This window comes from Battus philenor, unplaced genomic scaffold, assembly GCF_028537555.1.
Source record: "Battus philenor isolate CCGP_79_NKW_IND1 unplaced genomic scaffold, ilBatPhil1.0.hap1 SCAF_28, whole genome shotgun sequence".
NCBI classification, from domain to species: domain Eukaryota; kingdom Metazoa; phylum Arthropoda; class Insecta; order Lepidoptera; family Papilionidae; genus Battus; species Battus philenor.
In genome coordinates, this window is record NW_027181691.1 from 4796832 (window position 1) to 5029638 (window position 232807).

The 232807-nt window shown below is 32.4% G+C and overlaps 9 protein-coding genes and 3 non-coding genes across 14 annotated transcripts; 8 read left to right on the forward strand and 4 right to left on the reverse strand.

Moving 5' to 3' along the window:
* The first annotated feature begins 56375 nt into the window (after positions 1–56375).
* Positions 56376–66514, forward strand: LOC137926074 (vesicular integral-membrane protein VIP36). Its single transcript, XM_068769615.1, has 6 exons — positions 56376–56552; positions 56632–56747; positions 62940–63137; positions 63280–63442; positions 63863–64029; positions 64565–66514. Exons 1-6 carry the CDS (start codon positions 56426–56428, stop codon positions 64775–64777), a joined length of 984 nt encoding a protein of 327 aa, XP_068625716.1. The 5' UTR covers positions 56376–56425; the 3' UTR covers positions 64778–66514.
* An 850-nt stretch (positions 66515–67364) lies between these two features.
* On the forward strand, positions 67365–69688 carry LOC137926010 (transmembrane protein 216-like). Its single transcript, XM_068769529.1, has 2 exons — positions 67365–67624; positions 67813–69688. Exons 1-2 carry the CDS (start codon positions 67390–67392, stop codon positions 68004–68006), a joined length of 429 nt encoding a protein of 142 aa, XP_068625630.1. The 5' UTR covers positions 67365–67389; the 3' UTR covers positions 68007–69688.
* Positions 69689–69726: 38 nt separating this feature from the next.
* On the reverse strand, positions 69727–71176 carry mRpS10 (mitochondrial ribosomal protein S10). Its single transcript, XM_068769567.1, has 3 exons — positions 71091–71176; positions 70723–70988; positions 69727–70063 (listed from the first exon to the last, which is right to left on the reverse strand). The coding sequence occupies exons 1-3, from the start codon at positions 71103–71105 to the stop codon at positions 69817–69819; spliced, it is 528 nt and encodes a 175-aa protein (XP_068625668.1). The 5' UTR covers positions 71106–71176; the 3' UTR covers positions 69727–69816.
* Positions 71177–72389: 1213 nt separating this feature from the next.
* LOC137926030 (uncharacterized) lies at positions 72390–75433 on the forward strand. Its single transcript, XM_068769555.1, has 3 exons — positions 72390–72433; positions 72994–73062; positions 73931–75433. The coding sequence occupies exon 3, from the start codon at positions 73938–73940 to the stop codon at positions 75243–75245; it is 1308 nt and encodes a 435-aa protein (XP_068625656.1). The 5' UTR covers positions 72390–72433; positions 72994–73062; positions 73931–73937; the 3' UTR covers positions 75246–75433.
* Positions 75434–77059: 1626 nt separating this feature from the next.
* mle (maleless) lies at positions 77060–105348 on the forward strand. Of its 2 annotated transcripts, XM_068769634.1 has the most exons (23): positions 77060–77228; positions 79853–80163; positions 81101–81348; positions 85075–85248; positions 85978–86057; positions 86867–87079; positions 87309–87403; positions 87554–87676; positions 88243–88391; positions 89658–89784; positions 91100–91249; positions 92496–92643; positions 93231–93334; positions 94227–94460; positions 95032–95187; positions 96087–96217; positions 96978–97147; positions 97400–97593; positions 98560–98674; positions 99730–99878; positions 100871–101062; positions 101551–101709; positions 103227–105348. In XM_068769634.1, the coding sequence occupies exons 1-23, from the start codon at positions 77153–77155 to the stop codon at positions 104007–104009; spliced, it is 4281 nt and encodes a 1426-aa protein (XP_068625735.1). In that variant the 5' UTR covers positions 77060–77152; the 3' UTR covers positions 104010–105348. The 2 variants fall into 2 exon arrangements, with proteins under 2 accessions (XP_068625735.1, XP_068625736.1); XM_068769635.1 differs by lacking the exons at positions 77060–77228; positions 79853–80163 and adding an exon at positions 82975–83010 and having other exon boundaries at positions 81334–81348.
* Positions 105349–107225: 1877 nt separating this feature from the next.
* On the reverse strand, positions 107226–108420 carry LOC137926015 (zinc finger protein OZF-like). Its single transcript, XM_068769535.1, has one exon. The coding sequence runs from the start codon at positions 108400–108402 to the stop codon at positions 107266–107268; it is 1137 nt and encodes a 378-aa protein (XP_068625636.1). The 5' UTR covers positions 108403–108420; the 3' UTR covers positions 107226–107265.
* Positions 108421–110334: 1914 nt separating this feature from the next.
* On the forward strand, positions 110335–110628 carry robl (roadblock). Its single transcript, XM_068769588.1, has one exon. The coding sequence runs from the start codon at positions 110335–110337 to the stop codon at positions 110626–110628; it is 294 nt and encodes a 97-aa protein (XP_068625689.1).
* A 2241-nt stretch (positions 110629–112869) lies between these two features.
* St2 (Sulfotransferase 2) lies at positions 112870–118162 on the forward strand. Of its 2 annotated transcripts, none has more exons than XM_068769492.1 (5): positions 112870–113171; positions 114949–115025; positions 116510–116704; positions 117298–117451; positions 117630–118162. In XM_068769492.1, the coding sequence occupies exons 1-5, from the start codon at positions 112964–112966 to the stop codon at positions 117989–117991; spliced, it is 996 nt and encodes a 331-aa protein (XP_068625593.1). In that variant the 5' UTR covers positions 112870–112963; the 3' UTR covers positions 117992–118162. The 2 variants fall into 2 exon arrangements, with proteins under 2 accessions (XP_068625593.1, XP_068625594.1); XM_068769493.1 differs by having other exon boundaries at positions 112870–113105.
* Positions 118163–120048: 1886 nt separating this feature from the next.
* On the reverse strand, positions 120049–219716 carry Gyc88E (Guanylyl cyclase at 88E). The gene is made up of 17 exons (XM_068769488.1): positions 219577–219716; positions 148421–148596; positions 143362–143643; positions 141138–141343; positions 139054–139177; positions 138276–138417; positions 133512–133638; positions 131940–132144; positions 130603–130749; positions 127124–127256; positions 126266–126493; positions 124910–125416; positions 124437–124533; positions 123352–123439; positions 122387–122489; positions 120954–121234; positions 120049–120234 (listed from the first exon to the last, which is right to left on the reverse strand). The coding sequence occupies exons 2-17, from the start codon at positions 148586–148588 to the stop codon at positions 120139–120141; spliced, it is 2934 nt and encodes a 977-aa protein (XP_068625589.1). The 5' UTR covers positions 148589–148596; positions 219577–219716; the 3' UTR covers positions 120049–120138.
* On the forward strand, positions 142804–142876 carry TRNAA-AGC (transfer RNA alanine (anticodon AGC)). Its single transcript has one exon. It is a non-coding gene; the product is annotated as a tRNA-Ala (tRNA).
* Positions 144024–144095, forward strand: TRNAA-CGC (transfer RNA alanine (anticodon CGC)). Its single transcript has one exon. It is a non-coding gene; the product is annotated as a tRNA-Ala (tRNA).
* Positions 144539–144612, reverse strand: TRNAI-AAU (transfer RNA isoleucine (anticodon AAU)). Its single transcript has one exon. It is a non-coding gene; the product is annotated as a tRNA-Ile (tRNA).
* Positions 219717–232807: the final 13091 nt, after the last annotated feature.

Here is a 232807-nt window from a genome sequence, read left to right on the forward strand (position 1 = left end):
GAACATAGTTTATTAGTACATCTCTAATTCGCACTTATATAAAAACTATAACAAGTGACCTGCACCTACAAGATGACATCGTCATATTTTCATAACGCGACTAAAGAAGTATAACTTCAAAAAAAGTTTTGCGCTTCACCAGATTGCCACAGCACATCAGCTCAGGTAATTCAAAGTATAATCTCGTGTTGTTACAGTATTGTTGACTCTCCAGGTAGAGCTTCAATACTTCAAATTATCATCTAGATTTTTAATTAAAACGTCATAACAACGACAATGATTTAAAGTAGATATTATAATTTAGCTTTAGAATATTTTCAATAGTTGCACAATTTGTAGTTTGTCGTAGAATTCTGTAACTCTGTAGAGTTTTGTATGTTTATATAACAAAAAAAATTAAAAGAAAATAACCGGTCATTTAAGAATAGGAAATGTATACATGTGCATACGCATTTGTCGCACGACAGAGAGACGTCGGGCGGACACCCGCCGGCTTTCTCTTCCGTAAATATAGTAGAAAACTGCGTTTCCTCAATCAGCTATATTTTCTAAGAAACCTGTATGAATCCGGGTGCAATCAAGCTATTTTCTACGTCCGTATTTAGATGTCGTTACTCATAACTTCTGTCGTGGAGACGAGTCTTTTAATAACAGAAGCGCTTGTTCATTGTATCATGCTTCCATATTCAAACACTTTAAATTAAGACGCACTATTGTCCAATGTTGCCCTTAATATGGAAAGTGATTATTCGTATTAAAATTTTCTGATGTTCAACAATGTTACTATTTTCATCCACGTAATATTGGCGAAAGAATCGACGTAACTTCTCTCTAATAGCGTATTATATTGTTTACTTATTTAGCTAATTACACATTAATATATGTATATTATAATCACCTATTTATGTATGTCATCATCATCCCTAAATCGTCTACAGCCGGTTATCGGCCTTTCTTTAGGGTATTCGAAAAGGACTAATCGGAAGCGACCCACTACCTACGTCTTCCAACGCCCTTAACACAAGGTCTGTATAGACCAGGGGCGGTCAAACTGCAGCTCTCTGGCCATGCGCTTCTTTGAAAGATTATCTGTGACTCTTGATACTTCCCAACCACTTTTTCATTTTCGTGCCACGATGTTTTAAAAAATTATTATCGTGAAAATCAAGCACCCACCTGTATTAACTAGAGTCTGAAAGAATTACTGAAAAGTGTGTCGCCAATAATTCTTCAAATTATAAAGATTTATCATAAAAAAAATAAAAATAAAAAAGATTAATATTTTAGTTTGATACAATTATTCTACATAACTTTTTGTGTCTCCTTTTATTTTGTATGAAGTACTTATTGCAAACTTAATAAATTGCGGTTTGTAAAAAGTTACAAATTTTGAAAAACTTTGGCCTTGACTTGGGCTATCAAGAAACTTGGGCACACCTAGTATGAATATACAGACTCTTAATAGATAGAGCTATTAAAGTAATAAAAAATTATTACGAATTGGTTTTAGTCATTTAACCATTAAACTATTTTATCTACGAAAATAAAACATAATTTACAACATAAAAAATGAACAGAAGTGATAAGATTTTTACAGTAGCTTATCACCAATTATCACTTTGAAGCTTATGGATAAAAAACAACCAAGTATTACATTCCGTACCTAAATCGAGGCAGAGTTTTTAGAAACTCGGAAACAGTTGCGGAAAGAGAAAACAAGGGTCGATCGCCTGACGCGGCGGTCGCTTTCACTACACTCCACACTAAGACCGCAAACATTTACTTATTTAAAGCCATTACACGACTAGAACATAACATTCAATTAATGAAACGATAAACTAATTACTCGCAACCATACTACTTGTTAACTATCGATCTTGGAAGCGATAACTGCAGGGTAAATACTCTAAACGTCCGCAATTATTTTTTAACTTTTATTTGTCGGCTTGTATTAGTTGCCAGTAGCAAATTGATAATTTTTAACATGAATGTGGAGATAGTAATTATACATAAGATATTAAATAGCTTTACTGAATCACGGTCATCGTTATTTCAGTGATAAGCCGTCCAAAGCTGGACATAGGCCTCAAATACATATTTCCAATAGGACTGGTAAGTAGCAGCTTATATCCAGCGTCTCCCGACGAGATTAACAATCTATTTGTCCATTTTGAAGGTGAACGGTGGTCGTCCTACAGTATGCTTGACGTTCCGTGGTCACTTCAGAGTCTGAAAACACATTACGTCTGCGTTTATATCTCTCACTTATCTTGAATACTTTGTGTGGTCTAGATCTTCTTCTTATTTACAGACTACAAACTTCGACACTGAAAAAAACGAAACTTAGGTTAGAAATAAAACAAAAAACCATCCTCATAATGTTACTGAAATCGGCAGCTTAAATAGTAAATACGAGATGTTTAAAATAAGAACACAAAAATTAGCACGCACTAAATTCAAAAATTAAAAGCCAAACATTTGCAAACTTTTTTTGGTCACTGGCAAATCTTAGATACTAAACACCAGACAAAATAAAACAGTAATTTACATAGTCTCTATCCTCATGCCCCCGATTGTAAAAAGCGCGAAGCGACAACCAATTGTTCAAATATTTCTCTTTATCTCACTGACACACTTCGATATTCAAGGCGGAAAAAGTCGATTTTGGCCAATTTGCATCATAAAGAGACGTGAATTAGCGCTTCGATGTTTGCTTGAGTCAGAATGAAAAAAAAAATCAGTCAAAAAGTATGCCGATGAACCCGCGACATGCCGCGAACTCCTGATGAATCAATTCTTGGATTCACGAGTTTCTGTATCCGTGTCGATTCGTCGATGGTACGCGAAAAATAACGTTGGCTTTGTTACTTTTCCCTTAATTTTTTTAATACGATACCAAGATATGGTTCTTCTGAGTCATATTGCTGCGGTAGCTTCATTATAACTTCTTTAGCCGAGAAAATTTTTAACAGTTTCGTGCTTCATTTTCTTAAATTCGTGGGGCTATGTTCTAAAACTTTTTTTTTTCAGTTTAAAACAGTGTCTTAACCAATGAATTCTATTTAACCTCTCAAGTTACTTAAAGATTACAAATGAGCATCCTAAGCTAAACAAATAATCCTTATAAAAAGTTTACACAAAGAATATGTAACTTATGTATACATAAGCTATCGCCATCTATTAGTGGATAGCAAGAGACTAGATCTTTAATAACTCTTTAAGCAATTAATTTAAAAAGATCTTTATATTTATTTAATGTCCAAATTTTGCCGATTAATAACAATTTAGCCAGATTAGATTTGACAAATTAACGCCTCACTTCTACCAATAAATATGGAGGATAAATTTTAATAATACTTTATTAATTTTTCTTCCTAATTTTACGTATATTACTTATGTAATATATGTTAAATACCACAACTTCTTTGCACTTTAACAATGAACTTCATAAACTTGGAGTAAAGAGATTACTGTTTAAAACTAAATGTTACTTAAGGTTATACAAAAATAAATTACTTCATTCTTTTCACTTTAAAACTACAATAAAACAATATTTCTTTATTCTTCTTCTTATGACGCTACTACCCACCTTACTCCATCCTTCATCTTGCTTTGTTCTTTGTTCTTTGCCGAGATGTCTTCATTCCGATACTCCTGAGATCACCCTCTACACATTCCAAGCACCTCTTCCAGGGGGCTTCCTCGGAATCTTTTTATTATGGGGTCCACTTGATAGTTTTACCAGCTCTGGTGTTGGTCATTCTTTCCAAGTGGCCTGCCTTTCTGAGCCTTTGTGACTTGAAGAACCTGACAATCGTTTCGTCGTGAATCAAATCGTGTACGTCGTGATTCATACTTTCTTAGTGTTTTTATTACAAGTGATTTTAACTGTCTTAAGTCCCAACATATTAAATTTTTGACAATTTGTTATCGCTTTACTGTGTATGTTATTAAGCAGGTTAGGATACCACGTGCCGGCAATCAAAGGACGACCACTTTTGGACATGGCGCCCTCAACAGATTTCGAGGATCTTACCAATATCGTCTGTCCACCAAGTGATTGGACGTCTTACGCTGCGCTTGCTTGTCTACCGCCACCACTACAGCTATAAGCCTGCAGTGTCGATTGCTTTCGGTTGTGAATAGATCTCTTCATATCTGATTCGAACTCGTAGACAACGTCCGAGCTTAATTTAATGATTACTAAAGTATAATTATGTGAGAGATTGCATCGGTACATGAAGCGAAAAACGCGTTACGAATATGCAAATAAAAAAATTAATTCTTACATTGGCGTATTTACGAAACACGTCTTAGAAAATTCAAACATAATACATAAATCACATTATTATCAAATACGGACATAATTAATATAATTAACTAACATGGCACATCTTCCCGATTTACAGATAAATTGACATTACCTTTTTTAACCAAAAAAAATCGTTTTTGTAGTCAGTTACGCGCCCGCTTTCTTATGCTAATATAGAGTGATGGCCATTGAGGCATGAACAATTGAAATCAATGGCTTCCTGCATATTACACATGCACAATGATCAGAAACGCATTCAGGAAGCTTCTGGACAAAAACTAAACAAAACATTTTTCATGTCACGTAGCGAAGTGACCAACCCTTTGGGATTAGATTTGCAAGACTAGCGCTATTTGTCAGTAAAACTATCTTTTATTTTCAGTTACAACCACTGTTATGAATAAAAACTAAAATATTTTTCTCAAATTCATGAAATGGTTTAACTGCTTCTAAAATATTAACAACAATTTACATTAAAAATACATTTCTTTGTAATTTATATGCTGTTATCCTTTAGATATTAATTTTCAATTGTTTTATTTTCCTTAACAAACAATCTTCAAGAATTGGATAGATTGAAAAAATATTTGTAATTTAATAGATTTTGGACTGGTACGAAAAAAAATGAATTATATAATGTAAGAAAAAGATATAAATAAAAAAATATAAAATACCAACACAATGTACAAGTGTTTGATTAAAAACTAATACGTAATATACATAAATATAAATAAATATTGTAGTACATAGAAACTTAAAAATAGATTTTAATGTTACAGACATATTTACCTATTAATGAAATTTTAATAGAAACCAATTAATATTTGAATGCATAGTTATGCAGAAAGTGTTTTCTACTACTATATATCAGAAAATTAAAACTTAAATAAAAATTTTAAAGGTAAATTCAATGTAACTAGCTTGACATTATATAATCCGACGCAACAATTGTTACCAAAGCACACACCCGTAACAAAATTCTTTTCACAGAACCCGATTATCGGTCGTTTTAACTAAATGCCCCTCTGATCTGCGTAATCCTTTAAATAAATATTCTAAGGAACCACTTGAGTCTGTCCGCCGGCGTCTTGCCACCCAAGAAAGAAATTCAATGCCGCCATTTAATGCGTTCTTACAGTTTTGCGCTACCATAGTCCACGAGTTAAATGACAATTTTAACATTAAGCGCGACAAAAAAACGCGCGCAATTTTGGGTGGCCTTTTTCCACTTTCAGCCAATAATAAGAGTTGCCTAGTTGCTTGTATTTAACAGCAATTTAAAAAAAAATTCTTTCAAAGTAATTAAACGTGGATTAAAACTGACTCGTAATGTAATAAATTTACTTTGCAGCTGGTCTGTCTTTCTAATCTAAATATCAAATTATATCCCTAAAAGCCTAGGCGGAGGCTCTTGATGGAGCCTGTGGACCTAATCACTCCACGAAGCGTCCACCTAAGCGATGATAAGCTCGGTGATCTCCCAAACTGGTGGAACTATAGTATGTAGTGATCCAAGTTGAGGCCCCTAGGGAGCCCTTAAACTTCGCTCCTTTGAACACGCGGAATCTGCCAACGCCGCTCGGAGAGTAGTGTAGATTTTAGAAGTTTCTTCTGATGATATTGATCTCTTTCACCTCTTTAAAAAATTATATGAAAAATTTTTTCGAGTTTTCGAGACAAATATTTATATGTAGCAAAGGTATTCCCCCACCGAGTCTAAGTCTTCAATTTATTCTTTGTTAAAGGCTTCAAATACACAAACTACCGTAAATCATTTGTCGCATGCGATCCATTGATCGATAAGCAAATGCGCGGACGTTGACGACTATCGGAATGGTATGATATACTACAAAACATATACTTTAATACAATGTATATTTCTACTTTATCATTTGAATAACAACCTTAAAACTATTGAAATAAACGTTGAAATGGTTGTTTGAATACAAACACTAGAACGCTAACACGGCGTGTGTTTAGCACGCGTGCTGACAATATGTGACAATATAAAACTAAGTATAGAGACGACTTTTTATTTAAAAATCGAATATTTGTGAATTTTATGATCTCGTGCAAAATTAATATACCACCAGAAAATGTATAGTTTGACGTACACAACTAAATGTAAACAAATCAAGGTAATTACAAGATTTCGGCAATATTTTGATAGCTATATATATAAACCGTTATTATGGTATTACATATGAAAAAATACAAGATTTAAAATTTTATATGGAATGAAATATTCATCTAAATGAATTACAATACATACAAGCATTGACAACTTTTTTACTTTAAGATTATGCAATTGTTCTACGTCTTGTAAACGTTTGCATTTTCATTAAACCGACTATATTACAAAGATAGAGATAAGAAACAAAAGTAAATTAAATCATTTCATAAGTCTTACTTTGTATTTTTAAATTAAGCAGATATTAATATTTAAAATAGACGAGGGCATAATTTATAATGGACAGGGTACATCACTTCGTATAAATATATATTCTAATGCCATAAAATTTAATTTAAATAATTATTAAGCCTAAATATGTAAAACTTGCCTATTTCCATATTTCCCGAGGATTATAGCCCAGGTCTCTTCGGGGTCAGAGTGAATAAGTTCCTACTGAGTTTGCTTGTTTCATCTTCGACCAAATCGTCGTTTTTCATAATGCGAATAGGTAGTCAAACGCGGACAAGACAGCGTCTATAATCAGCGTCTATAAAACTACTATAATATAAAAAAAAGATCTGTATGTATAGTTTATTTTACATTTTATTAAATCTATCTTACAAATTGCCTGCGAAAATCCAATTTCAGTAACACAAGTATACAGAAATAAAGCGTTTCCTTACTTAGCTAGCAGAAGTCCTGTATGGCATGAGACACTCCAGTAAAGCAGATTGGCAATCCATCATGCTATGCAATTGTTGTGTTGTTCATTTTATGTTCATATTTCTTTTTTGTTGTCAAAGTACCCGGTGGTCACTCGAAGCACCTTGCTGGTTTCGGATATTTTGCGACACATCCGCAGTTTTTATACTATAGTGTTGTTCTAAATCATCGAATGTCGACTGTTTCTTTATATCGATATCGTGTTAATAGATATTTTTATTGTAATAAAATCATACATACAAATTACTTAAATGTCCTCATCCACTTCGCGTGGCGTAAAATATAGTGAGAATTTTATTTATCTAGCTACCAAATTATGTGCCATGAACGTATTCGGTCCAAGTTTTGTACTTACTACCAATGCTAGTTAGTTTCAAAAAATGATTTTTTAATGAACGACTCTCGAACTCTTTTACAGGAGTAATGTCGCAAAAATCCTTTCTCAATTAAACTTTACCTAACGAAAAGAATTTTCCTACCAATTTTGAATTTTCTAAGCCTTTTCGTCCCAGAGGCTTCGTTATACAGAGACAAGACTTTCTTATGAAAGTAAACAATAATAGATAAACACTCAATTAACTACATCACATTAGGTAAGACTATTTACCTAATTTATTCAAAGAATTGCTACTTTAGTTCCCTGATAAAAAGTTTTACTTTTAATAGGGAGTCGAGGTTGGCTATTTAAATAAGAATTCAAGTAGAAGTTCTTCTACAAAAAAGATGTGCCAAGAAATAAAATATTTTCTGATGCAAATTAATCCAAGATTAAACTTTCATAGTATCAAGTATTTAAAGTCTTGGTTAAATTTATTTTATTGTTTCTATTTAATCATGAACATAAGAGTTTTATTAATTATTTACACATAACTTTTATGAATGTTGTGTGCTGCTAATTACGTGGGTCGTTTCACCTCCATAAAATTAATTTATAACCTATAGAAGAACTATTAATTGAAGACATAACCGATATTTAAAAAATTAATAATTTTTCACCGACAGCCACATCACTACTAACCCTTTGAGGATTGAAGCCCACTTATTCATAACTAATATTCGTGCAAAGAGCTGCGTGAACAATGGTAAGCCGAAAGATGGGTTAAAATGTATGTAAAGCTTAATCTCGTGTTTTTTTCTTTTCTGTCGACAATAAATGTACAGAGCGCCGCTTGACCACATTGTGGACACTGAATGACTGATGGACAAAACTTCATCCTTGAATGCATAGGCAAACGAAAGTGCAGGCGTAAATAGTTTTAATGACGATTTCATCAAAAAAGAAAAAAACTTACAAGTGATGTCTTGTAAATACTGCTGTTATTTTATTATTACGCTACAAAGTTACATAAAAATATTTAAATAAACTTGACTAATTGTTACATATTAAACAATAAAAACAAGGGATCAGCGTAGCGTAAGAGGTCCACCCGCAAGGTCGTCCGGAAGATGCTAGATGCGAGTCGCCGACTGGTCCTGTTGGAAATCTCCCGGGGGATTTAAATATCCAGCAAAGGACGCTTTGTAGCTGAAATTATGATGTAACAATACATGATTGTACTTCGAAATAAATGCTTGCGACTTACAATCTCCAAATTAAAACATAGAAATAATGGCCTGTACTTTCGTGCACAAATTCCGTCACGTCGCAAGGCAGTGTCGATTTGCGAATTACGGCCATGTCTCAAACGTATTGTCCTTCCGCCAGCTTCACTGTTGACGAGTCGAGCCCACACTGTACATCGCACGCCACACCATATACGGGATGTTTAAAATGATTGATACGAATATTTAAATGTATTTCTCTTAACTTTATTGTAATTTTTTGAGTCTTCATTCACTGTTATTGCTGATTATAGGTACTCTGTATTTCAATATGTATATATATGTTTTATACTACGAATATCACTTGATGACCACCAACTGTATTTTTCCTTGGTAACAAAGTCTATCTAATGATTGTCTGATAGAAAGCACCATTTACGCGACCGTTTGTACTCTATTACATGATTTCTTTTTTAAAGAGTAGAAATAAATTAGGTTAGCTTCGTTGAGACTGCGGAAGTTTATGGAAGAAATACTTCTTCTTCTTCTAAGTCATTGCTGACAGACGCGCCCTTCCTGGAAAGCTTTGGTGGAGGACTTGCCTCCACAGATTTCTATGACCTGTTTTTCTGAATGCTTCCTCTATTTTAAGGATCGTCACCCCCTCCCACACAGAGTTTACCTCTCAAGTTGGTGATCCTTTTGGTTTCTTTCTCTCTCTTTTTCCTACGACAACCAGCTTATCGAGGCTCTCTGATCGTCTCCGAGTTATGCGGCTGAAGTTGGCCAGTATCCACTTGTAGCAGATGGTAAATGAAATACTTTCATAAACTACCTGATGTAAATGGGGGCGTATGTGTAGTAGTGAATCCTGTGGTTGAAATAATGAATGCATTAGATAATCCTTTATATTCACAATAATAAAAATATTTACAAAATAAAATAGCGGCCATAATTCTTTTTATACAAGAAGAAAAAATAAGCTTGTAACGTCAAGCTTTCATTAACATGAAGTCAAATCATCCTTAGTGAAGGTTACGCTTCTATAATAAAATCCCCGAAGCAATTTTAAATTTATCCTTAAAACGACCAAAGCTTAAGTTGAGGAAAGAATGATTAATAAATCCAGTTATTTTATTAAAGATTATATAGGAGATAAACATGCTTGCTATTAGAATCATGCTGATTTTCATGCAACAAAAACACAATAAGAGGTAAAACATTTAAATTTTTGCTTTAAAAAAGCAACATAGAGTTTCTTTGTTTTTTTTCTCCTCATTAGAATCAACATTAAAAACCTAAAAGTAGGCTATGTAAAAAACATCTTAAATTGCGGGTTTTATATTGATATATTGACTTGACTTTTCAAAAGTACTAAGCAAAACATAAATATTTGGTTCTTTGTTTTTGTTTCAAAACTACTGCGCCTAGCTATTAATTCAATTAAAAACACCATGTAGTAGTGGTCATTCGGGATCAAGTTTTTTTACACGATTCTTACCGCCTCACAAAACGCAGGCTGTTCCGTAGTCCACACCTTATCGACCATTCACAATAGAATTACACGTTTAATAGACTCAACAATGGACATCATGGTCCAATGCACATGGCGCACTCGTTTTAATATTATTAATGGTAATTTAAACTACAAAATTTCCAATGTTTAATGATTTTACGTCAAAACGGAGACCAAATAATCATTAATTACATTCATGCCGGGATACAAGTAGTCATAGACAGTCCGACATAAAATGATTTCTTTTAAACTATTTACAGATTTCTGTCAACTGTAAAACATCATATCATTATTTACATAGATATTTTTTCTTTACTCAATTAAAACATATATTTTAAATATTCATAATAACTTTATTCAATAAATAAAGTGTTTCTGGTCATTAAATTGTTGGAACAGATAAAAAAATTTTGCTTGAATAAGATAATTTTCCTTTGCAATGAATATACAGACATCTGTAGTCTTACCGGAAACAGCATTTTATCCATACAATCTTTAAATGGACTTGGTTATTGAAAAAAATTAGGAAATTGAAATTCTATACACGTCTATATAAAAAGCATACATATAAAAATTTATATTAAAATAATTATATATTGCTATAACTAAACTACACATTTAAAATACGTATACAGAGATAAGTAGAAATACAGAAATAAAATACTACTGTTACTCCACTTCTGGGCGCAGAGCTAACCAAAGATTTCTAATGAATCCTCTAGTAGCGGCCATCATTACGAGTATCGTCTTTCGTCGACCTTAACAAAGTTGTCTGTCTACCTTGTGGGTGGATGTGTACACTTCACTTGTCAGGCCGCAGTCTCCACTCAAGAACCTTAAGGCCGCAGGAGTTATCTATTTTGCGCAATATGTAGCCTTCACAACTACCACTTCCGCTGAGCAATGTTGGTTACTTTCGTTCACCTACGGTTCTCCGTATTCCTAATTAAAATATAACAATCTCCACGGCTCGATGGTCGACAGTAAGTCGACGAAAGAAGTTTTACTAATTGTCACTGTAATTTTATATTTCTATGCGTAACATTGAATACATGACATAAAGAGACATTAAAATATTTTCCAAAAAAAAATCTCCTAATAATGTCGAGAACCTAGAGTTATACATTATTGTTAAGCTATTCGAAAATTCAGGATGAAGAATTAAATTACGCGAATGGCAACAAACGTCACATTTAAACAAAAATTCAAAAAGTTTGATACTGCCACTGACGTACCAAGCCGGAATAAGGCAATTTTTAAACCTACAAATATACATAAATCTCGTCTATTGCATGCATAACCTGGCATTAATTCGCATAAATGCGTTCAAAATCACCCAACAGGCTATTGCATAACATGATTCTATTTTTAATTTCTAATCTAAGAAAGTTTATCATGAATTAACATAACTGATTCCCTGTTTAACATATCTCGAGCTTATAAAGGGCCTTCTGAAATCAGTAAATAAATCCATTTATATTCCGCACTCGGCTTGAAGAATAAATTGTTTTTGCAGTAACATACAATCTGAAGTATACATGATACGTAAATTTATTAATGGCAATGATAATTTTTTTCTAGGCCTTCAGCCTTACGACTAGTTTAGAATTTTATGTAAGAGCAGTGGAGAAAATATACATTAAGAAATAATGTAAAAATGCAAACAATTATAACAAATTTCAATGTACACTCTCTTTTTGCCAGAATACGTCATTTATTTCTGATTAGCCTTAACTGAATTCGTTGATAATAAGATAATTTATTTATATCACAGACATGCGTTTGTTCTGTTTTTTATATTTGTGAAAACTTTTTAACAGCCTGCTCATATTTATTTTCTGTTATTATTTATAATTCTTACAGTTTTTAGAAAACAGTAAATAAAATAGGTAAATTACGTTACATGATCAGTGACCCCTCGAATTTTGGAGAAGAAAATTTGTACACATAACATAAATTTGTAAGCTATATATATGTACGTGAAAAATAAATTCGCATTTCAATTTTCCCATTAATTGGCGAAAAATTATATATTATAATATTTTATATTAATAATATTACATTGAATTGGTAACTTATACATATTCACATAAAATACATATTTTCATAATAAATCTTTATGTTGTATTATGAAAATGTAGAAAAGCGTAAACCTTTGTTTTAATTCGTAACGTTTTTAGTGAAATGAAACACATGTGACATGAAACTTGAAATGGGCCATCGCAACAATCCTATTAATATTGGCAGAGTTATGAATCTATGTGATTTTTTCAAACAAAATCAGGGGCCTTTTCGTTTATTTCTTTTACTTAAATTTATTCGTATTTTTATCATCGGCAGCCCAACGTTTTATTTAAGGGGTTTTTTCCTAATGACCACGCTTGGCAGGCGGATTGGCTTTTAGTGTGGTGTTATGGAACGTAGAGGGAACTGCTTTTTAAATTCTGGAAACTTGTTTGAAGACAGTGGCAATCTTGTATAATCAATGCACTGAGAATCGAATTTGCGACTTACGATCGCAAGCCTTAGTGCTCTACTACTGGGCTACCACTGCTCTCAACTATAAGTAAAACTGTAACTTTTAACTACTTTGTTACAATATACACATATAATATTACAGAGATTAGTATACACTTATAATAAACAACATAATCAAACGTCTAAACATAGGTAACAAAACTTCATTTACAACATATGAAGAGGTACCTATTATTATGCTGGAAATATTCCCTTACATGAAACCAATGCACTTGTCAGTTTACGAAATTTTATCATTTTAACCCAACGTTGGAAAATATTGCATCGCAAGGGGGTCACGCATGTTTGAATAAATCCCCTTGCAAGCTATTGTGAAACGGACCTTCGAATTATTTTGTTTATTTTGTTTTCAGATGGTGTTGATGCATTCAAAGGAGGAACAATGACAGGCTGTGACAATGAGGTCATGGAGTTGTTTAGGAAAATAACCAATGCGCTTTAATGCAATACGCTATTATTATTATTAAAAATTGCTGTTTAGTTTGAGATACCTAATTACTAATAAATATTTATCCTATTCAGAACATAAACATAGTTTTTTTTAATCATGTACTCAGACGCTCGCGAAAAATCTGTTGCTAAATAACTGTTTTCATATAATAATTCATTTATTGTCAAGGACTTAAAATATCATAATTATTCTTTCCTTTAATTTGGTTTTACAAATTTTTTTCTTTGTTTAATATTTCATTAATAATCACAGAATTTTAATTCTATTAAGTCGAAAACGGCAGCATAAGTTATAAACTGTTTTAAAACCGTCAACATCTTTTCTCTACATAGCGAAATAATGAAAACGTAATACAATAAATACATAAACAACAAAATAGCTAAACTTAAAAGTGATTTATCCAATTTTCAATAGTTATTAAAAAAAACGTCCACTCGTTTTAACTAAGCGTGAAAGATTTATTGCTGGCGCCCGGCTAACATAAATGTTTCGAAAGTGTTAAATAGTATCACTGATAAAGTAATTTCTCATGGATTTTATTGCGACAAATAACTGCTAATTTAATAAAACCTGCGAATACACACATACATAATTAAATACGTATTTCTGTGTATCTTAAACATGCATGGTAGAGATACAGATCAATTTAAAAAATAAAATTTTCTATATAATTTTTATCAAGTTACTTATACTAATTACGTTTAAAAATTTATGATTTTACGCTCAACTAAGCAGAATAAGTAAGCTAATGTAAGACGCTATTTTGTTTAGAGAGTAAAAAAAATGACTTGTGTAATCTACGTACATAATTACGGACTAATCTTGACATGTCTGGAACCATAAAATTTAGACTAAAAGTTTGGTAGAAATATATTATTTGCAAAGCAAAGATAATAATGAACTTTGCGTGTACTCGCAAAAGTGATTCAGGGGACATTCACTGGGACGATAGGCTATTATATTTAGCAATGCGACTTATTTATTACCATTCCGTCATAACAAGTACAACATTGTATAAATATAAAGTAGAACGTGTCGGTACACCATATGTTTAATTAAATATGCATATATATACATTACTAATATAATATATAAACAAATACATTACAGAGTTCTTCCCCTTAATGTTTATTGTTTTCGACAGGTTTTATTATTAATTTAAATTCAAAGTTATTTTTAAAATATAGTAAACGTGTCTGAATTACAGTAAAAGCTATGTTTTAATTCAATGCCGAATTTCATTAAATTCTAAGTTTTCTTTGTAGATTTAACAACATAACACATGTTTATTACTAATACCTAAAACTCAAACCCAGCTGGACAGTATTTGGAGAACTACGAACATTCTCGCATATAATATCCCTCAGTACTTAAATACGGAGGTCTACAACCAAAGTGTGTTCCCGGTGATGACTCAAGGCACTGAAAGTCACTGTTGTTCAACGAACCATATAGCTATATGCTTACGATTTCTAATTAAGAATATGTAGATCTATAGACGAACGATTATCTGTCTGTCTATCTGTCGCATTCGAAAAGAATTCACAGACAGGTTTAAATCTTTTTGCTGACAAACTAGCTATACATTTCTGTCTCTAAAACTTTCGTTTTAAACGAAAGTCATTCAAGGAGACAATTTACTCTAACCTTTTAATTATAATTATATAGTCGGCATTACACAAAAGAGGTTACGATATTATATCATGGAGGTTGCCACATCTTATGCGCCGATGTCTAAATCCTGTTTATTATTAAAGTTAACTTTTAATAGGCATGTATTTTAGATACTTGTATGTTTTCTGTCATAAAGGTGAACGTGCATCGTATACTATAAAGCTTTGTTGATTACAGCACTGACTATCACTTCCGTATAACATCGTTTATTATCAAGAGAGTATCAGATTGCATATGAACGTTTATAACCCTAACCTGTCGCATGTTAACTTGTTTCATAAAACACGTAATAATTTAGGTGACGTTATAATGAATTGATTTTTGAACAACACTGAACTCAACGCTCCTCCTCTTTCCTAGTGGGAGCTAAAAGAGGGCGTGGCGAGATAATGAACCGCAAGGTAATGACGTAATTAAAACTTTTAGAAAAGCTTGAACTGAATTTTTATTTAAATTTTTAAACGACTACTGCTTTTGTATGCGGTCCTAGTACAAATCCAAAATTTGACTCTGTTCATACTATCGCTAAAAGACATGTCGACTTTCCAAAAAATCAATTAAGAAAAAATCATGCTTCGAGGCGATGCGACATATGTTTTATTCATCATATTATAGATAATGAATCAATCACAGGTATAGTTATAAAAAGTAAAAAAATATAAATAATTGACAACGTACAAAGTAATTATAAAAATACGCACAAATGTATAGTGTAAAATATGTAAAAAATTACAAATCCCTTGATTTCTGGTTCATTTTATTAAATGCTAATGATACGGTCAATGTCGATGATTAAATACGTGTTTTGATACAGTGACAGTGTTTTCTGATTCAACCAGAACGTGTTATTAAAATTTGGTTTAAGGTATGTATACCAAAGACAAATTAGATTCAACTCGGAACGGAATACAGTTTATTTAAACATTTATGAAGCATCAAATAATTTTTATTTATCTTATCTTGTTCATAAAATAAAGTCTCTGCCTTCTCTTTAAGCTCTGAATAATGAAACTATGAAACGAATATTTATTTTTATAAACATATTTTGCTAACACCTTGGAATCGTCAAAATATTAATGTACATCTAATAAATATACATGATATTATTGGTCCCAAAGTTCTGCATGTGCTACCAGAGAGCTAAGAATCGAAGTCACTGAAGTACTTCGAAGAAATGCTATTGCGAAGTGGTTGTGGGTAGGATACATCGCTCATGCAGCCGAGAGCCATTGGAAGCGAAAGATTCTCAAGTGGCGCCCACAAGTAGATAGTCGCCGCGTGGTTAGGCCCCACTCGACCGACCACATATTTAAGGTCGCTAGAAGTCGCTGGATGCAGGCAGCGCCAAACTGGTCTTTGTGTTAATCTTTCAGGCCTATGTCTTGCAGTGGGCATCTATCAGCTGACATGTTAATGATGACTACTAATCATTATGCCAAGTTCGTTCAACCTGATACTCGATAGTTTTTAAATGCAAAAATTATACACAAATCTACTGTTTCGATACTAACACATGATACCACAACATATGTTTCCTATAAAATCAGTGCTGTGAGTACGTGTTGATGGCCCTCACATTATTGTTTTAAATATTTCGTAACAAGGAGGTCCTTGCTAAGTTACCTCCGCCTGGGTGTCGCTGTGGCAGTGTCAGATCGGTCACCACGGTGATCTTTGAGAGAGGCCTATAACTCGCAATTGGCGTCAATCAGCCGACATGATAATGATGATCACCAGTCTTCACCACTGATAGGACTATTGATCATACTTCTAGCAAAGAGGTGCTATTTCACTTCACTTCTAGTGAAGATTTAAATGTCATCGAGCTAATTTATAAATCATGAAAAAAAAAACTCAAATTCGAGTAAAAAATAATTTTATCTTTATATTATCCTCTATAAATTATATAGCTAGTCTGTGGCTAAAGAACATCGAAAGGAAAACCGAATCATTTTTCGTATACTTTCGTAATCACAAGATGTTAAGCAGAACTTTGAATTATATTATTTAGTAATACAGATTTACAAACTAACAGGACGTTCGATACCATAAATTGCATATATTTTTACATACTAACATAAAAGAGGTAACACACGTTATAAATACACGTTTTAATGAAAAATTAAGACATTTATTCGTAGCTTTGGACTAAAAAAACAGGCTATTCTAAAACAAAGATTCAAGTAAAGATTCTATTTAAAAAAAAATCTTTTTAAATGTTTTAGAAGAAAATAACGGTTGCTATTTTTACTACAGTAAATAAATGACTAATTTTGTCGTGAAGGATGCACTGGATAAAGACCATAAATATTAACTTCTATCTGTGACTTTGTCCGCGTGGTATTTAATAAAAAAGTTTTTTTTATTATTGGAGAATGATTCTTAAATAAAAGTAGTCTAAGTTAATCCTTTTTACATCAGCTACCTTCCAGTATAAGTCCTGTCAAAATCTATCCAGCCATTTCAATCATTAGCCGGAACGAACGGACAGACAGACAAAATAAAAAAAATGATAATTTTGGTATAAGTACCGCATATAAATATTAATATACATGTGGTAATAATCGGTTGTTTTAATATTACAAACAGTCCGATTTTATTTATTTGTATAGATAATGGCTGCTACACTAACTCAAAAAATTTAACTTATTAAACAACTGTGTACAATACTGTGTGTCACTTCCACAATCGAGTTGTGTAAAGCGTATATGCAATACCGAAAATACATTAGGTATTGAATTTAAATCACTAAACCTTATGTTACCGCCACTTGTTGCCGTCTCAGATACAAAAATTACGTCTAAATTAGCATTCATGTCTTTGTCACAAACAAGACCGTTAAAACATCATTCAACATTATGAGAAAACGTACTTTTCTGGTACATTCTTTTTGAAAATTCATTGTTTACCTTCACTGCACAAACCTGACTTAATAGGGTGAATTCATATCACTAACTAGCATACCATCATCTTTTACTTTAAGACATAAAAGAAAAAACGAGACTGCATGATATCAGTAAAGTTTAAAATAAATTCTTCTTTACTCATGTCTTGTTCATTTTACATTAATAAAAACTAGTATAATACTTTTCAATGGTTTGTCTTTATAATTACTCATTGATTTTTAAATTACGTAGAGGTATTTTCTAAATAAAAAAAACTTAATCAAAAAGATTATTAAAATAAATAAATTATGAGCCTAAGCAACCTTATATGGTTTCTAAGCTATCGGAAATCACGTGTTAAGACAAAAAACGATCTATGCTCTGCACGCTATGACAAGAAAAAAGTATGCGTTTTTAAATTAAAAAGCGGTTTCTCGTGCCCCGGCACTGTCCTCACGTGATGAAGTAACCTTGGATTTAAATCTCGACCTTCATCTCTACAGGTCTTGAATAAATCGATGCCTGCCGACAGGATGGGCAGAGTTTTTCAATGCACCTCTCAATGAATTGTAATAAACGTGGTCGGTAAACACAATAAGGATACGTAAACAGAAAGTGTTCACGTATCCTTATTGTATTTGTCCGACCGGCCTGATGCCCAGAATACTTGCAAAAACGTTAAATATAATTTGAAATGAGACACTTATTTTCTTTTGCTAGCTTGCGTGATCAATGTCATAGTAAATCAATTTAAAATTTAAATCGAACATAATCTTTTTTTAGTGATGGCGTTTTACCAAAACCAATTAATTGACAGCTGAATTTCAAATATGATACTATTCTTTCTATAATTAATAAACCTTACATTTAATAAGTTTTATAAATTATACAACATTTCAGAGACTTTTTAAAAAATTACCTTGGTTAGGTCGCTTGCACCGGCCATATCGGAAATATAGGAGGCACACCGTGGACTTCTTTCGGTTAAAACAACGATGATGACTTTGCTTAACTAATAAACTGATATATAGGAAGTAAAATTATGTGTACTTGGTTAAAACGAGAAACATATTCCAAGTTAAAAGTTTCATCATCATCATCATTATATCACCCGATAGATACCCACTACAAGTCATAGGCCTCCTCCAAAGATATCCAGTGAATTCCCATGACCTTAACCAAGACGTCGGTCCGTCTAATGGAGCGTACCCACGCCGGGTCCACAGGCTCGTGATCGAACCTTCCCGCCCCAACCGCCATCTGTTCCACGAGCGATGTACAACTGCCACTTCAGAAGAGCAAATCTTCAAACTACGTCGGTAACCTTAGTTCTTCTGCGGATCTTCCGAATTCGATCTTACAGTGAAGCCCCTAGCATAGCGCTCTCAATTACTCTCTGGTGACCTTGAAACTTCTTATAAGCCCCTTCGAAAGCGACCATGTGTCGGATCCGTAGGTCATCACCGATCACACACATAGGTCAAAAACCTTCGTCTTCGGGCATTACGGTTTTTTGGACACGAAGATGTTTCGAAGTTTAATACAATGTAGTATCTAATGCTTACTACGTAAGTACTCAATAGGCAAGAACTACTGTAGTTTAAATGAAAACGTCTGAAATTTTCGTGCTAAATCAAAAAGCCATATTAAACCTTTCAGTTAATATTTATCGAAACGATAATGATATTCAAAACAAAATATCAACAAAGAAAAAACACAACAAGAGAATCGAACACTGAAAATTCATTCGATCGGCATTCAAACGAATCGATAAATAAAATATCGGATCGACAGTCAACAGCCTGGTAACAAATTCGTGGACGTCATGCGCTGAAAACTGAAACGTAGAGTCAACGAGCGTTAGACGATGCATTATGCATATTGTGCAATAATAGAACAATAGCGTTGAGCCACGCATGCTCGCTTTTATCTCGATATTCCATCAATTTGATAGTAAAATTTATCGTCATCATCATATCGGCGGATAAACGTCCACTGCAAGGCATAGACCTCCTCCAAAAAATTACACGATGGCCATGACGATGTCTTTCGCTGTCTGCATTCAGCGACACGACTGTGTCTTCCGTGGATTAGTGGGACGACTACCTACGCCGCGTACAACGTATTTCTATATCCGGAACCCTTATGTGAATTATTGTATTTCTCCTTAAAATTCGTAAAATCCGCAACCTAACCAGCATTTGATAATAAAGATAAAATTCATTTATTCAACATTGAAATTTTTAACAGAACTCCTATTGGTCGTCAACTATTTTAAAAATCTATTTTATTTTTGACTCTTTTACGCAAGGTAAAGTTGTGGAGAAGGAACACGAAGAAATTACACAAGAATACAGCTTTAAATAGTTTAACAACACAGATAAATGCATGTACACTTTATTAGGTACAGCCTAAATAAAATCAAAATAATCTTATCATTGTGACATCATTGCCAAGGACTTTAGCCATTTAAATATTAGTTTATTAAATATTAAGCCTTTTCCATCTTTTACTTTTAATATTTGAATTTCGCAATCAAATAATATTTTGCAGAATAATATTACAAAATCTGATTTCGTTTATTACAAATGGACGAGAGACTCTTTGTAGTCTAAACTTTGGTACAACCAGTTTATCACGATATCTTTTAAATACACTATGGACGTCCCCTATTTTTTTGAATTAATAATAATTATTGTGAACGTACAAAATATTATCATAAATATATTGTGAGGCCCCAGAAAGATTATTGATTTAATTAAGCCGTTTCCTTAAGGAGATTTGCAAGGCCGTAAATTGCCCGGATGGCTCTCTCTTGTTTTTTCAATCCATTTGACAGAATGCTGTGGAAATAACTAAAATACTAATAATCTTAATAGTATCAATATCAGTGTAGCGTTTTATCTTCCTAACGGCACAAACTGCAGCAGTTAGCCTGACCGAAGAGACTCAAAGTGAGGTCTCCTTTGAAGTTTAGAATCTATTGTGACACTCGAGAAAATCATTATTGTTTTATTTAACATTCGATAAAGAAAATTTTATACATTTTGTTTTTTTTTAGAATTTAAAACTAAGTTGTTAACCGTAAACCAACTCAATATTTGCGAAAGAGCTTTATTTTCACGTCTACAAAATTATTCCATTTTCTATCTATATTAAATAAATGAGATATGTCATCTGCGATCAGTATATTCTCGTAAAGGTTTTGTGATCGTAAAGGTGTTGTCTATAAATGGTAAATCATTCATGTATAGTATATTAAAAATAATAAAGGCTCTAATAATGAACCCTTCAGTATGCCCATTATTGCTACAGATCCTAAACACTTCGGTTTATTTATTTTCACAATTTGTAATCTGTTATTTTACTTTGATTATATCAACTTTATTGCATTATCTTTTACTCCGTAATTTTTTTAATTTTCATGCTAATATGTAGCGATGGGCACAATCAAACGCCTTCGAAAGGTCGCAAAAAATATCAACAGCATCATGTGAACCCCCCATGCTTTAAGTTGATTTTCCATTTATAAATCCAAATTCTTCGAATAAATTATTAGAATAGAAGTGCTCTAGTAAATAACTGAAAATAACTTTTTTCTAATATTTTATATTATAAGAAGAACACTCATCCTTTGAACAGGTTCTAAAAAGGAGTTTAATTTTACTATGCTTGAGAAGGTCACAATAAAAAAATACCAGACCTCCTCAAAGAACTACTCGGACGAGCTATCCAACCCAATTTTAAAGATTTATTAAGATAAGTAAAATTAATGTATTTAATTTCGCGGATTTCGCGCAAAAATATTTTAGATTTCTTTTTCTTCGACTAAATATTACATTTAACAGCTATTTTGTAATTTTCTTTTTTTCTTTTCAATTAATATAACTTGTTATAAAAAAACAATAACCTTTTTGCATACCTTTTAAATACTATTGAATTACGATTTGCGAAAAAAATTTAAAATTTAAATCGCTCGGACTTGGAGTATGGCCACTCTTGTATTTTACCATATATAACATATTAAACATTGTAATAATAACCTAAGATAAAATAATGTATAAGTCATTCACCTGAAGGTAAATAGGATATATCTGAAACGTAACAATGTAGTGTAACATATAGAAAATGTAAATGTCTTAGATATACCTCACTAACCTATTACCATTTGGAATCGAATAAACACTAGATATTCATTAATTTTTGGACAGAGTTTACCATACATTAATTTGTCAGTCAAAAATGAGCATCTAATGCTTATCCCGGTGTGGACAGCGCAGTACTGATTATCGTGACGATCTTGAGAGAGGCACTGCAGTGCGCATCCACCGGCTGAAAAGAAGATGCATATCAAATGAGCTAATCAATCTCCCATGTAACTTTTATATAACAGATTTCCACTTAAGCACCGACTCACGATATCTTTGGAAACATAAACATTAAAGACTTGAAAAACACGATTTAAACCGTGAGAAAACAACAAACGTTTTTTAAATATTTTTTTAAAAATCAGTTATTAGAAATTTTTATAATTGTCAAAAACACAAACAACAAATAAGACTATCGTAGAACATACAACTTCGCAGTAAAATGACCACGTAACTTGAACTCTCTATTCATAAATGCATCAGAATTTAATCTAAGCACCGGATGTTCGTGTCCCTCTGTAAGGGTTAATTGAAGGAAATCGCTCACGTGTTTTTTGCACACACGTGCAGTCGTGCACACAGACGTGCATATGCTTGTGTTTAAATATTTACATGCAGACAAACAAGAGTAAGCTTGGGCGATTTTCTTGATTACGCTAGGAATATTTAAGATATTTGAAGATTTATATGATATGAAGAGATATAAAATAATAATGTCAATGTATATTAAGAGATAAATTAAGCAACTTAAAATTTGTATGAAACACTGAAGTAAAAGGTGAATAGTTTAAATCAAAATTATTAACAAGTTAAATAAAAAGTAAAAGTATTGTTTTGTTTGATAATATGATTAAGGAAAAATATTCTTTTTTAATTTATAATTGCATGAGGCCGATTAGTCTGGCAAGAAGTAACAGCAAAAAGTTTGCATTCCAAAACCATGAGTATTCTCACAGAAAAACAGAAATTCCTTACATTCTGATAGATGCCCATCTCATCTCAAACATAAAAATCATATTGTTCTAGTTCAAATATTACATTTATTTTATAGACGGCATTACGTCAAAAAAGGTTTCACTCTTCTAATCCGCACATGAACATAATTGATCGCAATTATTCACTATTAAAAAAAAAAAAACGTTACAACAACAAAACAAAACCATCGTTTACTATCCCTTACAACTTTATTTCGAAAATTATTTAAAATTGTTTTTAAAAATAATACTGTGATTTACAGCGAAAATTCTGTTGAACCGCATACAATTAATATTTTAAAACTGAAATTTTGATATTTTATTTTGTAAATAAATAAGCCAATGGATTTTACGAAATTACGTGTTTCTATTACAATTCTGGTAAAAGTAACTGATGAAACCATTATTCGGTTCAGCCTTCTCGGACATCTCCAAACATAAAACTAAGCGGGTATTGAGTGACGCAAAAAACAGTAACGAACCCTAAAAACTATACATTCTGAGTTTAAAAAGTTTTATCCTTATTTTCGAGACAATACATTAACCTCTTGGTGACGGTGGAGAATGTAGATACATTATTCCTTTTGGCCGAACCAATTTATATCAAGTATACACCCGTTAAATGGACACCTCCCTCCGTTTCTTCCAAAGGACGTTTTAGTAATATAAATGTATGCAACGTTTCTAGAAAATATCCCCATAATTTCAACGGTAAGGATTGTTCTAAAATTCAAATTACAAAATTCAATTCATTCGTACTTATTTGCAGGGTAACGTGGAACGGAACGTGACGGGTCGCTTACCCCGTGGACATTTTCTATTATCCAACCAAGTGTAAGGTATGGGACAACATGTTAACGAGAAATTGGGATTAAATACTTTTTAAAACATTCGGGTTATTCCGTGCAAAAATAGGCCGACGTACTTCGTACTTTAAACACACAATGTGACTCCTCGGTGTTAGACGTTTTTACGTATTTTCTTGTTTTGCGAAGCAACTTTTACATTATCATTTCCATCATATTTAAATCTAAAGAGTTAATACATTTAGCAATACCGTCATTAAAAATAAATTTGCCGATCGTTGTTTTCATCTTTTTTGTATCACCTTATTGTCCGCCACTGACTCAACATTCACTATGCTTTAAATTTTAAAGGGACATATTTATTAAATCATTATCACAGAAACATTATTTTAAAGTTTCAAAAGCACCTAGATGAACAAGATAGATCATGATAACCCCCATAGGTCGCAGTACCAAACTCCTTATTGAAACTATATCGAGAAAGATTAGGCTCACATGAAAGAGTTAAGTCTATTAAGCCATCAACAGCTATTGGTATTTATATATATATGTACATACATATATTTATCACAAAAAACAAACTGGAAATGAAATAAATGAAACCATCAATATTTGGAATATTAAGATGATTCACGTTCAATCAGGCCAGATTTAATAATTTTCCAACATGCGCAAATGCTGTATGCGGTTATTAACTACAACATAAGAAATAGATGAAAAAAAAACACAAAGTTATTTAACATACTCTATATCTCTATATTTAAGTCTTTTTTTAAAATTTGTGGGTATATATTAAATACAAACATAGAACAAATTAGAACTGGCCTAAAATAATAATTAAAAAAATATTAAAATATTTCAAAATTCTAAAATAGAACTATTTACTAATATTTTCGGATACTATTATTCTATCATTTAATTCTTCATACTGGCGGTTAATTAAAAATTAGGTATTAGCGTCGTTATGTTTTTTTTACGATTCTGCATTCAGGCCGCTTTAAACTGGTCTTATTAAAAAACTATAGAGGAGATCTGTATTCAACAGTGGATGTCATATAGTTGAAATTATGGATTTAACACCTGAAAATTTTCGCTGAATGATGTTCTACGTCTTCAGTTAGTTTTTAGTGATGAAATTTGATCATGTTACTACTGACACCTGGTCTACCGAGTTTAATGGTGATTATATTAATTTCAAACATCGGCTACATAACATTAAAATTGTGTAGCACATGATAGAGCAAGAGAGTGTATATTGGTATGAGGCAAATTCTCTACATGTTCTATGATTATTTGAACATCAATAAGTGTGCTAATTTCGAAGATACGTTCCGTTGATTGATTTAAATAGTAAAAAAAGAAGATCTGTTGTATAATCCTGAAACCTAGAGACAATCTTCACGGTGAGCCTAGGTCTTTATTCAGACATGCTGTTATACAACAATTGTCCGAGAATAAAACATCAACTCTAGAGTATAATTTGTTTGTCTGTCTTCGAAAACCTTCGAGAACAATTTTGTACGCAATACAATTTTTCTTCACAGCGCACTCAGCCAAACCATCATCCAAAAAACTTACTACAGATAGTGTGAAGTTATTGGGTCATCCTTATAGTCCTTATTGCATGCATAGTTCAACTGTCAATTTTTACTAAAAATAAATGAAAAACTACCGGGAATACGGTTTTCCGATTCCGAAAATTACGTGGCTGTGTATGAAAATGCAATGGAAAAGACTTCCAAAGAGGGTCACCTGTTAGGTTTCTTGATTGTACAAAATGCTGAGACGCAAAGTCAATAAATCGTAAGTTCTCTTAATAAGCCTCCGTTAAATCAATTTGTCACACTGTGGAGCTTTTTCCTAGTGTAGGCCTAATACATAATACTTGTTATCTAGCATACAAAAATTCCAATGAAAAACAACGATTAAAACAAGATTAAACAGTTAACGCTTATAAATTCGAGGTTTTGAAATATTGACTCTGCGATAAATAATACATAGGGCATTGCGAGCCTGTTCTAAAATTCAGATTACCCGCGAAACGCATTTCGTGAGGTCAACGAATGCACCGTTGCAACGAAAATGTGACTACGCGAGTCACGCGGATGAAACTGTGTTTCGAAATATCTTCCCTCGTTTACAAAAACTTTTAACCACGCTCTCGTATAAATTGATAGAGTTTACATATCTACACATTCGCAATTCAGCATAGACTCTAGGGGTTTGTAAATCGCGGATTTGATTTATAAAAAAAAAATCGCTATTCAAGCAGTAGTATAACCAAAGAACAGTTGCTTTGCATTACGTGCTGTATCTTTTTAGATTGTTTTTAAACGAAAAAACATTTATTATAATGAATAATCCTTAAAATACGTGATTTTAGAAATACAGCTTCACCTTACAACATCTTACGTTTAAAGTCTGTTGGTTCGCGCAGGCCATACGTTAGGTATCTCCTTCATAACATGTGACAGACGCTAAATTCTTGTAAGTTGTTTATGTAGATGCTCCATGAAAAAATTGAGAGCAAAAACCCAAGTAAGAGGACAAAATATCTAGTATTGACTCATCAATACCTTTGGAACCGTGAGACTTAGATACTTGAAATTTTGTCATAATATTTCTTTAGCTAAATCAGCTAAGAACGAATCATACGAAATTCTACCCGCAAGGAAGTTGAGAAGGCGTTTATTAAGTTCTCGAAGCGGGTGGACATTAGCTACAATTGTATTTAGTGTAGCTTACTTTATTTATCGAATAGCTTAATTTTTGATTTCTTCGTATCACACTGTTTTACTCGCTTTCAGCGTTTATGTATTATACTTATTAAGTCTGGATGCAGGCCAGTTCCTACCGGTATCAGAAATCGATGGGTATGGTTCTTACCAGGAGTCTTTAGCTAAGGGTGTAGTAGAAGACATCTTGCAACTGAAATGATAATGATGCAATATTTATTTTTCTCCTCCAATAAATAAATAAGAGGTCAATCTTACACACTCTAGGCTGTCAGTGGACTATCGTACGCATAATCTCACGCCGATTTTTTATTTTCATTTGCCTATCGTTTCACTTTTCCTAGTACCGGTTTATTTTTAATGGTTATAAGTATTTTTATTTCGATGGGGGGAATCTACGACTCTGCACAAGATAGCCTAAGAAAGGAAGAGATTACAACAATTTTCCACTAAAACCGATCTCCTCTGCCGGTTAGAGGCTTTGTAAAACACGTTTCGAATGGACAACAAGCTCTAAAGTAATTAGAATAATAGGTCATTTATCTATTAGTAATTGATACTGCTAGCCACACTGCGCTGCTATACGGATTTTTACAGAAGAAAATGTTGAGAGATATTAAATATAAACTCAATGTTTTAATCTATGGCTCCAAAGCTAAGGCAAGGTTTCACGCTGCAATAACAACATACTTTCAGTGGAAAAGAAAGATCGGTTAATAGTTCAAATATGTTGTATGGTAGGGAATGCAAATAATCAAACAATTTTTTAGTTGAAGTTAATTTTTATTTTGGTTTCAATATACGCACTCGAAGAGTGAACACTTGACATATGTAGTGACGTAAAAGCACTAATAATTTTAGAGCTACCCTATGTAGGAATTATTCTGGATGATTCTTGTTTTTCTTTTTTACAAAACAAAAATATTTCAAATAATTTACATTTTAGGTATACCTGTATATAAATCTATATTTGTAATTAGATCATTTGGTTTTTATAAGTTTATCACAGAAAATCTTTAGGATTTATTTATCTGTTTCTAAGTCATTGTAACTCGCAACCTTACCAGCTTACCTCGCGGTGGCGGGATCATATTGTGAAATAATATTAGCCTAACAAAGTTTTTTATTTTAATCTACACTTCATGTACTACGATCAATAACAAACATACTTATCTATGGCATTAACTGCTCTAAATTAATTTTTGTTTTCTATCACCAAATAAATTACGAAAACAACGCTTCTGATTATTAATCATCGACGGAGAAGTAGTCCTATACCGAATGGGATAACCCATTTTAAAAAAAAAACTTACTAATGCGTTATAAGCCCGCGGAAATATATAATAAAACAGCTTGAGTCCTAAGGAAGCCTAAGATTTTACAGTCTATTCGCGTTAAGAATAGGCCCACAGACAGCAACGATTCCCTGCATATTTTGACGCGAACTGACTGAAGTGAGTTTGACTGACGTGTTTGACTAAGAGCGGCTTTCTCGGTCAAGTCTGAATTTATGTAAAAAAAAAGTTTAATAAACATCAACTAGTAAAAATATCCTATTACAGCATTAAGGATTTTACGCGATAAAGCTCAGGAATGAATTGCTTCACTACTGTAGTATGGATGCTGTGAAAGTGATCTTAAAAAAATCGTCTCAGTTTAATGGGAGCCCCTCGTTAGGAACCCTCATAGTTCTAAACTGAATGATTCCAACATAAAGAAACATAATTTATTTCTAGTTTCCATAAATTACCTTTTACCTGAATTATGCTTATTATGTAAATAAGTGGCCACTATAAATGATCCTAAATTAATTAAAATATAAATAAATTAATTAAATGGCAAAAAGGCATTTATATATGCCGAAAAATAATCATGTCAGATGATTGATAATTTACTTTTCTTACCTACTAATACTTTTTACTGTTAAAATGTAATAAATTTTTTAACTCTTTGAATCACTTTTACGCACAACTAAGGCATAATTCCTATGAAATAGAAAGTAATCAAACGTCACAACACTTCGCGACTCATTAATCACAATCAATTTGGACATTGAGCCCCGAAACAATGGCGTCTTATTACAAAGTCGTTAACCACTCGTGAGTTGACCGCCCTCGTTTCCTAATAAATTAGTCGGCCACTTCGCTTAATTGATATTAGACGTACCAGGAAGCTAAATCATCGATCTTTGTAACTATAGCCATTCAATTGAGTTACAACTCTAAGTGTTAAACATAAAGCTCAAATTGTATTAATTCAGGTTTGAGTGTTATGTTATTCTTGTATGCCTAATAAAATTGCTTTAAGCTCAATGATCCCACTTCCGCGATTTCATGATTTTGTACTTAGCTGCTATAGTTATAAAATACAATTTGGAATGTTTATGAAATTCGCATATAAGTTGTTCTTTGCATCGTTTTCCGTTGTGCTTGGCAAAGTTCGACGGCCGTCCTAGCCCTCCCATCTTGAACCGCCAACCGGAAGCGACTGCTTTCGGTAATTAGTCCTGAAAAAAAAGTATAATTTAAATTGATGCAGATCGTGCAATTAACTTTAATTCCTTGTTCGTGTATTTTCGTTCTAATTGCATGTTCCTGGATTCGTGGAGTGACAGAAACTAATAAGAATGAATGCAATATCTGGCAAATATTTGTACTTGTTTATTTTGACAAAATTTACTTTGTAAATTTAGACATCAAAAATCCGTTGTCTCTAAGCTAGTTGCTTTATATGAGTAGAAACTTGAACAAGCTTAGGTCTCGCCTGAGAACTTTTGAGGTAACATAACACTAAAGAGGCTTAGTTTTACCGCAATGACTACGACCATGGTGGCTGCAACAATATTTAACCCTATTAGTTTAGGTTGTACCCATAGCAAATAGAACTATGCGAAATTGAAATTTATAAAACTTATTTCTCTGTTAGTATAAGGTATTCGTAATGTATGTCTCAATAGCAGAGGTTGAAGGCGTGATAAAAAAGGCTGAGTCAAAAACTCTTTACTATAACAACAGTCCGATCGCGTTAAGAATGTGGTGATTCATCATTGTCTGTCGACCTACTATGTTTTTAACGCGAAAGGATTAGTAGCAAGCTAACTTTATACAGAAGTAACTATATGGTTATTACGATTTTTTAACTATGTCACAGAAAATTAACTTAAGCAGTACATATTTTAAAAGTGTTATATTCTTTACTCTATTCATTCATTCCTCAAAAGAAGAATGCCTAAAGATTCCAGATTGATAGAACTAGTATTAAATTGGGCTGCTCTATAATTATATCAACCTTAATTGATTTAAGAAATCTTTTCTAGAATTGAATTTTTTTTTACAAAATTATTATGATTAAATGTAATAATAATGTTATTGTTTCTAACCAGTATATATGAAAAAAATACATAAAAAAGTTATTAACATAAAATATATAAACAGTACACAAAACATAGATAGCACGACAAATTAAAGGTAAACAGCTTCATCAAGAAGATGACGCTGTTGTGTAAAGAAGTCTTTGAAAAGGAAAAGATCTTGATTGTAATAAGACAGAAAACAGCTGCATTCAGCATCTTCCAACAGTCTCAACAGGGCTATTCGTCCACCTCATGGGTGCACATCCTAGGCTTGCTGGTTCGTGGTCTCCAGTCTAGAACCTCAAAGCGACATTATTACTACGCCTATATCTATTACTACATAATTGTATTCAAGTTTGACGTTGCTTCAAAACGTCTTCAGCAAAAAATAATGTATACCTAACACTCAACTTAATCCAATTGGTAAATCTTTGTATGGGCAATTTATACGCTTTTACAACAATATTCCAGATAATGTTCGAAAAATTCCTATTGGTAGATAAAAAAAAACAAAAAACTTTCGTGTGCAAAGGCTTACTACACTGTAAACGACTTCATAGATAATAGCACCTTTGGAACGTTTTGTAACAAACAAAAACTGTCCTGCATGTTACAATGCTTATTAAATATGAAATTGTATTTTAAAAAAATACAGTCATGCTGAATTTCTTTCGTCTGTTCTTCTCGAGTCTGAAACATGTATCTTCTGAACAATCAGAGCCTCATTTTGACGTAAAACAGAGATATAATACACTTTATTGTGACGACCTTCGAAATATCTCACTCTCAGGAGACTTCCGTGAACGAGCCAGTCGGGGCTGACGGCGAGACTTCAAAAAGACGCAAATAATTAAAGCAATACAATTATACGAGCTTTATTGCACCTTATACTGCAACTAGCAGGTGGTGTGATGAAATAAAGTAAGGACTAAATAAAGGCTTTTCCTGCAGGTGGTTTTATTGTTTCTTTACCTCTCCTCCCCACCAGTATCGAACCATCTATAATTTATCTGCTTGTGGTACTAACAGGCGGGTCTCAAGGAAGGCTGTTACTTTGTCGTCTGTCGTCTCGTCAACGATACGAAACGATAACAAGCGATAGGCGGCACGTTACCGGGTGTCGAAATGAAGCAGTGAAGTCCTGAATAAATACATCTTTTGAGTACAGATGGCATTTTAATTTGATCCCTACCCTGACATGTAATGCTATTAAGGTTCATGTCTTCTATTACCATTAAAAATAATTAAATTGAGGAAAAATGCTTGAATTTTTAATGATACTCAATGCATTTTAATGAAGTTCAGACTAAACGAGTACAGAGCTTTACCAATATGTAAAGTAACTTTACTTCTTAAGGATAAATGAGTACACCGTTTGGCCTCACGTAATTAAAGTTATCAACATTATAAAATCCAAAGTAGTAATATACTGAGATAATTTACTAATTGAACAACATTTTAAAAAAATCGTTTATATTAAGAAGAGAGACAATAAGCGTAAACCGTCAGGGGATTGACCCCATAATACGTTTACGGGTTCGATTCTCGCGTTTTAAATCATTTTAGTACACTTCCTTATCTCTGACACCTGCTAAAACTGAGATAAGTTAACAGTGTAAAAATGGCGTCAAATAAAAATTTTATTAAGCATTTTAAAGCGTAATGTTTTAAAAAATAATTGAGTCTTTATTTCAGCAATCGAAATAACATTTTATTTGTTATACATGTTAAATTGTTTACTTTCTAAATAATTATCGTTTCACGTGTTCTTTTGTTAATTGGAAGTGTAATTGAATAAATTACAAACTCAATTGAATATACGGCACGAATATTTGTAAATCATATTATACATATTTCAGAATTTTTTTTAAGTAATTTTACAGCACTTTTTATACTAAGATTTAACAATTATCTTGATCTAATAACCATTAATGAAATGATTAGATAAATCGCGTTCAGTAAGGCTGAAGAGTCTAGTGGTGACCACGGATCAGAAAATGCAGTATAAGACGTCCACCCACTATGTGGAAAGACAACATTGTTATAGTCATCGGAAAAGCCAAAACACGAGCAGCTTTCGACAGATCCTTTAAAAATTTATAGGGTAGGTCTATATCCAGCAACAAACATCAGCTGAAATGATGATCATGAATAACTTTATAAAAACCCAGTAAATCATTGACCGTGCAGAAATCAGGTCATCCATATTTATTCCATCTTTAGTAAGAAAAAACAAAGACCCATTTACAACTCTACACTTCTCTTGAATTCACCATGACATTGATTACAGTTAATAAGCCATCACGCCACCACAATCCAATATTATAAAGTTGTAGTATGTTGCGGCCTGAGTCGGGGTTCCACGGAGAACCCACGAACTTCGTTAAATTAAACAAGGTTTTAGGATAAGCTACCTCAGAGCTCTGCTCCCTCAAATAACGGGAAGATTTATTTAAATCCTGCCGAAAACATGATTTTGAACAATTAATCAATTCATCATCCAGACCGGTTATCGTTATTTGGGAGAGTCTTATGCCTTGCAGTGGGCATTTATCGGCTGACAAGATGACGATAATTCAAAAGAATGAAGCAGAAAGACTATATTCATAATTATCGCTAAACGGGCAATTACGTTTATGTATTTATATAAGTGGCGGTTTCGTAAAGTGAAAAGAAAAGAATTGCTAAAGCATTAAGTATATCCAGAGCATATACCAATAAAGTTTTAACATCTAAAAAGGCTATAAGAAAAAAATCAAAGAAAAACATTGTTATTAAAAACAATGTTTTTCTTATATTTGTGTCTGAAACTTATAAATACTATTATTATTTCAAATAGCATGCACTTAAACGCATTAAAAAGATGTATTGCAATTAAATGACAAAGTGTTCTGTATACTAAAAAAATGAAGCTAAAATAAAATTCGAACAAAAAAGAAATTTTCTTCCCGTGTCACGAACTCGCGTGTGTGATGAGCTTGTGTCCAGATTTTTCAAGTTCGGATGGGGCAAATATCATTTAATTATTGAAAAGATACATTAACCAACTGTAACGTAATGCCTGACAAAATGTAACACTTCGACAGTTACACTCTCGTTACTTGTTAATCATCGCCCCTTTCTAGTAACTCGCATGGTGAGTATTTAAATAAAAAAGATATTTAAATCATTTAAAATTTTATTTTTATCAAGCTTTCAGTAAGACTAAGGTGTTGAAGTCACAAAAGCCCACAGCGTCATTTCTAGTAGTGTTTCTTCTAATGGAGATTGAAGAGTTTACTAGACCAGACATCGTGGTCGTCGTCGTCGTCGTCTTCCTTGCATCACCTCCTATCCTTCGCCACAATTCTTACACTATTACATTTTATTTACAATAAATAGTTTGTTTTCCTCTACTATATATTTTTATTTTCACTTTTACTTTTTATATAATACATAGTTCTTGTCTATATTTAAAAATATGTTTAAAATTTTGGCTTCAATTTTATTCCTAGTGGTTAGATAGGAACTTAGTGGTTGATTGCAGGTTCGATTCCTTATCCGCACGTTGCGTAAAATTAAACCTTAACACTGCTCACATATAGAAAAAGTTTTTGATAACATCTAAGCTGGGATAATAGTTCATTGCCTATATACATTGTCGGTATGAAAGCCTGTATAACTGTCTGTGTGTGCATTAAAAACTAAAAGTATAACTATTTACGTCCGCTATACTTGTGTCTGTATGTGTCTCCATATACTTGTCATATACTTATGTGTCTCCAGGGTTATAGCTATAAAAATTTTAAATGTGTGTATATATTGCTATTCTTAAACCAATGTTTTCAAAACTAATAAATAACAGTACGTATAGTAATATATATAGTAAGAAAAAACGTTTTCATAATTTAGATTTTTTCAAAAACAAATTAATTATTGTTTATTATCTGTCCACGAAGACTTTGTACTACCAGAAGTTATAGCCCCGTCGCATTACAATAAAAAAAAATAAAGTATTGCCAGAGTTATCAGTTTCTACAGAGTTATTGGGAAAGGGTACAAGGCTTTTTGCCAACAAATTATCTAAATATATATATTTTTAAAGCTTTTACACCTGTGTAACTGAAGATTATAGTGAAATATATAAAATAAATTAGGCATAATTATTTCAGGCTTTAGCCATTTATTTTTACTTAATAAACTAACAATAGACATAGACCCACTGTGAAAGTAGCTTGTATAACGAGTAACCTCTGATTTGTATTTCTAGAAGCATCAATTACAATGCTACCAGCGTACCAGCCGAAAACTAAGCGAGGCCATTGACCCAAGCACCCCTATTCTGGAGTAATCAGTTTCAAATTTGCTCGCGTACGCCGGACGCATCCGAATTGCAATTCGCATGTTATCTGTGGTCGAACGTCACTTTGGCTGTCACGCAGCTTACTAAAGACTCTTTAATTTCATAAATATTTATGATATTTGTTAATAAAAATATATTTTCTTTTTTTATATTGCTCATGCCGAGAATATCTGGACGACAAAAAATTTTACTCTTTACACTGCTTTGTGTTATCAGATGAATACGGTTCGAAGACATTCAAATAATTACATGTTTAATATTTCCATATATTCCTTTATCATTTTATTACAGTTCAATAAGTGTCATTTCTTTATTTTCTATCATTAATCCGGAAAGATTTATTGTTTAGTATAGTTTTGTTATAATGATTAAATTAAAATATTTCTCATTTAATATTATTGTCAGTTTATTAGTAAAGGTATATTTTAAAACGCTATTGTTTTGTTGTGTTACTGTAATATATGTTTTGTTATGTTATTAGGAATTATGATGGAAAAACGCAATGAAGTTAACGTTGTAATAATAAATAAAAACATAATCAGAATAAATACGTTTGGATTTTTACGCGAACTAATAAACTGTGTAACTTCTTATGGCTTTTAAAGTTTAATTATTCTATTAATGCTTCCATTCTTGGTTATGAATATATTTAAATCTTTAATTTCTCTACTCAATACCAGATGGCGCAACGTTGAATCCTTTTATTACCTATATTATTTAATAATTACACCAAAATACTTATACCGTCAAAATTATTGGTCTGTCTCAATCCAATAGAAAAAAAAACTAACTATAACTTATTTTGGTATGATTATTATTGATTTAAAGTATTAAATCAATAATGCAACAAAAAACAACAATTACTTTTAGTTTAGTAATTATTCTGCTCTGCACAATTTTTATAAAAACGTAATGATAAGTTTGGTTATATCCGAAAACGTTATTTTTGGTTTTTGTTGACTTGAAATGTTTGACAACTTGAATCATTTATTTTATACTATTTTCCTCGTAGTTTCCTCACTTTTCTATTTCTCCTCACTTCTCTTTAAAAAACTTGTATATACAAAGAATAGAACAAAAAATTCGGAATTGCCCGAGCCGTTCCAGTATTCGCGCTTAGCTACACATTTAACTATTCGTTTTTAAATAGTGTACTACATACTATATTTTATTATTCGAATACGCTTTTTATATTTTAATTAACGTCAAATGTTTATTATGCAGAGGTATTTTAATTTAATCTATGATTTGTGAGAAGAGAAAAGTATTGTTCTAACTATTTTAAATGTAACTTGTCCAATCTTTTTTACGATAAGAAATTTCTTCACGAAATATGTTTAAAAAATAAGCCGAATGGGACCAGCCAGTCTCAAATTCTTTGCTAATAAGTTTTCAAAAAGAGCTATATATTAGTTAAACTGACTAAGATGTTTCTACATCATCGTTTAACTAAGAAGAATAGGTATGTATCACGTTAATATATTAATGTGCAAGAAAACAAACGTCCAAGCCCACCAGCACATTCAAATCTAAAAGATACTTGTGTTATATGCGGCCTGCAGGCGTGTCGCTGCATCAAGGAAGGAGACAGCAATGTTACAACAAGAAATACGGCATAGATATAGCCAGCGTTGTTTCCGTCATCTGGCAACCCTAAGAAGTGACAAAGAATAAACAACGTATTGGTCATACTAAACCTAACTAGTTTCACATGAAGATAATATAACATTTTTTGCTTATAAGCATAACAAATGTTAAGTAAAATTTTAAATTAATGTTAAACTTAAAAACAAAACAGTTTACTATTTGGTAAACTTTGTAAAAAAAGTTCACCAGATTTTAACTCGGCCATTTTATATTAAGTTAAATAGAGAACCGTGTGACTTAATGAATCGAAAAAAGAGATTAGTATATTCTAGAACATTTTCAAATGCAAGTTAAATATACAGAATGATATGTTATTTAACGAAGAAGTAAAATATTATAAATAAACTTAAAGATATACAACCTATGAAACAATTGCAATAATGTTTTTTTAATCGCTATACACCAAATAATATATATTAAAAACCTCTAATAAATAAAATTAGGTGGGTTGCGACAATAAATAATTGTTAGTAATATTTATCATATGGGAAGATTAATTAAAAGTGTAAAAGCTTTGAAGGGGTGAATGTATAGTTCATTTGCTATCAAATAATGCAAGGTCCTTATCCAAAAATCAATGGTTTGAAATATAATAAATAAATATCTTTAAAATTTTGGTACATAAAGCTAAATTCGGTTTATTATATATTAAAATTAATAATTGTTTATTGGCCTATCGTAATAAAAAAAAATATTGTACATATTTATATCATTATTAATTATATATTTCATACATTGTGATTGTAAATAAATGTATTCACTCTTTTAAAACACCTATAACCAATCATCCTTTATACTACTAGTATAGCAAGCAATACTAGTTTTTAACTAGTTTGTTTACGAAAATACTGCCATTAAAAAACAATCTTTTATAGTTAATTAGTTTGGCATGAACATTCGCGCAGGATACGTGACGCGGATCGCATGCCTTTCGTAGAACCACACCTACACTGCGTCGAAGTGGTTCAGTCATCAACCCGGCCCCCGTCTGTGCCGAAACTTTAAGTTCTCAGAAACAACACAATTTGAACCATGGTTACACACGCATCCATTACATGTATGTTCATTGTAGTATAATAATTTTAGAATTTAAAATTATTATAATAATTTTAGAATTTAAAATTATTATAATAATTTTGCTATGTTTAAATTTAAAAAAAAAATGTTAATAAAGCTTACACCTAAGTTTGTTAAAAAAATATATTAACTAATGAAATTCTTTATTGCCATTAATGAATATAATTGTTGTTATCTCGATTGGAGTCTTCGGTGATGCGAGGATTTGTAGATTTTTATCCAGTTCTTCGGATGTCAAAAATTCATGATAACTACGCCGATCTGCAAAAAACTAGTAAATTCTTCATAAATCATAAAAAATCAAAATTATGTTACTGCCTCTGTGGACCAAAGGACATGGACACATAACTTACAATACTAAATAACCCTAACATAGTAAAATATTTAAAAAAAAAAGCAGTTGAATGCCTCAGTAAAAACCGCATTCAATTTCAAATAGAAGCACTCCTGCTTATTCGTAATCGAAACCAAAACAATGACTTAGGCTCTATACTTACTCCAACTGTACTAAAACAGAAATAGCGCCGTAAAAAGGAAAGAACAAAGGGACCTGAGAGAAAATAGATGCGCTACGTACTTAGACAACCCTTATAGATACGTCGGCTATGTATAGCCGTCCACAAAGTTTACTGGGCTAAAAGTTGAACGAACCTAGGAAGCGCTCAAGTCTCGTTCCTCTCAGCTCTCGCACACAGCAGCGATGAGATAACACACACACATAAACACGACACAAGTGCAAGGAAACAAAGATGGACGGTACACACACTAATAGAACGAAGCGTGAGAAATGTTGATAACTCACTTGCGTTAGTGAGCTCAATCGTCACTTCCGAGTTTGACATCGACGCTAGGAGATCCATTGACATTGATGCTTTTGGCATCTAAAAGAAAACAAAGGATCCGTCAACAACTTAATTAAATAAACATTCAACGTGTGTTCATTAACTACACTTTAGGAACTATTCATATTTCGTCGTTCTTTAAAAAAGCGTTATCGGATAGAGATAGGGAGGCAATTAATATCGAGGCGGTGGTGTGTGTGTTACCGCGTAGGCGATACGTACCTACTTAATGAGGCTCCGATGTAGTAGTTGCAACTCGTATGACTGGGCTGACTTCTACGTCTTATGTAAGCCTGGTACTTCAATTCTCGTTTGCGCATACATTTTAGTGCAAGTTTTTTTATCTTGAGCAGTTTAAAATAAACCCAACCGGCTCGACGAGGGCCGTTTCTTAAAAATGTCTTTGCATTTCCGCGTTGTGGAAAGTAAAAAAAGGTCATTCGCGCCTAAAATTTTACTTCATGTGAATACAAATTAATTGTGTGAAGGAATTTTGAATAAATTTACTTTGTAACCTAAAATACAACATGGGTATATTCAATAAAAATATAATTGAAATCAATTATTGGAGAAGAAAATTGTTTATTATTTTTTAACAAACATTATTTAATGTTTTATTTATGTGTGATGATATTTTTCCCTTCAAGATATTCTAAACCAGCTGTTGCTCCATTAGATCGTACAGTCAAAAGTTACCGACCTGCCATATTCCAAATGAAAAAAAAAGAAATATTTTTGCAGATTTAATTTTTAAAATATAAACGAATCTTTACAAAATGACACCGTAATACAGTAATTGTATTTTCATAATAAACTGTTGTAACGATTTTTTTTATGTTTGTCGACATCCTAATACGCTTTCTACATTTTTTTATTGGCGTCAAAATTTTGTCAGCATAAAACAGGAGTATTTATTTGCTCTGTGGTTTGCTTATATGGGGTAATAAAATAGTTTTTTCAAATTCCATTCAAATTCTAAATATTTCCTCTTCATAAGAACTGCATGCCTTATCAAAGAAGCCATAAAGTTTTACGTTTGTCACATTTAATGATTCGTTTTTAAGAAAATAGAATTGAAAAACAAAATTAACTAAAATCTTACCTGTTTACAATGTATTGATGACTTAATCTTTTTTAAAAACAACTGGATGTCTCTTCGGGAAAATTAAAGGCAAGCACAATCAATAAGTCGCGAAGAAAACGCACAGTGGGTATATTGATGGCCTTACTTACACTAACAGATATCTATACAAAATACTTACCTTTATATTTACAAAATATGAGAACACAATATCCCACAAAGGGTTGCTGCGGATGTAAATAAGTATTTGTAAAATGTTTATAAACTGTACATTGAACTGTATTAATAATTTGGGAAATAAGTTTTTCATTTCAAGTTTCTTTTACAATAATTTTACTCAAAATATAAATAAATTAAACCTAACGATGTTTATAGTTACGCATATGAGACGATATTTTACTTTGACTATATAGTAGTTCGTAGACACCACTCGAGAACATTTCGGCCCCAACAGTTGTACGAGCCTAGACCACTTCCACGTCAGATGAGCAATTCTTCGAGCTATGTCGGTGATCTTGGTTCATTTGTGGCTCATTCATTTCTATCCATTCTCATCTCTAGAGGCGACCTAGAGCTTTCTTATGAGGCCCGTCGTAAACGACCAGATCTCAAATCCGAAGATCATCACTGGCAACACACATTGGTCAAAGACCTTCTACTTCAGTCATTGTTATACTTAATAAAAACTGAAATAACATAAAACTAAACATCGATATTTTAGTATTTGTAAATTTATAAGACGTAAAGTTTGTGTCTTATTTTTTTTCAGCAGTGGAAACATATCATGCCTAATATTTTGACGTTAACATACACACGGAGTTAATTAAAATTCTATACGACATTCTAGATTTTAAATTCTAAAACTTATAACGGACTTACACAGTGATGCTGTCGCAGAGCTATGTCCAGAAGGATAGATATAGAGATAGCGGTTTGCAACCAGATTCTCTTAAGCAAGAGTATTACACGATATATTCCAAATTATTATATCATAATCATTACTACAGCCTTACATGTCTACTGGTAGACATACGTAAGTCTCCCCTATAGATTTCCATTATCACCGCGAGTTGGAAATAGCTCGCAGCCATCATCTGTCGACGTCCGTCTGAAGAAGGTCGCCTGGTCGTTTGTGACTACGCTTGCTGGTTTATAGTCTCCACTCCAGAATCTAAAGATTCCAGCGGCCATCCGTCCTGCAAGCTATGTAACCTGCCTTCTGCCACATCAATTTGCCACTGGGCTATGTTGATTATTTTCACTCGCCTACGGATCTCCACATTCCTGATTTAATCTCATAGAGAAATCTCGAGCATAGCCTTTTCCATGCCTTGTTGAGCGCCTGCGCCTGTGTCGTAGACCTTCGTTAAAAGTGTATAATTTATATAAATTAAAGATAAATAATCATAGTCAAGGCCCACGGTCGTAAAAAAACATGTTCGTAATTCTTAACACTAGACCGATTCCGCAAATTATTTGAACCCTAATAAAGTTAATTAAGATCTCTAAATACCATAAGATTAATAATGGCAAATAGAACTCAATAAGCCGGGGTGAATGACTGCCAATGCAAATACATAGAACCCGTCGTTGGAGCCAATTAATGCACGGTTCGATTCCTGGGCCGGGGAAATTGTCGACGTGAAAATCGATAGTCAATATTATTTGTTGGCTCCGATCCCGCCTCGCAGTTTTCGCTGGTAGTGTATAAGTAATGGATTTTGCTACCTCAATTGCTGCAATAATTGTTCTGAAGTGATAAAAATTAAATATTTTTAGCTATGAACATTTTAAAATGTCTAATATTGTTTTACCTGCTGAACTGTATATATATATATATTTATGATGTAGTCTTGTGAAGGAATTCATTCAACCACAGCATCAACTTTCACGAAAATAATATCAAATTTACTTTCTGAACAGCACTGCTTTAAAAAGCATTTTCATTTACAGCTAAAGAAGTTCTGCGATCACAAGGTACCGAGTGCAAAATGTTTAAAAAAAGATCCTGAAATAATCGCATCGTGGCTGAGTAGACATAACACATCATTTGAACAAACGGATCAACCGTCTAAACGCGACAAGAAGCCGTGACCAAGTTATTCACGTGACAAATAAAAACCTACTGCACCAGCCATAAGGATCAGGTGGTGGCTACTGTATTAGACATGTCTTGGAGGTATCCTGATTATCTATAAGGTCAGGGTGCGCTTAAGGAAGTGCATGCTTTAAGAAGGAGTGGAGTCCCGAAGCTGTTATGCACTATTCTTTTTATCTCTAGTAAAGCGTGATTACATTACCACAAAAGCAAACGAGGAATGGGGGATAAAAATCCGCGGTCGAAATATTTACTAATTATTTCCTTATTAATTCTGCTTTCTTAGAGTGGCGTCAAAGGAGAAGAGTGAGAAAGTCCCAGCGTGTCCTGATGATAAGATAATGTCACCCAGATATCATCTATACTTCCGTTATAGGATACTAATTTGATAAGGCATTTGTATTGGATTCGGATCAATTTTTTTTATTATATGAACTGTTATTGTATATGTACTTTCTTTTAAAACAGCCTTTTAATTTCCTCGGGCATGTAAGTAACCTTTAACCATCGAAGAAAGCAAATTAAATTTTCTTACCTTCTTTAAAGAACTTTTCTTGCTATAAATCTGTTTTAAACTAATTTATAAGTCAAATATTATATGACTGAATTAATTGCACCTCATCTCTTTACTTAGTGTATGTATTTATTTATTATATAGAAAAACTATTTCATCGCCTCCTCGTATGAGAAAAATCTGTTTAGGTAAATAGACTCTAACACCGGACAGCAAGTTACTAGGAAACTATAAGTTGTAGAGAGCTCGTTCACTTGTTTGCGCGGAGCACCTACAACTGTGTCTACAGTGTGTTGTTATTAAGAGACGGTCGGTTTGCGTTGGCTAAACATTTTCTACTATTCAAACTCACTGTCTAACTTTCATTTGTTCAGTTACTAACAAGGCTGCTTCATTGTGGGAAGCGTTCGTTTTGAGTTGAGTTTGTAAAGGAACTACAATTATTAGATACGAATTTTTTTTATTTAAACTTAGTAAAATAAATTCACCGCATCAAAAATATGTACATTACTTACTAGGACTACAAAACTGGTTAGGAGTTCATGTGCGAGGCGGTAAAAGTTGATAAATTTAAATTTCAACAATACACTTCGTGTGCCCACGGTAATGATAAAATATAATCTCCCTCGCTATAAAAACCGGTGTACCCACATTGTAAACAGAGACAATAAGGAATTTATTCCACCATTTAGAGTTGACCCATGGTTTGGTACTTAAACCCGTACTTGATTCCGTCTAGACGCAAGAGCAATGGGGCAATGTAAGGATGGTGAGTTTCAATCCAACAAATGATTTTATGTGGGCGCCATCTCGATTCTGTATTCCTTCTAACGTGTGAACGTTTTTCTAGTGAATATAAATTCGGTGCTCGTATGGGGCGTGTGTTAAGATTTCGTAATACTACGTGGGCATTTCACGTACCGGTCGTGTTGGTGTGCAATGCTTTCGTTTTTTCCATTTATCGGCACTATATCTATATTGGTCGTCTCGCTAGTCCGTTGACCCGTGAGACGGAACACTTTTATTACACATTCAACATATTAGCACAACAATGGCTGCTGACGGAATCGAGTTTGCATTTTCATCGTGAAATTACATTTAAGAACTGGATATCGTACTTACACGCTGCAGCAAATGGACAACGCTTTCTTAAATACCATCGGAAAAATATCAAATCTTTGATATTTAATATCTATATTCCGCTTACCTTATAATTATCATCATCATTTCAGCAACAAGACGTCCACTGAAGGACAACGCCTTCCGAACGCCTTCAAAAGTTCGTGTGTCCAGTAGTCAACGTTGTATGGACGTCCCAAGTTGTCTCTATTCCAGAACCTTAAAGCCCCAGCGGCCAGAAGTTCTGCACGCTGTGGCCTGCCCGTTGCCACTTCAACTAGCCGTTTCGCGGGACAGTGACGGTCACTTTCGTTCGTCTACAAATCTCCTCATTCCTGTTTCAGTCTCGTAGAGAAATCCCGAGCTCTTTCTCATCGCGCTCTCCGTGGAGCGACTGTGAACTTTATCTATGATTAGATTATCAATTTTCTCAAGAAGTGTCATTCATACACACAATGTAAGAAAATAATAAAAAGTAATAACGACTACGACTCATGTGACTTTAATTATTATATATTATCAATTAATCGACTTAAAAAGTTTGTGTGCTAAGGATTTCCAACTAAATGATTTCATAGAAAATAATAACGCTATTTAGGAATGATTTGTTTACCTTCTTAATAAAATATATAATCTTAATAAAGTATATAATCTTATTAAGTATCTTTTGAGCATTCTTCTCTAGGGAAAGTCAAAGGCATTTACTATCCGAACAGGTGATAGCTTGATCTGGCCTGCAATAAGAGATGTAATAGTTCATCATATATTAAATGCCGATATTTGAATTCGAATTAGAAATTTTAATTATGATTTTACTAAGACCACTAATCACTAACCGTTAAGAAGCTTAGAAACGTCAACAATTTATAGTACCAATACCAAGAAGCCACACAGCTAGAAAATAAGCATTGTCCCAAACCATTGCAAATACTTATCATGTTGTGATTGCCATAGTAGGCGAAGCCGTGAACAAAGAGTTTCATTAGTTTGTTTTCTAGCTCATCAAGTTGGCCAGTTACTAGTAGTAATCACAAATGACACTTATTGATTTACAATCCTACTATGCAACAACTTGGTCTATATAGTCCTGTAGCGCGCCTTAGGTATGCGCGCGGCGAGGCGGGAAGGGAGAATCGACTGCCATTCAGTTCAGCTCTTTCTTCCTCGGCTTCCTCATCGCTGTACTATGGTTATAACTATAGTTATTTTTCACGCTGCCGAGAATCATGCTCCTTTTTACATCGTCAAAGAGCTGCCTCTGTCGGATTTGGTACCTGGCTCAATTCTTACGTATTTCGTCTCTTTTCTGAACCTAACCTTCTGGCTAAAGAAACTCATCACCGGTAATAATTTACCGAAATGATACTTTAATGTTTATTTGTAAAATATTTTGATAATATTAAGGATCATCACAGAGACGTTAAACAGGTAATGGAATAAACAAATCTTGGGCTTGAATTATCTTCAGTTAACCTATAAAAAAGACAATTGCAAACTATCAAATAACAAGTATTTTTTTTACTTATCATGTAAAACGACTCTATATGGTTTTACATATCTATCGACACTCGAAGCAATAATTATATTATACAGGTAACATATATCCGGGGCATCACTTTACATAGGGTTATTGGAAAAAAGTGTTAGCAAAAAGTGTAAAAGTGCAAGAAAATGAGCTGTACATTCACCTAAAACTAAACATTCTATACAGGGCTGTATCGTTTATATGTGAAAAAAGGTACGGGCTATGTAAGACCTTGAAGAATTTTATTGTTTGCCACTGTGTTTCATCACCATATCAGCCGATAGACACCTTGCAAGTTTAAGAATTGTTTGTCACGATGACTGATCTTACGCTGTCTGCATCTAGCGACTTACCGCAAGCCTTACTATGTAGTCGGTCCACCTAAAGGGGGGGCTTCCCCACGCCGCTTCTACCGGCTAAAGGTCGCCACTCGAGAACCTTTTGGACCAATTTCCGAAAATGTATGGTCAATTAATTTTATTTTATTATGTAGTAGATAATATGGAGTTACTAGAGTAGGTTATAATAATAATTGATCTAAATTATTTCAACGACGCCAAATCATAGATTTTCTCTTATCAAAACATACTTAACAGGGTTAAAAAGTTTTCACTTCTTTTTTGAAGGATAATTATTTGGAAAAGATCATCATCGTATTAATTCTTCTTTCGCCATCTTTCTCAGTACATTGGCAGTAATTTACACAATTTTTAAAACCAAAACCCTAATTACAAATGAATGAAGAATTAATGGTACTTTTACCAAATTTATGTTTAATTATCAATAAAGATTGTTCTTTTTTTTAAATTAAATTATCGATTTAAAAATTGGTCACAATTGATCAGCCCCGTATCTGAGTTTTGTGACACTTGAATAGGGGTAACCTGTTCGCTCCATCTTTATCTTGGAGCCGTTCAGCAGACGTAGGTATACACAAAAATATTTATTACTTTGTTGTTTTTTTTTTTAAAAAAAAAGGAAGATTTACAAAGACTAATTAATTATTACTATAAAGATAGAATAAGTATGAAGCTATGTTCAAAAAATTACATATATTTAAAAATCTAAACTTTTGCTACTCGGCATATAAGGTCAAAATTTTAATAAATTTCACGTAAATTTTAAAGTAATAATTGAATGAAATGTGGTGTCGATAAAATTGTCGATCGATGAAAGCGCTAAATGCGAACAAGTGACGTTTATCTATCGATATAGCCAACGCAAACCGTCAAAACTACCAGGCGAGCATAAACCAGATAAAGGTAACTATTTTCGACAACGAAACGCTCAATAAAAATTTAAACTTGAACATAAAGCGCGAGAGAGATGCTACTATCTGTTTCATCGCACTTCTCCCTCACTATACGTCAGTTGACAAGCACTGGGTGAACGAACTTGGAGAGTTTACTGGGCTAAAAGTTGAATGTACCTCCGTTCGCGGACATTACGAACAAGATAGCAACTTTACCATACACTAGCAATGTAATTAAAGACGCAAACACCTTTTACATGATATAACCTTGCAACCGTAAACACATGAAGTTAAAGTCCATTTTTATTCACCGGGATTACGATTTTATATCATTTTTGAATAGGACGTCAAGTTTCTCACGACTACCACCACATTGGTATCCGAGTAGAGAGACGCGTGTATAGATAAGTGTAATTTGGTAGTGTGTGTTCACTTGAGGTTGGTGTAGTCTTGAAAATAATTTCGCGGTCACACCGAGCCGGCGGGTTCACACAACCTGAACCACCTGTCTCTGTTGCACGCCTGGTTATTTATATCTATGCGCGGAGCTACATAACACGGCTATATATTTATTGCTGCAAAGGAATGGCGCGATAATTAGTTACGATACATATTAAATTGACATCTAGAAGATAATTACACTTCCTATAAATTTACAGATAATTTTATTCGTATTACAATGTATTTACACCGGCAAATCTAGAGTAGCAGACATTTTTGAGTAGATGTTTGCTGACCGAAGCTGTTAAATCTGTTGAAAAGTGAGCCCTGGAGCTCAGTTACCGTAAAGAGGTCAACTCAACGCTGGTGGATCTTTAAATGCCAACAGGCAAGCAACATTTATCGATGACGAAATAGCACTTAAACGTGAATTAATTCATATCTTCCTCTTCTATAAATATTCCTCCAACTAGACAATAATTTACTTTAAATTAATTAAAAATTAAAGTAATTTTTAAAGATATTATCCCTGTGCATTTTTAAGTTGATGTTTTCGAAGATTCTTTCACTTATGGTCTCTGGTAGAACTAATATACTATAGTTGCTCCGAAGAAGCTTTAAACATGAGCTCACGGGATACCGTGAGCTCATGTTTAAAGCTTCTTGAACATAGGATACTATGTTCTTGATTGATGTCACATAAAAATTAGCCATGCCCAATATTCACGTATATCTAAAAAGTTATTATATTTTATACATAATACATAAAAATAAAAATATACATGTCTTACGAAGCGGAACAAATGAATAGCACTGGCAATTCCAGTCCCCGCTGACATGAACCTTTTTTTCTGCGACCAACGTTTCAATTAGCTACGACTTTGCTCATTATGACGAGAAATCTTTATTTACAATTAAATAATTGATCCTGGTTGGCCCAAAATAAGATTCCATTTAAGATTTATTAGAGCGATCATTTTAGCAAGATGGCCGACCGGGTTAACACCGTTTTCTGTGGGCATTTCAAAGAAAAGATGGCATTTGGATTCAATCTGATTCCAGTTTCTATCAGAATGGCTCTTCTGCCACTTTGCTTATGACGTATAAGTAGTCTCCGTAAATTATCATGATAATAAAATGAATAGATTATAAAAATTAGTTATCAAAAAAGATGCCTCCATTACAGCGCTAAAAGCACATAAGCAATAATTAAATAGATTATTCTCTTAGTTCAAGAATAGTCATTTAACAACACCTAATTAAACAGATTCGATCGGAAGTGACTATCAAAAGATATTATATTCTTACTTCAAAAGGTAATTACTTGTGTGAAGAATAACTGATTACTATTAATCGAAGGAAAGTGTCAAATAAATTACAATATATGAAATAGGATAATAAAGTGCCAGTTTAATCGATTAATTAAGAAATAAAGAAATAAAAAATTCTTACGTAACATGTCGACACATAATATATCGACTGGTCTAGGTTGGGAAGAGCTGCAGAATGCCGCACGTGACTGTAAGAAGTGGAAAAATGTTCTTCGAATCCTATGTCCACAGATTGAATCATCAACGTTATTAACTATGACCCATGGAGCGGGCTATAGTCGGATTTTTTTTACGAGAGCGAATGACGAATGAGAAGATTCGTTACAAAAGTAATTAACATAGCCTAGCAGATTGGCAAATTGATTATCGCTTCCACTCTGTCCTAATTGAAATCTTTAAGAGAAAACCATTTCCAGCAGTGAACGTCTTTGTCCTGAAATGATGACAGAATTAACGTAATTTCTAAGTTTTGCGTTTAATTTACAATGGGTTGCTTTTGTTACTCACTGCACAAACGATCACAATGTCATATTTCCGTATTCACAGAATGTGGAAATACGCTAGTTGCAGAAGAAGTACAGCTGCATTCAAAGAAGTAACAAAATAAAAAAAAACTAAAATTTATCATACAAACAGATGTGAAATACTAGAAAAATGAATTGTCATTTCATTACACTTTTATTACGTAATTAAACATGATAAATTTGAATAATTAAGCTACAGAATAAATAAGGTTCACTAACCCTTCATCAAACGAACCAATTAAATGTTTTCATTCAGAGGCAATTAATGGATTATCTTAAATCTTCGACTAACCACGCCTGTGATTGTCGGAGCATTGAAATGTCCGAATTATGCATATAATTTATACTGTGATCTCACAATTTTGCCGCTCCGTTCATTTTGATCGAAAGATTTTTTGTTTATTGTCAGATTTTATATCTTAACAGCACATTTTCCTTATTTTCTAATGTTATGCATTTTATTAATATAATTCTTGTGTTCTCTATGTTCATATTAGAATGAAAAGATAGTTTTATTGAAATATTTAATATAAATTTTGCAAGTCATTAACAAATTTCTAGTTAGTTCTTTTTTTTATTCAAAATATTTTATATCGACGGAAATATTTAACAAATTTCCCTGTAAGAATCCATATACTTAGAAGTAAGGACTGCAGTAATTCGATAAAATATATCTATTTTTTGACACACTATTGACACCTACAGTTACAGAGATAAGTACACAGAGTAAATATAATTTTTTACTTATGTCTAAACTATAAATAATATTCAATAATTATTTAAAAATATAATAATAATATAAATGTATGCACTGTGCACTTTTAAAAGTCGCAAAACATGTTTAAAGCACTTTTTAAAACATGCATATGTCAAGCAATAACAAAGATGGTTACTCGTATAGACATCTGTCTCTCAAATCAAGTTGTAATTTGCAACATTACGACTTCATGCGGTCAATGGCCGATGTATTCTGAACCCAGATTTGATTGACGGACAAGAAATTATAAATATATTCATAGTTTTAAAATGCGATGATACTTCTGGCTTAATGCGAAACAACTGAAATACATATTGAAAAGAAAAATTAAATTCACTGTCACATTATAACGAATTGCAATAAATTTTATAAAACGTTGCATTGGAGAGAAATCGCCAGGTGCGATTAGATTGAAGTTATTTATTTGCATGCTAAACCAAAACTTGATTTAATAGTTTATTTAAGGTAATAAATAGCGTTTTATAGCTTGGTTTCCCTCTCCGTAAACCTGTTTAGTAAGCAATAACTAAAGACGAATTTTATAATGGATTGGAAATTATTTATGTACAACGGATGACATATCAAGCTTGTATGTAGAAATATTAAGTTTATAACGACAATTAATCACTGCTAAAACATAATAAAAAGGAGGTCTTAAGCATATTCGAAAACATTTCAATCAACTGTTAGATTGAAATGTTTTCGCATATTCTATGGTTTACGTTAGGACGAGTCGAACTTGCGCTGCTATAAGTGCGAAAGTAAGTAAAGAAGTGCTACGAAAAAGTGATATTGCAGAAGGAGGCTGCAGAGAGAGAAAGAACATCTGAGCTTCTCGTCCGCAGTCGGAGACCTGAACATCGGAGGGGTTTATACCGCGCCCTTCTCCAGCCCCCATAACAGCCTTGGCAACATATTCGGGGTGATCCTCTGCACTTATGTCCTAGCCCTGCGGCGGCGTGATCTCGCATGTTTATGTTGACGGGCGGGGGACTGCAGTTCTATCCTAAGGAGTCGAAGCAATAGGCCACCGTCTTTCAAACTACAGTAGTATGAGAAGGTGTTCCCATAAATTTTATGAAAGGCATCCAAAGGCATCGCGGATTTTAGCCAGTAGGTGTCCGGCATAACTCTTGCGTAGCCCCCGCAGCGGAGTGATATACAGGATCTCTCTACGGGAGAAATTAAGCTAAGTGGAACTTGTACCAAATAATTCTCAACAATATTTTTAACATTTTTATAAAACGTTCTTTAAAAAAAATATATTTACATACGCAAATCAACAATGAGTAGATTCGTATACGGAAGTAAATAAACGACATAGTTCAACGGATTGGTAACTTAAAGTGATAGTGGGCAGACCACGTAGCGCGCAGAAAAGATTCTGGAGTAGATAAAGATCAAGAACCGACAAGCTCAGCATGAGACATCCACCACGCCACAAGGCGGATAGACGACTTTATTTAGATCTTCGGAAGACACTTGATGCAAGCTACTTGCAACTAGTCTAATTATTAATATATAGGGTCGGCTATTTTTTAAATAAAAACTAATTTCTTCCATAGTTCCGATTTAAACTTCCTTTATCTGTATATATCTTAATAAATATTAAAAAATTTTAATCATAAAATTTTTAGACAAATACAAACTATTTCAACTTTATTTACTTAAACCAGTAAAAACTTAAATATATCAATAATTCCAAATCTATTTACTGATCTCAAACACCGTGTTACAATCAGCAACTAAAGTTTAGCAGTTACTAGCCCAAGCTATCTTAACAGTAACTTAATTAATTTATAAAAGTCAAAGCAAATCACTGGGAGCATTGTGAGACCTTAAATATTGAGAAGCTGTTAATGCCAGCAGGCAAAAGAACAAAAACACATATCACAGTAGAAACCGGTAACAAACTTCGGATATATTACATGAAATGCCAGCAGGCAAAAGTACATGTGATAGTAGTAAAGGATGACAAACATTTCATTAAATACCAGTATGGCCTACTGATAAGTATGACCGTAAAAAAAGTAACGTAAAAAACATTAGGACATGTCGCATTAAATCCCCGCAGGCAAAGTACGTCTGGCAGTTGAAAATGGTAACAAACATTAGTATATATTACGTTAAATGCCACCGGGCAACGTACGTATGATAGTAGAAAACGGTGGCAAATATTTGGACATACCGCAATAAATTCCAGTAGGCAAAAATATTAATGAAGGAACAGTAACAAACATTCAGACACTGTATTTAATGCCAACAGGTAAAAATACGTATGGCAGTAGAAAACGGGAAGTAACATTCGGATACATTACATTAAAAGACTAAATTAATGAGACGTAACATGAAATGCTTTTCGTTAGCCTTAATAAACATAAAATGCAATAATAGCCCGAACTAGTCTATTTGTCTGTTGAAAATCAGAAGTGAAAGTATGCGTAGAAAGCGGTGAAAACTACGCCGCACTATCTCAGAATGAATGCAACGTCTATGCAGTTTTACGTGGATTAACCAGAGCTCTAAAAAAACTTACATGACATCCGCAACAGATGTAATGACAGGCGTTATCTTCGCCAATTCAGACAACATGATATCTTTCGTTTTCTATCTGTACACCGCATTAACTATAAAAGTTATTTAACATTCATCCGTCCTCTCACCTATTAATCTATAACTGTGTGCATATCTGTGTATAATTTTGCTGTATACATCTATTACAATAACAACATAAAAAAAAACATTTAATTTTGACTATTGGAGTCTAAATAGTATATAGAAGATACATATTAGTAATAATATAATTATAATACTTTCAATAATATATTAATGTCTTAAAATTAATTAAAATTTTGGTTTATACAAAAATACAATTCGTATTAATTATAAAAATACACCACTAAAAAGATATCAAAGATCTAAGATAACTATTTATAAACACATATTTGCACATTAACTATAAACAATAAAAGATAAAAAACAACATTCTCTAAAACATTTCTGAACCACGTAAAAGAGGTTAAACCTATCTAGATCACTTTCTTAGATTTTTTTTACTTTCATAAAAACAAACACGAGATTTAAAAGGAAATCATCATCAAAACACAATCATTGCAGTACAAAAACACTCGTTAGTTGACCTAGATGCTTGCTTTAGCGCAATGTTTGGTCCTATTGCAAGGCGATAGAGACGATATTTATAACTGCCAGAGATGGAACGAAGATAACAATTTAAAAATGTCTGGGAGAATGTACAGAGTAGATCAGGGCCAAATAGACACTTTCACTGCTTTCTCTGGCCTGGTTTTATTTATTGTCGTAGGTCGAGCTGTTGGCCTTCAGGGTGGCTCCACTTTTGGTTTTATCCGTCACTTTCATTAATCTATGTCGCGGTAGAAAGTAGTGACGAGGCCTTTTTAGGGCACAGAAGGTAAAAGTAAAAAAATCGAATGAGGTCAAACTATACTTTCAAAGGAATACGATAACTTCATCATGTTTTCCTGTTTATAGTATTTAACATTTATTGTTATCAAGTATATATTCTTTTTTACGATATAAAACATTAATTACACTCTTTACTTTAGAACATTACAAGACTACTCTTTGTTAATACAATAAATTAAGTGTTCATATATATTTATTAAATCTGTATTGTGATGACAGATAATGAATGTCAAAGCAAGTAAAAAAAGTGTTATGTGTTAATGCACTTATAGAAAGAAAATTAAGTGTTGCAAAGGATATATAAATTTGAAATAATATAATTTTTTCTTGTTTGTTCTTTTATTATTACATTTGTTCATTTTAATAATAATCTTGTATCCGCATCATCATTTAATCTTACTAACAAGAGGTTTACTGCTGAAAATAGACCTCCCCCTTAGATTGGACCTGTTGGAGATCATCTGTCTACTTTTCGGATGAACGTCCTACAATGCGCTTGCCGGTCGTGCTTGCCTTAAGGCCAGTTCCTCTAGTGGCCTACCCTCTGCCACTTTTGCCTTGTGGAAAAATTATTTGTGCTTCTTATAATTATTACATAAATATCAATTTTAGTTTTAGTTTTAGGTCACCTAAATTATTTTCAATGCAAATAAAAAAGATATCGAATGTAAAATCAACCAATAAAATGTTTTCAATTTTTTGTATAACCTTTGGTGATTAATCGACTATAGAGTAGGTTCATAAAATATTCCTTAAATAAGGATGCTACTTATGTATTCCAGAAACGAATGTTATTTATCGCTGATTAAAGGATGATAAATAGATTTTTTATTTAAAACCATTCGACAGTCAAAGATCTATCATTTGTTTTTTACTTCTAGGATATGCCGGTTTCCTCACAAAGTTTTCCTTTACCGTTCGAGAGCAATGGCAATGTGATGTAGCTCACGTAGTGTACGCCTCCGGGGAATCTAAACCGGAAGGGATAAACCTTAAGCTACCAACGCTGCGATTCTATAAAATAACTATCGTCCATTTTACCGCCGTTTATCTTTTAAATTGAAATCGAGCACATAACTTGTTACGTTACATGATATAATTGTTGTCTAAACATTCACGTCACTCATAATTAAACGCTATTAAAATATAATAGTAAATGTTAAGATTAAATTATAATGTCTATGAACAAAAACATGAAAAAAAAAACTAAAATTAGACACTATTATTACCAAGTTATCAAATAATTAAACATTTGCATAGCGATCGATTTCTAAATTAATATTCATAGTATATGTGTAGACGTTCAATGTAAACAATTTCTCCTTACAATAATCCCACGCGGATACATCTACACAAATATTGAAATACGTAAATTTCAATATACGATTAAACTAGCACATCGTTTTGATATTTCATCTTCCTTAAATACACTCTTACATCTTACAACTCCTACCAAAAACAATAACATTTTTATGTCTCCTGTTCTTAGTAAATGCCTCCTCTTCGAACGGAAGTTACAAATGTATTTTAATGTAGAGAAATTAAAGCCGTATAAAGGAAATAGTTTTCATTGGTTTAATAGTAGCAACAGATCGAGGTTAGGTTCAGCCTCACAGACAGTCTCCTATCTGAATGTTCAACACATTTTGAGTGACAATTCAACCCGAGGTTTCACTCCGTGGAGTGTCTGCTCTGAACTCAGGACTCGGCGGCCTCCAAAACCTGTGAGTAAATTATCAATGGGCCCGGGCGATGGTCCTCAGATCCTTAGAGCGTATTTAGTAAATAAGAGGTTTAGATTTAGCTCCTTCAGCGTTCTATCATCTCCAATCCGTGGTTACTAAATTCTCTTAAATCAACCGTGGCTTAATCGTGGGAAAATTTTAAAAAAATTGACACGTGAAAAAATACTACATTAAATAAATAAAGTTAAAAACATTACGTTTTCGTCATTGTGCTCATTGTAAATGACATTTAAATGCAGTAGCGATAAACAAGTGAAAATTACAACTAATGTCAAAAATCGCGTAAATCTCACCGTGTACACCAGACACATCGAACGCGGCCGGTAAAAGTTGCCAACTTGAAATGTCAATGACCGGCTGCATAAATGCGTCTTTGACCTTACCGCCGGTCTATATTGTAGCAAAGTGAAGTGAAAGTGTGTTCATCCATCACCTGAACGGGAGAAAGCAAGCCGCACCCTTATCTTACGATAACGCGTTGTGCACTCTTCGAAAAATTATCTCTTTTAGGGACGATCAATGCTTTTGGAGTTCGAGAACGATCATTTGTAACGTTTTTCATGTTGCAATGCAACGATAAAAGATGCTATGTTATACTTTCAAACACTTTTTCCAAATGCCTGTAGTACTGAAATAATTTTTATACACAAAATTGTGGTAAATTTCCCACCAACAGCACCTTTGCTTACCAATTTTGCGTTACCAATGTGCATCTCTTTACTATTAAAATCATCAGTTTATTTTACTTACATATGTATTTTTACAATACATACATGTGCTTACTATTTTATACATAATAAATGAAAATCAAAAGAGAGGTGATCCGTACACAAACAAAAGTAATGAACGTAAACCGGCGGATAGGAAGATGAAGTAGCAGTTTTAAAGCCACATAGTGCAGAACAGGTGGCCCCTGGGGCCTAAAATGAAGACCACAGACATCCACCTGCTACGTGTACATACTGTCTTGTTATGATCGTCGGAAAACGCTAAAACTAGGCTGATTCCTACCCGAGATGTTGCGAATCTATGGAGGAAGCCTATGTCCAGCAGTAGGCTTCCTGGTGTTAAAATGATGATTATTAAATAAAACTCTGAGCAGCGATAACCGATATCTTCACAATAAAACAAATATGTTATGAGAATTTTAAAGGTGTATAATTATAAACAGTAATTTAAAAATTTTCTCTGATAATTTCAACAATAACGTTTCACAAAAAAATTAACGCCTTTTCCAAAATTATAGCAAAAGAGAACGTAATGATCAAAATATGAAATAATTGTAGGCGCTTTATTAGATATAGAAATTTGGCTGAACTCCATAGTTTCGACCGGCGTCGAAAGATGGCACTAGTTGTTCACGCAAAAACTTATAAAAGGTACACCGCGCAGTATAATCGACATTGTCCCTCTTCGACCGTTCTATCCCATGGAAAGACTTGGTCAAACTTTAAGGAGTCACCTTTATATCCAGACTTAAATTTCATAAACATATACGCTCAGTCAGGAACATAGGCGGCCTTATCCTAACCAGGCTTTACCAACTCCTATGCTCCTCTAGCAAATTATCCCTCCGACACAAAATCCACCTTTAAAAACTCGTGTAGTACCAATGTTCTCTTACTCAAGTGTTGTGTTCGCCCACGCATCAACATCCACTCATTCTCCATTACAAACGTTGCAATACCGCTTCGCCCAGACCACAACCGAGGCGTAGTGGTACCAACACAACATAAACCTCTATAGTGACCTCGACCTCCCAATGGTCCAATAATTCTTTCAAGTCGGCTCAAAGATCTTCTTTAAGTCAGTGTATATTCACCCAAATCCACTCAAAACAAGCGCATTTTACTATACCCTCCGCACCTACTCCAAGAACCTCTAGAGGCGGCCTGAAGATGTGCTCAATAATCCCATCACAGGGTTCCCACAACTCACACTCTGCAGACATTCATAACACTGCAAGCGCAGATCCAAATACATCAGCAACCAGGACGCTAGTAGAGACCAGCGTCCTCTCATCGCAGACTAGCAACTGCAAACTGCAATGCAACAAAACTTAGCACCACACTACATAAAAACTGGCAGGATCGGTATCCTACCTTAGATTGCAGAGTGATCCTCACTAAACTTAACAAAGAAGACAACAACAACACGACGTATATTTATAACACACAGTACTTTTCAAGACTTTCATTCTGTATTTTTATATATTAATTAAAATATGAATTTTATTACTATTTTAGATAAGTTGTAATACCATGGATGTCTGACGACTAATACTACATACTTCACATAAACAAATCGAATTATTCTATAACATAGCAGCACTGCTTTAACTTTTGGTATATTACCGGTTCTTTTGCGGTAGAGACACGTCTTGTATCTCTGAGAATTGTGCTCCTTGCTTCTACTAGGTTGTACTAAAAAAATTTATAGTATGAAATATTGTTCATAACTCTACGAAAGTAACTATTTTTTTTATTTGCTCATTTATTAAAAGAGTCTGATCGATAAAAGCGCAAACCCACGGATGATCGGCCACAACACACGTGTACTTTCCAAACATCAGGCAGATAGCACTTAAAATTCGTTGACGTTAGTAATAATAAAAAATGTAATTTTACATGTATACCACTTATTTTCAAAATGTTAAGTAAAATGTTTAGTAACTTGCCACATTTTTATTTAAATAACCTAAATAAAATAAAGAAGATTTTAACTTGTAAAAAAAAATAATGTGTATTAATAAGCTGGCAGCCCCGATCTGTCACCGAACGGCAACATTTATTTGCGGCTGCCATGCCATTACGGTGTTTGTCTTGTCACTAGTTAGTTAATACGAGTTGTTTCAAAAATGTTTTACAGAAATTTGGTGGTCTTAAAGTTCCTTTTCATATCATTATTTTTAACTCCCATATTCGCAGAATGGAATACGAGAGATTATATAATGAGACAGCATTCTCTTACAAGACCGTACCAAGGTGAGTGAACTTAATGAAAAGTAATGACTGTTCCTAAATGACATTTATTTCGGGAATAAAAGATTTCATTCAATTACAGGTAGCGGTATGTCGGTGCCGCATTGGGACTTTTTAGGTAGCACAATAGTTACTTCAAATTACGTCCGACTTACTCCTGATTTACAGTCCAAATCGGGTGCTATTTGGAATACATCAGTAAGTTAAATACAGTTATAATTATCTTCTAAAATATTGAACAACTAACACAACGAAGAATTATATAGTTTTCACAAAAACATGATAAACTAATCCCTGTTTATAGTTAACCACTAATTAAATTTTGCTAATTTAATCAAGCTATTAATTAAAACAGACATATTTTATTATAATCTTTTACTCAATTGTTTAGAAGAAAGTACTTTTCTTTGGATTGTGAATAATATTGTTTGCTAAAACATAGATATACTAATCTGACAAGTCAATACTGAAACACAGCCTTCTTGATTACACATAACTGAAAACATTTAACAAGATGCTTAATATTTACGAGATGTGATTTAACTTCAGTCCTACTACTCCTAATAAATAGGTTAAATCCAAGCCCATTAAGAATTCTGCCTGCTTTCACCTTATAATAAAGTATTAGGCAATAGACATGTAGCATTTAATAATGGCCATAGAAAAAACTTTTTCAGGAAATCATAAAATAATTAAATTAAGATTTTCCTATTAAAATATAAATTTAATTTAATATATTCAATAACATTAATGTGTATTTTGTCTGAACAAAAAGGCATATCTGTTGTATAGATTCAAAGAAATTATTGAACATTCCTTTGTTAAAAAGGCATTTTTATGACTTTTAAATGAGAGCTCTTTACGACTTTAAAGTCAAATGACTGAAATTTTTGTTGAATTACAAATGATAATTTATTTGAAATAAAGACAAGTATGTTATTCATTTGTTGCATTAAGCTGTAATGATCACTAAATTAGTAAAAAAACTACTTTAGTCCTGATTCCACTTAAGTCGTATTATAGCCCAAGATCTATTAAACTTTTTAAATATAGATGTAATTTTAGACACAAAATTTAACAATCATAAAGTAATGTCTATGGTTAAATTTTAGTAATTTGTTCAAATGTAAATGAAGTGTAGATTAGACAATGTCTATATTGTGCAAGATGCATACTATTACTTAATTGTAGGCCATTATAATATGTAATAATATGTAACCTCATTAAAATTCATAAATTTTATTTGATCCGTCTTATAAACTTATTTCTTATACTTCTCAGCATTCCATGAATTCACTATATGAGTGCTGGTCCATTGTGATGTAGCAAGGCCAACCAAGTACTGGGTTGGGGCTGATCACCCATAACAGGTTCAGAGAGACCTGTACCTAATGTATGATCCTATGAATACTGCTTTGAAAGCCTGATCTAGAAATGAGCTGATGTTTACACAGCTGTGTAAATATATAGATCGGTGTAAATTCTTCAGCATATTGTAAAAATATTATGCTGTTATACTGCTCATTCCTAGCACAACAGCATACAAACTCACACAATAACTTTATTCCTTGGTATTTCGTTGACTGTCACAGAAGTGAATTTGTTGGATGTAAATAGATAAAAAAAATTCCAGAACATGAAAAATTGTATTTGTAACAGATCTTGTAAACCTTTTTGGATAACATATGTCATTGTAAATTTCGGAATAATCACAAATAACTACTTGTCTAATAAAACAACATCATTTTAGTTAAAAATATACTGACGTTCAATTATTTTTATTTCAAAAGCTATTTTATATAGTGTAAACATTTCATTTATTATAAGCTGAACACTCTATGTGTTGTCACTATATAGAATAATACAAAAACTTGTCAACAAATATAGTCCCACAAAAAATAATTAAGTCCTATCCAGCATTCTAAAATACAAACTGTAATTTTTTACATTATAAATTATTTATTAAATTTACAAATTTGGGATATAAGAGAAGTTCTCTAGCCTGTATGAAATTAAAGAGTGCTGTTTGTAGTAAACCACATAACTACTTCATATATTTAATGGATTACATATATTTATAGAATTGTATTATTTACTACTTTATAAAAAACTACTTATACAACTGCAGAAATAAAATCAGAAAGAGTTCCCACAGTCTTGTGGCATATGGCAGGCTTGTTGCAATGAAGTTAGTCAACCCATATCCTGTTTTACTTTACCCATTACTTGAAGTCAATATGAATAATGAATAAAAGAAAAAAGAATATATCAATAAGATTCTCTCTTGAAGTTTGTCTTCGAGTTAGCAATTGGGTGTCGCCATACATATGTTGGTTCAAATGTTGCAGCTGCATTAATATGTCCCATTTAGTTGTCATTTGTAAGAATATTATTTAAATAAATTTAATTAACTTTGCTTCAGCACCCTCTACTATGACCATTGACAGTGTTGTTTGCCCATAACTACTTCCAGCTTCACCAGGAGGCATTTAGCTTGAACCTTATAGGTTCATATAGTAACTATACTTCATACTAAAGTAAACATGATTTAAAAGTCATATTTGATTTAAACAAACAACATTGCCAGGTTCCTTAAGCCTGAGAAAAAAATGGCGAATGTTATGTGACAAAAGTAAGTAGCTCAATTGTATTGAAGGGTTTTTATATTTCACCGACTAGCCAGACGTCATGATTGATTACTAATTGTTGTCTGTTACATACATGTTTGTTTGTAATTTCTTTAAAATTGTTGAATTCTTTTCATAATTGTTGGCGCGCTATGTGGCCAGTCCACTGCCACTTCGACTTGCCAATCCTCTGGATTAATTTCGGTTACTTTCGTTCATCTACGGATCTCTTCATTCCAGATCTCGTAGATAAATCACAACCATAGCTCTCAATGGCTCAGCTCGCCAATGTAGACAACCACATATATCAAGTTGAACCTTGAATCTAGTTTACATTTAGATGAGTACCATTTTCCACCAGATTGTAAGTGCCGTGGTCCTAGGACGGAATCTGGAACATCATCAACATTTTAGCTATGAGACGTCCACTTGTTGGATATAGCCCTCCAGAGAATTCCAATAGAACCTGTTAAAGCTGCATCTAGCAATCTTCATCAAGCAATATTCAAGCATCAGGACCTGTTATTATCATAATAATGATTGAGCCCTTTTACATTAGTACCCATAGTCACACTGGGCGAAGTCTTCATGACTTATGTTACTCTTTCTGACTTGAACCGAGTCTATGATGTAAACAACAATATTTAACTTAGCCAATAAAGTCACTGAACGAAATTAAGCCGGAAAAGTTTCACTGCGAGTCACCTTGACAGCGTCTAGTGACCTCGCTCATGTTCAGTGTCGAAATTGATTGTAAATACATTAACCTCTACATATACATTCAAATTAAAACTCTCTTTATTTACGAGAGACAAATTAAAGATAAAAGGACAGACTAAAAACAAATTTTACTTCTACCATATAATAATAATAATAATTCTTATTAAAAGGTACAAGTACAATGAAAGTTACGGTTTGAAAAAAAATACGAATTTATTTTTGTGTATATACATTTATATGCAAAGATAATATCATTTCAGCAAACTTTAGCTAACTTCGTGAGATGGAATATTCGCAAATACTATTAACATAAAATTGAATTCTATTACTTTGGAAAGCGCTTTTATTTAGAAAAAAATCCGGGATTGCGAATGGCCGAGTAATACGCATGTCTAAGTATCATACTTTACATTTACTAAAAATCAATGATTCGAATGCCTATTTACCAAAAACTATCGAAACAGCTGTTCAAGGCACAAACTGAACCGGCTTGGAGCTCTGAATTTTAAATATTTTATTAATTTACGTATTAATAATTTATTGAAGTCGTCTCCATATTTTTTCGGATTTTTAAAAAAAAACATGCATCGAAATATCTTTTTAATGGTTCAACAGGGTATATGTTGGCGTTGAAGTTAGATGAAATAACTTTCCAGTACCGGCTAAATTTTGCAAATGGTCTATAAAAAAAGTCGGAACCATTGGTCTGAACTATTACAAGAGATAACTAAGGGGACTCAAGTAGCAGTTGTTTCAAGCTAAGCGATACTACATTTTGTGCAAACCGAAAAAAATTGTAAAAATCCGAATTCTATTACAGTAGTATACTACACACCATGAGTGGCCAAGCTATTTAATAATAGTTACAATCCATTTTTCTAAATTAGAAATTTTTTGCGAACCGCAATTAAATACGCATGTAAAACGCGCAAAAGAATGTTTTTTTTACAAAAATCATATTTATTGAAATTTTTGAAACAAAAGTACAAAATATATACTGGAGTTAGATATAATAGCACACGTATTTGACAGCACTCCTAATAATACGTAAGGGGCCGGTTAGTTAATTATGATCGGTATTTGGATTTTGCTAATTTTCATGGTGGCATAAAAATTATTATTATTCACACCAGTAATTTTTTTCGATTTCCCGAGACATAGGTTTTATAAAATTAAATATTGAAATAATTCGACAACCAATTGGAGCCAAAAATAATCGATCAAAGAACCGCATGTGGCTCGCGAGCACCAGTTTGGCCAACCCTATTATGTAATGTCCTCGTTGAAGACCAAGACCGTTGGAACTAAACCATATGTGTAAACAGTGCGTAAAGAATACTTGAATGAAAACAAAAACATTTCCAAAATGTTTCTTACCCTAGGCTGTTGCTATGTGGTTCGTGATACAAAAATACATATTATGCATTTATATTATACAAGGTAAGAAAAGGACCACTATTTAGCCACTTCCGCACATGCAGTAGCAGTCGTGCAACAGTGCCAAACACAGAGTGACTCTAATCGGTGTAACATAACTCCTGAAGATGCCCCGTGGAGAGGTGTAACACGTCTTGAGTGATTTGGGCGGTGGCAGTTGTGTAATTCGCATTGTTTGCCGCATACGCATTTATCAGCGGACTGGCGGGCGGTGTGCTTTGTTGCACGACTGCTACTGCATGTACGGAAGTGGCTAAATATTGGTCCTTTTCTTACTTAGGATGGACTTCCACAAGGTAACTCCTGATTCCATTTAATATTATACAAGGAAGAAAGATTATAGGTGTAAAAGCTTACAAGGCATGAATTTATGGTACATGCTATCCAAAAATCAATGATATCAGAAATAATAAATAGCGCAATGATAATATAGTAAGAAAAACCTTTTTCATAATTCAGATTACATATTACCAATTGATTATTGTTTACTATCTGTCCTTGTACGAGTAGACTTCATTCCAAAAGAAAAATATAAATTAATGTAACATATCAAGTTAATATTAATGTAACAAGTGTCAACACTTTACACAGTTAATTGGCCACACCTATTTTCAATCAGCCTGTATATTTATATCTGAAGATTAATATGTGTGTTTATAGACCGAATGGATCAGGGTTATTTGCTTTGTTTCGATAAAATGTCATGTTTATATCGGTACGTAAACAAAAGCGCAAGAATTCTTATACGATATAAACATTATGTTCAGTTTGTGGATAAATGAGTCAATTTTTACGCAAAACAAAAATTTTTACAAAAATATTGTTGTTCGTTCGTAATTAGCTTGGCACATTTTGCGCTTATCTAATTGTGTTATTTACCTATAAATACTTATGAGTTTATCGAGTTCCGCAACAAAAAATGTATATTCGAATGCACACGCCGGCATACAGAATGATTGGAAATAGATGTAAAAATTTTAAGGGGTAAATGACTGCTCATTTGCTGACAATTAATGTACGCTCTAAAAATCAATGGTTTCAAAAAATTAAATAAAGTAATGTTATTAGAGTTTGAAAAATGTTATAAAATTCTGATCACTACGCATTAAATGTAATTATAATTTACTATATATCCCTGCAGACTTTGTACTGACAGAAACAAATACACTCTCGCATTCTAATAGAAAAATAAATTAATGTAATATACTTCACAGTGGTCAATTTATACAGGATGATTGGAAGTAGGTTTAAGAACTTTAAAATTTAATTTGCTGACAAATGAACTAAAATCTTATAGTACAAGTCTGCAGGGACAGATAGTAAACAAGAATATATTTTATATTTTATTAATTTAAATTTTGAAAACTCTTTTTCTCACTGTTTTATTCCTTCTGAATTCATTGATTTTGGAAAATTTCGAAAATGTGTTCATATTAACCTTTTGAAGCTTTTAACCAATCATAATATGTATCGATATACTTCTCTTTTTCAATATTCAATGAAAAGCATAAACAAGAGATTCAGAAGCATACATCGCAGCTTTGTTATAATAATAATTTGCCTACAATAAACAAATGTGTTGTTCATATTACTTGTTTTTCTTCAGCCTTGCAACACTCGTAACTGGGAGCTGCAAGTGCAGTTCAAAGTGCACGGGCGGGGCAAGGACCTGTTCGGCGACGGCTTCGCGGTGTGGTACGTTCGCGACCGCATGCAGCCCGGGCCCGTGTTCGGCAGCAAGGACTACTTCCACGGCCTTGCTATCGTTCTCGACACCTACAGCAACCACAATGGCGCCCATAATGTAAGTTTACTATTGATGATTTAGGCTTTTACCTTTTCGCTATGACAGTGTGCTTCGTTGGAGCTAAACCGTTGAACAGTGCCTGATATATAAAAAGATATTTTTATCTTAAATTAGTTATAATCGTCTCGATATTTTCCAGCACCAGCATCCGTACATATCGGCGATGGTCAACAACGGCACGCTGCATTACGACCACGACCGCGACGGCACGCACACACAACTCTCCGGCTGCGAAGCCAAATTCCGCAACTTCAACCATGACACACACATCTCCATCGTCTACAGGGACGACACGTTGATTGGTTAGTACCTACATATTTCTCTATCACTTATCCTGATTTATTGTAAATAGAATTGTGTTTAGAACCAAATACGCGCATAGACACACACATACACACTCGCTTCTACCTCAGTAGTATTTTTTTTATGAATTAATGTCGTTAACTCGGGCATCAAATTCCTAATAATTGTAATCATTTTGTATTGAGTAAAGAAAATTTGAATTTAACAGAACCCGCTTAAGGATGACAACACTGTTTTAGTGTATAAGAATGACCGAAGAGAGTGTAATTTAAAATGTGACTTCATATTATTGATCAGACTCCGAAATAAATTGTACAAATACATTTTTACCGAGAATTTTATATTTAAAAAGTTTGGATTTTATTTTTTGTAATCTCTTAGTCTTTCAATTTTGTGTTATTAAAAAAAGTTAATTTCAGTTTCAGTGGACTTAGACGGTAAGAACGCATGGAAGGAGTGTTTCAAGGTGGAGAACATACTTCTGCCCACTGGTTACTACTTCGGAGCGTCTGCAACAACCGGCGACCTCAGTGACAACCACGACATTATCGCTATTAAGATGTACGAATTGGATCTTTTGGAGTCGGTAAGAATATTTTTATATTTATTTTAAAATTTTAATAATTTTAAAAATGAGTGGTTCGAAAGACAAACGAAAGTAACCACCATTTACCTGTATATTAGCAAGTTGAAATGGTAATGCGCAGAACACATAGTCCATAGATGACTGCTGTAACCTTAAGTTTCTGGAGTGGAGATCTTAGCTTAGGATATCCACCCATAAAGTGAACAGATAACCTGGTTCAGTTTGTTTTAACTGGTTCTATTAGAAATCTCTGGGGAAAGCCCATGTTCAGCAATAAATACTTTACAGCTAAGATAATGATGACATTAAAAGAATTACTGTTTCTCAGATACTCTGCCAGCTGGATATCAATGTCACTTGCTCATACGCAAAACGCTTTACAAGGTTTTTTTTTCGTTAAAAAGTGCTATCCATGAAAATGAACACTTCAAGTTTAAGTAAATTTCAGGATTATTAGTGCTTGACTATGATGACTCGGTATAAATTTACTGTAAATAATATTTCCGTTTCAACTTTTAATATTATTTATTTACAGCAAAACAGAGACGAGGACAGATCAAATATAATTCCGTCAGCGGCATCTTTCGAAGCACCAAGAGACAGAGTGGAGGACTCCAAGCCTGCAATGTCAGGAATCAAAACCTTCCTGTACATGATGTTTGTGGCAATAGTTATTATAGTTATTGTTGTACTGGGCATCATGTGGTACCAGAAGAGACAAGAACATTCTAGAAAGAGGCTCTACTGATGATTGCCTCTTGTGGCATTTCAGTGTTCACTAAAACAAGTCAGGGCCCAAAAACATTCCTGATTTATTATTGATTTGCGAATGCAAGTTTTTCTATTTTACATGTTCATCGTCATAATACACATCATGTCTCGACTGATATTTATTTAATTATTATAATTCTAAATCAACATACTTGTTTTAATATATTATTGATAATATCATTGTGTTTCCAATAAAAAATCTTAAGACAATTTTGAAATATTACATGTCATATATACAAACTTAATTCAATACAAATTCTGAATGTATTAATTTAAATATGACTTCATATAATGAATAAAAAAATAATTTTGTGTCAAAACTTTTATGATATATTTAGGTAATATCGATCTCTACAATAATTATTCAGAAATAATTAAATATATTCCTAATATCTATACTGTGTGACATCAAATAAAACCTAGGGCAATTGCTAATTAAAAAAGTACAAAATATAGATACAGGTCGATATTTAAAAGAAAAAAAGACTTTCAAACATAAATAATTACTAAAGTAAATTAAATTCCTTACTACAAGATACAATACTTTTCGCCGCTTATTTTACTTTAAATTTCTAATTCTGTGCTCAGTGTTCATAACTGTGAAATCGTGCTCCAGCCCCAAGGAGTCACCGGTGGCCTTCACCGAAATTAATATGCCAAACATGTTATCAACGCGTCGACACAATGCAAACAAAAAAAGTAGACTGACGTTTTTCTCATGTGTAAACGCAATCTTAGTTCATTATTATTAACCTATGAGATATGTTGTCCATTCTCTGTCTGATAAAAGTTGAGTAGAAATTTACTCAAAGAATAATTTTATTTCTACTTTAATATACCAATTGCTTATGGAAAACATCCCAATGTTCATTCATTTATGTTAAAGATACAATGCTTACACAATTATATGGCAGTAACAGTTAATAGTTACAATCTATGTCAGAATCCTACTACATCTATAACAAGATTACAAAAATATAACAATTCTAAGTGATATTCAAAACATATACACTTCTGATCTTAATTTAAAATTTATTAAGGTGCATTATTTAATAGCAATGTTAATAATAAATACTTTCAAAAATCCTTGTTAAATCATTATTATCTTAAAGACGTCTCCGAAATATATGAATAAAAAGTTAGTAGTCAAAGTAAAAATTATAGGTTTTATATTTCTTAAGACTTCATTAATTTTGTTAAATTTGTTTAGTGATTGCTCGAGGTTTATTATACTCATAATCAAATTGTAAGTGTAACATCACATTATCTTAATAGTATTTGTTATATTTATATTATGAATATCTCTTGATATCATTTTGATCAGGTTATTGTTCAGATTAAGATTTATTTAATTTTAAGGTAGTAATAAATCCGGGGCTTTCTTACAGTGCCACTTATTGTAGATATTAAACAGTTTGCTTAATTTTGTTCCCTAGAGCTATCAAATAATAAATAAATAAGGATTCAGAGAGGTATTCCATCAAGCCTTCCTGAATTATAAAATACAAATAATATGCTATGTAATAGGCTCATATTTTGCGTTTGAAATAACTGTCATAAAAATCTTAAATGAATCTAAAGGGTTACAAAATGTTTAAACTAAAGGTTTTAGAGGTAATGCATATGTTTGTTTTAGTTTATCAACGTTATATGAAAACGTGTACGAATGCTGTGTGTATTTGTATGTTTTTAATAAAGTGATTTTTAAATTAAATATTTTATTTTATCCCATACAACAATTTGGCATTTATGCGCATGATAAATGAAATTGGGATGCATATATACCTGAATTTATTTTAATTAAGATATAAATCATTGTTTTAGTAATCATTACAATTTAAAACAAAAATCTATTTTCGGAATTAACCTGCACAGGTGGATCTAATTTGACGTCAACTCAATATTAAGTCACCAAATGCACTTTAGATAAATACGCATCCGCTCAATCAATTGCACTTCTTTAATAAAAACATTATTTACCTATTCTGGATATTTTTTAAATAAAAGAATAATAATATTAAAAAAGGTCTACCATACCAACTAGTAGAACTTAGTACCATACCTACCATAGTAGTACTTAATATTATTATTTTTTTCATATTACTTTACTAGAAAAATTATGCTTTAAATTTTACGTCGTTCACTAAAATAGACCAGCGTCTTCTGACGATCTCAACAAGGTAATCTGCCAACTGCGGTTCGTCCCCTCTAATCGCAGAGTATGAGGAACCAGAATATCGATATGACAACACTGCTTTCTATCTGCGAAAACATAGGCAAACACATTCACTTGTTCACCTCCGAAGTTGACTAATCGTTCTAAAGGTATAGCCGTAAGCTATCGAAATGTACCGAAAACTATTAATTTTAAAAATTGTATCACTCACACTGATCACTTCACAGCATTAAATAGAGAAGAAATAGCATTAACTTACAATAATGCGGTATTATTCCTAATGTGATGTGTGTATTTAAGTAGCAAGCCCTTTTTAATGGCAACCCTGAAAGTATTTTGTCAAGTAATTTTTAAGTGATATTGACTAACCGATTATTCTCAAAATTGTAAACAAACAAATAAAAATTGGTAAAATGTCTAAAATGACGAATGTTAACTCCAGCTTAGCCTATGAAATACTTCTTTATTTAAACTCATTTTACTTAGGAATGTTCTTCGTCTGTGAAGTAGCTATGGGAATTTTAAAAGCTATTAATGTTACTTATCCTGAAAATGCTCTACTTACTGAAGCCGGAATATTTTGTGCCCTGTGCCTTGTCGAAATTATTCGTATTTTCTTAGGCCGAAGAGGAAATTTAGCAAGCAAAAGTAGGTCTACTTTTTATCTACATATTTTGGGGCAAAAACACTTTTCTACATTTTGTTTTAATTATTCCGAAACAATAATTACAAGGTTTTTATTTTAATTATAAATTACAAAAAAATTCATATGGTTAATTGTAAATGTTAATACATTATTTAAAACTATTCTAAATGATAATTACATTTATTTACAGAAGTGCCAGTATTTTTCTCAGTGATCCTGACTATACCATCAGCGGTGGGCGTCTGCTATTTTCTTATATACCAGACCTACATACTCCGGCTTGAATATATCTGGTGTGCGGTAATGCTTATGTTTCATGCATTAGAACTTACATTTGCAATTCTTTTTATTTTAACTGTCTGTAAAAGTCATCAATATGAATAAATAAATACAATTATTCCTTGCCAAAGAAATATTATAGGCCAAATATAAAATTGACTGAATATGTATTATGTATAAATTCTATCAACATTCCACTTTGGTATTGAATCATTGATATTTCAACTTTTTAGATTAAAGTTTGTATTGCCTAATTTTATACACAAATTGTTAGTACAATATAATACAAAATAAAAACAATTGTTATATTTATTGTATTATACTTTAAGCTAGGTTAATTTAATTTTTTTGGCAGGTATATAAAATATTTAAGCAGTTTTTAGTACTTTTAACCAAAGATCTAATAAAAAAGTAACTAATTAGTGGTTTTACAGCAAGTGGAAGTAGCAATGTACTGGCCAATTACTACACAAACCACTGGCCGTCAGCTGAAGTCTTAAGGTTCTGGAGTGGTGATCACATACCTGCAAATGTAGCAAAGGATACCCACCCACAGGATGTGATCTTCATAAAATGCAGTATGCAATCCTCTTCACACTGGTCTTTTCAGCTGTGGATGTTCTACAGCTGATATGATGATGATGAAAGATCTGTTTCTTATAAGCACAAAAGTAATTTTTGTATAATACATTAATGGTACATTTAAAATATAAATGGAAACAGTTGTTGAACTGTATATATACTTTGTTTCCTTTGAAAGTTGTTCATAGGTATAGCTAATATTAGAAAATGTATATAAACTATATGAATTATTTATACAATAGTAATCTCTGTATTCTTTAACAATATAACCTTGGCTTTGACATGAATTATAAATAAAACTTTATAATGTATTCCTCCTAACAAGTATTTTGACCTTTAAGGGTTTCTACTCCACACTAGAAAATAAATAAATAATTTCATTTAAAAGTTTGTGACTCCTTGAATATATGTTTGAAAGTAGCTATTAATCTCGCTAGGCCTTATTTACCTGGTGCATATTTGTAACAAATTGTTTAAAATATTTATTGAATTACATTCCTTCATTTTAACTTACAAAGACTTTGTACATATGTTATATTTTTATAACTTTTATTTATATGTTCTTACACAAGATTACAATATTATTAAGAAATAAGATTTATAACCAGTGATTATATATTAATATATGCATATGAAGTGATTTTTTGGTTAAGAAATGAGAGTTAATGACAGAACATTATCATAATTTATCATCAAATCTCCTCATTATCAAGCTGTCACTCGACAAGGCATGAGGGAGCCTATACTCCAGATTCTACTACACCATCATATAAGGAATGAGAACATTTATAGATGAACACATTCATTCATCTATAGATCATGTCACCAACATAGCTTAAATTTTGAAGTTAAAGTGGCGAGGAGCAAACCACATCATGCCGAACAGATAATTGCTGGGGTGTTATGATTCTAGAGTGGTGACCATGGACCGCCAAGCATAGCAGGTCAAACAACCTTGTTAAGGTCGTCAGATGACACTGGATACATGTTGCTTCCAACGGGTCCTATTGGCAATCTATGGTGGGGATCATGAATTTATAAAAATGACTATTTTAGGCGTAACTTGTAGTGTCGCTCACAAGCATTGTTGTCTATTAAACTCAACTGGGAAATTGTTGGAGTTTTCCAATAGAAACATTCTATGTACTGAATATCTATTCCAAAGCCGAGTATCAATCTCTGGTTATAATAGATGTAAGATAAGTTGTTACTATATACCAAATTAATTTGTAATAAAACAATATTATCCAAATAGCTCTTTTATTTCATTTCTATTCTATAAAAAAACTAAAATAATTACTTGTACTTCAACATGTGAACATGTAAAATATATTTAATTAGGTGGTATTATATGTTCGGGCAGTTTTTGGCATTCAATCTTTGTCACTTTCAGAGCACAGCCTTCAGGAAGATTCCTCTCAATATATTCTAAATATGTGTCACATGTAGATCCTGTCAGACGCTGCAAATGAATAAACCTGAAATATGTTCTAATTTCATACTGGACTCTATGTTTTTTATAAATATGGACACATCTCAGGAGGGTGTGCCTCTCTTTTTCAGCTTTTCTTAGAGCCCAACTGAAATAGACATAATGTAAAATCAGTATTTTAACATCCATATTCAATTAACAAGACACATGACATTTTTGAGCACAGAGCGCTAGAAATTTGTCTACATCCCGTCCTGCCTTTCATAATGTTTAAGAGATGAATAATACTTGCAAACTATAATTACAGTGAAAGCAGTGGTTCGAAAATATTTTTACACCCAGTACACAAAAGTATCAAAACCTGTCATTTTAAAATCACAATATTTAGCATACCTTTTAACTAAAAACATGGCAAATGAGCCATCAAAATATCAAATCTCTGGTCATAAGTAGCTTAAAAAGTTTAATAGATTTTAAATTTCAAAACACCTGACACTACATCAGTTTAATGGCTTATTAGTTACTATCATGTGAACGCCTTGCCACAAAGTTGACAGATATGACTATGTCAGGGTTGTCAGAAGACGCTAGTTGCAGACCACTTCTAACCGGTCCCATCAGAAATCTATGGGGGAGGTCTAAGTACAGCAGTGACAATGTTGGAAGTAAGGATGATGAATGCATTGCTTGTTTCAACACAGTATATGTAAAATAAAATATCTGTGGCGTTATCTTCTAAAACAAATATTTTATTCTAAAACATTTTATACCTATAATACATAATTAAATTAGAAAGGAGACACTTACCTTTTTGTAACATCAATTCCCAAATGCGATGCAGCTGCGATACAAAACCATGAATAACTAAGGAGCACTGCAGGGTCTATACCTCTCATTTCAAGTTCTACCCTTCTATATAACTTATCTAAAACTGGATCAATTTGCTGAGGCGCATTTTCGATTGGTTTAACCAAAGGAGTAACTGTAGCAGTACTCAATGGTCGTGTAGTATGTAGTAATGTGTTATAATTTAAAAAATTATTTCGTAAGGTAGGTACAGTTCTCCAAATATTCTAATAACAAATAAAATAATTTAAAACTGGTTATACATAGGTTAAATGGATATAGAAAAAAGTTATTTAATAGTATTTAGTATAAATTATATTTTTTTTTACCTTTACGATATTCATTTTGATATTTGAATTTTTTTATCATTAAAATAATACTTAATAATGAATTAATAATCTAATGCTAAGATAAATCAAAATAACACTTTTTTTTTCTTAAATGTGAAGAGCAAAGGCCCTGAATTAATACAGCCCAAAATTTATTCCAATATTCTACAACAATTGTCTTAAATTTTAAAATAATACTAGTAAATTTATTTATTTGACATAACATCATTAGTTCTATTTAATAGCATTATTAGTAAAAATTATTATTGGAAAGCAACATTTTCTTTCTTATTTGAACTACTACAAGATATGATTTCACCCTAGAATATTTTTGGTCTGTTAAAAACTATTTCCTATAAGAAAACTTACAGGAAATTCATACAAAAAACTATAAATTAAACGTCAAAACTAATACTATTTTATCAGATAGGTTATTTTTTTTTAATTTCTAGGGGTGACATTTATTTTATATTTTTGTAACTTGAGGCTTGGCTTCTCTCAGCCCGTTACAATATACATTCCACTGGACTAAGAAGTTGCTAAGATTTTAATTCGTTTTGGGCAATGATCCTAGAAATTAATTTTTTAAAATAATCTTTAAGAAAAGACTTAGGCTTTGATTGCCCGAGTGGTTGCATTTAGTATTTTGATTCGTTGATACACTGGAAGGCTGATTCTAAGAATCATTTCCTTAGCTTCTATTAAAAATTTGAGAAAAATTTCTGCGTCTAGTAGTATTACCACTTTGTGCGTGGATGCTGTCAGAAATTATGAATTAACTTCATCTACCCTTCTGTCATTGCTAAGGGAAAACCATAAAATTAGGGGAATACCGAGATCTTCAATTTGGAATAAATATAGTTTAACTTGTTATATTTAAATTTAATTCCGATTTTAATCCAATAGCTCATATTAATTTCGTGTGGGCTCTTTTATAAATATATGTTACACGGTTTCCACTTCAAAAAATTGATAGATAATTTCATTTAGTAATAAGAACTAATTTTAACTATTAATTTGAATAACTTTGTACGAATAATATTGTTGAGATGTATATAACATTTAAAGTAAAATGTCATAAAGTTATAAAAGACAAATAAATTCTTATTCTACAATAGTTTGAATTTTGAATTATATTTTGAGATTGCAAAACAATCAGAACCCTTTTGTATCTTTCGTTTGTTAAATATTATCAATAAAATAATATAAAGAGGTAATAATTAATTTTCCGGTGTCAATACTAATATACCTGGAACTATTTCTCTGGAATGGCAACACCTTTTATCTTTCCTTTTGGGACCAGGATCTCGAACACCATACTCCTGTTGATCGCTTCATTTTACGTAATATTACTTTTTTGTAAAAAAAATGTTTGGATGATAATTTTAAAATTTATTTGATACAGTGATTCTTATTTTAAGTATATTATAAGTACGGTTTAGGGTTTCCAGGCCAGCTTCTCATATAGAATTTTGTGCACACATTCTCAAACGCCTCAAATTGCAACGTTATCGATTTTCATTACCTTTGTTTTAAAATAACTTTTTGGTATTTATCATGAAACTATTGTTGCATCAAATATAACCAAATAGTATCAAAGAATTGAGAAGTACTTGTCAAAAATAAAGCAATTCTGTGAATCATCCCATATTGATTTAAGGGAGTGACCTTCAACTTGCGCAGTAGAATGAGATCGTTGGCGAATCTGGACTATGTTGTTATTATGAAAGCAATGTTTTTTTAAGATTCCTGTTCTTTAAAGGCTCCCGCCGTAGCGTCTAGTTTTTCTGATAGTTAAATGACGCATGTAATTCTGTATTGCTAAATAAAGGGCGCAATAACAACTGAGGCGTATGTAGCATTATTGTGATAGATTAATGACATATGCTAATTCATTCCTCAGGACGCCTACCTTGATCGCAGAGCCGAGCTGTATTTGATCTTCTTTCTCGGGAAGCACGATACACCTACAGTACGTATCAGTTATTATCCTGTTTATTATGCTACAGTTCTCACTTCTTAGTTTAAGCCAGAGGTTCCCTGACTTTTTTCCCACAGATCACTTTCAAATTTTAACTGATTTCGTAGGACCCTCTGTAATGACATTTCAACTTTATTCTCAACACTCTACAAAAATGTGAGAATAAGATCTGTAAATTTGCCTGAGCTGTAGATTTGTCCGAGTTCCAAAAATGAAATTATAGCTTGCAAATGTAACAGTTGATGTTTGTTACACATGACGCAATAAGTAACCGCCGCGAATTCGAGTGGACGAATGTTTACATATCGCGTCGGAACGTATTGCGACATGGTAAATATTTCTATTGATTGTTTTTATATGTTGAATATTTGTGCCCAAAGTTTGAAAAATGAGGGAAATGATTTAGAAACACATATGTTTACATTGAGTAAGCATACTTGGCGACGAGTGGGCAGCGGATGAACTGTGTCGCCAGTCGTTCCCACACTCCCGTCGCGTCTATTGTGTAATTTTTATTCGTCTATAAAGTAAAAATTGTTATTAATGTTTCCAAAACCTTTCCATCTCCCATAGTCGTAAACACCTATTGAACAAATTGAACTCTCATACTCTATTATCGGTCGTTGATAAGTGAAACTAAGACAACATATTTAAATTTCGAGAAGCCCCGCTTATGAATTGTGAATCCCCATTTTTTGTCAAGCTAACGTAGGTACCCGTCGGCTCTCTTGTGGACTCCCGGGGATCTACCTGGACCACTTTAGATACTAATAGTATAAATGGTAGAAAGTAAAATATTATTGGTGTATTGTATTGTACGTATTTCAATTTTCGTACTCATTTTTTAACTATGTTTTAGGTGCGGAATGGCGAGGGATAAACATAAGAAGTCGTATAATACCATATATGAAAAAATAATATATAATGTAAACTGTTTCATGGAAAAAGAAGCAGACTTAGGACTCTACGATTTAAAGCAAATCGAAAAACGCACTGCGGCCGCAACTGGTTGCACCGTCGCTACCGTGAGACGCGTCGTTGAAGAACAGAAGCTTTTTCCGACATTTAAAAAACCAGCAGATGCAGTGCCAAAGATAGATCCTTTTGACCAAGGGATTGTTAGAAGGACCATCCACCATTTTCATATCACCGAAAAAGAGCTACCCACAACAGAAAAATTGCAAAAGAAACTGCAAGAGACTATCAATTTTCAAGAATCTAAACGAACTTTGGGTCGGATCATTGATAACATGGGATTCGAATGGATCAAAACTGAAGACAAAAGGAAGATTCTTTTAGAAGATATGGATCTGCGCTTGAAGAGGATTGAATATCTTGAAGTCATTGAAAACTATAAGAAGGAAGGAAGACCTATTGTATATGTTGACGAACTATACATAGAGTCACCACAACCTAAAGGCCAGGGATTTGTTGTACTGCAAGCAGGATCTACATTTGGTATCATTCCGAATGCTTTGTTAATATCGAAAGCTAATGCGAAGCCTGGTAAATACGACAATAACTTGAATTATGGTGAGTTTGAAAATTGGGTATGTATGCAATTAATACCAAATCTACCTGAAAAATCCGTTGTTGTAGTTGACAATTTAAAATATTTCAATAAGGAACTTAAACCAGCACCAAGATACTTAGCTAAAAAATATGACATGAAAGAGTGGTTGCATTCCAAAGACATTAGTTTCAACGAAGACTGGTATAAACCTCAATTATACAAATTAATCAAAGCTAACAGAGAAGTATTTATAATTGAGGACATTTTGGCTGAATACAATCACAGCTTTCTTAGGTTGCCTCCTGGTCATTTTGACCTCAGTCCGACAAAGGTGGTTTTAGACAGTGTTAAAAATTATGTCAACGAAAAAATGGCTGTGTGGAACACCGACATGGTGAAAGAGCTCGTTAAAGAAAAATTCGATTCAATGAACACAGAAGACTGGAAAGAAATTTGTCAAAAAGTCGAAGGCATCGAAGTTGAGTATTCGAAAAGTGATCTTGTAATAGACTTGCTGACCGATGAAATTATTCCATCATATGAAAACGAGTTGTGCTGTTGTGAGGATTTTTTCGAAAGTGACGATGAATCTGATGAAATTAATAAAATTATGAAATCTTTTAACATGACGTTCATTTCTGTAAGCGACGGTAAAGCCTAAGATTGGGGTACCTACTCCAAGTAAAAGAAATCAATGTTAAATGCAATCTTTGCATTATAACGAAATGGATATTCGGGTTTTCAGGATTTTCGCGTCTATTTTTAACCATGTTCATGTTTAGAATACCCTTTTATATGTAGTAATATATATCGAAAAATGTTTTAAATTCTTATTAAAAATGTACGTATTAATAGAATCCATATATATAATCTAGTGCTTCTAAGTTTTACGTATGTTTAAATTAAATTAAACATTAGTAATATTAAAAAAATTACGTACATGTAATTGACGTTATCTTAAAAAATCAAATCAAATGTATATTCTCCTTGCACATTCTTTAATCGTTTCATCGAAATATGACATTGAATTAATTCCATTGTATAATTTCTGGATAAGATATAAAGTGAATAATATGTTCAAATTAAAAAAAATAAAAGTTTACGATAAACGCTGTATCGATGTTTAAAACTTACTCAAAATTAAATAAAATATCAATTACATCAAAAGTACCTGAAGTAAAGCTATGTTATTTTTACTAAAATTATGTAGTAATTTAATGACAACGTTAATGTGTCATAATCATAGTCTCTTATATATATTAAATGGTCTAGTAAAATACACTTGTTTCATTAATTTCCCAGAATTCGTTTTAATTGACTTACAGTACCGGCTAATGCGTTATCTTTGTCGCACAATTGACAAAACGTAGGTAGGTAAACACATAGGTAGTGTGCGATAGGGACAACGCTCTACGAAGCCGAAATTAGCCGATTGTTTCTTTCCAAAGGTCGATATGCAATATTTATCGCCGGGTACTGTATTATATTTAAGTCAATCCCGATATCTTCTATGAGATAATTTTTATATAGTTATTCTTTAAGCACCAGACATTTCTTGTTTTTGTAGAACTGGAAAGGCTATCGAATAGACTAAAGTTAAATTTAAACGTTTCTACGTTTATTTTTTAATGTCTTTTTTTCTTAGCCTTTATAAACCTACTACAATGTATGGGTATGGGTTTTTTAAGAAAAACTTACATCACGTGGATACTATTGGCACGCTTGTAAAGATTTATACCTTTACCTTGTTCAGAAAATATTTTAAATTTTTTTTTTGTAGTATTTTCCGATTATAGTTCCGAAGTTCAACTAAAATTTGCATCGGTAAAACTAATTTACTTAAATAATATGCGTTACGAAAGCATCAAATTTATGCACGTCTATAAATATCGGGATCGGGGGAATTTTAAGATGTCAAAAGTTTTCAACAAAATTTCTATTATGTCATATTTATATTTTAATACACAAAACTTCGTTAGGTCAGTAAATAAGAAAGCAAATAGATCCAATATTAAAAGATAAAACTAAACAGAAAGAACTAAAAGAGATAACATGAAAACTGATTTTGATACGTTCTTAAAGAGAATTGAAAAAAGTTCTTAAAATTAATTATAAATTATATCGGCGATATTGTTTTATTAGGTGTTTTAAATAATTTTTATTATTGATGAAAAAATTAAAAAAAATAAATACATGGCGTAAAGAAAACAACAAAATCTATATTATTAACGTAGGACAGGATTGGATGGAAGAAATTTTTTGATAAGAGTTGCAAAAAGTTCATTTCATTAGTTGTACATGTATATAAATGCATTGAGGATTAGTAAATGTATAAATGTCGAAGTATCGGAAAACATATACAGCACCCGATGTACCGAATTTGATTTCGATTTATCGATCTTTTTGATCCATCGACTTATCTTTGGCAGCCCTAGTATATACACTTTTCTATTATTCGTAGTCTAAAGAAAATTATCGACGCCGGCGTAAATGGTTGCTAAAAAGAGTCGGTTTTTTTCCGTACTTGTGAGAATTTGCTAAGTACACTACGATATCCCAAATTTAACAATGGATATAAAATCTTACCTTTTTTCGTGGTGTGCTAAAAGAAATTTAACGCCGTTGTTCGATATTAGAGCTACAGGTAAAAAGAACATTTAATATTGTTAATGAAAATTTTTTGCATAAAATACTCTCGTATGTTGGGTTCTTGCCCCAACTCACTTTTTCAATCGTCCGCCTAAGCGATTTTATAGTTTTGCAGCTTAGTGAAATAAATAATGTCATGGCTTGTGCCAAAGCTAAGTTTTCGAGCTTGCTTACTATTACAAGACCGTCATTCTGTCTCCTTAAATCTTCTAAAGCACAAATGGCATATTTTAATGTTAAAAATTTATTCATATGGTAGATGAGAGTAAAATTTAAGTAGAATATAAATTGTGATCTGATTTAGTCTCAGAAATTGTTAAAGGAAGTCAGTGTGGTTTGAATTACTGCATATTCATTATTTCAGTCATAGTTCATACACTGGTCATATATCTCCCTCATGTATTACTAATAGATCCTGTCAGAAGCGGCCAGCATCCAGTGTCTTCCGATAACCTTAACAAGGTTGTATGTTCACCTTGTGAGTAAATGTCCTTTGCTGACCACTGCCACTAGTAACTTGCCAATCCCCTGTGCAAGGTTGATTGCTTATGTTTATCTAATCATCTCCTCATTTATGATTTGATCGCGTAGAGATATCCCAAGCATAGCTCTTTCTTAGCCTATTGCCACTAAGCTTGCTAATGAGGCCTGTAGTGGTATAGGACCAATTATTTATGATAAAATTAATATGTAATGGGCATTATTAATTATGAAAATGTTTTTAACCCTTTGCACTCCGTTGTCGCCGTATTTGCGACATTAAAAAGCTAACAATAAATCCGCTGTCGCCGTAGCGGCGACATGGTTGTTTTGCTGCCTTGGTGCCCTTAACAGTTAGGTAAGCAAAATAGTCTGTGCTTATCTTATAGTGTTTATGATACGTTTATTATGCTTACATTGTAATAAGAGTAAAAAGTGCTCTATTTAAGTTTATTTCGTTACACTCATAACGTTATAACCCTAGTGAAGATGGAAGGCGAAAATTTTGACGATAGTTGTGAAATAAGTGATGTGGAAGATGAACTCGATTTTTTGAAAATTGTTGTTAACTACACGGCTTCAATGGGTGGTGTTGATCGCGCTGATCAATACGCATCATCATATTGTTTTCTAAGAAAATCTCTTAAGTGGTGGAGGAAGCTGTTCTTTTGGGGAATGGAGATGTCTGCAATAAATGCATACATTTTATATAAGTGTGTAAAAAAAAGTAAGAACGAAAAACCACTGTCCCATTTGAAGTTCGTCAAGAGATTAGTCGATCAACTTGTAGGTGAATTCCGCGAAGATCGATCAAGACCTTCCACTTCAGCAACTGAAACAAGACTGGACAAAAAACTGCACATATTGCGAAAAGGCAAGAAAAGAGATTGTATTGTTTGTTCTAATAGACAGGAAAAAGGACAAAGACGCGAAACTTCAGAATACTGTGATACTTGTCCCGGTAAACCGCGAATGCATATGGGCAATTGTTTCGAAAGATATCACACTTTAAGAAATTTTAAGTCCTAAAATTTATGTTTTTCTTTTATAATATAAGTTAGAATATGTTTTGTTTATAAAATAGCTAAGAAATAAAAATTTTGTTTTATTGAAACGACTCTATTTTTCTTCTACATCATAGGTATGTACTTGGAACTAATATAGTGCTGGAGTTGCTGGTAGCCTCTATGCATTACTAGGCTGGAGTGCAAAGGGTTAAAGAACTATAACTAAAATCTTTAAATTAATGAAAAATGACTTCACTTGTTGACTTTCATACTTTCAGTTCTGAAAAATGAAAAAAATTAAGTTTCTGATAGTCATCACAACGGAGTTAGTAATGAAAGTAACTCTACAAACTTTGGATACAAAGAGATAATTTGTTCAAGAAGGTGCTAATGGCACTTGGGTCATTAAATTTCTATTTCTATAGCATGTACAAGCATTCTATTATGTGTTGAGGGTAGAGTAATGTAAACTTAAACTTTTTAAGTATTATTCTTAAATTATTTAAATTCAAAAATAATGTCACAAGCACATTTTCCTATTTATTGGTATAGTTTCATAGTATGTTATTTAAAAATAAATGACTATTGTGTATTGTTTCTGAAGGTGTTTGTCACTACAGAGATAGATATGTGTCTGTCCAAATTACTATTTGTTATTCTATCTTTTACCTTGTGCACAAAGACATTAGACTCATTAATTATGATACAAATAATGTCTTTCCAACAACTGAATGTTTAGGGGTTTAAATATTCTTTTCTTTACAATGTGCCTTAAGATTTTCCAGAGAACATCTATAAGCATGATATACTTTTTTGTTTCTTTTCTGTTTAAGTTCTGACAATTTTAAGATAAATAGGAATAAATTAATTACTAGAATTGTCTGAATAAAAATAATACATTGTACACAGTCCAGTGATAATTCAGTTTCCCGATATTCATATGCATTTAAACCTAAGTTTTCCTATTTTAAAACACAAGTCAAAGAGAAATTAAATAAACACTTGTATTTTTTTTAATTAAAAGCTGTTTTAAACACAAACATTTAGTCCCTAAGGCTTTTTAAGAAGAGATATGTATTTAATTATAGATCAGCTAATTTCACATTTTATTTTTTGTCATCCTCATATTCAGGTCCAAAACATCGTCAAAGATTTTTATGTGAAGTGCGTGTTGATGGCTACACCTATGTTGGGGCTGGAAATTCTATAACAAAAAAGGAGGCTCAGAAGAATGCATCAAGGGATTTCGTCAACTTCTTACTTAGGTCTGGTACACTAAGTTCTGCAGAAGTGCCACAAGAGATACTTTTGAAACAAGAAGGGGTAGTTGTAAATCAAAATGAAACAAGTATTACTGATAATAATAAAAGTGGTGCTACATCTGATGTTGGCGCTGCTAATATTGGGGCAGCACAAATGCAGCAGCGAAGACCAGTATTTCAGGTAATAGAAATAAATCAGAAGTGTAACGAAACTTAAAGTAAATTTGTAGCACAACTTCAGTAAATAACTAGTTGCTATAGCCTATAGCTTCAAAGGTAGAAAATTCCACTGACATTTTAAAAATAATTATAACAATTTCTCATGTCTGTCTATTATTAATAAATAACCTGTTTCCCATGGTTGTAGCAGTGTTATGATTATTAATGATGAAGATTAATTAATTACTCAAGTATTATATAACAAATAGTTATCAATAAATGCTTCTTGCATAAATAAAATTTCTGTATTCATATATATATATATATGATATATAAATACATATATCATTTTTATATATATATATATATATATAAATACATATGTCATTTTTATATATATATATATATATATATATATATTTAATACGATATATGTGTAATACTATAATTTATAACACCTGAATTGAAATTTGATAAGAATATTCCTATTGCAGAGTAGAGGTCTTCTAAGAACTGATTTCACGAAATTCTACCTTCAGGGGATTTAAGGGAGTGTTCTAACTTATTAACATGAAATTAAATAAATTATTATTTTTCTTACACATTAATTATAACGACAAAAAACAGTTCGCGGCTACGCGAAGTCGTCGGGGAGCAGCCAGTATTCTAATAAAATACGACTCATAAATTATAGGAATCATAAATGAATAAAATTTTTGACCTATTCTCAATTTTTAAGCGTTTTGTTAACTTTGGGTGATTAATGTATGTACTGCATAAATTATTGCGATTTAAAAAGTAATTATTGTAAAAATAGTAGTGATTATATTGTAAATAACTCTTAATGCACTATTTTTAAACAGTTCATTATTAATCCATAATATTTTTGTAGGTTAATTTACCTTATTTCTATAAATGTAATGCTCATTCTTGCATTTAATAAGGAACTCTGTTTATAGGAAGGAATGGGTCCGGAAAGTATGGGCCCTGCATACCATGCTATTGGTGGACAAAGTCAACAATTCACTTACATGGATCGACTTCAACAACAAAAGAATGTAGAAGACGCTGAGGACCTGGATGTTAATGCCAGTCTTCATGGTAACTGGACAATGGATAATGCAAAATCAAAGCTACATCAATTTATGCAGATAAACAAAATTAATGCTGACTATGTCTACAAGGCTGTTGGGCCTGACCACACAAGGTATGTTTATTAATTAATCAGTAAACAAGTAATTATCTGTCTTAATTGTAACAAGCAGCACCATGTAATCATTAAATGACAAATAATTTATAGTATATTTGGAAAAGCTAATTAAACACCATATTTCTCTATTTAAATCATTAAAATACCATCAATTATATATATAGACATTAACATTATTTTTAGTTAAAAGTTTTATCATTAAAAAGTACTTTAGGTAACATCTTCATTTAATTATTTAAAAAAAGAGAGAAAAAAAATTCTAAAATCTGAGTCTAAAAAGTGTTGACTTTAAACTTACGAAGACACAGAAGCACTTTTTTCAGAGCCTTTGGGAACTATGTTAGCAAAGGATAAATAAGTTTGTTCAGAGGACACATTATTAGCTGTGTTGGAGCAAGTACACTTGTCAAGTCAGTTTGACATTTCTGTATAAACTACCAATAAATAAAAGAGCAGACCCATTTGGAATATTTATCAAAGACATGATTACTAATTTGAAAAATAGTAATAACTATTTCTTAATGAAATTTTTGAACAATGGAACAGTAAATAAAGCGTGGAGTCATTATGGGTTTGCTGTATAAAAATAGTTTAATGTAAACCAAAATGAAGGAATCTAGAAGGAAAGTTAATACCTTTATTCATTAGGTTTGTAGTTCGACATGATATTGGCTTCAATAGTTTAAAGACATGATGTTGCTATTACATAAATAAAAAAAATTAAATGTGTAAATTGGACAAACCTATAGACCGGTTAGTTTTCATATGAACCACTTTATACTCATTTAATAATTAAATTTTAAATGATACAAACATAAACTACAGGAGCAATGTAATTTCCATGTACAGATGTTTAAGAGATTTGATGCAAGCTTTATTGCCTTTAGCTAAGATAAGGCAAGGGACAGTATGTATATTATGAAGCAACTTATTACATTGCAAATTAATAAAGCGGAAAATAAGCATGAGAAATAGTAATTATAGAATGAAGTATTGAACACAACATCATGTGTGATTATAAGTTATTATAATTATTCTTCTGATACATAATGGAGCAGCATATTTAAACAAAATGATGAACATTTCAGTGATAAATGTTTTTTTTTATGAACCCAAATATATTTGCGTAATCATTATTATTTCTGGCTTTAAATAAGCCATTGATTATTCGTATTTATTGAAGAATCAATGGCTGAAATTTTATGTAGACCAACTGGATTTGTGGTCAAATACCACCCACAGCTGATACAGATAAAATGTTTTATTTCATATTATTACATGTGTACTAATGTATTTGTAGTATTAGTATACATGTAATAGTTTTCAAGCTATCTGTATCAGCTTTTTTAAGAGGAGAAGCGAATTTTGCAAAGCATCGCAAGATTAGCTTCTATGTAAAGTGAATATGTTGGTTTAGAGAGATCGTAAGATACTAATATTAATTAAATGTCGACGTAACGTGAATCCCTTTATCATAAAACAATATTATGGGAGAAAGTAAAATGAATATTACAATTTCTTATATAATTATTATCAATGTTGAAACATGATCAAATAATTTGATTTTGTTTTGAATTTTTGTTGCCATAGATCTCTCTAAATTGATGGTGTACTTGGCCACAGATCCAGGAACCTCCTTGCACCACTATAAACTTCAATGTAAGTATTATGTTGTAGTTATACAGTTGCATGTTAATATATATATCATATCTACTAAATATACTAATGGTATCTATATTTGGGTCATTTATGATTAATATATTTCACACCATGCTTGTTACACATCTTTCATAATTACTTAAGTTATTGCTCTGTAAAATTTGGTTACATTACAGATGTTATTGTACCACTTTTTACTGCTTGCTTGAGTGCAATTAATGTATGGGCTACAACTTCATAATTATTTCTAATTTTTTAGCTTACCAACGCCATATAATAGTCTAATAACTTCTGGTACATACTCTGCAGGGATACATTAATTTTAATTAGTCGAAATCTGAATTTTGAAATCGCTCAATATATTATCATTACATTATTTATTTTCAAAACTAAATGCTGAAACCTTTGATTTTTGGATAAGGTGTATCATACATTAATTGACGGCAAGAGATCTATAAATGCATTCACCCATTTAAAGCTTTTATTACTTTAGCCCCTCAGCCCTGTATATTACTGTGAGTTCTATATTCTGTACTACAATACCTACATTAATCATACTGGTTAACAGCAACTTTAAACTATAACCTGAAATTAAATAGTAATATCTGTAGCAAAGCAACACTAACTTTATAAAAATAAGCTACAATCAAACAAATCAATTTAACATATTTTTCAAATGGCCGCTGCATCTTAAAAGTATATTATCCCTTATTAAAAAGATTAAAATGCAAACAAACAATCAAAAATTTTTATTTCAAAAATAGGCAACACCACTTTGCACCACTCATTTTAAGGGTGTAAAAGAATTCGTGTAAAAAGACATTTTGGGTAATTTTTCAAAATTATAACATATAATTATGTAAGTTGTTAAACTAAAATGAAAACTTTAAACATTTTCTCAAAAAACCTTTTACTAAAAGTAATAATGAAATCCATTTTACATAAGTATTGTTATATAGAGAATTTTTATATAGAGAATTATTTTTTATATAGAGAAACCTAAAAATTTAAAATATGGTATATTGAAGTTTCAATTTATAAGTACAAAACAATCTATGAATAAAAATAAATTTTTCATCTATTTATCACTCTTTGATAACATGCTTGGACGTTTAGAACGACCATTTTATGTTGATTTTAATTGGTTTTGGTATAATGGGATTTAAAAAAATTCGAAACCTATACTAACTTTTCAAGGAAGTCTTTTAACGCGAATTTTTTACATTGGCTTTTCTGTAGAATGTATCCAACGCATTAAACGACCTTAAAGTAGTTTAGAAAAAGACTAAAAATATACTTGTATTGTATACATTTTTATTCACCATGCTTTAATTATGTATGTAATTAAAATCTTAACATTGTCACTAAAGTCATTATATTTATACTAAATACTAATTTATTATTGTAATCATGTTTTTAATTGTAATAAAAATTATAATAAGTATGTATACATACTACTTATATTCGAATTTTTACACTTCTATTAACACACATAATAATTTATAACACATAATAATTTATCAACTTCAGTATTATAGTAATTTAAAGATACTGCGATTATTAATAATTTACGATTACAGATCTTAATTTGTCTTTTATACCTTTTGTATTATAAAATATCTTATACAATTAACATGTCGACTACTCTCTTCTTGTTTTTCTTGTGTACTGTTTTCATTACGAAATTGTCTGTAGACTGCCCAACAAAGTTATTATAATTCTATCTTTTTCTTTCTGGCGCTATTTGTACAATTAAGGGTAACAAATTAAAATTTGTCATTGTTTGTTTTTAAATATAATTGAGCCCTATACTCTGGTTGATTATATAAGTAGAATTGTGAATAAACTGTTTAGAACTTAATGTCATTGGTTTATAAGGGACTGTAGTACCGAGTATTACAATAAAATAATATATCATACTATTGTTTTCTGGTGTAAGAGAGATTTTAAAGAGTAGTATCTGCATGGCCCAATACATATACAAACTAAGTTTTCACACATAACAATAAAATTTATTATTTTAGCCAGTATGTTTAACTAAGAATTTTCAATGAAAATTTGCAGGAGTTTTTGCTGCGAAATGACAATTTTCGTAAGAGAATTGGGGCGTAATGTAACAGGACGCGAGACTGCATCCAACAAGCAAACTGCTAGCAAATCCTGTGCTCTGTCCATAGTCCGTCAATTGTATCATCTGGGAGTTATCGATGCTTATGGAGGCACTTTGAAGAAAGATAGGTAAACACATATTCAAATTATCTTTATTCAAGTAAACATTTACACACAATTTTGAATCGTCAATTTATTTTAAAGGTTACAAGTTATTAGCTACCACTGGCTCGGCACACTGATATGCTGTGAAGACTCGGCCAGAAAGTCAACAGTTGGTCTTTTTAAATGAAATTTAATAATGTTTGATGTCAAAGTTATAAAGTCAACCATGTAAATAAGTCAACAAACCAAATTCAATACTTTCCGAGTTACTAAAAACTCTTGGAATCTATAATAAGATTATTTTATAATATACTTTTAATTTAAAATCTAAATCTAAGAAAGTAAGTTCTTAGATATCTTGTAGAACTTAATATATCGATGTCTGCATGAAATACTATCGCAATTGGTAAAATAAAATATTTCAGGAAATCTAAATATAAAACATGAAAACTGTTTATATGTATGAATATACTTTTATGGTAACAACAGTTTTTATATTAAAAGAAAGGCTATATTGTTATACAATCTGGCAATATTATACATACTTATCTTAATTTCATCAGTATTTAAGTAAATGTGATATAGTTGTTGTGGATATGGCATGACTTCCATGCAGACATCAATATATGCTGCCAAACCCATTAAGGTTTTGTTAACTTTTTCAAGTTCAAATTTGACATTACGCTTTTATATTTATTATGTGTTTATTTGATGTAAAGTGAATATAACGTAACAAAATGTTTATTTATATAGATCTGCCGAAGGAATTATGAAACCTTACCCTGTTGCCATAGACCCAGCATTAGAGGACCAAATCGAAGAAACATTGCAAGGTGTGTTTCATATGTATTAATTATTTTTAAAATAGTTTCCTCGAGAACCTATCTGATTTTGATCTAGGTTAAGTGTAGCTAGTAGATTTAATTTTATTCATATCATAGATAGGCAGTAAGGCAATACAATACGAAGACTGATTTAAGTTTTAGTGTTTGTAAATTAAATAATGGTTAACATCATAGTTTCAGATGTTGGATGTCCATAGCTGTGCATAGCTGTCCCCCATAGATTTTACCCCTAATAAGCCAACATGTTTACGTAGGGTAGTAAAATATTTATTTCAAAATAGTTATATAAATTTTAATTTGCTTTGAACCTAATTTGTTTTTTTTATTATTCACGAGTAGACTGCCTCATTCAGAAATTCTTTCTGGCCGTTATATAATCTTGGTTTATGATTCTTGCTATATTTTGCTTTATTCTGTCTTTATGTATGTATATACATATATATATACATATATATATAAGTTTTCATTGTGCTTTAAAAATAAAATATGAAGGCTTTTGTACACTTTGCTCTATCCATCTCCCTGCTTACAAAGAATGCGTGGTTTAACGGGCGAGTATCAATGTGCACTGATCACTTAAATTTTTATCATTTATTATTATAATACTTATTTTAAATATTAACGTTTCGGCGGTCTCCGAAGCGCGTAATGCGGCGTTAGAAGACCGATGCCTCTACTAGTTCTCTACATTGTTTTAATACAGCTTGTCATATATTTATAAATTTCTCGAGGTAGCGAAAAATAGACACGATCCGCTTTAAATATTCAGACTTAAAAGATTTAAATTTTGTATGCAGATCTGGGTATAGAGCCCGTTAATGTGGATGAGGCTGCGAAAAATCTTTCCAGAGAAACTGAAGGCGCGGAAGGCCAAGAAGGTCCTACAGGCGTAACGTTGCTACAACTTGATAGAGTAAAGGCGATGAGGGAAGCTCGACAGACTCCTGGAGGAGTTGTGTCTTGGTCTCCTCCGCAACCGAATTGGAATGCATGGAATGGATGTAATATTGGTAAGTTATAATGTCCTAAAAATAATATAAAATCCATAAGATTAATAATTTTTATCTGTTTTTCTTATGTATACTATATTTGCTGGTAATAAGTGTTTTTTTCAACTGCACTTTATTAGGCAAGTGAAAGGGACAGATGATAGTCCTTTATTGTTACTGTCCGCTCAGAAAAGGTGCATTGTCTGTTATTTACACTATCCATCTAACACAATTTGTATGTTTTTTGCAGATGAAGGACCGCTAGCCACTTCTTCCTTGGAAACTATAAGTAATGACTTAGAGGAAAGTCACAGAGATGTGTGCCAGAATAGTCAACTATACCAGGTAAATAGGTTGATGCGTGCAGGTTAAATTTATATATGTCTATATAATTTTGCCTAATGTAAAGGAATTACTAATATTTTTGCTTATATACCAGTCAATTTTAGTTTCAATATGACAAAGTTTATGTAATTTTTTTTGTTGTATTTTTAGGAAAGCATGAATGAAAGGTCTCAGTTGCCAGTATATTCTATGAAGAATGAAATAATGGAAGCAATCAATGAAAACTCTGTTATTATCATTAGAGGTAATACTGGTTGTGGGAAAACCACACAGGTAAGATTTTTTAGTATTTTTGAAAAGGCATTTTCGGTACATATTGTTGGCACTTATAAGCATACGAAATATTTATTCAGTAATTGTTACTAGGTTTAAAAAACAATGTTTTATTTAAAAATTTAGAATTATACAGTATTTAAAAATAAAAACTTAAAGTCAATTTTACTATTCTATCCATCTTTATGCGCATAAAAAATCCATGGTTAACAGCCAAGGAATAATGTGCGCCGATTACTTTAAATTTATATTTGTAGTTCTTATTTTAAATGTAAATTTTGCAACAATTTCCGTCGCTCGTTATGTGGCTATTGTTGTCAGCAGACCAAGTTTTACTAATCCTCCTCAGGTCGCTTTAAGTATATGCATATTATATTTTAATTTTCTCTTCTATTAATTTAACATGAATGTAGAAAGACTTATAATTTATAGATAATGAACAAGTCGTTAGTATAATTAAAAAAAAAACTAAAAGTAAAGTTAAGTAGGTTGTAGAGCATTAGTGATAACAATGAGAATAAGTGATTATTTTATTGTTCTTAAGTGGTTGTTATAATGTTCTTCAGGTTTGTCAATATATACTGGACGATTATATAGCGAGTGGGCAGGGTGCTTGGGCAAATATTTGCGTCACTCAGCCACGTCGTATTTCCGCCATCAGTGTTGCGGAAAGAGTCGCCAATGAACGATGCGAGGAATTGGGAAACAGTGTTGGGTAAGATTCTTTGGCTTCCATAACATATTCTTCTATGGAATGAATATAAAAAATAATGTTACGTCCTGTGGGTTCTGACTCGAAATGAAACACCACTGATTCACGGGGAGCCCTTAATTCACAAATCAGATGGTCACCCTCTTTACCACAAAGTACCTTCGTTTAGTTCAAACTACGCTTCCAAATCGGTCAAGAAATCTCTTTTCAAATAACTTACCAAATCGCATTCTGTATCACTGATCGTAGAGCTTAACCTTATAACTCGAATAACAACACTGTCGGCTTGCGGTGTATATTTCATTATACTACGGAGAAGGTTTCAGTAAGTTCGCGATAGTACTCAGTTAGAATTTCCGAGACCCGTACACAAAAATCTATAAATAACTTAAAGGTCACGCGTGTTTACAGCACTTCTTGATACTAGCGTTCTGTATTTATTGCTTAGAGGGTTCTGCAACTCGTGATTTATAACAATAATATATAGAGCTTAATAGACGTCACATACTTCTTCACTTACTGGTGTAAAACCACAAAGATTTACTATGTACATTAAAACTAAATAATTAAATAGGCTTTAAAACTGTGTTGATGAAATAATCACGATCGGGATGGACCTCAGTTCAAGCCTGAGATTAGATATTTAATGCACATTTGCCTAAAGTTATATTGGAGGCTTATTGTGAAAGCACTTTGTACAAAAATATCGAGATGTGTGATTGAAACATTAGTACTGTACCCGGCCATAAATACTGCCACATCGAATTTGGAAAGAGACGCACGACTGACAAAATGTCAGATAGATAATGTGTGACAGAGATAACACTCTACTAAGCCGAAATTAGTCGATTGTCTCTTTCCAAAGGCCGATGTGCAATATTTATCGCCGGGTAATGTACACTGTTGATGTTCCATTTATTTTGTTAAATCATGTATCAGTTAATTCATTGAAATAATTTTAACAAATATTTTATTCATACACGGTGGAATGTGATTCGCTTAATTTATGAAATCAATGAGATATTTATGATATTTTAGTAAAAAATAGTTCTTAAAGGTGGTAAATAATCTTGATTTTTTGTGACACACGTTATTCTCTCAAAGAATAAGAGAGTATCAGTTTTGTAATCCTGACAGTTTAAATAGCAAATCTTTAGTAGGTATCCATACCTAAATGTTAGAAAGTAAGGTGAAGTAAAACTCCCATGAATTTTGTAATACACATATTTATAACATTTTACCGATAATCTGTAAACATTTTTATTACAGTTATTCAGTTCGTTTCGAGTCAGTTCTTCCTCGTCCCTACGGATCAATATTGTTCTGTACCGTTGGCGTTCTGCTGCGGAAGCTTGAAGGTGGTCTACGAGGAGTGAGCCATGTTTTAGTTGATGAGGTACGGTTATATACAGCAATTTTATAGTCCTCTTTGTTTACCTTGGTTCATCAGTAATTCTTAAATGTTTATTATCCCTTTGCTTTCGAACGGCGTCGATACAGCGCTCGGTCGATTTGCAATGCTTAGGTCTTTTGTGATTCTTTCTAATTATTTACGATAAGCGATAAGATACCTTTCTCGCAAGTACTTTCGTGGACTCGGCTCCGCTCATTGGGGCCAAATCTTACAGTTCACTTCAGTGATATTCAGTATAGCATTTGGTTAAAACAGTCTTGAAAGTAAATGTAACAATTGGAAATATTTGAGCCTTAAAAATATGGAGAAAGATCCCATCCGCTGAAGTTCGAACGAATTTAATTACGGCACTATAGACAATGAGCTTACATTGGTTTCAGACCGTGAAACAAACAAATCATATAATCTTCACTGTTGCTAAGTCTATAAATCATATCTATTTATAGAGACCAACAGTGAAGTTGAGGGTGATGTTGAGAATGAATCTGTGGAAAGTGCGAGTAGTTCAAGATGGTAACTTTGCAACAAGTACCACAAATAACGATTCAATAAATAAAACGCTGGGTTAACATTTCAAATAGGGCGAGCATTGTATCGGCGCCGCTCGAGTTGTTTCAAATCGGCGGTTAATGCATTTATTTTTATTTTGTATTGAGATGAATTATAATGATCACTTGTGTTCATTAATAGAAGACCCATAAGAGCCGAATTTAAAAGAAACACGATTCTACATGTTTAGATCTCTAAAATAGCATTCTTCAAGTCATAATATGTTGTATAAAGCATACCAAAATGCACCCTGATTTGATATCTCTTTCACAATTATCGTTAACATAATGAAGTAATTTATTCCCTATTAAAGCTATTGATAAACTTTAAATTTACTGCAACGTAATAAAAGTCTTGACAAAAGTATAACAAGCATGTTTTCATTGCTAATTTCTACGTCTTTAGTGTTAAACCTATGTACATCGATATTTTTCATATATTTAATGCTAATCATACGCATATAGGCAGTTTCACACTTTATGGAACTTTACTGTCTATGTATCTTATATTATAGATTGATTGAGCTTTCTTATCTAGTGCAATAATTGTATTGTGATCGGCAGCATTATTAAAGTTAACACATGATATATAGATAAGATATTGTGCATAGCAACATTGCTGTGCACAATATTTGCATATTGAAGTGATTTATTAAGAATTAATTGCGTTTATTGTGAAAATAAATTTGTGCATTCTTAAATATTCTTTGCATAAAAGCTGGTCTAATGTTTACAATTGAATTATTCAGGTACATGAACGTGATGCAGATACCGATTTCGCTCTGATCCTGCTCCGTGACATGGCACACACATATCCAGATCTTCGCATCATTCTCATGTCTGCCACTATCGACGTCACACTCTTCACCAGCTACTTTGGCAACTGTCCAGTTATTGAGGTCAGAATTGACGTTTTTTATTCGATTTTTCATACTTATTTGCACGATTAGCACAAATCCGATATGGATGCGTATTTAAAAGCTGGAGTGATGAATTATTAACCCCTTTAGTGCCAAACATATTTCACCAAAGTTTGTTAAAAATGCCAGAAAAAAGGTGCATTTTTATAGATAACTTATATGAACAATATAAATATTCACCATAACCATTATAACACATCAATATTCATAAATTTTTTATCATTCTCCTCAGGAGATTTTATAACTATGATAATAAAAACACAAAAAGTGAACACTACATATTTATTGACAAAGAAACTATAAAAAGTATATTGAAAATGAACTTTTTACAAACAAACTTTTAACAAATTTATTTACAAACGTGTTTCCTTACGCAAAAACCATGCAGGAATGGAACGCCTGCTCGTGCCAAAAGAGATCGGTCAAAAGAAGCGCTATCGCGACGCTGGCATTTTTCACAATTAGCGATAGGAGCGCGACGGCGCTCTTTGGCACTAAAAGGGTTAAGAAAAAAGCGAAGACATTGGACACTTGATAGGGATGTAATAATGAAAGAAATAGTGGAATTCGCAAAACGAACCGGTTTAGACGAGGTAAATATGTAAGAAATAGTTCGAGAAAGAGCGCCTAGTCTTTCAAATGCTGAGCTCAAGGAATTAACTGACCAAACAAAACAAAAATATTCATATCGAAGGAGAGAAAAAAGAACTTAAAAAGGACCACTAAAACTAAAATTATGGACCAGATATTGAAAGTGATCCAAGTTTCGTCTAGAGTCCAAAAGCAAGATGGAGTGTAATAGATACTTCTATTAATTATCAATAACTTCTAACAGAACGTCAAAGGAAAGAATTCACAGAATATCAGAACTACAAGATGTCTTTTTGTCAAAAAGGCATAAGATTAGTAACAGATTGAATGATCTGATTTGAAGTTTTATTTATGCTTATAAGTATATTCGCTTAAATTGTTTTTATTTTCGTAAGAAATATACATTAGGTTTTATTTTTATTAATAAAACATCATTATTAATTTTAAAACCTAAACAATTTTCTATCTATATTCCTCTCACCCTATTATTTCCATGTTAAGATAGCCCCGTTGAACGCTGTTTCACATTACGCCATACTTTGATGGAACGTATATTACGGGCTAAGCGGGGTCTTATTGTATATCTTATATTGTAATGATGATTAATATATATTATAATGATGCTTAAAACCAGGTCCCCGGTAGAACATACCCTGTTCAACAGTACTACCTTGAAGATTGCGTGGAGTTAACTAGCTTCGTCCCGGTCCCCGAGACACGAAAGCGAAAAATAACCGGCAAAAAAGCTAACGTCAAAGAAGAAGAAGATGATGATGAGGAAGGTAAGATCTTTTTCTCAACAAAACTAGTAACACTTTGGAACTTACTAGAACTTAGGAACCTGTAGATACCTGTATATTTCTGTTAATATTTTATTAAGTGTTATTTGTCACTTACCTTAAGTTATGTTTATTCTGTTTTTAAAGGCTAAAATTTTTGAATAATAAACAATTGTATACATATTTTTGATCTGAAGAGAAGATATGCAATATGAACATAATTATTTGGTTTAACCTCAAAAACTTTTTAAATAAAATAATATACTTTTCAGATTTTCATAATTGTTATTGAATTTATTTCATTATTTTATTTCATGGTTATTTTCGGAAAACTTACATACACCTAAATTATATAAAAAGAGAACGTGAACATAAGAATTAATATTAAATTTATATTAACTATAAATAAATATTAATGTGAACTTATGTATTAAAACTTACACCCATCAACAATGTAGTTTACAACATTTTATTTATCTATTCTACATTGTCGCCTTCACATTAAAAAATATTTACAATAAAAAAAATTACAATCTTATACGAATATACATGGAAAGAAAAAGATGTCAACTTAAATTTTTATTTTGTAGGTTTGGGAGAAGAACCAGAAGAGGATATGAATAAAACCTGTGAACTTGGTGACAACTATGCACCAAGTACTAAAGAAACCATGAAAAAGCTGTCAGAGAAAGACGTAAGTATATAACAATATATACAAAGAACTTCATTCAACAGAAGCAATCTTTATTCTTGGATTATTGGAGATTGCGTATTTGGATCATTATGTCTAAAGGTAAAGCGTTGGCTTTTAACACGTTCCATGCCACGGCAATTTTTGGAGGTTTTCTATTCAGGCCGTGTGGGGCGTATACGATTACAAACCATATGACTTTTTAAATTTTTAATTAAATTTATAAAAGTCCTGTGGTTTACACTTTTTCAACTCTGCAAAGCTATAATTAGCGGGAAAAATATATTATAAATTTTAATATGCATTACGTACGCGTAGTGGCGATGTAAAGTTATGTATATTAGACCCTACAATTCAATTTTGAAGAATTTTGTTTTTTATGAGAACTGCATATGGCCTGAACTTAGTGCAGCGGGGGTCGTATACGCCCCTCGTGGTATGGAATATGTACAAAACTACCCTTTCCATTAGGAAAGGGTAGTTTTATTGAAAAAAATCCCATAGGCAAATGTCCTAGTGAAATGGATAACTATATATTTTACACACAGTATATGTTATCTACTCTATGTACATGTATATGTCAGATTTTTCTATAACTAATATCCTGCAGCTTCTGCAAAGGCCTCGAAATCATGTTCCATGAGTGCATGTGAACTCTTGATGTATTTAGAAATTAAGGAATCGGTGTGAAAGACCCCATTGCAACGAGTCTTACATAGCATATTCTTTAGTTGTTCTAGGAAATCGAAGCATCTATAGGTAGGTAGGGCTTTCGATTAACATGCCCAAAGACATTTAATTTTAACATAATTTGTTAATAATGCGTTAGATACACCTTATTATTATATAAAAACCCCAAATAAGCTACGAATTAAAATTATCAATTTATTTTCAGCTTAGCTTTGAATTGATTGAAGCTTTACTACTGTATATAAGGCGCCTAGAAAACGAGGGTGCTGTTTTGATTTTCTTGCCTGGATGGAATATCATTTTTGCTTTGATGAAGCATCTCATGAACACTCAAATGTTTGGAGACACGTCAAAGTACGTTATACTGCCGTTGCACAGTCAAATACCAAGGGAGGATCAGAAGAAAGTGTTTATCACTCCGCCTCCTGGAATGACAAAGGTAATCCTTTTAATTGAAAGCAGTGGTTGTTTAAGATAACTATTAAAGAGGCTTCTTTGTCCTTTCTGTATGTAAGTAAAGTATAAATATCTTATTTTTTCTATGTGGGTTTATCCATATAAATAAAAATATAAATCTTTATAGTTACATAATTATAAATCTTTAGAAAAAACTGGAAATGAAATTTAATGTGATGGATAAATAAATTAAAATGCAAACTGTTTTTGTGCGGTGGATAGGGACCCCATAGAAATACCAAAAAAAGTGACTAATCGAAAACTATATCATTAGCAAAATACGACTAAGCTACTTAATTGGAAACGCTCATATTGTAATGAAATATGTACATATCAAAAATCTAAAAATGCGGAATGGCGAATGAAGTTTACTAATTTTTTTATTATTAACTTGCTTGCAATTTTTATATATCGCACAAAAACATCATAAAGCAAATGGCACAAATAAAGAAAATAACACACAAGAAAAAGAGTTTGAGTGTGTGCAATTTGTAGTAATTGTAGTTGGCACCTCTTTTTAGGAAAGTTCAAGTAAATCATGGTTTTTATTTTAGGTTATCTTGGCGACAAATATAGCAGAGACCTCGATCACAATCAATGATGTTGTCTATGTGATTGATTCATGCAAGGCTAAGATAAAGCTTTTCACGTCGCATAACAACATGACGTCATATGCTACTGTTTGGGCAAGCAGGACCAATTTGGAACAGGTCAGTGTTTATTTTTATATAAATTGTAATGTGCAACTTTCTCTCTACACAAAATATTTTAAATAAATAATAAATGATGATCAGAATATTTTTTTTAAATCACCTCCCTACATTTATTCTATTTATTCATTGACAAAACTTCACTGGGATTGAGGTGGTGTAGCTAAAAGCACTGAGCCTAGATCCTTTTACGTTAATAAAGCCCAGGGTTTTACATTAGATCATTTATTCCCATAGTAGTCCAAATGGACTTGCTTGGATCTATGGGTGGTTCAACAAGAGCTATGTAGGCATGAAAAAAAAAACTAAAATGTTGGCTTTACTTTACTTATCAAATATTATTTTAAGAAGTACAGTGTCATTTTTGAGAATATGGTATAAATGTGGCTGCGAGAATTCACCGGACATAGCAAAATTTTGTGAGTGATCTATGAGAAAAAAAAGACTTGGAGAACTAGTTAAGCTCTAAGATTACTTAGGCGGAGGCTCGATATATATACTGTTTGCAAGAATCCTGAAAGAGGTTCTCGGCTGAGATTACCTCTACAGGCCTTTGCCATTATTATTTTAGGGAAGCCAAGAGTTACCAGATTATCAAGAAAAGTATGTTATACTGCCGTTGCACAGTCAAATACCAAATTAAAAAAAATTAAAATTACCAGATTATCAAGAAAATTTTTGAATCTACCATTATTTCCTATTACTTCAAAGACCATTTGCATGGACTGAATTGTGGTTTACAAGCAAACTGATTTGTTAACGAGTTTATTCAAATGTATATGATCATGGACTACACCACACAGTTGCAGAAAAACCTTTCTAAAATTATATTATATTTTTTTAATATATTATATATATTAACTAATACTTTTTTATTTTTTTTATTTATTTATATATAGCGCAAAGGCCGAGCTGGACGTGTCAGACCGGGAATATGTTTCACTCTGTGCTGTAAGGCACGCTACGAACGCTTGGAAGAGCACCAGACAGCTGAGATGTTCCGTACACCTTTGCATGAATTGGCTTTAAGGTAATTATGGCCATACTCTCATAATACTACTTTGTCCGAAACATTTCCTATTGTCAAAACTTATTGCCTAGTCATAGTAAAAATACATAAATCAGTATTCAGAACATTGACTTTAATTGCTAGTTTAACATTTTATAATAAATAGTGATTACTTACTAAGGTTTCTTTCAATACACTATAAGATTTTAGGAACCTGACTATGCTTTCAAAGTAATGTTTTATTTATATACTGTTTGTCTTGCGTGATCGATTTCTTCACTTGTATATGAACTTAAACATATCTGCAGGATATGGTTTCGGGTAACAGCAGCAGACTGACAGACTTTTTGGTTCTTTATATTTTAAGTCGCGTCAAAAAGTGACGGACATGTGTTGAGATATTTTAAATAACAATGTTTTACTCAATTTCTCTTTAGTTATTATTTTTGCAGAATAGATATAGGCTTGCCAATGATGACGTTTAAAATATTATTCTAAAACAGTGATAATTGAAACAATACATATGTGTTGTTTTATTACATGTTTGTAATAATTTCGTATAAATGTACTATTTGACTGTAATGTTTGTAAACGTGTTTAGCGTTTTATTGTTAACTAATAAATTGAATACATAATTATTGATAACATTGCATTTTATCCAAGTTAATTAAGGAAACAGTGCACTTTTGTCCATACTTCACGGGGACATTTTTCACTTTTTATAAAAATATTAAAGCTTTCAATAAAATCTGTATGTTACATAATTTTTTTTTATGTTCAGCATCAAACTACTCCGTCTGGGAAGTATTGGACACTTCTTATCGAAGGCCCCAGAACCGCCACCGCTGGATGCAGTCATTGAAGCCGAAGCTTTGCTCCGCGATTTGGGTTGTCTTGATGGAAACGACTCTCTCACGCCCCTGGGCACTATACTCGCTAAACTGCCTATAGGTAAGTTTATTAAATTTATATATATGACATTTATTATTGTCAGAGAATAACAATGTATAATACCTAGCATTTAATTTGGCTCAATAAAATAAAAACAACACCAAACCAAATTCCACGGAATTTTTCTTTAAAATTATACTCTTATGCTTGATATGCCAAAACATAAAACATCTTTTATATAACGTTAAAAAATTGCTTGTACTGCAAACTTAATTTTTGAGCTTATGTTTAGTTATTGTTCTATTGTTTCAGAGCCACGTCTTGGTAAAATGATGGTGTTGGGCTTTGTGTTGGGCGTTGGTGATGCTCTGACTACAATGGCGGCCAATTCTACCACCTTCCCGGAGATCTTCGTGGTTGAAGGACGTAGAAGATTGTCCATGCACCAACGAGCTTTGGGAGGAGACAGGGCTTCGGACCATGTGGCTATGCTTAACGCCTTTCAGGTTCAAAAATACATACAATATATTTTCATCAATTTATATACATATAACTATAATATAGAATTGAATTACAGAAATTTACATAGTTTATATGTACACGCAACATTTTTTTACACGGTAGATAACATATCTAAGAAAAGCGACCTTAGAAAAGCGCGCAAAAAAACCTTAATTTAAAAAAAAATACATGCGGCCATATAGTAAATTTGTGGATATGTTCTATAACTTCAAGAATGGTGTGATATAAAAAACTCTAATTTCCCTAAACATATGATAGAAGTTATATGTAATCCATTACATAAGTACTTGAACTATGACCAAGCATGCACGTTTATTACGGACTGGACCAAAACGGTTTCTTAGAAACAGCCTCTGTTGGTTATTTTACATCTATGGGCATAAATTGACCGACCGTTTGTTTATACATGTAATGGCATTACTGTATTCAGCCAATTGTATTTTGTTCTTGTAAGTTATTGTCAAAATCAGAACAAAAAAATTAAGGATTCATGCTAAAACAAAAAAAATATTTTTCCTTATTACTGAACCGCGTTATTAAAAACGTTTAAAAAGATTTTATTTAAAAAAAATCGGTGTACAGCAATTTAGTCATTTTAAAATTTTTGATAACAAATACTATATAACTAAATTGTTTTTCTGCAAGGTAATAGGGCATATTCCAAATCAAAACAGGTTTTATATGAAAATTATTTTAATGTTACGGAAAAGGGAAGGTATGGAAATCTAGTGGAAAAATACTAGTATCACTAAAACCGCTTTGATTATTTTTAGTTGTATATTATTATTAATATTATGGTTTTCGAGGTCTGATACACACAACCATGCATAGGCACTATTTCCTTAATCCTGGTATGGATTTTAATTTAAAGATTTCAATTGATTCTTCTTGTGACATGTACACTGACTGAAATTAGTTTAATATGATAATGACTTCAATGTTTATTGTAGATGTGGGAGAGAGAACACGCCAAAGGTGAAGAGGCTGAAATAAGATGGTGCGAGTGGAAAGGCGTGCAGCAAACTACTTTACGCGTCACTAGCGAGGCTAAATATCAACTCATCAGTAAGTTCATTTTCTTCATTTTAATCTGCAGACGTTCATTGTAACCCATAGGTTCCCCACAATGATAGATCTTGCGCAGCCTGCACTCGGTGACTTATTGTAACCTTAATTGTATCATCAGTCGTCTAGTAGGTGGCCTACACACGCAGAGTCAACCGGTTCGTGGTCGTCACTTATCGTGGACGTTCGTCAGCTATCGGTTGCACGAGCGATGTTCCCACTGGCATCTTAGCCGAGCAATTTTTCAAGCTATGTCGAATCTCCTCATTTCTAATTCAATCTCGCAGTATCAACTCGGAGTATAGCCCTCTTCATTGCTCTCTGGGTGACCTTGTGCCTTCTTATGAGGCTCATTGTTAGCAACCACGATTTGGATTGATTTAGGTCAACTGGCTGCACTGATATACTTTGTACTATCACAGGTTATTGATTTGTGGCAGTTTAATAAAAAAACACGTATTTCGGAGTGGTCACTTTGGTTAAGTTTAATGTAAAAATAAAAATAAGTTTTCCTTTTGTGTTAATTTTTTACGTTCAATTACATGACCATGACGTTTTTGATCGTAAAACATTTGTGATTAATTATTGCTTATACATTATACGTTATTTTTGTAAAAGCTTTATTGGGTTGAATGTATAGCTCATTTGCTGTTGATTAATGCATAGTACAGACCATCCAAAAATCAATGGTTTCAGTAATAACATAATAATAATATATTATGAAAATTATTTCGGAATATTTGGACCTGATATTATTAATTATTGTTTCCTATCTGTGTCATCAGTCCTTGTACTGCTAGAAGTCATTAGACTGTCGCACCATAATAGAGTTTTAGAGAGGTGACATTAAACCGGGTGATTGGAAATTTGTGTAAATGTTTATAAAAAGTTTTGCTGACTAATGAACATTCCCATTTTTCAACCGTTGTAATTTTTTAAAACAAAGAAAGTTTAATTATAGCAAAAACTATTTCGTTTTTTTTTGACAAAAGATTACAGGTAAAATTTAAAATTATATAAAGCATTTAGTTATTCCAAGTAATATATTGTTTCAGATATTCTTACAAGTATTGGATTCTCTGACGAATGTTGTATACCACAGCGTTGGGTTCCTAATGGGCCAGATCCAATTCTAGATCAAGTGATTGCTTTGTTATGCATGGGATTGTACCCTAATGTTTGTTTATATCAAGGAAAAAGAAAGGTATGTTACAATAACTTGTGTGACGGTGAATGAATATGCGGAAAAGCAATTTAACCAATTTTATTAGTGTACTTTAAATCCTAATAATGTAATATTATCTCCAATATGATTTTGTTTCCTTATATAAAAAAGCTATTAACCTAGATTTTTGATGATGTCGAAAAAAAGGGAAAATCTATTCTTATGTATAAATTTTTTTGGAATTAACCTATGGTGCAAAGTAGTAAATCATCGTTCAACATGTTCATCGTGTTATTTGTCTTTTCGCTATCTGAAACACGAAAAGGATATAATTATATCCTTTCAGGTTCACCTTTCATGTAACTATATCCATTCATTTTCATTCAATTATATTCCTTTTCGTGTTTTAGACGCAAACTTGCAAATCATCTTCTTTAAAATGGCTATTAAAAATAATTCTTTTATTAATATGAAAAGCAAAGGAGATAAGATCCTTGAGGAAAACCCACTGTTAGAATACACGTTCAGGAATGAGATTTTTTGAAGCAAATATTGTAGTTTAGTTATTGTATATTTTTGGTGTCCTTAAAATCAATGTCATGACGAAATTAATTAAGTATTGGGTCCATATTAGCTAACCATAGAGAATTAATAAAAATATCTGTCATTAATTGTTAATGTTTGATGTACGTTTTATATAGACTACATGGTTAGATGTGAGTTAGTCGTGTAATATGAAAGTAAATAAAAATTCACCAAGCAAAAATTTAAATAAATGTAAATATTTAGAGGGTTATGGAATTAACATGGCAGGCGTCATAAAATTTATCAATTTCAAAAACTCTTAAAAAATTTTTTTTACCTATCTATTATTATAAATATATTATCAGGGAATAGTTATGATCTACCCTTTCATCGTATTTCAACTTGATGTTGATTTATTGATAAAAAGTATCTTCATTTAGACGTGTCTTATGTATGTCACTTCTGTCTTTTTACAAATAAAAAAATCGCGTCTTGCTTTGTTTTAGGTTTTGACCACAGAAGGAAAACGAGCTCTTATTCACAAAACATCTGTCAATTGTTCCAACCAAGAACAAAAGTTTCCTTCGCCTTTGTTTGTGTTTGGAGAGAAAGTGCGTACTCGAGCCATCAGCTGTAAGCAGACGACTATGGTGGCGCCCCTGCATTTACTGCTGTTTGGTTGCCGGAAAGTTGAATGGGTGTGTGTGACTTTGTATTTTTTTTTACTTTAAAGCACCTTAACAACGTAAACACGAACATACAAAAATATTATAACAGCAAATCTTAAAACTAGTGTAAAACATGATTGCTATGATCCTTATTAAAAAAAATATTTACTGAAACCGAAGGAACTTACTAAAGTAATAGATATAAATAATAAAAGGCAGGAGTTTTTGTCTGAACGACGGTTCAAAAACATCAGGATATGGTGTATTTATATACCTCATATGCCAATTAGTTAGCTAGTTAGACAAAACTGTACATGCTTGTGTTGGTAGACATAAATATTTTCTTTCGTTAATTTATATGTTAGTAACTTCTTAAAGCCGCCTCTAGTATTTCGTCACGCTTTCGATTCCCTAGAGTAATTTAAGCAATTTTAGTGAACTTCACCATGGGGAAATCAGTAGCACTTAATTAAATCAGCAAAATTTCTTTAAACAATATATAAATAATGCTTTTCTAGGTTGACAACATTGTCCGTCTGGACAACTGGCTCAACTTTAAGATGTCCGCTCGCACTGCGGCCCTGGTCGTAGCTCTGCGACCGGCCATAGAGAAGTTGGTGGAAAGAGCGGCGGCGGAGCCCAATGCTGCATTAGATTTCACTCCTTTGGAGAAAAAGGTAAACAGGCCCGTGAACTCTATATATACACTCCCTTCTTTATACGTTACATTCTTTAGAAAAAGCGAGTAAAAAAATCAGGATATTTTCAACAATTAAAAAATGTGTAAGTTAGAAAAATTATACATTGTTCCTGAAATGTGTGCAACCGAAATAATAATGTAATCCATTTTACATAACTGTTATGTTCTTAACAGATTGTTGGTTTTTTTACCATGTTACAACTGTCATAGATCGTTTTTCCTTATATTTTTTTATGTATTTCCCGCATTCTGTTGCCCACTAATAAACAGTTATTTGTATACATACTCTTTATTCCCTACGTACTCTTTTATATCTAAGTAACAAAAGGACCAATACTTAGCCACTTCCGCACATGCAGTGATAGTCGTGCAACAAAGTGCATCGCCCGCTAGCCCGCTGATAAATGCGCATGCGGCAAACAATGCGAATTACACAACTACCACCGTTAAATCACTCAACGTGTTTCACCCTTCCACGGGGCATCTTCAGGAGTTATATTACACCGATTAGTGCCAAACACAGAGTGTTATGACTCTGTGTTTGCCGCATGCGCATTTATCAGCGGGCTGGCGCGCGGTGCACTTTGTTGCACGACTACCACTGCATATGCGGAAGTGGTTAAATATTGGTCCTTTTCTTACTTAGGATGGACTTCCGCAAGGTAACACCTGATTCCATTAAATACTCTTTTATATCGTCGTGCCATATGTACTATTTATTCATAACTTATGTCTAACGCTTTCATATTTCATCATCATATCAGAAAACACATAGACCTTCTCCAAAATAGCCTAATACTGATGACTGGTCTGGCAGTGGTCTGCATCCAATGGCTTCCTTCAACCTTCACTATGTTGTCGGTCCACCTAGTGTGGGACCTATCCATGCTCACCTACTGGTGGTCGTCATTCAAAAACCCATACTATTCCTTTACTCAAACCATGAGAGAAATCTATGATTGTGTCACTATATTGTCCTTCTCACAAATTTGACATCATTCATTATTCTTTTCCTGCCCTAAGCATTTCTACTTGGAATAAATTGGTCGGAAATAGAGAATCGGCAAACTTAAACACGATACTTAAAAAAAGAAGAATCTACAGGTCTTCTTTTTATAAGTTATATATATATGTATGTATAATATTCGCTATTTTAAGAAAGAAGAGATTAATAATAAAACAAAAACTACAATATTTATATACCTATGTAGTATTTTAAATTTTTTTTCTATCACATTTACACATCAATATACTTCTTTTCTCTGCACCACTCTAGGTTCACCGGTGAAGAAAGCATACATGTAAGCAAGCATTTAGTCTGCCATTACATAATGTTTAAAGATTAAATAAAAAAATAAACTAAAACGTTTTAATCAGCGTGTATTTACGACTTCACAACATATGCAATTGCTTTATTATTATTAATGCACGTGTTAAAGAAACACCTGTTATATAAATATTCTTGTTAAATATTTATTTGTATTCTAATTTTAGGTATTACACTGTGTCAAGGCTCTTTGTGTTTTCGACGCTGGCGACTACAATATTAATCGTGATATCGGTGCACCAAACTTCAAGAACGATGGAGCGAAGAGAGGAGCAAGAGGTTGGGGTACAGGCAGTAATAGGGGTAACTTTGGGAACAGAAATTTCGGTAACGAAAGTGGCGTTGCAAATCGAGGTGGTTTCGAAACAAGAGGCGGCTTCGCAAACAGAGGTGGCTATGGAAATCGCGGCGGCAGCTTTGGAGGCGGCTTTGGGGGTGGCTATGGAGGTTTTAGAGGTGGTTTTCAAAGGGGGCTTAATAACCAAAGCGGTACCGGAAATAATGGACCATTTAATGACGGATCCGGCGACGGTAATAGTTTTAATAACCAAAGCAATTTTAGAAACACAGGTGGCTTTGGAAATAGCGGTAGATTTGGTAATGGAGGCGGGTCTAGTATGTTAGACAATTTTGGAAATCGAGGTTTTGGTAGCAGAGGATTCGCATCTAACAACTATGGAAATAGAAGATTCGGAAATAATGGATTTGGAAACCGGGATTTCGATAACGGCGGATTTGAATCGGGCCGCAACGGAAATAGCGGATTTGGAAACCGGGATTTCGGTAACGGCGTATTTAACTCGGGCAACAACGCTAATAGCGGATTTGAAAATCCTGGATTCAGTGGCAATAATAATTTTGGGGGTGGTGATTTTGGAAATTCGAACTTAGGAGGGGGTTTTAACAACAACCAATTTGGTAATAGAAGGAATATGGGTGGTTGGAACTAACTATTAATTTAGCTTATTGTATTACCTTTAATATTAGTATGTGTCAGTGATATCTTAGTTTTAATTTGACTTAAACTTGTGCTTTGGTACCAACAAGATGTACAAGATTTATCAACAGTTAATTTATTCTACATTAACACTAGATTTACAGATATCGACTGTATACCTATTTTTACTGAAATCCGTCTTTTTGGCGGGTAAATTAAAATACAAATTTTTGTAAAACTTATTTTTAAACCAACGGTTTTTTATTTGCAGTTGTTTTCAATAATTTTTTTACATGTAAACTCTATTTTGCATGCAAACTTTCCACATACATACTTGTTACATTTAATGAAATTTTACTGGACCTAATTTTTTTTACATATTCCAATTTGACAAGATTTTCGCACATTTGTATTTTGTACATTAGACAATGAATTGAAACTTGTATTTTGTTCATCGCGATAGTCACTGACTAGTTCTTTAGCCGATTCGAAAATAAAATTCTTGCAAGATATTTTTACTCTAGTGGTCTCCATGTACAATATCCAGGCATTGATGGCTGCCAAATCTAAAATGTTATAAACACGTGAAGCTGCCGTCTACGAGATCCTGCTTTCACGCTTTATTTTTTAGCCATTTTGTCTGCAATATTCAGCCGAAACTTGTAATATGCAACTGTTTTTGAGACATGTTTAGCATAATTTTCTATTTCGACAATTTTGTTTCGAACTAAGCATTAATACCTTTTTTTTGGCTTGAACTTGTAAACTGTAAGAACGTACTTATCTGATTTATAGTTTGTAGAATATTGGATCATGTAATCCTTCTTAACCTTTGCAAATTTGTGCAATTATTTTCTGTTTGCTCGAAAACAAGAGTTGTTTTTTTAAATAACTTTTTTATATTTGAAAAGCTTGTAAAAAGTTGTCAGTTATATTTTGGCGATAGCCTTAATATGGTTCAATAAGCTTAAGCACGACGAAATCACCCAAAGGTATGTCTGATGGTCGTTTTTCGTTTTTCCATAAATATGAGAAGCCATTTATTAGATACTTGCTTTTTACATCCGATGCAAACCAAAACTTTATGCCAAATTTATTAGGTTTCGGTCAGGACTTAAGAAGTCGACAGAAAATTGTAGTTTAAAAATTAATTTCTGGTGTTTTTCGTCGATCATAGAATATTTGGAACATATACTGTGTATAATAGCAAATATGTTAATATTAACATATATCTAAAATTTTGAACATAAATCATTTGTTATTAATTACCATTTGTAATTAAACCATGCATTTGAAGTTTTCTCATGATGTGAATATTTATAGTACCATTACCTTGTGAAGCTAGAAGAAATAATTCCCTCATTTAATATTGAAGAATTCTTCAAAATATTTGTGTGTATCTAATAAATAAACAAAAATATTATTTGTTTTATTTACTTTCTAAATATCTATTAAATATTAACATCAAAATAATAATGGTCAATGGAAATTAAAGTCAATATTTTATTAAAATCCAGTCTACTTCACACATATTTTACATCTACAAAGGTAAATTTTGTATTCAAGCCAAACACAGTCTCTGCAATGCACTCTGCTCTCAACACGTGTTGAGTAATTTGGCGGTGGCGGTTGTGTGATTCGCATTGTTTGCCGCATACGCATTTATCAGCGGGCTGGCGGGCGGTGCACTTTATTGCTCGACTACCACTGCATGTGCGGAGAGTGGCTAAATTTTGGTCCTTTTCTTACTAAACATATTATTGCCTGCTATGCTTCAATAAATCTCACCGTTATTTTTAGAAGTTTATTAACCATTTAGTAGCTAATTCGCTGCTTTTTGTAATTGGTAATTACTTGTTATGAATAAACACAATTAGAAATGGATGCCTTTTTAATTTTTTTTGCAATTTCATCCATATTTTCATCAAATTTACTATCACCCAGAAACCATACTGAAGGATTGGTCTACAGCGCCGCTCCGGTCACCTCCTGTAGAGCAATGTTCTGTAAAACTAGCCTACGGTTCACAAATTACTTTCAAATTTAGGCCTGCCATGAGGTCACTGATGGCCTACGCGGCGTCTCGATCCAGTACAGGTGAGGTCATCGATGACCTACGCGGCAGAGAACGTGTTAAAACATGGGCAGAGATTTGGTTATAGTAATCACATTATGTGGTTTGATAAGGTGATGTTTTGTTTTAAAAACCAGTAGTATGAATTTCTGTCATTTCTAGAACGCAAATTGAAAGTAGATATTAAGTAATGATTTGTGATTAAGACTAATAGAATGAAAACCATAGAGTACATTAATGTTATTTTCTCTCTCAAATGGCAATAATTTAAAAAATATTTTACTTATTTATTTTTAATTTATTTTGGGTAAGGATTAATAATTTTGGAGTTACGCAGTTTATGATACATGTATGTCAATATTGTTTGCAGTATTGACAAACATGTCAATAATGCAATTATATGCTGTCAAAATTATATATTACTATTATTTACTGATGTGAAATTACTGTTTTAATACACCAAAGCTAGTGAAAACATATTTTTCAGGATTTACCATAAACCACCAACCATAAAAATAATGGTTTTGAAATATTTTCCTTTAAATTTAATTATTGTGACAATGGTAACAATCCAAAATTAATTTCAATTTAAAAACTATTAAAAACTTGGAAAAGTTTTGCATAACAATCTACTTTTCTTTACATATCTATAATTACCAGATTTAATACAGGTGTTTGACTACTATTTTTAATTCTATGACTCATTGTGATAACAAATACATACTATATTACAAATACCTGTTGTATTGTTGATTTAAGTAATAAAATTTGAAACATTTTTAAGGGGTGAATATAGCTCATTTGCTGTCCTATTGAAAAATCAATGGTAACAAAAATAATAATGTAATAATAATATCGTAAGCAAAAGCATTTTCAAAATTCAGATTACTATAAAATAAAATTAATTATTGTTTACTACTTGGTTTTGGAAACTTTTTATTGTCACTAGTTATTAGTCTGTCATTTCAATAGAAAAAATAAATTAATATAACACATCCCAGAGTTATCACTATATAGGGTGATTGGAAATTTGTGTAATCTTTATGCTGACAAATGAGCTAGATATATAAAATGATGTAAAAGCTTTAAAGGTATATATAACTCATTACATATATAGCTATATATACCTCTAAAGCTTTTTACATCTGTAACCAATCATCCTGTATAAACTATAAAATTTTTATATATAGCTTTATCAAGTATCTTGATTAGGCAGCTTTTTACTTTGCATTTGGAGGTACAATGGCATTCTTCCATTCTGCAGCTTCTCTCTTTTATGCACTTTGAGTTGGTGTTTCATCATTTGCTTTCGATAACCAAATGCCTTGCCACATACATTGCAGGTGTGATCCTTTATACCGGTATGGTCTACTTTGTAGTGCTGATCAAGATTTCTTTTTGTATAAAAACCTCTACCACAAGTTTCACATTTAAAATCAAATTTACCTTTATGAATACACATATGTTTATTCAAATTGCTTTTATTAACAAACCTGGCAGGGCAATGAGGGCACTGATAAGGTTTTTCTCCAGTATGTCTACGCATGTGCATTTTCAAGGAATCTTTGAATCTCCCTTTGTATGGGCATAAGGAACAATTAAAAGGAAAGTTATTAAAGTGTATGGCTCTGTGACGAGTAAAAAGAGATTTAATTGTAAATTTTTTACCACAAACATCACACACAAATAATACCTCTGGATTAGTATGTAAGGTCATATGCTTTTTAAAATATAATGAAGTGTAGGAGTTTTTACAAATGGGGCATGTTCGTCTTAAGTTTTCATGTTCATCTGACAATCTATGTTTATTGTAATCAGCAAATGTATCAAACTCTACAATGCATTTTTTGCAAAAATATTTACTTTGTTCCATATCTACTTCTTTGTCCTTTTCTACAAAATCAGATGCTCTTTCAACGGCTTCGAATGTGTTTTCGTCCTCTGAGTCATCTTTAGGGGGGTAACGAAGAATCTGGTCAGAATCTTGTGCAGTTTTTCGTAATAATATGGCACCCTGCAACAGTGCATGGCACGCTTGACATAGAAATTTAGGGTACTCATCGTCTGGTCTAATTTCTATTCCGGCGAAGTTACTTAACGCATCGCTAATATTTAAACTATTATCCTCGTAAATTTGTATATCTCCAGTCTTGAGGCACACTCTGCAGATACGATTTTTCTCTGATACGTCCAATTCATCTTTTACTATCGAATCACGAAAATATTGCATGGCATAATCATTTTCATCTAGTTTAGTATTAAAAGATCTTCTGGATCTTTTATTAAAGTGTTTACAATGCGCTAATTTCCAGACCATTAAGGATCCAACCATTTCAAATAAGTACTTTTCACTACATTTATCATCTACTTTACAACTAATTTCATTTCATTCAACTAATTTCAATTTAACTGATATAAATATTATACACTTGTGTTTATTTTGGATATCAAAAACAAAAGTTGACATTATTAAACAGTAGCGCAGGTGTTGCTAGTTAAAGGGTAAAATAATTATGAATAGTGTAAAGAGATGGTTCAGTGGTTAAAATTATAGTAAAATTAGTTCGATGTTTAGGAACACAATAAAGAATTCTTAAGTGCAGACGAATATACAGTTAAATTCAAAACAGAGACAATGATTTTGCAGATTTGCCTGTGTGAAGGCTAGAACAGAATATATCGAATATGCCCCTGCCGTCTGAACCTTTAGGGCGTTTGATCTTTTTCACTACCGGGTAACCGTGCAACCGGCACACGTGTGCTTATATCTGTAGCCTGGCTAGTGTCACACTTTATTTTGTTTTAGAGACGATAAATTACCCTTTTTAAAAGTAGAAATTAAGGTTTTCTATCCTAAACGAAATAATAAAATGTTTTATGAGGTAAACCGCGTAACTGTTCCATACGGAACCCTATTTTGGAACACTTGTATTTGTCAAAATTAAATAGTTTTATACGACCGTGGGAACTATATCATGGAAAGTTCTCACAGTCGCATGGCACTTAAGTTTTTTTTAGTCTTGTACTTCAGCCGGTGCCCGAAGTCTTTTGTCTATCAAGACAATTATATTAGTGTCGGTCGGGAGATCGTGGGCTAGCCGCGGGCACTGTCTTCTTTACTAGAAGGCGCGCCGGAAAATATTTCTTTTGGGTTTCTTAGAGGATTGTGGGTAATTTACTTACTCCTGTTTACTATCCAAAGGCTAAGAGAACCAAGAAAGGGGGGATGAACAAGTACATGCTCTTTTTAGTCTACTGCATCCAGCTATAATTAAGACTTTTCTCGTGCGACTGTGTAAATACCGTCATCGTCGCACCACCAGAACGACCTTTTCATAGCGACTGTCGTTCGCTTCAAAAGCAAAGGCCCAAGCTTAATCCTGTACTACGCAACCTATTACATCATACATAAATAATTATTGTAGTAACAATGAAGGCTGAAGTAAACGGGGTGCTAAGTGCAAACTAATAACATGATAAGTTCTGTAATGTCTAAAGTTAATGACTCGCCGTATTTCGTTTAATTTTGCTCTTCACTTAGCAATGCAGCCCGACAAGATAGAAATTTAGTCTTATTTGTAGTAATTCGAGAACTCCGAATCGAATTGTCATGTCAGCGTCTTGTAGGCGGCATAGGTCTGGACGTAAACACACCAAATAACTAAACGCAATTGTTTTCAGAGAAACACCATAAACAATAAAAAGATGATAACTTATAAGCCCTTTTACTTGTATAAGTATAGAGAAGTCCATGTATTGACTCATCACGATATCCCTGAAATCATAGAGAATAGGGACTTGAAATTTAGTAAGAATATTCCTTTTGTTGACTAAATGTGCATAAAAAAGTGTTTTACGAAATTCTACCCACAAAGAGGGTCCATAAAAATAATACATATTTTAAAATGTCGCTGTTATCAGTATTTTAGATGGTTTTAGGGTCGAGTTATTTTCATAAAATTCATTAGATTTCATTTAATTCATAGAGGACAACTAGTATGAAATAAAAAAAAACAAAGCCTATTTAATTAGTAGATCTTAAATTTTGTGGTTATAGCTAGATATTCTAGCGGTTTATTTTTATTTATTTTGGCATCCTAATCACACCACACAACATTTCTACACTGGTTGTCAATTTTGTTTATAACAACTAAAAAACGAATTCCAGTTTTGAAATTGATAACTGTCAATATATTACTACTGTTAATAAATAATAAAGATATTTTCTTATCTATAAATCTGTATATTTTTACCTATTATTGTTATGGCAAACGAAGCTGAGGAAACTGTGAAGAGACTTTCAGCGCATAGAGGAGTTGCTGGCGTAGTTGTTGTTAACGGAGAAGGTATACCCATCAAAACAACTTTAGACAATCATGTTTCAGTGCAGTATGCTGGTCTTCTAACTTCACTAGTGGATAAGGCTAAAGCTGTTGTCAGGGATCTTGATCCATCAAATGATTTAACATTTCTACGTATCAGGAGTAAAAAGAGTGAAGTCCTAGTCGCTCCTGATAAAGACTTTATTTTGATAGTAGTTCAAAACCCAGTTGAATGACGAAATCTTTTGTTGGTTATATTTAATTACGTGTTTATTTTTAGTTCATAATTGTTAAATTGTTGTTGTTGTTTTCTGTTAACATGAATATTTAAATTTGCTAATGTATTAAACGTTTTAAATTATGCCTGTAACTATATAATAAAAAAAGAATTGTAAATATAACTTTATTCATATTTGTCTAGATATTTTAAGCTTTTTGCGCTATTTTAATACTTTTTCCGCGGTGTCCGCGATTGTCTCTAAATTAGTTTTTAACATTGAAATTCCGAAAGAATACTAAATTTTTATTTAAAATATAATTATCTATCATTGTCGTGGTTGAATTTAACTGAACAGTGTTATTACTGATGTATTTAAGGAAATAAGTTGCGTCCAGAAAAGGTCGTCTATGGAGGTTGTCGAAGTCTACACGTTGGTTAGTGGTGTTATTAATGACTATATTGTTTTTGTTTTACTTTTTAATATATAGCATTAAATAGAACTTACCCCATTGTTTCCTTTTTATTAAACATATCTGAATGTCAATGTTTTATTTGTGTATTTAAACATCTAACATATAGTGTAAAAATTGTTCTAGAGAAGGTAAATCATTTGCTTTACCTTCTCTAGAACTTGTGTTAAGTGAGAGTTTATACGAGTTATTGATTGATTAGATAAATCGATTATCAAAGGCATTATAATATGCACTGTATTTTTTAAAAACTAGCAATGATTTATTTTTTGTAGCGCCATAAAAGTAAGTTGTTAAAATAGCTTGTTCCCATTCATGCAGCTCGGTCAACGGAAAGCGAGCTGCATAACGCGAAGTAAACGTAGTGGGAGCTTGAAGTAAAATGAAAGCGAACTAGCAGGAAGAAAATGCGGAAGCCTTTGCCATATATACATGGTGTTGATAGTTTTAATATATTTTGTTGATAAATACTTTTACTAAGAAATGGTGGAACACATTTTATCTAAAGAGCAAAGTACATTTAATAAGACGATGTGTTATATTTAACAAAAGAAGTATATTTGAAAAAAAAAACAATTATATATGATATAAACTCAGAATGTACAAACAGACTGAGTGATTTTGAAGTAAAATTTTATTAACTTCAGAAAAATTTAAACTAAAGTCGTATAACTGTTTTATGGAGGAGGAGAAGAAAGTAACTTTTCTGGGTATACAAGATACCCTTCCTTTGGTGGGAAGACAGTGTTATTAAGTATTCCTCATCATTAAAACCCCCTCGGTGGTTGCCTTCTGCGCTTTCTGGTGTGTGGGATTTTACATTCACCTGCATAAGTATAGAACATCAGAGCATATATGATAATACTATTATAGTATTTGCTGTTGTCATTTAGACAGAGATTATGCCAAAAATTACGCACAACAGTTCGAGAACGCTTCACGGCGTCCATTTTTCCTCTAACCTAGTGTAATAATAATAAATAAGTCAAAAATTTACAGCGATCTCGATCTCTTGGCATATGACAGACAGATAAAGATATGTTGTAGCTTAACAATGCATCACTGCATCGATACATGGAGAGTTTAAAACTAATTCATTAACTATTTATTTAATAATAATATCTTTATTTTTGTATTATAATCAGTGGCAGCTCAGCGTTAGAGGACTGAAACTTGAGATCGTTGGTCGCAGATTCAATTCCCGGAATACAATCTTATATAATTCACACTTTGTGCATTAATTATATAGAATTGCCACTGCTCACAAACAAGTTTCCAGAGGATGGGCGGCAGTGTACTCTTCATTCCATAATATAACACTGATCGCTAACCCGCCTGCCAAGCATGGCGTTTATAGTACATTCCCCCAGATATCTTTGGGGGCCAATGTCTTGCAGTGGCGTCTATGGTTAATCAATATGATTAATATTATTTTTCGAAATCGAGCCTTTTACGGATAGATCGTGAATAATTTCTGGAATGTGTTTACTACTTTATTACAGAATGTTCGTACTTATTACTTGTAATATAATTTCTACTTGTTTGTAATGTACATTTGTACAAAAATATTTCGTGGAAAACACAAAATAAATGATTAATATTTTAATAGATTAAACATAATATTGCTCTGTCTGTCACTGCCAAATGAAAAGCAATATTTGTAAGGAAAATTCCATATTTTTTTTTCATTTAAACGAAAGCGAACACTCCTATTTTCTATCAGAGAGAGTTGGTTGGAAATGTACGATACGCAAGCACTGCACGCGATCATAACATACCAGCACTGGCCAGTGATACACGCGTTCATAATAATACTAATTATTGCAAACAAATGTGAAAAAAAAACTTTTAAAAAAATTAATTAAGTATTGTTACTGAAAAATGAGGACTAAACCATTATTAACGTTCTCCAAATTGGACGAGGAAACTGGAGAAATGCTGGACAGAATGTTCGAAAAGAAGGACTGCATGGTAGAAATCAATCCCGGAAGAGTCATACTACCCGCTGATTACATGACCATCGGTACGGACATTTTAGACATGGAGGTGTTGGACGATGATGTTTGGATGTGTTCTTACCCTAGAACTGGTATGTAGCTAATTGTGTTAGCTTTCTTAGCTTGGTTCCATTATTAAAAGTACAGCTTACGGCTTTTCTTAAGATCGTCGGAATACGCTGGACGCAGAGCGCTTCCAACCGGAAAAATTCCAATTGGAAATGGGGGAAGCCTACGCAAAGCAGTGAATATCTTATGAATGCAATGACGATGGTGATGATGATGAAATAATTAAAACTTTTAATTTCACATATATTTTTAATGAAAAGGATAACTATAAACTTTGGACGCTCTTATCGACAAGTTATCATAAGATATGACAAAGAACTGTTTGGCTCTATATGTATATATTACATTGATTTGAAAACACTAATATTTTGTTATTTTTCTGGTAACAAATGAGAGTTAAATAAAGTATTTCACTGTACTAAATTATTTATCAAAACTCTATGATACTGTTATTTTGTTATAAATATAGAATAAAAATAGTTTTCATTGTCAAATAAGAGTAAAAATTTAAAAAGCTGAAGTCGAAAAACTTTTATAACATTCAACATTACACCAATACCTCACTTTGCGTCGTGGTTACATTTAAAAAAAAACGACGCAAAGCGAACTAATATTTTCTATAGCAAATTATGTAAAGGTCGAAGATAACACGTGATAAAACATTTATCACGTGTTATCTTCGACGTGATAAAACGTTTGCTTTGTTCAATTTTCACGTTAACAAGTGAAAATTGAACAAAGCAAACGTTTTAAATACCAAAATAAAATTTATTACATAAATACAAAAAAACACACAAAAAACTGTTCAATTAATTTATCAAAAACAAAATTAAAATTAATCTCTGATGAGTCCATAGTGGCTGTTGTCGTAAATGTGCGTGCGTTTTCTTTCACAAATAATTGGTTCACTCTTTGCTGAACAGCTTTTTTTTTCAACGTTAAATAAATTCCCTCGTAGCAATCGATATTCTTGATTACCACCTGGGACAGTTTAATACTCCTTCCGCTGTCAGGATTATTTTTTAAAAAAAAATCTCCATAGCTTCGTCAATAAAACACTTTGCTTTGGAAATTTATTTAGAGGGTAAATTTTGTTCTTCGAAGATTTATATTGACCGGTCTCTATCATGTTCTTCATTAGCAAATGGCAATTCTAGTTGCAATAGTTTCTCGTTAGAGAATTCTTGTGAATTTCAAAAAAATTAATAATCAAAAACACGAACCAAAAACAACGCAACCTCGAAAATCTAACGATGCACAGTAAAAATTAGTACTAATTAAGCAGAGACGCAACTTCGAAAAAACGCAGAAGGAAACGACCCAAAGCGAGGTATTGGTGTATTGAGGTTTTAAAATGCTCCGGTTACAGGAAAGGAATATGCACTGCTGAGAACGCAATGAAAAATCGCTTTTTATTTACTTTTTAATAACGAGAAGTTATGTGGAGAGCAATAAATTTGCGTGATACGCTTTTAGGGTAATAATGTAGTGTAAAGATTTTGTGAAATAAAACCTGAAGCCTTAATGTAACTATTTTGTCGATTAGGACACACGATTTTCAGTTACTATTTTCCGGTAACAGCTGATACCTTAGGTGAACTCTATACAATGACTGTTTCATAGCTGCATCAACGTAGCAACGTTGATGTAACTATGAAGGATTATTGAAGTTAGTAAAAAATGATAAGGTTAGGTTTCACTGGCTATTTATTCAATCATTTAACCTGAAACGGTTGTATGAAAGTCATTTTATATTTTGGCCTTCACATAAAGCTTACTTGCATGTTGTGTTTCGTCTAGGTTCTACATGGGCCCAGGAGATGGTTTGGCTAATTGGTCACGACCTGGACTATGAGGGTGCTAAATCACTTCAACAAGTGAGTAAACAACTGACATCATTTTGTTACATACATTACTTTAATAATCTACGTAGCGAATACACAAGAAACGGTATTTTTTAATCACAAATTATCTAAAAAATTACTCTATTCGGGCGATATTATGAATATATCAAAATATTAAAAAGAAAATATTAAAATAAGGATAATATCAAGCCCGCTAACGTCGGTGTCATTCTGAATGACAAATTAAACTTTAGTTCGAACGTCGTTAACACGTGAAAAAAAGCAGCGTTCATTTTCGACCGTCTCTATCTAAATCTCTACTAAACAGAAGAAATGTCACTGTCAAATAAAATTAGCCTCTATAAAACTGCAATGTATCTCTTCCTGCACGTGCAAAAACAGGTTCGTGTGCAGCGCCACCAGCACGCCGTGGTACATACCCAATTAAAACCTGCACGTAGACTTGAAACTGTCACCGATCGCCTAGTGATTAAAGCATCGACAAATTACTTTGACTATGCAGCCACAATATTATTGCAGAAAGAGATTGTTATATTAAAATTATTTTTAAATACGAGCATAACTTTGAACTTAGAAGTAATAATAATTTATAAAACATACTGACATAATAGTATAATATGAAGAATGGTGCATTCATTAAATCATAGTACTTATTGTCCAATGTTATTAGTGAAATGTATCAGTGTATGCGTCGCTTTCATTGGTTTATTTAAATAAATGAAACATAAGTATTTATGATTAATATAGAAAATACAACGATGTAGCGGGACACAGCTGCCTAAGTGGTATTTTAAGATTCCGCGGGTTCGTGGAGGCAGTACACAGGGCGCTTGAAAATTCTTTCAAGGTAACAAAGCTCGAGGGTTCTTTGAGGAGAAGCGGCTTGAGCTATTACACACTACAGTTTTTCAAGATTGGCACGTCATAGAGCTTTTAACCGGCCGCTTCATGGACTTATTAGGCTCAAGGGCCCCCTCTAGAGGACATCGGCTTGGGTTGACGTTTAACATTTCGACTCAAGTGCGCCCCGGAGAGCGAAACCTCGACTCGATCGATTTCTATTACCTGGTTAACTTTACTACGACTTTGGAAAGCGTTAATTATGGGAAGAGTTAAGGAAGAATCTCCAGCAACGCTTTTATCTAGAATGGTCGGGTTTTAGCGATCTCTGTTATACATAAACCGACCCTGATTCCGATGCTTGGTTTTCAGTGGTGTAACACTTTATTTGATAGTAACACACTTTATTCCGGATGTTTAGTACCGGATAGAGGCGGTTGAGAACAAAGACCACATTTTTTTTGCGACCAGATAAAAAACAGTAAAACGATAAACAAAAGAACATATGTGAATAAAACAAAATTTATTTAATATAAACTACTAACTAATAAAGAATGAAACTATGCCCGAATTTATTTGCATGAATTCTCTACCCATTTAATAGACATTACCATTATAATGATGACAATAATGTGTTTCTATGTGCTCTTCTCTAGATCCGTTGTCCACTGGTCGAGCTCTCTTGTATTATGGTAGACGGCCACGCGGAGTGGCACGACGAGTCGGTTCGCGGCACATCCGTGGACTTGGTGAAACACCGCCTCGCTCACCCCCGGTACATTCGTAGCCATTTGCCCTGGGACTTGCTGCCCGTGGACATTCAGAAAGAAGATGGTAGCGCCAAACCAAAGGTTTGTTAATTCTTAAGAATTATTATACAAAAAACTATAAATGTTCACGAAATAAAAATTAGTTAAAACAACTACAGTATAATAGAGTTTTTAAGTGATAAAGTAGTTTGACAATGAATTGTTCTTATTTCTTTATTTAGGACGTTTGTAGACATAAAAAAAATCTGACAGAACTTGTTTTGGACTCTTCATATCAGAGAACGTTCGCTACCCTCAAAGCTTTATTTTGTTAATATACAGGGTGTTAGTTATATGTTCGATGTCTTTGAAGAGGTGAACGTAATGTTAATTGCAAAAGAAAGCGACAGCCCGATAACTACTGGCAGTGCAAAGTACTGACTGTAACTAAGGACAGACAGTAAATAATTTTAATATGTAGTAATCCTTATTTTGAAAATGCTTTTTTGTACTATTATTACCAGTACATTTATTAAATTTGAAATATTCCGTTCGCCAAGTAGAGAGAAGTTATTTTGGCTTTCATTAAATTTACGAATAGGCGGCAGTAAAGCTATTATTTAATATAACATGAATATCTTTTAAAAACCAATTATATTTAAACTAATAATAAATATTTTTTTATCTTTTACTAGGTCATTTATACGGCCCGAAATCCGAAAGATATGGTGGTGTCATACTACCACTACTGCACACTCGTACACGGTCTTAAAGGCACTTTTGAGGAGTTCTGCGACCTGTTCATGAGGGACCGTGCACCCTTCGGTCCCGTTTGGAGCCACATACTGGGTAAACTGGAGTAAAAACATTTATTATTAATTGTCCATTAACTATTGAAACATTACTATTTAGTTCTTCATGCTATTCTGTGACAAATAAATAAATTATACTTTCACTTCATGACTTTATTTGAAGTTTCTTTATAATGCTAATAATTAACAAATGACGTGATGACTTATCATTTCAGGTTTCTGGAACAGACGTCACGATCCAAATCTTCTGTTCATTAAGTTCGAAGAAATGAAACGCGATCTGCCCTCCGTAGTGAGAAAGACGGCTGACTTCCTCGGGAAAGAGATGAACGACGAACAGGTCTTAAAGCTTTGCGACCATCTTTCATTCGAGAATATGAAGAGCAATAGAGCTGTTAATTTGGAGGCGATCTTAGAAAAATCATTCGGCAAGAGTTATTTGGAAAAAACTGAAGTCAGATTTATCCGGAAAGGCGAAATCGGCGATTGGAAAAACTACATGTCCGACGATCTCTCACGAAGATTCGACTACTGGGCCGAGAAACATTTGAAAGGGACAGAGTTGAGCTTCGAATAAATATACAGCTCAGTATTAGTAAATCGTTTAATTTCTATGCATCTTCAATTTATATTTTAAATAATAATACAATGGTTTTGAAATAAGGAAATAACTTACATCTACATAATAATGATATGCTGGATTTGCCAACAGTTATATAAATCTATCAACCGCCCTTATAAGACTAAAAGGGATCATGATGAACATGATCGTAAGGGGCGTTAACGATTGCAAAGAAATCTAAAGATGCTTTTACACATTAATGTTATTAAAAAATCTTCTGATTTATTGTAAGTTTGTAGGTTTCTTATTTTAATAATAAAAAAATAATCATAAATGTTGTTTTTTTTACTTTTAGACTATGAAACAATACTAAAGTACTTGTCGTCTACAAATGTAGACTGATATTTTGGCACCGATGTAAACGCATCTTGGGCACGTTCAGACTAACCAATAACGTCAGTTGTGCATTTTCTGATAATTGTTTGACGAATACAGTTTAGAAAAGTTTTTTATATTATATTTATACACCAATTTGAGTGTACATGTGTTGTCTTTAGTTCTAGTTGATAATAAAATATCTTTTTAGGGAAATTAGAAAACTTTACGGTGTTTTATTATTGTCGTCTTTGTCAGCTAGATTATACACACGGTTGCAATGGACAATTTATTATCATCATCACCATAATTTCAGCGGTAGGAACTCCATTGATAAACATAGGCTTCCTCCTAAGATTTCCAATATGTCGAGTTGGATTCAGCTTGCATCCAGTGTCTTCCGCCGACGTAAACTAGGTGGACTGTCCACCTTGAAGGTGGAAGTCCTATCCTGGGCTTACCTGTCCATGATGTTTTCTTCTGAAGAATCTTAAGAATTAACATAATTGATAAATAGTAACTAAACATCAAAACGGGATAATTACGATACTGCGCACTGCGCCTTTAAAAAGATTTTCATTGGCGTTTGTGAAATGTTGGTGGATTTATTACTGGAAAATTAATTGAGAGGAGAGAAGAAAAAAAATCTTAATCAAATGTTCATTTATTACCACAATAGTGAGATTCACAGTACAGACAGTGAAACAGTGAAATTTATCTATCTAAGCAATTTTTCAAAATAGAACAAATTTACAAATTGATCTAGAGAGTAGGTACATCGATATGTTAAATGAAGTGCTGGTCACACAGAAATCGAGTAAAATCTTAAAAAAAGTGTGGCCTAAAATTATCAGATACAATGTTTCTGCGCCGCAAAAAAAAACTTTTTCGACGCAATCTTGATTATAAAACAAAATAAAATTAAGTACAAGATTTAATCTCAAAACGACTAGAGAATATTTCTTAATTGACTCAAAATATTTATCTACGGATTGATATTTTTTAAATTTATATCTAACAGCATTCTTAGTTATTCATTTTTATGTAAAGGTACACAGAAATTAGGGAAAATCTTAAAAAACAAAAATACATTTAAAGGCTAAATAAATAATTCAGAAAATGTGTCTAAAGAGAACAAATATGTCAAACAGAAAAAGTCGTAACAACGTAATTAAAAAGATATATATGATTTCACAACTTACTTCTATGTGTGCCTAATGCGTGTTAAATTGTTATAGCTACGTTCAAATTTAAATGAATAGTTGATTAATTACTACGAACTTATTCCTATATAAATTTAAGGAATAATTATTTTAATTTGTAAATATGCAGGCAAAATGTTTTTTGCTCCAAATTTAATTAATATGTATTTAACCTCAATTGTTTATGACAATCGAATCAAACATGTAGCATTTTTGAAGACTGCTACATGAAAATTTGCGTTCAAAGTTAAATACATAATTAACACGTCTTTGGTGCTTTTTGTTACATTACGTCAACAAAATAATAAATATATTGTAGGTTCTATTATTTTATTGTACTTTAATAAGAGGTACTGTACGTGGATTAAATCTTAATAATAATTGTGTTCGACACATATTCTAATCAACACATAATGTAGCGTTGTCATCTCTACGTAACAGTTAAATGTTAACCTAACCTAAGTTTTATTTATGTTTTGGTATATATTTAAAACGGTTAATCTTAACCATTTCACTGTTAAACAGTGCTATAACATTTCTTTAGCTATTTCCATAACCATTAAATGTTAAAATATATTTCTATTGTCAACGAGTAAAGCTCATCTTAATTTGGGATTTAATCTTCTCCATTACAGTATTCTTTGGAATCTCTTTTTGGCATGTTGTGAACTTATCTGAGATCTGAAATAAATAATATCTTAAATACAGCACATCAATGCAATAAAAATAAAACAAAATTAACATTCTCTATTATACGCCATGACTAGTGAAAACATTTGTCGTTGCACGAGGATTTAACAATTAATACTATCTTTGTAAACGCCTAATTAATATAAAGGTCTAGTTTAAAGTGCCTAAAACTATACTTTTTTGTTATACAAAAATACTTTGTTAGTTGCTTAAATAATTCGTTTTTATGTAATAAAATCAAACAATAATAGGGAGATAATATCAATACCATCGAGTAAATTGTCTTTGAATTTTCTAAATCTAAAAGCGTCGGCAACCGCTATTTTTGAACCAAATGTTTTAAAAAATGCATCGCTACTTGTATATTTATTATAATACATTATGTTTTGAAAATATATTATGCATTTTTTTTCATTTTTATTGGATGATTTCACACAGAAAAATTTCGAAAAATTGAAATAAATACATGTAAGCTATTTTGATGTTGCCTCTTTTAAAAGGCTTTAAAATATTTGTTTATTATAATTGAGAAATTGTGAAAATATTTGTTAATTTTTCTTTAGTATTCAGAACTGTCGCACATCAAAATGTTCAAGTTTACCATTCCATAAAAGCCGGTTGGGATACCATACAATCTAATCTTTGAAACATTAAAACGTTATTTATTTTTAAATTATGTCACAACTAGTGTTACTAGCTTTGTGTCTCACATGCGGGTTTCCAAAGGCGCCGCAGCATTGGTGATGGTTGACGTTCTTGCTGTGATGGTGACCATGCGGGACGCTGGAGTGCACTGAAGGGTTCTTGTCTTTAATGGAGTCCTGTTTAAGTTTCTGCGAGCAGAGCTTGTGGTGGCCAGGGGCTATCTTCGCTTTGAAGCGGCCGACTTTGCCTTGCTTCGGCTGGCTCGACTCTGCATTGTCGGCAATTGAGCATACATGGCCGCTTGAATTTATCTCTGTGTGCGCGTCTTGATACTCCGTATCGGTTTCTATGAAAATGATAAAATTTTAACACAGAATTTATTTTCATCTTTTATTTTATGCACATCTCTCCATGACATATTTTATGTAATAGTGTTCATGATGCGTAAGTTGTATTATTGTCAGATTAATATGGCAACATTAGCTTACACTTTGTGTAACATACAGAGTGATTAAATATATTTATAAAAGCTTTAAAATTTCTACACTTATTTCTAATCAGTATCTATAAAGCGATCACTGTGAAATATGTTACAATGGTCTATTTTTTCTTATGGAATGCGATACGACATTTGGCAGTAAAAAGTCTACAGCACCAGAAAGGAAACTATTATAAATCTTAATATGTAGTTATCCGAACTTTGAAAATATTATTAATTCATTTCTTACTTATTATATATTGATTTTCGTACAGGGCATACATTGTTTGAAAGCAAATGTGCTATACGTTTACTTCTTTAAAGATTTTGAACATAATTCAAAATATCGTCAACGAATTGTGCACGTTCCATCTCTTGCGCTGAATTAAATTTGTAATTTGTGAAGGGTGTTATCAATTATACATTACCAAATTATTTATGCGATTCGCTAAGTCAGTCCGAGTGACTCGTGCCTTGTGCAGTTCATAGCATACACTATTTGACACTATCGCATGCCATTATTTATTAATTATTTACCAAAAACTTACAGCTAGATTAAATAATAATTAGAGAACGTAAATATAAGAATTCCATTAAAAATTTTTCTCGAATGTAATAAAACATAGTTATGTTATCAGTAGCATATTTATATAATTCTATTATCAACATATCTTTTAATCAACGCTAACTTGCCAATCATCAGAGAAACAAAAAGAGTACAATTTTTCCTTCGGCGATAATCCGCGATAAGTGTGGTGATAATAAGCGGACCCATTGTGGTTTCAGGGAAAGTCGCTCGCTTTTCATACAGAACTACAGCCGTAACGAAGCTTCAGGATATTACCCCTTCGATGACAAGGACGCCGTGATTGGTAGTACTTAGCTAATGCTCTGATCTTTTCTATAACTATTGCCGTCTTTAAGTGTTGGTAGATTTCAGAGTAAATTATGTACCAAAGAACAAAACACATTCTGAAAAGTGTATTTAATTTATCGAATTTTATTTAATAAGGAATTTACCGATTTCGTCGTTACTTCTGTGCGTGGGTCGTGACGAGTCAGAGTGCAGCGCTGGGCACAGGTCAGCGGCCGCAGAGTGCGCAGGAGACATACTACCGCCACACTAACACATATATAAATATATTATATAGACAAACACGTGAAGACTGTGTCTCAACAGTACTGATTATTTACATATATATGCGGGTACTATATAAAATTAATTTCGTGGTATTCTTCAGACTGTCGTGACAATTATTATGGTATTGCTACCGCAACCTCTATACCGCGCCATAGGTAGCGGCGAGACGGGGAGTGTTGGCCGTTCCGTTTCGCCAAACCACCATCAACGCTCGCGGTGGCATATGCTCTTCTTTCCTCAGCCTCTACCTCCCAACGCATTCCTAAGACGCGGTTCCGGTAAAGGAATCGATAAAATCAAATCCTTTTCCTTCCCTTTTTTGTCTTTCATACGAACCATTTTTATATTCTTCAGAATAATTATGAAATAATTGTCAAATATAATAAATTATGAAATAATTTTATTGTTAGTACTTTAAACCAAGATTTAGATTACAATTGGGAAAGACAATAGATTCTGTAATATAGTGCAACTACTAATTCAGAAGCCAGTGCCTAACGAAATTTGTATTAATATCAAAATTTAAAATGTGATCGAATAAGAAATGATGAGAAAAGCAATCACGATCACCGACGTAGTTCGAAGAATTGCTCGTCAAAAATGATAGTTGGCGGAGGACATCGCCCGTGCAACTGATGGCCATTTGGACGAAAAAGTTCTTGTGTGGCGATCCACTTCCAGGACCGACGGCGTATTCGAGGTCACGGGAAGTAGCTGGATGTTGGCAATGCAAGATCGCTCAACGTTTTGATCTTTGAGAAAGGCCTATATTATGCAGTGATCGTCTATCGGCATAAATGATGATGATGATAAAAATAAATAATTATTAATTGCATGTTCTTACCCGAGGTTCGAACAAGAAATTCTCCTGTTGTTCCCTGTCTTTAGACACGGGCGCGTTGCCGGCTCTACAAGGCGATTGCGAACTGTAACTTAACATTTATAAATCGTATTTAGTCTTTTCACACTAAGTACGGGCATAATATTTTAACTAATAGTTTATTTAGCTATTATTTATTTATTTATTTGAAACACTTCTTATACATTTTATGTATAACGTCGAACTTAATGCCGAAAGCGTTCTCTACCATTTAACCGTTAGGTGGTGCAGAGATACATTAATGAAGGCAGTTGAAACGAGTTAATATCATAAAAGAAAAATAAAAAAGTAAAGCCATAGGTATACATATAGTACGAGCAGAAACAAATTATAGAATTTGAGTGGATGTTTATTTAAATTATTTATTTAATTTAATTTTTGTCTTCCTCGGAGACAGGAGCGTATTTTTTGCTTGAATTGAGGACAGATGCAGCCACCTTCCAAATGTTGAAATTTTTGTTGGCTGAAATGATGACCATGTAATACGATGATGATAGCTGTAAGTATGATCATAAGTTCTAGCATTGGATAAAACCTATGCGTAATTCCAAATTATTGTTTCACTGTTCTAGAACAATAACATTAAAATTGACTAAAGATAGAAAAATCTTATCCATCTTTCTAAACTTTATTAAATTACTAACTCTTTTGTGGACAACCGTTACGGTGTTACAACATGGGAGTGCCATATGATATCTCTGTATTATCGTGTAATCAATTTAATTAAAAATTCTTGTAAACTCTTATTACATCGTGAAGGATTTTTGAAGAGATAACAAATCTTGAATATGGATTGCTCTACAGCTTTCTTATGAATACTGTGAAAGTGACTAAAAAAAACTGAGTTCGTTGTTGAATATTCTCAGGTCAGTTTGCGAAGTTGTTTTAAGTTGAAAGACATCATAATAGAGAAGTTAGATCTGATTCTTGTTTCTATAAAATTAGGCTCTTCGGGCATTCTTCTCATGACGTACGTAAGTGGTCACTGTAAATGATCCAATGTGGATAGTTACATGAATAAATGAATTTAAACTTTGAGTTATGTTTACCAGAAGGATGAGTTCAAGCTGTCGACGCTAGCAGGCGGCTCGAGCGATTCCGCGTCTGTCCATAGACCACCCGCACTCGCTGAGGTAGATCGCGACTCTGACACAAAGATATATTTATTATGTTAGAAATCCTAAAAATCTCCTATGGAGAGAAAAGGGGATTGCAAAGACCAAAACGCGCGATTTGGTAAAACATTATTGTACGTAAGAGTTTTTCACCCATGTACTAAGTCAAGTTGTTAGACTTAAAAATAGATAAGAATGTTTCTTTTCGCCGTAATCGATTTGGGGTCAGCTCAGATTTTACGAAATTCCACGCGCTAAAGGCATTACAGGGTACGCGAATCGCGCGCAGGACAGATAATAACTTATATGCTTGTCTGTAAGAAATTGCTTAGTTTGGTTTTTCTCTTTCTGGTCCGTGTCAGATGCACCCATTAAGAATATTATATTAAATTAACTTATGGAAATACCTTTAACCATTTGATTATACTGTCGACTCTGATACTGCTCTAAAAACTCTCCCCGTTCTCTTTCAACTCTGTTCGGCGAATTGGCTATGCTTCGTCGAGCGACATCTTGGAAAGTGACTGGGGAATACATCCGTCTTTCTTCTACAGGTGAGGTTACAGTAGGCGCCTGGTTTCTAGGTGTTGAAGGCTGTAGAGGATTTCCGGTGTTGTTGAGTAAGGAGTTAGGAGGAGAGTTAATTGCGTTCGGTAGGTGGAAGTTCTCCTTATTCAGTTGATTCAAGGAGTTCCCGGCGTTATTCGCTAGAGCGTTAGGTGCAGAATTGATTGCGTTAGGTAGATGATAGGATTCTTTGTTATTCAGTTGCTGTGCTGAATATTCAGCGATGCTATCTCTAACATCGACAGCTCTCTCCCATTCAAGCTCAGTCCTGGGTTGTAGCTGAGAGATCATTTTTGTTAGAGATGGGCGTGATTCTCTGCCTTCCAGCCAATAAGTTTTCATTGCTCCTGTAATAAGGGAATATTTTATTAACTTATAAATTTAGTAGTAGGCTCTATAAAACACGCAACTAGGGAAAGTATATGCTTATACCATGAATTCCCAAGTAATTCCCCAGAGTCATGATTTTATTTAATATGTTCATCAAGAGAGTACATCAAGAACCATCGTTTTTGTTTGTTGTTGGCTTGTTTCAAGTTGAATAGGGTTGTTATAAAAACGCTAGTTTTAATCAAACTAGACTTTTTCGCCATTTTCGTTTGCTTACATTTGCGATAACTTATTAATATTCTAACTATTTAATTAAGGATATATATATATATATATAATGAATAATCGAACTAAAAAAATCAAGATCAAGTTTATTGTGCGCTTTTTCCAGATTGATGCGCCTTTGGATGATTCCGACAACTTAAAGTACGTGACAAAGAATCATCTTGTCACGTATTTTAAGTTGTAGAATGCCTTTATGGTGGGATATACCATAATCGCCTCGCTCGACAGGCGAATCGCAGTGTGGTATTATGGTACTATGGTAATCCTCTATAATTAAAGTACACGAGTAAATTATATAAGATTGTATCACGGAATACCAATTCGCGACTTACGATATCAAGACCCAGTCCTTTACCGCTGGCGCTACCACCAACTACCTCTACTTATTTTGATTCTATTAACATTAAGTTAGACTTTTATAACATTCTTGAAATACTCGTGGGTTATTATGTATTATTAAAGGTGAAAAATAATTTAAATAAATGAATTAATTACGAATAGTTACTTATTATTTTAAAATGCAAACATTTAATTTCCAGGACCGTGGTTTGTTGTAATTTCACTTAAAAAAATAAACTCACCTTTTCCTTTGACTTGTATCTCTCCTCTTTCGACGACTTTGTAAGACGGAGAGAGCAACTCATGCGTGGTTTGAGAGATATGTATCCTCATGGCCTCCGAAGTGGATTCCATTCGGGACGCTGTGTTGACGGAGTCACCGAACAAACAGTATCTAGGCATTTTTAGGCCCACGATGCCCGCAACTACCGCACCAGAATGCACTCCCACTCTTATTGATAAATGGGAACCTACAACAGATTAACACTTATAAATAAATTACAGTATCATCTGGAATTAAAGAATTTATAGTGTAAGTACTTAAAAATTAAAATGTTTAATTAATAGTATTCATATAATATACTTGTGTAAGAACACTGCTCTTTCTTAAAAAGATACATAAACAAAATGAGTTTTTATTAACTAGAAAAGGAAAACATACTGTGATAATAACAAGTGTGTGTGGGTGTGTTTTGTCTTTTTATTGTCACTCAAGAATGAATATACTAAACTCAGATACTCGTAGCGTAAACACTTTCATAGCATAAATTAGTCTTCAACCGGAAAAAGAAGTGTTCTTCTTGGAATTGGTAGAGTATGGGCAATGGTGTAATGGGTAGCACAGTGTTATAAATGTATTTAAAAAAAAACATCTACATGTTTGCGTTGTCAATTCTGAAAGTTGGAGCTTTACCTCCTCGTTATCTTAGCAAGCAACTATTCTTAAAGATATAGATATCTTACTTAAAGAGAGTTGTAGGCTCTCTAAAACATATGTTAACTACGTATATATTAAGACCAAGGTCTGGCGAATCACATCAAGTCATTCAAAAAATAACCTTTCAAATTGGGAAAGCCAAAAGAAAAAAAGGCTTATTTACCAGTGCTAGGGTCTTTCAGGTCAGTGATAGCATCCACCATGTCGAGAGCCATGTCGCACACCTTCTCCGCGTGGTTGTCTTCTTTCTCTGGTGCCCCTGAGACTACCATGTATGCGTCTCCTATAGTCTCCACCTGTGGTTAGTTTAATTATTTGTTATCATTATAATTACATAGATAGAGAATCTTAAAACACTATTACAAAGTAACTGATAAATCGATCCTGTTTACACATCGCTAATTTCATGCAAAAATATGAAGTAACTATAATGTCGTATCGTTCGATTTCTTTTGGTTTTATAAGACTTCCATCAGTATCATCTAACGCTGCACACCAGTTGAAAATATTATTTCAATATTTTTCACTCTACGACACAGGCTGTGTTATGTACCATAAAACTTACTGCTTAAGTCAAAGTTATTGTAATTATGATGCTAGGAAAAAAAAATAAAAGTAAGGTGGATTGCTTGAAGGCCTTGGTTGCAGACCGCCTCCTACTGGTCGCATTAGAAATATCTGAGGGAAGCCCTTGTCCTGCAGTGGACGTCTTATGGCTAAAATAACCACGATGATGATGTAGGAGGAATGCAGGTATTAAGTTTTTTATATATTACTAGCTGATCCCACAAACGTTGTTTTGCAAAAAAAATATTTTTAATTTTCAATTTAAAAATAAGGGTTGATCGTAGAGGGGTGGAAATTTAGGGTTGTATGTATTTTTGTATGTTGTATCATAAAAAAATAAAAACAAAAATTTCGTCAAAAAATAAAAAAAAATTTTTAACGGTGAACCACCCTTATCACTTAGGGGTATGAAAAATAGATAGTAGCCGATTCTCGGACCTACTAAATACGCATATAAAATTTGGTAAAAATCGGTCAAGCCGTTTCAGAGGAGTTCAAGTTCGAACACCGTGACACGAGAATTTTATATATTAGATTTAAATGTTTAATAATATTTAGATAAAAATTACACCTTTTGATAATTTTCCACCGCGTTAAAAACTTTACGGGTTTTTTCTCTTATTTGCTGACTGATTATGAACAGATATTTCGATAGCAATTTTTCTATAATTGTGAACAGATTAGCACGAACACCTTATTTGAGACCGAGTAACCTTCTATCTCTTTTTTTCTGATAAAAGCCATTAGAAAAACCAGCAGCTACATTCTATTTTTTTTTACAAATTTTGCATTGTCTGTGTTTCGTGTTTCAGACAATACTTATTTCTTATACATATATTTCACAGGTTACATGTTTTACATAAACATTTACATAGAACTAAATGAAATTGCCTTTCACACTACCCTCGGGATCAAATACAAGCAACAATTGCAAATATATGCTAATTTCCAGGTCACCCTATGTTCACGTACTAACTTGTGGACAAATCTTTACATTTCTGGATTTATACACGTAAAAAGTGATTGATTGTATATATAAAAGCTTTAAAGGGGTGAATGTTTAGCTCATTTGCTGTCAATTGATATATGGTACACTCTTTCCAAAAAATCTTGGTTTCAGAAATAATAAATAACGCAATGACAACATAGTAAGAAAAAGCATTATCAAATGGAAAAATTTAATGAATTGTGGTTAGTTATCTGTACTTGCAGACTTTTTACTATCAGAAATTATTGTACAGCTGTATTTTAATAAAAAAAAAAACTGAATTAATGATACATATTTCAGAGTGATCACTTTATGCAGGATGATTGGAATGTTTGGACTGCCGCATTATAATAAAAGAATTAAATGAATGATATTATATTTCACTTTATTGGTTCCAACGTTAAAAGCTTTTACACATGTAACTAATCACACTGTATACAAATTTTTTTTGTGAAGTGGATCATTGAAAACCTTTTGAAAAAATAGATGGTAAAAATAACGAAGATTCTATTTCTCAAAGCGACTAATTTATAGTTTATTGGCGAATAAATAAAAACAAGAATAGTAATTGCTGGAACCGAAACAATTGGTTTCTATGCTCGAGGGCTATTGCGGTGCGTCTAACAACTAATAAACAGTTTTCCAAGTAATAAATAAGGTCGTTACACTGTTTTCCAAATCAAAATGAAAGACTTTGTTAAGTAAACGCAAGTTGTAGAAAGTTACCCAACGATGCTTGGTAATCGGATCTCAAAGTTTATTGTGGTCAAGTATTTAGAAGTTTGACCTTTGGGAGACAAAAGGGTTAGGCTACTTACGGGAATTCTAATATAAGTTACATATGTAGTATAAATCCTGTCTTTTAATTAAATTATCATAACAAATTACAGTCTCTCATAATAATTAAAACTGAATAACGCGAATATGAATTAACTGGCTGAAGTGGCTGTGGTCAGGCCATTTAGAGCGCAGAACTGATGTCCATTGAGACCTTAAAGTTCTGGAATGGAGACCGCAGACCGGCAAGCGCAGTGTAAGACACACAAAGTGGATACACGACCTCGTTAAGATCGTCGGGAGACGCTGAGTGCTATCTGATTCCAACGATTACTGCTGGAAATCTATGGTGGGTAGCCTTTATCAAGAAGTAAACGTGCTACGGCTGAAATTATTCGGTTTGTAAAAATTTAAAATTAAATCACCATCATTACAAAATAATAACTATAAAATCGGTTATTAAAAATTAAAGATAATTAAGAAATAACATAAAGTGTGCAGTAATCTGTGGAAATTAAGTATCTAATAATGTTTATCAAAAAAATTATGTTATTTCTTTATTGATACACAAATGTTAAACATGTTGCCGGCCGTTTTAATAAAACTACTTCATTTTGTCGTTAACTAATAGCGTTCGTATCGTTAACTAATAATTAGTTAGAGCTGAAGGCGTTTAGTCTAAATCTCTTTATAGTAGTTAAGCTCGAAGACCTCACAACTCAGGCTTATGCCGGTACATTAATTATTGCCTAAATTGAGAAGCCGACGAAACTGAGTCGCTTCAGCGAATGATTCATGGAGTGATTGGGTGCAAATGGGATTAAAATCTTTATAAAATGCATGAAAATGATCGAGGTTCTTTGTATTTATATTTATGATTAAAGTAAACATGTTTTTGTACGGAAGACGCTGGATGCAGGCGGCTTTCAACCGGTCCACTTGGAAATTTATTGGGAGTGACAGCGGATATCCTACAGATGAAATGATGTTGATGATGATGAAGATGGACTTTATTAATTGAAAATAAAAAGTATTGAGAATTTTAAATTAATTTCCTAAGTCCGTTAGCGATTTATAGAAATTCCGACATAGCGTTGTCTTGTCCTGTCTCGATGGACCGGTTCCCGCGACCAAACGACACTGCGCTCATTTTGCGTCGTTCGACTTAGCTTTCTCCCTGTTTTTGGTTAATTTTGTTTGTGTTAGCCTGTTTTTTACAGCTTCAAAGAACTCCGGATTCGCGCATTACAATTCCGCAAGTAGTTTAGGATTTAATTTAGGTGCAAGTATAAAATAAACTAAATACTAACCTTATACACCCGGTTCCTCTCAGTTAGTGTATCAAAGATGGAATACATTGCGTTAAGCATAGAAACCACTTCCATTGGCGTGATACGGGAACAGATCTCGGTGAAGGTTACCACGTCAGAAAACAGGATCGAGACACTGTCGAACATCTGTGTGAGACAAACATATTATTATAAACATAATAGAGAAAAGTTAAGACACTAGTAGAACTGACAAGAATACTAGTATTTTTAAGACTTTTGCTGAGACTATAGAATCATGTCATCATCACAATATGTCAGCTATACCTCCATTCAAAGTCGTTTTGTGGGAGCGCGTTAGTCTTGTAATAAGTTTTAATTAATTGTTCCCTTTCAAGGAAATACATTTCTCTCTCGTTTTGGTTTTTATTATTATCATGGATAATATTGTAAAGTTTCCATCCAGTAATTAATATAAGTTACAAGAAATTCTTGGCAGTAAATTAACAAGTCTTTTTTTTAAACAAAAAGAGACGAGTAGTAAAACAACAAGTTTATCTGGAACATTTCGAACGATAATGACATTTCAGTCGCAAGAAAAATAACAAACTTGTCACAAACACTTCGTTAGGGAATTTTTAGTAGACATAACTGGATTTCGTCGAAGCTTTGTTTTTGCAAGGTTGTTATCTGTGCTAACGAATGGATTAGTTAGCGTGCGTCACGGCTTCTAACGTGTTTTCGTAACTTATGAAGCAGTTCTAACATCTGAATATCTGTGATGGGGCGATATCACTGAGTTCCGATAGGGCTTTCATGATTAGTCCACCGAATTTTTGGGAAACTTGTGGATGCCGAACCAACATAGCGTCGATTTTTTGACTTAAATAAAAACAAACCTTAAAATTGAAAGGGAACAATTGCCGAAAGGTGTTGCTTTATCGAACCTTCGTGTTAAATTGAAACGAATCTTGAGTTACAAGGGAATCCACCTTCTTGAAAAGTATAAACGTATAAAATCCATGTAAAATTTCTGAATAAGACCGTCAAACGACATATTTGTACCTATCTACTCTTCAAAGTGAAACATTACAAACAGAATGTATTTTCATCAAAGATGTAAAGGAGATAAAAGCGGCAGTAGAATACTTTTTCCTGACTCGTTCAATTATAACTCATTTCTTTTTAATTACATACTGACTAGGTATTGATTTTTCAATTGTTAGGCAGTGATTGTGATGTTTTATACAACTTACTGCTCTCTTGTTATACTTTTTGTTCTATTGGTGGAAATATTTAACTAACTGTATATAATTTATCTTTACATTTTATCACTGTATTTTCCCTAAACTAAAATAATAAATATAATAATAAATCACCTCGCACGTGTCGATCGGATTCTCTCCATTGCGAAGCCGGTCGGCAACTTGCTTCGGTATCATCTGATACAAGAGCTCGTCCGTTCTCTTCATCTCCTCGTCCAGTTTCCTCATGGATTCCTCCAGCTTTTTACTCTTCTGTTGCTCTTGATCTAAAGCTAGCTTCAATTCCACCGATTGTTGTGTTCCCGCTAACATTAGGTCCCTATTCCGAAAACGATATAATAAAATATAAGAATAATTATTATATTTATACTCTCAGACCGGAGCCATGTCAATTTCTTTAGGACACTTTTCATTTACTATGAGATAATAAATACGAAGTAATATTTCAGACCACACAGAAGTTGCTGTCGGCGTCTTACGAAGATGTCGAGAGAGGTGAGTAATTGTCAAAGTAAAACGAAAATTTATAAATTTTTAAAATTTACACCACAACCGATATATTTATCCTAAAATTCTATGAAAGTATGTAACATAACCGTTAAGTCACTTTTTATTTAGTTCATTATTATATTTTGGACCTTACTATTGTCTACGTTATCTTTATCTTTATCTAATCTTTATTTAATATTGTCTAACATTGTATACCAGTCCAAAATGTTACTTCAACATAATACATTTCACGAGACAGGCTGTCCTTAATAAAGCCTTTGTTTAAGCTAAGTTTTATTGTAATTCTGATGTAATTGAAAAAATTACATTATTTTTAAAAGTGCCAATGATAAGAATGTCTAGAAAATGTGTGCAAGACAAGGAAATTGTAATATTTTGTCTATTTATTTCGATCATTTATTGTGATCACTTATGTGCATCAAAAGAAATTCCAAAGAGACCTATTTGAAATTATAAACAATATGACCTGTTTTATAATAACATCCGAAACGAATACATTTAGAATAAAGTAACAAGGTTTACAAACGCGTCTTTATCTATAAAGAGCTCGAAGCAACCTTACGGGATTTTGAATTGTCATCGCTTTCCTATATCATTAAAAATAATAGTCAAGGCTATGTATTTCCAACCTTAACTGTTTATTAAAAATGTTTAATGTTTAATAAAAGTGTTTTTACTAATTTTGGTTTGATAGAGTTTTTAATTTTCATCATTATTTTCAATTCGGTCTTTATAAAGCATTGGTGGACTCAGGCCTCACTCATAGATTTTTAATCAAGCCATTTGAACGCGGCGTTAATCCTATTAAAGTCATCTGTCCACCGTGTGCGTCGTAACACTGTGCTTGCCAATCCGTGGTCTTCACTTCACTTGTTAAATATATTGCTTGATAATTTTAAAGAATTAAAAAAGAGTTTATTGTAATAACTTATATCATCATCTTTATGTTAGCCGATTGTCATCCACTGCAGGGCATAGCTCTTATAAATAGCCTAAATGACGACGCGTGTACCGTGGATGCCGCTGGATAACTTAAACGTACTTGCTTGTTTATAAAAGACTTATTTGTTCTTGACACAAATTATGGAACAACTATCGGAGAATAAATCCGTCGAAGTACAACCGACGGTCAAGCTTCGAACACAAGTATGAGAGTTGAGAATTATTGCCACTCACCTGCTAAAGTCGTGCATCGACAGATCGTTGATATAAAGGCCAGTCGATACGAGAGCTGCCAGATCCGGCATCACGGGAGTCCCTAGGTACATCATCATACGCCAGTTGTCCATGTAGATCATTTGACCTGGTTCGACACGAGTTTTTAATTTCTCATCGACATTGTCAGAATTTCGGTACCGAGATACGTTAATTTTACCTTCATTAACTATTTATTTAGTTATATACACTTACTTATATTATTATAAACTTCTTAAATAATTTGCAGTTTTTTTTTTCAGGTGATGTTAATTGAACTGTTTGATTCTCAAAAACATAAGTTATCAGTAATGACTATACAGATTTCCGATAATATTAGTCACGGATAAAACTAATTATTAACGGATTATATATCGGTTTATTACGTTCCTGACATTTGCAGAACATTACAACAATAAAGGTATAAACGAGCAGTAAATCGAACAGAGGTTGTTAAAAAGATGTTGAATACACTACTATCATTCACAGACAACACAGATCGGTGCTTCATGATACAAAAAAGGAAATTTCTAAAGATCTAAACGGTCTTATCTAAAAGGTTATAAAAGGTTTCTACACTTCTAGCGTTTAGCAAAACTAAAAAGGTACGGTGCAATTTTATTTGCAAATTGCCAAGCCAGTGCTTTATTTGATGCTAATGACTGCCCCTATAAGGCTACCTTTGAGATGTAAGTTAATAACATCTGGTAATCGTCTCCCGTCATACGCGTAACGTATTTTTGCGATGCCGCCTGAAAAATGTACCGTACTTTAAATCCTTAAACGGTTATTGAAGACTGTGGCAGTACAATATACAGCTCAAAACTCACTACACTTTTTATGCTGAATTATTCTGTATAAAACAAAAAAAAAACATAATTGTTTATAGTTTGTTGATAGCTTTCAAACGGGTCCTTGATGTGAATCTTAATCGCTTAATTGGTTTAGTGTTACCGAAATCGCTGTAGCTTAGAAAAGCGCTGCGTAGCTGTGTGGGGTACGAGGAAAAAAGAGCGTTGACGGCAGAGTAAAGGAACTTAGCAGCTGATACTCTCTCCTCGTCTAATCGCGCATATACGTTAGTCATGGTGCAGCAGTTTCGGTAGCACTTGGTCTCGAGGGCCTAAGTGACCTAAGAGCTTAGTGGTCTTACAATCTGTTGGCTAGAGTCAAAGATCCCGACAGATTTATCGAATTTAGTACTGTAGTTTATTCTTAACGCCTTTAATACTCTGCCACCTCATAACGACCATTTTGCATGAGATTTGTTTTTCAATTGAGTGTGTGCAAATGTAGGTATAGGACAGCATAATAGTGTTTGCTATCGCTTATCATCATTTCATCACTCTCTCGTATTTACGAGGAAATACAAGTTTGTACCATATTTTTCAATAATCAAGTAACTTAGTAATGCTACTTCGTTCTTTAAACTCTTCAAAAAGACATGAGAAAAGTCTAAAATATTGTTCATTTATTTGTGGGTTAAATACACTCAATTATTTTGGTTCATTTATAATTTGGTCGTAAAGAGCGGCTTGTGAGCTCGTGTATCTTTTTGATTACATTTCGGTTTTATTCAGTTTTGTTTCTCTTGAGTATTTATGAAGGCAAACATAAATCGGCTTGACCAGACTAGACTTACCCAGAGATACCTAGACTTTGATTACATTTCTGCGGCTTTCTCACAAAAATTTAACAGTGGTTTTGAAAATGATTCAGCATTACAATAAAATTGAACTATTTTATAGAGAATTAATTAAAATAAGATGAAAGCGAATTTTAAATTTTTAGTAATTGTCTCTGAACAATTTTCATTTTCGATTTCTTTTATTTGTTCTTTTGTGGAACATTGATTTTTTATCATCATTATCTTTTTAGCTCTAGGACGTCAGCTGTTGAATATAGGCCCCTTTCTTGATAAGACTGCTGTAAAACGGTCTGCTTCCAGCGTCTTCGACCTTAACAAGGTCGCCTATTTTTGCGCTTACCGGTCTGTCATCCTAACTGTAGAACATTATGGACCCAGCGGCTTTACAGCGCTCTATTTGGCCCGCCCACTGGTACATTAACTAGTCAATCCGTTGTGGTAATTTTAATATTGCTATCAAATGAAAACTATATTTTTTTTCGTCAAAAATAATCTTACGCTATACGTGTATCTTACATATCCTTTAATATATAAAATGGTTTACTGTATTAACAGTTTTAATTTGTTCGTTGCTGGTGTAGATGTCGCATACGTTCTTATTAACAGGTGTCGGGGCGTTGGTTTTTAGCAACCCCTGTGATAGTTCGTTAACCTCTCGGTGAGACTCTCGTTGGTGTATAAATTCTTGAAAAAATAAATAACCAAAAAAATTGCGAGGTCAATGCCAATTTCTTTTTTTTACCGATAAACGTTAGAATAAAAAAGTAGCATTTGATTTGTATGACAAATAGATGAATTCCGAAACTTTAAAAAAAAATAAGTCTCAAGAAAATGTTTTTTGTTTTGAATTAATCCAGAAAGTATAGTATTTACCTCTTAAAACGATTTAGTTTATGATTGTAAGAAATCATTAACTAAACATTTATATTCGGGTTTATTGTTATTTAGCGATATTTTGTTTGCGTTAGGCTAACGGAAAAGTACTAAAATTTTACATCACTACATTCAACAACAACTAACGTTTCGATTACAATTCTAAAAATTAATAGATTTGTATGCTTAAAGGAGTTAATTTATGCCCAAATATAACATAAAAGCAAACACTAAAGCTCGTGGTAATATTCTAAATTAATAAAGATCAAATATCAACAGAAGTTGAGCACGGTTTTCGGGGATTAAGTAAATGTAATTTGAAATTTTGATAAGCTACTTTACTAAACTGACGACGTTAAATTACCTTTATCTCTTGGAGGAAATAGAAGTAAATTAACATAGAATAATGTTTTACAGTGACAAGGGGTACGCTTAGAGCTGTGAGATCGAATCAGAAATGAGTTGATCCCTAGATCTAAGATCACCGACGTAATTCCAAAAATTGGAAGTGGCACATAGCTAGTGCAATAAACCTTGGCGGCGAAAGGTCACCACTAGACGGTAGACGCGTTCTTTTTGGATAGGCCCCCCCACTAGGAAGACCGTTGACGTAATCAAGGTCGTGGGAAGTCTCTTGATGCTGGCAGTGCAAGACCGGTCATCGTGATGATCTTTGGGGGAGGCGTATGACTTGATCGCGTCTATCGGCTTACGTAATGATAATGATGGTTGAATAAGATTATTTCTTAGACTTTTATATTTAACGAGAAACCCGATGTTTATAGAAATAACACTTGGGAGGATTTGTTAATTCTTGATGAAATGAACCATCTAAAAGATACAAGTCGGTCTCCAGCAAATAAAAATTTAAGTTTTTACTAATCTCGTTGCACGTCACATTAATGAGCATAATGTTTGTTTTGTATGTCAAAAAGTTGAAGCATTAGGCATTGTTTGTATAAGCATCAGCCTGTATGACAAACTGTTATTATTGTAAGTTATTGCAACAGGTGCATAAATTTACAGAAAATTACGGAAAATGTAAATATCAATATTAATAAGCCTCCTCGTTTTTAATGTAACCGGTGAATGTATTCTTGACCTATGAAAATAGATAGGAAGGGTCCAAAATCTAGCAAACAAGATTATTAACTAGACTTTTCTTTAAATTTATTAATTTCTTTTTACTCTTAATATTTTTTTAAGTTCTTATTACATTTACTATGACACTTTATTCTTATCAATGCAGTTAACAATTTTCATCAAAAATTGTTTCCGGGTGTTTTTTGAAAAAATAAAAATAAGTATTTTTTTCTTAAAATCGAATAAAATGTATTAATGTTAATTTTTAGATTCGTCGATAAAAATTGCATTCGCATTATTGTTCGCAATACAATTGTAATTAATGTTAATGGGCATTACCGGGTAAAATTAATATATTTTGTTTCCTCGGGTTATTATTAAAATTCTGAATGAATCTTAGATTCCATTATCTTACGATATATTTGGTGTTGAAATTTATTTTTTGCTTTGTTATTTTATCGATTTAGTGAGAAATAGAATATACACGTAAAACTTCAATAAGAAATAGTGGATAATATGCATAATGATCCCAGCTGTGAACCAAATACATTAATATAAATTAAAAAGCATTTTTTCAAAGAGTTTTATAGTGTTTGTATAAAAAATGACTTTATATTATATTGATCGGATAATTAGTATTTATACAGTGATATACCACGACTAAATTTTTCTTCATTATTTATCATGGATCAATTTTACAAAGATTACTTACCCAAGTAACTATGTAATATACCATCTGCAAGAGCTATAGTTTCAAAATAAATATTTATTAATGAACGGCCAATCAATCGTCCGTGTGGAGAAATCCGCATTAACCTGGTAGTGGCCGTACTAAGCCTCCGCCATCAGGAAATGACGCCTTCAAGTCATCATTTTTGGGTCATAATGACAAAATAAACCCACGCAAGGCAAGTGGAATATTGTAAAATCCGTGAAACATCGTAAAATTTTAGGCAAGCTTTACTCTACGAAAAGATTATTCTTACCAAATTTTAAGTCCCTAGGCTTTGTGGTGCCAGAGATATCGCGTTGAGTGAGTGCATTCGAAATAATCTTCTATATGTATCTATAGGCTGATTTTTAGGTTGGTTAGGATTTTGCTTACTGTAATGTTATTTCGTATAATTGTGGTCGATCTATACCTTTAAGCCGCAGATTCTTCTCCGTAGTGCCATCGGACTCGTCTGACAATCGCAACAGTTCGTTTCTCTTGTCCGGAGCCTTCTCGTGCATCACCGCCTCTACCGTCACCAGTTCGAAGATATTGTTTGTCCGGTTCAATATCTGTTGATGTTTCAAACTTCGTAAATAAATCATAATCATCACCATTTCAGCCATGAGACGTCTACTGTTAAACATTTGACCTATCCTAGTGACTGATAACAATACCGGTAAGAAGCGGCTTGGATCCAGATTTTTCCGACATTAACAAAGTCATCTGTCCACTTTGTGGGTGGATGATCTACACTGCCTGTCCATGGTCTTTCATTTCTCGCCTTATTGGCAAAAGTCATGGATGCATAGTCCTATGCTCTAGATTTCTCTATGAGATCTAATGAAAGTAGAAATGACCATATCTCTAGACGAGCGAAGTAAACCAACATAGCCCAGCGGATTGACAAGTTAAAGTGGCAGTGAGCGTGGTCTGCTGCTAGCATGTAGAACAGGTGGTCGTTGGTGATTTAAGTATCTGGGGTGTAAAGAATAAATGTTCCACTAAATTCATACTTTGATATTCATGAATATTGAACATCAAATAATTCTTTACAAAATATGAACCTAAGAATTTACGATACTCATATAGAGTAATTAGAAGGAATAGTAAAAAAATCTACTATGTTTGCGGATCATAGATTATTAAAAATACCATTTCTATTCCCGTTAAAAATTATTATGTAAAAAAAGTTTTCCAATACTCACAGTTTCAAATTTGAACGCGATAAGAGGTCGCACTAAGTCAAACCAGTTGGTAATCTTTTTGCCGACCAGGTCAGGCAAGATGACCATCAGTGAATTGCCGATGCTACGAACAATCATGTCCGATCTGTAATAATTCAGTTTAAACAAGTATTAAGTATCATTTCTCGATATATTAAATTAAAATCTTACTATAATTCAAATGAAACTAGTATTTAATAACGTTAACCATTTTTGATTTATTTACTGTTGATTTTGAATATTGTGTTATCTTTAAATGGTACTGATTTATTACTTGAAACGTTATTAATTGTTTTATTTTTTACTGGTAATATTAATATCAAGTACGCCAACGACTTTCTCACTTATTAATAATTCGGTAGTATATAATAAAACATTTATTAATAATATCTGTTACCATCTATCCTTCAACTTGAAATACTTGGAACCTTCGTATACGAGACCTGATGAGGAAAGCGCACACAATAAACTAAGACGTGTTTTTGGTGTTAAATTTTACAATAATCATTAATATAATACTTACAGCAATTCATGCTCTAGATGTATTATCACTTAAAATTCTTTAATTCCGTGATAGGATTTATAAATAGGAAATGTTTTATATATTTTTTAAATCAATTAAAACGAAATTGTTAGTAAGTACAAAATGAGAAGCTAGTCACATTTTTAATCCAGTATTGTTCAGTTAACGGTTGAAAACTTATGTTTTTAAAGTTTAATTTGATTTTTGTTTATGTCTAAACCAAACTTTTTGCATTATATTTTAACAATAAGCACAGTGCCATCTAGCAAAAACAGCTTAAAACAGATTTTTCAAAATTATGATTTTATTGCCATCTATTATTTAATTAAGAAATTAAATATGTTGACGCTTGTAAATAGTTCGATAACCTCAAAAATAAGATTTTCCAGAAAAGATTTTGTTCTTTAGATAACTTTTTATAGAAACTCCAAAGTATTTTGTTATAGAAAAAGAAAAGTTATTTTTTATCTATAAACAATTTTGATTACATTTTTAAGTTTTGATATATTTTCGTTTCTCATATTTTTGTTATAGAACTATGTAAACAGATTTTACGATACTACCACTGCATATACCTACTATTTATGTTAACATATAGACTACACATGTTTACACTTTCGGAAATGAGATGTTAGGGTATAATTGTTGTAAATGTTTATTTTTGACTGGAGGCAATATAGTTATATTCTTAGTAATAAAAATATTATTCGTTGATTTTGTTCAGCATAGCAAATGCTAGTACAAAGCTGTAATTAAACTCGATTAATAGAAGTGGCAGTGATTTTATCGAAAACATACTGTTTAATTCTGATAACGCTGACAAACAGTGTTGTTTGACAAATAAATTTTAATGTATTTTAGCAACTGCCAGTATCATATTAATCGTTATACAAAATTTAGAACGCTTTGTAGTAGAATAAATGTAAAATTATTTATGTCTACATGAAAATCCATTGGAAAATTTTAAATAAATTGACTATATGCATTTCAATATCTAGATCATTGTTTCCCAGCGTGGGGCCCTCTCCCCACAGGGAGGCGATTTGAATTTAAACGGGGGGCAATTCTAAAATGGACTCAACACTAGAGTTAACTCTATCGCATTAATTTTGAAATGATGTATGTTACATGAGGGGTGCAAGAATTTTAGAATGGCTTAGGAGGGGTATGGGCCATACCGTATGGCAACAAAAAGGTTGGGAAACGTTGATCTAAATGAAGAAAAATATATTACGCATAAAGTAACTATAGACCAATATAAGCAATATTGTGCGAATGGGCGAACTTTGATTTATTAAGCTTGATAATGTCGTCAGTAATTAGTATGACATTAATTATTTTTAAATCACCGTTCATTCGGGGTGGTGGCGTTGGCCGTGTTGGTTAGTCGTAGTCCTTTTTTTAGACAAAATTTAAGAATATTTGAAGCCTAATAAAAGTTATAAGTGAGGGCTTGTAATTGCCTCTTAGTGTTTTTCATATAAATGAATGAACAAATTATTATTATGTACAATGTTATATTTAAGAAAAATAATATTTATACCCAAAGACGATGCAAAATGGAAATATTTCGAACAAGACCGAGGCGCTGATTGGCAGATGCTTCTCCTCCCTGGTCATAGCTAGAGACGCTAGTGTAAAAGCTCGGTTGTCGAAGGTCAGTTGAAAAGTCACGTGGACAGTGTCAAACAGCAATTCCTCTCTGACCAACTCTATACGCATCTCTTTGTGGTAAAAGTGCCTAGCTACCTGTAAACAAAGTTTTTATAGTAAATAACAGGAACCTCCACACGCTTGTCTAACATTAACAAACTGTAACTAATTTAAACGTGTGGATAATGTTTGACTTGATTTGCAAACGGTTTTTGTCGAACCGATAAGTCAGCAGGTATTCAAATGTGGTCAAAACAATTCCCTGAATTTTGACATGTGAACAAAAGTGACCTATCCAGATTATTTCTAAGGTATTCGTTAAATGTTATTTGAAAAACGAGTTTTTAGTGATTTTTATTATCAAAAGTAGACTAATTTCGCTTTAAGAAGCGGCGCGGCTGGCTCATCTATATCCGCTACCATTAAACTGACGGAACATGTCTGAAGCGATTGTAATCGATGTAAATAATAATTTTTTTTTTTGTAAATTCGCGGCTAAACTTTCCTTTGGCTACAATGTACAAAAGTCGTTATTTCTATTTGGCAAGAAGTGGACTTGGCCATTACTGATAATTACCGAAGTGTCGATATTTTCTTGCAAATCAAAAGATTTTTGCAATTTTGGCTAATACGTTATCAATTAAAAACAATTTTATGGTTACGATTTTTATGAACTTTTTACAGCTATTTATCTTTATTAGTTTTCTTGTATTTGTAACAAAAATAACTGAGTATTATGAGCCAAATATTATGTTCAATTCGATGTCTCTCATTGTCGCCTGTTAAGAAAAAAATAGTGCTTGCGAGAGAATGGCGACGTTTGATTCTCAATATCATGTCAAACCTTTCTAGGGATATAGATTTTACATCAAGTGTGGACGAGGCTTTACGAGAGATTGCTTATTACTTTAGATTATAACTATTGATTCATTTTTAATATATAAACCAACATTCATTAGTAAGAAATTATCTGCTATATTTAAAAATGTTAGTAATGACATTAGAATATTATGTTATTACATTAATGCACAGATTATCAACAAAAATAATGGTAATGATCTTGCATATGTTAATTTATAAATAATGTTCATAATTATCACTTTGTTGATATTTTTTATGATTTGTGTGTTATTTTCATATGATTTGTTCAATAAAATATAATTTTTATTATACGTAATTCACTAATATTAAGTCTTTGATATTTATTTTTATAGATGTCTTGTTAAGTCATATGACATTTCTTTCGCCGCACAGGGACAAAGAAAAAAAAGTTAGTTATGTTGACATTTTTCAACTCCCACAGGTAAAAACCAGGTTGAATAATAAACCGTCGTCCAATAAGCTAGGTAGTATGTTTAAAATACAATTCGAGGAGAAAAATTAAGTTAGTTCTAGAATGATTTTTTAAATAAAGATTGCTTTAGTTTTGATTGAAAATATTTCTTTTTAATACAAGTTCTTTTATCGACTTTAAATTTTAACAAATTTAACTTTAAAATATAAAATATAAATATACACAAAAAAACAAATTATATAATTTAAAACCAAATGTCACCGGGGGCGTAGCTCAGATGGTAGAGCGCTCGCTTAGCATGCGAGAGGTACCGGGATCGATACCCGGCGCCTCCAATTAAACTTTTTTTTTATTGTTTTTGACATAGCCAAGTCACATCTGTTATTCTCTTGGACGGAATACATATATATTATCGATAAAGTATGTTTAAATTTAATTTAGCAAAAATAGCTTTGTTTCTTTTTATTAAGTCTTTTTTACTTCTTTATTTTTCAGTAGCATTATCATCATGTCAGCTGCTATACGGCCACTTCAAGGCGTAGGTCTCCACCAAAGAACGCCACCATGACCGATCAAAATAATTAATTAGTGTAACAATTGATTAATTAATTTGAATTTTACAAGATTTTGTTATTTAAAATAATGTGCCTTAGCATATTTTTAAGATAAGGTAATTTAAAGATATTTAGTAAGGTTTTAATATTTCATTTCATGTTATGCAGGTAAGAGGTATATACATTAGTGATCCCGTAGGGATATTAAGGAAACCCACATTAAATTGTATGTTTAACTTTTACTTTTATTTGACGTAAAAACTTGCCTCTCTTATTTGTCCCATGGCGTAATATACGAACCCTCTTCGCTTCGATCTGTAGTGCAAGGTAAGGCCGTGTCTAGTTTCATTTTCGCAGATAAAACTCGGTGCACGCATTCTTGGATAACTGAATTTCAGATACTCATGAAGATTGTCTAAGCCGTTGAGAAAATCTCTCATGTGTCGCCCCAGAACAGACAAGACTCTGTCGTAACCGTATTGGGAGACGAAACCGACGAAATATACTCCCATTTGGTCCATGAACTCGCGTTCAGATATGCCAAGAACCTGTAACAAAATATAGTATTGAGAAATTTAAAAATTAGTGACAACAATGAACTAATCTAACAGTGTATATTTCAATGTATTGATATCAAACTGAAGGTTATTTATTTTTAAACCTGGATTGATAATAAAGAACTTCGTGATTTGTAAAAAAGGGTTTACTTCTTATGTTTAACCAACATATTTTTTTCTTTGGCGTAAATTTATTAGAAAGAAGGGCTATAATTTTATAATTTTTTATTCAATAAATTACGTTTAAGCTTTGCTTTGCTTTTTATATTTAAAAATTTACGATAATATCAGATTAAAAGTTTTCAAATTTTATAAAAATAAGGAAAGCACATAAATGTAATCCTACAATAAATTTGCCATATACACAATCAGGGGGTGTAACTCAGTGGTAGAGTGTCTGCTTCGCATGCTGAAAGTCCTGGGTTCAAATCCCAGCACCTCCACATTAATTGATTTTTTGTCGTAGTTTTCTTAACAATCAAGTTATAATAATATATCTGTACAAATAATTAAAATTGGAGTGTCTGTTCGTAATATTAAAGTAACCGCTTTTTATTTCATCCATATGTGTACAGTACATATAACACAATTACATTTTTAAAATTTTTGTTTATCTGCCAGTTTGTTCCGGCTAATCTCTGAAATGTTTTTACCAATTTTGACGAGAATGGTAGGTAGCTGATATAGTAAGAAGTAACTTAGGTTACTTTTATTTCAGAAAAAATTTTGAACGAAAAAAAAAAAACTAAACAAAGGAAACGCTTATTTTGCTTAATGAAACACGAATGAAGCCGCGTGCACAGCTAGTTTTTCATTAAATTAAAAATATCAAAATATTTGCACCAAAAAAATCGGAGAAGCGAAACTAAAGTCAAAAAAGTAGTTTTGGCCCATGAGGGGATCGAACCCGCGACCTTCGCGTTATTAGCACGACGCTCTAACCAACTGAGCTAATGGGCCTATTGAAGTATGAGTTGAAATAGTTATATTGTACTAATTTTTCTTTTTTAAAAAATTAACTATATTTAAAGAGATTGCTGTGTGTATTGTGAGTAATTACATAAACATCAGATATATTAAGTTCACCATTCATGAAATGGTATAATATAAAAGGTATAAATAGTCTAGTCTAGTGTTATTGCTAAATTAAAAATGTGAACATTGAACCAAATTCATACTGCAGGTAGATGTTTCAAAGACTATTTATAAATTTGTACACCTATCTTTTATTATATATCTATTTTATTTAATATTGATACCATATATGATAGCATGATTACTTTATGATAGTTAGAAGCGCCATCTGTTTTATAAACTAGGACTTACATCGTGCGGAACTCAACTGTTGCTTGTTAGTCCTATACATTTATTGCTAATAAGGTTGATATATTTTTTAAAATATTCTTTTTATCATCACAGTTTTTTTACTGGCTCTTATACAAAGTAACGTCATAAACAACACTTCCTTACTTTTATTCTTTGTAAATGAAATAAAGTAAGCCCTGCCGATTGTAATATGCCATTTAAAATAACGACTCCAGGGAGCGGTCGTTTTTGGTGGGCCGCAATTTTGAGCAGTATTTATGGCTAATAAAGTAAATACTTTGTAGAGAGATCTCCTTATCTTTAGTACTCGTTGTATTATAAAAGTAAGTTCCTATTAATATAAATTATATTTACTCGTTGTGTGTTATACATATATACGTTATTTTAATATAAATATGAAAAAAAAAATAGTTGGTTCTATTTTTTTTTGATATACTAATGATTATGATATACTATAAAAGCGTTCTAGAAATGTAATTATTAGATGTTATGTTTTGTAATTTATGTTACGCGTATATATTAAAAAGAACCTTAGACTCTGAAAAAATCGAATCTTTTAAAATCCATCGTATTCATCTTTAACCCCACCTTTAGTTTGCAAACTTTATAAGTAGAGACAAGGTTAAAATCAGAATTAATAGTAATTGCTAGAGTACACAAAAAGAATGTGAAAGATATGAATATAGAGTGACTGAAGAATATAGAGTGAATATTTTGCTGATGCCTCTTTACTATTGCAAGCTAATCCCAATTGAATTCATTACAACTGGTGTAAAAAGAGTTGTCAGTAAAAAAAAAAAAAACGAATTGAAAGAAATAAGACCATTTTGAAGAAAAGCTTCATCAAGTGACCCTGCAGCAGTAGAAGGATCATATAGCCCATGTAATTAAAATAGAATATAAATGTTTCATTTGCATGAACCCGATACTATTACAGATCAGATTCAGAATATTATTTAAATATAAAATCATTACCTTTTACTTTGTGTTATTACGTCTTAAATATGAATCTACACATGTTATATATTATTTATATGATAACTGTAGAAAAATTATATTGATTTTATTAACGTCGATTTCAAATATTTCAAATTCCTTGGCACATCACTATTAAAGAATTCCTTGTGTTGACAATATTGTCTCAAAGTCCAATAAGACACTTGCAGACTCCGATGTCCTATAACACATTCTTGACCATTTGAATATTTTACTACAATTTATATAGATTTTTTTATAGTATTTTTTTAATGTATTTTTATTTTATGGTTTTGCCTGATTTGTTGTATCTAAATCTATCTTCTGTATGCTGTTTAGTGTCTTATGTTACCTTTTTATCTACTTTTGTTGAGAGTCTTAAAGGATTTTCTTCTCATTATCCTGCCTGGTAAGGCATTTACTGGAAAAATTGCTGGTTTGAAATGGTAGTGGGCGGGTAATTTGCTCGTACTACCGATGGCTGTTGGGGCTGAAAGGTTCTTGACTGGCACGACCGGTAGAGGTAGTGTGGGAAGCTTCCCACTAGGTGGACCGACGATATAGTTAAGGTCGCAGGAAGTGGCTAGATGTGGGCAGCGCATGACCAGTCATTGTGGCGATCTTTGGAGGAAGCTTATCCCTTGTAGTGGCCGTCTGTCGGCTAATATGATGATGATGACTATAACGTAGATTTATTTATATAATGATTTACCAATGAAGGATTTAAGAATTTATGTACATTATGCACTACTTTGCAAAATAAAAAATAACACATTTGAATTTTTGACATATTGAATAAAACGTAATAGAAATATCGCCATGTAAGAGGAGATTAATTTCACGCACCATTCAATAATATATTCTGGCTATTTTCAACGCTTCGCTGAATTTAGACTCGTTTCGCGATTCTGCTTATAAGAAATAAAAATAAGTATATACAACGCGAAGTTACCAGAATTTATGACGTGTTATTTTGGAAAAATTGTAATATTTTGTACAGTTTATAATATTAAAATCATACATTCCTGTGTTGAAAAATTTAAGATAGTGTACTTGTATAGCGAGTTCAGATTCATTCAAGAGATTTTTTTTATTTAAGTTTTTACAATTACGTTTGCGGCCTGATTTTTTGACTGCCTGCAGACATTTAGTTTCCAGCTTCTAGAGGAATAAGGACTTGGAACGGCGTCTGGAATGATTGTGATACTACCCCAATATGAAATATTTTGTAAATTCTGCGGGACTTGAATAGAGGTCTTGTATTATATTTGACGGTAAATGATTATATTTATCCATAGTATCATACACATAGAATTATATCTTTTAGAGTGATCGCTCCTGTACGTCATGAGAAGAATGAAAGAAGAGACCAGTTTAAAAAAAAAATAGAATCGAATTCAGCTCGTTATAATGGCACCCTTCAAATTAAAGATATGAATGTTCCTAATGCGCCCTGATCTGAGACTAGCCTACAACAAACTCATAAGTATCTTTTTGTGGCTACTTTTACAATATTTTTAATACAGTAATAGAATAATTCATTCTCAAGCTTTATTATCAATTAAAAAACCTGCACAGTGTAATAAAATTATATTTCAAGTTTTTTTAATGAACTTTTTCAATTGATTAAATAATAATTCAGAGACCTTATTTTGGAGTGTACTGTATGTAATACCGTATACAGTTGCCCATATTAGCTTAAATTTTTAAAAAGCTTCTACCTAGACTTTTTATACAAAAATCTACATAACACTACGTTCGCGGCGGCCTTTGAGACCAGTTATTCCATGGTGTGTCCGCCCAAGCGATCTCAGAACTTTGCGGTCTCCCAATCCAATGAACCTGTAGTACAAAGCGCCCCGAGTAGAATTTTCCCAGGGAGCCCTTGAGATTCGCTAAATCAATAGAAGTTTTAGGTTATGCATCCTCTGCGCCATTTCCCTTCAAACCACGGAATCTGCAAATGCCACTTAAGCAGCGGTGTAAGTCAGGTAAAAAAACCTACGTTCGTTCCCAAAACTCTGCGGTATATGTGTTAATAGCCTGGTAACTTCATTGTCTAACAGCGGCTTTCACACCAAAAGGTCTTTCTTTTTATCTTTGTATACTACATTAAATAAGAAAGGACCAATATCTAGCCACCTCCGCACATGCAGTGGTTGTCGTGCATGAAAGTGCACCGCCCGCCAGCCCGCTCGTAAATGCGCATGCGACAGACAATGCCAACTACACAACCGCCACCGTAAATTCACTCAACACGTGTTTCACCCCTCCACGGGGCATCTTCAGGGGTTGTTACACAGATTAGTGCTAAACACCGAGTGAGCTACATTATACATCAGAGTTAACACCGAGTTGTATCTACATACCTGTCTTATTTACTATTTATTAGATAGTATCTGTTGTGCCACTTTTAATTTCATTTTATATTTTTTCGCATAATAAACAATGTTTATAATTTTCCTACCTCTTGAGCTTTCTTCGCTAGTCTGGTGATGAGATTTTCGGGGTAGACCTGATGCACGGAGAACGAAGGTTGTTCAACGCCTGCCTGCCTTCTGATATCCTCCCATCTCTCCTCCCCGTAGTTTTGGCGGATATATTCCGCCATATTCTCTAAGAGTAGTCCGTACATGGTGATGTCTGAAAGTGTAAAACAAATTGTTTACTAGCATTCTATACAAATGTACATGAAATTAAATAATTTAGACATTTATCATGATCTTCATTCAAATACAATGTTATAGAACATATTGATGATACAAACTTTTTGATGATCATAAATAAATAGTTAACAAGCAATCAATAAATAATTAATTAAAATATAGTAACCTAAAAATTTTTAAATTGAAACTAGGTTTGTTGGTAAAAAGACTTATTATTAATAGGATTTTTATTTAAAAAAAATCAGTTTCTAACTAGTGTAAGTCGAAGTCACCTGTCATCTAATTTGCAATTATTCCCGTAATTTTAATTGCCCTGTTATTGTATGTAATATTGTTGAAAACGTTTAATAAATAACACGAAATAAAAACTAAAAAATATGTTTTTTAACATTAAGACAAGCTAGTGTTGGAGGTATATTAAGTGGGTGTAGGAATTGATTTCATTTGATGAACTTGACGTCGAATGAGGTTTAGTTATTTTCTCAAACAGAATTTCAAGTATCCTCATCGTTATCGATTAAGTTGTAAAACACCCACCGCTGGACATAGGCCTCCGACCTACATTTCCAATAAGACTATTTGAAAGTAGTGTTCATCCAACGTCTTTTTAACAAAGCTCCAAAACTGACCTCCATTCCAATTACAACAGTAGTAACTGACTTTACAATATAACTGACATAACCATTCGAATTTCTGGTAAATTTTTTTGTGTTCGAAGTCTTTGTGTCTTCGAAGTCACCTAATTATAATCCTTAATCCCGATCCTTAATAGAACTGTTGTATGAAAAAAAGCGCAAAACCATATTTCCTCCAATTCAGAAGATAACAAGCTGGCAGTAAAATCGGCACTGGTCTTCCGTTCGTTTATTCTCTGTATAAATAAGCAGATATATAAAAAATGTATCGATTTACAATATAAATGGAAATGAAAGTTCTTTAAAAAATACGCAAACGTTTCCATCTTTGTATTGATGTACCTGATAATAGAACTCAGGGTTTTAATATAGAACATTGGACAGAAAAGTAACCTCTTCTTGGTAACGACACTGTGTTTTTTAAAAAAATAAATAAAAACGTTGGCTCTATAATATACAAAAATGGAAGGAAACTTCTTAAACTTTTTCATTAATATTTTTGAATAAAGATCGTTGTTTCTATTGGAGATTAATTTAGTTATACATATGGTAAAGCGTAGGGAATGGTTTGTCTGAATTTGTTATTAAATAACCAAGCTTAGGTACTCATCACCGAGTGTATCGTCACTTGGGAGGACGCTTCATCGACTATGGGCAATTTTACTTTCTTGAAGCTCCGCTAAAAATGTTATAATTGTTCGCAGCTCGCAATTGTAATGTTAACTAGCTACGAAGGTTGGATTAGTATCTAGTAGCCGAGTTGGGAATGTATGACGCAAGAATTTATCCGCGGATTCAATTAATTGATGGGTAATGATAGGTAGTATGGCACATTAAAAATATTATATACACGTAAAGGAATCTGAATAAGGTGTAAGTATGTGATGATTATTTAGTTGTTCCTGTCCGTGTTTACATAATTACTTAATGCTATATCTGTCTTTCCTAACACAGATTATATCTGTTTCTCTGTTTTTAAAATGGACATTACTGAATTGAGATTGTATAACCATTTACACTGAACACTGCGACTAACTTTGATGAGGTTTTGTTGTGCTCGTTTTTAGGTAAAAAATTTAAAACACTTAATTCACTTTTTAAACGTTTTTTGGTTCTAGTGCCTTAAAATTGACGAAAGTTTCAATTTATACCCTAATTTTTAATAGAAAGACACTAGAAACTAAATTAAATAACGAGAAACTAATGTATAACTAAACTGTGCTAGCTACAATTTGAAAAAAAAAATTATAATTCCAAACCAAAATGACACTTATTTGAGTTTGAAGTTGAGAATCGATAACTTCTTGTTAATTTTAGGACCTAATCTATATGAAACGTCATCATTCATCATTATTTCTGCAACAAGACGTCTATTGCTGAAAACCTACCTCCCCCATAGATTTATAAATAAATTGCTTGGTTATGGCTTGAATCCAGTGTATTCTGATGACCATAACAAGTTTGTCTGTCCGTCCACCTTGTAAGTGGAAGTGCTGCGCTTGTCGGTCCTTGGTCTATTTCCTGAATCATAAGATCGATATAACAAGAAATAAAATTATTGGTATTTTTTTTTAAATTTAATTCACAAAATAGCGTAGCCTCTTAAAGTAAGTTTACTCCATATAATCTAAAATAGAAGAAACGGAATTAGGTATTAATATGGTCTCATGACCCATGAATAACAGACAGAAATAAATTCAGTGGATTCCCAAATGGACTATAAATGTGTAAATGATCCATAAGCATTACATATATTATCAAAGGAGATTGTACAAGGTCCTATTTACTTGTGTTATATTGCCATCATTATTTTTCTCTTTCTCTGTCCTATCTTTTTATTTACGCCTCATGAATCTTATAAAACAGGTGTCTCTAACAAACGACGACAGATATATATTTTACAATTTTATAAGCCAACTATGTTCTGCTTGCAAGCGCAACTTATTATTTTATGTAGCGAATTATAATGTAAAATTATCTTTATTTCTTCTTAGTTAGTTCAATAGATTTCATGCTTTCGAAGTTAATAATATAAATAAACGAAATCTAATTCCGCATTTTGCGTTTTTAAAATATACGATCGAACCAAAATGCTCGTGTAATGGGCATTGGGACAAACACGTTTTCGAGTGGCTATCACGTGCCGGTAGACGCGGCATGGGTAGGCACTAGGTAGACTGATGATACAATTAAGATAGCGTCGCTGGCTGCGCAAGACCGGTCATCGCAGCAATCTTTGAGGGAGTCAATTGCGTTGCAGCAAGTGTCTATCGGCTGAAAATAAAAACAAAAATATAGATGTTCTTAACAGCGAAATTTATATCACCTGTCCTCTGATATGTATTAGTTTTCGTATTCTACCACAAATGCCATATAATGTAAGTTGATTTCGCTGATAAGTTGATATAATTATAAGCATTGTTTCTTTTGTAGCATTTATATAGTATAAGTGTATATATAATTGGAAAGGTAAATAAATTAGTACTTAAAAATATATTTCAGTGTGATCACTAAATTAATTTAATAATATAAAAAAGACTCAGTTTATTTTTGTTAATTTTCCTTGCTTTTGTTAATTGTCGTTAATATTTATTCATCAAATTTTATTATTACTCATATCAAAAATGCTTGACGAAATAATAAATCATATCATCATTTTTTATTACATTTTAGTCGGGTTTTATAGATGGCAACAAGAACGGGTATAATAATATAATAGTTCACGTGTCTAAAATTAGCTATACGATACAATAAAGTGACGCCATTCCGCTAAACTTTTCCTAATATGGCGACATTTTTTTATGAACTATTCATTTGTGTTTACACACATGACGTCTTGGTTTTTTATTGCGAAACGACAGTAAAGTTCTGCCAGGCTTTTATTTCTATTTTTTTTACATTATAGAATCAGTTCTTTTTTCAATTTCGTTTAAAAAGTTTCAGTAGAGTATATTAAATATAAGTGTTGTTTAGAATATCAGATTTGTTCAGGAATTCGATGTCTATACATACCGCTGTATCGATGTGACATTTTTTTATATCATAAATGACAATTCATGCTGTAGTCGCGAAGCTTCGAGAATTAATGAAGCCGTCGACGTGAATATATTCGAGGAATTCGATAACGTTCTTTTTCAGCCGCCGGATTAATGATAAAGTGTACTATTTTCTTATGTAAATATTAAACAAAACTTGTTTGTAAAATCTTTGTTACTGATTCTCAGCTTAGACCTACTGTTTACTTATTACTTTCAAAAGAAAATTAAAGTCCCAGTAAGGAGTACAATTTTTAGTCATTATGTGAACATATGTGAATTGTTTATTTTGATTCGGATTAGTGAAGTTGGGTTGATGGACTATTCTTTCTAATGCATGTCAGTTATTACGTGGATATTTTACTGGTCTCTCATTTTATAATAAGCAAGGTACATAGCAATTATGGTTTACTTAAATATATAAATATAACAAACAGGCCAGGTACAGGATCATTACAAGAATCCAAGTTACTGCTAAACTGCATGGCTTGATTTTCAGCAATCGCATTCACCTCCCCTTCCTATCTTTCCTCATGAGCCTTGGTTTTATAAGGAAATGTGTAACGTTTCCTCTTCGCAGTCATTTCTTTATTGACGCCGGCCTTGACGGTATCAATGACAAGCACTGTGGGTGTTGTGGGTACAATAACATAGCTCTCGTTGGTAACTTATTGTGGAGAGCTTGGTCTTAATCTTTAGCTGTTCGAGATTGGAATTTTGTGTAACAGTTATATATTGTTCTTATGAGTAACAAAGTTGATCATGTTTACGGCCGCCGCTAATTAGCGTAGAGGTCTTGTCTTTTAAAATAAAATTCTAAATTTTTCGTTTAATTTTAACGATCGAACCTTTACTCCCAAATTTTTTGTTCTTTTAAATTGGTCTTATAAAAAATATACAAGGACATCTTTGTCCGATTTGCGTTCTAAAATTTTCACAGTTTAAAAAGTCGTTAATATATTTCTCTCCTTGTGTATAAGTTCATTTATGCATAATAAACGTGATAATAGTTAAGTTTTTAACATGGTTAATATTTTTGGCCTTTATATTCCTTTATATATTATTTAGATATTCTTGTAAAAGAATAATAGATTATAAAACAAGTTGTAGGGGGGTCAAATTGCTACTAGCGAGGCACGTGCGAATCTCTCAAGGATTATTTGTGCCTAGCGATATATATGTAACTGAGGTCACTTTTCATTTTTGTGTAATTATGTTTTAAAATAATGATAACGTATTTTGGTAGTTGTGTAAAGTTTGTGAATACGTAATGTGTAAGTATGTATTTGCGGTTCGCGAAAAACTTTAAATTTTGAAAAATGTCTCGGACTATCAAGATGCCTAGCCAGCCTCTTGATAATAAATACCTAGTCTGACCGCGCTATTAAAACCGTCACAATCGAAAAAAAATTACAAATTCAATTAGGAATGTCTCACTCTTAAATGAATATTAATAGTATATTCTTATTTTCTACTAAATATCTTCTATAACAAATCAAAATATGTAATAACGTAGGTTGCTAATTCGTTATGTTAATGTTGACACCCACACATGAATATTTAATAATAAAGCGAGCTTTATTCCGCGACCTGTCTATACGATAAACTGACATAAAACTAAAACATTATTATTGAATACCTAGAAAAAACTATTTTTAATATTTATAATATAATTATAATAAAACAACATTTCCCAGCGAGAACCAATAATATCACCGTGTTTCTTTGTTTATTCGCTAAAATTGTCACCAGTACAACTACATTTCACTTGAATTGCTCCCTGGTGGTTCATAGACATTTGCATTGATCAGCAATAAAGAAAATTGCAGACCGCGTTTCTTTTAGCGGGTAAAGGTGATACTGTCTTGTTGACATTTATCCATATATCGAAAATCACAAGTAACGACTATTTCTCGGTTTGAAATGAGATCGTTTGGAACAGATTGTTAAATTCCTAGAAGAGACACAAATTTCTGTTGAACTCGGTACGTATTACCGTTTAAAGTTTGATTTAAGTTCAATTTATGATAACCCGGTTCATGTTTTTATCCATCTCTAGGTTTTACGTATGGTAGAAAGTTATTGTCTATCTTATTGATATCTCACAGTTTTCTTCTTGAGAATTTCTACCGGGCGCATGGGCTCCAACGTCTAACTATGGCTTTCACTGTCTGTGATAAGCTTTCCGATCAGATAACTTTGGAGACAGTAGTTTAATTATTTGATATAGTAGGATTAATCAGTCCTACCACCACTTCTCACAGCGTTAGTGCTGCAACAAGTAGTGGCGTAAAAACTCGAGTAACACTTTTGTCATTAATAGGAGAAAACCTGCCATGTATGCTGGGTTTATTCTTAAGGCATCCTTTGCAAGATAGACAGCGTTTCGTTTATTTTCCAGGGTGATGGTAGGAGCGGAGTCTAAAAAGATGTACGTGTCACTATCTCAACGTAGTTTGTAATGTAAATGTTCCTCAGACCTTTAAATTACTATATCAAAATAAAAATAAATTCAGATAAAACAGAAAATGTATTAGTAATTGCGCAAGTTTGTTTTTCTGTGTTGTTTATGAACATGCATTTGCTGTTTTAGTTGGTTAATTGTATGCACCCTATCTTAAATGTTTGCTTTAAATTTCAAACTGAATAGACTGTTAGACTACATAATTGTTATAAGAGTACTAAATTATACATTCATTTGTTTGTGGAATATTTTTGGTTTACAGAATTCCATTTCAATTATCATTCAACAACAACGCTAGTCGGGCTAGCCCGTAAATATTTTTAAAGAAAAAACTTTCTTATTTCAATTATATTGCTGTGTTAGCAAATACATTAATATAATAACATTAAAGATATATGAGGCTTATCAATATGATTTCGCTTAAGTTTAATACAATCCTTTAAAATTTGAGGTCAGTGTCTATAGAACTATGCACTCTTATGGATTCTCTCGGATTCTTTCAGGCAGTTGTCATACTTATAGTCTTATTTTCACATACACGGTGTGGTTATAGATGCTATATTAATTTTCCCAAATGAAAAATATTTTTATCGGACAGAATTACTTCGCATTTTTGTCTTCACTGCTTTGGTCATCTTTTTAAACGGTTTTATTTAGTTCGACCCGTACGGAATTTATTTGGATCAAAATTAGAAATTGAAATTTAAGCACCTTCCCGTTCTCAGATTGATCTGAAATTTGGTACATACATTTGATTTAGAAGACAATACAATATAATAAAATCAATGACATTATAAATCTAAGATGGCTGCCGATACAAAATGGCGGATTACGCATTTTTCCTTAACCCCCTCAATATGGGTATCAAATGAAAGGGCTACACTAGTAAAATACGATGATTGTGTCAAAATTTAAAATTCAAGATGGACACCGTTCCAATATGGCGGACTAGGTACATATTTTTCCACAACCACCACAATATGGGTATCAAATAAAACCGTTTAAAAAACCGTTTAACTTAAAAGTTTTTTACCGATATTATTCGTACATAGAAGGCCAAGTTTTCCTGACTCAAATAGAAAACGTTTCATTGTAGATATTAAAAGCCCGGTACAAAAACATCCGGATAATACGAAGCGGATGGGGAGATTAAAAACTTTCACGTAGGTTCATACCTACGTAGGGTAATGCTATTACTGCAATTTAGTCTTTTTTAACATCCTTCCCGATTTTAATATAACAAAATAATTAACATCGATTGATGTTAACTCCGAATTTTCTAATTAGAATGTTTAATGTTAATTATGTTTACTGCACAGAAATTAATTTGTGTAGAGGGGTAAAACCTATTTATGATTTAAAATAAAATGTAATTTTGTTTTTAAAATTAAAAATCGTTTTTTTCGGTGTACGAAGATCTTAGAAAGTATTTAGTGAAATTACTCATGATAGTGCCAATTAGAAATATACCATAATGACATGTGCACTCGCGGTGTTATTAAATTTTAAAAGCTTGATTTTTATGGAGTTTTTTTTATTAGCCCGTTGATATATACAATTGAGTTTCGGTGTAAGATGGTCGATCATTGAAGCCGTTAATATTTTTTTTTTTGGTAACTAAACATGGGCTTTTCCGCGAGCATTGACTCCGGTCATTAAATAACATATACACTTGATTTCAAGCCTCGCGAAGCTTTGACGCTCATGCTAAGATTATATGAAGTGATCAGGTGCAAGTTTCTCTAAAGCATTATGATTCAGTGGTACCGTAGAGGGCCGAACCAAAGACCAGTTACACTAACGATATTATATAACACTAACGATACATAGGTTATTAATGAAATATTAATAGCTCAAATGACGTGGTTTGTGAATGCGCGTATTGGGAATTGAATGTCACCACCATCATCATAACTTTGACTATAGGTTGTCCACAGCACAGACAAAGATCGCTCCCATAGATTTTCAACAAGACCGGTCTACATTCAGCTCGCAAGGTAGACAAACGACCTTCACTAGATGTCTACCTTGTGGGCGGATACCGTACGCTGCTCCTGCCCGTAGTCCCCACTCCAGAATCATAAGGCCTCAGAGGCTACCTGTTCTGCGCGTTATGTGGCCTGTCGACTGCCATTTATAATCCGCTGGCCTATGTCGTTTATTTTCGTTCGTCTACAGATCTCCTTTTTTCTGATTCGATTTTGTTTAGAAGTCCCGAACATAGGCTTATCCATGGCTCATTGAGCGACAGTGAGCTTCCTAATGAGGCTCGAAATTGATTGCCAATAATAAAATACATTGTTAACTCGATTAGATTTTATTTTGCGATGAATTCGTTTATTTTGAAATTTTCAAGGACGTTTCGATAATAGTTTAAAATTAATTAACTTGAAACGGTTTAGACATTTCTATTTATGTTATGTTACCACAGTTGAGTTACGGGCTTCCTTTCGGGAAAAGGGTATTGTTGCGATGTAAGACGAAGGCCCGAATCGGACTTTTGAATGGCACATGTGATTCGGGTAACTCGCTTTTATGCTTATAGTAAATTCAACCATGCGAATATTGATAGGGAAGATATAGTATTGAAGAAAATATTAACTATACATTTGGTTACACGTTAAATTGTTGGTGTATTTTCGTAATAAGTATTTACTCTTTGAGTCTAAGCGGACATTATTTGTATAAAATGTAAGTTTTTATTGAATACTAATTTAATTTTTCTTTACAGATAAAAAGTAACATGAACAGTGCAGTGTTTACCTAAATTTGAATCTCATGACTCGCAAATATCTGTGTAGTGAAATAAATTGTGCAAATAAAATCCTTTAGCCCGACAATAGTATGATGAAACTATGCCACTCAAGCACCCTTGAAACAGAATCCTTATAGCGTATTGTGTGACAGTTCAAGCTGAAGTTTACTTTCGAGGGCTCTAGCATTTGGTCATTTCTTATATATATATATATATATATATATATATATATATATATATATATATATATATATATATATATATATACAGTTCGAGCCGTGGCTTCTGATAAATCTCACAGGTTTATATTCTGTTGGCATCCACATTATTTCTAACTAGATAGTAAAGACCTCAGTGTCCGGTTGCAGGCATACTTTCTAATGCGACAGTTGATTAGGAAAGATTTAATAATATAATAATGACTTAACCCGATTATAAATAAAGAAAATTTGATTATTCAATATAATATTAAAACAATTTATAAAATAATAAACATATAAATGTAAATTTACTTACAAATATTATTAAACAACTGTACGAATTGTACAATAAGCTTTCTTTTCCTTTAATTCTTGAGTCGCGTTCATTATTGATTACAGTGAAAATACAAAAGTAACTAAACAAGAAAATAATTAAGAACGGTTTAGACCTATTTAACTTACGTCACCTAAAACTGTTAAAATATGTACATTTTGATGATTTAATGGTATAGGTTAGGTGTGATTTGATATACAATTTACATTGCTTTGTACATATTGTAAAATAGCAAGTTTTAATACATATAGTAGCTAGTATAATAGATAAATTATGTATTTGATAGTTATATGATTTATTACCATGTGCTTCACCATTAACATCTCATGCTATTTATAGCGATGTTGTTTATAATATTGGAAAACTCAAAGTCGCTTAAGTTACGAAGGAGTCGGCTATGCCCGGAATTTTTGGACAAGATCGCATTTGAAATGAGTAGATCTGACACTGCCCAGTGGATTGGTAATTTGAAGTCGATGTGGTCATGCCAAATAGCGAGCTAAACAGATAGCCGCTGGAGACTTGAGATTCTGGTGCGCAGACCATGGATAGGTAAGCATAGCGCGGGATCAAGTCAAGGTCGTCGGAAGATGGTGGATGTAAGCTGCTTCCAACCGGACCAATTGGGAATCTATATGGGAAGGCCTATGTTAAACAATGGACGTCCCATAGCTAAAATGATTCTGATATAATATCGAATTCTAAGTATTTTTTGCTTTGAAAGTGTGTTATATGATTTTATAATATTCGGATACCAGGACTAATCAACCTGTCTATCCGTTTTTGTTTGCTTACACAAATAAATAGGGATCTAGCAATGCTAATGTTACGGAACCGTGACAAAGTAACAAGTGATAAAGGTGAACTTGTTATAAACTAAAAAAGATCAAAAAACAAATTTGTCTAATGCATCCTTGCGTTTTATTGATAAAATCTTTTCTTTGTAATCGTTTCCGTTTTAATTCTGTTTAATTTATTATTTTGTTTTAACTCATTTCTAATTTCTATCCTAAAGTTTTACTTGTTCGATTTGTAAATTATATCGATAAGACACTGAAAAAGTCACGCGTGTGTCGCAACACCTACCAAGCAGCATCCTCACTTTAATAATTATGAAAATATATAAAACAGCGTAACTTTAAATTCTAACAAGGAATTATTGCTACATAAATTTAGTTGCAGTAACTTTCATGTTATTGAATTACGTTTTACATAATTTTAACTGAATTGCGTTTTAATGTCATTTATTGCTGTGTAGAATATTATTGTGGGATAAAATCCGTAGCAAGTTATTGTCATAGGCATGCACATGACTCGCGTATTTCATCGTTGTGATATCATTTCAGCCGCAGGATATCACTGCTGAAAAGCCTCCTAAATTTACCATATGCATCAACGTCTTTCCACGACCCAGGCTCGTCTGTTCATCTTGCAGGTGGATGACCTACGCCGCACTTGTTGAACCGTGGCATCATCTGTGGAATAACCAGCAGGCATCTGTTCTACGCAATGTAGCCTTTCCACTGCCGCTGCAACTTGTTTGGCCATCTCTGTTATTTTCATTTGTTTACGGATGTCCTCATAATCCTCTTTGTGTCTGAGCGACGGTGAGCTTGCCAAGGACGTTCGAAGTTACAACACCATGTTTAAAAATATAAGTAATGAATTATTTTTATAACTTGTAACATACATAAGTTTTGCATTATTAGTAATGAAAGTTTTTTTAAAACACTTTCTTCACAGTCATATATTATTCAAGGCTACTCGCGCGAGCACTCATTGCGGTGAGTAAAGATAAGTTTTAAATTTGAAATGATCTTGACATCTACGTCTTCCCTTTAAGTACCCGTACATTTTTCATGAACATGTCTTCATTGTTTTGAGTTGGTTTCATTCTTGACCTTTTTGTATTATCGATAATCTGGCGAAAGCTTATTGAATTGTTTACTATGTAAAAAATTATAACTTGAATTAATCTAAAGCGATAGTAAAGTAGACGCTTACTCTTTTATCATAATATCAGGTCGCACCTGAAGAAATACTGCGACGACGATAGTGCAGTGTTTGGACAATTCAGTTTGCTCTTTAGCGATTTCGATTGCGTTAAGTGAAATAATTTGTCAAGTCAAATAAAAGTTTCTGAGGGTACTCAAAAATTAAAAAATAATCGTTGAAAAATTACGGCGTTAAATTTTAAAAATAAATTTCATTCATCATTTATTTTTATTATTTGACTTATTCATAATTAAGTTCAGAATATTTGTCAATTCAGAACACTCGATTTTTTAGGTACAATGAGAACTATTTCTGACGGGATGTTTTGTTTTCAAAATACAAATCTATTTGTGAATAAAATATCTCAAATCCCATTTAAATTTTTATTTATCACGTTACATTATATTCTGATAAACAGACATCGTAATTTTTCATGGTTTTAATATTTAATATAACATACCTAGCCGAAATTCCCGAGCAAGCTAACGTGCGCATTTTCTGTAATGAGATTGCGGTAAAAAGTTTTCAGCTCTGAGATCTCGATCCATGACATGTAAATGTTAACTGATAAACAGCTAATCCGTTAATAAAAAAATATCATAATTGTGTCACTTTATTTCTGATTGCACCAGTGTTGTTTTGCCAATACCATGTTAGTAACAACCGAGTTGAATAAAGATATCACACGGCGCAAGTTAACATGATGGGTCGAAGTTTGAATTTCCACGCAAAAGCAAGCGTCGTGGGACCAGGGAAAGGAGTCCAGGACATGTCTCCACCAATAGCTTTGTAGCATGTACAAACTGAGGCAATTCGTTATTTGGAAATAAGCATAAATATTAGAAACATAAAGTATTATGTAATGGAGATTACGTGTAATTTAATGAGAATTTGCTTTGTCTCCTGCTTTACTGTTAGTGTTACTATACCTGAATGTAATATGTAGAATTAAAGCTATTTAAAAATTAACATTTTTTAAATAACTCGTTTATATTTTTCTACGATTGTTTATAATGTCAACTAATTCATATCCTACCCTGTATAATATATTGTGTTTAAAATCTTCCGGCGTTGTTATTGTGGACAGGTGAAGGTAACGATCTCATATTTCGTCATAGTTTGGTACGGTTACGCAATTTTATTTAAACTTATTTGTGAGTTAAACGATTTAGATTAGACAGAACGGTAAACATGTTGATTTATCAAATAACATTTTATTGTTTTGATAACATCGACTTCTACATTAAAAGACAAAAACAAGATTTAACCGAAATTCGTTTAAATTTCAAAAATACTGCGTAAAAATATATTTATATATTCTTCGTATCGATTCTATTGTTAATGACTTAAGCACTTTGTTTTTAAATTTTTGAGGTCAAAGCAAGCTCGCTTAAAACGAGAACATATACACAGATAAAAAATTCTAACCTAATTGTACGACAAAAATTGAAAACAAAAAAAATATTTTAATCATTTGTGAAAAAATAAACTTTAATATTACAAAATGGTTTATTATAAACACATGGCACATATAACATACGATGTAAATACGAGACCTTTAATTGGGTGAATTTCGAATCTATGTAAAATCGTAAATTATAAGAGTTGGTTTGCTAAATAAATTCTATATAATTTTTAACATAAAATTATCACACATTGCGCCTATCATTCATATTTATTAACTTATTCATTTATTTTTTCATATCATTATTGACATTTTATATTTTTAATTATTTATATCGTTAACCACGTAGGATAGCGCACAGTGTGTATATAATAAGAAGAATGACATAAGAGTCCAATTCGATAGAAATGAGCTCCCCTACAATGACATTATTAAACTTAAAGCTACGAGGCTTCCAAAAGAGAGAAAAGTTGAGAAAAGCTATCCGAGCTATTTACGGTTGAGGGCCGCGAAATCACTTTGCGAAATTTGTTTAAATAAGTCAATATTCATACAATGGCCTCACGATATAAATACATATAATATATCATATTGTGATAAAATTTTGTAAAGTTCTAATAATTAAAATAAATTCAAAAAAATAATAGAACATCTACAGGATATTTACAAGGCACCGTGAAAAATGTTGGCTGTACCAAAGTTTCGACTGCAAAAAGTCTCTAATTCATTCGTAATAAACGGAATCAGATTTTTTAATTATATTCCACAAAATATTATTGGACTACAATTAACAAAATTCCAAACGTCTATTAAAAATAAATTGATGGAAAAAGCTTATTATTTAATAAACGAATATTTAAATGAGAAGAATCCTTGGCAGTGATGTTGCCTGATTATTTTGATTTCATTCTGATAAATTGTATATGAATAAATGTGTGTTAAACTTTATTAAAAGATGTGTTGCTGTGGAGTTTCTTCCGGCTTCTTCTACAAAGCTATAACACCTTGTGAAGCAGAGTAGAGTCTAAAATAAAATAAACTAAAAAATAAATAGATAATAAGGTGACGATCAAAAAGTTCTCTTAAAAGTTCCTGTATTGAATAAACGTAATTTATCTTTTTCTTTTTATCTTTACCAAAAACGTGGCCCCACTTGAGAATAGCGCACAACAAACTCAGACTGGTATATTTATGATCACTTTCACATTATTCTTAACACAGTAATGTAGCAAATTATTCCCTTGCTTTATTATGTCTTCAAAAATCCTTTACGCTAATTTGATTTTTACGAAAAATATTACATATTAATTTATAAACTACATGGGACTGTATTTTAGGTGTCGTCTTATCCTTTGCAGTGGGCGTCTATCGCGATTCACATAATGATGATGACATAGGGGTATAAAATGTAATATTAGATCCAGTTTCAATAAAAGCATTGAACGATAAAATGGAACTCCGGATTCCATTTTTAAAGACTTTGTCATCTAAATATCTTCCGTTGAGCACATACTGTTCAAAACGGGGCTTTGTGTTTTGCGCCAGACCCGCTCTAATATCGTTTGACAAAAAATATTCACGAAATGAAGTCGCTTTCTTTCAACTCTCAGACTATTTGAATTTTAAAAGGATGGAATTTACAATGGTTTTTGAAAATTTAATGAATATCGTTCCTAGGAGTCCCAGTGAGGCGGCTCTTTTTCGTTTTGAGAGTCAAACTAGTGACTTATGATCGCATGTTTCAATCTTCTACAGCTGGGCTACCACTGCTCGTTTAAAGTACGTACATAGTTAGATAGCGCTAATATGTCGGTGAACGCTCTGCTCATTGTTTTCTAGTTTTAGAAAAACCTGACCTGACTACGTAAAATATTAACACGGAACAGTCGATTGTTCAGAGTGCAGAGAATAGGATGTAATAATAAATAATAATAAACCTACTTAAATTCATCTATAAATTGACGCAAAAAGTCATAAACAAATAATGTATGATTACATTTTTCTATCCAATTTTATACAGAAAAACAAAATCTATACAGAGTGCCTGTAGGTTTATAGCATTTAAGTGGTGAATGTATAGCTAGCTCATTTACTGCCAATTAACCCTTTCAGGACCATAAGGTTACGGTACCTTATTTAATCAATTTAGCTAAATGTAATGAATTAATAGGCATCCTAAAAACATAATTTATACTAAAAATTCAAAAAAGTTTTACATTTTTTTTGGAAATTAATGGGACAAATATGTCCCTATGGTCGCTAAGGGTTACTTTCTACTTAAACATCTAAATTTTGGTTTACTTGTTGGTAAGTCTGTTTTGTTGTAAATAATGTACATTTGTTACTTAGTGTACTTTTTTTTACTTGTTTATGAATAATATAAATATAATAGGGCAAGTTATTTGTGATACTCGGCAAAACAATTCCTGTTGTTAGATGATTGGTTAATGATTAGATGGATTGTTTTTTGAGACGTTGAAGGTTCAGGTGATTCTTGCCGTTGAAGAGTCGTTGTTTCTTCAACCTCGACATCAAATACCCCTTGGTCATCATCCTGTACTAGAAGTCTTTGGTCTTCGTCATCAAGCACTAAGTCATCTTCCTCATCTCTATTGTCACCCGAAAAAATTTGAAGAATTTTATTTTTTCGAAGTTCAAAAACTCCACGTCCCTTACGAAACATATTCTGAGAAAAATATGAATAAGAAAATGATAGCATTTTGGTATATCACCAGGCCAAAAGTTAACAAATCCCGTAAAAAGTATCCCTTTACGCCGACAGGGACATCCGTGTCCCATAATCTTTATAACGATTTATGACAGAATACAACATAAATACATTACTACTGAATACTTAGAATAACAATTTACTTACCAGGTAATGATAATTTGACACTGTAAAAACTTGAGAAGCGCTTTTACAATATCAATTATTTATTCCAAACAGCAGATCATTCGCGCCAAAAGAACTCTAACGTTCCGATGACGATAAACAATAAACGGTGTTAGTTATCCTATATTGCCAGTAAAAAATAATAAAAAGGTACTTTCCGATATATTAAAACAAAAAAATAATTTACAATGGTTACGTAAATATTTAAATAATCCATGATTTTTGCTTGGGACACCGGCGTCCCCGTGGTCGTGAAAGGGTTAAGCTGTGGTATCAAAATCGAAAGTAATCCAAAAATCATTTCAGAAATAATTAATAACGTGATTATGATGTAAGATGAAAAAAACGTTCCCCAATTTCAGATTATTAAATATTAAAATTAATTGTTCTTTACTATCTATATCCGTAGAAGACGTGGCCGCCCAAAGCAAACCTGGCGGCGGACGATCACTGCAGAAGTGACGGCTGTTAGAATGATGTAGATCGAAGTAAAGCGCGAGGCTCAAGACCGCTCGAGATGGCGACATACTGTAGACGTCCTCTGCCCCATCTTGGGGACATAGGAATAAATGATGATGATTTATCTCCGTAGACTTTGTAGTGCCGGGATTTATTGGCGTGTCGAAAAAAAATTTATATAACATATTTCAGGGCGATTGAAAATAGGTGTAAAAACTTGAACTTTTAGTTAACAAATGAACCAATCATCCTGTATAATTTATTCCCATAGTAGATTTGTTTGTTGATATTGGGCAAAAGGCTTCATGTTTCGACCTTCTTAGTAAGTTTAACCCCGAGTTTCCCCTGCGTCAGCAGTCAATACGCACAACGAAAACAATGTCGTAATAACGTACCGTCGAATACCAACACATAATGACATTGCTATATGTTTAATCTATTAGCGTGCTCGGTTTCACACAAGGATTAAGCAAGATTACGTATTACGAAGGAGCGGATTAGTTGCCAAACATCATTAATTTCATTATATATAGTAATTCATTTATTATTTGATCAAATTTAGACTTAAAAATATGCGAAGACCACTAAAGTTTTTTACGAATTTTAATTTTACAATGCAGTATTAAGTTGTCGATTTCAGAAAACATAATTTTTGTAATCTATATATTGTTTAAAATTGTATTAACGTTCGCAAGTTAATCATCAGAAAAAAATATCCATTACTAATAAATATAGTTTTTAACGTATATTTCGCAGTATTCTTCAAGTGAATTAACTGCTGTTAAAACAGGCTCCATAAATTACAGACATTATTCAGGGCCGGATTTAGTTATGCTTAAAATTTATCTAAGAAAACGCGTGAACGTTTATAGGTTATATAACTATAAATAATAAAATAGCCTTTTGAGTACAAAGCGTTTATCGTCATATAAGTTCTAAAGTGACTCGCGTAACGAACCGGACCATGCTAGGGATTTCTTTATGAGATCGAATGAGAAATGTTGATTTCCGTAGATGTACCGAAGTAACAAACAAAGGCATTGTCCAGCGGACTAAAACGTTGAAAAAGCAGTAGTTAGGCCACAGGTTCTTAAAGTCCTTTTCACAGCTATGGACGTATAGCTGAAATGATAAAGTGTTGACAAGTTATGGAAAGTTATTTTGTGTGGATGTGAGGGAGACGGGGAACTACACGTCATAACGGGAGTAAGAAGGTAAAATGCAATGCAGATCGAGACTCCGACTCTTTTGTCAATTTATCTATTTGTAATTCATTGAACTCGTTTATATGCATTCAAACCGATTTCTATTAATAAATATTTAAATGATTAGCGGTTACAAATTTTATTGTATCCAGCATCGAGAATGTTCGTCTACAAATTAACTTTCAAAAATACGCACCGTATATATTAGTATTGTAGATAAGGAGCCTATGCGATGTGGCGATTTATTTTTAGATTTGGCCTCGAATCACCCTGTTTATTATTCGGCAACACTTTCGCTATTGTCTCAAAAAGGGACGGCGCGCGTGACATTTTTTGCGATAGAAAAAAAATCGCCTTTCAGATTGTTTTTGGACCCAGCCATTGTTGTAAACGTTACGATAATTGAATAAACATTTGATTTTGACATCTTTTTTATTATTCTTAATGTAATGGAAATATTCGATTTCTGTATAATGTTGCAATCGTGATAATTAGATTCTATTCGACGCAGTGTAATATTATAACGAGTAAATTATATTTATTCATAATATTATTGACATCGGATCATTCAAAGTGATCACTTGTGAACGTCATGAATACTAGAAGAACCCAATTTAATGGATACTAGAATCAAATATAACTCCTCTGTAATAACATTCTTCATCTTAAAGCTGCCATTACAAACTCAGACACATTTTTTGTTGTCACATTTGCAATATATGTATTTTGTACAGTAGTAGAGAAATTAATTCTTTTAGAGCAAGGAGCGCCTTCAGGAGCTGCTCTCGCTAGTAGTGAAAAATGTCAGAGAAAGTGTCAGCGTGTAATTTATCAGCATAATTCCAATAATAAGAAAATGTCCAGGCCGGAATTTACTTCCAGTGTTGTAAATGCACTAAAGAAAAACTGGCTAGATGAAAAATTAACTTGAACTACATACTTGGTCGAAACCGACGCCTGGCTTGGAAAAATGACCAGGAGGAAATTTAAGACGACGTGTGGTATGCAGCTGTAAGAACAGACGTGCAGTGAAAAGATCCAACATGATTTGCTTCAATGGAAAAAAGACTGCAAGTTGTTTGATCTTCATTTTCCAAATAATGTTCAATGTTAAATGTAATGTTCTTGTCAATAAATATACAGTGTTCAATTTCTGTGTTTCTATTATCGTAGTGATTAAAACCTTCTGAACAAAATGTTGAAAAAATTATGGATATTGTATTGTAACGGAAATTGTAAATATTTTTCATCTTCTACTTGATATTATACTTTTCGAACAATTTTATTATACTTTTCTCTAGTTTTCATAAAATTAGTGACTCTAATGGGTTACTATTAATAGTAATAAACTTCCATATAGTCTTTGAATTACTATGTAACAATTAAAAAGTTATTTTAACAAAAACTTGTAGAAAATCATGAATAATTTCCGCCTTTAGATTGAGAAGGATTATTTTAAAATTTAAATGAGTACAAGTGTGAATTGTTCTAGTAATGTAGTAAGGATATTGTATAAGAGTTTATTGTGGGCTATTTCAGATCAAGGCGCTACAGAATCCCAAGTAGCTTTAAAGATGCCATAATAAGACATCTCAATTATCTTCTAGTTTGTATGAAATTGTCCTCTCCTGGGTATTCTTTTCATGACGTGCGTTGTAAATGATTCTTAGTATCCACCAATTAATTCACAATTAATTAGAGTATTTTTATGTATGATATGGAAGTGTACCGAAAAACTAGTGTTAGGGATTAAGCTCAATAACAGCTTATTTATTCTTTTCTTAAACGCAACGACGCAATCATCATCATCATTATTTCATCCGTAAGACGCCTACTACCCTCTTCCATAGCTTTCTAATAAGACTGATTAGGAGCGGCATGCATTCAGTGACTTCCAATGGTCTCAAGAAGGTCATCAACTTGTAGGTGGACGCTGTACGCTACTCGCGCTGGTCCGTGGTCTACAAGTCAAAGCCATGACGCCCACCTATTCTGAAAAACATTGCTGTTGACTAATTTTTTAATTTCTGTATTATGCAATAAAAGCTATAAAAGTCTAAAGCCTCGTGTCAAGGGATTTAATTGAAACCAGTTTATCATTGGAATGCATTGTATATTAACACTTTGAAAAACTTATTGAAATAATATCAGGATAAGGATCCGTTTAACGTGCGTGCATACTAAACTTTTATTTATGGTAGATTCCAGTACAAGCGATAGATTGTCGTATACCAGTTGCGTATAGAACATGAAAAGGTGGAATAAGAGGGCCTTAAAATGTAATAAAGGTACTGCTGCAGGTCGTATTCGCGTGTGGAGAATATCCAAAATAAAGGATGTAGAATGCTCGATGACGAAAATAGATTGCGAATATATGCTATCCCAAATCTAGCCAACAAAATATAAGTACACTGTAGAAACTTGAACGCAAATATTAATTAAAATAGCTCGATGATTAAAGTTTATCGAACCACATTTAATATAAATTTAAAGATCCGGAATACGTCGCCAGCTCCGCTAAATATAGCGGAATCAATTTCAATCTTCCCCTCGAGAGATGAGCTCGAATTCAATGTAGAAAACTTTATACGAATAAATTTCAAAGTATATCTGTATGTGAATCTCATTTTACGGTCGTGTGTTAAAAAAATATTTAACAGCTCATATTGGTTAACGAGTTAAATGGAATCAAAAATCAAGTGTTTAAAGATGTTTAGATCATTATTTTGTCATTCGATAGAGATCTACCGGTCTTATTCTGCCAGCGTCCAGCGATTCATTGCGACCTTGTTTATATCGTGAGTTTACCTAGTGAAGGGCTAACTTTGGCCACATTTGGTGACTCGTGGTCGTCACTTGGAGACCTTTCCGCCCATATTATGTATTTTTGATTTTCAATTCTCTTTCATCTACTTATGTTAAAGATCCCCAATCTTTATATAATCCGAAATAATTAATCTTTAAAGGAAAGAAAAAACCAAAGCTCTATTTTACAAAATAATTTATTGTTCATGACTATTTATTAAGATAAAAATTAAAAATTTTCTTTTCCTTCCTCTTTTTCAAATCGTATTTCATGTAGTCACTGCAGAAGTTCTTGAATGTTAACTATTTAAAAATACAAAAATATGTTATATTATAATTAAAACTTTTTAGATTAATTTTTTTTTTTCGGCTTTGGACCCGTTTCCGACTAGGTTACCTATGATTGTCCAATAGTTCACTACATGGCATTTAACTAAAGAAATCAAAGAAATGCTTTATCTGTGTTCTTATTACAAATTTTTAAATCCAAAGGGCTAACTTAATCTATTCCATCATAATGACAATAATTATTGAGAACTGTCAAAATAATTTGATGCTAGGCGTATACTGAATGTTTGTTTATAGGTGCAAAATCTTTATAGGGGTGAGTGTATTGTTAATTTTTTATCGATTACGTATGCTACAACTTCATCCGGAAATCAATGTTTTCAGAAATAATAAATAACGTAATGATATAACATTAAAATGAATGATTACTTACAACCTGTCCCTGCAGTCTTTATACTGCCTAAAAATTATTGAACTGTCGTATTCCAATAAAAAATAAATATTTTAGAGCGATCACATAGGTTGATTTATAATAGATTTAAAAGCTTTAAAGTTTTATGCTGACGAATGGGGTATATATTCACCCATTTAAAACATCAGACACAGGGCGCTTAAAATATGTTTATGCTCGTTGGCAATATTGTATTTTACCTGATAATTAAAATCAAATGAAGATTTTTTTTTAATTTAAAATTGAATTATTGCAACGATAGTTTTCTAAATACAACACAACGTTATTAAACTGGAGCTAGCCTTATCTGTTAAATCGTCCAACAAGATTGCTTTTCATGCTCAGCTACTTCCTTTGAAATGGAAATTTTCGTTGATCGGATATAAAATGGAAAGCGCTTTTTGGAGCTCTCACATGCGAAATTTGTCATTTATGAACGTTCGATTCAAAAATATTAAAGATATCACAATATTTTTTTGAACGAAAAGACGGTGTTGAGCGGCAATCACACATTCAATGTCCGTTTATACAAAAAGAATAATTTCATCGCATGAACATTTTAAATTTGCGTAATTTGTTCGATATCATAAGTTTTAAAGTGATTAACTAAAATCAATCTGACAATTGTTAACTCCAATTTTACATGAAAACATTCCAATCTCCTCCTACAGTTTAATTTGATTCTAGTTTTCATCAAATTGGATTTTTTTTACTTTACACATAGTATTCATATTGTGTAAATAAAAATTTACACAAACTTGATATAAATATAATTAAGTATATACTTAAATATGTATAAACTTAAAATTTGTCGTTTTTCTGTAAAATACTTCTCAAGATATTGTAGCGTCAATTGGAGTCTTGTCCTCTTTTTACACGTCTCCATAGTTTCAATTTCGTCTTGCATTACTTCTTTCGTAATCTACGTCAATTCTTGGCGTAAATATAAACTTTCTATGTTCTGTCAAATAAAGAAAATTAATTTTTAAATTATTTAAAAATTTGAAAAACCGTGTAGTGCCTATGTCTTTCCTAATTAGCCAGTGAAGTTCTTTCACTGCATATTTAAATAGACATTTTATTAGTAGATCACCGTTAGACCTTGAAATAGTAACACAGCTATACTTCGAAAAACATTTTATAACGTACGATGATTTTAACGAATGGATCTATAAAACCGATGTACACATGATTGCGATTATATTTTTCAGCACTTTCCAATAAACTCAGTACTAATATCAGGAGGGACCAAAGAGGACATCGCTTCGAGAATTCCTGTACGGCAATCACAGAATATAAGTAGAAGAGTTAAGTTCAAAATATTCCGGTCCAAGGTGAAAACGGTGTTGCTATATGGATGCGAGACGTAGAAGGTGACCAAAGATATATCGCGTCGGCACCAAGTCTTCGTTAACAACTGTATTCGACGTATTCTCGGTATATACCGGTTTGAGAAAATCTCCAACGTAGATCTCTGGAAACGCTGCGGTGAGATGCCGACCAGCAGATCAAACGCCGCAAGTGGAACTGGACAGATAACACGCTCCGAAGAGACCCTGATCACATACTCAGGTGAGCCCTAGAAAAAAATTCTGTAAGAAATCGATCAAAGCAAACCAGGCGGCGGACGATCCTAGCAGAAGTGACGGCAGTTGGTATGACGTGGAATGAAGTAAAGCGCGGAGCTCAAGACCGCTCGGGATGACGATATACTGTGGTACTCTCTCTGCCCCATGTTGGGGACACAGGAATAAATAACAATGAGTAAACTCAAACTGTCTCGTTAAAAACAGGTAATGTTCGCGGTACGCGGGGCCGAGTTGGGCTAGCAATCGAGTGCAGCGAGGTACATGGCCGCCTTCCCTACGTCCTCAGCGATCCCTATATCTTAATCATCAGAGAACGATATCTGTTAAATTTTACCAAGCGTCGTACAATTTCTATTTACCAATGAATATTGAAGTACACAGCGACATGTTTGCTAGAAATCTAGACGCGTAAACAACAAGCTATCGATTGTTGTTTCTGGTACCAGCAATAAATCTGCGGCGCGCTGTTCACGCGCCGGACCACAGTTGTTTAATCAAATCAAGGTTTTAGTGTTGTCACATTTTGTAACAGAATGTGTTCACTTCAACTTTTTGAAATTATACTTTATATTATTCTATGGCAGTTTTGTATGGCCATGTATATGAAATAATGAAAAGTATGCAAAAAAACGCACTACTAACTTGAACAGTGGTAGCGGTAGAGGATACAATCTTGTACAATTCACATTTTGTGTATTAATTATTACCACTGCTCACAAGTTCTCTCAGGATGGGCAGCAGCATCTTCTGCGTACTATAATACCACACTATGATCGCCAACCCGCATGCCAAGGGTGGCGAATATGGTATATTTTTTCCCAAATATTTAAGTATATATATATATACATATGTATATATATGTATAATTATGTATATAAATATATATACATATGTATATATATATATACATGTATAAATATATATATATGTATATATACATATACGCAGTGGACGTCTATAAGAGAAGACAAAGAAATCTTAAACATAACATTTGAAAAAGTTTTGAAAAATAAAACATGTATGTATTTTTTTCAATTTGAATATATTGTACATGATCTGGTCTATGTGCACAGGAATATTAATAAATATATAAAAAATAGCGAGCATTAGGTCGGGGCTAGAAACAAAAATAAGTTGGTTATATCTTTCTCTAGGCTTCGATAAAATTATTTATTTATTTTATTTATTTACATTTGTAAACCATTAACTAGAAATAAAAAAAGAGGAAAAAAAGAAACAATTCATATGAATTATCAAATGGTACAAGAGGCGGTATTGTCCCTAGAGGCGATCTGTACCAAACAACCTTTGGATACCTACACACAAATACCTACATTAGTAGATCTTACGAGAGCAACTGAGGACAATATTACAGTACTTTCTCGTGTAATGTCCCAGAATTATAATGTAACAGTGTAAAAAGCATTATTTGATATATTTTAAAGCATAGTTATAATTTGCTCTAATACTGTATTAAGATTATTTTTAAGGTGATCACAAAAACAATTATTATGAGTTCTTCTCCGTTCAGGGTTTATTTGAAACCTTGGTATCTTTATATAAAAAGATTTCATTATGGGTAAGCTTGATAAGATTATAGTTCGTATTATAATTGGGCTCTTCCAGTATTATTTTCATAAGGGTTACAAATGGTCACTTTAAATTATCCTTTGTGAAAAATAATACACATTAATGAATAAATAAAAACATGAAAGAAAATTTGGCGCTCTCACCTTTGACTGACTTGAAATAATGTCATATACATTATACCAAAACAGTATAAATTTCACAGACGTATAATTGGGCGTATATGTTATTTTATTTAAGGAAAAAATTAAATAATACACTTCCCGTTATCGATAATGCAGGTAGGATTTGAATTGAAATTATTTAAGATTCTTATATCTGAATTCTTCCTCTTTTCAGCCGATAGACGCTCACTGAAATGAAAAACTGAAAAGGTATACACGAGGTCCTCTAGGTTGCGAAATGTGTATTAATGCAAAAACTATATAAAAATAAGTATTTGTTATTTTTTAAAATGAAGTTAATGCGTCAAAAATAAAAAAAGAAAAGTACCAATACCATAAAAAGTAAAAATACCAAAAACCCTATCATTAGTCATCTGAGTTTAATTTAAGGCAAATTGTCTCTACTGCATCACAGTAGAACTTCCCACTTCAGTAATTCCGCTAGGTAACTCCGATTCAACTGAAGCACTTTTAATATAAAAGCGTCCCCGCTTAAGAGCGAATAAGTGGCGATATTTTTATTCTAGAATGTTCATATTACGCTAAAAGCGACATTCTTGTGCAGCGCTTGAGCGCTGTTCACACAGTGACGCGTTACGATGCAGCTTGCGTCCTCTGCCTTACGAACTTGCAAGAATAACTTCAGTGAATTCATTTGAATTTCATTCAACTCTGCATTACATAAGACACGAATTTTCTTATACCATTTACGTTTACATGCACGCTTACTTCAATGTACAATATTGTACTACAGTGTACATGCTAAAAACTTGTTTTATTAATAAAATACGCAGTATTATGAGATTTCGTTTTTACTTACATAACATATTATTTTCCTTAAAATGATGATGATACTTCCAAAAAATTAAGAGTATTAAATGAAATTAAACAATTCGGAGGACATTTAGACGCAGACAACTGCCAAACAGTCTAATTGGAAATCTATGGGGGAGGTGTATGTCCGGTGAAATGACGACGATGATGAGAAAAAATATAGAAATTAGAATATGAAGTAAATCAATATAATCATTACGTCGTGTCGTCAAATTATCTCATATACATCTGCAGGGGATATGTTTTTTTAGGAATAAAATCGGTTTTTTATATCGCATAATGGGAAGACAAACATTGCACCCACTCAATATTATAAAATACAAATTTTCATTACATTTTTTTTACATAAGCTAATGCGAGCGAAAGCCGACACATTATACGTTTCACTAGATTGGGGATGCCACTAAGAACTTATGGGGGGTTATGCTCGGAATTTCTCTACGAGACCGGATCAAGAACGAACGTGAAGTGCGAACGAATGTAACTGATATAGATCAACGGCTTGGCAAGTTGAAATGGCAGATGGCTGCTGTTGCATTAAGGTTCTAGAGTGGATACAACGAGACTGCCAAGCGCAACGCAGGACGTCTACCCACGAGCTGAATATACACAAGCCGCTTCTTCCTTATAGAAGTCGATGGGTAGGAAACCTGGACGTAGACTGCAGATACGCGTTTAGCATTCCTCTACGAGAGTGGTCCAGAAGCTCAAACAGCGGCTACGTCAATTACTGTTATCGAAAAATTATATTAAATAGCAACGTTTTGATGTACTGGATAGTAATGCGGAGTATCACTAGTATGGTTATATATATACTAATTTCTTTATTTTTTATTGTACTTAATAAAATAAAATTAAATCAAAGCAAATATGGCAAAGATGACGAACAAAAACTTCCACACAGCTATTGTATGTACATGGCAAATAAGGAAAAATAGGGCGGCCGGTTGTCAAGTGATAGAAAGTGGTTTGAAAATCTTATGTAGCTACATATTGTATACATGGTGCTTTTACTACATGTATTAGAATATATACTACGTGCTGTTTTATTACATAAATTTCACTGATATAATACAATATGAACATATGTATATTCAGTGATATACAGGAGTATGGATCTCTACTCGTCATTGTTTATTTTGTTATGTTAATAATCTTCTGTAATACTGGGCGTAAATAATAGTTCTTGCGAAAAACTTTCTAGATTGTACCACTGCGGCATTCCTCTTAATACAAAATCACTTGGTTTTTGTGACGGATGCAGTCGGACAATAAGACAACTCTTATTGTCTGATTCTTCCAGAGGTCTCGGGACAGGGCTGTATATTTTAATTTATTACCGGATTGAGCAAAAGTAGTGATGACGAGCGTAATGCATTATATTGTAATTTAAAACGTCGCATAGCATCACCGTGAGACTGACAGACGAGTGTTTTTTTAAAAGAGTATAAAAGTTAATTCACATGCAGTGATCGATCAAAAAAATGCACAAAACAATTAAAACACTTTTCCATTTAATTTTACGCCATTATTAGACTACATAGTAATTTTATGGTGTATGGTTTAATTAAGGGAATATTATCTAATTCAGACATTTAATTATTGTTTTCCGGGCGGCTAGTAATAAATGGTTGTCTCGGTATTATCGTGTACAGTACGATAGTATTGGAACGTGTAATTGGGTCAGTCGGGCTTGTTTATAAGATTAAGGCTTCGTTACAAATCCTATCCAATAGTAAATTTAAGTGCTACTTGAAAGTTCAAATAATTTTGCAGACTGCTTTCTTTTTCTTTGTTTAAAATTTTTATTGTGCACGCCAGTAAATAAAAATCGAAATAACACCACATCATAATTATTACAACCGATAGAATATCACTACTAGACATAGTCCTCCACCAAACGTCGTCACGATGTTCGGTTTTTTGCTGCCCGCATTCAGCGATTTCTCGCGACCTTGGCTATGTCGCTGGTACATTAAGTGGGAATCTACCCACGCTGCGTCTACCGGCAGGCGATCACCATTCGACAGTCTAGAAATTAAAATTTTGTTACACAGGCTGTGCTCTCTCTTGATATGTGTTTCAGTAATATGACCTGCCAATATTTATATGATGAATGATTTAAATATATAAAACCTTCGTCATCTTCGACGGAGGTCCACTGACAACAAATTGACACAAAGAATTCTCCCAGATGTTTTCAAAAAACAGGCTAAAAGTTTTAACAAGACCGACTGTTCACCTTGTAGGGTGATGTCGTACGTTGCGCTTGCCGTTCGGTGGTATTCACTCTACATTAAGGCTCTAGTGTTTCGGGCTATATGGCCTGCTTACTATCACTTCAATTTTCGTTTATCTATGGATTTTCCTCCTTATTCTTGGTTCGATTGAAAATTAAACTCCGATACCTTACACTTCACTTGAAACGTGGGAATTCACGAGACAAGTGTTTTCATTAATTATGACTATTTTAAGTAGAATTAGCAATGCTTAAGTTATAATTATCCAATCAAGGCGGCTTATTGCAAAAACCTGTTTATACCTCTAGAATGATAAAATTAGTCTTTAATAATGTTTTATGCTATTGTGAATACGATGTTACGGTTTAGATAACGTTGACATGATCGCAGTGTTCAAACAGCTTCATATGTATATAGAAGAGTCAAAACTGATTGTCTTTGATAGGTTAATATTACCTAATAATGAAATTTTCGACGTGTCAAATCAAATGATAGGTATATGAATGAATTTATATGAATTAATCTGTAAAAAGGACGACAGAAAAAATGTTGTTTAGGAGTCGTTCTACAGGTCTTCGAATGACATACTGAATTCTCCAAAGGTGAAAAAAATGTTAAAGGTTTATATACCTTTACAAGGGTTAACATTTTTGTTAAACAATATGCCACATTTAAATATTGAAACGAATAAGTTTAGGTTAATCCTTTTATAATTTATTTATATATAAAAAGCCCTAATTTCTAACACAGATATTATATTGTTAATTAATATTATAATTTTACCTAAAATAAAACTTATATACATTTACATTGAAACTTTTATTAGAACCTTTATTATTGAAGATCTTATTAATTGTTAACTTATTATTTATTTCTTAATATATTTTATATTTTACTCTACTCTGCTTCGCATAGTGTTCATTGTGGAGAAGAAGCAAGAAGAAACTCCATAGCAACATATATTTTAATAAAGTTTAACAAATTAGACTTACACATATAGACTTTATCAGATATAGTCTAAATAAAATCAAAATAATAAGGCGACCTCACTGCCAATGATTCCGATAGTTTAAATATTTGTTTATTACATAAAAGGACGGAAAACGCGTCAATTTTCTTTTAAAATGCGTTTTTAATTTTATAAATGGGAGTCCATTAATGTTTTGCATTTTATTAAAAATATGATTCCGTTTATTACGATCGAATTAGAGAATTTTCGAAGTCGAAACTTTGATACAGCCAGTTTTCCACGGTTCCTTGTAAATACACTTTGTACTTCCCCTATCCTTTTTTTAGTCGTTATGCTGATTATATTATTTTAATTTATATTCTGTTATTTAGCAACGTTTATTTGCGTCGATGATTATAATTACTTACTTTAATGTAAATTACATGTTGTATTACTATCCTTTATGTAAAGCCCATGAATGCTGCCGCATGTACTTACAATTATTTAAATGCACTTGTTAATCAATATAAGCATCCTGTTAACTGCTTTCCACTACGTTGCTATTAACAGACACAATTGTAATTAAGTTCTTTATAGCCCTCGATTAAGTTAATGGGGTAATAACCTATTTGTTTGTGTTTATTGCTGTTGTATGACAAGCTTATTTTATTTGAATGGTGTATATTGATTTGTTATGAGAATTAATATTTTGGGCATTGGATTTTCAATAGGTCTTTATGAATATATTTGTGGGAGATCTATATCTATATCCAGTCAGGTTGATGATAAGGAATCTAATCTGAAGGAACCTACAAGATAACTTTGTTAGTGTAGGTCTATAGCAGTGTTTCACTTTGTGAGGAGATGGACAACACTGCAATTTCCGGTTCACTTCAGAAACATGTAGCCTGCTGACAGCTACTTTATATAAATAAAAATAGTAAAAAAATACCAGATCATAAACAAAAATTAATAATAATTCTCATACCATTTTCAACGAGAGTTTAATTATGTATCAAATTAATTAAATTCGTCAACGTTGGTTTACTGAATAGGTTGTGATCCTGAGATCCTCCCCGAAACATGAATAGATTGTATGATATCAGAGCACGTTGAATTAATTATACATAATTAATTACTTGCTAGTGCTTTCAATGTTTTAATTAGATCAATTTATATTACTTATTCTTCATAGTACACAAACGACTAAGGAAAATAACGAACCTAACAATGTAAGTGCTTTTTACTGTAAGTCCATTCTGCTTGTAAAAGAGAACATTGTAATGAATTACGGTCGTAACATTGAATTAAATAATATTGTTTGTAAAGAAGAAAAGACTCCATAAATATAAATGGTTATATAAATAATTTATTTTTTTCATCTAAATTTACTTATCGATACCAAATTGCCATAAAATGTAGCTGTCTAATGTCTGTATATATTGTTAATAAAAATAATAATTTGTATGTAAATGAGCTTTAAACGTAGCATTAACACCTATTTCTATTTAACTTGTGTAAATTGTGATAACTCGGAAATATATATTAATTATTTTTTTCTATTAAAATATGACAGGCCAATTACTTTTAGCAATACAAAGTCTGCATGGATAGATATTATTTTGTAATAATTCCAAATTTGGAAAACGCTTTTACTTACTAATAGTAATTATGATATTTATTATTTCAGAAACATTTGATTTTGTGATAGGTTGTACCATGCATTAAATGACATTTTCTGTTGCTGTATAAATGTATACATGCATATATTCATTTATTTATTATAATTTTTATACACTTATATAACGTATTCACCCCCTTTCTACCATTTCCAATCACTAAGAATAGGTATACAAGTGTATAAATTAAATAAGTATACTTATTTACTTGTACCATAAACATTAGAAATGATTTTTTACGTTCACTCGGAATTTATCTACAAACAGTTTTTTTTTTATTTAAAAGTAAAATGCGATGCCTGTTCATCTTTTCACGCTCACAAATCGGTTTATGTATCACGGAAAAGTTTCGGGATAAAGGAAGTTTCACAGAAAAATGAACATATTCTTTTTTTTTGTGCAAATATTAGAAAACTTTGCTCTTAAAAAAGATGTAAACATTTGACAATTAAATCACTTTAAATATGTATGACATACACATGTTATAAAAATAAAAGGAAAATATGTTATTATTCTATATTAAATATGCAATATTTTCAAGCTACACATGTCATAAGGAGCAGATCCATAGATTGTTGACTTCTCAGATTTATGCGAATATTATTCATAATAACAAAGCTTTTTAACGAATTTCATCGTTAGTATTTCTTTTATCTACTTAGGTATAGAATTAATTAACATTAATCTATAACGTATGGTTTTAGTAACAAATGAGATAAACGTATGGACAACACTTCTCGACTTAATATATATATATATACCTAGAGCTCTGTTTGCATGGATTGAAGTTACCATTTACTCCATTAGTACTGCAAATCTTTGTCCGAACAGCCTAGATAGTAGCGTTGCTAAAGTTCTTTACGCCACCTATAACATTCTCGCGTGCCCTTGAGTTTCGGAAGCATCGAGAGAGAGAGCACAAGCCGAGATCCCTTTTTCTGGGGCCCTTATGCCAATTCACTCCATAAAGTGCTCGCCTAAGCAGTGGAATAGCTGGGCGGCATTTCAATCCGGTAACATTGCATGTGGTTACGTCAGCACGAGCTGAAGTTCTCGGGGAAACCTTGGTTACATAAAACCCGAAGAATCTGGAAATGGCAATAAGGTAACAGTATAAAAAGCATAGATTAGTTTTATTATATACTATACAGATATATATTTTTAAGAATTATTTCTGAACATAAAACGAATGTAATTCTAATGAAAGGTTTATATAATATAGAACTTTTAACTTATTTCCTACTTTCTAAACTATATTGTGTTTTATAAAAAATATCGGAATTATTTTTGCATGGTCAAATATAATACTCCTAAACTAGAATGTCTATCAAAACACAGTGAACCTTGTCTAAATTGACATTTGAAGGACAATCGTTGTTATAAATATTATCAATACTAAGCCATATTCAACATCACAGACATGTCTACTCCGGGGTCATAATTTATAATTGGATAAAATGACTGAGCGTAGTTTATCTTTGACAGCTTCTTTAAGTTTCCGTTACGGTAAGATTTTTTCAAATCAAATTTCCGGACTCTTCGCTTACAAGTAGGTCAAAATATTTAATCACTTTTTCTTGTTCTTATTAATTTCAACAACATTTCATTAAATACTCAATCTCTTTTGCTTCACAAAAGCAGAATATCAAACCAAGAAAGCTAGTATATTTGATTTATGGCTATTTTTATTATAGTATGCCTTGATAGTTCAAATTATAGTTTATGTTGTAAAGAAGTTTATTTGATTCTAAATTTAAGACATTTCAAATTCAAATTAAAAATTAAAAACATCTTTATACAAGTTGGCGTTTACATGTGTTTTTGAATCTCTGATTATTTTAACATTATAGTATAATAGTACATTATAGAGTTATATGTAAGCTACCGCCGGTTCTGAGTGACGATCTGTTGAGTAGAGCCGTTCAAAAACTCAACAATTGGCTCTTTTTAAACGAATTATAACAATGTTTGATGTATTTAATATCAACCATGTAAATGAATCATAAAATCAAATTCCACACCTATCTATCTAAATCTCTTGAATGACATCATATCAAAAATCTATCAATAAAAATCAATAATAAAAGATCTATCAAAAACTCTTGAATGACATAATAATATTTATTTAGTAATATGTTTTAATTTACATTTAAAACTAACAAAAGTCTAAGATATCTCGTGGAACTTTCTTATATATGCGTGCACCAATAGTCATGAAGGATTTGTGAACATTTTGAAGTCGAAATTTAGGCGTCATGAGTTTTTTTTTCTTGCGTTTATACTGAGTTTATTAGAATTTTTCATATATAATAATATTTTAAATTATGGCGCATAAATAATATGTCATTAAAAATTTATTACTAAACAACTGTTACAATACCAGTTTTTTTTTTTAAAAAAACATCTCTCAGGTAATACGTAGATTTTTAGGTAAAATTTAGTTTATAAATAATAAATCAGTGTTTCCAAAAAGTAAATACTTCTAACAACAATAATCGCACGATTTTCTTTTTAAAATTGCTTATGTTATATAATTATAACTCATAAGCAACGCTTTCTTGGACTAGATTGCTAGAGACAATCTTGATGTCATCGTAGTTCTTATTAAAACTGCTAACATTTAACAAGTTGCTTACTCATTCAAGAATTTAGAAGAATCATGTAACTTTTATTCGGCTTTTTCTTTGGAAGTGAAAATAACCTGTGTCACGCGTCTTTCGGCAACTTTAACAAGGTCGTCTGGCTACTTTCGTGCGTCTACGAATCGCCTCATTCCTTAATCAATCTCGTAGAAAAATGCTAAGCATAACCTTCTCTATGGCTTGCTGAATGATCGTGGTAAGTGATAATAAAGCTTGGGAATTAATTCCTCATACTGTTTATATAAATAAAATATTTTAGAAAATTATGACAAAAAAACTAATTGAGTTTGTTGTAGGCTAATCGAGAATATCAGCTTTTGATCTTGTAGCAACGTATTTTAAGTTTAAGGCTACAGACGCTCAATTTGTTTCTAGTTCTGATCAAATTGGTCTCTTTTGGTGTTCTTTGCATGATATAAACAAGATATCGTTATAAAGGAATTAAACTAAGAAGTAGTACAAATAAATTGATTTTCCAACTCAGCCCTCGCAGATCCAGAACTCGTAGCAGAATTTCCGATTTAATGGCATCTTATTAAGATTTATCATCATTGTCATTTTAACTCTAGAACCTATAATACTGCTAAATATAGGCACCATCCAAAATTTTTCGTTAAAAAGGTTGGTTTTAAGCGCCTCCCGCATGACGAGGCGAGTATCGGCAAACACTCCCTTTATATTTTTGAGCGCTACCAATGCATATGAACCTTTACATTTTTATTTGTCAAAGCCTTGGATAGCATAATTCTCTATTATTTACTGCTCTGCAAATATGTGACTCAATAAAAAAATTCTATAGAATAACTTAATTACTAGAAATAGTTATCTTTCATCTGATATCTTTACTAAAATAAAATAATTAAGTTCTTTGCTTTTCAATGCCTCCATTTACGTATCATCAAGAACATTCACAAATAATTAACATAGCTAATTGATATTTGATTATTATTGAATAAATTTCAATTTTAAACATTGAACCTTTTACCAGCAGAATACGTATTTCAGTTTAAATTTCACGCACATCACGCAGTAGTAAATTTCAACTGTAATTTAATTAGAGATTGTGGCAAGTGTTTTATGACAGCGTTTAATTCATTCGGCAATCCTTTGTAATTGGTCATAATACTCGTTTGTTTTAACAATTTTAAAGAAACAAAGATATTTTAAAAATTATAATTTTTAATATTATATGGTGTTTATAATTCTATTTTCAACACGATCGTCTATCGGCTGTCAATGATGAGAGTGACAAATATAGGAGGTCTTGCAAGAAATCACAGATTTATTGGTGTCTGTAATGAAAAACTTTCCACACAAATAATACAAAAACATGGTCGCAGTATGATGATGATGGTAACAGTCGCATACTGTTACCGTCATCATCATTTCGGCCACAGGACAGTCACGTCAGGATACAGAACTCCACCATAGATTTCCAATAAAACCTGCCATCCAGCATTTTGTCAATATATATAAAATGTTTTGGCACGTCAAAGTGCCATACTAATCTCTTGGCTAGGTGATATAAATTTGTTAGGCTGCCTTGATCTATCTTTTTGCATGTTGCCCTGTAAGGTTATCTCAATTGTCTTTTCTCTTTACTCTCTGGGTACATTTGGAAGTTTCGAAGATATTATTTTTAAGAAAGAAGTTCCTAAATTTAAATCAATGAACATTTTTAATATAAGCTTACTTTTTAAATCGTTCTAGCATATAGTCAGCACCCACTACAACTGATTATAAGTTGTTTACGTAATATTGTGCTGTACTGGGTTACATTTGGAAAATTTTTATATGACCGTATTTGAGCTGCATTATACTGAGAAATAACACTTACTCTCCTTCAATCTAGGAGTTTTACTTTACTTAATTCACCAAATAATTTAACAAAGCGCTCTTTTTTTAGTAAAAGCACAGTTTATTGTAGTGAGTATTTTTATGTTGTTTATTTTGTATTTTATTTATTTTTTAAATTATATTGAGTTAAGTGGTGGGTCCCGCTCTATCATCATGTAATGTTTTTTTTTATATGACCACCGCTATTGGGGAATATCTCCTTCCCCTATCTTATTAGGAATATAATTATAAATATTTTTTTCATTTTTACGCTCTCTCTTTCATCCTTCCAATTTTCTCTCATTCTCACAGCATTTATTTACATTTCATACTGTACATATCACCCCCCATACCCCATATTTCTTAGAGATTTTTATTATTTACATTTCCAATTATTGTTATTATTCTTATTTTTATTTATTTTTCTTCAATTTTTACTCATAAGTGATGTTGATTTACAGTAAACACTGTATACTATTTGGCCATTAATAATAAATAATAAAGAACTCGGTAATATAAAAACAGAGTACATTGAAGTACAGAAGTTCTATAAAAGACTGAAAACTTTGGTTGGTCTAACATTAGCTAATGCGATGCTTTATTAAAATTCATAGCTTGTGCTAAGGTGTCTACGTGCGTTATTACTTTCCGTATTAGGAAGCTACCAAGCATTCATACCATTAATTTTTCCGCGTAATTATTTTATTAGTCAAAATTTAATAAAACTGTGAAATATTTAGGATTGAGTTAGAATAGATTTCATTATAACATGATGAAAGTTGAATAAATCACTGGTTTTGTAAGCAAAGTATGAATGAAGTTCCTTGTTGGCCAGTCTTAAATTTTATATTCTGTAAGAATATTACTTTATTGGAAACATAATATATAGAAATGGATATAATGAAATTAATTTTCTTACTTTTCATTAACAAGTAAGCAAAAAGTTTAAAACTGGCACCTAGACAAAAACTATGATGACAAACAGAAACGTCACACAAACGTGCTAATACTCAGAGTATTAATACTTTGTCTTTTGTTAGTGAAGTTAACTAAGTTCGAAATGTACAGGAAATCAATATCAGCTAAGTAGGGGGTCTATCCAACACGGTAAAACATGGCAAGGGGTCTACGACACAAAAAAGTTTGGGGAACTCTGCTTTAGCACTAGCGCTCACTGAATGGCATAGGACTCTCCTAAATATCTGGGTCTATAGGCCATAATCGCCCCCTTTCAGCAGGATTGGAGATCGCGGTGAGGTATTAAAGTACGCAGACGACGCTGCTACCCATCCATTGGTACTTTTTTGTGAACGATGGCAATCACATATAATTAATGCACAAAATGTGAATGATTTTATCCCGAGAATCGAACCCGCGACCTACAATCGCTTAAGTCTACGTCCTCTATCGTTGGGTTACCACTGATTATTTATGTATAACTAGCGTTCCAATACAATTCGTAACGTTAACGGTTATTTCTTTTTCGTAGTTCAGATGAAAAATAAAAAAAAACGTGTTCCAGAGTGATCAGTTTATATATTGATTTAATATCTTAATAATAAATAACTATCGCTTAATTTTCTCTTACGTAAACTGTAAGACCTTACTATATATACGTACCTATATTTTATTTATGTGTGTACGGTATAAGATAAGTTTGACTGCTACCGCTAAACAGGTGCTTTAGTTCAAAGCGTATTATGAGAAAAAAAAGTGTTGTTCTTTACATTTTCCTCGTAATTTTTCCACATATTTTCTTCATAATCTCCTCCACGTGCCTTAACAAATATGTGAAAAGCTAATTAAATTTACGCTTAGCTACACATTCGGCGAATTATTTTTATTTACTTTATAGAATTATTATTTCAAGTCCATAAATGTTAGTAGACTGTCGCATTCTAAGAAAAAAATTCTTTAATTAATATTATATTTCCGAGTGATTATGTTATGCAGAGTGATTAGAAATAGGTCTCTTGAAGGTTTTGTGTGCACCTTAGATGGTAATATTCTGGATTACTAACGCTATTTAATGTTTATGAGCATCAAATCTGCGACCCTTACAGTACGATGGTGAGCCATTACTCACGGCCATTGGCCTAGTAAAGCAAAAGTTTATCGATGAAAGCAATACGAAATAGTTTTATCCACTCAAGAAGATTTTTTCTTGTGTACATACTTGAACATATGAAAAGATACAGTGTATAGCTGAACGAAAATAATTTTACTCAAATATTCACTAACACGATCCATAGGCCTTGGTAATCAAAGTATGCTCAAAATAACTTTCCTTGTTGAGTTTGTTTATTACTTCAATCCCGTAACTCCGTTGCGTGTTTGGTTTGTAAATGAACGTAAACAAGAAACATGAAATTTGTGAACGAAAGAATGTTGTACATGTTTCAGACCGGAAATTTAGACAGGTATTGGGTACTCACTTTTGTATGGTATAATGTCATATAACTGCAATTATTATTTATAACGATAAAAGCAAGACATGGAGAAACTAGCAGCGCTGTGAAGGATTGACAAATACATTTATCCTTTCATTTAAAATTTTGTACCTTCCTATTCTAAAATCGCTGTGCTATATTATTATTAATAGGATGTATTATTAAACAAAACTAAGGTGTAAATATATCTTGAAGTAATGGCGTTGTGAAATCATCCGATTGTTAAAAATAAATTATTGGCGTAAAATATATAATTGTAATCGCTTGGTGAGATCGCTTAATCCTTAAAAATATTGTTTGTTTAATTATAGAATATACACATTGTTTTGACGAATTTGTTATGTTATAAATAGAAACGCCCCAGTTGCACAGAACATGAAGAGAAAAATCTATTTTCTTCGCCACTTCTTCCAGCACTAACGCTTTTAGAGGAGAAAGTAACGGTAATCAGGTAATCGAATACGGCCAAAACTATATTCGGCACTCTCTCAACGCGTATTGAATGACAGCCTAGTCTATATCTAGGCTTCTAAGGAAGCCCTCGATGTAAAATACATAAACGAGAATTAGGCTAAGCATCCTCTACAGTCTGCCTCGCCGAGCTCATGGAATCCGCAAATGCCTGTAAGTCAACTTCGTAGATCCAAACCAAAAAGGTATAAGATGTTGCTCCAATGAGATTACGTGTTTCCAAAATATAGTTTACTACCTTTGAAACAATGTTTTTAATGTTTCCTTTTTTATATATTCTTTATAGCGTAAGTACTGTTTTAAAAGAAAAGCTTTCAGTATTTTTCACAGACTCAAAACGTAAATCCGCTGAAGTACATTTTTTTTATTTTTGTGATAACATTATGTATGGAGTAATAATAAAGTAAAACCATAAAAGGACGAAACAACGCTTTCTTAGATGATAAATACAATGTAGACTTTATAAAGTTCATACAGTAACAGCTAGTGTATGTAATAAGAGGAATGCCAGATGAGTCCAATTTTTATAGAAACTGGAATCAGATTGTATCCGGATCCTGATGTATATTGATCTTCTATTATTGCATCCTGAGAAGAGCTCACATCAAACTTAGACGACTTTATTTACAGAGTCTCGTACTTTGTAATGTCATAACTTTTTAACAAATTTCGTTGAATGTTTTTATATAAAAAAATCGCAAATTTTATTTAGAAACTTTCGGAGAATAAAATAACTATCGAAAATTTGCACAATTGACAGTTAGCTATGGAATTCCAATGATTATTTATAACTAACACAGGTTGTGGTTAGTCATGTTAGCTGGTGTTAAATATATCAAAATGTATGAGTATAAAAATTGTAGCAGATCTTTAAAATTATAAAACATTTCTTAGAATTAAATCAGAAATAAAAGAGCGTAGCATTGTGAATTTGATTCACTCACCTCTCAACTTTCTCTTAAGGGATAGTTTCTTGAAGAAAATCCAATAGCGAGTTTTATTACGAATAAAAATGACATTGATTTTTATTCATGTAAATAAGCTTTAAAAGGAAGAAGTCATCATTTTTAAAAACAAAGAGACATTGATAAACTTTGGCTAAAATAAAAAAATAGATAATGAATAGTGATTAGCGTTTTTTTTTTTTTGGTTTAAAGCAATTTCTTTACGAGATCGAATCAAAAATTAAGAGATCCGATATAGCCGAACAGTTTGGCAAGTTGAACTAGCAGTGGGTAGAGGACACAGCGCGTGGAACAGATGGCTGCCCGGACCTTGAGATTCTGGAGTGAAGACTACGGATCAGTAAGCACAGTGAAAGACGTCCTCCCACAAGGAGGACAGGCGACCTTGTCATATCTGTTGGAAGACACTGAATGCAGGCCGCTTCCAAAGGATAGTTCAAAGTCTCACAGTTGAAATTACGATAATGATGAAAATGAAGATTATATAATCATGATATAACAAGAGCGCCTGTGTCTTTTCAGGATAAACGAATGATATTTTAAATCCCTCGTTCTAAACTTCTGAAATTTTTGGCGAAATTGCTTTTTTTCACGGTCTCTCAGTGGAAAGCGGGTTGAAGCTTTTGTCGTTGGTTGGTATAAAAACGTAATTTATCACAGCACTTAGTAGAGTGGACGTGACGTTTCCGGGCGAATATTAATCGCGCTGCATTTTTGTATAATACATTTATATTATCAAAATACTATAGAAACTATTGTGCTTTTTCATTTGTTATACGAGTATTTTGTGCTATAATAATACAATTTTATTTTGTTTTGTAATCGTCAATGTTAAAATTATATTAGACCGATAATTGGACAGCATTTTTCAGCCATAGGCGATCCACGGCGCGACATAGGTCTCACTAACAAATTTGTAATAGAACCAGTTGGAAGCGAACTACATCCATCATCTTCCGACGACCTGCAAACGGTCATCTGTCTTTCTAATGGGTAGATAGACTACGCTACGCAGGCTGGTGCATGGTCTCCCCTATAAAACCCTAAAGTCCTAGCAACCTTCTATTCTGGACGTTATGTGGCCTGCACATCACCATTTCAATTGGGCTATCTCTTCGGCTAGCACGGCTACTTCCGTTCTTCTATAGATATCCTCATTTGTCGTAGAGAGATTTCAGAGCATAATCTTCGCCATGGGTGCCTGCGAGCTTGCAAATAGGATCTGGAGAAAATATTAAAACAGAGTGTGTATTTTCTCTAATTTTGGTTAAGCCGCATCGAGAGTGCAAATAAATGGCAAATTAAATTCAACATGTTTTCAGTAAAAAAGGAAAAAGCGCACAGAAGTCAACTTGTCTTTTTACTTTTGTGTTTTTAATTACTTCTTATGGTTTTTGTACGAGTGCTGTGGTCGATTCACCATTGTGTGATTTATTTTATGGTAAAAAAAATTCATTTATCTTGAAGCTTTACGATTTAGCAAAATGAAATGGAATTAACATTTAATTGGCGCTTAATGGCCTATTCTTGATTAATCGATGTTTAAATAATAATGAAACCAAATATGCTTCTTTTTTTCAGTATAAATTTTTGCTATTTCAGAAAACAATGTCAACAGATTCTGAATATTTAACTCATGTTTTATATTATTTATAATCTATTTTCATCATAGTGAATATGAACTTAGAATATAACTATATAACAACTGGATATGATATTTATAATAAATACCTGAGAGAATTGGTTTCCTACAAAATACGCAATCATTGTTCTATTACTTACTGAATATTTCAAATATTGCTGTTCACAGTTATTTATATACGTGTGCATTAGACAAATACAGTTCCTCGTTCTATATTCCTTCGTTCAATCTCGGTTTGTTAAGACGAAGGTCTATGATTAATATTTAATGGATTCAGGCGTTACATTGCGGAAGTCCATCCTAAATAAGAAAGGACCAATATCTAGCCACCTCCGCACATACAGTGGTTGTCGTGCATGAAAGTGCACCGCCCGCCAGCCCGCTCGTAAATGCGCATGCGACAGACAATGCAAACTACACAACCGCCACCGTAAATTCACTCAACACGTTAGTCGAGGACTCGGTGTTTAGCACTAATCTGTGTAACAACTCCTGAAGATGCCCCGTGGAGGGGTGAAACACGTGTTGAGTGAATTTACGGTGGCGGTTGTGTAGTTTGCATTGTCTGTCGCATGCGCATTTACGAGCGGGCTGGCGGGCGGTGCACTTTCATGCACGACAACCACTGTATGTGCGGAGGTGGCTAGATATTGGTCCTTTCTTATCTATGATTAATGTGTGTTACTAGTGATGACTTTCGACAGTGATATAATAGTCCGAAGACGCTTGTATACCGCTATCTGCCAGTCCTATTGGAAATCTATAGAATGGCTTACGTCTGTAAGCAGTAGACACACGACGGCTGAAATGATGATGATAAGGCACACGAAGTTAGAAATAGCAAAACGTTAAAGAGAGTTTTGGGGTTTAATATTCTGTCTTAGTTACGACGATATCTTTGAAATACAAAATTGATCAGTATCATTTCCTTTATGAGGTCCTCCTGGTGCCATCAACCTTTAAGTGGAGTAGACCAGAATATGTGAGGTGACCTGTTTCTGAACGGAACAGGAGGTACGTGGAAGGTAAGACGGCTTTGGTAATGAGGATATTTTTCCCGGACGTCGAGTCCGTCTATAGCGTGCTCCGGAACATCGAGCTGAACACGTATCTCGATCCGAGTACCTGCATAAGTTTAAACTCAAGGAGGGTCCCTCGAGCACCTAGAACCGTGGTTGCCAATGCGCGTGCCAAGTGCAGAGAGAATCGGCACATACATGTCTATATTTTGGCACATACGAAAGACAAAAAGACCAGGCCCTCAATTCCTGGTAATTCTGGTATTTCGGGCGGAGGCAACAGCTATGGTTACAGCAGAGTAGGGGTATCAAGAATCTCTAGTTTCCATCCTATTGCAAACCTATGAGAGTGGCCTATGTCCTGCAAAGGAGACCATGTGACGATGAAAATTATGAATTTTAAATATAAATTTATACTGTTTTCTTTATAATTTTAGTCGTTTAAAAGAAAACAATGCAAATTAATACAACGAAAAATTAAATCAAAGATCTGAAAGATATATATTTCCACATTTTTTCGACTGAAATACGATTGCGTGAACTATTCAGTAATCGATTTATATCGATATCTGTATCAATTTATATTCATACGCGATCGTGTGTAAAATAATTTAGTGGCATGTAGTTTTGTGCCGAATGACAATTTAATATTTACAGCTAGCCTTTAAGCCGCCTGCTTTATTTTTATGTCAAACTTATGGTGTAACATGAACATTTTAGTTAAGCTAATGTTATTTCTGTTTCATTTAAGTGTTATACGTTGATTTTTACATCACAATTATATCAGGGCGCATTCGGAAAACTTGTAACTTAAAATTGAAAGACTGCCTTATACTACTCAATATGTAGTGCTTGTCAAATGGGGATTTTTCAGCATTCTTCTCGTGACGTATACAAGTGGACGGTGTAAATGAATCTAAGTGAGTAATAATATCAATAAATAAGATTATTTCAATATAACACTGACCACTTTACAAGTTATAATGTCATATACATCATTACGTGACAAATTTTTTTAGTTTCAGATGTGTTAAATAAACGTAAGTAGAGATAAATGGAGAAGATATGAGGTCGGAGATACTGGCCTATTTTTCTGTCTCATTATCTATTTCTTTAATGAAGCAAATAAAGCAAATAAACTTGTGATTTGATAATAAAAACAGATCAAGTCAGAGTTCGATCTTCTTGGGTAAACTAAAAATGGAATACTAAACGAGTCTTGAAAGATAATCATCGCTATTTCTGTGTTGGGAACCTTCGCATCAAGTCAAGTCATGAACTGTCCACCTAAGTGACCTGAGGCCTTGACGGTCTCCTAATTTTGTAGTAAGTGTTAAGACATTTAAGATGAGCGCCTGAGATGAGACCCACCTCAAACCCGGGAAACTATAAACTTCCAAAGGTTAATTCGTAATAAAAAAATTCTGCACTACGTTACAGAATAAAGAAAGCTGAAGTCGCATCAGTTTCGTAACTTGTTGATTTCGTATCTAACGGAACATTACCTCCAAAACTTGGCAAACCTCCGCGTGTAATATTCTTTTCGAATATATAGGAGAGTAATGAAGTTGTATGTCTTTTGTTGTTATTTGTCACTGACTGAAAACACTATTTGAGATTCTGCGAAAAAAAAATCTGTCAATCATTACAACATATTATAATACTTAGGTTTAAGGGCGTGTACGAATTAAAATTGCATTTAGTATGTAAGGAAAGCTGCATTGGACCGACGGATAATCACTAAACAATTATGTAAATGTAATAAAGAAATAAAGTTTAATATAATAAATGAAGTCATTTACTGACCTTTGCCATTAACTGTAGAATTGTGTAGTGATGAATAAAAAAAAACATTATTTGATGTCTTTTATAAGGTCATACAGACATGCAATTGTTACTAAAGCTAATATATTAATAATACTTTACATATTCTGAATCTAATTAAAATAATACAGTAGTGATTTAAAGACATGCTCTTTATTAAACACTATGAAAAGTTATGAATTATAAATATTATGTATTGCTGATCCAAAAAAAAACGTCTTGTCAAAAAATCATCGACGTAACTTGGAGAATTGTCCGTCGGAATTTTCCGTGGGGCCGTTGGGACGAAAGATTTTTTAGTGGTGAAGACGAACCGGTAGACGCGGCGTGGGTCGGTCCCTCGCTAGGAGGACCAACGACATCGTTAAGGTTGCGGGAAGTCTCTGGATAAGAGCAGTACAAGGCCGATCAAAGCGGCGCTCTTTGGGAGAGGAATAGGCGTTACAATGTATGCCTATCGGCTAATTTGGTCACCTAAAACATTTTTATTGTTACTTTTGGTTGTACACTGTATAATTTTAATTCTATTACTACTAAGTTCCGTTGTTGATTTATAAGTGACTATAATTAAAGTGTTATCCTAAAGCGAGAACAAACAAAAAAAAAAAACTACGAGTATATCAAATTGTTAAAAAAAAACAATAACCTTAACCTTGCGTTTTTTAATAAATACAGTCATTGCCGTTTTCACTTTCCTTTACTGAAATTATAATATTTAAAAAAGCTACTTTTACCAATTTATTTTATACACAAATTTAAAAATAATTTTGCCATTAAAATATTATATATAGTATTATATACAAAAAGATACAAAACGAGTGTCTGTGTGGGTAATGTCTGTGAATTCTTTTATCCGCATATTATTAGACATAACTTCAAAAGTGGATACTTAGGTGCTATACTAATAAAAACATTGATATACGGAATAAAAAGCCTTTTCTTTTTTCGCAATTTATTATCCACCCCGAGATCCTACTGATAGGTAAAAAATGCCTGTTGCTTATACGAGGACTGCCGTTTATGTGTTTGAATTACGTATTCTATTAGTTTCATCTAAATTGAATATACCGTCTGCCCATTTGTACTGGAATTAATTTGTAAGGAGAATTAAAAGGAAAAGAGTGCGAAATAGAACGGTTAACAGTCATTTATGTACATTGAAAGTAAGGCACCAATTAACAGTTGACACGCATTTTGCTGCTAGGCGACAAAGCTCCATTTTGATTACCTATTAACATTTATACAGGTCACTTGAATCTTACCGTTAATGAAGTTACATAAAAGTCAACGGAGGTCTTTCATTACTACTTATATGAAACCTAAATAAACGTCTATAATAATAGTTTCAGAAATAATAAGTAACATAATGATAATATAATTAGTATAAGTGTTTTCAAAGTTCGGATTTCAGGACCTTCAGCTTAAATCTTTTGATACTTCACTGGATTGTGGGGCCCTCAAGAAAGGTCGCTCCGTAGAGCGACTGGACACAAAACTCCCAAAACGAAACCTCTGTTTGGACAGTCATCACTCAAATCGCATTTAGAATTTCAGAGTGCTGGTGAAGATTAAACCACTCTTTTTTTCTAAATATGTTTACCTCACTATCTTGGGAGGCGCAGGGTCTATTTTTTCTATTAAATAAAATTTTCACATATTTATTATTTATTCTTTTTTCTTCTCTCCTTATATTCTTTACAATTTCTTTCATTCGTGGCTGGCTTACTTGTCTTTTTACACAAATGACCTACCTTCCCTCTCTTCCGCTTTTAAAATATTACAATAGTTGACTTCTTTACATTACAGTACAAGTTTTTGTTTTATCTTCGTTATTTTTCTCCTTTATATCAATCTTATTTTTTCTATTTAGTTACTTTCCCATTTTTTAATTCCCATTAGTTTTTAGTCCTTTAACATATTGTTTATATATCCAATCATGGTTTGACTGGTTCTTTTTTTAAAATAACCAGATGATTTAGTGTTTTGTAATTTCAGAGTAGACTATATAATCACGCACCCCAAAGTTATACTAACTATTATAGTATGTACTATTACAATTGTTTAAAGAATGATCATTTCAGCTGTAGAACTCCCACAACTGCACGTAGGCCTTTTTTGTAGATTTTCAACTGAACCGATTGGAAGCGTCTACTGCGTCTTCCGACGATATAAACAAGGCAATGATGCTATTCTGTATCAAGTATTTTTGTTAATTAGTAATGAGATTTAAAAAAATTACCGTGGCTTTATAGCTTAATCCTTTTGGAAAATTTATTCATAATCCTTTCGCGAGACGATGTTGGCGTTGAGTTATTTTAGAAACGTCTGAAGGGATATTTAGGTAAGCGGATTAAACACTAATCGTGCTTTAGGATAGATGGTTTTAACTCTCTGTACTTCATTCGTTTCGACAACAAAATATACATTTTCACTTTCAATGTATGATAATTATTTTCTCAATTACGAAGACGAACACATAAATGACACCAAAACATTCGTCGTTTCAAAAACGAACTTATTAACAATAGTAAGACCGAAAGTTTGTATGCATTCTAAGCTGCATTTGCATGTAATTTTTAACATACAAAAATAATCATTTTTCCCAGCTATAAGCCTATAAATGATGTATTTAAAAAAAAAACCCTTTTAAATGGATGACCCCTAAACGCCTCTTACAGATTGAATTTAATTAATTCCGTTCTTAATTGACTTATACTTGCTCTAAAAAATTATTTTACCTAAATTTCAAGCCTCTGTGCCTTATTGTTTCAGAGATATCTTGATAAGTTAGTACTTAAATGTAAATGTCTTGTATACTCCTAAATAGACTTTGCCTAAAATCAGATATTATTGCATTATAGAAGAATAACTAAAGTGTATAGAAACTTGTTTAAAATAGTATTTTTTTTATATTCAGTCATATGACAAGGCTTTAGTATATACTAAGGCTCATTTACAGGAGGCGAGTAAACATGCGAATAACAGAAGGCGAGTGCGAATAATAGAGGCGAAGAACTCGTGACAATTACTCGCCCCGTGTGACAGTTTCGTACCAGTAACTCGTATGCGCGAGCTACTTCAAACTTTATTTTATTTGTACTTGTCACTCGCCTACTCCCTCCAACCATTCGCCTTCCGATCTGACATCAATTTGTACGAAATTTTTCAAAGCCAGTAGCTGGCATACCAGTGCCGATTGAACATAAAGTTTTTGTATGTTTACTACTTAGTCGATTTTCTCTCTAGTTTATTTATAGAAAAATTGATGGATGGACTTCCTTCCAGCCAAAATATAAATTTCTTAATAATGTACAAAAATCTAATAAGCATTAGGAAATGTTTAGATCCAATGCAGAAAAAAGCTCGCATGTCGTGAGGCTGGGCAAGGCGAGTCAATTTACTGGCATGTGAGTAACAAGGCGAGCTACTGACCTTCAGAAACAAAATAGTCTAAAATATTGTGTCACTGTATATATAATTGTTATTTATCTTTTCCTTCTTTTTCTTTTAGTCGATGGTCGCCATAAAGATCGCCACGTTGACCGGTCTTGCGCTGCCCGCATGCATTCCTGCGACTTTAACAATGTCATCTGTCAGCTAGTGGGGGGCCAACCCACGCTACGTCTACCGGCTCGTGGTGGCCACTTAAAAACCTTTCGGCAGCAACAGCCTTCGGTTGCACGAGCGATTTGCCCCGCCCAGTGCCACTTCAGACGAGCAATTCTTCGAGCTACTGCATTATTATTTTTTTTTGTATTATTTTGATACTTTTACTTACAAAGGGGTCAAAATGTCTTCCATGGGTAATCTAGTATCAAATTAAGTAACGAAAGTATCACAAAAATCGGTAATTTGTTAAAAAAAAAAGTTTATTAAAGCTTTTATTGACTATATGCAAGACTATAAGTCTTTCTGCGACAGGAATGCGGTGCATCATCATGACCCGTCGGCCTAGCCACTCCCTGTAATCAATTAAATCGTTTCTAATTAGAAAATTAATTTCACAATAAACGGTTAAAGTCATAGTTTCGCTCGCTACAGCTTTGTTTAGTAGTTTAGTATGCTATCCCAGTGGACGATAATGATTTACTGTTTCTTAACGCGAATTGACGCCAATCTGTGTTGTCAATTTTCGGCTAAATACAGGGTGTTGTTATTGTGATGTATTGCTAATATTTCAGCTTCTTTACAAATTGATCACTCTTAAATATGTTCCATTAATATTTTTCTTCAAATTAAAGAATTTTTTTTATATATGTGTATGTTATGGTGGGAGAAAAAGATGTCCAGCTCCCCTAAAGCCTCATAGAGAAGATCCTAAATACACGTGTTCTCAGTTTAGCTAATTATGTGTAACTAAGCAGTCGTTCGCGTCTATAAATACGCAGCTGCGTATTCTTTGCGCCCTCCGTGCCAAACTGAACTCGTAGAGGATTATGTGAGATTTGCGAAAAGGTATCAGAGGCAAGACAAGTATTTGCCAAGGAATTATTTATGAACCTTACTAAAACGACAAATCGATTTTAAGCAATTATTTCTTTGTATTATTAATCCGGAAATTTCCTTGTATAAATTACTATTTTATTATTTATTAGCTACATAATTTATTTGGTTATCAACACCTTTCATAATTATTATCATCATCGAATTCCTAGTACGTACCCGGCTGGACTTAGGCCTCCCATATTTATTTCAAATAGGGCCGGTAGAGGGCGGCTTGCATCCATAGTCTTCCGACGACCTTGATCAGGTAGTTCGTTCACAATGTCGGTGGATTTGCTATGTTGCGCTCCTCAGTTCATGGTCTCTTTAACTACTTTTTAATTGAAAATATTTCACAAAGGATAACCCATGTATAAAAATCATATACTCCTTTGTTTATTTTAATTAAAAAAGAATCCAAAAACGTCATTTTGTACGCCAGATGCTTTAATCACCGACACAAACGTACATCGTTAATTTGATTCCGTTAATGTTTGGATGTAGATTAATAATTGGCATAGCTGATAATATAAATTAAGGCCATTGACCTTATGCAAAGCTACAAAGGAGAGATTTGCAAAATTGGAGCGTAACGAGTAATTAGTATCGTATGTCGTCGCCCTATATCGATGGCGAGTCAATATTATCCACGATGCTTTGATGTGATCCAACACAAATAAACGATTCATCGGGGCGGCGAGCGGCGCGCTGTCGTCACAGTCAAAAGAGTGAAAAGATCGAGTGTAATAAAAAGGTCGACTCTGCTGAAAGGATCAACTTTACTAAAAAGACACATCCTACAGTATACATGTAGACATGTCTCATTTTTTTCATTAATAAGCGGAGATTTGCCTCGTTTTCTTAGAAATTAAACAGTCGACTGATTATTTTAAAACAACAATTCGTAAGAAATCCTATTAAAGCATGAAGGATTTTTAAGTAAATAAAGTTTGAGATTGAGCTTTCCATTAAAAAGCTGCTCGAAGTTGGTTTTTTTATAGCCTCCGTTTTCAGGGGCCTCTCGTACACCCTTAGATTATTGTGGAAAAGGAATTTTTACATTTTTTTATAAATTTTCACTTGTCTTTCATTTTCACTTTTCTTCCAGTTTACACATAATTGTTCATTCACTCTTCTTACATACATCACAAAATGTAACATTCTTATTCGTTCTAAATTCCCTTTTTTGCATTGCCTTTCATCCTCTCCTTAATTATTATAGTCTAGGTCTATCTGTAACAAAGTATCACAGTCGATTCTTATTTTATAAGAGCTTACACTTATTAATTAATATTTATTTGTACAATAGATGTATATTTATCAAAGTTTATAGTTATTTGATTTTCCCATATTTCAATATTTTTATTTTATTACCTTATTTTGTTACTTTCATTGCTCTCCTATGTTTGTATTTTTTTACATTGCTTACCCGACCCTATTTTTATTCTCGATTTTATTTTTTATTCCTTACAATTACTTTCTCGATTACCTTCCTGCAGCAATTGAAGAAGTATGCTCTGCCATCATCGGCTTTTATAGTGGAGGCGATGCTCGTTTTATCGGACTTCCTTCCTAACTAGCATTCAAAGTTCCTTCGAATGCTGGACAGCAGGCTACCAGGTGCACCACGGTCTGGTCCACACCCGATTCACAGAAGCACGCGGGACTCTCTTTGAGCTTAACCCTCTTGAGTTTATTATAGGCTCTTTTGCAATCAGGGCTTAATATAAATCAACGTACATTTAATTTAAAGAATACCTTAGGGACCATTTACAGAAGGATGATTTATTACAGGAAATTCAATCAGATTTAGTTGTATCAAATCTCACTGCAAGCGATTCTATGTGTATAATAAAATAAATAAGTAAATAGTTTTCACCTTACAAAAGTATGAATTATAAGTCCTGTGTATTTAAATATTTATGCCAATTTTTTCCGGAATTCTAATCGTTCATCACTTGTTGATCGTCTGCTTTATTTTTCCTTGTCAATAAGTCCATTCAATAGTTATGGAATAAATAGCCGTTTCGGTTAAGACCGCTGTTTGTTCTTTTGCCTGTTTTATATTATTTACATTTTTAATATCGTAATATGTATAAAAATGAAATAAACATGATGGGTTACACTAATTTCTTTTATTACATAACCAAGGAATGACTACAAATGGAATCTAAAATTGGACAAGTAGTCCTCAAAGATATTATGATCCAACAAACAAACGAGATTTTTCCTTTAATATTTGTAAAAAAGTGCAATAAATTATTGAATGGAAAAAATACAAACTATTAAAAAAATGGCGTTAAATTTGGGTTCCAATACATTTTTAGCAAGGTGTCCCAGAGAAGAATGGCTAGTTCAAAGTGTTGCTGCGAGATCGAATCAGAAATGTGGATATCCGCAGAAGAACCAAGGTCACCGACGTAGTTCGAAATTGCTTCTGAAGTGGCAATAGGTGGAGCACATTAGCTCAACCGACGGCTGTTGGGATCTCGTGTGGTCAGTAGTGGGCCTCCCACTAGGTGGGCAAAAGACAATAGTCAAGTTCGCAAGAAGTCCCTAGATGCGGACAACTCAAGACTGTTTATCTATGGGAAAGGCCAATGGCTTGCAGTGGCCGACTGTCGTCTGAATCTACGATGGTATATATTTATATAAGATAAATAAATATACGTACGTACTTTATAAAACCTACACAATGACGTAAAATAACAGCCTAGGAAATAAATTGTCACAGATGTCAAAAATATAAAATTTTTAGAACAATAAACGTTTGTTTCGTGAAAAATTGATGACACGTTACATGGAATACAGAAATAAAATGTTGGTGTTTTAAAAACAAATACATTTATGTACACTGTTGAAAACATTTACAATAGCATGTAAAGAATTGTTATAGAAAAACGAGGAAAGGGCCAAGATTTTGGGGCTTAATAACCAGGAACACAATCAGTGTAAGTGGCAATGGGCAGGCCACATAGCGCGCAAAGCAAATAGCCTCTGGGGCCTTATATTTCTGAATTGGAGACCACGGACTGGAAAGAGTAGCGCAGAACATCCATCCACAAGGTTACACCTTATTATATATATACCTTGTATTATGTATACCTTCTATTATATATACATTGTTCAGTTCGTTGGATCATTGCTTCCAAGGAGTTCTATTCTAGATCTATTGATTAAAATGATTATTAATGAAAATTATGATATTTAGTTTGCCACAGCTTTACTACCATTTCATACTGTATAATATGCATTGGTATAGATATGCTGCAAATCATTAAAGGAACACCTCTATTGTCTTCTTACTATCATCATATATCATCGTGTCAGTCAATAGACGTCCACTACAATACGTAGACCTCACCGACAGACCGTTACGATGATCGATCTTGCGCTGCATGCTTGTCGCTGGACTTCCAACCCTCGCCGCGTCTACTGGATCATGGTCACCAGTCGAAAAAATTTCAGCCTCAACAGCAGTCGGTTACAAAAGTGATGTGCTCCATTTCCTGCCACTTAAGACAAGCAATTCTTCGGGCTATAATAACTGATATACATATAAAAATAAAATTTAAATATTACATACATTTTGAACTAGCAATTATAATTGAACACAGTGAACGTCAAACAAAAGAGTTTTAAATTCAATACCTCCTCAGAGCTTGCGATCGGGTCTTCCTTTGAAATGTCTTTAGGACGACTTCGATACTGTAAAGTGCAGAGTGTATCCGGCCATATTTTCTAAAGGATCCAATTAAGTAGAATTGAGCTTAATGGACCGGTATTGTGAACAGCGTATCTACTACAGGTATTCTTAATGAACGGAAGTAATCAAACTGTAGCAATTAACACAGGGTAACGGTTACTTTGCAGCTTATAAATTCGTATCCATAAATTTAATGTAAAAAGCCAAAAACGTTTAAAATTTAAAACCGACTATTTTCCTAAGAGAAGAAACAATGTTGATGTAAGTTTTCTATTTTATTAATGGCTAGTTTGTTTTACAAAAAAAAAAAATAGAAAAACTATCGTATATAACATATTTTTACATTAACGCGTCTATTCTATTATGTATTACGTACGTAAATGTGATATATCTAAATAATATATAATCAAACTAATGCGAATGAATAACTATTAGCAAAAAAGTATTTTTTATATAAAATCAATAACCTAATGTTTTTCTAACTGCAAAACGCGGGAAGACTTTGACCAACAAAATTTATTTTTTCATCTCTAGTGAAGGATCGATCATGTGAAAAAAAATTGCGAGGAGATGGATAAAAGCGATCCTTTTCTTGTTCCATGCAAATCAGCGATTGAATTAAAATATGTCATTACTATCAAATATTTGTATTTAATCAAATTTAAAAAAAAAATAGAGTTATTATCATCTTCATTATCATCTCAGTCGAAATACTTCTACAGAGGTTTTGGCAGTTTAATACGAAATTGCAAATTTTAACAGCTATTTTTGTTATCATTAAATATACATTAAAAGTCTCTGACGAACGAACTTGTCTGTTATTTTTAGAAAACAATATGGCGACATATGATAAAGCAAGTTAAATTGGCTTTTACATCCTAAATATTTTGTCATAATGGCGTTTACTGTAAGTACTATTTACAGTAATAAAACTCGTAATTGTTTATTGTAAAAGTTTCTTACAATAGGCGAGTTATTATCTTTATGTAGACCTTTCCTTTGAAAATAAGTCTTAACTATAAATCAAATTATGATCCAGTTTTATAAGGAGTAAAAATTTAAAATTAAACTTTAAACTCAGAACCAAATGAAGATAACGGAGTAAAAAGTTAAGTCTAAAATAGTATCAGCAAGTTTTGCACAAATTTTGAGAAAATTTTAAGTAATTAATATTGCCCAAGCTAGAGCAACAGCATTATTAACTTTAAGAAATCCTTGATACAAAGAGACTATGACTGAAACCTTATTACCGAAACTTAGACAACGTTTTACTAGGATAAATGGATTTGCAGATTCTGGCAGCACTGTGGTCTATAACCATGCTGATGCAGAATTAAATGAACTTTTAGTCATATCATAGTTTTATGGGTTCCTCCAAAAATACATTTTTTTTAAATATGGACATAGCTGGCAAATAGTTTTAACAAGCCAGTGCTGCATGTCGAACAGCAGGCAAAACAATGAATTTTACAAAATTTATATTTTAACGAAATATAACCATATGTTTTCACCTCAGTCATGCAATTGAATGTGAAAGATGGTCAAGTCTATACGGGGGTAATTGATTTTAACTTTAAACTCCTAAATACGTGACATGATTAAAAAAAGTTTGGCATCTTTTAAAACAAACATTTCGTTAGTCATTCCTTATTTTTACGATGACAGCTCATAACATTTCATGCAATTCATAATATTATCAATAATAATTTAGAATGAATAACGGAACATAATTTATTGTATATTCTCGATGTTTATTTCTCTGGAAAAATATTGTTTGTACTATTATTATTTTCTGTTTTAATAATAAGCAACACTTTCTTCTGATAGTATGTGATATGTTTTAAAATACAATTAATCTATTACCTACAATGAATTAAAGGCGAAATAAGTATGTACGTGTAAGTGTATGGTATTGAAATAGATCTTTTACCTTATTGCACACAAATTTAATGCTTTAAATTTTTGAAAATGAATAGAATATATTGACGAGACTTTGCAAGTTAAAGGAATTTGATATAAGACATAACAACCAGAGTCCATTCGTATGTCGTGGTTTACAGATTTTAACAACGATGAAGGTTGGTTTCTTGTCCCAAAAAGATTTTTGAATGTTGTTTTTTCGAATATTTATAATGGTCATAATGAAATTGATATGCCCTGAGATAGACAAAACCTCAACCTAAAATTAAGCCTCAAAAATAAATAAGTCAAGTAAAATTATTATATTTTTATGTAGCATACAGCTTTGGAAATTTTTCGACAAGGTACATAATGGTTTCTATTCTTACGGATACGAAAGAAATAATAAATAGCTTGGACTGATTTATTGAATAAAAAAATGAGTATAATAAAAATTACTTAAGTCCAAACGTTGTTCAATTAAGGTAATGGCTTAGGACAATCCAAACGTTTCCTACAACAAATAAAGAAGTAAATCATGGGATAAAAAAGAATCGTAACTAACTTCTCGGCAGATGTGATTTACTTTCTTTTTATTTGAAAGTCAGCATTTACTTTCCAAATGTTACGATTGCGTCAAAAATGGCAACACTTGTTAATAAAACACCGATGAAGATTACGTGGTCTTTTTATTTAAATAAATCAGGTTACACATTGAACGAATCCATTCCTTTGATTAAAAAAATGTTCGAATTCCCTATATTACCTTTATTCGGACATTATATTTAAGTAGAAAAATTAAAGAAGCCAGTGACTGGTACACCATTTCAATGGTGATATCATTTATTCTTTTTACTTGTTTAGTGGCAACTATTTATAAACGAAAATCTAAAAGTAATTATTTGCAAAAGAAGTAAGAATACAGGTTGTTTGGTTATAAAAAAGTTTTGAAAAAATGAATATATAGTTCATTTGTCAGAAAAAGTTTTAAATTTTTAACACCTATTTCTAATCACTATTTACAAAGCGATCACACTGGAAAATGTAACATTTTTTTAATCAAATATGATAGGCCAACAACGGCTGGCAGAAAAAAATGTTTGTCGATAAGGTCACAAAAAAGTTTGAATAGGTCAACGGTTTTACGTCCTATATATAAACGTATTTATAAGAAAACATTTCGCCTAGTATTTACTACAAAAGTTTTGACTGTCCAATATATGAAAATGTGCAAATATTACTGTCTCAATTTGTAAGACGTGATAGTTAGAAAAGTAAGGGGCCTAATAGAAGATCCCTCCTCCAGAAAATACTCAATATAAACTAAATATTGGATATTCTTTAATAGGGGAAGGGGGAATCACCGAACAATGTACATTAGAATTTTTTGGTATATATATATAAAAATAAAATAATATAGTTCTCATCTATTTTTATATAAATTTATGTTAGATTTATAGGAGAAAAAGAAGGTAAAAAATAAATTTGTTTCTCTGAATTTTAAAGCTTTATTATACTCGAGGATCTTTAAATTAAATATGCTATGAGACTCGTCAAAAATTCACACCGTGCAGAGTAAGTAGTAAAAGGTTCGATTGAACGATATTTTGAAATGTTAGCGAATACTTGTTAATATTGCAAAAATACATATATTTCTTATATTTTAACCTTTAATTAAACAAAGATTGAAAACCAAAATGAAATTTCATATATTAAGAATGTTATTTATTAACCATTGTTGAAGGTTGGCGCTTCGCGTATATTTTCTTATGCAGACAACAGACAAAAGAGGTTTAATATGTATAGAATGATTAGTTATGAATTGTTAAAGTTTTTAAGGTAATGATGCTGAAATACCTTGCGGAAATGTTACAGAAGGACCATCACTAGTTCATATATAAAGTGATTGATTTGTTTTGAAGCTTTCAAGCTTTTACACCTATTTCCGATCACTTTGTTTAAAGTGATTGCTCATATGTTACGTTAATTTATTTTTCATGTTGACTGCCACTAGCTTCTGAGAGTATAAAGTCTGCAAGGACAGACAGTAAACAATATTTATTTTTAATATTTAGTAATCCGAATTTTAAGAACGCTTTTTCGATATTTCTATTACGTTTTTATTATTTCGAAAAACATTGATCTTTGGATAGTGTACCATGTATTTATTCAAAGCAAATAAGCTATACCATATTCACCTCTTTAAAGCCTTGTATACAAACTTTTCAGAAAGTGGATTACTTATATCTAAAGGGGTGGACCATACACCTCTTTAGATACCAATAAAACTTGTTGATAGTACCTTGAATCTAGCGTCTTCCGATGTCCTAAGCTGCGCTTGCCAGCCCGCTAAGCTATATGCTTATCCGCTAAGCTGTTACTATACTTTCGTTCATCTACGGATTCATTATTCTACTCATTTATCACATTATACATATATATACAGTCGTTATAAAAACGTTCAACATAAAATTATTAAATTTTAACGAGAAATAAAGTGTAGGCAACTAATAACTACGACCGTGAATTTTAACAAACAACCTCGCACACTCTCCGTCGCAACCGCGTACAAACTTTACTATTAAAACTTTCTGACCTCAAAACTGTTGCGGATCCAAATCGATGAGCGAACTTTTAGTATAGCTGAAAGTAATTAATGTTTATTAATAATTTTAGACATTTTTGAAATCGTAATTAAATTTCTCTTACTTTTAAAAAAACTCACTATTACTCTGTTTGACTTGCAAATATAAGATTAGTTATTTTAAAATCGATAAATTAACATCCAGCGACAACTAAATGAATAGATAGAGATATAGTAATAGTGATTCTATTAAGATTTAGTGGTCTAATATAGTACCGAAATACTCCATACTGTGTGAACTGTTTAAGTATACACTTGTAAAGAGAAGAATGCATTAAACATAAGCAGTCACTATATTTTATAACCTAATATGAACTACAAACGGAATTAAAAAATAATGCTTATTCAAAGTTCTTGGATCGATTTGAATTGCGATACGGATGGGAGAGCAGGAGGGTGAATAGCGTGTGTTCAAGTACGCTGAAAGCATTCCCAGCTCCCAGAGGTAGTTCAAGCCGAGGTATCCACTAAAACTTAGAGGGTCCGTCTAACAGGCCACTGAATATATGATAATAATATGTAATATAATAACCCAAGCAATGGAACTTAGTGGCTATGAAAAAGTTTTAACCAAGCTTCTAAGTATTCTGCCAATATGTGGTACGTATGCTGTAACGTTAGCTTTGGTATTGTAATGCTCAATTTTACACTATTTTATGCTTTTGATTGTTTTAAATTTAACCATAATTACTAAACTCATTAATATAATTATTTTCTTTAATGAACGCTCTACCACTTCCTGCGTGTTTAATTCGTCGCAATAGTAAAATCCAAAATTCCAGTATATCAGAAGTAATAAAGGACAGTGTGGCAATAATGTAGCAGGTATTCTAAAAAAAGATCTGCAGTAACAACCGAACATATTATATACTAAATGTTGTTTTCGTATACTTACCGAACGCCTCCTCTGCCACTCTTGAAGGTTGAATTGCGTAAACTAAGTTCTTAGTCAAACTATACTCGGCTAAAAGTACTATTCCTATCAAATTTCAAGATTTTAAGCCTTATGATTTCTAATATATGTTTATGGCGAAATCTATAATATATGTATATCGATAAGTAATATGTAATCATATAGTCGCAACTAATTTCTTATATTTATATTCACGGTCAAATATTTTATCAGCGAAAAATGTTTTTGTCACATACATTAGACAATAACTAAAGTAATACAGGCCACACTGTACGAACTTTCTGAAGTTCTCTCGTTAGTTTCAAATTACGTCGCACGGATGACAGGATTTGAAAGTTTCTGTTAGAACTTAATGTAACGTTACATTGAATTACGTTTAATAATTTACGAGTTTAGATAACAATGCCGAAATTTATTAATACAAATTAGCTTTAATGACTTTTTCTTGGAAAACCGATAGTGCAAATCTCTATTTTGCCTAACATGAATAACAGCTAAACATCGCTTTATTATAAGTTCTTCAATTACTGAAAAGCGTGTGAAATGCATCACATTATTTTGTAACTTTATTGAAATAAAATTGTCACTAATATATTGAAGTATTCAAAAAAAAATTCATTATCATCATCATTTAAGACGTCGGATGCCCACTGTTGGGCATAAGCCGTCTCTCGAGATTCAAACGGAGGTTCAACTCTACGATTACCTGTCCATAGTCTCTTTCACATAAAACCGAAGTCCTAGCAGCCATCAAATCTATGCGTAATGTGATCAGCTCATTACCGATAGAATATAAAGTCCCTTCCGTTTCATAAAAGGAGTTTTTATGTGTGGCTGATAAAAAAAAATACAACATTCGCCAAAGACTCAAGACACCGCACTTTAGATCTTGAAGTTGTATAATAAATCTTTTTTTATATGCGACGAATATAATTTGAAGGCGTCAAGCGTTGTTTTCTATTAAGGGAGCCGTGAGCTCAGTCAACATGTTAAAAACAATGGCTTTCATGAAACACCAACATATTAATTTTTAAAAATAATCAGAATACTCTTTAAATATACTAATCAGTTATTTATCCTATGTTATTTATCATCATTATTTCATCCATATGCTGAATCTATATATCATTGGAAATCTCAAATATAATTCCAACAGGATCGGATCGATAACACCCCCCTAACTAAACTTTCAACTGTATCATCATTATGATATAAATGTTAAACAAAGACACATCAAACAAAAACGTAGTAAAAATGTCGTTTTAATATTAAAAAAATAACGCTTTTATTATAGTGAAATCATCGAATTTTTCAGGAGCAAATATCAACACTAAATAAAATAAGAAGAAGAAATTTATTTTTAGTAAATCGAATGCTATATTTCCAGAATATTCGAAATGAAATGATGTTTGATAAATTAATATTAATAAAAACGTTACAAACAGCGCCTCAGGGCTCAATATTGGGACCTTTTTGGCCTTGTTTGGTCCGTCTTATGCTATATATATAATCCATCTATTTTATTAATAAAAATGTATTCATCCTAATATGTAAGATTAAGTCAAAGTGGTCCCGTGCTACTCCAAAGGAGCTAAGGATATTATCGCCAGCGTGAGTCGATGTCCGTGACAGTTCTATCCGACGCTGTTGACAAAGAACATAAAAGGCGCACTTTTTTTTTTCTGTGATAATGGCATTATACGCATTTTCCGGTTAACGATGAGAGACCATCCGTGAACGTATTCGCTTTTTCTTGATAACGAAGAAAACCATGAGTCATCGATGTAATATATATTATATATATACAGAAACTATTTACAATCGTGTATTATTTACAATTTTAACCTGAATAGAATGGCAGCAACTATATCACTGATTACCGCATTCAAATTCGAACGCCGATTTGAATTCGTACGCTCAATAATAATTTATCTCTAAAATGTATTCTGGTCGTAGTGGCCAATAATACGAAGCGATCTCACGTAAACGCTACAAATTCAAATATATCCGTCATATCAAAAACAAGATAAAACGTAAGTACTGGTATAGTGAGATTAAAAAAAACTTAAACTGATTAATATCTAAACAAAACGTAGTGTAAGTTGTCACATCGCATACCGTGAAACACATTATGTGAAAATTAATTTTGTCATATAAAGAAATATATTACAAAATTATATGAAAAATATTAGATGTACGTTAAACAAAAAGATATTCTTCATAATTCTGAAATTTACGCGAACTTTAGACGAAATCATTTAACAAGATTTTTCAATTAAGATCGCTACTAGAATTTACGATGAAACGTGAGGAATCTAGAGTAGAGGTAAAAGGGAAAAAGATCGTAAAAAACCTTTTGATGTGTTTGTTGACAAATAAATATTTAGTGAAAGAATCTTCATGTAAAATTCAAAGATTCTCTCGCCGTGCGTGTCTTTTGTGGCACGTGAAATGACAAAAAATATAAGGTGATAATACAGTTGTAAATTATATTATCATTATCATTATCGTCATGTCAGTCAATAGACGCCTGCTGCAAGACCTTCCCCAAAGATCAACAAAGCATCAACTTTCTGCCATCTTAATTATTTCGTTGATCCACCCAGTGCGGGTTCTACGGACACGAGGTCGCCACTCATTAATTAAATCGTAATATAAAATCTAATCATTTAGATGATTGTTATTCATCTAAAAATACATTCCGAATATCAAGAACGCAATTGGCATATTTCATTAGTAAAGAACTTATTTTTAGAATTTATCCAATCTGTCAGTCGTTTGATGAAGATGAAGATGAAGTTTTAAAATAAACCATAAAGAACGGCTGCGCTCTTGAAGCCACGCTAGGATTTCTCTATGCGTCATAAGTGTCATAACTAACAAAATAATTTAGCATAAACAACTAAACCTCAAATAAATATCAACAGGTAACTAAAAATATACAAATATTTGCAGCGCTGGATCAATTGTTGTATCCTAAATTTGACAGTGAACTGAATGTGTTCAATTGAATTGCGTTGGTGTTTGATTTGGGATATCAATGAATGGACGAAGACCACTTCCTACTAATACTATTGTAAATCTTTAAGTTAGACTTATGTCCAACAGTGTACAATCTATGGTTGCAGTGAACATAATTATGGTCGGACTTAGACCTGTAAGTTCTTCTTGTTTATCAAAAATTCAAATTTAATTGCAAATTAAGTTATCAATGAGTATAATTTATTTATATAAATACTATATTTTAATTTTTAAAAGAATTGTATTTAGAAAATAACGATTGCGATTACTGAAAAATATGGTGACCATTCTGTTAATATAAAAAAACGCGGAAGGAGCAGAGATTTGATAAAAACTAAACTACTGGTAATAAACTTTACTACTACAACTACTTTAACTTTTGTGTCTAATTATACAATCTAGATTTCACATGTTATAATACGACAAATATTATTTCGTGTAGAGATATTGGGGTTAAAATGGGGAGACTAAGCCTAAAAACTAGACTTCTTCTCTCTCTTGATTGTTTCTCTTATAGAAGTAAATTAATTTTAGAATTATTATATTAAAAACATTAAAATGTTATTTAATACGTCAAAGGTTAAAGTTCCGCCATTTTATTTTTAATTTTTTATCTATTCTAATAGAAATATACAGACACTTTTAAATCTACAATTATTTTACCAGTGTAATTAGTAAGCTAGCCCCGGCTCAAAGAGCTGATATGCTGAAAAGAGCCGCTGAGAAACTCAAAAATTGCTTATTTTAAATGAAATCTAACAATGTTTGATGTAAACAATATAAGATCAACCACATAATGAGTCAACAAACCAATTTTCTCACATTTCCATCAACTCAAACCTTTTAAATGCTATGATAATAAATTTAAAGTAATAAATTAAAGACTAAAAGTATGTTATTAAATACAATCAAATAAAGCATATTTAATAATATATTTTTAATTTGAAATTGTTTTTAACTCCATAATATATGCTTACACTCAGACCCATGAAGATTTTTTTTAAAGACGAAATTTAGGCGTTAAGAGTTTATTTTTAATTTTTGTACTTGATTTGGTCACTATTTTTAAATAAGTAATTTTATTTTGACGTATAAATAATAAGTATGTAGTACAAATTCTATAAATAAATATACCGAGCGAACTAGATTTTTTACTATTATTTAAAAAAAAACTCGCAACTAAGAAATAAATTGTAAAGAAATAACTCTCGTGCTGAAAGACTTCTTTCTATTTTAGGCAACAACCACATTGAGCTTTTTCTCTGTAAGATTTATAAGTTTAACGTTGAAAAAGTAATTAACTTTATCACGCAATGTATCTTAAAAAGCCCTTAACGCTTTTTTAAATTAAAACATTAATATAATGCTCGTGCCGAATAAAAGAGAGTTCGTTGAATAAAATTATATAGTAGGAATTGCTTTTCTTTTGTTCGTGTATACGTACAACTGGATGGAAAGATATTTTTTTATGTTTGTTGGTTATGAATAAACGTGATGGATGGACGCGGAACCTGTCAGATGTGATCGCTCCATCATTTTAAAATATACTTGTGTAGTATAATATGTTTTTATTTCAATAATGTAAAACGGCAACTCATTTAATAATTAGGCATTATAATTATAATCATCTCTTTACTACTAGAAAATTCTACTGAGAAAATAAGTGCCGCTGCGAGCGATGTCAAACTGACGAAACAGAGTGGCCGATACTGCCCCTGTCTCGCCGGGCGCTTATTTTAGGCGAGGTACAGCAGTTTTGGTAGGACTACAAAAAAAAAATAACAGAAGTCTTTTCTCGAAGGCCTTACCGCGCAGGAGAATAAGGTTCCTTGAAATGATACATATTACGTCCCTCTAAGATAATCATAACAAACATCCTGCAGCTTTGGCGATTTAAGCTTAATGACCCCGAAAACCACTTTCCAACATTACATGTGAATTCTTGTGTGTAAAATATCTTACACAGCAAATTCTCTTCATGTTCTTATAAATTCAGGTGTCGGTGTGAAGCGCAATCTTGCAGCGAGTTTTACACAGCATATTCCGTAGTTGTTCTGGAAAATCGAATTTTCTCTATATGTACCGTGCTATAGCTCTTGACTCTTGACAATGTGTATGAAGTGTTTATGATATTGACATATGACGTTAACAAACAAAAAAATCTTATTTTATATAGATTAAGTACTCCGTTATGTTTTTTACGGGTATTGATAATAATATACTTCTTTCATATATTTCATGTGCTATCAAATGTTATCATTTTCGTAGTTTTCACCTAATATGAGAAATTTGCAGAAAAATGGCCGATTATTAAATATTGTACATCAATTAATGGCCAAATTGCAAAGAATTCCAAACACAATTTGAAAAATAAGTCTCTACAACTCTTAAATATCGATTATTACACAGAGCTCGAAGAACAGACGGCCGTTGGAGCCTTAAGAATTTGGAACGCAAAGTATGACTGAGCGACCAGCGATAGAAATGATGATGATAAAGTTATGTCTTAACTTCTTTAAGCTCTTTTAAAACTCTTTAACTTCTTTCCAATTTATCTAATAATAAACATTTAACTTAAACGAAAACTCTAAATTTAAGATTAGTAATCTGATACAATGACAGTGTTTGGGAGTTGCAAGCAGCTAGTTAAGAAGGAAAATAATTTACAAGTTAATCGAGTATAACGTTAGTCATGTTCTTATATTGCCCTGGTGAGGCAGCAAGCGTCCACAATGTATCGCCTTCCCGGTCGGTCATGGACTTTGCATTTTAACTCTGACCACGTCTTTCTTAATTATTCCGTCTCTGAAAATATCATCCGCCACCAAGACTGCTCACGTTTTTGGTTTCCTTGTCGATTCCAGTTTAGGGCTTGCCTCGGTATATTGTGAGGTCCCATCGAAGCACGTGGCTTATCCAGTTCAAATTTATGAATGCCTCTGGTATTTTGTTATAATATTGTACATCAGTCCTATGAATAGATTAATAAAGTAGCTTCTGTGAATATCTCGCTGCGATGCGCGATGGGTGCGTTGATCGACCGATCCTCTTGATTCAAGCTCGCGACTCGTTCCGAAATAAACTGAATGTATTTTTCGTACGCAGTTCGCGTTTGTGATTGAGAATCGTTTCGATTCATCAAGACGCTTTCGTACAGCGTTTTCACTTTGACAACCTACAGGGAACTATTTAAAAGCGTTTTTAATTAAAGTAAACATTGAACTACTTTTACCATTTACAAATGCTATTTTTCCGTTGGCATTTTCACCGCTTTTAGATGGAAAGCAGCCGAAAACATTAAGTCATAACCTCTTTGCAGTAACTAAGCTGGAAGACAGAATTACCGGATTGATGAATAACCTAAACAACGGCTCAAGCTATATATATTGCAGTCTAATTTAATTGCATGATGATGTTAATAAATTTAAGGAAAGTAGTGATGTACATAAGGTGGGCACCAGAAATAATAAAAAAAACTTTTTTTGCCATTCTCTAAGCTTCATAACATTAGTAACTCTTTTGTCGACAACCGTGTTACGTATTTTTATTATAATATATATATATATATATATATATGTGTGTGTGTGTGTGTGTGTATTATTACAATGCATACCCATGTCTTTGAATTATTATTTAATTAATTAAAATTTAATAATGATTTTGAAGCTTGGGAACGAATTGCTAGTTTGTTGTAGGCTGTTTTAGATCAGGGTGCGTTTGGAACCCTTTAATTGAAAGATGTCATTAAAAGATAACTCGTTTTGAGTCTATTTTGTATCTCTTCGGGCATTCTTATCATGTCATATACAAGTAGTATTATGCATCTTAAAATGTACAGTGGAATCCTGTGTGAATAATAAAAAAAAATATGAATAAATAAAAGGATTTCGAATGAATGAACTTCGGCATGGGGTTTAACTCTAAAAGCGTATAGATTTCCGATTCAAGTGTTTTAAAATGATATTTATACACATTTATACAAACGAAGGCCTAATTATTTCACTTAATAAACGAATATATACTATAATTATAACATACATATAACTTGATACATTTTTTGGCGTTTTAATTATCGAGTTCTGCTTAAAGGTTATTGATGTTATTGATTACTACACCACTGTTATTGATTACTACACCAAGAGACACACTATCGAACCAAGGGAAGAAAAGAGTGCAGAACTAATGTCCTAAAGGCTTTCGAATTACATAATCTTTTTTTAACCGGATTTTTACTACTGGCCAAGCAATATTTGCAGCTTCCGCGGGCTCGAGCCGTTAGGACATAGAGGGAGTCTAAAACCTCTTTGAAGGTATCGGAACTCGAGGGCTCCTGGATAAGCCTCTGCTCCCGCTACTTCGTACTATTATATCGCTATGCACATATTCAGCGAACGCTCCATGGATTCACGAGGCCCAAAGGTGGGAGCTGAAAGGTTGAGCTTGGCTTGGATGGTACCCGTTTAGTATTTCGACACAAGAGCGCTTGAGAGGGCCGTACTGAACAGAACACTTGGCCGCTTACTATTATCTGGCTGATGAATCACTGATGTAAGCCGTAATAGTAATCAAGTAATGGTATGACCTCTGAAATATGAAAATCAGTGTACGAGTTTTGCTCTTTTTTCATAGAATATCATTTTATAACGAATTTTTTTTTAATATGTAATTCACGTTTTATTCAATATAAATAAATTTAAATCATATCCAAGTAGTATATATTTTTTTTAAATAATTGCTATGTACGTTAAAAATTCTTTCACGAATCCTTAACTTTTAATAAGCTGCTAATTGAACTAATCCGCTCTTTCATTACGCCATTTGATAGAAAGGCGATGAGATCAGACAAGATGAGTTCGTAATCTCACAGGCCGCTTAGAGAACTTTCTCATCTTGATTTTGTTTACGAAGTTTACGTTAAAAATACTATTCTTTGTTTTTTGTGAGACTTTAGTCTTTTCTATAATTTTTTATAAATTTCAAACTGCCTAGCAAATTAAAAGATCATCATCATGTTACTCGACAACCACTGCAAGGCTCTATGCCTTCTCAAAAGATGATCGGTCTTGAGCTGCACGTACTCAGCGACTTCCCACCACCTCAAGTAAGTCGACGGTCCACTCTAGCTGCGTATATCATCTCGACATCGACACCATACAAACATACATATTGAAGTACACAACATAGTTGGAAGGTAACCAGAGAGTCTAGATAACCTGGTTATCGAAAAGTAGAAAGAAAGAGACCAAGCGGGGCACAACCAATCCAATGGTTGGACTCTGTGTGGGAGGTGACGGGACTCACAATAACAAAAGCCTTCATAGGAGATCATAGAGACCTGTGAAGGTAACTTGTCGAATCCACGACCAAGGCTTTACAGGAAAAGCTCTACCTTTAGGAATGCAAATAAACGACCAAGATGCATAAAATTACATAGAACCTTTCCATGCACACTAGGCTAACAAAACTCAAGTTAACAAAACACTTATTATACCTATATATAGATAACTCATATTTGTATTTATATACGTACTTGTATATATACGTATACATGTGTATATCGTCGCCCTCTCACCTTAAATCGATATCCTCGGTAATTAAAAAATTTTAAATATATTTTATGAAAAGTGTTCGAATGTAAATGTTATAGTTGTGTTATTTTATAATTTAATGTAGTATTTAGTTATTTTAAACTTCTAGTTTCCAATATCTAAACATTATACATTTACCGTTTGTCTATTTATTTTTTTTACATAATGATTTAATATAAACATTGTTTTGTACTATATTTTATTCGTGATTGTCATCCGCTACTTTGCCAATTTGTTATGCTACGAGCATGTTGGCTTGCTATTGTTCGTCTCCGGATCTATTTATTTCGAATCGAATATTTTATTGTTAACCAGTAATTATTCCCTGTATTATTATTTTTGGAAAATTAATAGTAAAATTAAAGAAAAATAAATGTCCTTAGGGAAAGTTGTCTAGTATTTCAAAATTAATTTTAATATTTTGTAGTATTGAAACGTAAAGCACGATAGAGATATTTATAAATTATTATAAAATTATACTCATAAGAGCGGATAATAGAGTAATAAATGTTGTTTTGTATTGACTTCGTATTGCCGCCTCTGCTAGCGCCATTTACAAGCAAGATGTACGGGAAAAGGTCATGACGTGGGTTCACAATCTGTGGTTTGTAAATTTTAGTCCCTTGTTGAGCTCTTCTATATCCCCCAATTCTCGAAGAGTTTTTACTCATAATTTTTAACCATTAACAACGTTCCGCGATTCTCACAAAATGTGCACTTGCCTGGATCGTAAATCATTCCTAACAATTTTTTTTATTTCTAACCATTAAACCATTACTGATAATCAGAAACTAATGTATAGTTAAATTCATTAACCACAATTATAACTTTCCGAATGTATTCGTTCGGAACATATTGATAAAAAAAATTTCCGATAACATTTTTCACAATTTATAATTTCACATTATGTAAATAACATATAATAAAATAATAAATAATGTATAATAAAACATTGGTCATTGTTTTACTTACAAAAATTGTATAACCATTTATTTAGCCTCAATTTGATCAGGAGGTCTTCCTTTCCTTAATATTTTGTTTTAAATTGGGTAACATATTTTTTTTTACTTTCATTTAAAAGTAAAAAAAATGTCTTAAGTATTTAGATAAGATTACGAATATATATATATATATATATATATATATATATATATATATATATATATATAATAGCGTATATTAGATTGCCCAAAACATTATTAATAGTTATATCAGAAGAACTCCAATTCACAGCACAGTAAATACTTTTATTACACTTTTAATACTCTTATAGGCCAACTAGCAAAGTTTCCACTAGATAACTTATCACTTCGATGGTTATCGAACGAGTGACCGAGCTCCCGACTCAATCAAAACGCTGTTTCAACCCCACCACTCTCAATCCTTTTACTGGAATTTGTCAAAAAAGAGTGACTAGGTCGAGTAGTATTGCCATTTTAAAAAAATAAAACTACCTTTTATAAAATTATTACAGTTATATGGATAATACTCGCTACGGAAATAAGAGTCATCATAACTGAAATTAAAAAAAATACTTGTGAATTATTTGTATCAATTTTAATGTAATTTAAAGCCCGGCACCCCTTAAAATATTCGCAAGATATAAGCTGCTTCGGCTACGCTGTGATGTTATGGAACAAAAACGCTTACTCAAAATGCACATCCAGTGTTTCGTAGCTAATAGAGTGGCGCCCTACATGTTCCTTTTGTTTTGGAGACTACATTACTAAAGAAAACATTTTTCACTCGAATAAATTCCTTTCATTTTATTCGTATATATCTTATTACTAACAATATAATATTTTCAAATTAAACTTTGCTATGTCCTTCACTTTAAAGAGAGAATACTCTATAAATAATGTAATAATTCAGCTCAACATTGTTATATGTAAAAGAAAATTATTAATAATATTTTAAAGATTTTTATTCCGTTAATTGCTACCGATCCTGCTGTGGTCCAGCTCTCTCTTGGAACCTTGAAAACGGAATTCTGAACGCGTCTCGAGTGATATAGTGCTAATGAAGCCGTTGTACCGCGCCTTAGAAGAGGGTGGCAAGATGGTGGCTGAGCAAAAAGAAATCATTGGCTACACCACCGCGAGCGTTAACGGCGGAATGACGAAACGCAGTGGCCGTTTCTTTCACCATCTCGCTATGATGATACCTAAAGTACTACGGTTCTTGTAGCGTGGGATATTCATCCGAAACACTTTTCGAAAAACCACTCCATTAAGATTGTAATGTCATTGCCTGAACCGATACACCCGAAGAAGCTCTTGAGTTTTTATTTGTACACAGATTGTTTAAATTCTAAAAGTGCACTATTATTAGTTGCCACTCCTGAAAGAAGCTAGTAAGTAATAGGTAAATAACATTTGCTAAGGAAAAATAACAATACACACTTACTCTGATATGAAACGTACACGATCAAAATGTTCTGTTTTCGTGTAATATATATGCGCTTCGTTACTTCAAATTAATGTAAATATTTATCGGCCGCGACACTTTCAAGCTTCCCTTTTTCCATAAGTCGCTATCTTGTAATTTATATCCCTTTCACAAATAATAATTTATTTATAAAAGGTTTACTTTTGTAGTAGTATTAGGTAAATATTTAGACTAACTGTTCGTCTTTTTCCGTTATTTACTACAGTACTTTTCTACAGTCTACCACTGACTCACTTAGATAGACATGAACACTGAATAATTACTTCTACGCTATCGTAATTAAAATCCACATTCTCTTCCTTCTTGCGGCATATCCTTCAATATAGGGGATCGGGACCCTTTTTGTAAAGTTTTTCGCTAATTTTACGCCATCTGTGTGTTTGGCTACTGTGGCATCGAGCATAGGTCGATCCTGATCAGATCAACGGCTAAGTCTGACTCTCCTGATCGCCGTCTAACTATCCTAAACCGATCGTGACGGAGGGCCGCTCTGTTTGAGTATGTCACCTTTAAGTCCTCACGTATCGGTCATAATGAATTGAATTCGGAGACCGCCGAGCTCTCAAATAGTTTCGACGGGTGCTCCATGGAGTAACTAAGCCAAAGGAATTTCTCGAGGGCATCGGCTTGGACTGTAACTCGTCTATAATATACCTTCGAGTCCTGTTATTGTTCCAAAATCATTATCGTAAAGGATGTGCTATAGTAGTGGGTCGAAAGGGACTCTCTCCGACCTTATATAACCTTTGAATATGTTATATAACTTAAATACTGATCAAGATTTACTTTAAAAAAAATATTCCTTTCACCTGTAGTGATGACACAGTCGTATCTATAAAGATTAAAAAAATCTTTATATCTATCTATTTAAAATAAAGTTATAATCGAAAAAGGGTAGGACTAATTTGAATGAATTTTTAGTTTTTCGTTTCTTTCCGTCCGAAATACGACAATAAGTAATAATTTATGATTTTTATCAATTAAAATTTAACATTACAAACACCAATCTAGTTTTGAAAAAATAATAATTTAAAATTTTGTTTACATTTGAAATCTACTCATTGATTGACCGTTACGCGGAACGAAGTACGCCAGAACAGTTTGATATAAACCTACAGTTAGTAAATTACCTATTTGTTTTTGTTTCTTGTAATCATGGCGAGTAAATATAAGCTAGCAAACAATATATGGCGTATCGTAAGTTCATTTTATTATATTTCTCTGTAATTCAGGATTATCAGAAACATCTCCGTAGTTCCAATTAAGTTTGGTTATTGCCTTAAGTAGACGCCATGCTCGGCAATTGGCTTAATAAATAATGGAGGGTATCGTAAAATGTGTGACAAGAAAGTGAGTATCCCATTATGTAATTGGACTCAAATGTTTTACATTTTATAGTTTTTACAGAGAGATAAAAGCGCCGACTTGTAACATCAATACATGATGAAACAAATATAAAAGTAAAATAGGTAAATTGGGAATCTAAATACTATTAAATAATATTGTGTTCCTAAACGCAAAGAACTTTCCCTGAAGTGCAAATGTAGAATGTAAATGTAAAAGGGCTAATGTAGAAGATGAAAAGAGAGATAAGAGGCAGTATAAGGTGCAGACTTTTGCAAACACCTGTTTGTAATCACCATATAAAGTGTTCACTATGATTAATATTAATATGTACTAATCCCAATTGTCTAAAAGCTTTTTCTTACTGTATTATCACTTCGTTATTTATTAACTACAAAAATATAGACTATTGGATAGTGTATATATGAATATATACAATAATTGACAACAAATGCGGCATATACTTGTACACCTGCAACTAATCATCCTGTATAGTCAAATATTTAAAATTGAGAAACGCATAGAAAAAAGTAAAAAGGTTAAATACCTATTTTAAAATCTGAAAATTGTGAACACAGGATAACGGTGAGACATTATATGAAAAGAAATATGAAATCATTTTAAATGTAGTTGTAAAAATAAATCTTTATGTGATCTAGCCTTCATATTTTTTGTTTTATTTTTTAAGTATGCATATTCTTTTAATTCTTCTATTAATGGTTTTGTATTATCAAATTAGCTCTGCGTGCCTGCCAATTGAAGTGGCAACAAACTGAAAAGAGATAATTTTTTGCTGAAAATATGATTTATCACAAAATCCATGGATACATATGGATGCGCTATTTATGTATGCGATTTATAATAAAAAGTATTTTGAATAATACTTTGAAATTCTTTTTTGCAATTATTATCTTTTTTCCTATTTTGCTTGATGATTGTATTGAGACAATATTTTTTAGTTTCGCTTTGTATAATGATTCATGATATACGCTGTTTGTTACTTTTTTTTTATTCTTAACTAATAATAAAATAGCAAGAGGTACTTCAAAACGACATTCAAATCACACAGTCAATCGACCTAGCCCATATATAGGGAGTTTTAATACCTTAGTGAATTTATCTAATGACGAAAACGCGAAAATAAATAGACAGGTAGGTATTACGTGCCGTGCCGACATAAACTTGACCTTGGCGCCACCTGTGACGAACGGAAGTGACGTGCGGACCATCCTTTACGGATTAACAATAAATGTTTCTATGTATGACACATACGTTAATTAACGATTGATAAATAAGATTAATTATAATATTTTCTTAAAAAGATGCAACAAGTAATCAAAATATTTCAAATCAAAGTACAAAGCGCAAGGAATTTGGTGTTTCATTGTTGATTTTATTAATTGCATTGTTTTGATGTCGTGACGTCATCAACATCAGAAACGGATTAATAGATAAACGAACTATATCCATTATTATTTCCTCCTTGATTATTCAGTCGAAACTAAGTAAATGCGAACGCAACCATCGAACCTTAGAATTTTATAGATTGTATAATAATTTAACACAAAATTTGGACAATTTATGACGTAATATAATAATAAAAAGGTATTTTCTTCAATAGCCGTTACAAAAGAGATGCACAATACGCAGAAGATGGTAAAATGGTAAAAACAAACCTAAAATAGTAGTAAAACACAATTTAAATGTATTCTAACTTAAATTTAAAAATTAATACAGTTAAAATGTCTTATTCAAGTAATTAAGACATTATAAACGTATTAATATTACCAAAGCTTTTTTAACACTACAATAAGTATTAAAAACAGATAATCAAAAAGTTTGTAATATACTGTAATAAAATCAAAATACACATTCGAAATACTAGTAAAAATCGATCAATCATCAAAACTAAAAATGGGTTACATATTTTAATCTTCAAAGAATTTTCATTAGTGATATTTCAAGAGATCTAAAGATCCATCTTGCGCGCAGTTCGGGGTAATGTCAATATAACCAAAATACTTACCTCCATAGACGTATTTACAAATAAATAGCTGGAATATTATACATATTAAAGTAAATAAAACATAAATCTACCTTTTAATGCTTCTAGAAATATTTCGAACACGGAGAAGTGTTTTTTTTTCACATTAAGGCCATTTTACAACTGATAAAACTAAGATAACACGATCACAAATAAATAAATCACATCAAACAACATAGTTATCTATTACACAATAAAAATAAAATAAAACACTGGAAATAAATAAAATTATAAAAAAATCAACACTAGTTTTTTTGGAATAGAAACGGCCAGTGTTAAAATTCGCGCGAAATTTCCGCGCCAACAGCTTTTCTTTTTTAATGTTATTTGTCTGGCACAAGGAGTCAGGTGGCGCGTCGTGGTCCGTACGCAAGACTGACTTGATCGTACGGACGGATATTCGGATGAGGCCGATCCGCAGGCGCGATGCAACCCTTGGAACACAATAGAATAAAATGTACGAAATAATTGCTTAGTTATCGAAACATAGGTTATCCGCCTTTTCCTTTTTTGTTTATACCAAAAAACTATTTTTTAACATTTTTAATTAATTAAAACATTGACGATTTATTTCTTTATCGTTCAATCTGTACGTGTATAAATGGAATGTTTGAGCTGTGTTCAAAAAACTGATGGATTTTATTCATTTTGGAAACCACATTCCTAACAATCAAATACAGCGGAATGTAAATTGGCGAGTGTGACGGGTGTAAGAATATATCCAATACTTTTTTAAACGGTAAATATGTTTCTTGGAAAAGCGTGCGAAACTGTATTAAAAATTACGTGCTATGCGGTTATTTTAGGGGATATATTCGTCCAAAACATAAAACATCGTAAGATGAAAAAATTAAATATTTTCCAAAGAAACTGTGCAAAAGTAGTAATAATCAAATACTTATACATAAGTATTTATAACAAGAAACGAGAAAACAAGAAAACAATTCTTTTTTTTTTTCAAAAATAAATTATAAAGTTACAGTTATAATTCAATTTATAAAAATACAAATGCTACATGATAACAAACTTGCATTCCGTTTGGTCAGTCCGTTTATTGCGGACTGAACCAAGAATGCTGTCAAGGGTAAATATGGAAATGTCTCATGTCTGTCATGTCTGTCATGACAGTGGGTTTGAAGAACTTCGCATTCCGTCAATTGCAACTTATTTTGTTGCTGCAAATATATGTTTTGTAAGCACTGTCAAAATTATAAGTAAAAAAAATATTGTGATTTCAGCTCGGACAAAATATTGGAGTAACGAGTATTTATTCTTATTGGTCAATCGCTCTTTGATTTTCGAAAAAAAGAGTTGACTGTGTATATTTTTTGTATGTTTTTAGGGAAAAGTCCTACTGATAACCAAGTCAATCTAACAATTTGTTACATTATGATGTCACGTAAATTTGTCGGATTTGTTTGGAAATTTACTGGATGTAGGCAGCGCAAGATTGGTAACCGTGGCGATCTTTTGTCTTTTGGCCTTTGACTTGCAGTGGGCGTCTATCAGCTGACATGATGATGATGATGAGAAAGGCACATCTAGGCTTTACAATGTTGATCAAATAATTTTCTCACAATTTCACTACGACCTTCAATATTAGCAAGTTTTATAACGCTATTTACGTAAGTTGTTCAGAAAAATTAGCTTTTAAATTTGTCAATTCAAAGTCTTTAATCAAAATAAAAAGGAGGCAAACGAGTTTGTTTCGGTCGCCAAACAAGCCTTATTCGAATTCTTATGTAATACAGGCTTAGTAGCAGACGTCGGTCGCCGAAATAACAAGGGATGGTTTTTACCAAATACCAAGAAATCACGAACTGTTTTTTTTAATAATATTATACAGCTGTTGATTAGTTTTATAATATGAATATAACACGAACATAAAATATTATTATATCTTAAAGTAATTAGGGAATAATTGGTGACTACTTTACTCAGAAGTTTATTGCAACGTTACGTTGATGTTTGCTATCTTTATACGTAAGACCCCTAGACCGGGTACACAATTATGTAAATTTATCCGCTACAATTTGCTGTAATAGGAACTTCTGTGGTCTTCACCTGCACAACTTACTTAAGGATAAGAAAATTAAAAAGTATAAATAAATAAAAACAAAATTTAAATCTATAAGAAAGTAAAATAACAAAAATAAAGTAATACAAAACCTGTAAAATTCGGTAAGGGAAGGCGACGAAAGTGAGATGAGGTATGAGCGAAACAAAAAATAAAAAGGAATGAAAAATATGTGTGGAATAAAAGAAGAAACAATGATTGATATTGATATGGAAGAAAGATGAAGGTGTAAACAATAGAAATCTCTAAAGAAATTACTGTTGTTGTAGTATCTCTGTGTATCAAAGACAGGGAAAGTATGAGGGGCCCACAAAAACACACCAATGTACTTGCGCACTTTAATTGATATAAAATTCAATTCTCTGGTGCCAAAAAAATGAATATATAATAGATTCAGGCGTTACTTTGCGGAAGTCTATTCTTAGTCAGAAAAGGACTAATATATAGCTACTTCCGCTATGTAGCAGAAGTCGTGCATGATTAGTGCCAAACACCGAGTGAGTAATGTTTGGCACTAATCGTTGTAACATTACTCCTGAGGATGCCCTGTGGAGGGGTGAAACACGTGTTAAGTGGTTTAACGGTGGTAGTTGTGTAAATTGTTTGCCGCATGCGCATTTATCAGCGGGCTGGCGGGCGGTACACTTTATTGCACGACTTCTGCTACATAGCGGAAGTAGCAGTATATTAAAAAAAGGAATATTTACTGGTTACCATTTAATGTAATAAGCATTATCATTATGTCCACCTCTACATAAGTATTTTGCACGTTACCTGTTTTTCATAAAGATTCATTATGTAGCCATTAAGGTCATTGAAAACTATTATATTTATGTAAAGTAGGTATTAAAAACATGAAAGATGTTTACAACAAGTACGATCGATTCTATCTCAATGATAGACGTCATTCAGCCGATAGACGTCCATTGAAAAGACATAGACTTCGCGCAAAGTTCGCCATGGCGGATCTTGGGCACCACATATTAAATGTGTACACAGTGCACTCTATTCTAAAACGTAGAAAATAAATTAAAAATAGGGAATACGTATTTTAAAAAGTAAGATTTAAATATAAGGTAAAATAAGTAATAAAACATAAAACAAAATATAAATTAGGCTAAAATAAAAGGCAGAATATAAAATAAATTAGGCATAAGTTTTAAATGTAAATAAAAGTAAAGAATCTAATAAAATAAGCCCTAGATTAAAAGACCGACAGTAGTCGGTAGAGTGTACAAACGGCACCTAAGAAAAGAAAAAAATATCTACACCACTACATACTCCAAACATTATATACAGGTGAACTGGTATTTCGTCCGTAGCTAATAAATCTATATAGCAATAAAATAATATTGTATTGAATAAATGTGAATGATAGATCACTTTAAAACAACATTCTTGACGTAAGACATATCAATATAAATTTCCTTTAAGCCATTAAACGACTCGTCGGTCGCCGTAATGGTGGGCCGGTACGAACGGCAAACAGTACACAATTGTGTTGTTTATGGCGCGAACATTAAGCAACAATAGGCCGCACGCGATAGCGCCCAATGAGACAATCAACTGGTGTTTCCTATTCATAGCCCTACATGTAATACATAATCGTTTTCACAACTAATTTGTTTGTCCAAAATTAATCGAGTCTCAAGGCGGACTTGACTGTTTTCGTTATTTAATATGATAACATATTAAGTATTTTTCACCATAATACATTAATTTTAAGAGCGTTTTTCGCGTGCCTTACCTGAATAAACTACGATAGGTCATTAAATCGCAAATATGTTGTGTTATTAATGGATTAGAAGATTGGGAATTGCTACTTATTTTTCGGTACATTTATCTAAATAAATAAAAATTATTCGCCATATGTGCTGCTAAGTTCAAATCTCGAAACGTTTAACTTATTGTTCATTTTTTAATACTCGCTATTACATAAGTATTTAGTAGTAGAATAGTAGATTTTCATTCTAAAGAAAAACTTGGATAATTGAGGGGAAAATATTGAAAACAATACTTTTCTTTTCCCGTAAAAATCGCGGAGTGAATTTAAAATATGTTCCTAGCCTTCAAGCATTTGAAGTTAATCAAAATCTAAATAGGCTTTTTTAATATGAATACAATCATGTAATAAAAAATATTAATAAAAATCAATTAGGTAAACTACAATGTAAATTTGAAATTTAGACATTTATAAACTTTTTGCCAATAATTATTGTATGTTTTTGAGACTTAAATCACTAAATTAGTTGATCGTTATTAAATAAAACAGGTTATTTTTATATTTTTTTCTTTTTATTAATGACAGACACAGACGATTTTGTTATTATGGGATGTCGGCAACTTCCAATCGGTTCTATTGACAATCTATGGAAGAGACTTACGTCCAGCCGTGGACATCTTACGGCTGAAATGATGAAGGTCACAATCACCTTCCGTTCGTTTAGGTGTGTCGCAGTTGAGGTAAATATTAACTTTTACTCACATAGGTTGATCTGCTACAACCTGAATTCTACAAGATGTTCCGCTGCAATAACGGACTATTTATTTTATTTTGACTTTCAGACGTTGCCACGAATAAATTATGCTTTACACTGCTCACAAACAAGGTTCCAGAGGATGGGTAGAAGCGTCCACTACCTACGATAATACCACATTGCAATCGCCAATCCGCTTGCCAAGCATTATTATGATGTATCCTACCACAGATATCTTTGGGAAAGGACGATGCCTTCCAGTGGGCGCGTATGAGGTGAAACAGCTATTCAAATATATAAAATTAACTGTTATAACGTATATATTTTACAGTGATCTATTTATACAGGCTGATGAAAGTATGTGTAAATTATTTAAACCGTTTTGCTGTCAAAAAAGCTAAAGATTTACCTTTAATGCTTTAATACCAATCACGATGTATACACATGTCTAGTAATTAACAGAATTACACATTTCTATTACATTGTACAGTACAATAACAAATAGAGATATATCCTAGCGATAATTAGAAAGGTTTACTGTCCTTTGGCACACTGGCAGAGATTTAGCCTTTTTAACGACACTGGCAAGTCATTGCACGAGCAGTATTTAGTTTATTTTTCAACTAAAAAGCTCTGATAACTATTCTTAACATAAAATTCTTTCAAAGTAAAATAAATATACAGTTTCAAATAAAACAATACAAATTAATAAACGTGTTCATTTGTTTTTTTTATTGAATTTGCCTATCAATTGTCTATTATTATAATCATTACTACACCACATAGTAAATGATGGTACACTGCTAGCAATTTTCGACTTTTAATTGAGCTCACGGAAATAGAAGTCCGTGAGCTTTCATTTATTTATATTACAACCATCAACAAAGATTACAAAATAAAATAAATATTATTTTACATGTACATGTTTTATTGCTTCTCTGAGAACTTCTGCACGTAAAAGTGATGGTTTATATTAACAAACGTTAAAAAAGTGTAAATTGAACTTTTCCACCACCCGTTAATCTAAGTAAAAAAATAACAATGTCTAAAAAGATAAAAGGGAAACTAAGGAAATAAAAAAGAAGGAAGAAACGACAAAGGGAAACAAATACAACAAAAATATCATTATATATAGAATATATATATATATATAATATACATAGTTCTTCATGAATCTTCTTTTCATGATATACACAAGTGGTTACTGTAAATGATCTTATGTGAATGAATGAATAGATTACTGGTTCACCTCGTGCATACACATGTTGCGGTATTGTGTAAGCGATAGCACTGTAGGTGTCTTTAGTGCTAGAAACCGAGCAGCCTTTAGCTAGAACTACTGTATTCCGTTTTAAGGTAATCATATAGTTATTGGAATAACTAAAACAAAAAAGGTTTTACGTCATTTTACGTCTTACTGTGACTAGTATTGTGACTCGAGATTTTAAAAAAACTTTGTGTAGGTTTCCTTTCTGGAGCTGTACTTAATAAGTTTTATTAATCAAACAAATTATTCAAGTCATTTATACCAAAAGCTAAAGATAATTTTTAACATTTTTTTAAGAAAAACGTACAATTGATCCCTACAGTAACACGCTACTCGCAAGTTGTATTTATATTTCTCCTCTATATACCGTATCTGAAAAAAAAATAGAATTCCAGGACCAAAGAGGCGTAACCAGCGTATCGAAAATAATCGATAATTTATTCAACTCTATTAAACCCGAAACCGTTCTTTTATCGGGGAAGGAAATAAACCTATTATAAAATATTCTTTTGATAAATAATTGCCGAATCACTTTAATTAGACTTGTACTTTATATTCCATGTGATAGGAAAAAACGATGACTATTATCTCAAACTTCACACCTGTGCCAGAAACAATTTCCACGTTTTCAAACGTAAACATGAGTTTGGCCACGCTCTATTAGTGAGCGGCAGGCTTAGGCGCCGCTGTAATATCCTTACACAAGCAAATAAGATCTAATGTAAAGAATGGTATATTTTTAAACCTTATAGTGTTATTAAATTTTACAATTTCGGGGCAAAAGTCTGCTGAATTTTCTAAAAATTAATAATCTGGATATCGGCAAGTGATAATCTTTTTTTTTTATTTTAAAATGTTATTGGACAGTTATGGTTAAGTACACGAATATTTGACCAATAAAAATTTATTTAAAAAAACCTTCATTAACGCTTGGCTCAATCATATGAACACTAAATATTTTATCTAGTCTTTCGACGACCTTACTGCTCTAAACTGCGCTTGCGTGTTCGTGCTCTCGACTCCAGAAACTCTAGAACTCCAGCCACCATCTGTTCTGCGCGCTATATAGCCTGCCAAATTCAGTATATCTTTATTGAATAAGGCGTTTACACCCACTTTTCAGTCGTCACTGCCACTGCCATTTCAACATGCACATCTGCTGATCGATGTCGGATACATTCGTTCTTCTACGGTTCGCCTCATTTCTAATTGAAATCGTAAACATTTTTTGTTGGTTTTTCAGTTTCGTTTTATCGTTGTCCATAGTAGACTATATTGTAATGGCTAGCCTATTTATGTTGTAGATTATTGAAGTAACTAATAATTTTATTTCTTAATTTGCAGTATATCACAATACATAAATATGTTTGTTACTTTTTAATTAAATTAAAACTTTTTCTTAAAAATTCATAAATATTCTACCCTTATTTATTCTAATAACATAATGTTGTTTCTTTGTGTAAATGAATTGTGCCCAAACATAATGGTGAATAATAAAAGTATACTCATTTACTATTATCTTAAAGTTAAACATAAATAAACCGAAAGAATATTAGATTGTACATTCGATATTTATAAAAACATATTTACCAAAACATGTTTTTATAATGATTTATTAATTTAATATTGGTTACCACTAACAAGGATAAAAGATTTAAAATATGGTTTTACGAAATTAATATCAAGATATAACCTTCGGCAAATTTCTTTTAAAACAAAATGCTTGAATTATTTTAATTGACTACTTAAATTATGAATTGCCTCACAATTTAAAATTTATTAAGAGCAATGATGTATAACATATTAAAAGACCTTTGACAAATTTGCTATAAAATCGGAATCGTTCGAATATCGGCATCGAAAAGTTATTCAATGGAGAGGGCTATGCTCGGGATTTCTCTACAAGATCGAATCAAGGATAAATAGATCTGTAGACGAACGAAAGTCGGCATAGCCTAGCGGATTGGCAAATAAAAGTAGCAGTGAGCATACTATACAGCACTCAGAACAGATAGCTGGTGGTGCATTAAGTTTCAAGACCGAAGACCCACGTACTAGCAAGCGCAACTTAGTACATCCACCCGCTAGGTAGACAGGATGTCTTGTTAAGATCGTAAGAAAATGCTAGATGTAGGCTTCTTCTAACTGGTCTCATTATAATTTAGAAGAAATTATATATTCAGCGGTGGACGTCCTAAATCTGAAATGATGTATACGAATGCGATTTCTTTTATGGGTTTTCTATCTTCATGAAACCATACAAGTTTTATACGTTTTGCATATACTTTTACGTTGTTCAAAGCATTATTTAAGGTTATTCGTGGCTATGAATTATTAAGCCATAAATAAAAATGGTATTTTACGGGGAAGTACGGGGAGTGGGGCAACCTGCGGCCCGAGCGCCACATGCGGCTCTTTGAAGGAATAATTGAGGCTCTCATGTGTGTCATAGTTTCATTTTCACGTTAGTGTCTGAAAATATTACTAAGTGCTGTCACAAATTCATTAAATTTTAAAGAATTATCAAGGAAAACAAAATATTAATAATGTAATTTAAAACAAATATTTTGGAATTTCATTTATGTGTTGTAAATAAACATAACACGTTTTAATTGTGTTTGTAATATCTTTTTGGGACATAGTTAAGGTCGCGGGAACTCTGCGATGTCTGGAAGTATGAATGCGGACGGCGCAAGAATTTCATGGTGATCTTTGGGGAAGGCCTGTGCCTTGCAGTGGGCGTCCATCGGCTGAAAAGAAGAAGAAAATCATCTATCATTTCTTCACAGAAGAAAAAATATAGCTGTTATTACTAGCTTTGCATTTATATATATAGAAGTATATATTTTGGAATGCATTATAAATTCTTACTTAGTCACTAGTACTCGCGTAAAATTTAAAATTTTGGACAATTGCTCGTACTATCACGGAGCTTGACCATCCGTGGTACAGTATTTAGGCATTCACAAAATTTAAATTTAATGTACTAAAATCTCAAATAGTCTCCGAGTACTACTATAAAGTAAGAGTTACACAAAGTCTTAACTTGATAAAAGTAGGTTAATATTTTTGATTAGATTATTTTTTTTAATCAGAATAAAACTATCAAATTGTCCTAACACCGCACTTACCGCGATGGTCCCATATTTCGATGCAAATCACAGTTCACTACACAGTAAGTCCATCGTTCGGGCGACCGCCCGACGTGACCGTAATCCCAAGCGGCGGCGTTCCGCACCATCGCCACTCGACTCTTGATTCCTATGGTGCCTTGATAGCTATTAAGTGCCATTTCATTTCAAGGTTTCTCCTTCAAAACATGTTATTATTCATTTTTTGCAACACGTGACCCGCAACTCGCAGATTACTCCCCTCACCTATAACTCTCTTTAACTTAAAATATTGTTAAAAAACACAACGAATGCAGGCCTCCTAACCAGTCCAACAAAATTATAAATCAGAAATAGGAGAGGAGAGGCGTATGACCAGCTGTGGACAACCTATGGATGCATTTATGAGGATAATAAAATATGTCCATCAGATAATAAGGCATTCCAAAAGATTTCAGTGGCATTAAATATACTTAGGCACATGTTTTTTTTTTTCATTTTGAATTTCGTAAACATGAAAATGATTTCGAATAACATTTAATTCTGTTTGAACTTAAACCGTGTATAGAGTAGAGTAAGCTGCTCGTACAGTTTTCTTTTAATTTGACTAAAATATACTTTATTCACGTGGCCCGGTGAGTCCCTTCCCCTTAGCCCTGAAAAGTAATGTAATAATTTGTTGAATTCATGTATTTATTACGTACATAAATACAACGCGTATGACAATAGCCAATTATAAATTGAAGCTAATTTCTAAAACATGCTTCAAATTGCTTAAAATTAATAAGAATCCATTTTAATTTATTCACTTATTGTTTAATGTCGTACATAGATGTCCAGCATATTGCGATATGATGATAACATTGCAAAAAATATGCGAACCTCCTTGACGGGGTTCCTTTTTGAAGGACGTTATATGGGTAGTAGCATACAATTGTTTCGTATGTAGGTTTTAAAACTTTTACCATATCTAGTTAATCCATGTGCGTATTCGATTTTACCATGGCTTTGTACAACAATCGCCAATTCGCCTTCTGAAAACGTATTACTGAATCGCGGTACGTGCCTGGTTTACGAAGTGTTTATATTTGCACATATATTAATGAGGGAACATAGACATTCAATCAAATTATCCATATATTGGATAATCGGTTATAGGTAAAAAAATATTTAAAGGGGTAAATGTATAGCTTTTTTCCTAGCGCAAACTTATTACCAATAAGCCTTTATAAAGAGATCTGTCTGAAATATGTTACATTATTTTTTTATTGGAATGCAACAGGTCAATAACCACTGGCAGTGCAAAGCCGATAGTGATCAAAAATTATTTTTAATATGTAGTAATCTAAATTTTGAAAACGCAATTTTTTGAGCCAATGATTTTTCGACAGGGTGTACTATACATTAATTGACAGTAATCGAGCTGTACATACCCAAATCATAGCTTTTATTACTATGACCTGGAGTAATAATACAGTAAAGGCTTTTTATCTGCGGGGTAAATGTTACAAACATATACCGCGAGTACAGAAGTCGTGAATACGGAATGGTAATTTATACTATTACAGTGGATACGTTTTTTAATACTCTTTCCCCCATCTTATTTTCGGGACAAGGATATACACTCTCCTACTTTCACCTTCCCTCTTTCATCCTTCATATTTTCTATTATTCAGCACACATTCAACATACAGCATTCACCTACATTACATTCATTCATCGCGTCCCATCCTTCGCTACGCTTCCTGTCACACGGTTTTGCCTAATTACATCACCTACCACCCTGCAATTAGGGGGAGGGGGGGATACGTTCCTTCATAGATTACAAAAAAAAAAATTATCGAAATCGATATTTTGATTTGAAGGTTTAAGCAATGGTTTGAAGAATTTTGCAATTTTCTCTCGCTTAGCAGTTTTTAAAAGCTCCTTCAATTTATACGGTAATGCAACGGTCGCCTTAGCAATTTTTCTCTTAAAGAAAGACTTCGTTCTATAGACGGATCAATATTCATAAAGAAATCGCAAAGCTCATTTACCGTTCCTAAAACTTCACTAAGATTTTTTAAATTAAATGTCACGTTGTTGACGCATCTGCTTCGACGTGCTGCGAATTTAACATTTCCTCCATAATGGTTTCAGTCAAATCTTCATTTTGCAACTCAAGCAATTCCTGAATGTTATTGATTCTATCCGTTCAAAGTCGTTCATTTCGATTTTGGCTATGTTTGCAGTCAAAGTTTGAAGTTGCAATGATTCTTCGTAATTAGAGCGGTAAGAGGAGGTCACAGTTTTTTCCAGCATGACTTCAAATTGTGACTGATTCTTTTATGTTTAAGATGCATTTTGCTTTGTAAATTTCTTCAAAAAATATACTTTATTAATTGAGTAATAATAAGGTTTGCTGTAATTCTGTTTATTTACATTCTCAAAAACATCATCATCTGTCATCCGTCCTCTCTGTGGGTTGTGGTTCCGTGTCCGGGTGTCTAGAAAACTTTAATACTTGATGCCATCTGTTCTGCACGCTATGGGACCTGTCTACTGCAACGTTATCTTGCCAATCCACTAGTTATTGTGGGTGTTCCAGATTTTCAAAAAGGCTTAAAATAAGTTGTTATTAATCATGTGTGTGATTTAATGTGGTATTAATATGTATAATATGAAGTTTTGCTGGGTTTGCAGCACAAAACTACGTACGCAGTGTTGTGAAACAATGTCTTGATGATGAAAATAAGGACGGGGTGGTAATGTGTGTGTAAACCGCTATAAAAATTATTATATGAAGAGTTAGTTTGAAAAGTATATTCCACAACTATTCAACTTGTTAACTTCTTCTCCGGAACTAAATATTTAAACCTCGGTTGTCTTCTTCGTCTGTTCTCTTTTTAAATGTTCTTTTCATTTTCTGGTATTCTGAGTTTTTGACAGATTTCTGATTAGTAGATTCTCTAGTTCAATATTTTATTTTTCTTAAAGACAATGTCGTATGAAACGCGTAGTTACAAAACTATCAAACGTCTACTTATAATTAATAAATAAATAATTATTTTTACTCTTTTTAAACGCAGCAATTAGCACTGTACAATTATGTCAACTGTTATGAAATGTTAAAAGGAAGGACTGTAAGAACCCAACAATAATTAGAGTTGAATTTTTAAAACCGCACCTGTAGTGGAAGCTAATTAATAAAGTAAACTAAAGAGTTCTTTTGCAAAAACATTAAGATTTGTTATAATTTTATATATATTTGTAATTTTTAAAAGCCTAATATACTACTTCTAGCCAAGATTCTAAAAAAAATTCACAGAGCCTTTCACTTAAAAACGGCACATTACTGCATCCCAAAAATACATACGAATCTATTAATTTTGACCATTGTAACAGTTTGTGGAATAAATTGCTTCGAATTTTATATGCAACTCGCGACGTATTTTTAAACTTTAACTACGTTTTACTACAGTATATATGTTAGATGGCACGATGCTGTTGCTGTAGAAATTTTGGGACTTTCGGTCAAGAAGACGGCGGACACATTTGACTATGACTTTCTTCGTACGTTTTGGTCTTACGTGGTCCACTTTAAATCATCAGTTATGTATCTCTTTTCATTTTTATTCGCAGTTCTATTGCATTACGTCAATAAATAATCAAAAATGAATACACGGCTAATTAGGTTTCTTTCATTGAGTTCGCGTGTTACGAAAAAACGATTTAATATTAAGAAAGATAAACGCCGAAAAACCGTAATAAACAAATAATGATTAAGGTACTTTTTGTGGAGCCAAACCTATTAATTAATAAAATAAAATACACCATTTTGTTTTACCAATCCATCGTGTGCTTTCCAATTTATCGCTAGCTAATAAAATAAAGCCATAGTTATAATTTACTGCTGGTTACTGTTATTAATTACATGTTTAATTACAAAATAAACTAACTATTGATTGATGAAGTTGATATACAAGATCAGGGAGGTTAAAATTGGACCATTGTGTCCCCTATATCTTTCACTGACCTCTTACCGAAATCTATCTATGATGGAAAAAAAGCTCTCAAAACCTTACAAAAACAACACTAGCACCAGTGTAAGCCAAGTTTAATAGAAACAAAAACACAATAGCTTTATTAATGTTTATAATTCACGTTTTGTTGTATACGCGACCTTATGTGACGACTTAATTATACGTTCCGTAATATAAAATGGCAATTAATGCGCACCAGGGAACAGAAGCGATCGAACAATAATAAGGAAATGTCGTTAACAAAGAAAAGCTTATTAAACAAGCGCAATGTTGAAACGCCATCTGAAAATCGGGTAAGATATATTATTTTATCAAAAAAATATTTCAAATG

Coding starts and splice junctions, on each gene's coding strand:
- LOC137926010 (XM_068769529.1), top strand. CDS start 67,390: ATGTCTAAAATGACGAATGTTAACTCCAGCTTAGCCTATGAAATACTT. Junction 67,625..67,812: donor AGGAAATTTAGCAAGCAAAA/GTAGGTCTACTT, acceptor ATTTATTTACAG/AAGTGCCAGTATTTTTCTCA.
- LOC137926074 (XM_068769615.1), top strand. CDS start 56,426: ATGTTTTACAGAAATTTGGTGGTCTTAAAGTTCCTTTTCATATCATTA. Junction 56,553..56,631: donor TCTTACAAGACCGTACCAAG/GTGAGTGAACTT, acceptor ATTCAATTACAG/GTAGCGGTATGTCGGTGCCG. Junction 64,030..64,564: donor AATTGGATCTTTTGGAGTCG/GTAAGAATATTT, acceptor ATTTATTTACAG/CAAAACAGAGACGAGGACAG.
- LOC137926030 (XM_068769555.1), top strand. CDS start 73,938: ATGGCGAGGGATAAACATAAGAAGTCGTATAATACCATATATGAAAAA.
- mRpS10 (XM_068769567.1), bottom strand. Junction 70,064..70,722: donor GGAATTGATGTTACAAAAAG/GTAAGTGTCTCC, acceptor TGTCTATTTCAG/TTGGGCTCTAAGAAAAGCTG.
- Gyc88E (XM_068769488.1), bottom strand. CDS start 148,588: ATGTACGGACTACTCTTAGAGAATATGGCGGAATATATCCGCCAAAAC. Junction 132,145..133,511: donor TCGATGCACGACTTTAGCAG/GTGAGTGGCAAT, acceptor TTTTCGGAATAG/GGACCTAATGTTAGCGGGAA. Junction 122,490..123,351: donor ATTTCTTGTTCGAACCTCGG/GTAAGAACATGC, acceptor TATATGTGTTAG/TGTGGCGGTAGTATGTCTCC.
- robl (XM_068769588.1), top strand. CDS start 110,335: ATGGCAAACGAAGCTGAGGAAACTGTGAAGAGACTTTCAGCGCATAGA.
- mle (XM_068769634.1), top strand. CDS start 77,153: ATGGATATAAAATCTTACCTTTTTTCGTGGTGTGCTAAAAGAAATTTA. Junction 87,080..87,308: donor ATGGAATGGATGTAATATTG/GTAAGTTATAAT, acceptor TGTTTTTTGCAG/ATGAAGGACCGCTAGCCACT. Junction 101,710..103,226: donor TCACTCCTTTGGAGAAAAAG/GTAAACAGGCCC, acceptor TTCTAATTTTAG/GTATTACACTGTGTCAAGGC.
- St2 (XM_068769492.1), top strand. CDS start 112,964: ATGAGGACTAAACCATTATTAACGTTCTCCAAATTGGACGAGGAAACT. Junction 116,705..117,297: donor ATGGTAGCGCCAAACCAAAG/GTTTGTTAATTC, acceptor ATCTTTTACTAG/GTCATTTATACGGCCCGAAA. Junction 117,452..117,629: donor CGTTTGGAGCCACATACTGG/GTAAACTGGAGT, acceptor TTATCATTTCAG/GTTTCTGGAACAGACGTCAC.
- LOC137926015 (XM_068769535.1), bottom strand. CDS start 108,402: ATGGTTGGATCCTTAATGGTCTGGAAATTAGCGCATTGTAAACACTTT.